The following is a 278,998-nucleotide window of genomic DNA, read 5'->3' as shown; positions in this document are numbered from 1 at the left end:
CTTTCTCCCCGCCATGCAAACAGCCACACTGGCCACTGCCCAGGTCCTCCTCCGGCTGCCGCGGTAAACTGAGGCAGCTGCTGCTTCCCCCAAAAAAACTGTCCCCAGCCAGGGCTTGGCCCGCCGTGGGATCCTGCAGGCCATCTGACCACGCTCAGCTTCTCATCCGCCCGAGATGCCAGGCTCCGGAGGCTCCCTGGGGCGGTTGGAAAAGCAGAAGCAGCTCAGTCCCCAGCCAGCGAGGGCACCGTCCCTCACGGGGACTCCGCAGGTCTTGGAAAGGCCACTGTCCTGCCTCAGGAAGGCCGGGTGGCTGCGCCCTCTGGCGGGTGAGAAGCTCAGTGCGGGCCGGGCCGCCTCCCTGCCTTCAGGAGCGTTTGCCATTCCTGCGTTACTTAGGACTGGAAGGGTCAAACTATGTCTTTTTGAAAGGTAGCCAAAATCTCAAGCTAAAAGGTAATCATTCGGGATGCTTTTACATTCAAATATCTGAAGTGATGCTCTAGTCTCCCACTGAAATCCATCCAGGTCTGCGGAGAGGCCCTGCAGACAGCCAAGGCCAGTGACACCCTCCAGGCAGCATCTCCATGCGAGGGTCGGTAGCCACCTTTGTGAGACACAGAAGACCTTGGGCGGATGCCGCTGCTTTGTGTGTGTGCGACACCGGGATCCTTTGCTATTTTCCTTCGTGCTTTCCTTTCTTGTTTAGCTACTAACATGTATTAGTTTCATAATTCAAAAAATTATAAGTGCAAGAATTCAAAGTTACTGTGTGTCAAAGGCATGAAGCAAACTCAGAGGCTGCAACCTCTTTCCCCTGCTGCAAAACCTCACTGCTGTAGTTCCCATGAATAAAGTCTGCCTCACTGCCTCGAAAACAAAAAAAGAAAAAGAAAAGAAAGAAAAACAAGATGGGGAAAAGTACAGAATCTGTGTTATTTCCATTTACAAAGCATCATTGTCCCAAGAGAAAACATTATTAAAATAGCCTATTTTCACCATAGAAGCAGTAAAACTTGCTTTTAGGCATGAGAAATGGTTCTCACTAGGAGTGAGACTTGGTAGAAGATCATCAGAAAGACTGTTATAATCCTATGACTCCATGTTACTCCCTCCTGGCAAGAAACAGCACCTTCTACCACGGCCGTCAATTTTCTTCGTACACCAAGAGGGCTTCCATCCGTGGCAGGTCTCAGCACAAGTCCACGCCGCGTCTTAGAAATTGCAAAGAACTGGCCAGGTACAGTGGTTCATGTCTGTAATCCCAGCACTTTGGGAAGCCAAGGTGGGAGGATCATGAGGTCAGGAGATTGAGACCATCCTGACCAACATGGTGAAACCCCGTCTCTACTGAAAATACAAAAATTAGCCAGGCGTGGTAGCGGGTGCCTGTAGTCCCACCTACTCGGGTGGCTGAGGCAGGAGAATAGCTTGAACCCGGGAGGCGGAGCTTGCAGTGAGCTGAGATTGCGCCACCGCACTCCAGCCTTGGTGACAGAGCGAGACTGTCTTGAAAAAAAAAAAAAAAAATACAAAGAACTTTCCACAACTTGCAGGTGAGCCCCTCTCTGGAAAGGTGGTCAAATCTAAAAAGAGTTGCTATGGAAAGGGTGGTTCTCAGGATGAGCCAGATTGTAAATATTTCTACTTAAGCCCAATACCTCTAAGATGTAAAGTTTAAATATAATGTCATATAAATTTCCAAAAGTCACTTTAGTGAAAAGTGTTTTAGCCTTTACAACTCAGTGCAAATGGTGTGAAATGCATCCACTGGGGACGTGTCTCAGCCTCCTTCCGCAGCCACGCAGCTCAGAGGCCAAGGTGGGCCGACCGCAGGGTTTCCAGAAGGAGAAGGAGTGCTGAGAACAGCTCATCTTGAAATCCATCGCCCACCTTTTAGAAAGTGGTATGAAATTAAGATCTTTCTTTTTATTTTCTTTTTTTTTTAGACCTAGTCTTGCTCTTGTCTCCTAGCCTGGAGGTACAATGGCATGATCTTGGCTCACTGCAACCTCCACCTTCCAGGTTCAAGGGATTATCCGGCCTCAGCCTCCCGAGTAGCTGGGACTACAGGAGGGTGCCACCGTTCCCAGCTAATTGTTGTATTTTTGGTAGAGATGGGGTTTCACCATGTTGGTCAGGCTGGTCTCAAACTCCTGACCTCAGGTGATCTGCCTGCCTTGGCCTCCCAAAGTGCTGGGATTACAGGCGTGAGCATAGAAACTATGCTCTTTTGTAGGGAGGAGATGTTACCATTGACACGCTCATCGAATGTTCATTACACACACACACACACACACACACACACACACACACAGAGTATTTCAGGCTGCTATCATTTGTCAGTCCTGAAGTATTGCCTCAAAATCAATGAACAATCTTGGTGATGACGGTCCAGCATCTACTGTCCAACCCTATGGCTTGACTAACTGACCACTTTCCTCAATGTCAAGGGACTCAGGTTTCGACATTTTAATATAAGCTGTAAGAGTTTAGAAAATGTCGTTAGACCCCAGCATCAATAATGGGTCCGGGAAACACACCTCACCACTGAAAAGCAGGCTAGCGGCCTTGTTCTTTTGTCAGATTTAGAATAACGGGTTTGGACCAGGTCCCCGCACTGACTTTGCAGACCTCAGCTGGTTATGGAAGCCCACGGTCAGGGGAGCTCTTTTCGGAGGAGTCAGCGGAGCTGAACTGCCTGAGACAGGAACCGCAGGCCCGGGGACTGAGAGGGGCTCAGAGGGCGATGCCCTGGGCGACTGGTGGGTGGGGACTGCCCCTCCTGAAGGGACCAAGGTTCCACATGTTCCCCTTAAAAGCGGAAGTCCCAGGAGCACAGGTGTTGAGGCTTCTGCGGATGAAAAGCCCCACTGTGTTCCACGGGCAGGTGGCTCCTGTTTTCTGGATGGCTGGGGACAGTGGACTTGACCACCGGAAACCCCCAGGCAGGAGGAAGCCCAGCAGTCCTCAGGCCCCAGGCCAGGGTGGGTGGTGGAGGTAACTCAGAGCCCGGGGACTGCTCCGCAGAGGGTCCTGCCTGCAGCCTTCCCTTCTGGCCCACCACCCCCTGTCCTGCTGTGTCACTCGGGAAGGGGATGAGTGGCGGGCCAAGGGGAGGGAGCCTCCAGCAGAAGCCGGAGATGTTGGTGGAGCCCACTCTGCGAGGCCATGCCCAGAGACTCCAGCCCCTCTGCTGCTCTGCAGAAGCGCTGGCCGGAAAGGTGGAGCGGGGAGGAGCCTCATGTTCTCTGCACCACAGCCTCCTAGTGGATTCCCTGTGGCAGCCAGGGTTGTTCCCTCCCAGGCACTGAAGCTGACACATGTGAGGAGACACAGGTGGCCAGGTGTCCCGTGGGGGTCCCTGGAGCAGCCACCTCACTCCACCCGGGTCCACCCCACACACTGCTACCCCTGAGGGCCACTCACATCATGAGGAACAGGTCGCGGAGCTTCGACTTCAGGGTGGGTGCCCTAGAACCTTGGCACCATGGACCTCACCACCCTGTCCCCGAGCTGGGTCCGGCTCCGTCACGTCTCACCCCTTCCCTCCCCCCCATCCCTCTGGATAAGGCTCGTGTGGCGAAGCAGTGCCCTGGGGTTCCCTGTGACCCTGGGGAAGGGGACCAGCCCTACAGGGTCTGTGGGTTTTTCTCCCGGTGTGCGGAGATGAGAGATCATAGAAATAAGACAAAGAGATAGAAGAAAAGGCAGCTGGACCCGGGGGACCACTACCACCAAGAGGCGGAGACCGGTAGTGGCCCCGAATGCCAGGCTGTGCTGATATTTATTGGATACAAGACAAAGGGGCAGGGTAAGGAGTGTGAGCCATCTCCAGTGATAGGTAAGGTCACGTGGGTCAGGTGTCCACTGGACAGGGGACCTTTCCCTGTTTGGCAGCCGAGGCGGGGAGAGAGAGAGAGAGGAGACACCTTACGCCATTATTTCTGCATATCAGAAACTTTCAGTACTTTCACTAAGTTTGCTACTGTTATCTAAAAGGTGGAGCCAGGTGTACAGGATGGAACATAAAAGCGGACCAGGAGCGTGACCGCCGAAGCACAGCATCGCAGGGAGACAGTCAGGCCTCCGGATAACTGCGGGTGCACCTGACTGATGTCAGGCCCTCCATAAGAGGTGGTGGAGCAGGGTCTTCTCTAAACTCCCCTGGGGAAAGGGAGACCCCCCCCCCTTCCCGGTCTGCTGAGTAATGGGCGCCTTTACTAGGCACTGAGGCTACCGCTAGACCAAGGTCCGCTAGGCAACGGGCGTCTTCCCAGGCGCTGGCATTACTGCTAGACCAAGGAGCCCTCTAGTGGCCCTGCCCGGGCGTGACGGGGGCTCACAGTCTTGTCTTCCGGTCACTTCTCAGCGTGTCCCTTCAGCTCCTCTCTGTACAGCCTGGTTTTTCCTAGGTTATGATTATAGAGCGAGGATTATTATAACATTGGAATAAAGAGTAACTGCTACAAACTAATGAGTAATAGTGTTCATATATAATCATATCTATGATCTATATCTAGTATATTCTTATTTTATATATTTTCTTTATTATACGGGAACAGCTCGTGCCCTCGGTCTCTCGCGTCGGCACCCAGGGGGCTTGCCGCCCACATGCACCCCACCCCGTCTTGCCAGAGACTGCAGCCTCTGCGGTGAGCCTCCCACCTGAGCATCGGGCCCCTGCCGGTAACAGTGTGGAGGTGGTTGGGGGTGCCGAGAGACAGGAGCTGAACGGTGGGCTAGGGTACCCCCCAACTGGGAGAGCCCGCAGCCCTGGCAGTTCTCTGACCCTCAGGAGCCCCCTCTGCTGGTCAGGAGTCCAGGGGGTTCTTCCTGCTGCTGTTTCCCTAACCTGGTGGTGGGAGGCCTGGCACAGCGGCTCCAGGTCACATGGGCAGGAAAACAGGATAGAGGAGCAGCCACCAGTGCGGTGCGCTGGGCCTGTGGCCAGACACACTGACCACCCCCATGTCCAGCGCTGGGGCAGGTCTCTCTGTGCTGTGGGTGGGAGGGTCGCAATGCAGAAGGGGCTCCTCTCCCGGGTGCCAGTTTGGGGCTACCCCGCAGCACCCACCAGACCTCCCTCTCTGAGCCTGTGGGCACTGGGGGTCCTCAGCCACTGAAGGGAGAGCCAGGGGTCGTGTCAGTTCCCCCTTGCCCATCCCCAGCACTTTTGGAGGGACCTGGAGAAAGAGGGGAGGGGCCCGGCCACAGGGAGGTGGTGCAGCCCCTGGAGTCTCAGCGCTTGCCCTGCCTGGAGCAAGGGTGCTGGGGCTACTGGTGCCTCCCCAGCCCGTCCTGGCCTCCAGTGATGTGGTGCCCCCAGAAACACACGCGGAGGACCCCAGGAGGGGCCTGGGGCAGCCAGTGGTAAGTGGGGCAGATGGGGTCACGGCGCTGCGGACTCCCAGCTCAGGGGTCCAGGGTGCTCCCTTGGCTCCCCTGGGAGGGAGGGAGGGAAGGAGGGAGCAGGACCCACTGCGGTCCCCACCCTCCAGAGAGCGAGTTGCTGCCAGTTCACGCCCAGGGTCAGGGTGGACGTGGGCACAGCCGCAGTGACAGATTCTGCCTCTGCCTCTGCCTCTGAGGCCTGTGCCCAGGATCGCGGTCCACCCCCCACCCCGCCGTGCCTCTCAGCTGCTGGATGTGAGCCTGTTGCTTCATGTCGGGGAAGAAGCAGGAGAGAATTCTCTGATCCATCAGAAACAACCAGGGAAGAGCCAGGACAGCCCCCGGGCCTCCTGCCATCGCCCTAAGGAAGACCCCTCCCCAGCTGTGGAGGGGAGGCCAGGTCCCCGGTCTTGGTGGGTAAACACCAGGGGACAGGGGCGGGCCAGGGAGCCCACACTGGAGAGAACTTTGAAGGGAGCTTTCCAGAGCCCCAAAACCTCCGTCAGGTAAGGGTGGTCTGGGGTGGAGGTGGTCTGGGGGTGGAGGTGGTCTGGGGGTGGAGGTGGTCTGGGGGTGGAGGTGGTCTGGGGGTCGAGGTGGTCTGGGGGTGGGGGTGGTCTGGGGGTGGGGTGGTCTAGGGGTAGATGGTCTAGGGGTGAAGGAGGTCTGGGGTGGAGGTGGTCTGGGGTGGAGGTGGTCTGGGGGTGGAGGTGGTCTGGGGTGGAGGTGGTCTGGGGTGGAGGTGGTCTGGGGTGGAGGTGGTCTGGGGTGGAGGTGGTCTGAGGGTGGAGGTGGTCTGAGGGTGGAGGTGGTCTGGGGTGGAGGTGGTCTGGGGTGGAGGTGGTCTGAGGGTGGAGGTGGTCTGGGGTGGAGGTGGTCTGAGGGTGGAGGTGGTCTGAGGGTGGAGGTGGTCTGGGGTGGAGGTGGTCTGGGGTGGAGATGGTCTGGGGTGGAGGTGGTCTGAGGGTGGAGGTGGTCTCGGGTGGAAGTGGTTTTGGGTAGAGTGGTCTGGGGTGGGATGGAGGTTGTCTGGGGTGGGATGGTCTGGGAGTGGAGGTGGTCTCGGGGTAGAGTTGGTCTGGGGGTGGAGGAGGTCTGTGGGTGGAGGTGGGCCAAGGTGGAGGTGTTCTGGGGGTGGAGGTGGTCTGGAGTTGGAGGTGGTATGGGGTGGGGTGGTCTCGAGTGGAGGAGGTCTGTGGGTGGAGGAGGTCTGTGGGTGGCCGAGGTCTATGGGTGGACATGAGCCAAGGTGGAGGTGGTTTGGGGTGTGATGGTCTGGGGTTGGAGATGGTCTGGGGTTGGAGGTTGTACGGGGTGGAGTGGTCTGGGGTTGGAAGTGGTCTAGGGTTGGAGGTGGTCTAGGGTTGGAGGTGGTGTCGGGTGGAAGTGGTCTGAGGGTGGTCTGTTTGCCTGCATTCCAGCTGAAAACAACTTCAGACAAGTCACTATAAGGCCGGGATGAGATGAGACAGAATGGCCCTTTCATAATTTTGTCTAAACACCGACAAATCAGGATCCCAGTGCCCGCCATGAAATGCCAAACCTCCCCTTTTCTCTGCTAACAGGAGCTGGGCCTTGCCTGGGGTCAGACTTTCGCCAGCTGGTCATGGGGGCTCCAGCTTTCCGGCAGCCTCCAACCTGGGGAGACCCCCAACCACCCAGCCACAGCCCAGTCCTACAGAGGGTCTTCCTGATGCTCCTCCTGTGACCCCAGGGTGCCCATGGTGTGTGTGGCCACATGCCCTGAGGTGTAGCCCAACCTTTCAACCACAGGCAGCTCCTGGGGCTCTGGCTGGACAGAGAGGCCAGGGTCAAGGGGCAGGTGAAGCCTGAGGGTGCTCGGGAGTGGCCAGGGATGGCCCTGAGCATGGAGGGTCTTCCCCGCTTCCCCGGGTACCCACAGGAGTTACTACAGCCACTTTCCACGTGTCTGGGGCTCTGCCACGTGTGACCAACTCCCCGGGAAAATGAAGTGGCTACAGGTCTCAATCAAATCCTTTAAAGAAAAGTTTCAGGAAAGAGAAACATTTACCACAAGCAGAGGGCTGAGGAACTAAGAAATAGCTCTGGCTGAGAAGACGCGTGGGGGCCAAGCTGCAGGTCCAGCGAGAGGGACAACAGTGGGCGAAGATCCACGAAACCCCTTCCGCGAGACTCCCACTCCTGTGGGAAGATGGAAGTGACCCGGGCCGGTGGGAGAGCCCAGCGGGATGCCAGGGTGGCACTGGGCACTGCATGGGGAGCCAGGGCCGGTGGTGGGGGGGCTCCGGGAGAGATGAAAGCCGCCTGCCCCAGGCACAGGACTAAGGGCTGCACACAGCATGGGAAGACCTTCCCTTGAAGACGTTTCTCCCCATGCCCTCTTCCCCCTGCAGCCCTCCTCTGCTCCCCAAGTTCCAAACACACCAAGCCAAAGCCTGCTTGAGCCTCCAGCCCTTTGCACTTGCTCTGCTGCGGGTTATAAAGCAAAATGTAAAACACAACGTGCATCACGTCCAGTTCACATATTTCCACCATATTGGGGCGTTTTTAAGGGTCACGCTTGATTTTTATCCTAAAGCCAGTGACAGCCACTCAATCTTTGGAGACTGGGATGCCAGGGCTGTCGCTTGCATCTGCGGTTGGAGTTTGCCAGGCAGCAGGAGCCTTGGGCCAACTTTGGGCTCCAGAAGCTGCCACCTCAGGCCTGTGGCTCTCCCGCCATCTTACCACAGAGTCCCCTGGCAGCCCTGCTGAGTCAAGCCGGCTTCCTGCCTTCCCAGACCTGGCTCGTCCCTGAAACCCAGGAGGGAACCCTTAGACTCTCAGCCCCTCTGCCCAGAGCTGCTCAGGCTCGCTTGGAGCCCGCACGCATTTGGCAAATATTTACTGTGTGTGCACTGTGTGCCCGGCACTGTCATTGAACCAGAGGGTAGAACAATGACCACAACCAGGGACACCTGTTCTCAGGGCTCCAACCTTCTGGGGAGGGATGGGTACAGTGAAGGGCGTCTGTGAGGTGACAGGTCCAGCAAAGGAACGCAAACAAGGAGACGGAAAGACGGAGCTGCTAGTTTACACGGGCACTGGTGAACATAAACGTTTGTGTTTAAGGACAAAGAAAATGGTTGCAGCTGTGCAGGCGTGTGGGGTTCACACTGGGACAGTAACCACGGTTGAAGCCTAGTGCCCCCCAGCTTAGGAGAAAGAAGGAAATGAGGAGCAGTGTGCAAGCTCTGATCGAGATGGCCCAAACCCAAGAAGCCAAAAGTGTATTGGGGTGCAAGCTACACTTTACACGCTTATGCATTCTTCCATGTGTAAAAAAGTTTGGACACCCAGAGAATCTGCGTTTAATGCCTTTCAAATCGAGGGAACGAAAGGTCCTGCCTCCACGGTCTGGGAGAGCCTCACACACACAACACACAAGGTAATGACTGATTTTTCCTTTTCTGCAAGGAATTTCCTGATCTCTCTCTTCCCAGCTCAGGAATGAGCCTTAGGAAGGGGCAGAGGTCGAACCTTTTGGTTCAAGCAAGGCTTGGGGTCCGAGGGGGAGGCCTAGCTGGAGGAGACTGGGGGGTTTGGAGGAGTGAGGGAGACGCCGCAGGTGACCGGAGCCCCCTCCTCAGCACAGCCCCTAGCTCAGGCCCCTGAAGCGCTCCGGGTGGAGGCTGCAATCATTACTGTAAAACCATTGTCTTAGAGAGCAGGCGCCTTCCGCTCCTGGCATGGTGCTGAGTAGAGATACGGTTTTGCTTTAGATATGAACGTGCACGTTTGCAGGAAAACCTAACTATGGGTGTGCCTGTGTTTATCCCGTATGAAGGACTTCTCCGTCTGTTGCTGTTCTATTGTTACTGTATCAGGCGCTGACGGTTTATTAATACCTTTTCAGCAACATGGAGAAAACAGATGATGTTTTCCCCATATCTATCATTACTACAGTGAGTCTTTTATTTGTTGGTTTGGTTTTTTCATTGTCGTTGTTTTTCTTGAGATGCCCAAGCTAGAGTGCAGTGGCGTGATCTGAGCTCATTGCAACTTCTGCCTCCCGGGTTCAAGCGATTCTCCTGCCTCAGCCTGCCGAATAGCTGGGATTACAGGTGCCCGCCACCATGTATTTTTAGTAGAGACGGGGTTTTGCCATGTTGGCCAGGCTGGTCTTGAACCCCTGACTTCAGGTGATCCACCTGCCTCAGCCTCCCAAAGTGCTGGGATTACAAGTGTGAGCCACCACATGCAGCCTCATTTATGTCTGGTATTATTTACTATATCAGGTACATTTGCATTCTTGATGTCAACCCTTCATTGCCACGATGCATCATTGTGCAAATCCGATGCTGGGTCTGATTTGCCAAGCCCAGAGTCGGGGGTGAGAGTGTGGTGAGCTCAGGTGAGGACACGGGAGGGGTCCAAGGAGCTGGACCCTGGGGGAGGGAGAGAGGTGGGATCTCGGCTTACTGCAAGCTCCGCCTCCCAGGTTCACGCCATTCTCCTGCCTCAGCCTCCCGAGTAGCTGGGACTACAGGTGCACGCCACCTCACCTGGCTAATATATATATATATTTTTTTGTATTTTAGTAGAGACAGGGTTTCGCCATGTTTCCCAGGCTTGTTTCAAACTCCTGAGCTCAATCAATTCGCCTGTCTCGGCCTCCCAAAGTGCTGGGATTACAGGCGTGAGCCACCGCGCCCGGCCGAGGATTTCAAGACAGTGACAGCAAGGCACGAAGCCTTCCAAGTGTGAGAGCCTGTGTGTCTGCGGGAGCTGTGTGCCTGTGAAGCAGACCCTGGGGCTGGGGCAGGAAAATACGGTCTGGAGGCAGGGAACATAAGGCGGATTCACACTTCAGCTATGACAGGACATGTCCTCTCCACGGGCACAAACCCAGCAAACGACTTTACAACTCATTCTCTTCATTTACATAGGGTGGACCCCCAGTAGAGGGTATCTGAACTCACAAAAACTCTATGACGGGATCCTTGAGCACCTATGCTCAGCCGCTCCCACGCCGTGGAGTGCACTTTAATTCTCAATAAATCCCTGCTTTTGCTCTCCTCACTTTGTTCGTGCGTTTTGTCCAATTCTTTGTTCGAGACGCCAAGATCCTGGACACCCTTTCTGGGTACAGTACCAGGGCTTCCGAAACAGGGCTACAGAAGCCTTGGTAGGGGGGTGACCGAAGGGGGGAAAAGGCAGGAAGTAGGCAAGCCCCACCCACAGAGTGTCCACCCCCTCCTCCGGTTCTGTCTACACTGCAGGAGCTAGAAGATAAAAATGACCATTCCAAGTCTAGGGTAAGAATGAGGTCCTGCCAATCGAATGCCTTTCCCCAGGTCTGGAAAGGAAGGCAGGCAGAGGCCCGCGCCGGGGCTCACGTGTTGCTGTGCACGAGGGTGAGCTCGGCGCCTGCAGCTTCAGCTGCAGCTGGTCACCTGCCTCCCCGGCAAAAGGCCTGGGTAGACACACACCCCAGTGCTGTCACCAGCCTGTGGATGCCCTGAGGTGGCTCCCTGTCCCTGGACCACATGGCAGGTGCGCTGGAGCTCAGGGTTCCAGTACAGCTTGGAAGCCTGGGGTCTCCCGGGGCCAGCGCTGTGGATGGCTGGAGTCCTTCCAGGAGGTCCAGCCCCCAGAGCTGCCCTCGAGAACATAAGCTTCTGATTTCCACTCTGGATCCGCCTGACTGAAAATACCCCGAATGGCTGCTTTTCCTGCTCTGACTGAACCACTGCTTGTACTTGCTTCCTGGGGCAGCCCTAACAAAGGACCACAAATGACAAGAACGTCCCTCTCCCAATCCTGGGGGACAGAAGTCCGAGATGCAGGGGTGGCCAGGGCTGGTTCCTTCTGGGGCTGTGACGGAGCCTCTGCTCTGGTCTCTTCCAGCTTCTGGGTCTTGCTGGCAACCCTTGGTCCTCTGTGACTTACAGAAGCATCACCCCAACCTCTGCCTTCATCTTCACGTAACGTCCTAATGTCCATCAATGACAGACTGGATAAAGAAAATGTGGTACATATACACCATGGAATACTATGCAGCCATCAAAAAGAATGAGGTCATGTCCTTTGTAGGGACATGGATGGAGCTGCCGGTCATTATCCTTAGCAAACTAATGCAGGAACAGAAAGCCAAATGTCGCATGTCCCCACTTATAAGTCAGACCTGAACACGGAGTACATAGGAACACAAGGGAAGGACAGCACTGTGGTGCACTTGGCGGCGGGGGTGGGGTGGGGTGGGGGCAGGAGGAGGGAGAGGATCGAAAAGCTACCTATTGGATACTATGCTTCTTACCTGGTTGATGAAATAATCTACACACCAAACCCCATGACGTGCAATTCATCTATATGGCAAGCCTGCACATGCAGCCCTGAACCCCAAGTAAAAGCTGAAAGAAAGCTTGTCTCCAGACAAGGTTGCCTTAGAAGGCACTGAGCATTTGGGCTCCCTCAAATGGAATTTTTCGGGGGGGGATCTATTCAACTCCAGGCTGCCTTCGAGCTTGTGTCCAGCAGCTAAGCATCGTGTGCAGTCATTGTCTTCCCATGTCCAGTTTTTCAAGGCCCCATGACATTGCAGATAAGCCCAAGTTCCTCCACGTCTCCAGGTCTGGCTCCTGCATGCACTAGGGGCTTCTTAGGGCCTGATGTGCCACACAGCTCAGCATACAGACCCTTCCTCATCCTTCCGCTGGAGTGGCCTGGCCCTGATCTTCCCTCCCTCCCACAGGACGGCGGTGCCTCTGCGGCTGACACCACCGCCCTCACCACCTGTCCGTCTCCCCGCCTCTCCCCACGTACCAGATTGTGAGCTTGGGTTTACTCTGCTCTGTCATCTCCAGAGCCCAACACAACAAGGGGCCCAGAGCAGAAAGCTGTAGACGTTAGTTCTGTGCATGAAGACATGGACCATGGCATGAAAGAGGCTGAGGGGAGAGAAATGGGAACAGTCCCGGGGGCGGGCAGGAAGACGGTGCTTCTGGGAATTAGAGAGAGGTGGGAAGGAGAGAGCCACAAGAGACTGAGCTTTGCGCCTCGAGACTTTGTTTATTTAGAGGGTCAGGATTCAGTCTTGACATACAGATAGCCAGAGAGATTAAGGGTGGATCACACTCCTGAAAAAAGGGGCAGCTGTCAGGGTCTAAGGGGTCTGAGCTGCCTCTGGGGCCTCAGTGGGCCGCTTTGGATCTTAAATGAGTGCGGAACAGGGAGAGGAAGTTCAGGAGAAGTAACAGGCAGTGAGCCAGACAGGGTCCCCAGTCAGTTTCGGGAGCGCTGGTGTGGAGTGGATGAAGCCAGTGAGGACACAGCGGAGACAGTGGAGCACCAGAGAACCCAGAGCGAGGAAGCTGGGCAGCTGGACGCTTCGCCAGTCGGGCCACCTACGGTCTGCAGCCAGAGCCTCAGATCTTACACTGGCAGCACACGGGGACACAGCAGCTGGACTGGGAGCAGCAGGGCTTGCAGCAGCTGGACTGGGAGCAGCCACAAGAACCACAGCCTCCCTTGGAGCCCCCACAGGAGCCACAGCTGGAGCAGGAACAGGCTGGCACACAGCAGCACACGGGTTTGCAGCAGCAGACGGGCACACAGCGGCTGGAGCCACAGCCCCCACAGCCGGAGCCACAGCCTCCAGAGCAGCCACAGCAGCCCATGGTTCTGGTGGATTGAGCAGGTAGAGGAACAGGTGAGAGGGAGGTGCAGGTGTGGAGCTTCCTGAGCCTGGGCCCCTTATATCCCTGGGTAGGGTCACTCTGAGACCTACCTCATAGCTGTGTGGCACATCAGGCCCTAAGAAGCCCCTAGTGCATGCAGGAGCCGGACCTGGAGATGTGGAGGAACTTGGACTTATCTGCAATGTCACGGGGCCTTGAAACACCAGACTACCTCGGTCACTCCATCATTGCCAGCACTTCCTGGGTATGTGATTATCTGTTTGCTGGACTTCCGGTTCTCATTGGCCTGATCCAACACCCACCTGCTTACCTTTCTAAATGTAGCCACTTCCTCCTTGGAACTGGACCTTGTACTGAACCTGATCACCTGCCTTCTGTTTTCCTCACGTGACCGGCAGAGAACAGGTGTTCTACGAAGCTCATTTTGGTTGTTTTCTTCCCACCAATGGCACCACGTTTTTCTTTGAGACTGTGACCTCTGTGTAAAGAGAATTTTTTAAAAACTAAGCTTTCATCCATATAATTTATTTATTTATTTATTTATTTATTTATTTATTTATTTTTATTATACTTTAAGTTCTAGGGTACATGTGCATAACGTGCAGGTTTGTTACATATGTATACTTGTGCCATGTTGGTGTGCTGCACCCATCAACTCGTCAGCACCCATCAACTCGTCATTTACCTCAGGAATAACTCCCAATGCAATCCCTTCCCCCTCCCCCCTCCCCATGATAGGCCCTGGTGTGTGATGTTCCCCTTCCCGAGTCCAAGTGGTCTCATTGTTCAGTTCCCACCTGTGAGTGAGAACATGCGGTGTTTGGTTTTCTGTTCTTGCGATAGTTTGCCGAGAATGATGGTTTCCAGTTGCATCCATGTCCCTACAAAGGACACGAACTCATCCTTTTTTATGGCTGCATAGTATTCCATGGTGTATATGTGCTCATCCATATAATTAAAGAGGCAAATTGAGGAACAAATGTTGTGTCCTGGTTCTGTCTTAACATGTGGGTGCACGGCATTCAGCCTCTCCTCCACCAGCCTCAGGTCGTGGGGCGCTCAGGACTCCTGGCTGCTGCATACACAGCCTCACATGGTGAGTATCGTTCATGTTAAAAATCTTCAGGAATTTCATGGGTGGATGGAGAATCTCATTTATCACCCTGTTGTTAATCTCTTCAATTAACTATTACTGAGGCTGATTCTTTTACTCCAATATAAATTATATACTTTTTTGACTTCTATTACTGCTTCAAAAGTTATTTGGATATTGAGAGAACGAAACCCTCGTGTCCAAACAGTGCACTTTGTTTTTCCACAGGTGTGTACTTGAGTTTAATTTCCGACGTTTTTAAACACTATTCTCACTTTGTCTTGTCATTTTATTTTCTGCCTCGCCAACATTATTAGATGGTAAAAACGAATATCTTTCAAGCTTTGGGTGAAAGGTCTTATCTTGTCTGGAAGAGGTGAGAGAGAGGGTTATAGGCTCCATAGTTCCCATTGCTAATGGGGGCCGGGGGGAGCAGGGGACTGAGAGAAACCCACAGAGAGGGAAGTGCTCACTGTGTTGAAAATACCATCTTCCAAGGGGACACACTGAGTAGAGGATGCAGCGCTGTGTGGCAACAGTTCACTCCTCCCGACGGGACGCGGTGAGGCTGGGGTGGGGACGTTTCATAAGACCTGGATCGTGAGCACAGAGCCCAGGCATCCTAACAAATCCGTCCCCCACCAACCCTGCCCAAGGCCGCACTGGACGTGAGCAGACCATCAGGCACCCCAGGCGCTCGCCAGAGCTTGGCAGCTCTGCCCTCAGGTGCCGGGTGAAGGGAACCAGGAGCATCCTTTCGGTTCAACATAGGCAGAAGATCTAGACAGGATTGGCCAAACCCGAGAGAGGTAACGTGAGATTCTGTAACAGCTACGAAAACAAACCTTAAAAAACGAAAGGAGGAGGAAAGGAAGGAAACAAACCTTTCCAATTGAACTCGTCATTCAGGAGACAAAAGTAGATTTCCTGCAAATTGTTGAATTATGCAGCAAATAATAACAAATATGGCAGCAAATTACAAATATGGCATAGTAACTTTAAAAGGGCTCTCAGTTGAGATGGTAAAAATAGAGAGTTAGTTTTATTTTGTTTATTTGTTTATTTTTTGAGATGGAGTTTTGCTCTTTCGCCCAGGCTGGAGTGCAACGATGTGATCTCGGCTCACTGCAAACTCCGCCTCCCAGGTTCAACGGATTCTCCTGCTTCAGCCTCCCAAGTAGTTGGGATTACAGGCGCCCGCCACCACACCCCACTAATTTTTGTATTTTTAGTAGAGACGGGATTTCACCATGTTGGCCAGACTGGCCTCAAACTCCTGACCTCAAGGGATCTGCCTGCCTCGGCCTCCCAAAGTGTTGGGATTACAGGCATGAGCCTCCGCATCTGGCCTATAGAGTAAGTTTTAAAAGGAAGAGTGGAGGCCTTGGGAAATAAATGAGCACCAGAGGGAGGTCATTACGGTTCGAGTTGCTGGTTAGGAAGAGTGAGGAGCGGAACGGAGGTGGCTGGGACTTGGATCGACGACATCCAAGAAAGATGCGAGATACTCACAGTGTGGCTAAAGCACAAAGCCGTGGAATCACCAGAGAGAGGTTTGCAGACGAGGAGGACAGGAAAGCCACAGCATCGGTGTAAGTAGCAGAGCCTTTAACAAACGGAGCAGAAAACAGATTCAAAAGTCAAAGAAATGCACCATGACCCGCAGGAAGATCTGAAAGTTTAGTCCCAAAGAGCATAGCATGTCCCAGGAAAGAATGAATGCAGAACGCTGAGGACCGAGCCCCTGGCGGTTTGGTGACGGAACTCCAAAGGCTGAATCAACGTTGCCGCTTCTGCAAATCACCAGCCAGTCTGCCGTGGCTGTCTGGGCTGAGGGTGCTCACAGAGAGCTGCTCCTAGATGCTCCTCAGAGAGGTCGTAAACCCAAAGATAGGGGATCAATTTCTCCAAAAAGTAGACAAAACCAAACATGACCCAAGAACATGGCGACAAAACGTCCTCCAAGTAGAAGAAAACAGGAAGACAGCCTTCCAAATGGCAGAAATCTAAGATGACAGCACCTGGGACTCTGGGGAAAGTCACACGGACCCTACACAATTGGGATTTATTCCAATTAAAGAAGTGAGGCAGGGACAGGCAAGGCAAGAAGCGCTGAGGGCAATAGAATGAAGACCAACACTGAGCAATTAACTACACGGGCGATGGTTATTGCAGCAGAGCCCAGCTGCATTCCCAGAGAGAAAAACGAGCCTGATGACATCTTTGCTCTCCACCTACTCGGGCCCTTTCCTCAGCCTCCAGGTGGGTGGGGGCTACAGCCAAGGAGGACCTAGTGTCCTAGGACAGGGGTCCTCAACCCCCAGGCCGCAGACCATGGCCTGTTAGGAACCAGGCCGCACAGAAGGAGGTGAGTGGAAGGCGACCGAGCACGACCTCCCATCCCTTCAGCCGCCACATTAGATTGTCCTAGGAGCGAGAATCCTACTGTGAACGGTGTGCACGAGGGATCTAGGGTGCGTGTTCCTTACAAGAATCTAATCCCTGATGATCTGAGATGGAAGAGTTTCATCCTGAATCCAGCCCCCAACCACCCGCCTGGGTCCGTGGAAAAATTGCTTTCTACAAAACCAGTCCCTGGTGCCAAAAGAGAGTGCGGGTTGCTGCCCTCAGGTGCTCTTGTAAACAGTCCTGCATTGGCGTTGCTGGGCTGCTGGCCTCCCTGGTGGGCATCGATCCTGGCCCCTCATCATGCCCGTGGGTCAGCACCATCTCTACCATCTCACGGGTGCTACTGTTTCCGTGCTTTTCTTATTTTTACTTTTTCCTTTTCATAGGCTTTTAAAATTCTCTTTTCTTGCTTCTATGGACTTGAAAAAGTTTCTTTCTTCCTTTCTCCTCTTTTTCTAGTGCTTTGCACTGATGTTTTTATTTCTACTTTTCCCCGGTGGTGACTGTGAAAATTTTAACATGCATGTTTAACACAGTCTGAGATCAGCCACCATCTTCCACTGGCCCCGCACAGAGGTGGGTGATCCCCTCAGACTAGCGTCTCCTGCACCGACCTGAGTGCTGTCCAGTGCTTCTGATCCGCCTTCTTCCTGTACCCCCAGCCAGTCATGAGCATCCTACCCGTCATTTCTTCTTTAGATACAGCACATTTACCTTCACAAGAACCTCATACTTCCATCCGAAATTTATCAAGTTGAAAAAGACACTTCTGTCCCTCAGCTCATGGTCGGGCACGCCACAGCTAATCGTTACACCTGCTGAGGTGAACGTGTGAATCCTTGTCTCCCTCAAGGCACTTTTGTAATGAGTACAAAATGGTACATTTCCTGACGGTGAGCCATCTTAACATTCGTGGGACAAACCCTACTTATGACTTGCTATTTTTAAATAATCGTATTGGAGTCTTCTATTTGATTCAGAAATTGTGTGCATTTGTTAATAATGAAATGAAGTTAAAAATTTCTTTTGTTTTACTGGCCTTACCTTTTTCTTTTCTTTTCTTTCTTTCTTTTTTTTTTTTTTTTTGTGTGTGTGTGTGTGTGTGTGTGAGACAGAGTCTCGGTCTGTCACCCAGTCTACAGTGCAGTGGTGCAGTCATAGCTCCCTGCAGCCTCGACTTCCTGGGCTCAAGAAATCCTCCCACCTCAGCCTTCCGAGTAGCTGGAACTACATGTGTGCACTCACACACCCAGCTAATTTTTGTACGTTTTTGTAGAGATGAGGTATCACTACGTTACCCAGACTGGTCTCAAATTCCTGGGCTCAAGTGATCCTCCCACCTCAGCCTCCCAAAATGCTGGGATTGCAGATGTGAGCACCTTCACAAGATCTTTTCATTCTTCTCTGTCAAGCTCCAAACGTTGCTGGGTGGTTCTGGCTGGGGGTCTGGGGCTGCATCCCCTGAAGGCTCGGCTGGTATTGACCCACTTCCAGGATGGTACATGCCTTGGCTTGTGGGTGGGAGGCCTCAGCTTCTCACCTGCAGGACTCTCCATGGGGCTGCTATTGGCACAGCATCTGACTTCACCCAGAAGGAGTAGTACTGAGAGAGAGAGAGAGAGAGAGAGACAGACAGAGAGAGGTGTTGTACTACCCTTCATGTCCTAGCCTCCAAGCCCTGCACCATCATGCTGTCTGCCATCTTTGTCACGAGAAACACACTTTGCTGCTGGCCTTCTCCTTGTCGCTTCTTCTGCAAGTCCTTCTGCTGGAGCCTCCCCTGCTGCAAGGCATCAGCCAGCACTTCACCATCTCAGGAAAAACCACACCTGAGCCTTCCTCTCATCTGAGTGTGGTTTCAGGTGGTGGAGGAGTAAAAATCTGTGGGGTCAGCCTAGCCCATTTTAGGAGAAATCCTTCCAGCTCGCTCTTACTTGGTGCCCCCTCTTCTGTTGGGTTCTTGATCTGAAACCTACAGATACAGGTGGACATCAGGTCCTGTCTAGATACTGCACAGTTTTATGTAAAATTCTGTGTTTTTGTGCATGTTTGTAGACTTGCTTAAGGAGAAGCTCTGTAAAAATCCACAGAAGGGTCTATGAACCCAAAGTAGTTAAGAAGGGGTCTGCAGATAATTCCAAATGTGGAACATGGGAGAAAAGACTACTCATATTCATGACTGTTTTAAGCTGAAAAGGTGAAAAAAATAAAATTAACTAAAATTAAAATAGCAAATGACTAGACAGGAGCGTATGCACCTTATATAATACACACATTTCAGGGGCATTTTCTCAAAAGCTACATATTCATGGGGTTCCCTACCGGACAGGGTGGACACCACTTCCATGTTGATTGTTCCATCAGAGCCTCGTAGGACGTCCTCTGAGGATCCTCTTGGCCCAACTCAGCGAACCTGAAGGTCATCCATGGACCACGAAGAACAAAGGCCCACGAAAGGGAAGATGTCCCCAAAGTAAAAAAAAGAAAAAGTCTTCTTGTACCCAAGGGAAGGAGCTGACCCAAGGGTGTCACTAGGAGTCGGCGCAGGTGTTGATACGTTACTTCGGGGACTGGAGGCGAATGTATTAGGTACTGGACGCAAATGTATCAAGCACTGGAACAAACGTATCGGGCGCTGGACGGAAATGTATCGGACGCTGGACGCAAATGTATCGGGCGCTGGACGCAAAGGTATCGGACGCTGGAAGAAAATGTATCGGGCACTGGACGGATATGTATCCGGCACTGGACGCAAATGTATCGGGCACTGGACGCAATGTATCGGGCACTGGATGCAAATGTATCTGGCGCTGGATGCAAATGTTTCGGGCGCTGGACGCAAATGTATCAGGAAGCAAATGTGTCTGTTTCCTCTGTTCCAGACCTGGAGGATGCCGCCTCCAGCAGGAACAGCCAACACAAGGCGGCTCTCTCCTAATGGGTTTTCTGTTCCTCGCTGAGATACAGTCCCCTACTCCAGAACACAGTGGGGCTCCAGCACACGCGGGAAGAGTCACCGAGTGCCAGCCGGTGTCTACACCGTGGCCTGGGGCCCGTTGACTGGGCTCGGGGCACTCACAGGTATTGTGGTCACGGGGGCAAATGGCCATCCGGTTCCCTGCTCTCCACGGGCTTTCTTTAGCATCCAGTGGGCCTGCACCCGAATGTAGTTGCTGCTTCCCAGGCTGAGCCCGGGACCGGAGCAGGCGGGCACCCGGGCAGGGCATCCTCCTCCGCGCACGGTCCCTGGAAGGGCCTCTGCGGTCCGCAGGTGCAGCTGTGCGGGAGCCCCTGGGCCGGCCAGGCTGGGGCGGAACCTGCTCCACAGCGACACCGTGCGGCGGCAGGAGGAACAGCTGCAGGAGGCGATGAGATCTGGGTCCTGACCCAACGCAGAGAAGTGTCTGCACCCTGGAATGCTTGGATTTGCTTCCTCAAAAGGCAGCCTTCGATTATTTGAAATTCAAGTTCCAGCAGGCATCCTGTACTTTATCTGTCAACCCTGCCACCCCGGTGGTCCGAAAGGCCTGGAAGAAACCCCGGTTGTCACAGGAGCACATTTTCCATGGGGAGCACGCAGCAAGCTCCAGAGTAAGTCCTTAAAATCCCCGTCCCAGTCAACACTCCAAACCTTCCAACAAAGTCTTACACCGAAAAGGACCCTGCCGAGCTGAGGGCTGAAGCCCCGTGTCCTGGGACCTTTGGAAACAGCCCGCGGGCCAGGAGCTGCTGTGGACCGTGAAGGTGTAAGGCCCAGGCATGTCCCAAGCAAGACGCGTGGCTCCAGCAGAGGAATCTTCCTGGGAGCAAGCCAGGAGTCCTGGGCTCAAAATCACCCTCAGCAAGACCAAGGCCTCTGAGCGAGTCACTGCCTGCTCATCGCTTCCTTCTTGTCACATGGAAAGGGGAACTCACCGCGGGACACTTGCTAGTGTTTACTAAGGGGTAGCTTCCATCGCAGACCTGACAGCACATTCGAGAACAGTGCGAGGAAAACAGGAGTTATTTATAAAAATGCAAAGCACAAGAGAATACCGGGACCAGTGGCACAAGCAGGAACCAGGAAGTGACCGTGTGCCCAGCCTCTCACCTGACCCTGGGCAGGAGTATAAAGAACCCGGGCTCGGGGAGCTCTACACCTGCACCTCCCTCTCACCTGCTCCTCTACCTGCTCCACCCTCAATCCACCAGAACCATGGGCTGCTGTGGCTGCTCTGGAGGCTGTGGCTCCAGCTGTGGGGGCTGTGGCTCCAGTTGTGGGGGCTGTGGCTCCAGCTGTGGGGGCTGTGGAGGCTGTGGCTCCAGCTGCTTTGTGCCCGTCTGCTGCTGCAAGCCCATGTGCTGCTGTGTGCCAGCCTGTTCCTGCTCTAGCTGTGGCTCCTGTGGAGGCTCCAAGGGGGGCTGTGGCTCCTGTGGGGGTTCCAAGGGGGGCTGTGGCTCTTGTGGAGGTTCCAAGGGGGGCTGTGGCTCCTGTGGGGGTTCCAAGGGGGGCTGTGGCTCTTGTGGAGGTTCCAAGGGGGGCTGTGGCTCCTGTGGAGGCTCCAAGGGGGGCTGTGGCTCCTGTGGGGGCTCCAAGGGGGGCTGTGGCTCTTGTGGAGGTTCCAAGGGGGGCTGTGGCTCTTGTGGAGGTTCCAAGGGGGGCTGTGGCTCCTGTGGGGGCTCCAAAGGGTTCTGTGGCCCTTGTGCCTGCTTCCAGTGCAGCTGCTGTAAACCCTGCTGCTCCTCCTCAGGCTGTGGGTCATCCTGCTGCCAGTCCAGCTGCTGCAAACCCTGCTGCTGTCAGTCCAGCTGCTGCAAACCCTGCTGCTGTCAGTCCAGCTGCTGCAAGCCCTGTTACTGCTCCTCAGGCTGTGGGTCATCCTGCTGCCAGTCCACCTGCTGCAAGCCCTGCTGTTCCCAGTCTAGCTGCTGTGTCCCCGTGTGCTGCCAGTGCAAGATCTGAGGCTCTGGACTCAGGCCTCATGTGAGTCCTGCTAATCCTGTCTTCCGAAGCTGTGACCTGTGCTTCATTGTTGAGCCTCAAACCACTGCTCAGAGTCCATTCCCCGCTATAGAATGGAGCCATATCTGGCTGCTTTTTCCTAAGGAGAGTTGACCCTAATTAATGTCCATTGTCTCTACTAACAAATTCTCTTCCCAAGTCACCTGCAACTAGGCTGAATCACCCCTCACCCGCTAGCCTTGCCTTTGCTCATCTATTCAGAGGCCTAAGCTGCTGAACCCACTTGCAGTCCTGTCTTTTCCAGCTAGAGCAGCTGGCCATGAGCGTCCCACCTGCAACAAGGTGTGCGTTTAAGAGGCTTCCTTGGAGTGGCTTTGCATGTCCAAAGCTCTGCTTTATCTTAAATGGAAACTAATAAAAAATACCGTGCTGACAAACTGAAACACATACCTTGCTGATTTCTCTGTTGTTCGGCGTCATTACTCTGGCTATGGCTACGGTTTTCTTATTCTTGTTGTATTTCGGACTGCTTGGGTCTGATGGTGATGTCGGTGGAAGGTGCTAGGATGGGGCTGGCTGTCTCCCCTGCCTCTCGTCTCCTTCCCGGCTGACCCCTCTCTTCTCAGAACCCCTCTCTCTCCAGGTCTTTCCAGCTATTGATCTGATGGAGACAGAACTGTTCCTCAGGTGAGGGCCACAGAAACAGAAGATGCTGCTGAAAGCTACAGGGGGTTGGGTGAGGGACGGGCGCGGTGGCTCACACCTGTAATCCCAGCACTTTGGGAGGCCGGGGGGGCAGATCGCCTGAGGTCAGGAGTTCGAGACCAGCCTGGCCAACATTGTGAAACCCCGTCTCTGCTAAAAATACAAAAATTAGCCGGGTGTGGTGGTGCATGCCTGTAATCCTAGCTACTCAGGAGACTGAGGCAGGAGAATCACTTGAACTCAGGAGTTGGAGGTTGCAGTGAACCTTGCACCATTGCACTCCAGCCGGGCGATAGAGCAAGACTCTATCTCAAAAAAAAAAAAGAGGCAATATTAATAGAGTTGAATTATTTATTTCAAGTTATTTGGAAACACAGTAATTTATTGGTGGGATATGCCCTAAGCATAGAAAGAACACTAAAATAAAATTCCTAAGCTGTTTTTAGAAGTCATGGTGGCAGTGGGAGTGTGGTTGATATCCTGCTGTGAATGTTGTATGGAAAAAGCAAATGCATAAATTAGGTTGGTATCAGAACTAGAATTTTTGGTGTGGAACTGATGAGGTTAAGTAAAAACCTTGTCATCCTGAATTTGAATTAGACATATCGATATGAAATCATGATGTATTTTATCCATCCCATGATGTATTATATCCATTTTTATATAGGAAACTATAAAAATAGTTTCCTCCTCCACTGAAAGACTCAGAAACAATGAGCCATCCTGTAGCAGTGAACACGCCCAGCACCAAGACTGTTGTCTTCAAATGCTGTTTATTGTATCTCCTTGGAACCTGGCTTTTCTGATGAATCAGCTGGAAGTGAACAAGATAAATCTAGAACATCTTGTCATCCCAGAAAGCAGAGATGATAACTAAGACTAAAGCAGTCATATCAAAAGAACTAAAGAGTCAGCAGGGCAAGGTGGCTGACACCTGTAATCCCAGCACATTGGGAGGCTGAGGCGAGTGGATCACTTGAGGTCAAGAGTTCGAGACCAGCCTGACCAACATGGTGAAACCTTGTCTCTACTAAATGCAAAAAATTAGCCAGGTGTGGTGGTGCATGACTGTAATCCCAGCTACTTGGGTGGCTAAGGCAGGAGAATCTTTTGAACCTGGGAGGCAAAGATTGCAGTGAGCTGAGATGGCACCATTGCACTCCAGCCTGAGCAACAAGAGCAAGACTTCATCTCAAAAAAAAAAAAAAAAAAAAGGGGTAAGAGTCAAACCTGGAGAAACTCTCTATATCTCTATAGATGGACCTGGGACAATCTGAACACCAATTTCTTAACTGGACTGATACACATCAAGTATGTTTAAACTAGGAGTGAGTAATCACACACACACACACACACACACACACACACACACACAAATAATAATAATACAGACAGTATGCAAACTGTAAAACACAGTTGCCTTTAGAGGATTCTAGGAATCAAGTCATTATTTTGAACATGACTAAATAAAGGAAAATAATCAGACACTTATTCTGTCTCTGATAGACAAACTATATCTTATGGTAACCAAAAAATTAGAGGAAGTATTCCAGTTTATGAATAAAGAAGAAATCGTAGAATTAGAAGCTTACCATTTTGTAACCCCTAATGAAATAATGGGGCTATCAAATTTACTGCATGCAGCCAAATCACTGTTTACAGAAAAATTTATAGCCTTAAATGAATATGTTAGAGTGAAAAAGAAAAGCTCATTTAGCCAAAGCCTAGCTATAGGACTGGCAGTGTTGCCACACAGAGCACAGAACGGGGTGGTAATTAGGGCTCTTTATAGGCATCCTGGTTCTCCTCTCCTTCTGGGAACAGGTCAGATGGCAGGTGGTAGAGTGGCCCTTCCATGAGCCCTCTCTAAGTCAGGTGTGACCGTGTGATTTGCTTGCCTCAGTGGGAAGAAGTCTGAAGCACGTGCTGCAGTTTTCTGAATTCTCTGTTTCTTCTCCTACCATGACCACTAATGTTCCAAGCACTGGCTGCTGCTTCCAGCTGAGTCCCAGAGTGACGAAGCACAGAGCAGAGTCACCAGCTGATGTGCAGTGGCCTGCGATGTGAACAAGAAGTAAGCCTGTGTCGTGTGAAGTCACTGAAACGTGGGGGTGGCTTGTGTGGGCAGCATAATTGGTCTATCCTGGTTGACCCAGAAACCGACCAGAACAAAAACATAGCATTGAGACCTTGGTTTATTGGTCAGGAGGTGGGTGGAAAGGAAAGTTATCAGAGGCAAGAAAGGTAGTTGTTATGTATTTGGTAAGACTGTCCCAGATCGTGTATCCCTGAGGGAAGAGTTCAGAAAACACAAGGCCCCTCCTGCGTGGGTTGTTGTGGCTGCATTTATCAAAGTATTACAAGAACAGGGTGAGCTCAAAAGAACCGGCTGGTTTACCAGCCAGGAGGAGAGTTCTAGAAAACCTGGAGAAATCTGGGGAGCTACAGAGTTCTCAGTTCTACCTGGTAAATGGTAACACTTAGAAGTCCTTTGAGCAGCAAAGGACAATTAAAGCTGACATGAGGCCGGGCGCGGTGGCTCACGCCTGTAATCCCAGCACTTTGGGAGGCCGAGGCGGGCGGATCACGAGGTCAGGAGATCGAGACCATCCTGGCTAACACGGTGATACCCTGTCTCTACTAAAAATACAAAAAAATTAGCCGGGCGTGGTGGCGGGCGCCTGTAGTCCCAGCTGCTGTGGAGGTTGAGGCAGGAGAATGGCGTGAACCCGGGAGGCGGAGCTTGCAGTGAGCCGAGATCACATCACTGCACTCCAACCTGGACGACAGAGCTCCGTCTCAAAAAAAAAAATGCTGAAATGAAAGGAACCCTCTTTAAGGGTACACTTTGATGAGACTCCATGAGGGTGGACCACACTGCAGGTAGGGAGTTGGTGGCCGCATCCAGCCTGGCCAGTGGGGCGGGAGGGGCTGCTGTGGGGTCAGTGGGTCCGGAATAAGATGCTGGAAACTTCTCCCTCCATGGCTGACTGGGCATTCTCTTTGCTTGGCCTGTGGCTCCCGTGGGTAAATTCATGTCTTGCTATGTGATGAAGAGATTTCTCCGGGGAAGAGGGGGAGGTGTTTGGCCCAGGAAGGACCCAGTGACCTGCAGATCAAAGACGGCCTCCCTACCTCAGTAATGGGCACCAGAGAAAAGCCTGCTGCCAGCCATCCATTGGAAATGGGCCCAACAGAACCAATGCTGTCTGTGCTTGGGGTGTGGGGGGTAGAAGAGAAAGCAAAAGAAAACCGAAACCTTCCTTAATAATGAACAGATGACACGTGATAGTTAGCAAGATGTAGGACACAGTTGTAACTCTCCATGAAATCAACAAAGAGAAAATCGAGCGTTGGATATTTCATGCATAATTTTTTGATAAAATCATAGGATTGCCTGCTGCAACATCCTTCATTTCACAGTTGACCATTACAGAATGATGCTGAAGGGAGTCACATTGCAAAAACAACTGAGCTCCTTCTCATCCTTCACGAACGCCTCTCTTTGAGGTCAACCCACCCCGTTGCGAGGCCCCTATCTTTTCTCCTTGGCCAGCTTCTCTTTCAGGGTGAACTGCCTGATCTTCACTGCGGTGGCCTTGCCTGGCTCCCAGCAGAGGTTCTCCAACGTCACTTTCATCGACATCACAGAATCCTACGTTTCTTTTTTTTTTTTTTTTTTTTTTGCAAGCATTGCAATTTTACTTGAAATTTGCATTGTAAATATGACTGTGGAATATTTACTTAAGAGAGCTGGTTCTGCAAAGACATGGAAGAGATCTGGGAGGGGGTGTGTGTGTGGGAATAAGTGATATCGTTAGTAAATGAGCTGCTTCATGGAGAACACTTTCAGAAGTGGTCAGCCTGGCCCCGTCTCTGCTAAAAATACCAAAAAAAAAAAAAAAAATTAGCTGGGCATGGTGATGGGCACCTGTAGTCCCAGCTACTCGGGAGACTGAGGCAGGAGAATGGGGTGAATCCAGGAGGCAGAGCTTGCAGTGAACCAAGATCACACAACTACACTCCAGGCTGGGCAACAGAGCAAGACTCTGTCTCAAAAAAAAAAAAAAAATTGGTCAGCCTGGGCTGGGCATGGTGGCTCACTCCTGTAATCCAGTTCTTTGGGAGGTTAAGGAAGAAGGAACACTTTAGCTCGGGAGTTCAAGACCAGCCTGGGTGACATAGCAAGACCCCATCTCTACAGAAAAATAAAAAAAATTAGCTGGGCATGGTGGTGCACACCTGCAGTCCCAGATAATAGGGAGGCTGAGGTGGAAGAATCTCTTGAGCCTGGGAGGTTGAGGCTGCAGTGAGCTATGATTGCACCACCACACTCCAGCCTGGGTGACAGAGTGAGACCCTGTCTCAAATAAACAAACAAACAAACAAATAAATAAATAAATAAATAAATAAATAAATAAATAACATTGTCAGCTTGTTTGCTTGTTTGTGGTTATTTTCTTTCTCCTCATTCTCCTTCTCCTCCTCCTCCTCCTCCTCCTCCTCCTCCTTCTCCTCCTCCTCCTTCTCCTTCTGTTTTTAATAGTCTCCCTGCGCTGCCCAGGCTGGTCTTGAACTCCTGGGCTCAAGGGATCCTCCTGCCTCAGTCTCTCGAGTAGCTGGTGCTACAGGCATGCACCACTGCCGCCAGTGAATGTTTTCAAGACCTGATGGTTTCCCCCCTAGGAATCTTGGATAATGAGCGTAGAGAGACCTGGTATGGAGCCTAGAGATGCTGGCTGGGTGTGGAGTGGTCACCGAGGGAGCATCTTAGCAGGAATCTCTGGTCAGAGTGATGGGGGAACCAGACTCAGTCCTGAGACAAGCAGGGGACACCTTCAGCTCACGGACAGCAGACTGTGGAGCTGCTCAGCCTCTGTAATTACATAGTCCAATTCTTCAGAATCATCTACGTATCTATCTCTCATCTATGTATCTCTGTATCCATCTATGCATGTATGTATATATGTATCTAGCTAGCTAGCTATGTATCTATATATCCATGTATGTATGTATGTATGTATGTATTGATCTATCTATCTATCTATCTATCTATCTATCTATGTAGGGACAGAGCCAGCCCAGTGCAGAGCCCTGGCTGCCTTTCTGTGCCCAAAGAGGGCCAGACCCTCCACACTTGTGGGTATTTCTTGTCAGGCAGGACAAGAGACTGAGAAAAGAAATAAGACACAGAGACGTTTAGAGAAAGAAAAGTGGGCCCAGGAGACCGGCGCTCAGCATACAGAGGATCTGCACCGGCACCGGTCTTTGAGTTCCCTCAGTATTTGTTAATTACTGTTTTCACTATCTCAGCAAGAGGAATGCAGCAGGAGAGCAGGGTGATAGTGGGGAGAAGGTCAGCAAGAAAACATGTGAGCAAAGGAATCTGTGTCACAAATAAGTTCAAGGGAAGGTACTACGCCTGGATATGCACGTAGACCAGATTTATGCTTTTCTCCACCAAACATCTCAGTGGAGTAAAGAGTAACAGAGCAGCATTGCTGCCAACATGTCTCACCTCCTGCCACAGGGCAGCTTTTCTCCTATCTCAGAATAGAACAAATGTACAATCAGGTTTTATACTGAGACATTCAGTTCCCAGGGGCAGGCAGGAGACAGAGGCCTTCCTCTATCTCAACTGCAAGAGGCTTTTCTCTTTTACTAATCCTCCTCAGCACAGACTCTTCATGGGTGTCGGGCGGGGGGGCGGTCAGGTCTTTCCCATCCCACGAGGCCATATTTCAGACTCTGACATGGAGAGAAACCTCGGACAATACCCGGCTTTCCGGGGCAGAGGTCCCTGCAGCTTTCCGCAGAGCATTGTGCCCCTGGTTTATTGAGACTGGAGAATGGTGATGACTTTTCCCAAGCATACTGCCTGTAAACATTTTGTTAACACGGCACGTCCTGCACAGCCCTAGATCCCTTAAACCTTGATTCCATACAACACATGTTTTTGTGAGTTCAAGGTTGGGGCAAAGGTACAGATTAACAGCATCTCAGGGCAAAGCAATTGTTCAGGGTACAGGTCAAAATGGAGTTTCTTATGTCTTCCCTTTCTACATAGACACAGTCACAATCTGATGTCTCTTTCTTTTCCCTACATATCCCCCCTTTCTTTTTGACAAAACTGCCATCGTCTTCATGGCCTGTTCTCACTGGTCACTCTCCAGAGCCGCTGGAGACACCTGTCGACTAACAACAGACAGAGCAGACAAACACGGATTAATATGAAATTTACAATAGTGGAACTTCTGATGGTTTTAACCCAAGTGACGGGGTTAAGGTTTGTGAGGCCGTCAGCAGCGTTCACCATTGCCTCGGTTTCTGGCACCAGATTTAAACGGGCTTTTGCTGCCTCAAAAATTTGTTATTTTAATTTTGAAATATCTAAAGTAAGATTATCTTCTCTTCCTTGTAGATGGCATCTACCCATGTCCCAGTGATGCTCAGACTCATTATAGGCTCTGGGTGTAATACAAAAATCTGACATATTCCAGTCACACTGTAACTGAGAAAGATATTCCAAGCTCACGAGCCTATCTCCCATCCAAATGACAGTTTGTCTAAGATCATTAATTTGGTTTGCCAATTTTTGATCTATTTGCGTCTGAGAATTCCACGATTTTGAGGAATTCTTTTGCCAATTATTTACATATTCTGCAGTTTAAACAGAGGAGTGCAAAGCAATTCTAGCAGCCACCGCAGTCACTGTGACTGCAATAAGACCCATAATCACTGCAATCAAAGTAAAAATGAATCTTTTGGACCTAGTTAGAACTTTTAATACTTCCGTTAAAATATGGACGGATGGGGCCGGGTGCAGTGGCTCACGTCTGTAATCCCAGCACTTGGGGAGGCCCAGGTGGGTGGATCACGAGGTCAGGAGATGGAGACCATCCTGGCTAACACGGTGAAACCCCGTCTAAACTAAAAATACAAAAAAGTTAGCCAGGCGTGGTGGCGGGTGCCTGTAATCCCAGCTGCTCGGGAGGCTGAGGCAGGAGAATGGCGAACCTGGGAGGTGGAGCTTGCAGTGAGCCAAGATCACGCTAGTGTACTCCAGCCTGGGCGACAGAGCAAGACCATCTCAAAAAAAAAATATGGACAGATGGGGAAGCCTTCCACGGTTGGTCCATGGACACAGGGATCCACACGCCCTCTCTTGCCCTCACCAGCAGAATATGGTGCTGCCAATCAAAAGGTGGATGGATGCAAGTAAACAATCTACAATCTCCACAGGTTATAGTTTGGGAATCTGGTTTAATAACTACGTTTCCTACAACTAGCACATATATAAGGAGGTTTTACACAACTTTGGAAATGAATTGTCAGATTGGAATTTAGGTTAATAGTATAATATGGCTTACGATCGCTTGTTCCTATAGCTTGATTTCCAGAACAAATTTTAATGTGGTGCGAGGCCCACACTAAGCTTTTATAATTTGGGATGTTCAGGATCAGTAACAGGTCGAGGAGATGAAATTCCCTTTTCACCCCATTTCCATGGATAGGGTGATTCTAACCTTCTATACACCTGGTCCAGCCTTTTAGTTAAATTATAATCATAGGCTGGATTAGTGGGCCAGACGGATGGTGCCTGTGAACATGAGTGAGTCTGGCCCGTACAATCATAATATAATTGGCCTCGAGGGGCCCAGTGTATAATGGTTCCAAATTCATCGTTTTGTAATACCAACGCAGTCTCAGCCACACATTCTTCCCAAACTAAGACTTCTGGGTCTTTCGATTCTTTGGGAATTTCCTTGGGGCAAGGCTTTCCCTTAGGCCTAAAGTTTAAGGATCTTTGATAAGAAGAATCTTATAAATTATTTATCTGTGACATTCCACTTACCACATGATAAGTAAATCTACTGGTGGCACTGACAGTAGGTGCTTCTACCAACCAATTTTGGGTTGTAGGCATTAAGCATCCTGGTGCCTTCCCCAGGTACATAGGAGGATAATGATACCCAGTGGAAATATTTATCGTCATTGCTATTTCTTCAGGTGGGGCAGGGCCACGGTCATCTGTGGGGCCTGGTACCCATGCACTATTATTAACATATACTTCAGTAGGATTATCCATCCATGTGACTGCCCGAATTAAGGGCAGGAAAGGCACATAGGCCCAGGAAGTATAATTAGCTGCACCTGCTCCTGCAGACATGGGGAGACTCACCCCCGTTTGACACAATCATCAAAGCTGCAAGCAGCATATTCTCTGGAGTTCGTGTTACCCTTGTTTTCTTCAGGCTTTTTTCAGCTAACTGTGTCAGCTCCGCTTTCTTGGTGGATGGCAACTTCTTCTGTAAGTTATAGGTACCCAAACTGGACGCTGATTTTCTTCTGGTGAAACACAAGCAGAGCCTCTCCCCCACGTTATCCCCTTCTCTATTTCGCACGTTCTACTGCTGTCTTTCTACCAAATCAGTTTTCCTTCACGTCGGCTGTTCTTTTTACCAGTAAAATGTTGTTCTGCAGAAGTAGTGGTCTGATTTTCATAAATGTTAAAAAAATTTAAAGTGTAGAATGCTAGATTAAGTTGCATCTGGGGAGTGTTATACTCCTTACTTTTTCCTTTTTTTGTTTCACCAATTGAGCTTTGAGTGTTCTATTAGTTCTTTCCATTGTGGCCTGTCCTTGAGAATTATAAGAGATTCCTGTTGTGTGTGTAATTTTCCACTGACTTAAGAATTTTTTTAAAGGATTTACTACAGTATCCTGGCCCATTATCTGTTTTAATTTTTTCTGGAACTCCCATGACTGCAAAACAAGATAATAAATGTCTTTTAACACGGGAAGTACTTTCTCCTGTCTGGCAGGTTGCCCATATGAAATGGGAATAAGTATCAACTGTCACATGGACAAATGACAATTTTCCAAATGAAGGTACATGTGTGACATAACTCATTAGGACGTAGACCTCTGGGATTAACTCCTGCCTCCTCAGTGGGCAGGTGTAGGACTTGACAGTGGGTGCAACGTTGTACAATATTTTTTGCCTGTTTCCATGTGATATCAAATTTATTTTTTAATCCTGTTGCATTTACATGAGTCAGGGCATGAAGTTCTTGTGCTTCCATGAATGCAGATGATACTAGCAAGTCAGCTTGTTCATTTACCTTAGTTAAAGGCCCTGGTAAATTAGTATGTGCTCAAATAACAGTAATATAAAATGAGAAATTTCTTTTTCTTACAGTTTGTTGTAACAAATTAAACCGCTGGTTTAACTGATCATCCATACTATATTTGATTAGGGCTGTCTCAACATCCTTTGTAGCCTGTACTACATATGCAGAATCTGACACAATGTTAATAGGCTGATTAAAATCTTGTAACACTGAAATGACAGCAACCAACTCTGCTCTTTGAGCTGAGTGATATGGAGTTTCAATGACTTATTTTTTGGCCCGGTGTAAACTGCTTTTCCCTTGCTGGAACCATCAGTAAACACCACCAGAGCATTTTCTAAAGGTTTATGTCTGGTAATTTTAGGTAAAATCCAAGTAGTCAGCTTTAAAAACTGGAAGATTTTTGTTTTTTGGGTAATGATTATCAATAATTCCCACAAAATCAGCAAGACCAGTCTGCCCTGCACCAGAAGTGATAAAGGCTTGTCTAATCTGTTCCTTGTTTAAAGGAACAATGATTTTATCAGGGTCACTTCCAGACAATTTTACTATTTGTAATCTTGCCTGACCAATAAATATAGCCATCTGATACAAGTACAATGTAAAAGTCTTAATCGTACTGTGAGGAAGGAAGGACCACTCCACAAGATCTGTGTTTTGAACAATAATGCCTGTTGGAGAACGTGCAGTAGCAAAAATCAAAAGTTGGAGTGGGGCTAAGTGATCTATTCTATTTACTTGTGCTGACCAAATTTTTTCTTCAGCTAATTCAATTTCTTTTGTTGCCTCAGGAGTTAATGTTCTTTTACTATTCAATTGTGGATCCCCTCTCAAGATAGAGAACAAATTTGACACGGCATAACTAGGGGTGCCTAGAGGTGGCCAAATCCAATTTATATCTCCTAGCAATTTTTGAAAGTTATTTAATGTTTTTAATGTGTCTTTTCTTTTTTTATTTTTTGTGGTTTAATTTTCCTTTCCTCTACCTGCATTCTCAAATAATGAAAAGGAGTCAAGGTCTGAATCTTATCAGATGCTACTGTCAGTCCTATGTTTGCAACCTCTGTCGGCAGAAATGTGTGACGGTCAATTAATTTGTCTCTCATTGCTGCAGCACACAAAATATCATCAACATAATGAATGATGTAACAGTCTGAAAACTTGTCTCTAACTGGCTGAAGAGCTTGAGCTACAAAAGTCTGACAAATAGTTGGACTCTTAAGCGTTCCCTGAGGCAGGACTTTCCACTGAAACCTGGTGGCTGGTTCTTTATTATTTATGGCTGATATAGTAAAAGCAAATTTTTCAAAATCCTGTTTTGCCAGAGGAATGGTAAAGAAGCAGTCCTGCAGATTAATGATAATTAGAGGCCAGTCTTTGGGGATCACGGTCGGAGAGGGCAGCCTGGGCTCCAGAGATGCCATGGATTGAATTACAGCATTAACGGCTCTTAAGTCAGTTAGCCTGCGCCATCTGCCGGATTTTTTCTGAATTACAAACACTGGAGAATTCTAAGGAGAGAAAGTGGGTGAAACATGTCCTTTTTTAAATAGTTTTTTAACTATTTTATGTAGTGCCTCCAAATTTTCCTTAGGGAGTGGCCACTGTTTGACCCAGACAGGACGCTGCGGGGCGAGTCTGAATTGCTCCTTCACCGTAGTGGACTGTAACTTGGGCCATAATGGGCACAGCCAGCCGAGTCGCAGTGGGCCTGGTTTCGGGCTCCCTCCCCCAGCACTCACTCGGCTGAGGAGGAGGTGGCCATCCTGGTTTTAACCCCAATGGCCCCAACGGTTCTGCACCTTTTCCTTCTCATTTTAATGTCTCAGGATATAGTACCTCCTGTAATTGATTGTAGTCAACATTTTGCTTTGACCGAGCCGTTACAGACTCTGCTACATATTTACAGTGTGAACTTTCCGTTCCTTTCCAGGATTCTGTCCCTGCCTCTTCCTCCCAATCTATTACACAGCTTTCAGGGGCATCAGAAATTGAAATGCTGTCTTCTTCTATTTGAAACGGTTCTAAAGTTGCTTCAATAACGGCCCAATCATTCCATACTGTCCGTGGGATGATTTTACCGTCCCTACTTTCTTGTATTAACTATTTGCCAATTTTTCCCAATCTTTTAGATCTAAAGTTTCCTGTTCTGGAAACCATGGGCAGAATTGTTCTATTGTTTGAAATAGCATAATTAGATTTTCTGTGGAAGCTTTGACTCCCCCTCTTTTTTAAAGAATTTTAATGAAGCTGAGATAAGAGGCATATTTACTTTCATTTTGCCTCTTATCTCAGCTTCATTAAAATTCTTTTAAAAAGTTTGTCCCGGCTGGGCGCGGTGGCTCACGCCTGTAATCCCAGCACTTTGGGAGGCCAAGGCGGGCGGATCACAAGGTCAGGAGATCGAGACCACGGTGAAACCCCGTCTCTACTAAAAATACAAAAAATTAGCCGGGCGCAGTGGCGGGTGCCTGTAGTCCCAGCTACTCGGGAGGCTGAGGCAGGAGAATGGCGTGAACCCGGGAGGCGGAGCTTGCAGTGAGCCGAGATCGCGCCACTGCACTCCAGCCTGGGCGACAGAGTGAGACTCCGTCTCAAAAAAAAAAAAAAAAAAAAAAGTTTGTCCCATTTTTACCCTGGGTTCCTCTGAGCACACAAGCTTACTGCAAGGCTGACTGTGATGTACTTGGGAATCTCTCATCAACTGTCCTCAATGCTCACGTTCTTAGCATAACTTCACCCTAGAGAAAGGCCCCACATTGGGTGCCAGATGAAGGGGTGCCCTGCTCCTCCACACCTGTGGGTATTTCCTGTCAGGAAAGACCAGAGACTGAGAAAAGAAATAAGACAAAGAGACAAAGTATAGAGAAAGAAAAGTGTGTCCAGGGGACCGGCGCTCAGCATACGGGGGACCTGCACCGGCACCGGTCTCTGAGTTCCCTCAGTATTTGTTAATTACTATTTTCACTATCTCAGCAAGAGGAATGAGGCAGGAGAGCAGGGTGATAGTTGGGAGAAGGCCAGCAAGAAAACATGTGAGCAAAGGAATCTGTGTCACAAATAAGTTCAAGGAAAGGTACTATGCCTGGATATGTACATAGGCCAGATTTGTGCTTTTCTCCATCCAAAAGCTCAGTGGAGTAAAGAGTAACAGAGCAGCACTGCTGCCAACATGTCTCACCTCCTGCCACAGGGCAGCTTTTCTCCTATCTCAGAATTGAACAAATGTACAATCAGGTCTTATACTGACAGATTCAGTTCCCAGGGGCAGGCAGGAGACAGTGGCCTTCCTCTATCTCAACTGCAAGAGGCCTTCCTCTTTTACTAATCCTCCTCAGCACAGACTCTTCACGGGTGTCGGGCGGGGGGGCGGTCAGGTCTTTCCCATCCCACGAGGCCATATTTCAGACTATGACATGGAGAGAAATCTCGGACAATACCCGGCTTTCCGGGGCAGAGGTCCCTGCAGCTTTCCGCAGAGCATTGTGCCCCTGGTTTATCGAGACTGGAGAATGGCGATGACTTTTCCCAAGCACACTGCCTGTAAACATTTTGTTAACACGGCACGTCCTGCACAGCCCCAGATCCCTCAAACCTTAATTCCATACAACACATGTTTCTGTGAGCTCAAGGTTGGGGCAAAGGTACAGATTAACAGCATCTCAGGGCAAAGCAATTGTTCAGGGCACAGGTCAAAATGGAGTTTCTTATGTCTTCCCTTTCTTCATAGACACAGTCACAGTCTGATCTCTCTTTCTTTTCCCTACATGTGCCACCAGCTGCTTCTCCTCAGTCTCTATTGCTGAATTCTCCTCCTCCAGGCCCTGAGCACTGGGCAGTGCCAGGTTCAGCGTGGTGGGAGTATTTCTTTCTCTCCTGCAATCTCCTCCATGTCTCTCACAACACCTTCCCCTCTAGGTTCCCCACTCACAGGCCCACGTGCCTGCTTCTCATTGCTATCTGGCCTTTCAAACTAAGCACATCCCAGACTGAACTCCTTCTCTTGTCCCTGAAACCAGCACCTTCCCAGCCTTCCCCATCTTGATTCACAGCAGCTCCATCTTTCCCAGTGCTCAGGACAGAAGCCTGGGCATCCTCTCGACTCCTCTTCCACCCTCCACATCCAATCCAACAGCAAATCTCCAAGGTTCTACCTTGGAAACATATTTGGAATCTGATTCGCCAGTTGCCTAATTGGTGATTTATCCATTGACCACCTTGACTGCCACCACCTGATATCAACAGCATCTCCAGCTTTCCAGTTACTCTCCCACACCCTTTACAAACATGACTCCCTCAGTAATCATGAGTATCTGTGAGGTATGCACTCCTTTTAAAATTTAACTTTTATATTTGGGTGATTGTAGATTCACCTGCAGTTACTCATAAGAAGACACAAAGGAGATCTCATGTACCCTTTGCCATGTCCCCTCTGATAGCATCTGGAATGCATGTAACATGACAACACAGTGAGGATATTGACCTCGGCACGGTCGCAATACAGATCGTTTCTCTCGCAAGGACCCCTCGCGTTGCCCTGATGCAGCCGCCGCATTTCCCTCCCGTCCTCCATTTCTGTAATTTTGTCATTTCGAGAATGTTCCATGAAAGGTTACACAGTGTGTAACCTTTTGAGACTGGCTTTTCCTACCCAGCACGATTCTCTGGAGATTCATCCAGGTCATCAGGCGTCTGTCATTTCTGCCATTTCATGGCTGAGATGTGTCGCCGGGCAGGGGTGGACCAGCGTGTTTCCTCTTCACCCATCAAGAGACATGTGGGTGTCTCCAGCATTTGGTGATCATGAATAAACCTCCTGTAAACATTTGTGGACAGGTTTTCCTGATCATGAATAAACCTCCTATAAACATTTGTGGACAGGTTTTTCTGATCATGAACAAACCTCCTATAAACATTTGTGGACAGGTTTTTCTGATCATGAACAAACTTCCGATAAACATTTGTGGACAGGTTTTCCTGATCGTGAACAAACCTCCGATAAACATTTGTGGACAGGTTTCCCATGTGCACACGTCTCTGGGATAAATGCCCAGGAGTGAGATCGCTATTCTGAATGGTGGTTGTGTGGTTAGTTTTTTCATAATCTACCAGCCTATCTTCCGGAGTGGCTGTACCATTTTGCATTCCCACCGTCAACATACGAGTGGCCCAGCGTCTCTGCCTCTTGCCGGGATTTGGTGTCGCTGCTATTTTTTTGCTAAGCCAGTCTCATAGGGGCATCATGATATCACATTACTGGTTAGTTTGTCTTTCCTAAAGTCCGAGGATGTCAAACTTCCTCTCACATCCTTCTTTGCCATCTGTACATCCTCTTCAGAGAATTGTCTCTTCAAGTCTTTTGCCCATTTTTGGATTGGATTGTTTTTGTTTGTTTGTTTTTATGTCTGATTTGCTGTTGTGTTTTGAGAGTCCTTTACATAGTGGAGATTTGTGTATTCCAGTCCTTTGTCAGATATGTGGCTTGTGTAAATATTTTGGTTAGGGTGCAAGGTTATTTTATTTATTATTTATTCACTATTATTTTTAGACAGGTTCTCACTCTGTTGCCCAGGCTGGAGGGCAGTGGTGCAATCATGGCTCACTGTCCCCTCGATCTCCCAGGCTCAAGGGATCCTCCCAGCTCAGCCCCCAAGTAGCTGGGACCACAGGTGCACACCAGCATGCCTGGCTTTTTTTTTCTTTTTTTCTTTTTTTTTTTGTAGAGATAGGGTCTCACTATGTTGCCTAGACTGGTCTCAAACTCCTGGACTCAAGTGATCCTCCTGCCTTGGCCTCCCACAGTGTTGGGATTACAGGCATGAGCCACCATGTGCAGCCAAAATTCTTTTTAAAATACTGCTGAATTATATTATGAATAGGATATTTTTCTTTTCCTCTGCCACAGCAACTGGCTGCCTGGGTTATGGAATGAGACGCAGAGCCCCAGGTGTCTTGTGGTGGTGGGAGGTGTGGGCTGACTTAGCTACTGAGATCTTGGTGTGGTTTGTTGCTGCAGCATAACCCAGGTCATCCTGACTGTCACTGGGTAACTGAGGGGCTGGAAAAGAAAATGTGCCGAGAAAGGCAGTTTCCACAGGATATACAAAAATCTATACTGCATTAGTCAGGGTTCTCCAGAGACACAGAACCAGTGGGAGATTAGGTACATAGGTAGATTAGATAGATAGATACATACATACATACATACATACATACATACATACATGCATACATACAGAGATACATGCATAGATAATAGATATAGACATAGATGGATAGATAGATACAAAGATAGACAGATAATAGATAGATATATCAATATATAGATACATAGATGATAGATATACAGACACATAGATACATACATAGGTAGACACATACATAGACAGATAAATAGATACATAGATATATGGATAGATGATAGGTAGCTAGCTACATAGTTAGATAGCTACATAGATAGATACATATATACACAGATACATAGATAGATACATGGCTATATAGATAGATAAAAGATAGATAAATAGATGGATAGATACGTATATAGATACATAGATGATAGATACATACATAGACACATAGATACATAGATACATACATACATACAAACATACATGCATACATACACACAGAGAGAGATACATAGATGATTATGAAGAATTGGTCCATGTGATTCTGGAGGCTGAGCAGCTCCATGATCTGCTGTCTGTAAGCTGAAGACCTAGGAAAGCCGGCCGGGTCTTTCAGTTCAAGTCCAAAGGCCCGAGAACCAGGGAGTTGATGGTGTGAGTGTGAGTCCGAGAGCAGGAGACCGATGTCCCAGCTGGAGCCGTCAGGCAGAAGGGAACTTCCTCCACCTTTTGATCTGTTCAGACCGTCAGTGGATCGGAGGAAGCCACTCACACCAGGGAGGGCATCTCTTTCCTGGGTGCACTGGTCCCAGTGCTCATCTCACCCAGAAACTGCCCTCACAGACCACCAAGAAATAACATTGAGCCAAATATCCGGGCACCCTGGGATCCAGCCACATTGACACGTAAAATTAACCATCTCGTATACCAACCTGATTAAAGATTTTAAAACAGATGACAAAAGTTTTCAACTTTTACAGAAAAATATATCATTATCTCAGAGAAGTACTTCCTAAATAAAGCCCCAAATACTCTAATTATAAAGGAAGAGATGAGTGAATCGATAAGTTAAAATTAAACACTCAAGGATTTTCATTTAACCAAGGAAACCCTCACGAGAATGCAAAGATGAACCACGGAGGATCTTGCAACATAAAAGCCGACCATGGCTCAGCATTTGAAAACACAAAGAGCTCACACAAATTAGTAAGCAAAGAAGACAACTAAATAGAGGAACCAGCTCACACACATCAGCAGGCATTTTAGAAAAGAGGAAAGACTTTGTGGGTGAGGTTACCTTTGTGCCCACGGGCTTCATAGGTTGGTGATAAGGTTGGGGGCTGGAGTGAGGAGGCATTTCCCAGTCTTAGAACTACAGCTTTGGCCTTCAGCGTTCTCCCATTGCCTGCGTGGCACAGGGGCCCTCTCCAGGGTCTTTCTCCTGCCTTGGTTATCTATTGCAATAGCAACGGGTTTTTTATTTTTGAGATGATGAACTTGGTTCTAAAATTTAGCTGGAAAGGTAAAGAAATTGGAAACAAACGAAACAATCTTTAAAGAGAAGAATGAAGTTGGAGTCTCACAATACTTGACTTCAAAACCTCCCGTAATGTCACAGTGATGCTGTGTTTGCAATAGGAAGCGGCATACAGACCTGTGGAGCGGGGCACAGGAACAAACTCACCATAGCGTCGGCCAATTCGCATTAAAAACACCAGCGATTTTAGTGGGATAAGCATGGTTTGTTTGTATTTATTTATTTATTTATTTATTTATTTATTTATTTATATTGAGACACAGTCTCACTCTGTCACCCAGGCTGGAGTGCAGTTCTGCAATCTTGGCTCACTGCAACCTCCACCTCCCGGGTTAAAGCGATTCTCCTGCTCCAGCCCCCTGGGGAGCTGGGATTACAGGCACCCACCACCATGTCTAGCTAATTTTTGTATTTTTAGTAGAGACAGGGTTTTGCTGTGTTGGCCAGGCTGGTCTCGCACTCCTGACCTCAGGTGATCTGCCCTCTTTGACCTCCCAAAGTGCCGGGATTACAGGCGTGAGCCACCACGCCCGGCAAGGATGGTCTTTTTTATCTAATGTTACTGAAAGACTTGGATGAAAATGTGAAAAAATGGAACTCAACTCCTGCCTCACATTACACACAGAAATTAGCTTGAGATCCATCATAGAACTAAATAGAAAAACCAAAACTCTAATGCCTCTAGAGGAAATGCTTGGAAAAAGGGTTTTCAAAGATGTCACAAGAAAGCGCTAGCTGTCAAAACAAATGTTAAATTGGACTTCAAAATCAAAAACATTTCCATATAAAAAGAAGTTTAGACAATAACAAGGCAAGCCAAATACTAGAAAATTATATATAATATATATATTAGGCTGGGTGCAGTGGCTCATGCCTGTAATCCCAGCACTTTGGGAGGCCAAGGATCACGAGGTCAGGAGATCGAGTCCATCCTGGCTAACACGGTGAAACCCCATTTCTACCAAAAAAAAAATACAAAAAATTAGCTGGGCATGGTGGCAGGCGCCTGTAGTCCCAGCTACTTGGGAGGCTGAGGCAGGAGAATGGCGTAAACCCGGGAGGTGGAGCTTGCAGTGAGCCGAGACTATGCACCACTCCAGCCTGGGCGACAGAGCAAGACTCTGTCTCAAAAAAAAAGAAAATTATATATAATATATATATTCTACATACATATATATTATACACACATACACACATGTATATGAAATATGTATGTAAATATGTATACATACATATGGCAAAGCACTTCATACATACATTCTTCATATGGAATTTATGAATAGTTCCAACAACTCAATAACGAAAAGACCAAAAAAATCACAATAAAATGGGCAAACAATTTTTTTTTTTTTTTGAGACGGAGTCTGGCTCTGTTGCCCAGGCTGGGGTGCAGTGGCGCGATCTCAGCTCACTGCAAGCTCCGCCTCCCGGGTTTACGCCATTCTCCTGCCTCAGCCTCCCGAGTAGCTGGGACTACAGGCGCCCGCCACCTCACCTGGCTAGTTTTTTGTATTTTTTAGTAGAAACGGGGTTTCACCGTGTTAGCCAGGATGGTCTGGATCTCCTGACCTCGTGATCCACCCATCTCGGCCTCCCAAAGTGCTGGGATTACAGGCTTGAGCCACCAGTGGCTGGCAAACAATTTTAACAAGACCTTTTAACAAGAAAGATGTGAAAATGGCCAGTAAGTGCAAGAAAGGATCCTTGCAAACATTAGTCATCAGAGAAACGTAGGTCAAAATCCACACGTGATGCGATTGTACCCCCATGTGATGCCTCACATTTGAAAAGGCGCCACGCGGTACTGTCAGGCCTGGAGCAGCTGACAGTCTCAGGCATCGCTGGGGAGGGGAAAGCAGCACGAGCGTTTGGACAGCTGTCCGTTTCTTAGAAAGTTAAACAAACACTACTTTATGGTCTAGCAAGGCCGGTCCTCAATATTTAACCAAAAGATTAAAACTAAAAACACGAGTACGGAAGGACTGGAAGGCATGATTACGTGTCACTCATCATAGCCCCAAACTGCGAACAATTCAAATATCTATGAATGTGAGACTGGGGGAACGCAGCAGAGAATACTGTTACATGGAATAAAGGGGGAGACCACCCTCATATTGTCTTATGCCCAATTTCTGCCTCCAAAGAAAAAAGAATTAAAAACTAAAATCCACAGGCAGACAGCCCGGCACCACACCCTGAGCCTGGTAGTTAAAGATCGACCCCTGACCTGATCGGTCATGTTATCTGTAGATTACAGACATTGTGTGGAAAAGCACCGTGAAAATCCCTGTCCTGTTCTGTTTTGTTCTAATTACTGGTTTGTGCAGCCGCCACTCACGTACCCTCTGCTTGCTCAATCGATCACGGCCCTCTCACGCACACCCCCTTAGAGCTGTGAGCCCTTAAAAGGGACAGGAATTGCTCACTCGGGGAGCTCGGTTGTTGGAGATGTGAGTCTGCCGATGCTCCCAGCTGAGTAAAGCCCTTCCTTCTACAATTCGATGTCTGATGGGTTCTTGTCTGCGACTCGTCCTGCTACAGAAACACTACGCGGTGATTAAAAAAGAAGAACGAGGCCAGGCGTGGTGATTCATGCCTGTAATCCCAGCACTTTGGGAGGCTGAGGCGGGTGGATCGCCTGAGCCCAGGAGGTCGAGGCTGCAGTGAGCCGTGAGGGCACCACTCTGCACTCCAGCCTGGGTGACAGAGCAAGACCCTATTTCAAAAAAAAAAAAAAAAGAAGAAGAAGAAGAGCAAATCATTGACACACAGAATAACATCGTGAGGGAAAGAAACCGGAGTACATTTCTAAATGATTTCATTTTTGCAACAGGCACAACAGGTCAGCAGAGCTGTGCCTGGAGCGATGGGTGGGAAGGGAAGGCCGTGAAAGTGAACCTCCTGCTGGGCGCGGTGGCTCACACCTGTAATCCCAGCACTTTGGGAGGCCGAGGCAGGTAGATCACAAGGTCAGGAGATCGAGACCATCCTGGGGAACACGGTGAAACCCCGTCTCTACTAAAGATACAAAAAAATTAGCCAGGCGTGGTGGCGGGCGCCTGTAGTCCCAGCTTGTAGGGAGGCTGAGGCAGGAGAATGGCGTGAACCCGGGAGGCGGTGGAGCTTGCAGTGAGTGGAGATCGCGCCACTGCACTCCAGCCTGGGCGACAGAGCAAGAGTCCGTCTCAAAAAAAAAAAAAAGTGAACCTCTGGGGGTGGAGCAGTTGGTCATGGTTGGGGTGACGGGCACACGAGTACATGTTTAGCAGAACTCATGGAACCGTACACTCCATATATGCGCAGAGCCCAGGAGGCCAAGGCTGCAGTGAGCCAGGATCTCACCACTGCCCTCCAGCCTGGGTGACAGAATGAGACACTGTCTCAAAAAAAAAAAAAAAAAAAAAATGCAGCCCAAGCCTGCTGGCTCAGGCCTGTCATCCCAACACTTTGGGAGGCCAAGGCGGGCGGATCACCTGAGGTCAGGAGTTGGAGACCAGCCTGGCCAACATAGTGAAACCCCATCTCTACTAAAAATACAAAATTAGCCGGGTGTGGTGGCGGGTGTCTGTAATCCCAGCTACTCGGGAGGCTGAGGGAGGAGAATTGCTTGAACTCGTGAGGCAGAGGTTGTAGTGAGCCAAGATCGCACCACTGCACTCCAACCTGGGCAACAGAGTGAGACTCAGGAAAAAAAAAAAAAATTTCACTGCATGTAAATTTTACCTCAATAAAAAGCCAGGCGCGCACTTTGGAAGACCGAGGCCAGTGATTCACCTGAGGTCAGGAGTTCAAGACCAGCCTGCCCAACATGGTGAAACTCCATCTCCACTAAAAATACAAAAAATTAGCTGGGCCTGGTGTGGGTGCCTATAATCCCAGCTACTAGGGAGGCTGAGGCAGGAAAATTGCTTGAACCCAGGAGGCAGAGGTCGCAGTGAGCCGAGATCGCATCACTTCAAGGCACTTCAGCCTTGGTGACAAGAGAGATACTCCTTCTCAAAACAAAACAAAAATTAAAATTAATCTTTTAGAAAATAAAGTGCATTAGAGAAGGCGCCTAATCAAAATTTTTGTAGGCTTCAAGAAGAATAAATCTGAAGAATATCCAATGATTTGTGGAATTTTTACAAAGACTTAATTGAGGACCACTTGAAAGCATTAGGAAGGGTCGTGTTCCTCTGTTCCCTCTGTGAGCCCAGCTCGTCTGAAGGGAACGTGGGTCTAATCCGTGTCGTTAGGAGTGAGCTGAACCACAGGAGGAAGAGGTAAGAAAGGCAAAGGAGAACCAGGGCCACACTAAAATCCACGCTCTTCAAAACTTTGTTTTACAAATTTGACAAAATATTTATACTGGAAGTTTTTAAGCGGTGGAACCTATAGGCAGCCTTTTCTTTCAGCTTATTTTTTTAAGTTTTGCCTTATTTATTTATTTTACAAAATGACCACCGTTGACATAAACACCAATGCCAGGGGGTGGAGGGTCTGTATCAGTGAGGAGAGCCCTGAGCACCAAGGACAATGGTCCACCTGCCAGCCAAGCCACCACCGCCTCCCGGGCTCCTGGGACACCCACTGGAGACAGAGCCCAATGTCTTCTAACAAAGGGAAACGCCTATGAGGAAGAGGCCAAATTTAGAAACCAAGGAAAGTAGAGCTTGGCTTGAGCTGATGGCGGCTCATAGGACGGTGAAGAGATTAAAAATAACACTTGTGCATGTGAAACAGCAGAAACAACAACAGAAGTATTCATGTGATCAGTACAAACACCTGGGCAGGAATATAAAGAGCCGGGGCTCAGGGAGCTCCACACCTGCACCTGCCACCTGCCTCTCACCTGCTCCTCTACCTGCTCCACCCTCAATCCACCAGAACCATGGGCTGCTGTGGCTGCTCCGGAGGCTGTGGCTCCAGCTGTGGGGGCTGTGGCTCCAGCTGTGGGGGCTGTGGCTCCGGCTGTGGGGGCTGTGGGGGCTGTGGCTCCAGCTGCTGTGTGCCCGTGTACTGCTGCAAGCCCGTGTGCTGCTGTGTGCCAGCCTGTTCCTGCTCCAGCTGTGGCTCCTGCGGGGGCTCCAAGGGGGGCTGTGGCTCCTGTGGAGGCTCCAAGGGCGGCTGTGGCTCTTGCGGGGGCTGTAAGGGGGGCTGTGGCTCCTGTGGAGGCTCCAAGGGGGGCTGTGGCTCCTGTGGAGGCTCCAAGGGCAGCTGTGGCTCTTGCGGGGGCTGTAAGGGGGGCTGTGGCTCTTGCGGGGGCTGTAAGGGGGGCTGTGGCTCCTGTGGGGGCTCCAAGGGGGGCTGTGGTTCTTGTGGCTGCTGCCAGTCCAGCTGCTGCAAGCCCTGCTGCTGCTCCTCAGGTTGTGGGTCATCCTGCTGCCAGTCCAGCTGCTGCAAACCCTGCTGTTCCCAGTCCAGCTGTTGTAAGCCCTGCTGTTCCCAGTACAGCTGCTGCAAACCCTGCTGTTGTTCCTCAGGCTGTGGGTCATCCTGCTGCCAGTCCAGCTGCTGCAAACCCTGCTGTTCCCAGTCCAGCTGTTGTAAGCCCTGCTGTTCCCAGTACAGCTGCTGCAAACCCTGCTGTTGTTCCTCAGGCTGTGGGTCATCCTGCTGCCAGTCCAGCTGCTGCAAACCCTGCTGTTCCCAGTCCAGCTGCTGTGTCCCCGTGTGCTACCAGTGCAAGATCTGAGGCTCTGCCCACAAACCTCAGCTGGTCCTACAGATCTGGGCCTCCAGGAATGACTGCAGCTGTGGCCTGAATTCCTGAAGCATGTCTCTGAGCCTTTCCTCCTCTGGACTAAGGCAGCCTAGTGTTCAGGGCTCAGTACTCAGCCGCTCAGCCTCTGAGGTCATGAGGGCTTCCGGCGTGCTGGGTCCTGCTCATCAATTCTCCCAGAATCCCCTATTCCTTTCCTGACCTCACCACTTCAACCTTCTCAGGGCGTCAAGATCCCACATCCCTGGGCCCCTCCTGTGAGCCTGCTGGAAACACGCTGAAACTGGAATCCTCTGACCTGCTGCCACCTCTCCCAGGTCCCTGCAACCTCCTGTCTCCTCTACCCTTCGTCTGCATCCTGCCTGAGCTGCCAGAGCTCTGATTGCTTTTGGAGTTGATCTAGAGGACTCAGAATTATTAGAGATCCCAGGATCCTCTCCTGAGGAGGAGGGGTGCCCAGTCTCCTATTCTACCTCTGACCTGGCCTGGTTTCTTTGCCCCAGGGCTTTGCCTTGTAAGTACCCGGGCTGGATCTTCTAAATAAATACGATCCGTACCTCCCACGAGTTTGTGTTGTGATTCTTTCGTTTCAGCCTCTGTGTGATTAGAGAAATGTACAATTTTCACTGAGTTGCACTCCCAGGCATTTGGGAACCCCCTGTTCCCTGCTATGTGAGTTTGCTAGGGCTGCCCCACAAACCATGTGGCTTCAGCAACAGGAGTGGATTGTCTCACAGTCTGGAGGCCAGAATCTGCCATCGAGGTGCCGCAGGGCCGGGTCCTCCTGAGGCCTCTCTCCATGGCTTACAGATGCTGCCATCCCTGTACCCTCACGTGCTCGTCCCTCTGTGTGTATCTGCATCCTCATCTCTTTGTATAAGGACACAGATTAGATTAGGGCCCACCCTAATCCATGAGGTCCACGTTTTAACTACTCACCCTGTAAAGACCTATCTGTAAATAAGGTCCCATTCTGAGATACTGCGATGAGGACTCCAACATATGAACCAGGGGGCATAATTCAGCCATGGCATCCACTTGGGTGGGGGCCTCACCATCTTTCCCATCTTCTGGGACACAGAATTGGGAGGCCCCTTGGGCTTCTCTCCCCAACAAGTCGCCAAATCCCACAGCATCTCCTGGAAGACATCCTACAGACATCTCCTTCCTGCCTCCTTGTGACACTTCCCTATGCAGACCTCTGCTTCAGGCACCCACCTGTCCCTTCCCTGCTGCCTCTGTCAGCTCTGGCTGCCAGAATGAAACCCACAAAGTAAGCCTGGAGGACTGAACAACAGACACCATTTCTCCCAGTTCCGGAGGCTTTAGGGCCCAGGCCACAGTCCAACAGGTTTGACTCATGGGGAGGGAAGGCAGGAGCCGGCGGAGGAGGAGGTGGGCTGCAAGGCTGGAGCCCCCAGACCCAGGCGTCTGTAACAGCAGAGCACTGGAGGCTGCTTGGGAAGCCAGCGTCTCACAGGATGTCAGGCTGTGAGCGCCTGACAAAACTGTGACAAGAAAGTGAAGACTCAACAACACAGAATTTTTAGAAATTGCTTCTGAGTTTCTGTTTTAGTAAGTAAGGTTGACTAAACACTATTCACAACCCTTCTAAAAGGAACTTCTAAAAGGACATGGTGAAACCCCATCTCCACTAAAAATACAAAAATGAGCTGGGCGTGATGGTGGGTGCCTGTATCCCAGCTACTCAGGAGGCTGAGGCAGGAGAATTGCTTGAACCCGGGAAGCAGAGGCTGCAGTGAGCCTAGATAGCACCACTGCTCTCCAGCCTGGGCAACAGAATGAGATTCTGCCTCTAAAGAAATAAATAAATAAAGCTTAAAGTGCTATATTTAAAACATATATGTTTTTTAAGTCACTGAGCTGTTGAAAAAATAAATAACCTTCAGAGCCAACAAGCAAGAGAGAGATGAACCCACAGAAGAAGGTGAAAGACAAAAATGGCCTCCACCCCTTGCCTGGACCAGAAAGAGACACTCTGTTTTCTTCCACCTGTGGTGTCGCTTCCGTTGTCAGTATGGATCTGAGAAAAACGTAGTTTCTCTACGCTCTCACACAGACCACTCTCATTCCTAATGTGCGAGTTTTCCCCACACCACTCAATTTTCTGCCTCTTTCCACACTGACTGATTCTCTGACACCAGCTGGGTGTGCTGCAATTCATTCCCATCCTGAAACAGGGTTCATTTCAGATCCCACAGGCAAAGGGCTGAGTCCCACAAGACTGTCCCCATTTGAGATGTTGACATGGTTTGGCTGTGTCCCCACCCAAATCTCATCTTGAACAGTAGCTCCCACAATTCCCCCGTGTTGTGGGAGGGACCCGGTGGGAGGTAATTGAATCATGGGGGTGGATGTTTCCTGTGCTGTTCTCATGATAGTGAATAAGTCTCACGAGATCTGATGGTTTTATGAAGGAGAGTTTCCCTGCACAAGTTCTATTCTCTTGTCTGCCGCCATGTGAGATGTGCCTTTCACCTTCCACCATGATTGTGAGGCCTCCCCAGTAGAACTGTGAGTCCATTAAACCTCTTCATTTTGTAAATTGCCCAGTCTCAGGTATGTCTTTATCGGCAGTGTGAAAATGGACTAATACAGATGCCAGTCACGAGTCCAGGCCTCCCAAGCTTCTAACCAACGGGCTATAAATCAGGGTTCACACTGATACCTGAAATGAGTGGCTGAGGCAAAGCTCTCTATCCGTCAGGGTTTACTAAGTCTGCTTTAAGGCGCATCTGGGAGAAATGCAAGACGTGGGCACACCTGTGGCTGTTTTCCCAAAGAGGTTTTTGGGAAGTTTGGTATTTATACACTTCCTTAAAGGGAAGCAGGCAGGTAGGAAGAGGCAGGTAAGCATTAGGCCAATGGTTGCATTCCTGTGAGACTTTAGTTAGTGCCCAGTAAGTCTGCATTTTACATAAGGTAAGGTGGGCGTTTGAGGAGAATGGGGACTAAAGGAACAGCCAGTTGTGCAGACCTCTCTGGGTAGGTGAAGGAGGGACTGGTGTCATCTTGTTTTTGTTCTGCTCCTGGGAAGATAAACTCATAATCTATACGATCGGTGTGGAATGGAAGACTTTCGTTCTGGGAGATGGACTTGGATTGCAGGCCTGAAGTCACAACGGGCACGTCCTTGTTGATGGCAGGACACACATCTTGAGAGGTTTTGCAAACAGCACGGCGCATATTTATCAGTGATTTGCGGGGGCAGTGTCCCGAGACGCCTGAGGCCTTTGCCGTTTCCTGGGCCTGGAGACCGAAACACACAGGCTGTGGAGGAACAGGGCTGCTTTTGTGAGAGGGCAGTGCCACTCAGCCTCCGGGCTTAACTTTCCCTTTGGCCTAAGGAGCTTGGGGGTCCTGAGATTTTTATTTTCCTTGACTCAACACCACCCTCCTTGGGTTCGATAATCTGCTAGAACAGCACCCAGAACTCAGGGAAACACCTGCTTATGTTTACTGGTTTATTATAGAGGATGAGATCAAGGACACAGATGAACCCCCAGGTGAAGAGGCGTCTAGGGTGAGGTCCAGGACGATCCTGAATGTGGGAGCTTTGTCCCGTGGAGCCGGGGGCATCGCCATCCTGGTGGGGGGATGTGTGCACCAACCGGAAGCTCATGGGATCTCACTGTTTGTTGGGGTGATCAGACCCAACACGAGGTCATGGGGGCGACAAAGTCCAGCGGAGTCAAAGGAATGAGGAAAAGACAGTTTGAGAGAGAAAGTGGGACCAGGGGGCCACCGCGAGTGTGGAGGCTGCGAAGGCTCCGAGCTCTGGGAACTCAGGCTATTTATTGGTGCCCAAACAAACAGGTGGTGAGGATGTGGGGGCTGAAAGGAAACAGTGTATCAAGTTAATGAGAAACATATGACTCCTTGAGATAAAGGGAGTGCTAGAAGCAAGGAGCCAGCAAGTCTAGCAGATGTGCAAGCCCTGCCTCAGCTTTTCTCCCAATACTGTTCAGTTTTGTAGAGCTTTCACCCGCAGCCCTCCCCATCCTGGAGCTGAGAGTTCCCAGGCTCCTCTCACTGCATCTTTCTGGCCACTGGTCCCATCCCGAGGCCATGTAGGGGCCCCACCCTAAGTCACCTCATTAGCATAAACTCAGGTGTGATCTAAGGGAGCTTATTAGAAATAACTAACAAACAAACAAACAAAAACCAATAACCCTCAGAGAAACTGCAAGGGTTTGAGGAGCGAGCCAGGGAGGAAGATCAAGACCATCTCTTCTCATACAGTGAAAGCTCCAGGTCAGTGTGCTTGGCTCATGTCCATGAGTCATTTCCATCATTTGATTCTGTGCAACTGCTGCTGGAGGAAGCTGTTACGAATCAAGGAAGAAAACAATTGAGTTTTTTAAAAGGCTTTGAGGCCGGGCACAGTGGTTCACGCCTGTAATCCCAGCACTTTGGGAGGCCAAGGTGGGTGGATCACCTGAGGTCAGGAGTTCAAGACCAGGCTGGCCAACATGGCAAAACCCCATCTCTACTAAAAATACAAAAATTAGCCAGGTGTGGTGGCTTATGCCTGTAATCTCAGCTACTCAGGAGGCTGAGGCAGGAGAATCGCTTGAACCCAGGAAGTGGAAGCTGCAGTGAGCCGAGATGGCGCTATTGCACTCCAGCCTGGGCAATAGAGTGAGACTCCATCTCAAAAAAAAAAAAAAGAATAAAACGTTGACAGGCCCAATGTGGATGGGCACTGTCAAGCTTCTGAGCCCAAGCTAAGCCATCATATTCCCTGTGACATGCACATGTACATCCAGATGACCTGAAGCAACTGCAGATCCACAAAAGAAGTGAAAATAGCCTTAACTGATGACATTCCATCATTGTGATTTGTTCCCGCCTCACCCTAACTGATACGATATATTCTCCCCCGCCCTTAAAAAGGTACTTTGTAATATTCTCCCTACCCTTGAGAATGTACTTTGTACACCTATCCCAAACCTGTAAGAACTAATGATAATCCGGCCACTCCTTGCTGACTCCTTTTTCAGACTCAGCCTGCCTGCACCCAGGTGAAATAAACAGCCTTATTGCTCACACAAAACCTGTTGGTGGTCTCTTCACATGGACGCACATGACATTTGGTGCCCAAACCTGGGACAGGAAGACTTCTTCGGAGACCGGTCCCCTGTCCTCGCCCTTACTCCATGAGGAGGATATCCACCTATGACCTCGGGTCCTCAGACCAACCAGCCCAAGGAACATCTCACCAATTTCAAGTTGGGTAAGCAGTCTTTTCACTCTTCTCCAGCCTCTCTCACTACCCTTCAATCTCCCTGTCCTTCCAATTCCAGTTCTTTTTCCTCTCTAGTAGAGACAAAGGAGACACATTTTATCCATGGACCCAAAACTCCAGTGCCAGTCACGGACTCGGAAAGACGATCTTCCCTTGGTGTTTAATCACTGCAGGGACGCCTGCCTGATTATTCACCCACACTCCACTGGTGTCTGATCACTGCGAGGACGCCTGCCTTGGTCACTCACCCACATTCCCTTGGTGGCAAGTCAATTACAGGGATGCCTGCTTTGGCTGCTCACCCACATTGCAGCCCAGGGCTGCTCACCTCCACCCCCCTTCTCCATGTCTCTACCCTCTCTTTTCTCTGGGCTTGCCTCCTTCACTATGGGCAACACTTTACCCTCCATTCCTCCTCCTTCTCCCTTAGCCTGTATTCTCAAGACCTTAAAACCTCTTCAAGGCCGGGCGCGGTGGCTCAAGCCTGTAATCCCAGCACTTTGGGAGGCCGAGACGGGCGGATCACGAGGTCAGGAGATCGAGACCATCCTGGCGAACACGGTGAAACCCCGTCTCTACTAAAAAAATACAAAAAACTAGCCGGGCGAGGTGGCGGGCGCCTGTAGTCCCAGCTACACAGGAGGCTGAGGCAGGAGAATGGCGTAAACCCGGGAGGCGGAGCTTGCAGTGAGCTGAGATCCGGCCACTGTGCTCCAGCCCCGGCGACAGAGCGAGACTCCATCTCAAAAAAAAAAAAAAAAAACCCTCTTCAACTCACATCTGACCTAAACCCTAAGCATCTCATTTTCTTCTGCAATACCGCTTGGCCCCAATACAAACTCAACAATGGTTCCAAATAGCCAGAAAATGGCACTTTCGATTTCTCCATCCTACAAGCTCTAGATAATTCTTGTCATAAAATGGGCAAATGGTCTGAGGTGCCTGACGTCCAGGCCTTCTTTTACACATCGGTCCCTTCCTAATCTCTGCCCCCAATGAGACTTGTCCCAAATCTTTCTTCTTTCTCTCCTGTCTGTCCCTTCAGTCTCCACCCCAAGCTCTGAGTCCTTGAATCCCCCTTTTCTATAGACCCATCTGACCTCTCCCCTCCTCCCTAGGCTGCTCTTCACCAGGCCGAGCCAGGTACCAGTTCTTCCTCAGCCTCCACTCCCCCACCCTATAATCGTTTTATCACCTCCCCTCCTCACACCTGGTCCAGCTTACGGTTTCGTTCCGTGACTAGCCCTCCCCCACCTGCCCAACAATTTCCTCTTACAGAGGTGGCTGCACAGTCAAGGTTAATGCTCCTTTTCCTTTATCCGACTTCTCCCAAATCAGTTAGTGTTTAGGCTCTTTTTCATCAAATATAAAAACCCAGCCCAGTCCATGGCTCGTCTGGCAACAGCCAGCTTTACCACCCTAGACCCAGAGGGGCCAGAAGGCCGTCTTATTCTCGATACGCATTTTATTACCCAATCTGCTCCCGACATTAGCAAAAGCTCCAAAAAATTAGATTCTGGCCCTCAAACCCCACAACAGGACTTAATTAACCTCGCTTTCAAGGTGTACAATAACAGAGAAGAGTTGCAATTACTTGCCTGCACTATGAGAGAAACCCCAGCCACATCTCCAGCACACAAGAACTTCAAAACGCCTAAGCCTCAGTGGCCAGCTATTCCTCCAGGACCTTGTCCCCCAGAATCTTGCTTCAAGGGCCAGAAATCTGGCCACTGGGCCAAGAATGCCTGCAGCCTGGGATTCCTTCTAAGCCATGTCCCATCTGTGTGGAACCCCACTGGAAATTGGACTGTCCACCTTGCCTGGCAGCCACTCCCAGAGCCCCTGAAACTCTGGCCCAAGGCTCTCTGACTGAGTCCTTCCCAGATCTTCAGGCTTCGTGGCTGAAGACTGATGCTGCCTCAACACCTCAGAAGCCTCCCGGACCATCACAGATGCTTTGGGTAACTCTTACAGTGGAGGTTAAGTCCGTCCCCTTCTTAATCAATACGGAGGCTACCCATTCCACATTACCTTCTTTTCAAGGGCCTGTTTCCCTTGCCTCCACAACTGTTGTGGGTATTGATGGCCAGACTTCTAAACCTCTTGAAACTCCCCAACTCTGGTGCCAACTTGGACAACATTTCTTTCATGCACTCCTTTATAGTTATCCCCACCTGCCCAGTTCCCTTATTAGGTTGAGACATTTTAACTGAATTATCTGCTTCCCTGATTATTCCTGGGCTACAGCCACACCTCATTGCCACCTTTTCCCCAGTTCAAAGCCTCCTTCACATCCTCCCCTTGTATCTCCCCACCTTAAACCACAAGTATAGGACACCTCTACTCCCTCCTTGGCGACGATCATGTACCCCTTACCATCCCATTAAAACCTAATCACCCTTACCCCGCTCAATGCCAATATCCCACCCCACAGCACGCTTTAAAAGGATTAAAGCCTGTTATCACTCGCCTGCTACAGCATGGCCTTCTAAACCCTATAAACTCTCCTTACAATTCCACAACTTTACCTGTCCAAAAACCAGACAAGCCTTACAGGTTAGTTCAGGATCTGTGCCTTATCAACCAAATTGTCTTGCCTATCCACCCCATGGTGCCAAACCCATGTACTCTCCTATCCTCAATACCTCCCTCCACAACCCATTATTCTATTCTAGATAAACCCAGCTGATCCCATAAATCCTAAATCCTTTCCCCACTTTCCTTTCCGTTCCTTAAAAAACAGCCCTGAAAGCTGCTCCCACACTAGCTCTCCCTAACCCATTCCAACTCTTTTCATTTCACACAGCCAAAGTACAGGGCTGTGTGGTCAGAATTCTTATACAAGATTAGAAACCGTGCTCTGTACTCTTTCTATCCAAATGACTTGACCTTACTGTTTTAGCCCAGCCCTCACATCTGCATGCAGCAGCTGCCACTCCTTTAATACTTTTAGAGGCCTCAAAGTCACAAGCTATGCTCCACTCACTCTCTACAGTTCCCATAACTTCCAAAATCTATTTTCCTCCTCACACCTGACACATACACTTTCTGCTCCCCGGCTCCTTCAGCTATACTTACTCTTTGTTGAGTCTCCCACAATTACCACTGTTCCTGGCCCACACTTCCATCCGGCCTCCCATATTATTCCAGATACCACACCTGACCCCCATGACTGTATCTCTCCGATCTACCTGACATTCACTCCATTTCCCCATATTTCCTTCTTTCCTGTTCCTTACCCTGATCACACTTGGTTTATTGATGGCAGTTCCACCAGGCCTAATCACCACTCACCAGCAAAGGCAGGCTATGCTGTAGTATCTTCCACATCTATCACTGAAGCTACTGCTCTGCCCCCTCCACTACCTCTCAGCAAGCTGAACTCATTGCCTTAACTCGGGCCCTCACTCTTGCAAGGGATTATGCATCAATATTTATACTGACTCTAAATGTGCCTTCCATATCCTGTACCACCATGCTGTTATATGGGCAGAAAGAGGTTTCCTCACTACACAAGAGTCCGCCATCATTCATGCCTCTTTAATAAAAACTCTTCTTAAAGCCACTTTACTTCCAAAGGAAGCTGGTGTCATTCACTGCAGGGGCCATCAAAAGGCATCAGATCCCATTGCTCAGGGTAATGCTTATGCTGATAAGGTAGCTAAAGAAGCAGCTAGAGTTCCAACTTCTGTCCTTCATGGCCACTTTTTCTCCATCTCATTGGTCACTCCTATTTATTCTCCTACAGAAGTTTCCACCTGTCAGTCCCTCTCCACTCAAGTCAGATTGTTCTTAGACAAAAAAAAAAAAAATCTCCTTCCAGCCTCACAGACCCATTCTATTTTGTCGTCATTTCATAACCTCTTCCATGTAGGTTACAAGCCATTAGCCCGCCTCTTAAAACCTCTCATTTCCTTTCCATCATGAAAATCTAATCCCAGTCCACCACTCTTGACTCCCTCTTGGAGCAGGTAGATGACCTTTGCTGACAGGACACACTCCAACACTTTTACCCTGATAAAGTCCTATTCTTTACTTTTATACTCACTCTTATTCTCGTTCCCGTTCTTATGCCACCCTCTACCTCTCCCCAGCTATCTCCTCCACACTATCAATCTCACGCACTCTCTCCTAGCCGTTTCTAATCCTTCTTTAACAAACAATTGCTGGCTTTGCATTTCTCTTTCCTCTAAAATTGCCGAGGCCTCGATTTACTCACTGCTGAAAAAGGAGGACTCTGTATATTTTTAAATGAAGAGTGTTTTTACCTAAATCAATCTGGCCTGGTATATGACAACATGAAAAAAACTCAAGGATAGAGGCCAAAAACTCATCAACCAAGCAAATAATTACATGGAACCCCCTTGGACACTGTATGATTGGATGTCCTGGGTACTCCCAATTCTTATCCTTTTATACCCATTTTTCTTCTTCTTTTATTCAGACCTTGTGTTTTCCATTTAGTTTCTCAATTCAAACAAAACCACATCCAGGCCGTCACCAATCATTCTATACAACAAATGCTCCTTCTAACAACCCACAATATCACCCCTTACCCCAAAATCTTTCTTCAGTTAAATCTTTCCCACTGTAAGTTCCCACACCGCCCCTAATCCCACTCAAAGCAGCCCTGAGAAACATCGCCTATTATCTCTCCATACCACCTCCAAAAATTTTTGCCGCCCCAACACTTCACCATTTTGTTTTGTTTTTCTTATTAATGTAAGAAGACAGGAATGTCAGGCTTCTGAGACCAAGCTAAGCCATCATATCCCCTGTGACCTGCACATATACATCCAGATGGCCTGAAGCAACTGAAGATCCACAAAAGAAGTGAAAATAGCCTTAACTGATGACATTCCACTATTGTGATTTGTTCCTGCCCCACCTAACTGATACGATATATTCCCCCCCATCCTTAAGAAGGTACTTTGTAATATTCTCCCCTCCACACCCTTAAGAAGGTACTTCGTAATATTCTCCCCACCCTTGAGAATGTACTTTGTATGCCCATCCCAAACCTATAAGAACTAATGATAATCCCACCACCCTTTGCTGACTCTCTTTTCAGACTCAGCCCACCTGCACCCAGGTCAAATAAACAGTCTTGTTGCTCATGCAAAGCCTGTTGGTGGTATCTTCACATGGACGTGCATGACAGGCACAAGCATTTAAACCCCCAGGTGTCCCAGCCTAGTTGAGTCAGTACCAGCCCGCCAGCTCTGTTTCCCCATGGCTCCTAAGAAAGATTGCACACAGGGGGTAAGAGAGGCCACTGCAGGAGTGGGTCAGAGAGGAGAACCAGGTCACCCTGACAGCCAGGTCACAGCAGCTGCAGGTGGAGGAGTGTCAGGGAGCCCAGGGCCGCCTGGAGGACAGACACAGGGACTGCTGCTGTCTGAGGAAGGCAGGAGAATGGACAGACGCCCTGTGAGCAAGATCGCAGATCTGCTCAAGGGAAGGGTCCCTTCCTGACCTCTAGCACTTGAAGCCCGTAGAATTGAATCTAACCAACGAAACCATGAGCCTGGAACCGCCCAAAGGGTTCACCTTGCCCGCTGCCTAGACAGAGCTGATTCATCAAGACAGGGGAATTGCAACAGAGAAAGAGTCATTCACGCAGAGCCGGCTGTGCGCGAGACCAGAGTTTTATTATTACTCAAATCAGTCTCCCCGAGCATTTGGGGAGCAGAGCTTTTTTGGGTTTTGGTGGGTTTTTTTGTTTGTTTGTTTTATACTTTAAGTTCTAGGGTACATGTGAGCAATGTGCAAGTTTGTTACATATATACACATATGCCATGTTGGTTTGCTGCACGCATCAACTCATCATTTACATTAGGTATTTCTCTAATGCTATCCCTCCCCTAGTCCCCCACCCCCACTCAGTTCCCAGTGTGTGATGTTCCCCACCCTGTGTCCAGGTGTTCTCATTGTTCAACTCCCATCTATGAGTGAGAACATACGGTGTTTGGTTTTCTGTCCTTGTGATAGTTTGCTGAGAATGAAGGTTTCCAGCTTTATCCATGTCCCTGCAAAGGACACAAACTCATCCTTTTTTATGGCTGCGTAGTATTCCATGGTGGAGATGTGCCAAGGGAGCAGAGTTTTTAAGGACAACTTGGTGGGTGGGGAGAAGCCAGGAGCCAGGGGTACTGACTGGTCAGCGATGAAGTCACTGGGAGTCAAAGCCATCTTCTCATGCTGAGTCAGTTCCTGGGTAGGGGCCACAAGATCAGATGAGCCAGTTGATTGATCTGTGTGGTGCCACCTGATCCGTCAAGTGCAGGGAGGGTCGGAATCTTGTAAATGACCCCCGGCCACGTGACTCCTAAACCATAATTTCTAACCTCGTGGCTAATGTTAGTCTAGTCCCCAGGCAAGAAGGAGGTCTGCTTTGGGAAAAGGTTGTTACTGTCTTTGTTTAAACTATAAACTACAAACTAAATCTCTCCCAAAGTTAGTTCAGCCAACGCCCAGGAATGAACAAGGACAGCTCGGAGGTTAGAAGCAAGATGGAGTCAGTTAAGTCAGATCTCTCACCGTCTCAGTCATAGCTTTGCAAAGGCGGTTTCAGGACCAGCTGCCAACCGGAGGAACTCATGCAGCACGTGAGCAGCGGACAGAAGCAAGAGCCTTCCCCGGAGAAATCAGAAGGAAATCCTAACCACGCCTCCGCCAACCACTGACTGAACGGACCCCTCTTGGCCAAGGGGGTGTCGACAAAAAGTGTCAAACTCTGTAACATATTTGAAAAGATTCTGAGCTGAACATGAGTGAGCAATGGCCTGTGACACAGCCCTCAGGAGGTCCTGAGAACAGGTGCCCAAGGTGGTCGGGTGCAGCTTGGTTTTATACATTTTATGGAGACATGAGACTTCAATCAAATACATTTAAGAAATACTAAGGACTAAACTCTGTTGTTGTTTTTTTTTATCTTGCTCAAATTCCTATCTAGGAGTCTGGTCATGCCCTACAAATCATAAACTCTCATCAGATGGGTTTTGTTTAGCCCTATATATTGTGACTCACTTTCCAACCTGACTCTGGCATAACATTGCTAGGCAAGGAAGAAAATCAAAATATTTTCCCCCAAACATGTTTTTTTGCCATATCTTGCCCTGCAAAGCTGTCCTTTGTGGGGGAAAATTTGCATCTGGAAAGAATCTCTATTAACATAGCTAGGTGTTTTTCTTCCAGGCGCTCCCAGTCCTAAAGAGATTACCTAAGGGTCTAGCACCCTTTAAACATAAACATCTGAATAGAAACTTTTGTCCCCTGTTGTCTCTAAGGCCAGCCACTGTTAAGACTTTTAAAGAACGTTGGTCTCCACAACCTTTATGTTCACCTGAACACTCCCTTTCTGTCTACCCCAGGTCTTTAGACAAACAACCAATTGTCAACCAGAAAATGTTTAAATTTACCTGTAGCCTGGAACCCTCCCACCCCCCAGCCCCCACTCCCCTCCCACCTGCTTCAAGTAGTTCCGCAAATACGGCCCAAACCACTGTGTTTCTAAATGTATTTGATTGAGGTCTCCTGCCTCCCTAAAATGTGTAAAACCAAGCTGTACCCCAAACACCTTGGGCCCATGTTCTCAGGACCTCCTGAGGTCTGTGTCATGGGCCATGGTCACTCATATTTGGCCCAGAATAAATCTCTCCAAATATTTTACAGAGCTTGACTCTTTTCGTCGACAATCATTGGTGTGGTCCAGAAAGGTGGGACAACTTGAAGGGCGGGGATCTTCCAGGCTACAGGTAGATGTAAAAATGTTTCAGTTGACAACTGGTTGAGTTTGTCTAAAGACCTGGGATCCTCAGAAAGGAATGTCTGGGTTAGGATAAAGGATCGTGGAGACCCAGGTTGTCATGTGCAGAGGAAACCTTTAGGTAGCAGGCTTCAGAGAGAAGAGGTGGTGAAACGTTCGTTTCTCTTTTTTGAGATGGAGTCTCGCTCTGCCGCCCAGGCTGGAGTGCAGTGGCCGGATCTCAGCTCACTGCAAGCTCCGCCTCCCGGGCTCACGCCATTCTCCTGCTTCAGCCTCCTGAGTAGCTGGGACTACAGGCGCCCGCCACCTCGCCCCGGCTAGTTTTTTGTATTTTTTTAGTAGAGACGGGGTTTCACAGTGTTCGCCAGGATGGTCTCGATCTCCTGACCTCGTGATCCACCCGTCTCGGCCTCCCAAAGTGCTAGGATTACAGGCTTGAGCCACTGCGCCCGGCCGAAACGTTTCTTATCAGACTTAAAGTCTGTGGGGATGTTAATGCCGGAGAGGCAGAATGAGGCATGGCTGACCCCCACTGCCCATCATAGTTTCTCGGGTTAAATTTTAAAACAACCCTGGCTGAGGAGGAAGTCCATTCAGATGGTTGGGGAGGGGCCTTAGCATTTTATGTTTGGTTTACAGGGAAACCTTGCAAGCTGAGGTCCTGGCTATGAGGCCAGGCCGGACTTGCCTCCTCCTGCTTCCTGGCAAGCCACGACCCAGGTCCCTCACTGTCACGCACATCCGTGTCCGTGTGAAGAGACCACCAAACAGGCTTTGTGTGAGCAATGACGCTTTTTAACCACCTGGGTGCAGGCGGGCTGAGTCCGAAAAGAGAGTCAGCGAAGGGAGATGGGTGGGGCAGTTTTAGAGGATTTTGGTGGATAGTGGAATATTACAATCAAAGGGGGTTTTTCTCTTGCGGGCAGGGGTGGGGGTCACCAGGTGCTCAGTGGGGGAGCTTCTGAGCCAGGAGAAGGAATTTCACAAGGTTAATAGATCAGTGAAGGTGGGGCAGGAAGAAATCACAATGGTAGAACATCACCAGTTAAGACAGAAACGGCCATTTTCACTTCTTTTGTGATTCTTCACTTGCTTCAGGCCATCTGGATGTGTTAGCTTGGGCTCAGGAGCCTGACACTCACCTCAGGGAAAACAGGAACGTACCCTGTGGAGACTGCGCCGCTGAGATCAGTGAACCCCAGACACTGCCCCTCTCTTCTTCCTGACAGGAGACCCCCGTGGAGAGGCCCTGGCCGTTCCAGGGAAGAGGCGCAGGTAGGGCTTCCGAGTCCGCTGCTTCACCTTTTGACATCAGAGGGCCCAAAACTCCACCCTCAGACCAGGTTAACTCCTCTGGTTTTTGCACATGGAGAGATGTGAAGCCCAATTGTGCATATGCCTGCTTTCTCCTCTCATCAATATTCATGCCCCTCCCACAGCTTATTGAATATGCATATTCAGCCGCCCCCACTCAGTGTAGATCTCTGCCTTAGTCTTCCCTCCCTCAAAGTGTCTGTTTCCAGCTTCCTACCAGAGGCTGTGCCTCCCAGACGGTCAGAACAGCCACACTCAGCCTGCAGCGCTCTGTGAGAAGTAAAGTGCTCCCTTCCAAACTGATGACCTCGTCCTTCTTCAGTTGACACCTCCCTCTCTCAATGACGATTCTGGAGTGTGTGCAGGTGTTGGTGACAGAGCTGCATGGCTGCGTGCAGGATAAAGCCGCTATCCCTGCAGAGCTCACACTCCCCTGAGGTGGGACGCACACCTCCAAGAACAAACAAGGGTGAGAGCAGAGCCAGTTTGGCATCGTGGGAATCAATAATGAAGCAGAGAATGCGAGGTGGCGGGGGTGGCTATCTCGGGATGGGGTGTCAGAGGTGGATCTGAGCTGGACAGACAGGAGGGACGCAGTCCAGGGTGGTCCTGGGTGAGTCTGTTCCGTGTAGGAACCGCCAGCATACAGGACGTGAGTAAGGAGGAGTGCGGCGTGTCCCAGGCACCAATCCAGGGCTGGATGAAGAATGATTGAGGCAGTTTGAAGATGATGCCAAGTCATTCTCCTCCCGTGGAGAGGTGGATTTTCTCTTCTCTCCACAATCTGGGCTGGCCTTAGTGACTTGAGGAGAGATAAATACTCTATGATTCCTAGGCTGGGTCATAAGGTACCTTCCAGCCTCTGCTCCGGTGACCTCGTAGGAAGTACAGCTGCCCTGAGCCCACCGTGCTGTGAGGAAGCCCCAGCCAGCCATGGGAAGAAGCTGTGAGGTGGGGGAGGGAGGGGATCTGTCCAGCCTCACCTGTTGTAGCGATCCCACAGGTGTGTGAACACAGCATCTTGGACAAGCCAGCCCCAGCTGACACAATTGAGAGAAAAACCAAGGAACCCTGCAGACGGCCAGAACTGAGGTCCCAAAATACAGCCCAGCCAAGCCATGCTGCCATTGTTAGCCATTGGTACCTTCCCAGCTGAGACTCCACGCATCATGCAGCCTGTTCCACCATCCAGGGCCAGATGTGAACTCCTGATCCACTGAGCTTTGGGCTGATTGATTCTGGAACGATGGGTGGCCAAGGCCGTGGTCAAATCCAGCTGGAGAGGTGCATGGGCCAGTGTCAGGGGGTTGGGTTTCACCCCGTGTCGGCTGAGGCATACTGGAAGGTTGTAAGCCTGCACATCCACTCTTCCCACATTTGAGCCGCATCTGAGTGTGGACCATACTGACGGGTTCCTGCACCTGCAGCCTCCACACCGTCGCTAGTGCCCTGCCTCCTGGCTGGAGTATCCTTCCTGTCCCTTGGTTGCTCTTTGTACCCATCACAGTCCTCCCCCACCCCTAAAGTTCTGCTCCAAGCTTTGTTTTCCTCCAAGAGAAGAACCTGTCCACAAATAGTTCCAAAGCAGCAGGAAGCTTTTCTCACATGTCCCCAAGGACCGTGCTGTGTGAACTTCCCTTCTGTAATCACAGAGCCCATCGCCCTGCCCACAGGGACTGGTGCAGGAATAGGGAGGAGGTAAACAGAGGATGCATTCCTTCCCCAGTGCTGAGAACCCTGCCATCCTCAGCCACAGTTGCCACAAAGAAGATACCACATCCCTGGGGGCATCAGCAGGAATCAGGTAGAGAGTGGCACTGCTCTGGGGGCGGGGAAGGTGTCTCACAGCGTCGAACATCAGAAATCCGCAACATTGACCCAGTCCTGCCAAGATGGAACCCTGCCTGAGGGTGAGAGATGGGGAGTTGGGGCATTGCAAAAGACGCAATACATGAATAATCTCAGGTGATTCTCATGCAACCCCCAGAGGCTGGTGCTGCTAGCTCCCCTCTGCAGGAGAGGAAGCTGGGGCTTGGAGGCTGATTGGATCTGCTCAAAGGCCCAGGGAGAGTCAGAGTCAGGACCTGGGACAGAGCCGAAGACCTTGAGGAGGCTGCACTTCCTCCTGAGGTGAGCCAGCATTCAAGCTGTTTTTCCTTCCAGTATGAATTCCACAAGGAAATAATCTCAGGAGGAAGAGCTCATACTTGGATCCAGAAAATGTCAACATAGCCAAAGTAAAACAATCAAGACATACCTCCAGGAGCTGTGTAAACAGCAACCGGAAAGAGACAGAGACGATGGCGTGCTCCTATGTGGGGTATAAAGGGCGCGGGCTCAGGGGGCTCCACACCTGCACCTCCTTCTCACCTGCTCCTCCACCCACTCCAGCCTCAACCCACCAGAACTATGGGCTGCTGTGGCTGCTCTGGAGGCTGTGGCTCCAGCTGTGGGGGCTGTGGCTCCAGCTGTGGGGGCTGTGGCTCCGGCTGTGGGGGCTGTGGTTCCGGCTGTGGGGGCTGTGGCTCTGGCTGCTGTGTGCCCATGTGCTGCTGTGTACCAACCTGTTCCTGCTCCAGCTGTGGCTCCTGTGGGGGCTCCAAGGGTGGCTGTGGTTCTTGTGGCTGCTCCCAATGCAGTTGCTGCAAGCCCTGCTCTTGCTCTTCAGGTTGTGGGTCATCCTGCTGCCAGTCCAGTTGCTGCAAACCCTGCTGCTGCCAGTCCACCTGCTGTGTCCCCGTGTGCTGCCAGTGCAAGATCTGAGGCTCTGGACCCAGACCTTCAGGTTTCTCCTGTTTGGTGAAAGCATTTGTTATGGTTTCCCTGAATCAGCTCATCCCACTCATCCTCCCTGAGGCACCTGCACCTTCTCCATGCTCATCATCCATGCACACACCTCCTTCCATGGCTCGGCTCTCCTCTGGGCCCTGCCTTCGGCCTCCTCACTCCAGAAACACGTGTTTCCTTGATGCAGGAGGTGTCCTTGCCTGGAAGCGGGTGCCCGGCCGACTGCCACAGTGTTCCCTGCACTTGGGTGTGGACCATCTTCTTCTTCTCCCTGGGATGACTGAGATGCAAAGTCTGACCCCACAAGGCCAGGTCGATGCTCCTGAGTGATCACTAAAAACCAGCTTCTCAACCACCACTGGGACCCTGGATCATCCTGGGCCGCTGCCTATTCTCCTGTGGCCACCTGTAACCAGGAAGGCCTCCTTCCTTCCTTCCTGTTGTCTCCATCTGTTTAAAAAAAAAAACAACAAAATAATGAATGAATTTCCTTGCAATAAAGCCTCTCATGTCTGCAAATCAACTGCATGCTGTCCAACCCCTTTCCTGTGCGGTGACGGATTCTGTGTTCTCATCTGTCAGCCAAGCCGGGAAACGCCCGCCTGCAGGCCTGGTGCATTCACAAAAAAACCTGCCATTCCCTCTTCCCTCCTCTCAGCCTCAGATATCTTCACACTCTCTGCTTACAGGAGAAGGCTCAACCCGGTGCCTGCCCTAGAGGCGCAGACGGGCAGGCAGGCCCTGAGTACCGACGACCAGCCAAGCAGGGCTTTGCACAAGACCCGTGGCTTCCAGCTTCCCACTCTCCTCTGGGGCCTCGGAAGGACCCCAGGCAGGGCAAGGTCGGGGGAGGGAGGAGTGAAGCACCCCTGAGCGACAGGGCACCTCTGATTCAAACACAAAATTAGCCTTTTAGAATTATGAAGTCAATGGGCTTTCCATAACTAAAAGTAACGGGGAAGTTATAGAATGGCCCAAGGCGTGCTCGGCGCTCAGTCTCCCGGCAGGAAAGGGGAATTCCTGGGAAGTGACACATTTGGGGAACCTAAGCCAAGTCCATCTGTTTCGTGGTGACGCGCCACCACGCTGAGCCTGTTCTCTGATCGGTGACACAGGCAAGGCTTTAGAAATCACGCACTGGGGAGGAGGGGACAAGAGTGATCTGAGGATGATCTCCAGCCAAGCGAACCCGGAGGGAAAGGGTGGAGGGAAGATAGCACACAGGGAGCGCTGGTGAGAAATGAGCACCCACGGAACGCCCGCAGATCTAAGCCACTGCTGATAATGCCAGGGAAGAACACAGTGGGAATTTCCAAGACAAATTTCTGAGATAAAAGAGATGCAATGTAAGGAGAAATGAAATAATCTAGAAATAAAAGCTTAGATTATTTCAACCACGTTTAGGAGAGGGAATAAAAGTGTGTCAAAGGTGTGTCTTGCTAGGGGACATGACTATTGATAGTTTCACGACGCTAAAAGGAAATGCCGCTTAAGACAGTTTACTCAAAAATCCAAACTGGGAAACTCCAGAAGGTGGCAGCAGACAGGAACACGGCGGTCATTGCATTTGAGCCTTGTACATTCCCACAGCCCACAGGACACCGAGCAACTTGGTAACAAAACTGAAAATGCGGCCGGGCGCGGTGGCTCAAGCCTGTAATCCCAGCACTTTGGGAGGCCGAGACGGGCGGATCACGAGGTCAGGAGATCGAGACCATCCTGGCTAATATGGTGAAACCCCGTCTCTACTAAAAAATACAAAAAACTAGCCGGGCAAGGTGGCAGGCGCCTGTAGTCCCAGCTACTCGGGAGGCTGAGGCGGGAGAATGGCATAAACCCGGGAGTCAGAGCTTGCAGTGAGCTGAGATCCGGCCACTGCACTCCAGCCTGGGCGACAGAGCAAGACTCCGTCTCAAAAAAAAAAAAAAAAAAAAAAAAAAAAAAAAAAAAAAAAAACTGAAAATGCACGCTGGAGACTCATACAAACCCTGGTAAGCTGGTCATGGTGGCTCACACATGTAGCCTCAGCTACTCAGGAGGCTGAGGCGGGAGGATGGCTTGAGCCCGGGAGTCTGAGGCTGCAGTGAGCTGTGATTGCACCACTGAACTCCAGCCTGGGCAATATAAAGTGAGATGATGTCTTAAGAAAAAAACAGGTGAACTTCAAAGTACAAGAAGGTGGGGATAAATTTCCCAGAGTCACAGTCCCCCAGGGTTTCAGTGTCCATGTAGGAGAAAGCAAAGAAACATCTAACAGAGCCGAAAACAGGGGAACCTCAAAAGAGCCAACAGGTGCGTGCTGGAGAAGCACAGCATGAATTTTGAATCTGGCTCCTGAAACGGGGACGCTTTTCCTCCCTCTAGTGGAGAGTGGGTGCGAGGCCCTCGGTAAGTCCCCACAGGCAATAGAAGAAAGTAGGAAGCCTGCTGTGAAACAGATCACAGTGGTAGCCTCCGGTTTCCAAAGGAGCTAATGAACAATGAGAGGAAATGATACCAGACATAAATAAGGCTGGGCGCGGTGGCTCACACCTGTAATCCCAGCACTTTGGGAGGCCGAGGCAGGAAGATCACTTGAGGCCAGGAGTTCAAAACCAGCCTGGGCAACAGAGTGAGATGCCCATCTCTACAAAACATTTTAAAAATTAAGTGGGCATGGTGGTGTGTGCCTCTAATTCCAGCTACTAGGGAAGTTGAGATGGCAGGATCGCTTGAGCCTGGGAGGTTGAGGCTGCAGTGAGCCGTGATCCTGCCACTGCACTCTAGCCTGGACAACAGAGTGAAACCCCATCTCAAAAAAAGAGACATAAATGAACAACGAAAGCCATAAATAGAAGAATTGCTAAATGAGGTGACATTACTCAAGAGAAAATTTGAGTTAAAAGAAATCACTCTAGAAATAAAGTCTAAAATGGGACAAACGTATGAGTAAAAAAGTAGAATAAATTTTAAAAACCAAAAAGAAATGAAGAGCTAAAAAGGATTCGAGAGACAAGGACAAAAATGGAAAAGAAGCAAAGAAGATCCAAGACTCCTAACCAAAGTTGTGTATGATAGTCAAACAATTACATAAAAAACTAGAATCAAAAAGCACTAATCGAAAAGAATAGAAGAGAAAAAAAAATATAGATCAGGTGATGCAATAGAAAATTCAGACTAAGAACATAGACTTTAAACCCAAATATTTCAGTAATTATATTACAAGTAAACGGATAAAATGCTCTAGTTTACATATAGAGATTGCTAGACTAGTTTTCTTAAAATATGTGTAACTGGCCGGGCGCGGTGGCTCATGCCTGTAATCCCAGCACTTTGGGAGGCCGAGGCGCATGGATCACGAGGTCAGGAGAACGATACAATCCTGGCCAACATGGTGAAACCCGTCTCTACTAAAATACAAAAAATTAGCCAGGCGTGGTGGCGGGCGCCTGTAGTTCCAGCTACTTGGGAGGCTGCGGCAGGAGAATGGTGTGAACCCAGGAGGCAGAGCTTGCAGTGAGCTGAGATAGCACCACTGCACTCTAGCCTGGGTGACAGAACAAGACTCCGCCTCAATTAAAAAAAAAAAAAAAAAAAAAGTATAACTATATGTAAAGTCAAAAGTTGCACCTAAAACATAAGGATTCAAAAACGTAAAAAAAGTAGGGGGTTAGAAAAAGACATAACATGCAAAGAAAGCTGTACTAATAGTAGGCAAAATAAAAACAAAGGCCTGGCTGAGTGCGGTGGCTCACGCCTGTAATCCCAGCACTTTGGGAGGCCAAGGCAGGCAGATCACCTGAGGTCAGGAGTTCGAGACCAGCCTGACCAACATGGTGAAATCCTGTCTCTACTAAAAGTAACAAAAGAAATAGCTGGGCGTGGTGAGGTGCGCCTGTAATCCCAGCTACTCAGGAGGCTGAGGCAGAAGAATCGCTTGAACCCAGGAGGCAGAGGTTGCAGTGAGCCAAGACTGCACCACTGCACTCCAGCCTGAGCAACAAGAGCGAGACTCCATCTGAAAAAAAAAAACAAATATATACATATTTATGCATCATATATGTGCTGAGAATTTTCTAGGTCACAGTCCTGAGCTAATGAATCCTATATAGATGTTGTTTTAACTTTTTTCTCCATCATTATCTCAAGTGCCATCACCCTCTCCACCCGTAGGCATCTGTCCTTGCAGGTATCTTTCCAATTCATCTTCCATACGTTATTTACATACATTTGCATATAGTCATGACAAATATGTAACATTTTTCAATGTGTATGTTTTTGGTTTTGGTTTTGGTTTTGAGACAGGTCTCGCTCTGTCGTTCAAGCTAGAGCTAGAGTGCAATGGTGCGATCTCTGCTCACTGCAACCTCCACATCCCAGGCTCAAACGATCCTCCTGCCTCAGCCTCCCAGGTAGCTGGGACTAGAGTCGCACACTCCACACCCGGCTAATTTTTGTATTTTTTGTAGCGATAGAGTTTCACCATGTTGCCCAGGCTGGTCTCGAACTCCTGGACTCAAGTAATCCACCTGCCTGGCCCTCCCAAAGTGCTGGGATTACAGACGTGAGCCACTGCGTCCAGCCTTGTGTATGTTATCTACACTCATGACGGTTATAAATTCTGCTCTGTTTCTCGCCCTTTAAGCAAATCTGGTGCTTTTGGCAGGTATTGCCACATGAAAATACAACGCATTATTTCTGGCCACTGAAGTGTGTTCCACTAGATTCCTGCCCCCCCTTTCCCACATCCATCACCCTTTTTTGAGCTCTTTGCTGCCACAGAATCCCCCGTGATGAATATCCTTGTTCCTCAGCGTAACACCCAGGAGTGGTGAACCTAGTGAATGAGCTTTCGATGACTGATGAGTGGGATGCTGAAACAGGGAGTCTGGGAGAACAATTTTTTTTTTTCTTTTTTGAGATGGAGTCTCACTCTGTCGCCCAGGCTGGAGTGCAGTGGTGCCATCTCAGCTCACTGCAAGCTCCGCCTCCCGGGTTCACACCATTCTTCTGCCTCAGCCTCCTGAGAAGCTGGGGCTACAGGCGCCGCCACCACGCCCGGCTAATTTTTTGTATTTTTAGTAGAGACGGGTTTTCACTGTGTCAGCCAGGATGGTCTCGATCTCCTGACCTCGTGATCCGCCCGCCTCGGCCTCCCAAAGTGCTGGGGTTACAGGCGGGAGCCGCCGCGCCCGGCCCCAGATTTCTTGAGAAACATCTGCTTTGGAAGGAAGGCGACTGAAGCATTGAGCCAGTGCCGTATCGCCATCTTCTTCTTCAGTAAGCAACGATGCTTTCATGATCCAAAAAGTCAATAGCCATAGAACGAATATGCTTCCCAGAATCAAAAGGCCATACCAAAAAAAAAATGCAATTTACAACCACCAAAAAGATTGCACCTCCTCAAGGCCGTGTACAGAGCTAGTATAGTTGTGTGATGGATGGACCCCATTACACTGTACGTGCTTGAAAAGCAGGAGTCACGTACTGACTCCGGCTGTATGCCGCAGGTAAGCCATTGCTGCTCACTCCTCTCGCTACACACCACGCGCTATTCTTCAGCAAGGCTGCAGGGGTTTTCATTCTCTTCAAAAATGAGTGGCGTTTTGTTTTCATTGCTTAACCCTGATTAAAAACAAGGTCGAAGGTCTTTTCGCGTCCTCACCAGCCATCTGTGGGTGGTCCTTTCCTATGCTTTACCCACTTCTCCACTGGGCCTCCTGTCCTCTTCTGTTGATTTTCAGGGTTCATGTCTAGACATTAGCCTCTAGTGGTTATAAATATGGCAAATGGCAAATATCTTCTCCCAGTTGATCATTCATCTTTTTTTTTTTTTTTTTTTTTTTTTTTTTGAGACAGAGTTTCAATCTTGTTGCCCAGGCTGGAGTGCAGTGGTGCGATCTCATTTCACTGCAAACCTCCACCTCCCGGGTTCAAGCAATTCTCCTGCCTCAGCCTCCCGAGTAACTGGGATTACAGGCGCCCGCCACCACGCCTGGCTAATATTAAGACTTTCCATCCATGAACATGATATGTTTCTCCACTTATCCAGGTCTTCTTTTATTTATTTATTTTTTTGAGATGGAGTCTCACTCTGTTGCACAGGTTGGAGTGCAGTGGCAAGATCTCAGCTCACTGCAACCTCCACCTCCCAGGTTCAAGCCATTCTCCTGCCTCAGCCTCCCAAGTAGCTGGGATTACAGGCGCGTGCCACCACGCCCGGCTAATTTTTGTATTTTTAGTAGAGACGGGGTTTCACCATATTGGCCAGGCTGGTCTCAAACTCCTGGCCTCAGGTGATCCGCCCACCTCAGCCTCCCAAAGTGCAGGGATTACAGGTGTGAGCCACTGTGCCTGGCCAGATTGTGGACTTTTAAATGGACAAACTATATGATATGTGTATTTTATCTCAATAAAACTGTTTAAAAAAAAAAAAAAAGATACATGGGGGCCGGGAGCAGAGGCTCACGCCTGTAATCCCAGCACTTTGGGCAGCCGAGGCGGGCAGATCATGAGGTCAGGAGTTTGAAACCACCCTCCAGCACGGTGAAACCCTTTCTCTACTAAAGATGCAAAAAACGTAGCCAGGCGTGGTGGTGGGCGCTGTAATCCCAGCTACTCGGGAGGCTGAGGTAGAAGAATTGCTTGACCCTGGGAAGCAGAGGTTGCAGTGAGCTGAGATCTTACCACTGCACTCCAGCCTGGGCAACAGAACGAGGCTCCATCTCAAAAAATAAAAACTAAATAAACAAAAGACACATGGGGACATGTAGTAGATTTGACATTTGTCCAACTAGAGCTGAGAGAGACTCAGGAGAGGTGAGACTGGGAGAGTCTCCCAAGGTGGAAACTGGAACCCTTGGTCCAAGAAGGACGTGGCATGAAGCAGGTGGAAGAATCAAATGTGCAAGCCAGCTTCCACAGCAGACATGGAAGACCAGATACTCCAGTTTGCACAGTAGACACGGAAGGCCAGGGACTCCAACTTCCACAGCGGACACAGAAGACCAGGGACTCCAGCTTCCACAGCAGACACGGAAGGCTGGGGACTGGGACTCCAGCGGAGGGGCAGAGAAACTGATGGCAGCAACAGACAAAACAGTCGCCGCTGACGTCTTTCAAGCACTGAGGAATTTTGTGCCCAACCAAAGCATTATTCAAAAGTGAGGGCAGGCCAGGAGTAGTGGCTCACGCCTGTAATCCCAGCACTTTGGGAGGCCAAGGCGGGAGGGTTGCTTGAGCCCAGGAACTCAAGACCAGCCTGGGCAACTTAGAGAGACCCCATCTCTACACAGAAATTAAAATTAGCTGAGCGTGGTGCTTTTGTGGTCCCAGCTACTGGGGAGGCTGAGGAGAGAGGACGGCTTGAGCCCAGCAGCAGGAAACAAGCTACCTCCATGTGAGACCTCAGGCTGTCCACTGATGAATGTTGGAGACGGAACTTCCGGAGGATGTTTTCAGGAAGAAGGAAGCTGAGCCCGGAAGGAAGAAGAATGGTGTAAGCAAGAACCACGCCTAGAGTTGATGGTGGCTGCCTGGTGAGTTTATGCAAACACTGATTGTAAATAAACAATAATGAGTAACGTGGGAGGAGCTAAGATGCTGGAGAAACGCCCACAGCTGAGGTAGCAGGAGCTGGGCAGGGGAAGGAGCTGTCCCAGCTCCCTGCACGACTCTCAGCAGAGGAGGAAGAGAGGGCCATCACGTGTAGACAACGTTTTGTTTAAAAATACACATGAAATGTATAAGGTTGCTGCTTAAAATGGGAATAGAGTATATAACTTCTAAGTCAGTCAAAGCAAAGCAAAACAAAAACAAAAACAAAAGCTTAATAACTCCATCTGGCCGGGCGTGGCGGCTCACGCCTGTAATCCCAGCACTTTGGGAGGCCGAGGCGGGCAGATCACAAGGTCAGGAGATCGAGACCACGGTGAAACCCCGTCTCTACTAAAAATACAAAAAATGAGCTGGGCACGGTGGCGGGTGCCTGTAGTCCCAGCTACTCGGGAGGCTGAGGCAGGAGAATGGCGTAAACCCAGAAGGCGGAGCTTGCAGTGAGCCGAAATCGCACCACTGCACTCTAGCCTGGGAGACAGAGTGAGACTCCGTCTCAAAAAAAAATAAAAAAAATTAAAAAATTTAAAAATTAAAAAACTCCATCTAAGGGGAAGGAATCTCTACCACAGGACGGTGAAATGCACAGGGTGGCAGGGAGCAGCCCACATATGTCAGAAATCACAGCAAACCCCAGGGGCTTAGCGCATCAGGTAAAGGACAGAGACTCCAAAATATGGGAGCTTTTAAAGCAGCCCCACAGTAGTCACAAGACACAGCCCTCACCTGAAAGCATGAAGAAAGGCTGAAAGCAGCTGGATGAAAATGACTGCAGAAAAGGGAGGGAGGGAAGGAAGGAGGGAGAGACAAGAATCCCGGATGGCAGCGACTCCCTATCCCTCGCCTCCTGGCCTGACCCCACGTCCAGCAGACAGTCACGCACCCCGACACTCACAATGTTGAGAAAGTACAAAAAAAAAATGGAGAAAATAAAGATATGAGCAGAACTAAATAAAAATGTTTAACACATACAACAAAGAGAATCAACAATACCAAAATCTGGTCTTTTAAAAGACAAAAAAAATCAACAATATTTAGCAAAACTGATGAGAAAAAAAAAGGGTTGGGCAGGAGAACAAGCATGTATAACATGAAGCAGGGATGAAAAATGGCAAATAGGCTGGGCACAGTGGCTCACGCCTGTAATCCCAGCACTTTGGGAGGCCGAGGTAGGTGGATCACCTGAGGTCAGGAGTTCGAGACCAGCCTGACCAACATGGCAAAACCCTTTCTCCACTAAAAATACAAAAATTAGCCAGGCAAGGTGGCAGGTGTCTATAATCCCAGCTACTCGGGAGGCTGAGGCAGGAGAATCGCTTGAACCCGGGAGGCAGAGGTTGCAGTGAGCCGAGATCACATCATTATACTCCAGCCTGGGTGACAGAGCTAGACTCTGTCAAAAAAAAAGAAAGACAGAAAAGAAAGCAAATAATGACAAATTTAGCAGTTATTAAAAATAACAAACAGGCTACTAAGCCGGGCGTGGTGGCACACGGTAGGGATTTGTAGTAGTCAAATGTGTTAATTTTTTTTTTTTTTTTTTTTTTTTGAGACGGAGTCTCACGCTGTTGCCCAGGCTGGAGTGCAGTGGCGTGATCTCGGCTCACTGCAAGCTCTGCCTCCCGAGTTCCCGCCATTCTCCTGCCTCAGCCTCCTGAGTAGCTGGGACTACAGGCGCCTGCCACCGCGCCCGGCTAATTTTTTGTATTTTTAGTAGAGACGGGGTTTCACTGTGGTCTCGATCTCCTGACCTTGTGATCCGCCCGCCTCGGCCTCCCAAAGTGCTGGGATTACAGGCTTGAGCCACCGCGCCCGGCCAAATGTGTTAATTTGTAGTAGTCCCAGCTACTTAAGAGGTCGAGGACCGCTTGAGGCTAGAAGTGAGTTCAAGACTGCAGTGACCTATGACGCTGCCTGTGAATGGCCACTGCACCCCAGCCTGGACAACATAGCAAGATCCCATCTCCAAAAACAGAGGCGACTATGAAAAGTACATCCCAATACATTTGAAAAACTTAAAATAAATGACATCTATGTTAAGAAGAAACAGAAGGCCAGGTGCTGTGGCTCTCACCTGTAATCCCAGTACCTTGGGAGGCCGAGGTGGGCAGATCACCTGAGGTCAGGAGTTCAAGACCAGCCTGGCCAACACGGTGAAACCCTGTCTCTACTAAAAATACAAAAATTAGCTGGGCATGGTGGCATGTGCCTGTAATCCCAGTTACTTGGGAGACTGAAGCAGGAGAATCACTCAAACCAGGGAGGTGGAGGTTGCAGTGAGCTGAGATCACGCCACTGCACTCCAGCCTGGCAACAGAGCAAGACTCCATCAAAAAAAAAAAAAAAAAAAAAAATCCAGAAAATTCAAAGAACTTCGGACACCAATAAAAATAATAATGATCTCGGCCAGGCGCGGTGGCTCTCGCCTGTAATCCCAGCACTTTGGGAGGCCGAGCCAGGTGGATCACCTGAGGTCAGGAGTTTGAGACCAGCCTGGCCAACATAGTGAAACCTCGTCTCTACTAAAAATACAAAAATTAGCTGGGCGTGGTAGCGCATGTCCGTAATACCAGCTACTTGGGAGGCTGAGGCAGAAGAATTGCTTAAGCCTGAAAGGCGGAGGTTGCAGTGAGCCAAAATCACACCACAGCACTACAGCCTGGGAGACAGAGCAAAACTCTCCATCTCAAAATTTAATAATAATGATAATAACAAGTACCTCAGTTTTGTAAAGTGGGCCAAGGACATGAAATAACGAGACTCGAACGCCGGGTGACCATATGGAAAGAGGGACGGCATCGCTAGTAACCAGGAAGAGGGAGGATTAACCACAGTGACACACCCACATTAAGGGTGTAAGTTGACAGTTGCAAGTTTGGGTGGGGGCGCCGGGAAACAGGAGCTCTCTGGCAATGCTGGTTGGATAGCACCTGGCTGGGAGGACCCCTTGGGAGGACAGCTTGGTCACAAGAACCTTCTGACTTTCGGGCACCCACACCCGCAGGAGGCGCTTTGGGCAAGAAAGTTGCAGTTTGTTTGAAATAGCAACAAAAAGGAAACAAAATGTCCATCAACAAGTAAATAGGTAAGTAAATGTATATTTGGAGATGGGAGAAAATGAACTAGAACCATATGTATCCCCTAGAGAAAATCTCTTCAGCCTAGCACCTATTTTTTTCAAAAGCAATTTACAGAAAGAGAAATACAGCATGATACCCATTACATGAAGTCTTCAGCATGTAAAACTTTTTTTGTGTGTGTGTGTGTGTGAGATACTGTCTTGGTGTGTCACCCAGGCTGGAGTGCAATGGTGCGATCTCAGCTCACTGCAACCACTGTCTCCCAGGTTCAAGCGATAATCCTGCCTCAGCCTCCCGAATAGCTGGGATTACAGGCACATGCCACCATACGTGGCTAATTTTTGTATTTTTAGTAAAGACGAGATTTCACCATGTTGGTGAGGCTGGTCTCGAACTCCTGGACTCAATTGGTCCGCCCACCTCAGCCTCCCAAAGTGCTGAAATTACAGGCGTGAGCCACTGCGCCTGGCCACAAAACATTTTTAAAGGAACACACATATTGAGTAGGAGTGTGAGAACCTTCATGAGAGTGGTAAATTCCAAATTCAAGAAATTAGGGTGGGACAGAAATAATATGGAGAGATGGATTAACAGAGACTTCATTTATTTATGCCATTTTTCCCAAGTTGAGTGGGTTTATTCTTACATGTTTTAAATATATTACTGTTTATACCATCTGTTCAACTAAAATAGATGACTTTTTTTTTTTTTTTGAGACAGAGTCCCGCTCTGTTGTCCAGGCTAAAGTGCAGTGGTGTGATCTCTGCTCACTGCAACCTTACCTCCTGGGTTCAAGCGATTCTCCTGCCACAGCCTCCCAAGTAGCTGGAGTTACAAGCATGCACCACCACGCCTGGTTAATTTTTGTATTTTTAGTAGAGGTGGGGTTTTGCCATGTTGGGCAGGCTGGTCTCTTTTTTTTTTTTTTTTTTTTTTTGAGACAGAGTCTCGCTCTGTCACCCAGGTTGGAGTGCAGTGGCTGGATCTCAGCTCACTGCAAGCTCCACCTCCCGGGTTCACGCCATTCTCCTGCCTCAGCCTCCTGAGTAGCTGGGACTACAGGCGCCCGCCACCTCGCCCGGCTAGTTTTTTTTTTGTTTTTTTGTTTTTTTGTTGTTGTATTTTTTAGTAGAGACGGGGTTTCACCGTGTTAGCCAGGATGGTCTCGATCTTCTGACCTCGTGATCCACCCGTCTCGGCCTCCCAAAGTGCTGGGATTACAGGCTTGAGCTACCGCGCCCGGCCGGGCAGGCTGGTCTCGAACTCCTGACCTCAAGTGATCTGCCTGCCTCGGCCTCCCAAAGCGCTGGGATTACAGATGTGAGCCACCACACCCTGTTAATTTGTGTGTTTTTAGTAGACATGAGATTTCACCATTTTGGCCAGGTTGGTCTCCAACCCCTGACCTCAAGTGATCCACCTGCCTAGGCCTCCCAAAGTGCTGAGATTACAGATGTGAGCCACCACGCCCGGCCTAAAATAGATGCTTTTGTAAATCTGATGTGACAGGGAGAGGCTAGACCCTTGGGGGCCTCCCTTAAGTCTGGACACAGATTCAGCAAGAGAGCTGAGGCCCGCTGAGCAGCCCATACACCAAGAGGCAGATTTCTAGGGGAAACAAGAAAAAGGGGCCCTAAAAATGGTACAAACAGGAACCAGGAAGTGACCATGTGCCCAGCCTCACACGTGACCCTGGGCAGGGATATAAAGAGCCCAGGCTCAGGGAGCTCCACACCTGCACCTCCCTCTCACCTGCTCCTCTGCCTGCTCCACCCTCAATCCACCAGAACCATGGGCTGCTGTGGCTGCTCTGGAGGCTGCGGCTCCGGCTGTGGGGGCTGTGGCTCCGGCTGTGGGGGCTGCGGCTCCGGCTGTGGAGGCTGTGGCTCCGGCTGTGGGGGCTGCGGCTCCGGCTGTGGGGGCTGTGGCTCCGGCTGTGGGGGCCGTGGCTCCGGCTGTGGGGGCTGTGGCTCCAGCTGTTGTGTGCCTGTCTGCTGCTGCAAGCCTGTGTGTTGCTGTGTCCCAGCCTGTTCCTGCTCCAGCTGTGGCTCTTGTGGGGGTTCTAAGGGAGGCTGTGGGCCATCCTGCTCCCAGTACAGTTGCTGCAAGCCCTGCTGCTCCTCAGGCTGTGGGTCATCCTGCTGCCAGTCCAGCTGCTGCAAGCCCTGCTGCTCTTCAGGCTGTGGGTCACCCTGCTGCCAGTCCAGCTGCTGCAAGCCCTGCTGCTCCTCAGGCTGTGGGTCATCCTGCTGCCAGTCCAGCTGCTGCAAGCCCTGCTGCTCCTCAGGCTGTGGGTCATCCTGCTGCCAGTCCAGTTGCTGTAAGCCCTGCTGCTCCCAGTCCAGCTGCTGTAAGCCCTGCTGCTCCTCAGGCTGTGGGTCATCCTGCTGCCAGTCCAGCTGCTGTAAGCCCTGCTGCTCCCAGTCCAGCTGCTGCAAGCCCTGCTGCTCCTCAGGCTGTGGGTCATCCTGCTGCCAGTCCAGCTGCTGCAAGCCCTGCTGCTCCTCAGGCTGTGGGTCATCCTGCTGCCAGTCCAGCTGCTGCAAGCCCTGCTGCTCCTCAGGCTGTGGGTCATCCTGCTGCCAGTCCAGCTGCTGCAAGCCCTGCTGCTCCCAGTCCAGCTGCTGTGTCCCCGTGTGCTGCCAGTGCAAGATCTGATTTCGGTTTTGCAGGACTCTTACCATGGCCATTCCTGGTCAGGAGCCAGGGGTTCCTGCCCAGCCTTTACCTCCTTTTCCTGGCACCCAGTGAGCCAGACTCTCCTTCCCCACCTGCTGCCCTATCTCCCACCCTCCTGTCTTGCCAAGCATGAACACTTCTCTTTGACCTTCTACCAAGAAATGCCATGGGCCTCTGCATCCAAGAAGAATGACTTTCAAGGCCTCTCTTCCAGGCATCTAGAGACCAGCCCCTCCCTCCCCCCACCCGACACCTGCAGCAAATGCCTGTCCTCAAGCCCTGCCTGCTGGCACCGCATCCAGCACGGACATCCCTGCAGGACAACTCAGGGTGCTTGCTCACTCTGCAGTCACTAGGAGTTCAGATCTCTGTCCTTTAAACATCCAATAAACTGCTCAACCCAGCACCCCGTAGCTGTCTTGGTATATTTATCTGTTTATTTCCCTCTCGAGAAAGGTGGGGGGCATCTGTGGCTGCACTGGGTCCCTTGGGAACCATACACACCTGCCCTGAACCAGACTGGAGCTGCAAGTGGGTGCCCTGGCCAGCAGGGATCCTGGACACATGGTGGTGGTCAGAGGCAGGAGCACCAGCAGCCACCTGGCTCAGTCCCTCGCCATGCAGCCTCTACCACACCCTCCCAGCATCTGGCTCAGGGCGGGGGTGCCTTGCCTTGATCAGGCAAAAGCAATCACTGAGGGGTCATCATGGCCTGTTACCATGTGATCTTATTCTCTTTGGGCTGATGTAACAGAACACCATGGACTGGCATGTACAACAGAAGTGTATTTATTTCTCAGGGTTCTGGAAGCTGGCAGTCTGAATTAAAGATACTGGCAGCCGGGTGCGGTGGCTCATGCCTGTAATTCCAGCACTTTGGGAGGCTGAGGCGGGTGGATCACGAGGTCAGAAGATCAAGACCATTCTGGCTCACACGGTGAAACCTCGTCTCTATTGAAAACACAAAAAATTAGCCAGGTATGGTGGTGGGCGCCTGTGGTCCCAGCTACTCAGGAGGCTGAGGCAGGAGAATGGTGTGAACCCGGGAGGCGGAGGCTGCAGTGAGCTGAGATCATGCCACTGCACTCCAGGCTGGGCTACAGAGCGAGATTCCGTCTCAAAAAAAAAAAAAGAAAGAAAGAAAGAAAAAAGAAGCCAGAAGAATGTAAATATGACATTCCAGAGGGGATGTATATGGAAGCAACCAGAGAAGGCCACATTAATTACAGAACTCAGATGGTAAAATTAAATAAATAAATAAATAACTTCAGGAAATCCTACCGTATGTATCTTACCACAGTTTTTTGTTGTGTTTTGTTTTTTTGACATGGAGTCTCACTGACTCTGTTGCCCAGGCTGGAGTGCAGTGGCACGATCTCTGCTCATTGCAACCTCTGCCTCCTGGGTTCAAGCTATTCTCCTGCCTCAGCCTACTGAGTCGCTGGGATTACAGGCATGAGCCACCACACCCAGCTAATTTTGTTTTGTTTTGTTTTGTTTTTTGCTTGTATTTTCAGGAGAGACGGGGTTTCACCACGTTGGCCAGGCTGGTCTCAAACTCCTGATCTCAAGTGATCTGCCTGCCTCACCCTCCCAAACTGCTGGGATTATAGGCATAAGCCACAGCGTCCGGCCCACAATTTTTAAATACTGGAAAAATGTATCTATAAAAAAGACATTGGAGAACTGTAGAAGCAACAAGAACCAGATGAAAACATTCAGAGAGAGCCCTTCCAAGATGAACTGAATGTCAGCTTTTCTCCCTTTAGGGAATTAACCAGTGCTGAGTATGAGCTGAGCCTCGATCCGACTGGGGAAGAGGAATTCTACTGGGAGAAATACCCAGCAGGGCTCTTGGCAATCACAGGGGCTGGGGTAGAAAACTGGGACATTTGCACATTTCTGGGGAGGCTAGGAAGTGAGGTCTGAGGCCTCCGCAGGTGCACTGAAGTCTTGTGTAGCCTTGTGGAGCTTAGAACACAAAGCTTTTCTAGAGGAAGGGGTCTTGCCTCAGGCACAGGTTAATCTGGCCCTTAAGACATTTTCCAGATTTTGAAGCTGCCTGAGCAGACCACTAAAGAGCTAAGCCTGCAATAGCTCAGGGGAAGAAGTGGTTCTCTGACAGCCGCTCAGGGATGAGAAGACACAGACTGGCCAGACTCTTAACCAAAACTCCAGGAGAGTCACACAGAGGGACGAGTGACTGCAGTGGCCCAATTCCTAACCAGGTGGGTAGACGAAATGTTCAGCTCCTCTCCCTGTCTGCACTAGAGAGGGGGGCCACCCACTCGCTGTTGGAAGAGAGCAGCTAGACCCCCATGGTCCTTAGATACAGACTCCCTCAGTCCTTAGATATAGACCCCCACAGTCCCCAGATATAGACCTCCACAGTCCTGAGATATAGACCCCCAGGGCCCTGAGATATAGACCCCCACGGTCCTGAGATACAGACCCCCACGGTCCTGAGATATAGACCCCCACAGTTTTGAGATACACACCCCCACGGTCCTGAGATATAGACCCCCATGGTCTGCTGAGGCATACCTCTGACAGTCAGGAAGCACAAGATATAGACCCCCATGGTCCTTAGATATAGACCCTGACGGTCCTTAGATAGACCCCCACAGTCCTTAGATATAGACCCCCACGGTCCTTAGATACAGACCCCCACGGTCCCAGATATAGACCCCCACGGTCCTGAGATATAGACCCCCGTGGTCCTTGGATATAGACCCCCACAGTCCTGAGACACAGACCCCCACGGTCTCTAGATATAGACCCCCATGGTCCTGAGATACAGACCCCCACGGTCCTGAGATATAGACCCCCACGGTCCTTAGATATAGACCCCCATGGTCCCTAGATATAGATCCCCCCACAGTCCTTAGATATAGACCCCAACAGTCCTTTGAGGCATACCTCTGACAGTCAGAGAGCACGAGATACAGGACACAGCAGGAAACGGTGATCAATAACCATGCAAAAAGCTAACAGTCGAGGCAGAATACATATAAGCCACATATTGGAGTTAGGAAACAAGGGCTTTAAAATAACTATGTTTGGGCCAGGCATGGTGGCTCACACTTGTAATCCCAGCACTTTGGGAGGCCAAGGAGGGCGGAAAACCTGAGGTCAGGAGTTCGAGACCACACTGGCCAACATGGTGAAACCCTGTTTGTATTAAAAATATAAAAAGTAGCCAAGGGCTGAGCGCAGTGGCTCACGCCTATAATCCCAGCACTTTGGGAGGCCGAGGCAGGCAGATCACGAGGCCAGGAGATCGAGACCAGCCTGGCCAACATGGTAAAACCCCATCTCAACTAAAAATACAAAATATTAGCCGAGTGTGGTGGCAGGCACCTGCAGTCCCAGCTACTCAGGAGGGTGAGGCAGGAGAATCGCCTGAACCCGGGAGGTGGAGGTTGCAGTGAGCCGAGATCGTGCCACTGCACTCCAGTCTGGGCAACAAGAGTAAGACTCCATCTCAAAAAAAAAAAAAAAAAAAAAGTAGCTGGGCATGGTGGCGGGCACCTGTAATCCCAGGTACTCAGGAGGCTGAGACAGGAGAATTGCTTGAACCTGGGAGGCAGAGGTTGCAGTCAGCCGAGATCGCACCACTGCACTCCAGCCTGGGCAACAGAGCAAGACTCTGTCTCCAAATAAATAAATAAATAAATAAAATATTTAATGTCCCGTAAAATTTTTTAACTTTGTGGAAGTAAAATGTATGACAACAGCACGGAAGTCAGGAGAGGGATACACAGAATTAAATAGTTGTAAGGTTCTTTCCTTGTTTACAAAGACACGAGATTGTTAACTGATAACATGTTATCGTAAGTGAAGATATAAGGCATAATCTCTGGATGGGCGCAGAAGCTCACGCCTGTAGTCCCAGCACTTTGGGAGGCCAAGACAGATGGATCGCTCGAGACCAGGAGTTCAAAACCAGCCTGGGCAACATGGCGAAACCCCGTCTCTACCAAAAATACAGAAATGAGTAGGGTGTGTTGGCAGGTGCCTATAGTCCTAGCTACTCAGGAGGCTAAGGGGGGAGGATCACCTGAGCCTGGGAGGTCGAGTCTGCAGTGAGCTGTGATTGTGCCACTGCACTCCAGCTTGGATAACAGAGTGAGACCCCATCTCAAATAAATAAATAAATAAATAAATAAAACCATCTCTAAGGTAGCCATTAAAGGATAATGAATACATAACCCGGAAGCTAACAGAAGACAGAAATAAGGCCAGGCATGGTGGCTCATGCCTGTAATCCCAGCACTTTGGGAGGCCAAGGCAGGCTGATCCCTTGAGGTCAGGAGTTCGAGATCAGCCTGGCCAACAGGCTAAAACCTCATCTCTACTAAAAATACAAAAAATTAGCTAGGTGTGGTGGCATGTGCCCATAATTCCAGCTACTCTGGAGGCTGAGGCACAAGAATTGCTTGAATCTGGGAGGCGGAGGTTGCAGTGAGTCGAGATCGTGCCATTGCACTCCAGCCTGGGTGACGGAGTGAGACTCTGTCTCAAAAAAAATAAAAAAGGAAAAAAAAAAAAAGAAGAAAACAGAGACAAGTTAAATAAAATGCATGCTGTTTAGAAAAAAACAAACCCTAAATATCAAGATCCAGGAAGACAGAAAGCAAAAGAATTTTTAAAAAAAGATATATGAGACAAACATTAATGTTTTCAGAAACCTGGTATAATGATAGTAAGATCAGACAATGTGGACTTTGAAACAAAACTATTATTAGAGATAACATTTCATGATGACAGGAGAGTTCCTGCAACCAAACAGAAAACAATCCTGAACTTCCATGTGCCAAATAACAGAGCTTTAAAACATATAAAGCAAACATCGACGAAACTACAAGAAGAAATAGATAAATTCACAAATACAACTGGGACCATAATTGGGAATGTATAGGAATAACTGGGAATTTTAATGAATCTCTCTCTCTCACTGATATAACAAGGAGATAAAACAAGTCAGTCAAGGTATGGAAGATCTGAACATCATGATTAACCAGCTTGACCTAACTCACATATATTAAAATCTTACAGAGTAAGGGCCTTGACATAGCGGAATCAAATTATTATTAGTAAGCAATAAGAGAAAGAAATGTTTTTAAAATCTCCAAATGTGAGAAAATTAAGTCATAGACTTCTAAATAACTCCTAAGTTGAACAAGAAATGATAGCAGAAATTTTTGAGTACAGGTCCAGTGGCTCATGCCTATAATTTCAGCTCTTTGGGAAGCCAAGGCAGGAGGATTGCTTGAGGCAGGACTGCATCTCTACAAAAAATAAAAGTAAAAGCCCTGGTGCGGTGGCTCACGCCTGTAATCCCAGCACTTTGGGAGGCCGAGGCAGGTGGATCAACTGAGGTCAGAAGTTCAAGGCCAGCCTGGTCAACATGGTGAAACCCTGTCTCTACTAAAAATATAAAATTACCCGGGTGTGGTGGCAGGTGCCTGTAGTCCCAGCTACTTGGGAGGCTGAGACAGGAGAATCACTTGAACCCAGGAGGCGGAGGTTGCAGTGAGTTGAGATCACGCCCCTGCACTCCAACCTGGGCAACAGAATGAGACTCCACCTCAAAAAAACAAAAAAAAAAAAAAAAGAAAGAAAGAAAGAAAATATATTTTCCAAACATTTCATGAGCAAATGTAAAAATCTAAGAAAATTCAGCAAATATATCATGACCAGGGATGAAAGATTGATGGCACATTCAAAATCCAATCCATGCAAGTTACCGACTCACAGAACAAAGGAGGGAAAATGCATGCCCATCTCAGTAAATGGAGGAAAAGCACTTCAAAAACCAACGAGTCAGTACAAAACGGAAACAGAAATACAGCTGAGCTAACATCACGTGCTGCAGAGCTCCCTGACAGCCCGTAAAGAATGCCCCCACCGGCCGGGCGCTGTGGCTCATGCCTGTAATCCCAGCACTTTGGGAGGCTGAGGCAGGAGAATCGCTTGAATCCAAGAGGCAGAGGTTGCAGTGAGCCAAGATCGCACGACTGCACTCCAGCCTGGGCAATGAGAGAGACTCTGTCTTAAATTTAAAAATAAATTAATTAAAAAAAAAAAACCGGGCGCAGTGACTCACACCTGTAATCCCAGCACTTTGGGAGGCCGAGGCAGGCGGATCACGAGGTCAGGAGATCGAGACCATCCTGGCTAACACGGTGAAACCCCATCTCTACTAAAAATACAAAAAATTAGCCGGGCGCGGTGGCGGCGCCTGTAGTCCCAGATACTCTGGAGGCTGAGGCAGGAGAATGGCGTGAACCCGGGAGGCGGAGCTTGCAGTGAGCCGAGATCGGGCCACTGCACTCCAGCCTGGGCGACAGAGCAAGACTTGTCTCAAAAAAAAAAAAAAAAAAAAAGAAGCAGAGGCCCTGGGGGACCCCATGGATGGAGACCTGGAGAGAGGGGAGAGGAGGGACCCAGCCACCCGAGTCAACACAGAGGGTGGCGATGGTCTGGGCACGGGGGCAGGGACAACTGGTCATGCTCCCAGAGTCAGGGGCCACAGCCAGGTGACTCCCACAGGCCCTCCATGCTCCACCCTGCTCTGCACCCTTGCTGTGTGGATTTCTACTCCGACAGCCACAGTATGGCCTGGCCGTGAGCCACTCCCAGGGCTGATGGAACCCAGGGACTGCTGTCTGCCGGGGAGAGCTGTCCCAAGCCTGCGGCTGTGGTTCTTCCCCTCTGGCCATGTCGGGGCACTCTGAGAGCTGGAGAGTGAGCCCCCACCCAAAGAAAGGCTGAGTGCTATCAGGACCCACCTCTTCAGAGAAGAGGACTCCACCGCCTCCCTTCTTAGTGCCCAGAGGCCCCGAGCCAGAGGCCACAATGATCCGGGGTCTAAAGACACCCTGGATGAAGCTAGAGCCCCCAAAACCAAAGTCTCTACAACGCCAGACAAAACCAACCACAGGGAAGACAGATGCTCTCCAAGCGACCCGGCCGCACTCCACTGTGGAGGTGCTACTCAACAGGGGCCCCCAAAGATGAGATGGGTGGGGCAAGCACCCGGGGAATCCAGCTCCCATGTGGCTATGGGAAGTAGCCAATGGCTACTCAGTGTCCTTTGAGACCAAAAGCTCCTCAGTGGTGCCAGACCCTTGTGGAGCAGGTGGCTGCCTTAGAACCGACTCCTCCTGGGCACCCCCCATGCACCGGCACCCCCACTGTGCTGCCCACACCCCTGTGTCCTGATCTAATGGCCCTTGGGAGAAGCACGAGGCTGGGGTATGACTCCCCGATGTGGGGTGCGGTGGCGGGGACGGGGACTGCGACTTCTATGGCTGTTTGCATGCATGCTCCAGCCAGCCACCCAGGTGACAGCTTTGGGGCCAGGCCTGGCGAGCAACTTCTTCATGCTGGGAAACTCTAGAATATTCCCTCTGAAGTCAGGAGCAGAACAGAGATCCACCGTACAGACCCCACTTGCGTGTCTCATTTGCTTGGTCCTACGTGCTCCAGCCTTAGTGCCTTGCCTTGCTGCCCAGGGAGCGCCAGCCTGCTATTTGAACATCACATTCCTGCAGCAACAGGAGCTCCAGAAGCTTCTGCACAATGCTACAGCTTACCCAAACCCTCGACGCTCTGGCCTGCCCAGCAGCTGCCAAGAGGGGCCAGTACCACCACCCGAAGGTGCAGGGAAATTAATTCTCTGGGAGAGCAACTCTGACCTATGACAGCAGCAGACAGGAAGGAGCTTGCAGAGAAGCTGTTCTCCCTTCCTCCTCCCTGTGGATTGTTCTGAGGTGCAGCGTCGCTGTAAGGTCTTGTGGGAGAGGGTGTGCAGACGTGGTCAGCCGAGCTGCAACTTCCAGAAAAGCCGCAGCAGCTGAGTAAGAAGCAGCCTCGCCTCAGCTTCACCTCCTCCCTGGCTCGCTGGGTTCCTCCCTCACTCTTGCATCCCTAGGATTCACCCTTTCAGAAAACGTGTGCACTAAGCCTTGCATCTGGCTACTTTCTGGGGCATGGAGACTGACTCCCACCATCACCCTGTCCACTTAGCATTAGCATGGTGATCCCAGACCGTGCAATACGACAAGGAAAAGAAACAAGCAATGTGAGGTCTGGAAAGAAACAAAAGTGATGATTCATAGATGATACGGCTGTCTACCCAGGAAATCCAAGTGAACCTACAGGCCTGCTTGAAGGAGTAAGAGAAGTCAGAGAGGGTGATCCACAGCCAGCCCACGACAGACAACAACACGTCAGAAATCGTGGCTTTTATAAGAGGCCTTTCACAACGCAACCAAAATCATAAGCTCAGGAGTAATCTAAGCAATGGGAAGACCACAAGGCCTCCCTGGGAAAGATTATAAAGCAATACAGAAGGGCATCTTCAAACTAAATACGGAGTCTGCATGAGAGGACACTCCAGTGCCCTCCTAGTCAGTCCATCAAGTAATGCAGCTATAATCAAAATGCATAAAATCCCAAGTGTTGGCATGGGTTTTATTGTATTTTATTTTGAGACAGAGTTTTGCTCTTGTCGCCCAAGCTGGAGTGCAATGGCACAATCACAGCTCACCACAACCTCCGCCTCCTGGGTTCAAGTGATTCTCCTGCCTCAGTCTCCTAAGTAGCTGAGATCACAGGCGACCACCACCACACCCGGCTAAATTTTGTATCTTTTAGTAGAGATGGGGTTTCACCATGTTGGCGAGGTTGGTCTTGAACTCCTGACCTCCGGTGATCCACCCACCTCCACCTCCCAAAGTGCTGGGATTACAGGTGTGACACCGTGCCCGGCCCTCTGCTGGTGAGGTGTGTATTAGAATTCCCCACTCAGGGCAACTTTGCAATATCTGGGGACATGGAAGGTGGGGGCAGAGGGCACTGTGGCTCACGCCTGTCATCCCAACACTTTGGGAGACCGAGGCAGGCAGATCACCTGAAGTCAGGAGTTCAAGACCAGCCTGGCCAACATGGTGAAACAAACTACAAAAATTAGCTAGGCGTGGTGGCAGGCGCCTGTAATCCCAGCTACTCGGGAGGCTGAGGCAGGAGAATTGCTTGAACCTGGGAGGTGGGGGTTGCAGTGAGCTGAGATCTCCAGCCTGGGCAACAGAGCGAGATGCCATCTAAATACAACAACAACAACAACAAAAACTAGGAAAGAAAATAATCCTGTAATCCCAGCATTCTGGAAGGCGGAAGGCTGAGACAGGAGGATTGCTTGAGCCCAGGAATTTGACACCAGCCTCGGTAACATAGTGAGACTTCATCTCTACAAAAAAAAAAAAACAAACAAAAAAAACTTATCCTTTTTTTCTGAGATGGAGTTTCATTCTGTCGCCCAGGCTAGAGTGCAGTTGCATGATCTTGGCTCACTGCAAGCTCCGCATCCCAGGTTCAAGCAATTCTGGTGTCTCAGCCTCCCGAGTAGCTAGGATCATGGTCAGGCACCACCACATGTGGCCAAAAAAATTTTTTTTAATTAGCTGAACATGCTGGCACATGCCTATAGTGCCAGCTACTCAGGATGCTGCGATGGGAGGATCCCTTGAGCTCAGGAGGTTGAGACTGCAGTGAGCTGTATTTCCACCAGTGCACTCGGCCTGGGTGACACAGTGAGAGCCTGTCAAGAAAGAGAAGGAAAACAGGAAGGACAGAAGGATGGAAGGAAGGAATGAAGGAAATGGAGGAGAAAGAGAAGGAGGAAAGAAAAAAAGATAATCTGAGAAGTGTGTTATAAACATGTAAGAGTTGGGTGTGGTGGCACGTGTCTATAATCCCAGCTACACGGAGCTTGAAGCAGGAGGACCATTTGGGCCCAGGAAGAGTTCAGTCCAGCCTGGATAAAATAGTGAGACCCCATATCTTTTTTTAAAGCATATATAATAGGATGCTATCTGCTGCAGTTTTTTTTGTTTGCTTTTTGTTTTGTTTTGTTTTGTTTTTTGAGATGGAGCCTCGTTCTGTCGCCCAGGCTGGGGTGCAGTGGCGCGATCTCAGCTCACTGCAACCTCTGCCTCCCAGGTTCAAGCGATTCTCCTGCTTCAGCCTCCCGAGTAACTGGGACTATAGGCGCCGCCACCACGTCTGGCTACATTTTTGGATTTTTAGTAGAGACGGGGTTTCCATCATGTTAGCCAGGATGGTCACGATCTCCAGACCTCATGATCCACCCCGCCTCAGCCTCCCAAAATGCTGGGATTACAGGCATGAGCCACCGTGCCCGGCCTGCTGCAGTTTTTTATAGCCCAGATATGAAAAAATAATCTAATATGTAAAAAATAAAGAATTGGTTCAACTCTTGACATACACCCATGAAATACAGAACCACACAGACATTATCATCAGGTTCCGGGAAAGCAGCAATGTGGAGGAATCTCAAAAGCAATTCCTTCAGGCCAGGCAAGGTGGCTCACGCCTGTAATCCCAGCACTTTGGGAGGCCGAGGTGGGCAGACCACCTAAGGTCAGGAGTTCGAGATGAGCCTGGCCAATGTGGTGAAACCCCATCTCCACTAAAAAATACAAAAATTAGATGGGTGTGGTGGTGGGTGCCTGTAGTCCCAGCTACTTGGGAGGCTGAGGCTGGAGAATCGCTTGAACCTGGGAGATGGAGGTTGCAGTGAGCTGAGATCGCGCCACTGCACTCCAGTCTGGGGGACAAAGATACTCTGTCTGAAAAAAAAAAAAAAAGTATTTCCTTGAGTGAAAGATGCCAGGGGCAAAAGTCCTCTCACTGTTTGTTTCCATTGTTTCCATTTCTATGAAGTGTACGAACAGACAGCAGTAACTCACAGTGACAGGTCAGAGGGTGAGGACCGGGCACCAGGGAACTTCCCGGGGTAATAAAGTTTCAAGGTCTCACAATGATGGTAATAAAACTATGTATACGGTTGTCAAAACCCATCTGCTGGCTGGGTGCGGTGGCTCACGCCTGTAATCCCAGCACTTTGGGAGACCGAGGCGGGAGAATCACTTGAAGTCAGGAATTCGAGACCATCCTGGCCAACGTGGCAAAACCCCATCTCTACTAAAAATACAAAAATTAGCCGGGCATGGTAGTGGCCGGCTGTAATCCCAGCTACTTGGGAGGTTGAGGCAGGAGAATCACTTGAACCCGGGAGATGGAGGTTGCAGTGAGCTGAGATTGCACCACTGCCCTCCAGCCTGGGTGACAAGAAGGAGATTCCATCAAAAAAAAAAATCTACTTGAATAATGGGTGCCAAGGGCTGGGGAGGGGGTTGGGAAGTTGGTGTCTAATGAGGACAGAGTAGAATTCCAGTTTTGCTGGAGTAAAAACTCCAGAGATGGGTAGTGGTGATGGTTACACACCAAGAGAATGTACTTAATGCGCCAAATTCACCTTAAAATAGTTCATATGGTACATCGCATGTTACTACATGCTATTGTATTTTACCACTATAAAAAATAATAAGGTTTTTAAAGAAATAACTGGAGAGAAAGCCTACTTGAACAGCTGGAATAGGCATTTTATTGAGTTAGCTATGCCTTGACTTAAAAAAGGTTGGGAAAATAGTGGCATGGAGGTTTGCCACACATAATTAGTTGCAACAATTATATGCACATTAGCGAGAAAAGTGAACCCCACGGTTTCTTCTGCACAACAAGGATGTGCAGAAACGACCTTGGACATCCTCCCTGCGGCAAGACGAGCTTCAGGCGGCAGAGCCTGAGCCGCGGTCCGCGGACGGCAGAGGGCGCGCGCGAACCGCCGGGCCGGCCCCTCTCGGCCTCCACCTGCCCTGCCCGGAGCGCGGGTCCCGCCCCAGGCTGCTGGACGCCGCCAGACCCTTGCCGCTGCCTTGGAGCCTCCCTGGCCCCTCGCAGGATCCTCCCCAGCCCCAGAGACCCCCGAGGCGGCGTCTACAGGCCCGGGCCGGGACTGACACCGCAGCCCCCTCCCTGGGTAGCGCCTCCCACCCGAGTCCACACCTGTGCCAGGAGGCGGTGCGGCCGCCGAGCTGAGCTGAGCTGAGCTGAGCTGAGCTGAGCTGAGCTGAGCTGAGCTGACCTGGTCGGACACCCAGGCCCCTGCGCCCACCGCCCGGGCCGGCACCTGCTGGGTGTAAAGGCAACGTGGAACCAAGCAGCGGGGCTGCAGAAAAGCCACCGTCCTCTCCGGGGTGCCACCTCCCTAGCCCTCCACCCTGGTTGGGGGCAGAACCTAACGCTCTCAGTGCTTATTTGCATGAAAATGACCACGAGGATTATAACAATCGCCACCCAGGGCACTCCGCTCCCCAGGGACAGCCCAGGCCCTGCCAGGGAAGCTGTATTCCCCTCCAAACCATCCCCTGACAGCCTCCAGGAAGGGCTCAAGGTCGCCGCCTGCCACCTGCTCCAGCCTGGCCAGTAGCTGCCCAGGGTATAACCAGAGCTCTTAGGGGACAATGGGCACTCCCAGGCCACAGGCAGATGCTGGCCACATCCCACCTGGGCAGAAGACACGCCCGTCCTTTTCCCATCCGGCTCACCTGTGCCTGGCAGGGGAACAAGCCAGGTGAGGCTTCTCCCCAGGCGACAGCCCCTCTATCTAATGGCCAACAGCTGCCACGCCTTCGCGTCCCAGGCCCTTCCAGGCCTGTGTGCCTCCTCAAGGACCTGCTTTGCCCCCTCTGGGTCTCAGCCTGAATCCTCCTGCCCCTCCCAGGGCCAAGCCTCCGCCACTTTTCAAACCCAGCAAGGCTGCATCCCGCAGCCCTACTCACCTGGCCCCGCATCCGGGTCTGGCACCTCCGGCCTCAGGATCCCCCTCCAGCCAGGGCCTCCCTTCTCGCAGGGCCCTCCCGCTTCGGGGCGCAGTCCCAACCCCAACAACCCCTAGGCTCCCAGGGCTTCCTTCCGGGACGGCCCCACTCTCGCCAAGGGATTCGTTTGTGCTGTGTGCGTGCTGTGTGCCAGCTCTGTGCCAGGAACGCACTCCACCGCCACCCCTATCCCATACGGGCCACTGCCGCTCCCCTCAGGCTGGCCAGGGAGGGGAGCTGCAAGCGCTTATTAATCGCCAACTGTGTACTCAGTTCTGAGGCTGGCAGGAAGACTGAGTATGGAAAGGGGGAGCCCCGAACCCCGCTCAGGACCCCCTGTTGCCCACAGTCCTCCCCACCCCCAGCCATCACCTTTCGCACCCTGAGCTCCAGGGTCCTGGTGCCGACTGAGGGTTCTGCGGTCGTTGCGCCGGCTTCATTTTCTGTGGCCCTTCATTCAACCAGCGACCGAAGCCCCCTTCAGAGCCCCAGGGTGACCCTGGGGGGTCCAGGCTGGTTGGGGGATCGGGGGCAGAAGGTGGATCCCCCCACGCTCCCTCTCCACCAGGCAGCGGCGAGGAGGCCTTTTAGAAATGTCTGGGGTGTCTGGTGACACCCCTACCAAAAAAAATCATTACCTTCAAAGACTCCCAGGCTCCTGGGCAGGGGTCTTTGTCCCCTTCCTCCGGAACAGCGAGGCCTCCCCGCCCTCCCCCTGCAGCGCGAGTCTGACCCCCTTGCTCCCGCCCAACACCTGCCCAAGGTGCAATTACCCGTGCGTTCTTCCTGCCCCTGACTCGCCGCGTCCCGCCGCACGCGCGGAGGTGTTCCCACAGCGGTCGGCGGAGGACGGCCCCTCAACAACCCGCACGGGGGTCGTCGCGGCGGCTTTCCACGGAAGCGGGAGGGCGGGGGTCGTGGGGGGCGGCGGCGTCCTGGGGAGCCCGCCCCCGGAGTTCGCGGATGTGTGACCCGAGGCAGCCGGCTCGCCTCTGAGGGTCCCCGGTCCTCCCGGGTGCAGGGGGCTCCGGCTCCGTCCTGCGGGGGTCGCGGCGGGGCGAGCGCAGCCGCTGCAGGTAAAACGCCGCGCCCGGGTCTGGGGAGGGCTCCCCCGCGGCGGCCCCGCGCCAACAAAGGCCGGGCGAAGTGGGGAGCGGCGCCGGCGCCTGCCCGGGCCGGGGGAGGACGTCGCGCCCGGGGCCGCTCGGCTGGACCGTCCGGGGTCTGTGCGACGCGGCTGGGGGCCCGGGTGACGCGGAGCGCGGGGCCGGGAGGGCTTCCTGGAGGCGGGGGCCCGGACGCCGCGTGGTCCCTTTAAGAGCCGGTCCCGGGGTGAGGACGGAAGGCGGCGGCAGCGCGACCCACCCGCACCCTGCACCCCGCCCCCCGCGGCCACCGCCTCGGCTTCACCCCGAGCCCGGGCTCCGCTGACGTCACCTGCCCCCGAGCCGCGCGAGCTGATTGGCTGCAGGTGACGTCAGGGGCTTTTTTCGCTCGGCATGACCTCATCCCCGCCGGCGGCCCCGCCCTCCGCCCCGGGCCTGTCACTCGCGGCCGAGCGCGGCGGCCGAGCCGGCTCCCCCCACACCGCCCCGCCGGACGCCGGACGCCCGAGCCCGAGCCCGAGCCCGAGCCCGAGCCGCGCCGGAACCGCCCGGCCGCGCCCGCCGAGCCGCGGGGCTGGGATGCGCGCCGCGAGCGCGCGTGCCCGCCCGCAGTGCGCGCGCCCCGGCCCGAGCGAGCGCTCCCCGCGGCGTTGGCGGCGGCGACGGCGGCGACGGCGACGCGGCCCGCGCGCTCCCCCGGCCCCTGCCCCGGCTGCGCGGGCCCCCGCCGGGCCCATGGACGGCGCAGCCGAGCGGGCGCCCTGAGCGCGGCGCGGGTCCCCGGAGCGCCCCCGAGGCGAGCGCGAGCGAGGTGAGCGGAGGCGCCGGCGGGGCGGGGCGGGGGCGGGGGCAGGCGCCGGGGACTGGGTTCACCGGCCCGGGCCGGGGGGCGGAGGGCGCAGCGTCGGGGGCGCTGGGGCAGCGGCACCCGGCGGGCGCCCGGGAGGAGGAGGCGGCCCCGGAGTGAGCGGCCCCGGCCGGCCAGGACGCCCGGGACAGGGAGGCCCCTTCCGCGCCTTCCGCAGCGCCCGGCGGACCCGGGCCCAGCCCACGCCCGCCCGCCGCGTTGCCGTCCTTCTCCACGCAGCTCCTTCTTTGGGTGCGCAACGGGGGGGACAAAAATCCGGGACCCACCAGGGCCACCTGAGATCCAGCGCGGATCTGCGCGACCCCCCAACGTCCCGAACGGCACCCCGGCGGGGGCCAGAACCGGAGCAGGCGGACCCTGGCCCGGAGCCGGTCCGGGAGGTGTGGAGCCTCGGCCGTGGGAGGGACGCGACGGCCTGTGGCGTGGGACACCCGAGAAGGGGCCGTCCCCTGTCGCAGGGGAGGGCTGCAGATCCATCCCCCCAAATGTCCAGGCCGCCCCGCACCCCCACCCCGGGGTGCCCAGCCGGCCCCTGAGGGATAAAGCCCCTGCGCCCTTCCGCCTGCTGCAGAGGCAGCCGCGGCGCTGGGGGAGGGGCTGGCACAGCCAGGCTGCTGCAGCCACCTCGCTAGGCCTAGCTGCCCAGCCTGGGTTTCGGAGCAGACCAGGTGGGGGTACCTAACAGTCTGGCTTGGAGGGGAGGGGGCAACAATAGGCCCAGCCCCCACAGGGTCACCCCTTCTGGGAGAATCTGCCTCCGTCTCCCTGCTCCGGGGTGTGTGTACGGGCCTCTGCTGAGGGGAATAGGGGCTCTGTGCTGCAGTGATGGGGGGCGGGGACGCTGTGGGATGGAGGAGGGGGTGGCAGGATGTAGTGTGGCTCCGCAGTGCTCTTGCTATGCAGCTTGGGTTGGGGGTGGGGTGCTGCAAGTCAGGGAAGCTCCTTTTGTGCCCCTGTGGGGGTTCCGAGGGGAGGTCCAAGCCCGGGCACTCTCCCTTGCCTCCCTTCTGGCACAGCCCACCCAGAGACACTGTTGCACCTAGGCGGTGCAGGGGTGAATGTAGCACCCCAGGTCCCCAGCCCTCCACCAGGAGGACAGTCCCATGCATTCACTGATAATAAGCACTGGATGCGCATGGCAGATCATGTGACCCCAGCTGGAAGTTCATCCTGAAGTCTCCCTGAAATACCTCCTGCTTCAGCCAGCCTGGGGCTGCAGGAGTGTGGCTGGGCAGGTTCTATTCCCCTGGTGCCCTCTGTCCTCGGGGAGGTTTCTGGGAATAAAGTCCCATGAACAGAGGTGCCGAAAGCTTAGAGTCAGTCTTTGCTCCAGAACCCTTCTCTTCTCAGGCTGGGGCTGAAGGCAGGGCCTAGAGGCTGCCACTGGGCAGGTGTCTCGAAGGGCCTTCGGCTGGGGCCTGGTGAGACCTAGGTGTCACTTCTTGCAGAAGGCAAGGAAAGGGGCAGGCCCACAGCGAGAGAGGTGGTTCTGGACATGAGAACTGCACCGGCTGAGGCTCCCTCTGCTGGAGTTGCTCAGGGCAGTGAACCTTGGAAGCCCCAGGCTGGTCCTGGTGTTTAGCGTGTGGCACAGTGACCAGGAGGAGGGACACAGGCCCGGTGGGAAGGGAGGGAACCTGGATATGTCCTCACGGCCCCCTGTGCCAAGCCCTCCCATCCCCTGCCCTACCCGGACCCTGTTCTGGGATCGGAGGGAGCCCCCAGCCCTACCCCACTTTCTCCCAGGTCCACAGCTTCCCCAGGCCAGCGGAACAGAGTGTAGGCCAGCTTGGGTCCTGCACCACTAGCCCAGGGAGCTGAGGGGATGCAGGGATGAGGGCATTTGGGGGAGCCCAGTGAGGGAAGAGAGCTGACCTGCATGAGTGCAGGGTCGCTGCCTCCCAGAGTCGCCACCCACCAGTCTCTCCCCAGCCTCCTTATTGTGACGATTTCTGCCTCCAGAGGCATCCGTGGGTGACAGTGAGCCAGACAGCTCGAAGAGCCTGCCTAGGTGTAAGGGGGAGACACAGTCCCATCCCCCCATGCTTGACAGTCCTGGCAGCTATCTCTGAAGGTCATGAGTCCCCATTTCTAGGTGCTGAGCAGAAGGTAATGTGGCGAGGATGCTGTCAGTTGAGAGCTGGGGGTGGCCTGGGACTCCCTGGTCCCATCTGTGCTCAGGGACAGGAATGTGCTGTGTAGAGGCGCTGGGTGTGGGAGTTTGTGTGTGTAAGGAGTCTGGAGCTGGCCCCCGGGGTACTGGAGTCCTGGGGTTCTCAGGGGATTCTGCATACAGAGGGCAAGGACGTGTGTGTACTCTAGTGTACGTCCAGCACCACATGTGTGCACACATTCACGCGTGGGTACTTGCACACAGGGCAGGTGGATTGTGGGTAAGGGACACCAGTGTGTGTGGAGTGGGTGTGCAAAGGGGTGTGTTCTGGCACACCTAGAGGGCAGTGTGCATGCAGCACCGGAGCCAGGCGTGCTGTGTCCCAGGGGAGGGTGGCTACCTGGTGCCTCCTGGAAGGTGTGGGCCTGGGAGGAGCCTTCTTGTGACTTTGGACTTGGAAACTGCTTCCTCCTGGGCTCAAAGACCTTTGAAGAGGGTGTATGGGGCTGTGCCGGGGGCATCCTGTCCCCAGCCCTGCCTGTCACCCCCCAGCCCCTAGGCACTGGAAGAGCAGGGCCACAAGTACTCAGGAGGGCTTGGCATGTGGTGCCGTGAAAGGAGAGGCGTGAGACCAACACCATTCACGTTTCCTTACCTCTGTTCCCACATGGCCAGTGCTGGCCCCACTGATCTGCACCAGGCTGTCCTTAGTGTCTCCGTTCCCCACCCCACCCAACCTGCCCCATCCCTGGCATAGCTGGGCCCCGATCCTTAGCATCTGGGGAACCAGAGGTGAGGGACATGCCCCCCTGGGAGCTGTAGGTCCAAGGAGACCCTGTGAGGATGCTCTCCCAGAGGCCAGCACAGCACGGAGGCTTCCTGCAGGAGGGGGCACCTGGTCAGCCCTTCGCAGTACAGAGAAGGCCTCCGAGGGGGTGGGGAGCCAGTGAGCTGCAGGGAGCGTGCTGGGCACAGCAGGTACTGGGAGTGGGAAGGAAGGTTAGGACCAGGTAGAGCGGAGGGGCTGAGGACTGGGCTCTGCACTGCCGGGCACCTGCCAGGGTGGGTGGAAGAGAGCAGGGAGGGGCGCATGCCCACTCTGCAGAGGAGCCTGCTCCGTGGTGGTGGCTGCCGCAGGAGCAGCGGTTGCCTGGCACCTCTGCCGTTGCCATGACGACAGTGGAGGTGCTAACTTGCTAATGAGTCCCCTTCGGCTGCAAATAACAATACTGTTGTGGGTGATAGGCCCAGCTCCAGCTCAGGGTTGCTTGGGAGGCAGAGCAGGGACAGGTAAAGGCCGGGACCCATCCTCCCGCCCCTCCAGCCCCTGCCCACTGCCCTGCAGCTGGACTTGCCCTCCTCCCTCCCCTCCCTCTGGGTCTCAGGCCTGGCTGGCTGCACCGAGTCTCTCACTGAGTATCAGGACTCAAGGCTGTATGAAGCCTAGGCCCTGGCTGCAGGGAGGGCGAGGGCCTCTTCTCACACCTGCCCTCCTCCCTGCACTGGGCCGTGTTTGCTTCTGTTGTTTTCAGTGACAGAGAATCCACCCCCACTTAACAGATGAGGACATTGAGGCCAGGGGCGGCTCCTCGAAGGACCCCCAGCCCAAGTGTCCTACTACTGCGGCCTTCTCGGGGTTCTGGGCCTCTGAGCTGGGCCCTTGGGTGTCGTATGGGGCACCTGGAGCTGCTGTCTCCCCAGGACCACACATCTGGGCCCTCGCCTCTCACCACCTGTGCAAGTCTCAGGTAGAACTCAGGAAGGACAAACAGCTCATTGAGGCTCTTCTGCAGGCAGTCAGGGACCCCCTTGGCAGGCAGAGACCCTCCACAGCAGGCAGGCCGCAGGCTCTTTTGCTGTTGAACTTGCTGGGTCTGGCCCCGGGGAGGGCTCCCAGGCCTCGTTCCCCACCCTGTGGTGGAGGCTGGAGCACCAGCCCAGGAACGGTGTCTGAGTGGGATCCTGAGGCCCCGCTGACCAGGTGCCACCGCAGTCCCTGGTGTCAGCTGTGGGGTCAGCTGAGGCTGCCCGTCCACAGCCAGGTGTTTCCCTGGCCTCTGGCAGCAGGATGGGTGGTGGGAATGCACAGAGACCTGGGCCTAGTCGAGGCGGGAGGGGCCAGGCAGGGGCCAAGCTTGAAGTGTCTGGAGAAGGAGAGTGAGTGGGAGGCTGGGGCTCCTGGGCAGGTAGGAGCTGGGACCTGCCCCTCAGTGTGGAGTCGGGGCTGGGCCAGGGACGAGGTCCACACCAGCCTTGCACCTGCTGCTCTGTGAACTCTCCCATTGGCCCCCGCCGGCCTGGTAGCTGACCTGGAGAGTCCAGAAATGGTGGTGGCCTCTGTCCCCAGCCTGCTGTTGGCAGTGCACGGGTGTCCTCAGGGTGGCTGCCCCCAGTTCCCCCTGTGGCTGTGGGTTGGGGGTCTGAATTGCTGAGGGTCCACTGCCCACCGTAGCCCACTCTGCACAGGGCCCAGGGTGCACCTATCTGCCAGCCTTCCCTCACTCCTGAGCTGGGTGGAGTAAACTTCCTGACTGGCTGGCAGTCGTGGGGGCACAAGGGAGATGACCTTGCAGGAACACCCAGTGCCCATCTGTGTGTGACCCAGGTGTGGCCCAGGTCCCACCCTTGCCCCAAGCCTCAGTTTCCCCATAGTTGAAGCAAACTCATCATCCTTACACTGTGTGCCTCCTAAGGGCTGTGAGTCTAAAGTGGACCCAGAGGAAGGCCAGTCTTGACAGGTGACAGGGAGATGGGGCCCGGCAGTGGGGCAGTGACAGAGGCTTGTCACCAAGCCTGCAGGAGGGGCTTCCAGAGGCTCCATCCTCAAACATCCCTACTCCCCCTGCCTACCTGGCAGTCTGCCTTTGCAGACCATGCCAAGGGCCTGGTCCCTGCAGGGTACCCGACACTGACCTTCCTCCTAGGACTGCCCCACCCCTCCCATCCTGGGCCCCATCAGCCCCTGAAGGGGCTCCCTAGACCCCAGGCTCCGCTGGGGGAGGGGCACTCTGTGGGTGCGACGCACCCCTGCAGGAGCTGGGCACTCACCCCCAGCAGGCGCGCGGCGTGCACTAAACCTCAGCCTGCAGGCCAGGAGGGCAGCAGTGGCAAAGGAGTCGTGCCCCCGTGCCCAAGCCCCTCCCGCACCCGCCTGCCATCCAGCTGCCCCCGGGAGCCCACTCTCCAGTGGAGGCAGCCCCAAGGCCACCATCCACCAGGGGCTGGATTATCGGCTTATGGAGCTGCGCTGGAGTCAAGTCTGCAGGGATTGGACTCCCTGGGGAGTCCAGGGAGGGAGGGGCAGGTGTGAAGACAGCAAGCCTGGAGGAGGGCAGAGAGCTGGACCGTGAGGGAGGGTGAGGCGCCGTCCAGACCCCTGACTTGCTGGGGGTCCTGTGGTGGAAAAGATGGAGAGGTCACAGCAGGGAGATGGCTGTGTCCCAGGGATGAGATGGAATGTTCTGGAATGCCTAAGGGTGGGTGAACCCCAGGGCCCGCAGGAAGAACCCCTGGCCTCGTCCAGCCCTCAGACCCTTCCCTGTGGGGCCCGTTTGCCCCCCTCTGCCTTGTTGCATCCTGCTGCTGGCCTTGTGACCTCGACGGGGTCTCACCAGAGGGAGAAGGGTCCCCACGGGCACACGTTGGGCTCAGATGTCCTGGTGGGCGCAGGTCCCAGCTCCGATCTGTCCTGGGGAGCCTCTGGGTGCCACCCAGGGACCTGCAGCACTGCTGACCGTCCCCCTGTCCCTGCAGGTCCGGCACCATGTGCTAGGTCACTCCCAGCGCAAGGCCACACCTGGGCCGTCGGAGCAGCCCCCCCTCACTTCAGGGGTCACCCTCCCCAGCACCCATTGCCCCACCATGGCCGGGGACCGGCTCCCGAGGAAGGTTATGGACGCCAAGAAGCTGGCCAGCCTGCTGCGGGGCGGGCCTGGGGGGCCGCTGGTCATCGACAGCCGCTCCTTCGTGGAGTACAACAGCTGGCATGTGCTCAGCTCCGTCAACATCTGCTGCTCCAAGCTGGTGAAGCGGCGGCTGCAGCAGGGCAAGGTGACCATTGCAGAACTCATCCAGCCGGCTGCACGCAGCCAGGTACCCAGCCCACTGCCCGCCAGGCGTGCACCACCTCCAGGGTCCTCAGCTCGGGCAGCACCCCCTCCTCTGCCCTCCGGTCCAAATTCGGCTCCTTGGGGTCACAGCCGGGGACGTGTGGAGCAGCCCCCCGGCACTTGCCTCTCACCACTGCCTGTTGCCCCTGCTCAGGGCACCCCCCCACATACTCCCGCAGCACCCCTCCCTACCCTCCCTCCAGGGCCTCCTCGCTCAGCTCTTGCACGGAGGTGCCGGGCCCTCCCCACGCAGATAGGACTGTGTGGCCGGGGCTGGCCCAGGTTCACAGAGGGGAGCCGTGAACAGAAGAGCAAGGTGTGACCACATGGCAGTGGGAGCGGCCCAGCTGGCCTGCACGGGACAGGGACAGCTGTGTGGTCCACTCCCCCTGCTGTGAGGACAGGAGGGGTGGTCAAAAGGCACACGTGAGCAGTCGGTGTCCCTGTCCCACAGCTCCCCCCAGCCCGCAGAGTATTCGGGGACCCAGAATTCTCTCTGTGGCCCCCCAGGAATATCCTTCTGGGGAAGGACAGCTCATTCCGCCCAGGACCATCAGGTGCAGCTGGGGAGGGGCCAGCGGGGCTGTTGACCTGTGAAGGTGGCGGCACCTCCTCTTTCCACTGCCTCACAGGGGGACAAGGGAGACAAGCTCTTGGCACTGGAGGCTTTGAGAGGGGTCTGGGTCACTGATATGCCCTGTTCAAAACTGGGAAATGGGAGAACTCAAGTGGGATGGCCACTGGCCAGGAGTCCGCCCGCCCCAAGGCCAGAAGCGGCTCCCTTTGGCTTCCAACAAGGGGAATCCGGTGATTAATGACCCCCAGCGAGGACTCCCGGCAGAGTGCGATCCCATTGGCTGCCGATGACGTCACCCCAGCCTGGGGTTGGCGGCTCAGCTGGCTTAAGGGCTGAGTGTGCTTTCAGGGCGGGGGCACCGGTGCTGTCTGAGCAAAAGCCGCTCAACATCTGGGCCGGCCCTTGGGGTGGGGGAGGAGGGCAGCAGGAACCCAGCTTCCAGCTACTGCCTCCAGAATTGGTACAGGGGCCTGGGGTCCTGCTTCAGCCCTCTGTTTCTCCGCTGGGGGTTGGGGAGGGGATAGGATGGGGAGCCGAATTGCTGGCTGCAGAGTTAGCCCCACTGAGAGCCCACACCCAAAGGCATCTGCCTCTGGAATTCCTGAAATGGGCTGAGCTTCCCTGTCCCTCCACCACCCCAGGAACCCAGCCAGGTCCTATCCTGGGCTCCCATTGCAGTCACCTGTGTCTCCTCCACACGGGCCTGGCCCAGAGTACCCGTGCCCTTCACCCATGTGCATGGCATGGGGGCACAGCTGCGCAGGGCAGGAGCCCATCCCTCCGGGCCCCCGTGGCCTGCTGTGTGGTGTGGGTGTGTGCACCTGGGCCTTTGGCAGATGGAGAGTGTGTGAGGTGCGTGACCGCACCTGCCCTCCCCTCCAGGCAGCAAGGTGACAGCTGCCTGCCTCCCATCATCTGATGCCCTTACTATTCCCTTGGGCCAGTGCGGCTGGGACAGGGCCAGGGCATTGAGAGGTGGAGGCAGCATGCTGACCTCTGCCCCATGGCCCCCAGGTGGAGGCCACAGAGCCACAGGACGTGGTGGTCTATGACCAGAGCACGCGGGACGCCAGCGTGCTGGCCGCAGACAGCTTCCTCTCCATCCTGCTGAGCAAGCTGGACGGCTGCTTCGACAGCGTGGCCATCCTCACGGGTGAGTCTGGGACCCATGCCTCCCTGAGGTACTCGCTCCGCCAGCAGTGGGGCTGGGGCTGGGGCGCCAGGGAAGCGTCTCCTGGGCACAGGGGCATCTCCATACATTGGTAGTTCTTTTTTTTTTTTTTTTTTTGAGACGGAGTCTCACTCTGTCGCCCAGGCTGGAGTGCAGTGGCGTGATCTCGGCTCACTGCAAGCTCTGCCTCCCGGGTTCATGCCATTCTCCTGCCTCAGCCTCCCGAGTAACTGGGACTACAGGCGCCCACCACCTCGCCCGGCTAATTTTTTGTATTTTTAGTAGAGACGGGGTTTCACCGTGTTAGCCAGGATGGTCTTGATCTCCTGACCTCGTGATCCGCCCGCCTCGGCCTCCCAAAGTGCTGGGATTATAGGCGTGAGCCACCGTGCCTGGTCACATCTGTGGTTCTTGAGGCCCCAGCATCCTCTCCCCAGGACCCCCACACTTCAGGACCCACCAATGAGTCTATCCTCAACACAGAAGGAAACCTCACAGTACAGCTGGGCTCTGGAGGTGTAGGGCGAGGCATGCAGGCTGGGAGCCCCTCTCCCTCCCGGGGCTCCTGTCAGAAGCGGGAGGCAGAGGCCCCGTCCTCTGGAAACTCAGTTGGAGCCGTGGGGTCCCGAGGAAGTCCCCCTGCCCCCAAAAGCCCAGCTAAGTGCAGGTTGCCTGGCAACAGCCTGGCATCAAGGCTGCTCACTGGGTCCCAGCAGACAACCTCCAGGGATCCCTGTGGCCCAAAAGCAGCCTGGGCAACGGGCCCTAAGCCCTGGAGGCAGGGAAGCCACCTCCCTACACATACTGATACACACACTCACACAGTCTCACACACACTCACACTCACACACTCTCACATACACTCACACTCACACATACTCTCACACACACACTCACACACACACACATACTCTCACATAACACACATGCACACACATATACTCACACTTATAACACGTGCACACACACACACATTCATACATACACTCACATACACTCATACACACATACACACACACTCATACACTCATACATACACACTCACACATTCATACATACACTCACATACACTCATACACACACGCACACTCATACACTCATACATACACTCTCACACACACACTCTAACACTCACATACACATGCACACTCATACACACACACACATACACTCACATACATACACTCACACACACACATACACTCACACTCTAACACTCATACGCACACTCATACACTCACACACACACACATACACTCACACACCACATACACATGCACACTCATATACACTCACATTCTCACACACACACACTCGTGGTCCCAGAGGGTTCTTTCTTCCCTTGGGCCGTGACTGAGGGTGTGTCTGTAGAATCCACTTCCTGGGGTCGGCCCAGGTCCCAGAGCCCGGTGGAGCTGGCCTGTCCCAGGGACGTGCACCCTCCCCCACCCAGGTCTGGGGTCTTTGTCTAGGCTCCTGCCACCTGACCTGGGTTACCAGGGGCTGTGCCAGGCAAGCAGAGGGCATGGGGGACTGTGGGGTGCAGGCGTGGTGGGGTGGGGAGTGGGCAGCCAAGCCAGGCCGTTGGCCCTGTGTCCAATGGAAGCAGGTGCCTTCAACCCAGCCTGAGGGCGGCTGTAGGCGGATGAGGGGGTAACAGCCACTTTGACCAGGCCGACCTCCCGAGATGCCATGTCCTGGGACCTGAAGGGCACCCGGAGGCTCGAGGGTGGTCCGGTGTCCTGGGCAAGAGCATTGAGGCCAGGCTCCCTCCCCACCTGTCTGTGTGTAAGTCCAGCACCCTGCATTGTTGTGTGGTCCTGGTCATGGTCAGGGGGTGTCTGTGCATCTGTGCATGACTCTGGGCGTCTGGTGACCAGCATCTGCCTCTGCGTGTGTGTATGTGAGCATGTGTGTGTGTGTGTGTGTGCATGTATGTGTGTGCGTGCGCATGTGTATATGCATGTATGTACATGCAGGTATATTTGTGTATGTACTCGCCTGTGCCTCTCTGGTGAGATTTGGTTTTTGTATACATACGTGTGAACTCTCAGAACCAGAAGCCATAGAATGACGCACTCTGATCCAACCTTCATCCCCTAGGTTAAGTTTGAGGGCGGAACTAGTGGGTAGGGGAGGGGAGAGAGAATAGTTTGGGGCTTTTTACAGCTCACCAGGTGTAATAGGACCCCTCCCAAGGGCCAGTTTGCTGCCCTAGCCAGGAATGGGAGCCAGGAGGCCCTTCTCGGAGGTTGAGAAGGGTCCCAGAGTGGCACCTCCCTACCCCCAGGCGAATCCCAGGAAAGTCCCGAGCCTGGAAGGGCCTGTCTTCCCCAAGGCCAGAGTGGGATGGTTTGCGGGGTGGGGCCCTCACCCAGCACTGGTGGGTGGGACAGCATGGGTGTGCAGGTGGATGTGGGTGTGGGTGTGGGCATGGGAGGGGCCGGGCCTGGGCTGGGATTTGCCAGGAGGGCACTCCCGGGGCCTGGTCATGCCCACCGACTCTCGGGACCCTCTGAGCTGCGTTTCTGTGCTGACATCTGCCCTGCAAGGTTGAGGCCGTGTCCCCTTTTCTCCAGAAGTGCAGCTGCCAAGGAGCCCCAGGCCCCACGGTGTCGCGTGGGTTCACGGCAGCACCCAAGCCGGCCCACGGGCTGTGCCCTCAGACTCCCTCCCTCCCTGTGGTGGGCACAGCCCCTGCTCTGGCTGGCTCTTCGAAGAACCAGGGAGAGTGGGAAAGAATATATTGGGTGGGGCAGGGGTGCTGCCCCTCACCCAGGAGAAAGGACATTCCGGGATCCCGCAGCACAGGTGACACAGTTCCGTGGCCCATTTGCGGGGACAGCAGAGGCCGGAACGTGAGGAACAAGCCTCTCTCCTCCCCACAACAGGGCAGGTTTGCGGGAAGCGGGAGAGAGTGGTGGGACGGGCCGTGCTGGGGTCCCAGGACTGCTGTGAACCCCACCTCCCCCTGCCACTCCTCTTCCCCCACTCCAGCTGTGCTGCTCACGATGCTGGGGGACAAGCGGCACGGGATGGGAGAGGGTCTTGGCCCTTTAAGCAGTAGCCCGCAGTCGGCCTTGGACCCTCAGCCGGGCAACTGCACTGCAAGTGGGTGGGGTGGCGGCCCCCGCCCTGGCAGGGAGTCCGGGGGTCACGGAGGTGGCGGGCAGAAGCGTGTCTGTAACTGTGGCCATAGGCGCTTGCAGGATCTCCCAGGTGGCATGGGGCGGGCACACATCCTGGTACACACGCCTTTTTTCAAGTCTGGGATTTCATTGTGAATAGCAGGTGAACTGCAGGCACCACCCCAGCAACCCCCGAGTCAGGGAGCAGGGATACTGGGAAGGTGCCTCTGGAGATGCCTGGGGGTAGGGGTGCCTCCCCAGGGCCCAAAGAGTGCTGGGACCTACAAAGGGTCCACTGAACCCCAACACCCCTCGCTTATTACTCACCCCCCAGAGCCTGGGTGGTTCTGACATCCCTGAAGCCTCGGTCCCTGCTAGGCCTGGCGTCCACAGTGGGGTCTGTAGGGACATCCACACTACCTGCTCCACCTGGGGAGGTCCTGGGAAGCTTCCCGGGGAATTGCTGCCACAGCTGTCAGGTCTCTGCACCTGTCCAGAGACTTCCCTGCCTTTACCTCCTTTGGGAGAGGTGGGAGGGTTCTGATGGAATCCCCACCACCACCACCACCACCACCTCCTCTGGCCAGGCTCTGGAGAAAGCAGAGAGTAAGGCACAAAATCCCTGGGAGAGGCACGGGGACGAGGAGAGGCAGCAGGTGCCAGAGGAGTCTGCAGGGAAGTGGTGCAGCCCCTCCCCCTCCCTGGGGCTGTCCTGCAGCAGGAACATCCAGGGCTCCCCCAGCTCAGAACAGTGAGCGGAAGCTACAGTGCCCAGCCCGGCCTCTGCTCAGGGGAACCTGCAAGCTGGGGTGTCCTTGGTGACAAGTCACCCACCTGCTTCCCCCTGTCCAGCCAGCAGATTCCCACAGAAGGGACTGTTCCTCCAAGGCTGCTGCCTCAACCCACCCAGCCTGGAGCTTCTCCCATCTCCACAGGCCCCCAGTGTCACGCCCTTTTTAGGGACACGGGGAGCTGGCACAGCAGGCGTTCTGGTTAGGGGTTTGCACACACTCCCCTATCCTCAGGAGTTATCCAGGGTGGCTGTACTCCACCCAGCAGGGGAGGACGGAGAGTGGAGGAGCCCTGGGGGCACGCGGGGCAGGCAGCGGGCACCCACTGCACATGTGGCACCAGCCTCTTCTGCAAACCAGGACAAAAAAGAGCCCTGGGGTTCCCAGGCCCTGAGCCCCCGCAGTCACTCCCCTGCCTCGTACGGTGGGATAGGGCAGGCCTCAGCCCAGCTGCCTCAGGCTCTCCACAAGCAGGAGCTGGCTTGCCATGGGGCTCATATCCTGGGAAGTGTCACTGGGGTGGCGCTGGGCCGTGCTGGCCCCACCCTCCCAAGAGCTGGCAGCCACCAGGTGGGTGCTGCCCAGTTTCTGGTCCACCTCGGTGGTCACCCCAACCAGGTCAGGGGCAGCCAGGTCCATTCTCACCATGTGTCTTCGTGCTCATTATCTTCTTGGAGCCGCACGATGCCGTGCAGCAGGCAGGAGGAGGAAGCAGAGACCAGAGCCAAGGTGTGCACTGCCCATGGTCACTGAGTCAGACATCCAGGGATTCACACTTCAGTCTTTTCAGCTGGTGCGGGGCAGAGGATTTCCTCCCACCAGCCTATGGCCTCGGACTTGGACGTGTGTGGAAGGCAGCAGCACACGCCGGTCACATGTGCAGTGGGTGCCCACTGCCTGCCCCGCGTGCCCCCAGTGCCCAGGGCTCCTCCACTCTCTGTCCTCCCCTGCTGGGTGGAGTAGAGCCATAACCAGATGGCAAATGCCCCCAGGGCTGTGCCAGGGTGATGTCATGCCTGGGGAGGGGGAGGGCCTCTCGGAAGCCCTGGCCTCCTGGTCCTGGCACCTAAGCCCAGGCCTGGGGCTCCCAGCCAGCCGGAGGCAGGGAGGCATTGCATCAGCGCAGGGGAGGAGGAAGGCCCAGCCTGGCTCCCGGCCGTGGGTATGGGAGACGGGGGTGCTCATGAGGGCCTCTCCTCTGGGCTGTGTGACCCACACCCTCAGCAGGAGACTCCTGTGACCTCTGAGCCTGCCCCTGCCTGGGTCCAGCACCTGCCGCACTGGCCAGCCACCTCAACCCCACCTTTACCGGCATCATAGCAGCGTCCTCGGCTGGGTCAGGCCCTAATTAGCGTGAGGAGGAATGTGGGCGTAGGTGTGGGCTGTAAATGTGTGGCAGCACCCCCTCCCCCACCGCGGCCAGAGCAGGTGCGCTGCCAGAGGCTTGCTGGCTGGGCTGAGGCTCGGGTCTGAGCTGGGTGTGACTGATCCTCAGCAGTAGATGGGGTGCCCTAGGTGGACAGGGCACCCTAGGCAGACGGGGAGGCCTAGGTGTTCTCTCAACCCACCTGACGGGCCTCCTCCTACAGGGGGCTTCGCCACCTTCTCCTCCTGCTTCCCCGGCCTCTGTGAGGGCAAGCCTGCTGCCCTGCTACCCATGAGCCTCTCCCAGCCCTGCCTGCCTGTGCCCAGCGTGGGCCTGACCCGCATCCTGCCTCACCTCTACCTGGGCTCGCAGAAAGACGTCCTGAACAAGGTGTGTGTGCAGTGGACTTGGGGGGCGGTCAATGGGAAAGGGGCAGGAGCTCCAGAGGCAGCTTGGCAGCAGCGTGGGGGATGAGGGAGGAAAGGAGCTGAAGGCAGTGGATGAGCTGGGTGTGGGAGAAGCATGGGTGGGGGCCCAGGAGGACCACAGGTTCCCCACCCCTGCCCCCGGCAGGACCACAGCAGGGCTTGGGGGAGGGCCCAGCAGGGCTTGGGGGAGGAGCGGGAAGCTGGCATGCCAAGCTTCGGATGTCACTGGGCCCCTGTCCAACTCTGAAAGAATCCCGTGTTTTAAACATGGTGACGAGGGAAAAGGGTAAAAGCCACCACCCAGGCAACCATAAAATTCCTAGGAGCCCACCACCGGCCATGGGTGGGGCCTGCAGATGGAGGCCAGCCATGCCCCCACCCCCCGCACAGGCCCAGGGTGCCAGGGTGGACCAGAGAGGCCTCCTGGGCCCACCCCTGGATACACTGGGATCCGGGACAGGTTCCAAGGCTCCCAGGACCACCCCAGGATTCTGAAGGCCCTCCTGACGGCAGGGCAGGAAAAGCCTCCGCCTTCACTCCCGCCCCCAGCTTCTCCCACCCCTTTCCAACCCGTCCTCCCGCCCCTCCAGGATCTGATGACGCAGAATGGAATAAGCTACGTCCTCAATGCCAGCAACTCCTGCCCCAAGCCTGACTTCATCTGCGAGAGCCGCTTCATGAGGGTCCCCATCAATGACAACTACTGTGAAAAACTGCTGCCCTGGCTGGACAAGTCCATCGAGTTCATCGGTGAGCCTGTGGCGGGCGGAGGGCGGGGGCCTGGCTAGAGGAAGGCTGGAGCTGGGCGTGGCCACAGGCACAGGAGGGGTCCCGGGGAAGTAGCCCGAACTGTTGGCAGTCGGGCAGGTGGGGTCCCCTCCCTGGGCCAGGGAGAAGCTGTGCAGGCTTAGCCCTCACCTGGCCCCCATGGCCCACCTGCCCAGATAAAGCCAAGCTCTCCAGCTGCCAAGTCATCGTCCACTGTCTGGCCGGCATCTCCCGTTCTGCCACCATCGCCATCGCCTACATCATGAAGACCATGGGCATGTCCTCCGACGACGCCTACAGGTACCGCCTTCCCCAGTCACGCGCTTGTGACTCACGGAGTCACCTGCCTTCCCTCGGCTGCCCAGTTGCACCAGAATGGCCCCACCGTCCAGGACCCCTGGCAAGGGAGGAGGGCCTGAGACCAGCCTGGCGCACATGAGCTCATGGGTGCCCAGCGGGTGACGTCAGGTGGGCAGCCCGGCCCTGGCGGGCGCCTGGGACTAAGCCTCTCCCCCCCCACCCCACGCAGGTTCGTGAAGGACAGGCGCCCATCCATCTCGCCCAACTTCAACTTCCTGGGCCAGCTGCTGGAGTACGAGCGCAGCCTGAAGCTGCTGGCCGCCCTGCAGAGCGACGCGGGCACCCCCTCAGGGACGCCGGAGCCCCCGCCCAGCCCTGCCGCCGGGGCCCCGCTGCCACGGCTGCCACCACCTACCTCAGAGAGCGCTGCCACCGGGAATGCGGCTGCCAGGGAGGGCGGCCTGAGCACGGGCGGGGAGCCCCCCGCGCCCCCCACGCCCCCCACGCCCCCGGCCACCAGCGCGCTGCAACAGGGCCTGCGGGGCCTGCACCTCTCCTCGGACCGCCTGCAGGACACCAACCGCCTCAAGCGCTCCTTCTCGCTGGACATCAAGTCGGCCTACGCCCCCAGCAGGCGGCCCGACGGCCCCGGGCCCCCCGACCCCGGCGAGGCCCCGAAACTCTGCAAGCTGGACAGCCCATCGGGGACCGCGCTGGGCCTGCCCTCGCCCAGCCCGGACAGCCCCGACGCCGCACCCGAGGCGCGCCCACGGCCCCGCCGGCGACCCCGGCCCCCCGCCGGCTCCCCCGCACGCTCCCCCGCGCACAGCCTCGGCCTGAACTTTGGCGACGCGGCCCGGCAGACTCCGCGGCACGGCCTCTCGGCCCTGTCGGCGCCCGGGCTGCCCGGTCCTGGCCAGCCAGCCGGCCCCGGCGCCTGGGCACCGCCGCTCGACTCCCCGGGCACGCCGTCGCCCGACGGGCCCTGGTGCTTCAGCCCCGAGGGCGCGCAGGGGGCGGGCGGGGTGCTGTTTGCGCCCTTCGGCCGGGTGGGCGCCCCGGGACCGGGCGGCGGCAGCAGCGACCTGCGGCGGCGGGAGGCAGCGAGGGCTGAGCCCCGGGACGCGCGGACCGGCTGGCCGGACGAGCCGGCCCCGGAGACGCAGTTCAAGCGCCGCAGCTGCCAGATGGAGTTCGAGGAGGGCATGGTGGAGGGGCGTGCGCGCGGCGAGGAGCTGGCCGCCCTGGGCAAGCAGGCGAGCTTCTCGGGCAGCGTGGAGGTCATCGAGGTGTCCTGACCCCTCCGCTGCCCTCGGCTCCGCCGCCCGCAGCCGGGCCCGTTATAAATATATATTATATATAATGCAAAGAAAGGTAAATGGTTTTACTGGGATTTTTATCGAGAAGTAAATATTTCGATTTTTTATTTATTTAAGCTGTTCATTCTGGCAATGATTTGGCAACAGTGCGGGTGGTCCTCGAGCTCTATTTTTACTGTCTGGTATTTAAACTGAAACACACGTTTCTAAGCAATACGAGGCCACCTTCAGTCGCAAGCTGGGTGCCAGGCCTGGGGCCCCTCCCAGTTCCCCCGCCCCGGGAAACCCTGCTGACCTTTGCAAAGGCTGCCGAGCTCTCGTGCACTTTTTACATAAGAAAAAGGTGAAAAAAAGGAAAAAAAAAAAAAAAAAAAAAAACTTCTTTGCCACAAACTGAGCCGCAGAACCTCCCTTCTTCCCCCACCCACCTCTCCTGCTCTCTCCCTTCTCTGCGCCAGCCTAGGGCTCTGCACCAAAGCCATAGGTTGGGGGAGCAGGAGCTGGTGTGCCCCGGAGCGGTGCGGCCAACCCTCCACCAGCTCCAGGCGCCAAATCTTGGTGGCAGGGAGGGCACCCCGCTGCCTGTTGCCCCAGAGCTGTTCCCTGGCAGGGGAGGACAGGCATTAGGCCCCATGGTGCCGGGGTGTTCAGAGAGGCTGAGGAATAGAACAGTGTGTAGGGGCTTGGGGCAGCGGGTTCTGGAGTGTCAGATGAGGTGGAGGCCAGGGGAGGACAGGGTGTTAGTGCCCCCAACTCCTGCCAGAGCCCCAGTCCAGCCACAGAGTGGCTCAGCAAGGCCATTAAGAGGGCTCCCTTCTCCCTTGCCCATGCCCCTAGAGCTGCCTCTCAGGCAGGGCGGCACCACTGCAGGAGAGGAGCTTGGCCTCTGGGAGTCAGGCAGGAGGGGCCTGGCTAGCCAGTGCTGGCTCCACTGGGCAGGGAGCCCTGGACCCCCAGGTATGAGGAGGGGGTGGGCTTAGAGTCCTGTTCCAGGTCCGTCCCCCACCTAGCAAGGCCCCAGGCGGAACTTGGAATTTGGCCTGCAGGCCGAGGGGCTCCACAAGCAGGTGCTGCTCGCACAGGGAGTTCAGGCGCCAGCCAAGCCCCTGTGCTTCTGTGGTAGGCCTGCTTCACTTAGGGAGCGCTGCCTCAAGGCAGATAAAGCTCCCTTGTTTGCCCCGACACCCATGGGGGCCTCTCAAGAGAGAAACTCCCGTTCACCCCTTTCCCAGGGCACTCGCTCTCTAGGTGGCATGCCAGCCCCCAAACACAGGTGGCTTTTGGGCCCAGGTGGGTCAGCCTGCTGCCCCTGCCCTATACCCTCTCAGGCCGTTGGGACCCCTGCCCTTCAGATGTCCAAGGGTCTAGGAGTGGGGCCAGTCACCACGAGAAGAGGCCAAGGGCTTGGCAGGAGAGGCGGCCCAGGTAGGACCCAGTCCTGAGTCCAGAGCAGGGCCAGGGAGGTGCCCACCCCACCCCGGCCAGCCGCCCTCTCTCTTGTTTCTTCTATTTGTTCTTCTTTTCACCCACAGCCCTGTGTTCCTGTCATGCCCCCTTTCAGCAAAAGTCCTGTTCCCCGTCCCTCTGTCCCCACCCACTCCTGTTCCCCAAGAAAATAAGCTATCATTGTTGTATTTGCAATCTATGGATTAGAGGTTTAAGTATTTATTATTATTGGTTAATTATTATTAATTATGTAAATTTGCCTCCCGTCTGTCTGTTGCATTGGGTTTCTGAGGAGGCCCTGGGTGAGGAGGATGCACTGGCTCCCCGCTTCTCGCCCCCCACCCCTGTGCTGTCCAGGAGGCAGTGGTCTGGGGCCACTGGTTGGGCCCCCCTCCTCCCCTCCCCTTGTCCCTTCTCCAGGCTGTGTGGGGGGGTGGTCCTGTCTGTCTCAGTCTGTCCCTGCTCCCACTCTTGAGGCACTGGTCACCCCAAAGTGAGCTGCCAGGGTGGGGAAGAAGGTCCTGTGTTGGCCACTGCCTCCTCCAGTGCTGCGGGAGGCGGGCTGGGGCCCCACCTGATGGCTTTCTCCCCACTGGGCCCTGAGTCCTCTCCAAGCCTCTCTCCCACCCCTCTCACCCGGCCACTGCCTGGCACTGGGATCGCCCCACAATGGACCCGGCCCCTCCTGTTATTTGCTGGGAAGTCCAGCGGAGGAGAGGGTGCAGGTCCCCCGCCGAGCCTCCAGTCTCTGTGGACTGGGCTGCCGGCCCTTCCGCACCCCCTTAGAGCCCCTCCCGCCGCGGCTGCACCTTCCGCTCCGGGCCCCTCCCTTTGTATTTGGAGACAATGTGTTGTAATAAAGCTTAAAGTGGATGTTTTCCCCACGACTCCCTGCCTCTTCCTTCAGACTGGCGGTGGGCAGGGTGGGGGCAGAGGCTGCTGGGAGGCAGGCCTGAGGCCAGGAGCCCGTGTGTTGGGCCTGGAAACTTGCCCCAGGTTCACACCGTGGGTGGGCTCAGAATAGTCCCTGAGGGCCAGGCATGGGCACAGGTCCTCAGCTGCACCCTTAGGGTGTAAAACACACTTTTTTGGTGGTTACATGCTAGTAAAAGCTTAAATAACTTGAAACGATATAAAATCTCAGTGTTACCCACAACTCCCCTCACTCCCACAGTCCCAGCGTGAACAGCTAGAGGCTTCCCTCCCGGCCCCTCCATGTGTGCTGTGTGCATGTGTGTGGGTACATGTACGTACCAGCAGAAATAGGGGTCTAGTTACCTTTAGTGTCTCCAACCAGCGTTTTTTTTTGTTTTGTTTTGTTTTGTTTTTAGATGGAGTCTCGTTCTGTGGTCCAGGCTGGAGTGCAATGGCGCGATCTCCATCTCCCGAGTTCAAGCAATTCTCATGCCTCAGAGTCCCAAGTAGCTGGGATTACAGGCATGTGCCACTACACCTGGCTAATTTTTGTATTTTACTTTAGTAGAGACGGGGTTGCACCATGTTGGCCAGGCTGGTCTCAATCTCCTGACCTCAAGTGATCTGCTTGCTTTGGCCTCCCAAAGTGCTGGGATTACAGGCGGGAGCCACTGTGCCTGGCCTCCAGCTAGCTTTTCAAATCTTAAGTAATGTGCACACCATACAAGGATCAAAAGTACACCAGGGTATGCGGTAGAAAGTACTGGTTTGTCTCCCCCAGGCTTGTCCCCAGCCTCCAGGGTCCTCTCCCTGGAGGCAGCCCCAGCCAGACCTGCAGAGCCCCCCACCCCGAGGGCAGACCTGGCTGCTGCAGGTGCCACAGGCTGCAAAGATTCACAGTGTGCATGCAGCCCAGAGTGAGGCTTGTCTACACTGCAGTGGAGGATACCAGATATGTCCTCACCACACAGACCTCTGGTTCATGCCGCTTCTTCCAGGTTTAGTATACCTATCCCAGGGACCCCTCCCAACCAGTGACGCTGTCCAGACCATGTGTGTGTGAGCGCTCATGAGATGGGAAGAAGAGGAAGCAAGACAAGGGAAGAGGAGGGGACCAGCCCCTCCTTGGGGGCTGCAGGAGGAGGTAGGGTCCTTGAATCCTGCATCTTTAAGAGTCCTCAAAAAGGAGGAAAGCTAGAAACATAGTCTGATGCTCCCACAAGGCTATTTTTGGCTCAAGAACATCTATTTATAACTCTGGCAGCCCCTAGCAGTCAATAAAACCGAGGCCTGGAAAGAGCTGATGGCTGACTCAAGCGGCACCGAGGTGCTCCCCTACCCCTTGTGCACAGGAGCACCTGCAGCTCCAGGAGGTGGGTGACAGGGCCTCTCCTAGGATGCCCATCTGGGGGCACATAGGTCTCAGGACCCTGGGGGCAGTGTAAGACTCCAGATGGAAGGAGGGATCTCATTTACCAACTCAATCAGTCTCCTAGAGGTCCAAGAGCTGCCCAAAGTAGGTGGTGAAGCAAGAGTGAACACTGGTGGACGGCCTCCAACTGCTACACAGAGTCCCCTAAAGGCTTGATGCCCTGTCTGCACTTGTGTCTCCCCCCAGGACAAGGGCTTTAGTTGCTGGATAGGTCTTGGATGGGTAGGTAGATGGGTGGATGAGGGAGGGAGACATGGATGGATGGATAGGTGAATTTATGGGTGGGCAGATGGATGAATGGTGGATGAATGGATGGATGGGTGGATGGATGGGTGGGTAGATGGGCAGATGGATGAATGGGTAGAGGGATGAGTGGGGTGGGTGGGTGGGTAGACGGATGGATGGATCTATGAATGGGTGGATGGGTGGGCAGATGGATGAATGGGTAGATGGATGAGTGGGGTGGGTGGATGAATGGATCAATAGGTGGGGGGATAAGTGGGATGAATGGATGGATGGATGGGCAGATGGATGAATGGGTGGAGGGATGAGTGGGGTGGCTGGGTGAGTGGATGGATGGATGGATGGATGGATGGATGGATGGATGGATGGATTATGGATGGATGGCAAATGGATGAATGGGTAAAGGGATGAGTGGGGTAGGTGGGTGGATGGATGAATGGGTGGAGGAATGAGTATGATGGATGGATGGATGGATGGATGAATACATAAATGGGTATTTATAAATAGACAAGTGGATGGGTGGCTAGTGAGTAGAAGGACAGGAAGGTGGACAGATGGATGGATGGGTGGATAAGTGGGTGGATAGGAGGTTGATGGATGGGTAAATGAGAGGGAGGGAGGGAGCAAAGGTGGGTGGGTGATAATATTATATTGCATTAGTTGCACTTCTGTTAGTCTTATATTAAAGCTGTGTGCTTACCTCCATTCTCCATTGGACTGCAGACGGGCACCTGGTCTTTGCATACAGAAGGCAGTGAATGTCCAATGAATAAGCCACATACTAACTGTCTTGGAGCGGGACATCAAAGGAGAGACTCTCTCCAAGGCCCAGGGAGAGGAACAGGTTTGGTCAATGTCCCTTAGAGGGTCACGGGCCACGTTGGGGCTGGGCTTGGTTCCTGGTCTCTCAGGCACCATTCCTCTGCCTGCCGAGCAGTCCCTGGAAGTGAGCTGGAGGCCGGTCTCAGTGGCACCCCTGCCAGCTGCCACTGTACTCCTGTGGATGGACTTATCAAGGCCCTTCCGGGGCTCAGAACTGAAGAGACTCTGAGCAGGAGAAAGGGCTGAGGGCCAGTTCTCAGGAAGACTTCCAGGAGGAGAGTTTTGGGCTCTGAAGGCCAGGTTGTGTTTGGAGGGGCAGGTGGGGCAGGAGGACGTTGCAAAGGTCCACAGCGTGGGAGAAAGGGCAGAGGTAGGAGCGCCCTGCGGGGAGCCAGGCAGAAGCTGAAGGCCTCTGGCCAAGGCAAGGCCTGATGAGAAGAGGGTGCAGCTCGATGGGGCTCTGAATGGCAGGTGGTCTGGGGGAGTGTCTGAGAAGAGTGGTTCTTTGGGGGCAAGATGGAGGGAGGACTTGCTATTAAGGGGAAGCCATGGAGTCTTTGAGGGGCCTATACAATGGACACCAGCAGAGGGTGCCCCTACCTCCCTGGAAGGGCACAGGGCATGGGGCAGGACCTGGACAGAGGGTGGGAGAGGAGGGGCTGATTAGGAGCCTCTCAGCAGAGCTTCACAACAAATGCCTCGTATGGGTGGTGGGAGCACATGGGGAAACTCAATTATCCCTGCAGGCAGCTGGGGCTCGGGGGCGCAGTCCCTCCAGATAAAGCACAGCCTTCTGGTCCGGGGTGAGGGCCAGAATAAACCACATACTAACTGTCTTGGAGTGGGACGTCACAGGAGAGACCCTCTCCAAGGCCCAGGGAGAGGAACAGGCTTGGTCAATGTCCCTTAGAGGGTCAGGGGCCAAGCTGGGACTGGGCTTGGTTCCTGGTCTCTCAGGCACCATTCCCCTAGACCTCTAAGGCAGCCCACAGTCCCAGGCCCCACTCCTGTCCCTGAGAATAGGGCTCCTGGCTTAGAAGCCTCTATGGAAGACACTAGGCCCTGAAGGTGTGATGATGGCTTGTTTGTGAAACGAGCGGCCCCTGACTGTGAGGACCAGAGCTTAGAGGGGATCCTGGTGGGGTGAGGGGAACATGCGTGTGCCTCCCACCCCCAAGCAGGGTGATGCCAGGGCAGGACTTCGCCAAACACTAGGCAGGTGCATGGATGGACGCCCTTGGGTCCTTCCAAACTGAGCAGGGAGACTTTTCTTGCTTCAGAACCTTTCAATGTTCCCCTCCAGAGGGGCTGAGATGGGGGTGGCCTCAGGGAGGGAAGGGGTATGGGAGCTGAACTGGAGTTGAGTGAGAAGGCTGGGGAGACAGACGCCTCAGTAGGGGGTTGAGAGGAGAGGAACTCAGTGAAGGACCTTCATTCTGGAAGGTGGGGGATGGGGAGCAGGTGCTAGGCCCAGGGGCATCTCTCCCAGTCTTTGCAGACACCACCGTGAAACCAAGGAACAGTGGCCTGTCCCCAGGGAGCTCCCAAGAGGAAGCTCTGGGAAGGAAAGGGGAAGACGCACTTACTCCTTCCCTGCCAGGAATTCTGCTCCCCCGACCAAGTCCAGCGCCCTCCCACTTTGCCTCAGCACCTGCACCCTCAAGGCTGAGCGCACCTGCAGAACGCACTCCGGCCCCCCACACACCTGGGGCCTCCGACCAGGACCTCGCAGGTCAGGTGACTGCCCGGGAAGGGTAGGGGGATGTGGGGGGACTGGTGGCACCAATGGCATCGCCGGCCGAAGCCTGCCCCTGACTGACGCAATTGCCGGCCGTCGCAGCTATAAATAGCCAAGGAGAGCTGGAAATAGAAGCCAGGGAAGGGCCAGAGGCGGGTGGAGGGAGGAGCTTGGACTTGAGCACCTGATGCCAGAGGAAGAACACAAAACTCCATTCTAGGGCTCCCCTCCCCCATCCCGCCCCAGCCTAGAGGGGCGTTTGCACCCGGAAACGTTTGGGGAAGCAGGGTGAAGTCAAGAACCTGCCCGACAGTGGGCGGGGCCTCCCTGCCGCGAGGGTCGGGGCGGGTGGAGCCCGCCCTGGCCACAACCCCCAGTCTTCTGCTCTGGGTCATCTGCAGGGCAGTGGCCCCTCCTGATGTCCGCCCGCCCCCTCCCCCAAGCAGAAAGAGATTCCGGTGCCTCTCCAACCTCCCCACCCCACTCCCTCCGTCAAGCTCCTGGCCCAGGAGGCCCCCGACAGCCCTGGAGCACAGGCCCGATTGGCGACATCAGTGGACACTAGGCCTGCCCAGCGCCTGGCCTGTGGGGGCGGCGTCCTGGGGCAGGAGGGGGGCTTGTGGGGCAGTTTTTGTATCTTTCTCGCCCAACCCGACCCTCCGGCCAGCAGCGGGAATGGGGCTCAGTGACTTTGCCGCCCTGGGACAGGGCGCACTGCAGCCAGTGTGGAAGCCAGACCCGGCCCCGGTGCCTGGTTCTGCTGGTCACCTCTTGCCCACCTACCCAGCGGGTGCTCACAGGCTGGGGGTCCAAAAGAGGAACAGAAAACCACAGGACTGGGGGCGCTTTGAGGCTGAAGGGCGCAGGCCCTTCGCGGACACCCCTGAGCCCTCCACCCTGAGCCCCCAGCCGCGCCAGGGAGTGACTTCAGTCCGGATTCCCACTGTGGGGCCTCCCCCTCTGACAGCGCATTAGGGCTGGCAAGGCGCGGCCGATAGGGCCCTTCGCCTGTGTGGACCCTAACAGGAAACTCGAGGAGGGGCAGGATTGAGGGCAGTAGGAAGGGGTTGGAGTGGGCGAAGGGAGGTTTGGGTCCCCCCACCTCTCTGTGCAACTGGTAGCGCCCCGCCCTCCCTGAGGACAAGGACCCCGCAGCCGCGAGGACGGCGGCTGCCGGCCAGTGTGGGGTGGGCGCGGTCCCATTAGCGCGCGCGGGGTCCGCCAGGTTGGGCGGTGAGGTCAGCCCCGACGTAGGGGGCCCAGAGCATCGCTGGGTGGCGCGGGTGGCGCTGGCATCTGGGCCGCCAACCCCGCAGGAAGCGCCCAGTCACAATCCCGCCCCAGGGCTCCCCCCCGCCCCGCCACCCGGAGCCCAGAACCTGCCCAACCTGCGGGCGCAGCCGGGGGCTCCGAGGACCGAGAGGCAGGCGCGGTGGGTGCGCCCGCTGCTCGCGATGACCTCATGCCCGGCGGGGCCGCGCCCACTCCCAGACCGCCCTCCGCGGCGCGCTCCATCCTCAAAGCGCCGCTGCTCCTCGGCTCCCGAGTCCTGCGCGCCCCTCGCGGGTCCGGGTCCCCAGGCACTGCTGGCGTGGAGGGCGGGCGCGGGGAGCACCTGCTCGGCTCCAAGCATTTGGGCAGCGCGGCTCCGGGTCCGGGGCCCGGGTGGGCAAATACCTGTCCCGCAGGGGCTGGGCGAGGGCCCCTCCGGAGCCTGCCTGCCCCGCCCGGGGGCCGTAGTGTGCGCTCTTCTCCCGCCTCGGGCTCCGACCTGGGCTCGCCGGCCACCCCCACCCGACGCTCCCCGAACCCGAGGCGGAGCGCAGCCCGGCAGCGCCATCTGCTGCCCGCGCCCGCCGAGGCTGGGGCCGGTTCTCTGGCTTGGGGCCCTGCACGCACGCCCACCCGTCGGGGACCCACCTGCTGGGAAGAAGGCACAGCCCTGTTTCCAGCCTGCGGCCCCCGCCCATCCTACTTCTAAGGCCCTCCCCTGGGTCCGTCGGCTGCTTCAGCTGTATCCACAACCTGCACCTGCTCTGGGCCTGCCGGTCCCGCAGGAAGGTCGCCCACACCGCGGCCCCAGGGACGCACGCAGTCGGTGACCAGATGTGTCTCCAGCCAGGTGTCCTCCCTGTCCTCCAGACCGGGCAATGCCAAGCTGCAGCGGCCACCTGCATCTGGCTGGGCCCCCATCCCAACGCCTCCAACCCCCTTCGCGGCCACCCCTCCTTCTCAGGTAAGCAGTACACCTAGCTGCTGTTCTTGGCTCTCCCGCCGCCGCGCCCTCACCTGGATGGTTCCGCCAGACCCCGCAGGCCCCTTAGTCCGCCCCAGCCCTACCCAGCTGTCTACAAAGAGCATTCCTGGAAGGGCCCCTCCCTGGTCTGCGGATGTGCTCTGCGCTTCTTCACCAGCCCAGGTGCAGGGCGGGACTCTGAATCCCCTACCGTGCAGAGGGCATGTTCACCTCGACCCTTGACTTCCCAGCAGAGCCTGGCATTGAGGGTGCCGCCCTGGGATATTGTGTGTGGCCTGAGGCTGCTGGAGCCAAGCACCGCAAACCAGGCGGTTTCAACAGAAACGTCTCTCCAGCCCAGGGCAGTGGCTCACGCCTAGAATCGCAGCACTGTGGGAGGCTGAGGCAGGCGGATCACCTGAGGTGACCAGTAAGACATCAGCCTGGTCAACATGGTGAAACCCGGTCTCTACTAAAACTACAAAAATAAGCTGGGTGTGGTGACAGGCGCCTGTAATCCCAGCTACTCAGGAGGCTAAGGCAGGAGAATCCCTTGAACTCGGGAGGTGGAGGTTGCGGTGAGCTGAGATCACACCACTGCACTCCAGCCTTTGTGACAGAGCAAAACTCTGTCTCAAAACAAAACAGAAAAAGGAAGAGAGAAAGAAAAAGAAAGAAAGAAAGAAAGAAAGAAAGAAAGAAAGAAAGAAAGAAAGGAAAAGAAAAGAAAAGAAAAGAAAAGAAAAGAAAAGAAAAGAGAAGTCTCTCCAAGGTCTCCAGGCCACAAGCCCAAGATCCAGGTGTAGGCAGGTGGGCTCCGTGGAGGGCCAGGAGGGAGCATCTGCCTCAGCCCCTCCCTGTGGCCTCTTACAAGGCCGTCCACCCACCCTACTCCAGTGTGGCCTCATCTTAACTAGGTTCATCTGCAGTGACCCTAGTTCCAAATAATGAGGTTACATTCTGAGGTACTGGCGGTCACGACATTGACATACGAATGTGTGAGGCTCAACCCCACCCATAACAGGTATCGGTGGGAGAAGGAGGTGTGCACACTCTGTGGCCACCACCGGGAGCCCTTCAGACTGCCCTCACCACACTGCAGGCAACCAGTCCTGGAAACGGGCTCCGTGGCGGTAAGCCTGCAGAGCCAACATCCCAGGAGGCGGGGACCCGCATGGGTTTGATGAGCAAAAGCTGTCAGGCTGTCAGGGTTTATCTGGTCCGGGGATTCCCACCCTCCCGCCCTTCAGCATTGCCTGGGGGGGATCTTTAAATGCAGGTCCCTGGGCCCTGCCCAGACCTACACAGCCAGCCTCTGTGGGAGCAGGTCTCAGGGATCTGTATTTCCAAAGTTTCCCTAGGGAGTCTGCTGCACCTGTTGATGAGACATGTACATTTGGGGACCTGTAATCTAGGGGTCCCTACCCAGTGGATGGAGGGGACAATAGTGAACCCCAGCTGGCTGGAGACAGAGCCAGGAGGAAGGCTGAGCCTCCTGGCCTCCATCTGTAGTTCCTGTGTGGGTGCATCCTCAAGAGGCCGAGGCCTTGCTCCTTCACTGCTCCCTGACCCTCCACGCCTCCAGGCCACACTTTGGCCATGTGCACTGCCCACCCTACCTCCCAGAGCATGGGCTCCCACAGGGACAACTTCTCCCACACCCCAATCTAGCTCCAGGCTCTGCATGGCTTGTGGGGGCAGCCACAGCTCCCACTGTGCCCTGGAGGGCAGAGCTGTCCTGCCAGTACCACGCCTGTGTCATGGGCCTCAGTGTCTCCATCCAGGAGAGGGAGCTGGAGCAGTCCTGGTGCCTCCTCCTTCCCACAGGGAGACAGGGAGCCTGTGCACAGGCTGGCTCTGCGGGGGCCAGTTCCACACTGTGCCGCACCCACTGGGCCCTCTGGGGCCTCCGGGTCTTGTCTGCAAAATGGGAATTGGGGAGGGGTGGAATGTCAGTAACTTACTTTCCTGTTCCTGCTTTTTGTGGATTTTTTTCCATTAACATGTATGGAAGCCTTCTGTCTGGTGCTGGGGATGGCCCCAGGAGCCCCAGCACATGGGAAACAAGCCTTTGCCGTCACTCTGAGATCAGCGGTTTATGTGACAGGTGTGTACAAGAGGTGGTCACCACTCAGGAAGAGGGTGGCAGGAAGGCTGCCTGGAGGAAGCGGCATGTGAGAAAGGCCCTGAGTGACAAGCAGTTCTTGCAGAGGAGCTCCTCCTTCCCAACAAGAGCAGCACGTTCGAAGGCCCCACAGTGCAGGACAGCCCACGACTGCAGCCACGGGAGCCCCTGACGGACCACACACCCACCCTGGGCCGGGCGCTCTGCCGAGTGCATGGGATGGAGACGGACCACGCACCCAGCCTGGTCCCGGCGCTCTGCCAAGTGCACAGGATGAAGTAGTTCCTAGAGGTGGGGAGGGGGCAGGGAACAGTCAGCTCCCAAGGATCTCAGACTCTGTCCCCAGGCTGAGGGGAGCAAACCTGCAGGTCCTGCCTAAAAGGGTGGTTTGTTAGGGGCTGGCACCACTGGCCAGTAAGGGTGGTTGGAAGGATCCCGGTTGGGTGGGGGTGGCAGGAAGGGTGGTCATTGTGGACAAAAAGGGCAAGTTCCCAACTCCCCAGGTCAGTCACCTCTTTGCTTCAAGGAATGGCCTGCAGGTGACCCTGGGCATCAGGGCCTCAAGGAGCAACCCACGGTAGCCTGGACCCTGTCTGCCCTGAGCGCTCTCTGCCCAGGTCTGGACGAGAACTCTGCCCACCCTGCACTCACCGGCTGGCAGGTGGCCTGCGTCCCAGCCTCAGGCCTCATCTGCATTTGCAGATCACTGGCACCTCTCAAGAATGATTCCCATGGGAGATGAGGGTGAAGAGCGATGGGGGTTGGGACCTCGAGTCCTGGTTTTGCCTGGGGAACTCTCCCTCTCTTGCCACCACCCTCCCGAGTTGCAGGATCCAGGTTGTCCCCTGGGGTCCCCTATCCCTCCCCAAGCCTGCTACCTCTGGCCACTGTGCCAGGCAGCAACTACTGGAAGGGTTCTGCTGGAATGGGCACCTCCTTCCCCAGGTCACCCCTACCCCCTCCTGGGAATGGAAAACAGGAGCCCCTTCCCGTCACTCTCCTGCCCCTTCCTCCTCTCTGCAATGGGTGGGGCCCCAGGAGAGGGGGGCAGGAAGGCCCCTTGGGGACTTGGGCTATAAGAAAGTGCCCTCCGCAGGCCTGTCAGGCCCCACGCCCCTTCCAGCTCAGCTGGGAGTTCCAGCGCGGCTCCCCCTGTCTGAGCTCTGGTCTGGAATGGGGGTCCCAAGACCAGGGCAGATGCTTGTGAGGGAGAGGAGCTTTGGGCATCACCGTGGCTCTGAAGTGGGCGTCTCTGTGAATTTTGCATCCTCCTTGAGACTCATTAACAGCTCCATTCGAAATCCAGCTTCACCCAAGTGCCAGCCTGTGCCGGGCCCAGGAAGCTGTCCTGTATACTGGAGCACAAGGCCTTGAGCCTGCTCCCTCCAGTCCATGCTGGGGACACGCAGGCAGCCAGGAGCTGAAGCACGCTGGCAATGCTGCACAAATGGCTGTGTATTCACCTTCTTCTGAGGAACAAGCAGATCTGGGGACACTGAACCTGGGCCCTGGGCAGGGACAGCCAGCAGGAGACCATCCTGCCCTGGGTTGCCTTCTGATGACGGGACACACAGGCCCCACTCTCGATGTTCATCCACTCACCTCCTGTCCTCCAGCACCCTACAGACATCTGTGTGTGAGGGCCTAGAGCAGGAGGAACTTAGCTTCCTACCGTGCCAGGCTCGAGAGCTGACGGCCAGCAGAGCCGACCATGCAGCAGAAAATGTCCCCCTTCTGTGCTCGAGAAAACCCACCCATGACCTTTGAGGCCCATCCCAGTAGGTGAAGGCAGAAAGCCAAGGAAGGAGCAGTGAAGCCCAAATGAGGGCTGAGGTTAGCAAAACTTTTGAAAATGGCCTCTGAAGATTCGCATGGGTGGAGTCCACCCAGCTGGAGTCGGGTGAGAAACAGGAAGCTCTGCCTTAGGAGTTACCTCCTCCTGAAAGAGGCCTGAGCTACCATTTGGGAAGCCAGGGTTTAGTTAACACTGAGTCATGGTGAGCCCAACAACTCAGGGAGGAGCGATAGCTGAAACTCGGGATTCAGGGAGCCCTGTCTCAGCCTCAGGGAAAGCACACCCCTAGGTGCTTTGAATCATGTGGCCGGTAAATGCACCTGTTACAAGTTGAATTGTGTGCCCCAAAAAGATATACTCAGAAATGGGGCGCAGTGGCTCATGCCCGTAATCCCAGGGCTTTGAGAGGCCCACACAGGAGGATCATTTGTGCGCCCAGGAGGTTGAGGCTGCAGTGAGCTGCGATGGTGCCGTTGCACTCCAGCCTGGGCAGCAGAGCCACACCCTGTCTCAAAGATATATATATAAAATATATATAAAGTATACATAATATATAATATATAACATATAATATATAACATATAACATATAATATATAACGTACTATATATTATATATAAAATATATAATATGTAACATAATATATCATATATTATATATAAATATATATTATATACATAATATATATTATATAATATATATATTTATATATAAAATATATATACACTGACATATACACACACGTGTGTACAAAATAATAAACATATATATACATATATACATATATATGTATATATATACACACATATATATAGTTTGGAGACAAAGTCTTGCTCTGTCACCCAGGCTAGAGTGCAGTGACACTATCATGGCTCACTGCCACCTCTGCCTCCCAAATTCAAGCTATTCTCCTGCCTCAACCTCGTGAGTAGCTGAGACTACAGGCATGCGTCACTACATCTGGCTAATTTTTTTATTTTTAGTAGAGACAGAGTTTCACCATGTTGGCCAGGCTGGTCTTGAACTCCAGACCTCAGGTGATCCACCCTCCTCAGCCTCCCAAAGTGCTGGGATTACAGGCCTGAGCCACTGCGCCCGGCCAGGACATGGCAGCTTTCTGTGAGCAGAGGCTCCAGCCCTCCCTCTGCTGGACCTCAGTGGATCCTGGCTGGCAGGAGCTTTGACGGGGGTTGTTGCAGCTGCCTGCAGGTCCTAGGGGAGGAAGTGGCCTGGAGGGTCCTGCGTGAGTGGGCAGGTGGCAGCCCTGGATGTGGGTAGCAGCACCCACCAGAGATGAGCAGGGGCACCCAGCCCGCCTCCCTGTGGTGCTGCCGTGGCCCGGTTACTTAGCCGCACCTAAAGATAGGAGGCAGAGGGCACCTTCTCAGAGAGCACTGGCAGCTGCTTTGGGTCACACACACAGAGCCCTTGGCTGCACTTGGCTCGTGGGAAGGCCCCAGCCATAATCCCAGGAGACACTGATTATCAGCCTCCCCATGCCCTGCCTGCATTCCGGTCACCCCAGGGGCACCAGGCCCCCACGGAGAGCTAAGCCAAACACAGGGGCTGTCCTGGCCTCTGGAGGGGAAGCGGAGACGACTGAAGCCTGAAAAACACTCCCCAGCCTGCTCCCAAGGGTGACCCACCTTGACTGTTTTCTCAAGACCCAGGGAGGAGCGTCCCTTTGGGAGGCAGGTCATGGTGGGAAAATGGCGGGCTTGAGAGCAGATGTTTCTGGAACCCCAGCTCCCCACCTGCTCGCTGAGTAACCTCGGAAAAGCCTCTGGCCCTCCAGGAGCCTCGGCCACCTTCCTGGATTGTCACTGCCTGGGGATTAAGTGAGGGAGCAGCAGCAGGACAGGGGGTACAGTGCGATCAGCAGGAGGGTGTCTGAGGCGTTTGTTGAAGGTTCAGAAGAGCTGGCGCCTTGGGATTGGGAGGCAGGGCCGGCTTCTGCGCCACCGTCCCCAAATCAGACTCTGTTCGGGTCTAGGAGGTAAAGGGAACGCTGAACCATGGGGGTGCTGGGGACGGAGGGGCTGCCCAGACAGGCGCTGGCATCTGTGGCTACCCTCCGCCTCACTGCGGACTGAACCAAGCACAAGAACCAGCTCATAGGTGAGAGGGAGCCATTGTCCTCCAGGCTCTGCAGTGTGGGAGGATGTGCGTGTCACGAGGCCCACCCCGTGCCAAGGCCTCTCAGCGGCACAGCCTGGGACAAAGAGGGGACGCTGAGCACCAGCTGCATCCCCTGCTGGCCCCGAAAGGCAATGAGTGGGCCCTAGAGAAGGCCAGACAGGGTCAGAGCAGAGTCCGTAAATGACGAATGACCCCGCAGGGCTCAGCCTGCGTCCTGGAGTCAGCGGTTGACTGGGGAATCAGCTCTTTCCCCGGAAACATGCCATGAGGCCATCCTTATCCTGGAAGCCTCGGCGTTCCACCCCACCGTGGAGGACAGCTGCCCGAGGATCTCCGCACAGGTCCTGTCTCCAAGGGGTCCCCAGCCTAGATAGAAGCATGATTAGGAAAATCGGGCCCCTCTCTTCTCTAGCCAGGAACTCCCAGTGGGCACAGCAGCCCCCAGGGCCACTCTAGAGCCAGGCAGAAGGAAAGCGCCTGATTAGAAAGGGCAGGAGCTGTCACGAGGTGGCTTCAATCTGTAGAAATGAACTGTCTCTCAGTCCTGGAGGCCAGAAGTCTGACGTTGTCAGCATCACCAGGGCTGGTTTCTTCTGAGGGCTGTGAGGAAGGGTCTGCTCCAGGGGTCCCTCCTCGGTTTGTGTTGTAGATGACCTTCTCCTTCCTGTGTCTTTTCACACTGTCTTCTCTATGCAAGGCTGTGTCCAAACTCCCCGCTACCCGATCCTTTTATTTATTTATTTATTTATTTATTTATTTATTTATTTATTTTGAGATGGAGTCTCTCTCCATCCCCCAGGCTGGAGTGCAGTGGTGCGATCTTGGCTCACTACAACCTCTGCCTCTCGGGTTCAAGCAATTCTCCTGCCTAAGCCTCCCAAGTAGCTGGGATTATAGCCACCGCTATGCCCAGCTAATTTTTGTGTTTTTAGTAGAGATGGGGTTTCACCATCTTGGCCAGGCTGGTCTCGAACTCCTGATCTCAGGTGATCCGCCTGCCTCTGCCTCCCGAAGTGCTGGGATTACAGGCGTGAGCCACCGTGTCTGGCTTAAATTCCTCCTTTTTATAAGGTCACCAGTCATACAGGATTGGAAGCCCCCTACTCCACCAGGACCTCATCTTAACAAACGACATCTGTGGGTCAGGCGCGGTGGCTCACGCCTGTAATCGAGACCAGCTTGGCCAATGTGGTGAAACACCGTCTTTACTAAAAACATAAAAATCAGCCAGGCGTGGTGGTGGACACCTGTAATCCCAGCTACTGGGGAGGCTGAGGCAGGAGAATCAACTGAACCTGGGAGGCAGAGGTTGCAGTGAGCCACCATTGCACTCTAGCCTGGGCAACAAGAGCAAAACTCCATCTCAAACAAACAACAACAAAAAAATGACATCTGCAGTGACTCTATTTCCAGATGAGGTCCCCTTTGGACCTTACTGGTACTGGGGGTTAGAATAGCCTCTTATCTTTCCAGGGGACACGTGTCAGCCCATGACACTGAGCGTGCCGTGACCCTGTCCCTCGCTGTCTTTACCCCAGGGTACTGATCATTCTGGAATGTGCTGTCTGCTTTATTATTTTTTTCACGGACACGCTACAGCTCCTCAAGGGCAGGTTTTAGTCTGTTGCGTCTACTACTGTTCTCCAGGTGCCTTACAAGTGCCTTGTTCTTGTAGGTAGTTGGCACTCACTACTTATTTGTCAGATGAATGGGTGAGTGGAAGGAGGAGAGGTCTGAGTGGGAAACCCTACAGTTTACTTTCCTGCCAAAACCTTCAACCAAAAGCAAACCTTCAACTCCAGAGATACCCAGAAATGGGTGCCACCCTCCCAGACCCCAAAGTTGCAGAGAAGGGGCCCTCTAGGATGCCCGTCTCACTCCCACATCTTTTCTGTGTGGAAGGCAGAGGGTGTTGGTAATTGACAGTGGACTGAAAGACGTAATTATTCCAACTGCAGCTGTTCTTCCAGATGTGGTGTCCTTATTGGAGCCAATCAACAGTTATGATTCATCTATTGATCAGGCAGTCACACCCACCTCAATCCCAATAAACAGAGAACATCAGAAGCAGGGAGTCTTTATTTGGAGAGATTGGCAGTATACCTTCCCACTTAGGCCTCAGGGTCCTACAAACTCGAATTCCCTCTGCCACAATTTCATCCACATAGACTTTTTTTTTTTTTTTTTTTTTTTTTTGAGACAGAGTTTCACTCTTGTCACCAGGCTGGAGTGCAATGGCGCCATCTCGGCTCACTGCAATCTCTGACTCCCGGGTTCAAGTGATTCTCCTGCCTCAGCCTCCGGAGTAGCTGGGATTACAGGTGCACACCACCATGCCCAGCTAAATTTTTTTGTATTTTTAGTAGAGATGGGGCTTCACCATGTTGCCCAGGCTGGTCTCCAACTCCTGACCTTAAGTGATCCACCCGCCTCAGCCTCCCAAAGTGCTGGGATCACAGGTGTGTGCAACCACACCCAGCCTAGTTTTGTTTTTTTTTTTGTTTTTTTTTTTGCATTTTTAGTAGAGATGGGGTTTTACCATGTTGGTCAGGCTGGTCTCAAACTCCTGACCTCGTGATCTGCCCACCTCGGCCTCCCAAAGTGCTGGGATCACAGGTGTGAGCCACCACACCTGGCCTAGTCCACACAGATTTTGATTGTCTCTCAGGACATCATATCATATGAATGATGCCATGTTCACAGGCCCCAGAGCCGAGGACCTGGATACTCTAGATGCTAAATAATACATGTGTGGCTGGGTATGGTGGCTCACGCCTGTAATCCCAGCACTTTGGGAGGCCGAGGTGGGTGGATCACGAGGTCAGGAGTTTGAGACCAGCCTGACCAACATGGTGAAACTCTGTCTCTACTAAAAATACAAAAATTTATTTTTGCATGGTGGCGCATGCCTGTAATCCCAGCTACTCGGGAGGCTGAAGCAGGAGAATCCCTCGAACCCAGGAGGCGGAGGCTGCAGTGAGCCGAGATTGCGCACTGCACTCCAGCCTGGGCGACAGAGCGAGACTCTGTCTCAAAAAAAAAAAAAAAAAAGAAAGAAAGAAAGAAAAAGAGAAAAAAATACATGTGCTTGCCAAGAGATATATCCCATGAACATTTAGGGGCTTGGCAACATTTTGGGTATCTAATGGTCTGAGAATATGAAAACCTTCTTTTCAAAGTAAAGGATGGGCTATTGCACCTCCAGCACCATGACACACTGACGGATGTGTCATTTAGACAATTGTCTTTTCCTTCAAGAAGCAGAAATTCGGGAGAATGATGATTTAATCCATATTTCTTTTCAAAAAACGTCAGCACCTTGGTAAGAAAATCAGGACTATCGTGGAGGGTTCTGAGTTTCACAGGAACTCAGGTTCCTTCTGCCTTTCTGCTCTGCCATCATCACTTCCTCATGCTCCAAGGTGGCTGCAAGAGCTCCAGCCATCATTTGTTTTTCTATTTTGGTCAGAAAGCAGGAGACTGGGCCAGGGTTGGGGTAGACAGGAAGGACAGAAAGGATTTCCTGGAAGCTAGGCAATAACTTCATTTTACATCTCGTTAGCCACCTTGCCTACCTGGGAAGCTGGGTAAAAGAGTTTTTCCTGTCGTCATATTGATCAGCATTTAATTAGTAAGTAACAAGAGGAGGAGGAAGAGGGGGAGAAGCAAAGAGAAGAAGAAGGAAATGGAAGTATATGTGGGGCAACTAACCTACCCTCTCTGACTAGTGCTTACGGAATGTGCTGTTCTTAATTAATTAGCAAGAGACCCAAGAGTGCACAAAAGCTTTAAATGTGCCCCAGATTGAGAACAAGGTTTAGCTGGGGCTGCAGTACAAGCGGTTCTGTCCCTTTCCACCTTTTTTTTTTTTGAGACGGAGTCTTGCTCTGTCGCCCGGGCTGGAGTGCAGTGGCCGGATCTCAGCTCACTGCAAGCTCCGCCTCCCAGGTTCACGCCATTCTCCTGCCTCAGCCTACCGTGTAGCTGGGACTACAGGCGCCCGCCACCTCACCCGGCTAGTTTTTTTTTATTTTTTTATTTTTTAGTAGAGACGGCGTTTCACCGTGTTAGCCAGGATGGTCTCGATCTCCTGACCTCGTGATCCGCCCGTCTCGGCCTCCCAAAGCGCTGGGATTACAGGCTTGAGCCACCGCGCCCGGCCTTTTTGTTTTTTTTTTTAAGTTTCATTCTTGTTGCCCAGACTAGAGTGCAATGGCATGGTCTTGGCTCACTGCAACCTCAACCTCCCAGGTTCAAGCGATTCTCCTGCCTCAGCCTCCCAAGTAGCTGGGATTACAGGTGCCTGCCACCATGCCTGACTAATTTTTGTGTTTTTAGTAGAGACAGGGTTTTACCATGTTGGTCAGGCTGGTCACAAACTCCTGAGCTCAGGTAATCCGCCCACCTTGGCCTCCCAAAGTGCTGGGATTACAGTTGTGAGCCACCGCACCCAGCCTTTTTTCTTTTCTTTTTCTTTTTCTTTTTGAGATGGAGCCTCCCTCTGTCACCCAGGATGGAGTGCAGTGGTGTGATCTCAGCTCACTGCAGCCTCCGCCTCCTGGGTTCAAACGATTTTCCTGCATCAGCCTCCTGAATAGCTGGAATTACAGGCGCGCACCACCACGCCTGGCTAATTTTTGTATTTTTAGTAGAGACGGGGTTTCACCATGTTGGCCAGGCTGGTCATGAACTCCTGACCTCAAGGGATCCACCTACCTCGGCCTCCCAATGTGCTGGGATGACAGATGTGAGCCACCACGCCTGGCCACTTGTCACTTCTGATTCAACAGATCCAGTGGCACCCCATGTGCTGCTGCGTGGAGATGGTGGCAAGCTCTACCAGGAGGATGAGCTAGGAGGGCCCCAGGGCTTTGGAGCAAAGCCCTATCCTCTTAAGAAATAAACATGGTTCTTAGAGATGCACGTTCCGGCTTGCCACTGGGCTCTAGATCAGACGATATGTAACACCATGGGATAGCACACAACATGTGATCTGGGCGGGACACATGAAAACATGCGTGGGGTGCGCTGGGCAGCACACCATCCTCAGGGGAGGAGGGGTGGGCTGAGGCAGGAGAGCTGCCTAAGCCAGGGGCCACGGACCCAGCATGCCCACCCACTCCCCCATGGCTCCTCACCTCTGCCTGCACCAGGGGCCTAATGACGGATTTCTTAGGACAAGTTTGCTAATATCATTCCCGTTCCACTAAAAAGGAAGCTGAGGCACAGGGACATTAAGCAACCTGTCCAAGTCAGGCAGGCTGTCACCAGGATTGCTGGCACTCAGTGGGGCTGGAAGGAATGTGGATGGAACCTGGGGAGGGGCTGCCAGAGGGACTCCCTAGGACAACCACGTTCAGGGGAGCCGTTACTGGAAGAGGTCAGCATCTAGGAGCAGGCAGGGCCACCAAGGGTTCCTCGTCATCAGAAACGACGGGTTGGGTCACTCTGCAAGGTAGAGATGCAGCCAGCTGAGCAAGCGGTTCGTTGAAGTAAAGTGAGCGTGGAGCAGGGAGAAGGAAGTCATCAACCTCGGCCACACAAGTAAGGTAACCTGTCTTCTCTGACCAGTGCTTACAGAATGTGCTGTTCTTAACTAATTAGCAAGAGACCCAAGAGTCCACAAAAGCTTTAAATGTGCCCCAGATTGAGAACAAGGTTTAGCTGGGGCTGCAGTACAAGCAGTTCTGTTACTTGTCCCTTTTTTCTTTTTTTTGAGTCGGAGTCTGGCTCTTGTTGCCCAGGCTAGAGTGCAATGGCACGGTCTCCGCTCACTGCAACCTCTGACTCAACCTATGACTCAACAGTCAGACCTTGGTAGCATGTGTCTGTCTTTTCTTACTTCCTGAGATGCCGTGTGTTAAATGCGTGTTCCTCCTCTTTGTCTTTCCTCACTACTTTATCTCTGGTGGTTTTTGCTGGTTAAGTCTGCAATGTTCACCCACGAGCTTTACAACCAGGAAAGCGACGCAGCAGGAGTGGACGCCTCCCAGACTCCTGGCCGTTGCTGATAAGCTGTGGGCTAGGCCCTGGACGGAGTGGGGGTTCACCTCTACAAGGTTCGGCTGTACTATGAGGGCAGTAACGGGAGGTGTGGGCAGAACGGTGTTTGTACAAAGCAGGGAAATAGAGGGACTGTTGTGGGTCGTTTCGTTCTTCACCGTCTAAGCGTATTAACTTCCTGGAGAAAGTTAAGGAGGAGGCCGTGTCTGCCTTGCATTGGAGAAGCTGCCAGCGGTGGTGCAGACAGACTCCCTCAGTTTCCCTGTCAGCAGCACCTGCCCAACTTGGAACAGGAAGCAGCATGCACGGCCCATGCTAGCAGCAGCAGCAGCAGCGCTTGGCCGGCGGAGGCTGCATCTCCAGCACCAGCACTCAGGGATCCCGGACGCTGGCGCCCTGTGGTTGCAGCAGTGACGCCTTTACTGTCCCAGCTCTGTGCTCACACATCAGGCAGGAAGAGGCTCGGCTGTGACCAGCAGAAATTCCAGGGCGGGCCTGCATTTCGCGCATAAGGAGAGCTCCGGAGAAGGCAGCCCGTGGCTGGTGCAGCTGTTTTTTGGAGTCATCTAAGTCCCAAGCTCTTCCTGTCTTCTCGGTCCTTGTTTTCTGGCAATGCCTCCCACCAAGGCAGTCCCATTACCTGGTTCCCGCCCTCCAGGCATCCTGCCCGTGCAGAAGCATCAGTCAAACCGCCTCCCTGCGGCGGCGTCGTCCTCTCATTCGGACGGGAAGCCTCCCTGGCCGACTTCTGTTCTGACTCCACTGACCATAACCACGTCACGCAGCCTCCTGCAGCAGTGGGTGTCTGGCATTGAAAGGTTTCACTTGCTGGCCTCAACTGTGGGGCGAAGCCGGAGAGAAGGGACTAAGAACGGAGGCCACTGTGACCGGAGGTGTTCCCCGATGCACGGTCTTAGAAGTTCTCGAGCTTTCTGGTCAATGCCGTGAGCTACCCAGGATCTGTTACGAATTCCTTTTCACCTTAAGCCTTTCTCTTGATGGCAACTGAGAGCCCTGCCTGATACCTAAGCATTCTCAAGCCTGAAGAGAGGCCAGGTGGCAGGAGGGGACCTGGGGAGAGCGGGGAGGGGGCGAGTCCCCGGCTCAAAACAGGGCGGCAGGCGGGGCTGACCCTGGAGGGGGCGAGGTCAGCTTTCCTGATGCAGTCACTTGTCTGACGAGCATGGTGGAGTGACACAGCCGCTGGGTTTCAGACAAGTGGCCCCATCAGGCCAGCCGACTTCACCCCCTCCGCGGTCAGCCCCGCCGGCCGCCCTGTATCCAGCCGGGGGAAGCAGTCCCTCTCCGCTCTCCCCCAAGTTCTGCGTTCTCCCTGTCCTGGTTCTGAGCTCCTCCGAGCATCTTCCCCGGGGGAGAATGGGGAATCCGGCCCTTTGACAGGCAGTCACTGAGTAACTGCTGTGGGCCGGGCCCGGGACAGAGTGGCCAGGAGGTCAGATGCCCAGGGGACATGGGGACACCCAGGGGCTCGAGGGGAGAGTCAGGGATGGGGGAGGGACAGCCAAGAGCGAGGTGACACACAGCCCACCGAGCGGGGACCGCGCAGGGAGCGAGGAGCCGGCCAAAGGAGGGAGAGGACAGCCGGAGGCGCAGGGGGACGGCCGGGGAGCAAGGGGACAGCCAGGGTGTGAGGGACAGTCCTGCAGCAAGGGGAGCGCCAAAGGCGGGAGGTAACCGTCCAGGGCGTGGAGGACAGCGCGGAGAGAGCCCAAGGGGAGAGCACAGCCGGGACGTGGGGAGACAGTCCAGGTGCGCGGGGACTGCCCATGGACCCAGGCACACACGGGGGGCAGGAAGCGCAGGGTGCGAGGCCGGGACTACGCATCCCAGCAGGCGGCGCGCGGGCGCGTCACTTCCGGCGGCGGCGGGCTGCGCGTGTGGGAGCGAGCGGGCGGGCGAGTGTTTACTTCCGGACGCCGGGGCTGAGGCCGATCGCGTCGGGCGGCGGGCGCGGCGGCCCCGCGCAGCCATGGACTGGCTCATGGGGTGAGTCTGCGGCCGGGCCGGGCTCGGGCGGGCGCCGGGCGGGGCGGCCGGGGCGCAGGTGGGTTGCGGGGCTCGGTGCGGGCACCGCCGCTCAAGGGCATCGGGCCCGGGCGGAGCGGGCGGAGCGGACGCGCCTGTCCTGGGCGGGCCGGGCCGGGGCGGGCGTCTCGGGGACAGCCCGGTTCTGGTCCCGGCAGAGGCCTGGCCCGGCCGCCCCGCGCGCCCGGCTGTCGGTGGGCCGGGGCCTCGCAGGTTGGGCTGCCCGCTCCGCTCCTTGCGCGGGGCTCGCTTCTGGACCAAGTAACTTGAACACCGGTAGAGACAAGTTCCTTAGGAAAAAGGAAAAAGAAGTGAAAGACCCCCAGTTTCCTGAGGTCCCCGCGGGGCCGTGGCCGGGGAGGGGAGCAGGACTGGCTGTTGCGGGCTGCGGACCCGCGGAGGGTCCGGGCGAGGCGCAGATGTTGCTGCGGTCCACGGGCGGCCGGGGCAGGAGGGTGGAGTAGGAAGGAAGCCGGAGAAACTGCTCGCTCCTAGCTGGGGAGCCGCAGCCGCCTTCCCCTCCCATCCGCTTCTGTGCTTAGCTTGCTGGAAACCGGAGGAGCGGTGCAGCAGCTAAAGCGTCGCTGCGTTGCCCGCAGCAGTTATTCTGGGTAAAGTGTTTTTTTTTTTTTAAAAACTTTTTTGCTTTGTAAGGACAATAAGGACAGGCATTTTCACCCGACAGCGTGGTCCTTGCGCATCTCTGCCTGCCCCTGTAGCTTCCCCTCTGGTGCCTGCCCGGAGTCCGCGTCCTCGTTCCAGGGGCCTGGGGTGGGAGTGGGGAGCCGTTGCTCGTGGTTTTGGCCGGTGGAAGGGCTTGTGTAGACCCCGAAGTTCGGAAAGTGAGGTGAAAGGCTTGATGGGCGTTTAGCTTCAGTGTCTCTCAGGCCCTTGGGAGTCGAAGGGTGGCGTGGGGGCGCGGGGTCGGTGCGGGGTGTTGTCAGGATAACCAAGGAGAGGAATTAGAACCGTTCTTGGCATCTCATTGCGTGGACTCTAGTGACAGGGAGACCAGGGAAGACAAGCAGCATGGGATGAATCAAGAGACCGCAGAAGTGCCCGGTGCAGCGGGGATCAGCCTGGAGCCAGAGTGCTGGGGTCAGGGCAGCTGTGCTGGTGGCTCGGGGGACCAGCCATGGGGTGGGAGGGCTCATGGCTTTTTTTTTTTTTTAAGGCAGAGTCTCACTCTGTCGCCCAGGCTGGAGTGCAGTGGCGCGATCTCCGCCTCCTGGGTTCCCGCAGTTCCCTGCCTCAGCCTCCCGAGTAGCTGGGTTACAGGCTCCCGCCACCATGCCTGCCTCATTTTTGTATTTTTAGTAGAGACGGGGTTTCACCATCTTGGCCATGTTGGTCTTGAACTCCTGACCTCGTGATCCGCCCGCCTCAGCCTCCCAAAGTGCTGGGATTACAGGTGTGAGCCACTGGGCCTCGCCGGCTCATGACTTCTTGAAGAGGCAGCACTGCTGTTCCAGCCCTGCTGCTTATTAGCTGTGTAAGTGGTCACTTCACCTCTTTCTTTAAATCACCTGCCTTTAAAAAATCACCCGTAAGGCGGACACCGTACGACTTGCAGTGCTTGGTTGTGGAGGGAGAGACCCAGGTAAAGGCTTAGCGCAGCGCTTGGCATGTGGTAAATGTTGGCTACTGTTAGTGTGGAGAGGTGTTTCGTGCAAGGCCTCTGAAACCCACGGACACTGAGAATCGAGGCCACACAGCTGTGTGTGCTTGATTCCGAATCATAGGCGCTTGCTTCCTTTTTGCATTTACTGGGAGGGACTGCGTTGGAAGCACCCAGGCCTCCGAGTGGGGAGTAGACTCTTGAGCGGGCGAGTTGAACCTACAGGGATTCGTGTCAGCGGAACCAGCCCAGTCAGCCGGGTGCCCGAGGAGGCAGCTGACTGCGTTGTGTGAATGCGTGATTATTGCCTGTGTACATTCATAAGTAGCAGGTACTTTGTACCTGGAAGCTGACCAGCAGTCGGTCTTTTTAAACTCACTGAGGTCTTTGCTTTGTGGATTTTGCTGTCATCATTGTGAATATTCGGAAATTAACCACTACTAGGCTTTCAGGGGACTGATTCTTTTTTTTTTTTTTTTTTTTTTTTTGAGATGGAGGCTCACTCTGTCACCCAGGCCAGAGTGCAGTGGCACGTTCTCGGCTCACCACAACCTCCGCCTCCTGGGTTCAAGTGATTCTCCTGCCTCAGCCTCCCAAGTAGCTGGTATTACAGGCGTGCACCACCAGCCCAACTGATTTTTGTGTTTTTAGGAGAGACGGGGTTTCGCTGTGTTGGCCAGGCTGGTCTCAAACTCCTGACTTCAAGGGATCCACCTGCCCTGGCCTCTTAAAGTGTGGGGATTACAGGCATGAGCCACCACGCCCAGCCTGGGGGACAGATAGATTCTTGTGACCCTTGTTAAGACTTTGGTAACCAAGTAGTCCTCCAGGGAAGGACGGTGGTGCACTCATCTCATGGGCCCAGGCTGGGTCTGGGTGCCAGGGGAAGGCCGGCGAGGACCTTGGAGCTGCTGCCTTAGAGGGCCCTGGCCAGGGAAGGGGTGTCTGCTGCTGCCTGGCTGTAAAAGTGGGCAGTTCCAAGAGTGCAGTGAGATTTAAAAGTGGGATTAGGGTGGAGTGCAGTTATCTTTGCATACGTGGTTTTAAATCTGTTGGACGTTGTGAATCATGAATTCTTTAACAATTCCTTAAATACGTGCTGCCTTTTTTTTTTTTTTTTTTCTGAGACGGACTCTCGCTCAGCTCCCCAGGCTGGAGTGCAGTGGCACAATCTCGGCTGGCTCACTGCAACCACCGTTTCCTGAGTTCAAGCGATGCTCCCGTCTCAGTCTCCCGAGTTGCTAGGATTACAGGCACCTGCCACCACGCCCGGCTAATTTTTTTGTATTTTAGCAGAGATGGGGTTTCACCATGTTGGCCAGGCTGGTCTTGAACTCCTGACCTCAGGTGATCCGCCTGCCTTGGCCTCCCAAAGTGCTAGGACGGGCGTGAGCCACCGCGCCTGGCTGTGCTTCCTGTTTTAGGTGGTACAGTTTAGTGGTCAAGTACTGCTTTTCTTCCAGAGCCTGTTTTTAAGCTGGTATCTAAGGATGCAGAGCAGAGAGGGCCCAGGGCCTACTCTGTCTCTCTGCTCATTTCACGTGTTTATTGAGCATCTACTATAAAAATAAATTGTAAAAGCTGAAGAGTGAGCGAGCTGCAGAGACCCACAGGTCTTTCTCATTCGCTCGCTGAATCGGGCTCTCCCACTGGAGAGGGCTCAGCAGTGAGTGAAGGAGCTTGCTTCTGTCTGAGCAGCTTTTGTGTGGTCATTGCCAGGGCTTTCGTTGGCCATTAATCCTTCAACTAGGTGTCAGTCTGGGATTAGGGAAATGTGTTATTTTTGACTATTTCTTGATATTTTTAATTAATTCAAAGCATTCATTGTCAGTCAAGTAGTTAGTTTGGAATACAGGTCTCTAATGTCTTAAAAGTTTTTTTTTAAAGAAAGGATTTCTTTGAATTAGTTCATCTCAGATGACAGTGTGGACTCGACGGTAGCAGCAAACAGTGCCTTTGCCTGCTGCGTTCTCTTCTGATCATCGTTAGAACCGGAAGAGTGTTCTGTAGATGTGCAAGTGAAAAGCCACGTCTTCCTTGTCGCTGGGAGAAGAGCTAAGAGCCTGGCCCGCTGAGCATTCTCGCAGCCTTATCATCAGCGCTCCTGAGGGGGGGGGCCTGCAGGGAAACCTGCTCGGGAAACCGGAACAGCCCAACACGTCAGGACTGGTGGTGATGAGCGTGGCTGGGGCTTTTCTGGAGGTTTGCAGGCATGGCTCTCCACCATCTGTTTCTCGTAGGTTTCCTTTGCTTGGCATTGCTTTGAGTTTGCTGGTGAAGTAGCTGTAAAGGTAAACTTTTTTTCGTCTCTCTTTCTTCCTTTTATGAAGAGTAATTCGTAACTTGAAAAAAGTTTCCACTTTTTGTAGACAAGCTCTGTTCCATTCTGGGCAGCCAGTGACAGGACGTCATCCCTCGCCGCTGAGTTGTAGGCAGGTGGAGAGGAGAAGCTTGAGCTGCGGTGGTTTCCGTGGAGGCTAGGGGAGGGAGGAACTCTACCACACAGTGTTTGGAGTGTAGGAGAAACTTTTGTCTTGTCTTTAACTGACAACAGGCATTTGTGAAAAGGTGTGTGCGCAGTCAGTGTTACCCAACAGAACGCACAGCCCAGGAGCAGCTGTGCATCCGGGAATACACGAGAGGAAGCACACTTCCTCCCCTCCCGACTGATGGGAACGTAACTGCCTTCCCGCGGGCCCTGCACAGGGCCCGGTGTGGTGGAGTCTGCGGGGAAAGGCCCCTCTCCTGCAGGCAGCTTCACCAGCTGGCCACAGCCAGGGCAGGGGGGCACACGTCTCCGGCACGCTTCCTTGGGGCTCTCCTTGCTCCTTCTGAGGCTGCATGATGCCTTGACACCAGTGTCCTGGTTACCCTCCAAGCAGCAGGTGAGCTGTGGGTTAGCGGGCTGGGGCTGTGGCACCACAGTGCTGGTGATTGTATACAGACTGCAGGTGAGTGGAGAGGGCCTCTCCGAGGCCGCTGGCCTGTGCTTACTAACTCAGCTGTGATTGAAGACAGGCTGCAGGTGAGTGGGGAGGGCCTCTTTGGGGCCGCTAGCTTGTGCTTACTAACTTGGCTCTCCCAGCTGCCTTCAGGTGTCCTCCTCTCTGACAGATAAAATCTCGTGAGTGTGTGTCTCTGCAGGAATGTGAATGGAGTATTGACAACTTTGTTTTTCTTCTTTCTTTTCTTTGCCGCATGGGAGGATGTTACTGGTGGGTTGACAATTGATTCTGATTATGAGGACACCCAGGCCGAACTTGCTTGAATCTCTAGAGTTCTTTTAGCAGCCTCATTGAGGTATAATTTACATACCATAAAGTTAACTTAAGTTTGCAATTAAATAATTTTTAGTAAAATTACAGGGCCGAGTAACCATCACCACAGTTTAATTTGAGAACTTTGCCGTCGTGCCCCAGAGAAGCCTCATGTCCACTGGCACTGCTCCCCATCCCCACCTTCAGCCCCGAGGCGGCCACCAGTCTCCCGCCATCTGTGTGGATGAACTGACTCATGTGAATGGAATCCCAGTACATGGGCTGTGTGCCTGGCCCACGCGGTGCAGTGTTGCGAACGTCCATCCATGGCGTTGCATGTGTCTGCAGCTCCGTGCTCTTCATCACCAAGTGCGATTCCGTCCTGTGGAGATGTGCACCTGCCACTCTCCTTCCACCACTGATCCACGGTTTGTGACCGTGACTTTTAGGACAGTGAGCTGGGCCTCTTCCTCAGCCGGGGGCCCCAGGTTCCTGAGTTTGTGGGCTGCGGTGTACCAGGCTCTGTGATGGGTTGAAGGTCCAGAGATGGAGACACAGCCATTCCCGCTTTCCTAGAGCTCTCAGGCTGGTAGAGAAGGGCCACAGGCAGCAGGAGAATTGAGTGGATGAGTGCAGCCGAAAGCAGGGGGCTCAGTTAGAGCAGGTATGAAGGGCTTTTCCAAGAGGAAAGGAGGAAGGAGGTGGCCCAGGAAGAGGCAGCAGCACATGCAGAGGCATGAGCAGAGAAGCCGTGGCCCAGGGCCTCTGTATCTCCAGCAGGCAGCCCTGGAAGGTCTGGTTTCAGGAATAGCCTCTTTCCATCAGGGCTCCACCAGGGAGCTCTTAGGCCTGGGTTTCAGAAGTGTTTACCTAGGGTGGTGGTGCATTCAGAGTCCTCTTTTTCAAAAAAAAAAAAAGTTCTCCATCACCCCCTCCTATTTCCAAATTCCCCTTAAAAAGAGCAGTGGTCAGCCAGGCACGGTGGCTCACGCCTGTAGTCCCAGCGCTTTAGGAGGCCGGGGCGGGCAGATCACGAGGTCAGGAGATTGAGACCATCCTGGCTAACACAGCGAAACCCCGTCTCTACTAAAAATACAAAAAATTGGCTGGGCGTGGTGGCACGTGCCTGTAATCCCAGCTGCTCGGAAGGCTGAGGCAGGAAAATCACTTGAACCTGGGACGTGGAGATTGCAGTGAGCGGAGATCGCGCCACTGCACTCCAGCCTGGGTGACAGAGTTAAAAAAAAAAAAAAGCAATGGTCGTGGATACATGGAGCCTTTTTTAGAAGGAGCCTCCCCATAAACCCCCTAGGAACCCTTGCACACGTGTCCTTGAAGCTGGGGGTGAGCCCCCCAGGGGAGCTGCAGGCGGCGTCCGTGGTTCGGGGGCTGGTAAACAGCAGGACTGCGTTTCTCATCGTGAGTGTATCTGAGACAGTGCAGCCCCCACCTCGGGTTTTTGCTTTAGTGTTGCCACCACCAGGTGCCACCCTTGTGTCCTGACTCGTGAAGGCCTCCCCCAGCCCTGGGAAAGCCAGCCACGCTAGGGATCTGCCTGCCAAGTGCTGCTGTCAGATCAAACAGGGGTGTGGTGCACCAGCAGACCCCCCTCCGGAGGCAGCTGTGGTCTCTGCTGTGGTCATCCGGTATGGTAAGAGGGGCGTTGAGGCCACTGTGAGGGAGGAGCCCCGTGCCGTGCCACTGTCACCCCAGTGTTTCCTTTGTCCACACAGTGGTGTGGGTTAGAAACATCAGGGCCCACTGCAACTTTTGTTAGGGCCACTGAGTGCTAGTTGGGAGCCGCACGGCCGTGGCCTTTGTTTCTCCGTGGTGATTTGCGTGTGTGCAGCCTCCTGCCAGTGCTAGACCTGTCTGGAAGGGAAGGGCGTGTGCTGTTCCCGTCTGCCTTGGCCAGAAGGGCCTCCCATTCTTTGCCTTCACCGTGTTTGTTTTTTCTCTGCACAGGATTTCTCCTGGCTGGGGCACACCCGTTGGTGTTCAGCGGAAGTAGAAACAATTGGTACAAACATAAAATGTGGAAGCTTAAAGGGAAAAGAAGGAGATGATGGGCAGGGGTTCCAGGCCACGTGTGATCTGTGGCATTGCTTGGCCCGTGGACTGTGGCCACACTCGCATTGCTGTCCCTGGCTCCCTTCTCTGAAGCTCCCTGGGCTGGAATGTCTGTTTATTCATCCCTGCAGTTGTTTGTGGATGTCCCGGGGCTAACGTGAGGGAGCTCAGTGCCACAGCTCCTGTTTTTTGCCCTGTCTGGTGGTGATTTTGGTCTGTGTCATTGAGCATTTTGCTGTGGCGGGCAGGGAGGCAAAGAGCTCCTACGAAGGTATTCAGCTTTTCCCTGCAGAAAGCAGGCGAGCTGGAGGATTGGAAAGCACAGAGGCACCGTGCTGTTTCCCTTTTGCCTATGACCTTTGCAGGGTTGGGAGACTTTTCTTCCAAGCACCCTTTCAGCAGCGCCTCTTCCCCCCCAGACATGGTGGCTGTGCAGGCTGTGGGTTGGCAGACCCTGTCCCCACAGCAGCATAGTCTCAGGAGCCCACGTGCGGCTGTTGTCTCGGGGTTTGGCCTGCACCGTCTGTGGAAGCTCCTAACTCCTGCTTTGCTGGGATTTGTCCTCAGCCCATGGAAAGGCCTGATGGTGCCAGGTGGCCCTGAGGAGCCGGATGCCTGAGCCTGGGGCCAGGCCTGGGCGTGAGCCCAGGGAGCATAAAATTAGCTTGGGCGTGGGTTGAAAGCTGCTGGTGTGAGCATGGCTTGTCTGTGTTGAGTTTGTCATGCACAGCCCTAGCCTCTCCCCATAGTCTGCGGCCGGCCCTCTGCATGGGAGGCTGCTTTGGGTTCCTCCTCCCAGCATGTCTGCCCTTCTGCTGCATGCCCTGTTCTTTGTGCCACATGTGACAGGACCATTTGTCATAGCAGCGGTGTCATGAAACACAAGAGTGTGGGCCTGAGAATCTGGGTTGAGTCAGGTTCCTGTTGGAGACCTGCATGCGTGCCGCCTGCTCTGAGTGCTCGGGACACGCATAAACAGAGGCAACGGGCCACCCCTGGGCAGCTTCCCCACTGCCGAAGGGGACGGGAGTAAGGAGGTGTGGGATGCGGTGCCTGGAGGGGGTGTGCGGGAGAGCCGAGGGGGATAGAAGTAAGGAGGTGTGGGATGCGGTGCCTGGAGGGAGTGTGCGGGAGAGCCGAGGGGGACGGAGGTAAGGAGGTGTGGGATGCGGTGCCTGGAGGGGGTGTGCGGGAGAGCCGAGGGGGACGGAGGTAAGGAGGTGTGGGATGCGGTGCCTGGAGGGGGTGCACAGGAGAGCCGAGGGGGATAGAAGTAAGGAGGTGTGGGATGGGGTGCCTGGAGGGAGTGTGCGGGAGAGCCGAGGGGGATAGAAGTAAGGAGGTGTGGGATGCAGTGCCTGGAGGGGGTGTGCGGGAGAGCCGAGGGGGACGGGAGTAAGGAGGTGTGGGATGGGGTGCCTGGAGGGGGTGTGCGGGAGAGCCGAGGGGGACGGGAGTAAGGAGGTGTGGGATGGGGTGCCTGGAGGGAGTGTGCGGGAGAGCCGAGGGGGACGGGAGTAAGGAGGTGTGGGATGCGGTGCCTGGAGGGGGTGTGCGGGAGAGCCGAGGGGGACGGGAGTAAGGAGGTGTGGGATGCGGTGCCTGGAGGGGGTGCACAGGAGAGCCGAGGGGGATAGAAGTAAGGAGGTGTGGGATGGGGTGCCTGGAGGGAGTGTGCGGGAGAGCCGAGGGGGATAGAAGTAAGGAGGTGTGGGATGCGGTGCCTGGAGGGGGTGTGCGGGAGAGCCGAGGGGGACGGGAGTAAGGAGGTGTGGGATGGGGTGTGCAGGAGAGCTGTTTGAATAGGGGCTCTAGAAGGCCTCTGAGAAGGTGCTGTTGAGCTGAGGAGGTGAGGGAGGGTACTCGCCATGCAGGCCTGTGGAGGGAGCCCTGGCTCCCTGGTGCCTTGTCTCAGAAGGGCTGCCTTTGCCTCCTCCCGCTCATGGTTCCACGGACGTGTGGGTTTTTATTTATTTAATATTTTTCAGTCGATTGTCGTCTTTAATGATATTTTGATGAATGGGCTGTGTCAAATTTAGCCAGCAGGAGTGCATGTGACTCAGCTCCTGTATCAGTTGAATAGATGAAGGGGCAGGGAGGGAAGCCTCTGTGAGCAGAACCAGTGAGCCTGGCTGTGTATCACCTGCATCGCCTCCGAGCTGAAGAGCTGTGCCAGCAAAGCCCTTGAGCTCATGTGGGCACGGGGGACCGTCTGAGGACGGGAGGAACAGTGAGGAGACCTCAGAGTGCGCTCAGGAGGCTTCGGTGGCAGGTCACATTGCTCTCAATTTGGCAGCCATCTTGTGGATGTTGTGGGTTAAAAGAAATAATCAGTGTCACTGGTAGCCAAGTTTTTAATGTTAAAGATAACAATATAGAATAAAATGAACCCTTGCAGGGTTCTGAGGGGAGTATTACCGTGAGGCATCATTCGGTGCGTAGGCTGCGCTCCCTGCCAGCGGTGGGCTTCCCAGCGGGTGGCCTCAGCTCTGCGTGTGACATGCTAGGCCTGCAGCACCGTGTGCCCTCCTGAGCGGCTCTGCTCTGGTTGATGCTCTCAGCAGAACACACGACTTCATGGTCCCCGCTTCTGCCCCTGGCACGGGCAGTGCGGCCAGGGTGTGGTGTGCATCCTACGCCCACGACTGGCAGGCAGGCCGCATGGTCAGCCACCAGGGTCAGGTGTCAGGCGCTGCACCAAATGCACAAGTCTCTGATCTTGGGCGTGGCTCAGCAGCCCCTGGCTTGGCTGTGGGTGGGTCTTGCTTACCTCTTTCTGAGTAATCAACCCTGGAACTTCTGGGCCTAGAATGAGGACTCATCACCTTTCCCACATCTGTGAGCTGGTGGGTGGGGCTTTGGCCCCACAGGTTATTCCTGCACTGCCACCAGTGGTGACTGGCTGGCAGCCCTTAGGGGCCTTGCTGCCGTGGCTGTCTGCTGGGGCGCCACAGTCCCCCCATGGATCTCTCCAGGCAGAGTTTTATGTCCTCACCCTAGAGCAGAGTTTTTTTGACTTCTTGCTGTCCGGACCCCTTAAAGTCCTTGTTGAGGCTGGGCATGGTGGCTTGTGCCTGTAATCCCAGCACTTTGGGAGGCCAAGGTGGGAGGATCACTTGAGACTAGGAGTTCAAGCCCAGCCTGAGCAACATAGGGAGACCCCATCTGTACAAAAAAGTAAAAATTAGCCAGATGTGGCGGTGTGTGCCTCTAATCCCAGTCGTTTGGGAGGCTGAGGCGGGAGGATTGCTTGAACCCAAGAGGTTGAGGCTGCAGTGAGCTCCATACCACTGCACTCCAGTCTCAGTGATAGAGTGAGACCCTGCCTCTAAAACAAAGTCCTCATTGAGTTTACATGAGTTGAGCTATTAATGTTCATCTTTTTAGAAATTAAAATTGAGAATGTAAAACAACTTTAATTCATTGAGAAAGAATTAAAAACCTAGCATATCTTAACATAAGTATCATTTAAAAATTTTTTTTAAAAACCTGTTATCTTCTAGCGTCAGACAGAGTGACTTTACTTTTTGCGGATCTCAAGAGCTGGATTCTGTCAGGTTCTGTGTTTATCCTGCTGTAATTTTACAGGCCAGGTGGCTTCCACAAGGCTTTGGCACGTGGCACCTTTGTGTTATTGTAAAGGCAGTGCTGACCTCATGGTCCCAGGCCACACTTTGGGCTCCAGGGCTCCCCACTGTGGCCTCCCTTTGCCTCTGCCAGGAAGGCCTTCATCCCAGGAGAGCCATCGTGGAAATGGCTGGAAGACAATACATCCTCTCAGCCACTTTCTGTTGGTCAGGGAGTCACAGAGCCACCTGGATCTGGGGGTGGGAGTGGGTAGGAGTGGACAAACCGCCTCTAGACGGAGGAGGGCTCCAGGAGGCCCTGGTCCTCCTGCCTCCTTCAGGAGGCCCTGGCTGGCCACCCCAGAGACCCAGGCTTTTTCTCTCTCCCCCTAACTTCTGGGCAGGGCTCGGCCCTCGTCCCGTGCTACCTTCCTCTTCCTGCCGTTTAGTTTTCCTACCAGGGCATACGGCCCGGCGCCACTGTGGGCCATGGGGTTGTGCAGGTGGGGCGGGTGCCGTCTCCAGGTGCCACCGAGGGCCGCTGAGGCAGAGCCAACACTGGATGGCCTGCGCTTCCATTGCTGAGCTTTCGTGGCGCCCACTCAGGTGAGTGTCGGCCTGTGCAGGCCATGGCCCGGCATGTTCTATGGCTTCACCCAAGCTTTCAGCTTGGTGCAGTCCAGTATCACTGTGACAGGGCTTCAGTGTGGCCCGGGAGATGCCTCTAGGGAGAGACTGCTCAGGCAGCCCCTCGTTTAGGAGGAGCTCCTGAGCCCTAGTTGCCGGTCTGTGGGGTTGTCTGTGCTCAGTGCTGGCCTGGACTGTGCTGGGAGGTATGGGGAGCACACGCCAGAACCCACCGAGCCACTGCCTGGGACTTACCTAGCAGCAGCCTGGTCCTAGCAAAAAAGAAAGGCAGAGATCGTGTAAAACAGGCTGTGAGCAGATAAGCTGCTCCTGTGCGGTTGTGTCCACAGTGTTTTAAGAAGCCGCTGTTTGTGGGCTTTTGTCCTTTCTCGTGTTTGGTGAGGCTTCTCTGCGGAGGCACTGCACGCCCTTTCACCGGACGTGTCTCTGCACTGACTGGTCTCATCAGCCCTGGGCGGGTTCCTTGGCTGCTCAGCAAGACAGACCCTGTAGGGCTTCCCAAGTGCCATTCTCTGACTCAGCGAACGGGAACTCAGCATGGGCCCAGTGGTTCCCAACAGAGAGGGAAGGCGCATGGGAGGTGAGGTTTACTGGGTCCAGTTTCCGGCCCCACAGGGTGGGGCAGAGAGGATCCTTCCCTGTCACTGCAGCTCCCTCTGGGTTGGTGCTTTTATAACAGCGGGCAGCGCCGGCTGATGGAGTCCAGGAGTGGTGCTGAGAGTGGGACTGACCCGTGCCTGCCTCTGGCTCCGCAGGGCCTGGCCTCAGGTTGTGCTCAGCAGCCACTCATCTGCCCAGGACCCATTGAACCCTGCTGGTGTCCTGTGTGCCTTGTGCTGGGGGGACCTTTGGAAGAAGGACACGTCCCTGCTCCCCTGGGACTTGGTGTTATGTGTCCATTGTAGAGACACAAAATACAGGAAAAAAAAAAATCAAAAGCAAAACCTCCTACCTCCCAGAGACAGTCTGCACTCGACATTAAAACCGGCCTCACTCCGTCGTGGGACCCTTGCTCCCCAGGGCCAGTTGTCCGCTGCTCCCCTGCCGGTGGGAATGGGGATGTTCCCAGGCTGTGTGATGCTTCCTGAGCCCCTGCAAAGAGATCGTGGGGTCAGTGCTGGTGTTTCCACAGGTCGGTGCCCACCACTCGTGTTGGTCTTTTCTGAAGAAGATCTTTGCCACGTTGACAGGCGGAGAGTGGTGCCAGGGTTTAGCCTGTGTTTCCTGTGGGAGGGCTGGTGTGGCTGATGCTTCTGTGCACAGTGGGCCATGCCATCATCTGCTTGGTCTTTGCCTACTTTGTCTTGAACTGGTCCAGTTTTCTTATGACTGACTGGCATGGGTTCTCTTTAAGGGTATTTAATCTTGAGTGTTAAGATTTTAGAGCTTGTTCTTGAAGAGACGGGTAAAAGCCCAGGCGGAAATGATGGGAAGTGCTGGAGCCTGCAGCAGTGTCTCCGCAACTGCCCTGGGCTGCAGAAGGGCAGAGGACAGGTACGCTGGGCGTCAGACCAGAGGGCCAGGGAGACCTGGGGCCCAGGGAGCAGCCTGGGAGGGCAAGTGCCAGGAAACCTTGGGCACCTGTTGGCCCTGGGCCTGCTCCTGCCCTTGGCTGGTGCCTGAGGGGTGCTCTTCTTTTCACCAGCCCTTTTTTTTTTTTTTTTTTTTTTTTGAGACGGAGTCTCACTGTGTCGCCCAGGCTGGAGTGCAGTGGCATGATTGATCTCAGCTCACTGCAACCTCTGCCTCCCGGGTTCAAGCATTTCTCCTGCCTCAGCCTCCCCAGTAGCTGGGATTACAGGCACCTGCCACCACAACCGGCTTTTTTTTTTTTTTTTTTTTTGTATTTTTAGTAGAGATGGGATTTCACCATGTTGGTCAGTCTGGTCTTTTTTTTTTTTTTTTGAGACGGAGTCTCGCTCTGTCACCCAGGCTGGAGTACAGTGGCCGGATCTCAGCTCACTGCAAGCTCTGTCTCCCAGGTTTATGCCATTCTCCTGCCTCAGCCTCCCGAGTAGCTGGGACTACAGGCGCCCGCCACCTCGCCCGGCTAGTTTTTTTTTTGTATTTTTAGTAGAGACGGGGTTTCACGGTGTTAGCCAGGATGGTCTCGATCTCCTGACCTCGTGATCCGCTCGTCTCGGCCTCCCAAAGTGCTGGGATTACAGGCTTGAGCCACCGCGCCCCACAGTCTGGTCTTGAACTCCTGACCTTGTGATCCACCTGCCTTGACCTCCCAAAGTGCTGGGATTATAGGTGTGAGCCACTCTGCCTGGCCTATCCCTTACTTTCTTTTACAACCTCCCACCTGCCCCCTTTCCAAGTGGCTGGAGCTGTGCACTGGTTAGTTCCTCCGTCAGGAAGAAATCCAGGCCACACTGGCACCCGACACCACTGACCTGTTCGGGGCCTCGGTGTGGCCTGGTGCAGGTTGGGACCATGTTTGGTCACTGAGGCGCCACAGAGCATGGAGAGGGCAGTGGGCACAGGGCCACGCAGAGGGCTTAGGGCCACGTTTCTCACCATCTCTCAAGAAATACTAGTCCTCCTAGACAACCAGATGAATTCGGGAAGCCCCAGGTGAAGACTGAGGCCCTCTTGGAAGCTCAGTGGATGGCAGTAGTTATGGGCTCTGAGCAAGGGAACCGTGGTTGACTCTGTGGCCTGTAGTTTCCACTCCCTGGCCGCTGCCATCCACTGTTGCCACCCGATTCCTACTCCCGTCGCCTGCCCTCAGCCTGTTCTTAGCTGTCGGAGGGGATGGTGGAACGTGAAGCCGCAGATGGTCCACAGGCACCACCCCTGGTGCTGACGGGGATGCAGGCCTGGTGTCTGCTCGGCTGTGCTCCAGAAGTGATTTGACTTCCCCGCGTGGGGTGTCGGGTGTTATGCCCTCAGAGATACTCTTTTCATGCCATGGGGCCTCTGGGATGTGCGGCCTGAGACTGCCTGGGGCTGGGGGTGACTGTGTGGCGGGTGCGCAGTTGAGGCTTGCTGCTTCCTCGAGAGCAGAGTGGGCACCTTCATTTCCCAAAGGTGGCCATCTCTCTCTTCGTGACAGCAGCATTTTCTGCTGAATGGTTTCCCGTGTCCTCCTTGCTTTCTTAAATTTGTAACAAATGCTTCTGCTTTGGTGCGGGCTTCATCTTCTCCACAGACCCACACGTACCCCTGCTGTACCTGGCGTGCCGAGGGCAGGGAGCAGGCGCTGGGTAGGTCTGACCACCCAGGGTGGCCTCTGCCTGGCCAGCTGGCTGCCTCCTGGACATCTGGACACAGAGCTCCCTGAGATGAGCTCTGCATTGGGATGCACAGAAGGGATTTGCTTCCTCTCGTACTTGGGGTCTTGGGAATGCTTTTTTTTCCTCCTGAGACAGGGTCTTGCTCTGTCATCCAGGCTGGAGTGCAGTGGCATAATCACATCTCACTGTAACCTCCGCCTGCCTCCCGGGTTCAAACAATTCCCGTGCCTCAGCCTCCCAAGTAGCTCGGATTATAGACACGTGCCACCAGGCCAGTGTAATTTTTTTTTTTTTGAGATGGAGTTTTGCTCTTGTCACCCAGGCTGGAGTGCAGAGGCACGATCTCGGCTCACTGCAGTATCTGCCTCCCGAATTCAAGCAATTCTCCTACCTCAGCCTTCCTAGTAGCTGGGATTACAGGCCACGCCACGCCACACCTAACTAATTTTTGTATTTTTAGTGGAGATGGGATTTCGCCATGTTGGCCAGGCTGGTTTCGAGCTCCTGACCTCAGGTGATCCGCCCGCCTTGGCCTCCCAAAGTGCTGGGATTAAAGGCGTGAGCCACCCGTGCCCGGCCAAATTTTCCTATTTTTAGTAGAGATGGGGTTTCACTGTTGGCCAGGCTGGTCTCGAACTCCTGGCCTCAAGCAGTTTGCCCACCTCAGGCTCCCACAGTGCTGGGATCACAGGTGTGAGCCGCTGTGCCCTGCCTTGGGAGTGCTTTTTGGCGCTTGCTCCTGCACTGTCAGCGTGGAGACCCAGGGGTTTTCTGGAGGTGGCTGCTGTCAGGAGGTTTAGAAACCCTTTGTCATTAAAACCTTTATCTTCAAGGACATTCTGTTGTTCCTGCTGGGAAGGCCTCCTACCTTTTTGGCTGAAGAAGTGCTGGGCCAAGCTGAATTGTGTGAGGGTTCCTGGGTATTTATAATTCATGTGAAAATAAAGCGCGTTTTCTGTGACCCCGTGCTGCTCCGGCCCTCCTCCGAGGCAGACCGCAGGCGGCTCTGTGCTGGCGACGCAGGATCCTGTGGCCACAGCTGTCCTCAGACATGGCTTCTTGGCGGGCGTGGTGGTATCGGGGGCACTCTCCTTGCCCGGCTGTCTTCCCTCCTCTGTTGCCTTCTCCTTGTTGGACACACAGGTTCCTTTTTTTTTTTTTTTTTTTTGAGACGGAGTCTGGCTCTGTCACCCAGGCTGGAGTGCAGTGGCCGGATCTCAGCTCACTGCAAGCTCCGCCTCCCGGGTTTACGCCATTCTCCTGCCTCAGCCTCCTGAGTAGCTGGGACTACAGGCGCCCACCACCTCGCCCAGCTAGTTTTTTGTATTTTTAGTAGAGACGGGGTTTCACCGTGTCAGCCAGGATGGTCTCGATCTCCTGACCTCGTGATCCGCCCGTCTCGGCCTCCCAAAGTGCTGGGATTACAGGCTTGAGCCACCGCGCCCGGCCAGGACACACAGGTTCTAAGTAGCAGCATTTGTGGTTTGTCGACTCCTGAGCTGTGCAGTGTCCCCAGGAGTGCAGCAGGTCCCAGGGTTCACTAGCAGAGTGTCCTGGCTCCTGAGCTGCCCTGGTGGTGGAATGGGGACTTGGGGCCTGGGTGCCCCCCAAAACCTTTGTGGAGCTCGTATCCCACTCCCACGAGGGTCTGGACAGGCCTGGGTCCGGGGACTTGCTGTGCTGTGCAGTGGCTGTCCGCGAGTACCCTCCGTGAAGGTGGGGCGGGAGGCCTGTTCTGTCCAGGCCCACGGTGCAGCATGGACTTGAAGGGCATCAGTCTGTACTATGCTGGGGCCTGCGGCCACCTTCCTTGCCCTTCCCCAGCAGGCTGGGGATCACCTCAAGTGATCCACCCGCCTCAGCCTCCCCAGAGTGCCGGGATTATAGGCGTGAGCCACCGTGCCTGGGCAGGTCATTTCATTTCTAATCAAAATAACGAAATGGTACCCGGTGGCTCACGCCTGTAATCCCTGCAGTTTGGGAGGCTGAAGTGGGTGGATCCACCTGAGATCAGGAGTTTAAGACCAGCCTGGCCAACATGATGAAACCCCGTCTCTACTGAAATTACAAAAAATTAGCCAGGCATGGTGGCGCGTGCTTGTAATCCTAGCTATTCGGAAGACTGAGGAAGGAGAATCACTTGAACCAAGGAGACGGAAGTTGGAGTGAGCCAAGATGTGCCACTGCACTCCAGCCTGGGTGACAAGAGCGAGACTCCATCGCAAAAAAGATAAAAATAAAAATAGATAAATAAAATGTCCCCTAAAATGACATGTGGAGGGCTCTAGGGTGAGGGTGGAGCCCTTTCAGATGAGGACCTTTTGCGTGGGTGGGTCCCATTACAGAGCCTGAGTTTACGGTGGTGGCGCGTGGAGGAGCCTGCTGCTCGGGAAGGCCACGCTCTGCCGCCCTCACACCTTGCCATCCATGCTGCGGTGCTCCATCCAGAAGCCTGTGAGGGTTTTGCTGGATTCCCTGAGCAAGCCCGCGGTTCACTGGGCTGAGGCCCAGGCTCTCATAGCCACAGGCACCTGGTGGTGGAGGGGATGTGTGTCCTTATCTTTGACTCCTGCTCCACCACAGCCACCCGAGAGGACCCACATGTCATCCTCCTATACACAAGGCACTTTGGTGGACCCCCATTGCCTGTGGGGTGAAGTCCTCTGTCTCTCTCCAGCCCCACCCTGTGTGGCCCACCTGCGCTTCAGCCCCGCTGGCCCTCCACTGTCCGCATTTCTGCCGAGACACCTGGCCTGTGCGCACGTGTGTCCTTTTTGTGGCTGTTGTCAGGTCTCTGAGCCTCCTTCCTGCCACCTGTTATGGGCACAGGGCTGTGACCTGCCGACTCCCGACTGTCTTCCTGACCCCGTGCAGGCTTCTCTGGCTGTGGTCTCTCAGGCACTTGAACTCCAGCCTCCCTTGTGTCCCAAGCCTCAGGTCAGGCACAGGTGGGGGCAGGTGGAGCTTTCTAGTCACCGTCTGGAAGATGCTTGTCTTTCCTCTTCGTCGTCCCTTCCTGCGGCTCCTCGACAGTGCTTGGTGAGAATGCAGGACTGCCCCACAGCCCGGGGCCCCGGAACGTGTTGGAGAGTGAAGTTCGACCCCTGCCCTGGGCTAACACCGGGGAAGGACTTGGGGCCTGGGACGGTGGGCCTTTGTCCCAGCAGCTCAGCTTGGCCCACGAAGATCTCAAAGCCAGACTCACGCATTTCACCTGACGGGAAGAATAGGGAACCCACCCCTGACAGGCTGTGCCTCTTTACACACTGATGGAACATTGACCAAAACCTCCGCTCATCTCAGTGAACTGAAGTCCTCCGGAGCATGCTCTTGACCCAAACAGAGTTAAACTAGAAATCAGCAAAGTGATACTCCTAGTATTTAGAAATTAGGAAGCACACTTCCAAGTAACCAGTGGGACAAAGAAGAATTTGTAATGGAAATTAGAACGTACTTTTTAGCTGAAAGATAACAAAAATATGCCATGCCGAGACCTGCAGGGTGCACGCCAGCCAGGAGCGGCTCACAGCCCGCAGGCATCCGTCACTCTGGGAGCAGTAGCTGAGCCCAGAGACGGTGGATGGAGGGAAATGAGGCTGGAGCGGAAGTTGACAAAGTGGAAAGTCAGTCTTCCACAGAGATACTCATCGAGGCCAGAGTTGGATTCTTTGAAAACAGGAGTACAGTGGAAAATCTGGCAAGAGTGATCCAGACAGGAAAAAAGAGATGGCACAGATAGCCAGTCTTTTCCATAGGTCACGGTGGCCAACCAGATATCCATATTTAAAAAAACCTTGGCCTGTACCTCACACCCTACAAAGAATAGTTGAGCCTAGTAGAATGTAGGTCTTAAGTGTAGAAGGTCCTGGAACTGCTGTCCAGCCCGGCCTCCAGCCATGTAGCCAGGCAGCGCTGGAGATGTGCTGAATGTAAAATACACTAGACTGAGAAAAATACAGCGGCACTTTGCATTTTCTGTATTGATTGTAAGTCGAAAATATTTTACATCCATTGGGTTAAATAAATAAAATTAATCTTGGCTGTTTCTTTTACTTTTCAGTGGGGCCATTAGAACATTTAAAATTATATCCATGGCCCAGATTATGGCTTATGTTATATTACTCCTGAACAACACTGTTAGAGAAGATGCTATTCTTGACCCATGGGTTAAGAAAAGTTTTTTACACAGGACTAGAAAGTACTCTTCATAAAGGAAAAGATAGATAATTTGGTTTACATTAAAATTAAGCATCAGAGATACTCCTCAAAAACTGAAAAGGCTGGCCAGGGATCGTGGCTCACACCTGTAATCCCTGCACTTTGGGAGGCCGAGCCTGGAGGACTGCTTGAGCCCAGGAGTTCAGGACCAGGCTGGGCAACATAGTGAGACCTCATAAATAAATAAAAATAAATTAGCTGGGTGTGGTGGCATCCACTGCTCAGGGGGACTGAGGTGGGAGGATCCCTTGAGCGTAGGAGGTTGGGGCTGCAGCGAGCCATGATCTCACCACTGCACTCCAGCCTGGGCCACAGAGCAGGACTCTGTCTCAGAAAAAAAAAAGCAACTTTTGCAGGGGAATTTACCGTACCTAGAACTTACCGGAACTTAGATCCAGACTTCCCCACGGGCTCCAGCAAAGAACAAGAAACAGCTCGTCCCGTAGAAGACGGGCAGAGGCTTGAACAGATGCCTCATTAAGAAGGACGTGCAAATGGCCCCAAGCCATGGGAAAGAGCCCTTGGCGTCTACCTTGGGGTAAGCCCGGGAAAACCCCGAACCTTAGATGCACCGCACGTGATGGCAGTTGTCTACTGAACACCGTGCCAGCCAGGCGGGCGTCAGGTCCCTGCTAACCCTTTCCACCTGGTGTGCTCGCTGCTGGGTCAACTCCCATCTTGCTTGCGCTTTTGATCTTCCCATGCTTTGTTTGAATTTCTTCTTTTTATTTTTTAATCATCCTTCTTTCAAATTGCCTTGGAAGTTAGGTACTTTATTTTATTTTTTGTAGAAACAGGGTCTCACTGTGTTGTTCAGGATGGTCTCAGACCCCTGGCCTCAAGCCATCCGCCCACCTTCACCTTCAGAGTGCTGGGATCACACTGTGAGCCACCGTGCCCATCCCTCCTTTCGTGGTTTTCTTACAGCACGCCCTAAACTTCCAGGGTCTGATGCTGATTAATGGCTTTATCCGCCTCCCCGAAGTACCCAAGATACTAGACCGCTTCTGTGCACTTCCCCTCTCGAGTTGTAAGCACTTGGTGTGCTTTAAATTCTGTACACTTTAGACCCCCCACATGCTGCTGTCTTGTACGTTGGTATTTGTTTAGGTTGGCTGGTTTTGTGCTCCATCTCTTGGGCTGTACCCTCTCCTTCCTCCTCCGTCCTTCTGGTTTTGTCCTTGCGTCTGTGACCAGTTTTCCTCCGCTTATGCTGCGGCCTTGAGCTTTCTTGGATTTTCTTTCAGGTGACTCTGCTGGGGGTGCCCTCTCAGTCTCTGTCTGAAAATGCCTTCAGTTGTCCTTCATTCTTGGCAGAGCTTTTCACTGTGTGTCGTTTTCTTGGTTGACTTTCTTTCAGCCCACTTTCGACATGAGGCTGCCAACCTCCAGCTTCTGGCGTTGCCGTGGAGAAGCGGCTGTCAGGTACACTGCTGCTCCCTTGGGCGTGTCTGCCACCTCCTGGCCCCAGCTGCTTCTGACGTTTACATTTTTAAATTTTTACATAATTTCAAAGTTAGAAGTTGCCAAAGTAGTGTAAATAATTCCTGCATACCTTCTCCCAGATTGGCCAGTGTCAGCGTTTTTGCCGTATCTGCCTTCTCATTTTCTCTCTCAGTACATGCACACGGGTCTTTTTCTCAGCAGTTTGAGAGTGACTTGCATCTTTATCCCAGCATAGAATAGAATGCATTTCAGCAGGGAAACACTCGGGTGCACCCACACAGAAAGAGATGGTGAAGGGGTCAGACTCTGCCCTGTTCAGGATAAACTTTGAAACCGGCTCAGAAGTCACTTTGTGTGAGACGCAGGGGAGACGCAGAGGCACAGTGTGAGCGAGAGTGATAGCAGATCAGGCTTGCTGCATATTGGGAGGGGGGCTTTGGTGGAAACTGCCAGCACAGAGCAGGGCCATGAGGATGGAGGGAGCCCGGGGGTGGCCAGCCCGATGGCCAGTGTCTCAGTGGCATCTCCCTGGGCTGCAGCCTGAGAGGGGCAGGGCAGCAAGCATGGCTGCTCTCTGGAAGCCCCACTCTCATTATTGACATGCAGGTTCACAGTCTAGTTCCTGACATCATGGAGACCAAGCCCTTCCCTGGGGACGGGAGGAGAGACTGGGAGCAGAGGGAACAGAACATGATCCTGAGAAGCTGGGGATCTGACCCCGGGCCAGCAGAGTGAGCTGCAGAAACAGTGGGCAGGCCCCACATGGCCACCTTACAGCCTGGATTTCTTTCCGAAATAGTTTTTTTTTGTTCGTTTGTTTTTTGTTTAGGGACGGGGTATCACTCTGTTGCCCAGACGGGAGTGCAGTAGTGCAGTCACCGCTCACTGCTGCCTTGACTGCCTGGGTTTAACAGATCCTCCCACCTCAGCCTCTGGAATAGCTGGGACCACAGGTGCGCACCACTGTGCCCCACGAATTTTGAAAAAAATTTTTTGTAGAGGCAGAGTCTTGCCATCTTGCCTAGGCTGGTCATAAACTGAAGACTTTTAAGACGGTCTTCGTTAATGAAAATTAGCAAGACTCTGTTTTTCATTTCTCCACTGATTCAGTAGTATTTAGTTTTTCGTTGTTTAAAAGGAACATTAAATCGCTTTTGCTTCTCCTTTGCAATCATAGTTCTTGATTTCGTATTACTGAATGGTTGCATTAAAATCCCTTTTGACTAATTATGAGGTTGGAAACTCTAAAGTCTGTTGAGCAGACAGCTTGTGTCAAGTGAGGCAGCTGGTGATTTCTGGACACTCTTGATTCCATCTGAGCCTCCTTTTCCAGCACAGCCTTATCCTGAACACCTGATTTCGGGGTAACTTCTTATAAAGCCCACTGTGTGTTATTGTGGACACGTTCCTCCTGGTGTCCCCCGTGTGGTGACAACCAGAATGCCTTCGGGTTTCCAGCACTCGCCGCCCTCGCTGGTGTAAAGCTTACCGCTCTGTTCCATGTCCTGCGTCTCTGATCAGCACCACAGTCTGTGTTTCCTGTGCTTCTGCTGGGGTGGCCAGAGGCTGCCCAGAAATGACCCAGATTCACACCCCAGCCTCCTGCTCCCCTGTAGCATGCTGGGTTTCTGTCCTCCGTAGCGTTTGCCGGAAACATACGTGGTTCCTTTCCGTCCTGTCCTTCATTCCTTCACTTGCTGGCCTTCCCTGGGAGGCAAGGGCAGTGAGTTCTTGGGTTTGGTGCCCCGGGGCAGTCCTGGGGCAGGTGTCCAGTGGACGGATGTGTGCTGGGTGGGTGTGGAGGACCCTGCAGAGCACGCATCGGAGCCCCTCTGCTATACTCGCTCACCCCCAAAGGGAGTCTGCTGCGTGCCGGCCCCGTGCTGCTGAGAACTGGGTGCACATGGCCCCACTTGGTCCCCATTGCATCTCTGCCCCAGAATGGAGGTGCAGAGAGGTCAGGTGTGTGCCTGGTGCCGTAGGGCCGTGGTTCCCCAGGTGGGGTGTGGGCACCAGCAAGGGCAGTGGTAAAAGAAAAACCTAATGTAAAGGACTTTAATTGAACAACCTGCGATTCTTGGATTGACAGCCCCTTGAGCCAGAGTAGACTCATAGACTCCAGAGCAGCCTTGTGGTGGGAGAAGATTTATGGACAGGAAGAGGAAAGCGACCTACGGAAAACGGAAGAAAGGCACAGAAACAGCCGATTGGTTACAGCTCACCATTTGCCTTATTTGAACACAGCTCGAACAGTTAGCTACACGTGATTGGCCAAAACTTGGTGATTGGCACAAGTATAGGCTATGATCTGTTTACACCTCCACTTGTCATGGTTCGTGATGCACAAAGAAACCTTTAGGTGGAACTTAAAATATATAAGGAGGCAGCTGTAGGTGAAACTAGATTTATCAGCGGGTTGCTTGGCTTGGGACCTTGTTAGAAATGCACGTCTTGGGCTCTACCCGGAACTATTGCTGCAGAGACGAAGGGGGGCCTGGCTGGCTGGCTGTGCTGACGAGCCCTAGGCAGGCAGCTCCAGGGCCATGGGGGCCCAGCTCCCCCCAGGCTTGTCTGGCCCGGAGCTCCTGCTCCCCCTGCTGTCGCACACGTGAAGCTGTTCCCGCGCGCAGGCCAGTCTCACAGGGGTCGCCACGGAGCGTGTGCACCACTTTCCCCGTCCCTTGATTCCTCATTGGGCATTGAGGTTTTCCCGTGTCTTGGCTGTTGTACCTGGCAGTTCTGCAGAGTAACTGCTGCGGACACACAGTATGACGGGATGGAGAAGCCATTGTGTTTCACCCTTTCGTGGCCCTTCCTTTCCCCTCCTGAGTGAGCTCTTGGAGGTGAGCCGTGGAGGGCAGCGTCCCTCTACATCCTGTCTGGCGTTGTCGAATACAGCCAGGTGGACTCCAACGGGGGGAATGGGTGGGGTGGGGGGGGTGTCTGTCAGAGCAGGCAGCATCTTCCTACTGTCCCCAGCCCCTTGTTTCTCATCCTCTTCCGTTCTCTGTGGAGGTTACGTGGCCAGTTAGAGTGACCTCTGGCTGTGACACCAGGCAGAGTCACAGCGGGCACAGTGCTGGCACAGATGCTGGCGTGATGGGCCCTGGAGCTCTGACTGTCCCCCTGCTCACTGCCACACCCTGCAGGGCGCTTACTGTGACCCTGTTATGTAGGTGGCAAAATGGAGGGACAAAGTGGTAGGATCTTGCCTGAGGTGCTGAGAGGTGGGAGTTGCGTCTGGCCCAGCCGTGCTCGACCCTTCCAGGGTGCTCTGGCCGGTAACGGAGGGAATTGACAAGCCTCACTCTGGGGAGGGAGGTGGTGGAGATGGTGGCCAGGTGTCCCTGGGCAGTTGTGGCAGGGCATTGTCTCTGGAGAGATGGCAGGCGTTGGGGGCGCCTCTCAGAGGCAGACACGGTACCTATGTCAGACATCTCTGGACACAGTGAACTGGAGGTGAAGTGTCTGGTATGCCTGACACTTCACCTCCGTGTACCTGGGGGAGCCAGAGGTGGGGGAAGCGTGTGCCTGAGGGAACCAGAGGCGGGGGTAGTGGTGACAAGAGGAAGAGCTGGTGCGAGAGAAGGAGCTGGAAGGAGCTGTGGTGGATGGCTGCAGGGGAGGCCATGATCAGCCTCCACAGGTGCCTGCCCCTGTGTTACAGGTTTGGGAATTGAGGACGTGGCCAGCTGAGGGTGGCCTCAGCCAGAGCTGTTTGTGGCATGGCGGAGGGTGGTGGAGAAGGAGAGGCAGGGGGTTGAACACCCATAAGGTGAGGGGGTGGAGCCAGCACATTCGGGTAGTATGTGCCCATTGTGGCTCCGGAGGGTGGGAGAGCACTGCTGGCTGAGGAGGTGGCACATGGGTGAGTGCCCACCAGGGGAAGTGGGGCTGGGCAGCCTGGCGCCCGGGCACTCTCTGCCTTTTGCATCCTATCAGTGAGGCTGGGGTCGTGCTGGAACGGGCCACAGAGGCTGGGCACCGGCCCAACTGTCCTGGCGGGGCTTGTCCTGGCTCTGTGTTTTATTTTTGGTTTATGTAATGTTTTTTTTCATTGTTGAAAAAGAGACTATAAAAGTAAAGTCACATGCTTCACCTTACAGTGGTGAAAAGTAGCACGGAGGCCTCCATCCCTCCCTACAGGGGCCTGTGTGCTGGACCTGGAATGCCTGTCTTCATTTCTTTGTCTGAAACAGAAATGGGCTTCTCCTCTGTTCTGGATCCTGCCTCACGGCACCACCTGCAGGCCCTGCATTTGAACGCAGCCCTGCTGTGAACAGGACTGGACTCCGATTTCTCTGCTTTCTGTCTGTGAGTGGCAGTCCAGTCCACCCCACCGTGCAGTGCTCGAGCAGCAGGGCCCGCACTGGCCCGTCTCTCCTGTGCTTGTGTCTGAGCAGGGACACCCATCCACCTCCGGCCTGATAGGTTTCACCACTGTCTAATTGTCCCCTTCCCCCACAGGGCGGGTGCCAGTCTTTCCCTGCCCCCGCTCCATGGGTGGTGTGTGGTTTCGCATGCATCGGGCTGCTCTGGTCGTTGATGAGGCCTATTTCGTGTCCTCGTTACCAGCTGTCTACTGTGATTGGCTCACCGTGGCCTCAGGATGCCGTGCTTCCGATTCATGTGGCCACCGCTGAGCAGTGGGTGTTTTGGGTACTGCCCTAGGAGTGATAGGAGAGGGGTGACAGTCAGACCTAGAGAGACCTAGAAAGCAGCCAGTACTTGGCATCTTCTGTTTGCACAGCTAGAAGATTCAACTTCTCCGTGGCCACTCGGAGCAGAGCTTGCCACAGAAGTGCCTTTTTTCTTGTCACCTTGGTTCTGTTAATTCTAAAAATGATTGCTCAGATGGTGTGTCCAGAAGCAGTCGGGTCACTGTTGGCATGGTCACTCCTTTTGGGCCGCTGGGAGGTGACTTTGCTGGTTTTGCCATGCTCAGGAGCATCCAGGGGTGTCCAGGGGCTGGTGTTGGATTCCCCAGGGAGGGCCATAGTCTTTCACCTGCTCAGGACACACTGGAGGTCAGCATTCCCATTTTATAGGTGGGAAAATGCAGAGAGGTGATGTCACTGGCCAGGGCCCGCAGCTGGGAATTGAGCCCAGGCCGTCTGGTTGATAAGTGGCAGCCCCCTCTGCAGCAAAGCCCCTCGTGCCTCTGTGAAGGCTGTGCCTCTGAGGAAGGTCCAGGCCGATCCCATTCTCTGCTCCCAGGAGTGCCCCTGAGGCCTGTAGTTCCTGGAGAGCCAAGGAGTGCAGGTGTGGAGAATGGGGGCCAAGACCAAGGCGCCAAGGACCCTGCCAGGGCTGATGGACAGAGAGGGGCCTTCTCTAGGACTTGGGGACTGGATGGGCCACTGCAATGGGAATGCAGTGCCGCGGAGGCCAAGCCAGTCTCCACCAGAGGGCGCTGCTGGCCACTCGGAGGGAGCCGGGCGCTGGGCCCAGCCTGCAGGGTCCTGGCTGTGAGCACAGACAGAACCAGAGTGGAACCCTGACCACGTGAGTGTGACTCCACTCTGGAACCCCGACCACGTGAGTGTGACTCCCTCTGTAAGGTCTCTCGTGCTGCTGTGGGGTCGAGCCGGTGAGCACCGGGGAGTGCACCAGATGCCTGGGACAGAACAGGAATGGGGTGCCAGTGCTGCACAGCACACATGTGTGCACATGTGCCTGAGGAGCTGGACATGCATGGCTGTCCCTTTATCAGGCATGTGGTGCAGCCGCGGCGGGAGAGCTTGCGTGCTCACCTGAGTGGGCGCCGGCTGGCATCAGCGCCTTCACCCCTGACGGTGAGAAAAGGTATTGTCTTAATTGAACCCCTCTGTCCTGTTTACTTTAACCTCCCTGCCCCAGTGCTGGAGTCTCGTGTGAGGCCTTCTGGCACCTGTTAGGTCGAGGGCCCGGGATTGGTTCCCCTACTGAGCTCCAAGCCCAGGAGGCCGGTAGTACCTGTGCCTGGTTCCATGCCCAGCTCATGATGGGGGCCGGTGTTTGAGTACCTTTTCTGAAGGGGGCACCGGGAGGAGGTCTGTGTTTGCCCCAGGGTCGACCCTGGGGTAAGTGTTCACTTGTCGAGGTCTCTCTGAAGGTAGTGCCCTGCTCAAGGACTGCCGTCCACCGCTGCCCCCACTCTTACGGTGCGTGGGGACCTGGAACCGGTCACTGCTGAGATTGGGGCTCCCGGCGGCTCTCCCTGTCGGGGTGGGACTCTCTGAACCTCACGAGCTCGTTCCACGGTTATTGCCAGCAGACGCATGGCTGAGCTTGCATGCAGGCGTGGACTTGGGCCAGCGCACTCTGTGCTGTGGCTCAGAGCTCCTGCTTGGCGGGACTCCTCGTGAGCCCACTGTGTGAAGAGAGAAGCAGTGTGGGTGTCGCTCAGCAGCTGTGGGTGGGGGCTTCTGGGAAGGACAAGGACGTGGCCTGCGGCGATGTAAGTCTCCGCGTCATGGTGCACTTGCTGTTCCCTGGGTGCTCCCGTCCCACTAGCACGCTGAAGAGCGGAGAGACAGGGTTCTGACTGACGAGCACCAGTGAGCCTCTGTGTTGGCCCTGCTTCCCGACCCCACTTGGATAAGCTCCCGGGGAGTTTCGGAGAGGCAGAAACCCACAGGAGCAGAGAGTGCAGAGGAGACAGGAGCAGACACATTTTGGAAGTTGGAAAGCTGAGGCTCAGGTGGAATGAACGCAAACTCAGGAAACCTGAAATCTGACCAGCAGGGGAAGTGTTTTCACGGAGAAGCTGTGGTGGAGTCTGGGAGCCCCTTGGAAGACAGCAGAGGTGGCCTGGAGACTAGAGGTGTATTTAGAAGCAGCTGGACACCCCTTCATGTCTGATCTGAGTCTGGAGGATTAGTCCGAGCATGTGGGATCATAGCACTGTCCACTGAGACCCAGGCGCAGTGGAGGGCGTCATCCTGCACACGAAGCCTTGACAGCTTTCCGCATCCACTGTGGATGTCCCCTTCTGCCACCCCCCACACCGGGTCCTCAGGACCCCAGCAGGTAAGGTCCACCCTCCAGGCAGAGAATGGGAGTCTCCCCAGCCAAGAGAAAAAACCCTCAGGCACTGCGAGTGGAGAGGATGGGCTGCCCCGTGTCCCTTCGTGTTCTGAAATGTCAGTGTGTTCCCTGATGTGGCCTCTGCATTCAATCATGTGGATGCTGGGTGAGTCCCTTCAATCTGGTAAGTCGTTTCCTGTGATGCTGGAAAGGTGTTGAATACAGCCAGACTCCCCCAGCGTAGCCCCCCTCCGTGCACCTGGAGCCGTCAGCGAGCTCTGCAGTGCCTCCTGCCACGTGTGATGTGAGGGCTGGGGTCACCAGATAGACCAAAGCAGATGAAAAAGCAGGAAGCCAGCCCAAACCACAGAGTCAAGCAGAGCGTTCGTGAGTCTCCTCAGAGTTGTAAAGACCAAGTAGCAAGAGCAGACGTGTACAGAAAGGAGCGTCCGGCGCACAGCAAAGAGTGCCTGAGAGGAGGATCAGACAGCCAGTGAGGCGTGGGAGATGGTGCTGGGCGCCCTTCCCAGCAGGCCGACTGCGCGGGGCAGGGTATCAGGCGCAGACATCAGGAGCGCAAAGGTACGAAACCGAGCATCAGGCAGGGGTCGCTATAGCTTGGTAGGAGTTCCAGAAAGAGCAGGAAATAGAAGGGAGGAAATCGTCAAAGGAATGCCACAGTTTTCCAGAAATGAATTCACAGGTGAAATTGGCTCACACAGTGTCCAATGCAGTGAATGAAAAGGCGACATCAGAAGATGCTAGGGATAAAGAGCGTATGTTTAAAACTTCCAGAGAGAAAAACAAAGCAAAACAAAACCCCTTCGTCTGTTTGTGCTGCTGAAACGATACCTGAGACTGAGTGGTCTACAGAGAACTGAGGTTTATTGCTTACAGTTTGGAGGTTTGGAATTCCGAGATTGAGGGTCACCTGTTTGCCCAGAGCCTTTGTGTAGTGTCACCTCGTGGGGAGAGGTGGAAGGGCCGGAGGTGGAACTCAGAGCCCCAAGCCCTTTCAGAATCACATTAATCCATTCGGAGGGCAGAGCCTCCCCCATTCCTAATCACCGCCCACCAGGCCCCACCTCCAGCCCCACCCCTAATCACCGCCCACCAGGCCCCACCTCCAGCCCCACCCCTAATCACCGCCCACCAGGCCCCACCTCCAGCCCTACCCTAAGCACCGCCCACCAGGCCCCACCTCCAGCCCCACCACAATCACCGCCCACCAGGCCCCACCTCCAGCCCTACCCCAATCACCGCCCACCAGGCCCCACCTCCAGCCCTACCCCAATCACCGCCCACCAGGCCCCACCTCCAGCCCCACCCCTAATCACCGCCCACCAGGCCCCACCTCCAGCCCTACCCTAAGCACCGCCCACCAGGCCCCACCTCCAGCCCCACCACAATCACCGCCCACCAGGCCCCACCTCCAGCCCTACCCCAATCACCGCCCACCAGGCCCCACCTCCAGCCCTACCCCAATCACCGCCCACCAGGCCCCACCTCCAGCCCCACCCCAATCACCGCCCACCAGGCCCCACCTCCAGCCCCACCCCAATCACCGCCCACCAGGCCCCACCTCCAGCCCCACCCCTAATCACCGCCCACCAGGCCCCACCTCCAGCCCTACCCTAAGCACCGCCCACCAGGCCCCACCTCTGGCCCCACCCCTAAGCACCGCCCACCAGGCCCCACCTCCAGCCCCACCCCCAAGCACCGCCCACCAGGCCCCACCTCCAGCTCCACCCCTAAGCACCGCCCACCAGGCCCCACCTCCAGCCCCACCCCTAAGCACCGCCCACCAGGCCCCACCTCCAGCTCCACTCTAAGCACCGCCCACCAGGCCCCACCTCCGGCCCCACCCCTAAGCACCGCCCACCAGGCCCCACCTCCAGCCCCACCCCCAAGCACCGCCCACCAGGCCCCACCTCCAGCTCCACCCCTAAGCACCGCCCACCAGGCTCCACCTCCAGCCCCACCCCTAAGCACCGCCCACCAGGCCCCACCTCCAGCCCCACCCCTAAGCGCCGCCCACCAGGCCCCACCTCCAGCCCCACCCCCATCACCGCCCACCAGGCCCCACCTCCAGCCCCACCCCAATCACCGCCCACCAGGCCCCACCTCCAGCCCTACCCCAAGCACCGCCCACCAGGCCCCACCTCCAGCCCTACCCCAATCACCGCCCACCAGGCCCCACCTCCAGCCCCACCCCTAAGCACCGCCCACCAGGCCCCACCTCCAGCCCCACCCCAATCACCGCCCACCAGGCCCCACCTCCAGCACCACCCCTAATCACCGCCCACCAGGCCCCACCTCCAGCCCCACCCTAAGCACCGCCCACCAGGCCCCACCTCCAGCCCTACCCCAATAACCGCCCACCAGGCCTCACCTCCAGCCCCACCCCTAAGCACCGCCCACCAGGCCCCACCTCCTAGCGCTGCAGCACTGGGTGTTCCGTTTCCGGCACATGCTTTTTGGGGACACTTTCAGAGCCTAGCACCAGGTCATCTACAGTGTACTGAGAACCAGAATATGAATTCCAACCTGGAAACTAGAAGACGGTCTTCAAAACGTGTTCAGAAAAGGATTTCCAGAGTAGACCTCGGCATCAGTACATCAATTCTGTGAGAATAGAATGAGAATATTTTCTCATGTGTGAATTCTGAAAAAATTACTTCCCAAGCACCGCCTTCAGGAAGTTCTGAGGAGGTCGAGTGTGAGGAGAGAGGAAGGGTCTAAGGATGTGGAGAGAGTGGGCAACGGGCGTCAGGACCACCGTGTGTGGCTGTGCCGGCAGTGGGGAGTCAGAGATGAGACTTTGCCCCTTGTCGTCAGGAACGGCTTGGAGCCTCCCGGGGAGGCCCAGGGCTCTTCCCCAGCAGTGTGTCACTGGGGGGCCACCTCTGCCACCCGTCTTGCCTCAGGCCCATCTTGGGTCTTCCACATTCCGAACAGGCTGCACCTGGCTTCAGTGTGAACAACCGGAGTGACAGCGCCTTACCCGAGACTGGTGGAGGGGTGCCTGCTGCCGGCAGTCCTGAGACACACGTGTTTGTGGTGCCCGCCCACGCTTCTCATTCTCCCTGTTGGACCTGCAGTGTCTACTTGTTAAAGACATTTTGAGGGAAAACCAGTTTACTTCTTAAAATGGAGGTAAATTCAACCCAAGCCCTGTGTTCCATCCTGAAGAAAGTTCTACTGATGGAGTGAGTTGTCCTGACTGTGGTACCAGCCACCTAGGAGCCCACCTGATGGGGTGGCCACAGCCCCCCAGCCTGTCTCCACAGCTCTCGCCTTGTTTGTGCCTCAGCAGCTTCTGCTTGCATTGGAGAAGCTGGGCATTTTCTTTGTAGGCTTTTTCACTCTTCCCGAAATTAAAATAGTTGTTTTTTTTTTTTTTTTTTTTTTTTTTTTTGAGACGGAGTCTCGCTCTGTCACCCAGGCTGGAGTGCAGTGGCGCGATCTCGGCTCACCGCAAGCTCCGCCTCCCGGGTTCACGCCATTCTCCTGCCTCAGCCTCCCGAGTTGCTGGGGCTACAGGCGCCCGCCACCTCGCCCGGCTAGTTTTTTGTATTTTTTAGTAGAAACGGGGTTTCACCGGATTAGCCAGGATGGTCTCGATCTCCTGACCTCGTGATCCACCCGTCTCGGCCTCCCAAAGTGCTGGGATTACAGGCTTGAGCCACCGCGCCCGGCTTAAAATAGTTTTTTTTTTCTTCTGATTGTGGTGATGATGTATTTTGACATGGAAAATTCCAACAATTCATAGAAATATAAAGAAAGTAAAATACACAGGCTTACCCCTAAAGCTCTGGAGGTATGTACCTTCCAGCTGTCACCAGGCAAGCCTGGTTCTGGCCACCCGAGTGCCCTCACAGCCCTGGCTCTGACTTCCCAGGTCCCCTGCAGCCCTGGCGCTGACCTCCCGGGTCCCCTGCAGCCCTGGCGCTGACCTCCCGGGTCCCTGCCTGCTGGGCTCTTCTCCCTCTTTGATGACTGCATAGCCGGACTTGCTAAAGAGGCCCTGTGAGTGTGTTAGGCAGTTTCCAGCATTTTCTTTCATGAACAATGCTTCTTTCAGGTTTATTATTCGTAGTCACTCAGAGTTTGAATACTTGAGATAAATTCCCATTTTACATTCTCAACGTTCTGAGGAGCTTCTCAGCCAGGGGTGCCTAGCACTGGCTGTCATTGGAGGGTCTTGTCTTCAGTTGCTTCTAAATTAGGGAAGTTGATCTTCTTGTGGTTTTGACCATTTGTAGTAATTGTCTGCCTGTGGATGGTGTTTTCTTTGCCCCTTTTTTGGGGAGGGGATGATGGTCATTTTGTTCTTACTGGTTTGCAGACATTCGTATTTGTATATGAGGAGCTTATTCACTCAAACGCTTTCAGGTTCCACCTGCTAGCACTGCCCCTGTTCTCAGCCCCTAGGACAGAGCAGAAAATCACTGCTGTGCTCCCACTCCTGCTCCCGTTGGACTGATAGGACCCAGCAAGACACAGAGCAGATGGCATTGCTGGTTGAGGTGGAGGCTGGGGTCTCCTAGGTGACATTGGACAAAGGCTGGCAGGAACGACGTTGGGGGTGGGAGGAACAGTCTGCAGGCTCCTGGGGCTGAGGACTCCGGGGCAAGGCTGGCCTGAGGGGGCATGTGCCTGACCCTGAGAGGGAGAGGCAGGTCCTGGTGACTTGGTTTGAGGAGGGTTCTCTGACTGAGGCCTGAGGCTGGATCAGGGCTGGCTGGGTGGCCAGTGCAGAGGCTGCGTGGAACTCTCTGTGCGTGAGGGACTGGGCTGCCAGGCCACCTTGCCCTGCGGGGGGGACAGCTGTTGCACCCCTCTGTTCCCAAGGGTGCCCTGTGCTGTGTCTCCTCCCTGCACAGCCTCAGCCATGGACCCCCACTTGAGGAATCTGAAGTATGGGCGGTGGCACCTCCCACTCTAGTTTTCCCTCTTGCCTTGTGCCTGTCACCTTTGGAATGTGGGGTACTCCCACATATGACGCATTTTCTCCAGTTTCAAAGACGAAAACAGCATTTCCAATTAGAGGGGAATGTGCCCCTGCAGGAGCAGCCCACCTGCCCGCCTGGTGCCTTTTTCCCCTGGGAGTGGGCTTCCAGGTCTTCAGTTGCCTTCCTCCCAGCCTTCTGGAGGCCACCCTATTACCCCCTCCGGCCAGAGCCCTGCCCCAGGCGCACCCCACACCCAGCGTCCACAGCAGGACAGGGAGGATGGTGTTTGTTTGAACTATCACCTCGGGGGTCTGTGCAGTGACGTTTGACCACACCCTTTGCAGTGTAGCCGGTATGTGCCCAGGAAGCTGCCCTGCCCACCCAGAACTGCCTGCGCGCATATCAGGAGTGCCCGTTCTCCCGCAGGCCTATGGTGGGTGGCTTTGCTGCGTTCTGTGAAGGGGAGGGCAGGGCATCAGTCACCTCCGTGCATCTCTCGGGGTTGTGTCTGTCTTTGGAGACCCCCCACTGTTCCAGAGTGCAGGGGCACATTTCCATTTCTTTCTGGCATTTTTCTAAGGAAAAGCTGTTTCTCGACTGCTCTCAGTATTTTTTGGGGGAAAAAATACTGACAAAAACATTGATTTCCAGTTTTTCTGTTTGAGCCCCTGCAGGCCAGATGGCCATGGCAGGACCTGGGGTCTGACCCGTGACCGAGAGGGTCCCCACAGCCAGGGGTCCTCAGGGGTCGGCGAGTGGGCACTTCGGGCTGACTTCTCACCAGCTCCAGGGGTGGGGGTTGTGCTCTCACAGACCACTGCTCCTCCCTTGTGGGGCTCCCAGCTTCCTTCCTGTGGGACTCAGGGACTCAGCCTGGACTAAATTTTGCAGCCAAGGTTTTTATACCAGCCAGAGAAGGGTGGGGTGGCCTGGCAGGGCTCCACCACCCTGTTCTTAGGCAGCCTGGGCACTAGCTGCCTGTGCTCAGCGCCTGCTGGGCTTGGTAAAGCTGGGGGTGGGGAGAGTGCAGAGTGACAGAGAGGCAGAGTCTCACCTGTCCCCTGGCTTTTCTGAGCCTGTGAGCTCCTGCGGGGTCATGAGCGCTCTTGTTTGTTTTAACCACCAGTCCACGCCCCTCCGCCTTGCCGTGAGCAGGTGAGTGTGGGGGCTCCTCCGCTTTTTTCAGTGGCATGATAGATGGGGGCCCTTAAGTCCTCCTACCTGTCCCCCAGCCCAGGGGTTTTCCTGGATGAGCGAAACGCGGGCTTCAGGAGGGAGAGGGGTCAGAGATCCCTGGAGGCCCCTGCCCTCCCACAGCCAGTGGTTGGCTGGGGGCCAGGAGAATGACTAGACAGGCTCAGGCTCCAGTAGCCACTTTAGTGTTCAGAGTTTGGCTTGACTTGAACTTGAAATGGACAGTTTTGGAGGTGCAGTGGTACATTACTCTGCCTTCTAAATTTATACTGAAATCTTGGCCCCCGGCCCTCCCGCTGATGGCTTCAGGCAGTTCTTTCTGCATGACCTCCACCTGGCTCCTGGCCTCCTGGCAGTCAGTGATCACCCTCACCCCAGGAGGACACTTGACCCCCAGCCCGGCCGCCCGTGTCTTCCTTCCTGGATGTCCCCGGGCCCACGGGCTGTGCTGTGCTTCGAAGGCGTACTGTCTGAGGGTACGAGGCCTGTGGCGCTGCATGGGACTTCTTTCAGGGCTAGGATGACCCTGGCTTGCTTCAACCCATCTCTGCATGCTGGCAGCGCCACAGCCTGTCCATGCCCCGTGGACGTTGGCACCTCCAGGTCGGCTGTGGAAGAGAGGCCCCTTGCGCTAGGAAGAGAGGCTGTCGCTGTCTCCTGCCAGCGTGGCGTGGAAGAAAGCTGTTGTGTTTTGGGCGTTTTCCTCCTTGGTGCAAGGCTTGTTGGCCAGCTTGCTAGGAGCAGGGATGGGTTTGGGGTAGACTTGATGGCACTTTCTCCTCCTCTGCCGACTGGGCTGTGGGCCCCCTTGGGAAAAGGAGACGAGCCAGGGTAGGATGGGTTTGTGCTTTGCTCTGGGCTGGGCATGTAGGAATAAGCTCTTTCCCCTTCCACACGCTGCTCTCCTCTCTTGGGGGACAGTTACGTGTGAAGGAATGACCTTGGCTGCTGTGTGAGGGGAACTGCGGGGCTTAGGGGGCCGTGTCCACCCCTGCACCAGTGGCTCTCTCTGCAGAAACCGGCCCCCCCCCGCACATCCCCTCCTAGTCCAGACTGCGTCTTCCTCATGGTCTGTGGTCTCCTTTTGATTGGTGTTGCCGATGGACGCGTGTGTCCTGAGCAGTCTCTCCCCGACTCCAGCCCGGGTTTTACTTGCTTGGCAACGCCAGTTTCCCTGCTTCTGATGCGCAGTATGTGGCAATGCCAGTTTTCCCCGCCTCTGATGCGCAGTATGGAGGCTCCTCGTGGGGGTTGACTACTGTGACGTCCAAGGCTCCATGCAGCGCTCCTGACTGTCCGAAGTCACAGAGCAGCTTTTCTCAGGTGGCTCCTGAGACATTTCTTTTTTTTTTTTTTTCTTTTTTGAGATGGCGTCTCCCTCTGTCACCCGCTGGAGTGCAGTGGCACGATCTCGGCTCGCTGCAACCTCTACCTCCCAGGTCTAAGCAATTCTCCTGCCTCTCAGCCTCCCGAGTAGCTGGGACTACAGGTGCCCGCCACCACGCCTGGCTAATTTTTTGTATTTTTAGTAGCAGATGGGGTTTCACTGTGTTAGCCAGGATGGTCTCGATCTCCTGACCTTGTGATCTGCCCTCCTTGACCTCCCAGAGTGCTGGGATTACAGGTGTGAGCCGCCGTACCCAGCTGGGTGGCTCCTGAGATGTTTCTATCTCCGGGAGTAGCGACTTCTCACATTGCAGGGGATGAGCCTGGCGTGTGGCCGACCTTGCCTCCTGGGGCTATCTGAAGCTGCTGGCTTCTGGGTGTGGTCCCCCGTGGGTGTGTTCACTGGGGGTTGTGGCTGGGGGCAGGGTTAAGGACCCTAGGCCCCAGGCCCTAAGGATAGTTTGCCCTCCAGGTGGCCCTGGGCTTTCCCCATTCCTGACGTGTGGCTTTCCTTCTTTCCATCTTGAAAACAGGTACAGCTTCTGTGATTGTGAAATCCTTCATATAAAAGCAACTGATGCCAGGCATGTTATCCTAGCACTTTGGGATGCCGAGGCGGGAGGATTGCTTGAGCCCAAGAGTTGGAGACCAGCCCAGGCAACATAACTAGACCTTGTCTCTACAGAAAAAAAAAAAAAAAATTAAAAATTAACCGGGTGTGATGGCTCACGCCTGTAATCCCAGCACTTTGGGAGGCTGAGATGAGAGGATCACTTGAGTGCAGAGGTGCAGGCTGCAGTGATCTATGATCGCACAACTGCACTCCAGCCTGGATGACAGAGTGAGACCGTCTCAAAAAAATAAACAGCAAAAAACAATTGGGAACTATGCAGTGAGCATACAGTAAGCACCATTTAGCAAAAATAAAGCATCATGAGCACAACAGCCCTCTGCTTTAGAAACATTGTCAAACGTTTCATTTTCGGATGTTAGGTGTGAAGCGCACACACACAGGAAAGCACGCAGTGAACCCACACCAGCCCGTGTTATGCAGTGGGAAAACCAGCAGCCCCCGGGGGTCCCTGCGTCCGGCCCATGAGCTTGATGTCAGTGGAGTCACGAAGCCATTCCGCGCCACGTTTGCCGTCTCCGTTCACCGTCATACCTGCGGCGTTCACCCATGGTGATGTGCGGGCCCGTCCTGCACATCAGTAGTCCAGGGTTTCTCCTCGGGCTGTGGATTCTGTGTGTGTGTCTGGTCAGCTTTCTAACCCATGGTGATGTGCGGGCCAGTCCTGCACATTGGGAGTCCAGGGCTTCTCCTCAGGCTGTGGATTCTCTGTGTGTGTCTGGTCAGCTTTCTAGAGGTGTGATTTATATTCAGTAAAATTCACCAATTTAAAGCGTGTGTTTTGTTGTATGTATAGGTTATATGCAATACAGCGTATGCTTTGGTGTGTTCTGACAAATGCATGTAGCCTCATACGCACCCCACGGTCATGATGCATGATGCTTGAAGGCCCCACGTGCCCCTTTGAAGCCAACCCCTTGACGCGCCCTCGGCAACCATGGGACGCTTCCAGCACTGTCATTTGGGTTTTGCTGGAATTTCACGTAAATGCAGTCAGAGTTCCTGCTTTGAAGTCTGCTTCTTTCACTTAGCTAGATGCTTTGAGATCCATCCGTGTGTGTGTGTCAGAAACTTGTTCCTTGCTGTTGGTGAGAAGCGGCCTTGTGTGGATAAGATAGTCTGCTTATTCCTTCACCGGTTTGTGGCCGTTTAGGTCGTCTCCAGTGCTGGAGGCACGTGCTCAGTCAGGGCTGTCTACAAGGCTGTCTCCTGCTCTTGGCGTGCAGAATTGCCGGGTCCCACGGGAGGCATGTGTGTGACGTGGGACAGTCTCCTGAAAGTGGCTGTGGCCTTTCTGCCCCCCAGTGGTGTGCGAAGGCTCCAGTTTGCCCACCGCCTCTCAAGCCCTCGTGGTTGCCGTAGGTTCCTGCCATCCTGGTGGGTGTGGCGGGCTCGGACAGTGGCCGTGACTTGCATGCCACGCTTGGTGGTCCTAGCCGGTCCTATGTCTCTGGGGAAACGTCTGTTAGAATCTTCTCTGTTTTTCCCTAGATTAGATGCCATCTTATTGTTGAGTTTTGAGAGTTCTTTATTGTGGACTTAGTGCCTTACCAGCTGTGTGATTTGCAAATGTTTTCTTCTGGTCTGTGGCTTGTCTTTGTTGTTTTAGTGGTGTCCACTGAAGTACAGGTGTTTTCATTTTGCAGTGCCGCTTGTGAGTACATCTGTCTGCGCTGTGTCCTGGTGGCTGACTTCCACATGTAGGGTCCTGTGTGTTTGCTTTGCTGTTCCTGGGCTGAATCTTCACTTCCTCGGTTGGTCTAGGGCTGGCCCCTGGGGGGCTGGGTGTCCACATTTGAGTTTATTTCTGTCTTCACTGGTGGGACAGCAGGCATGAACAAGGTGGGACAGGAGACAAGTTCTGGTACCAGCCCACGCCCCGGGTCTGAAAATCTTGAGTGTCCAGCACTTGGGGGCTGGATTTGGGCTTCATGGGCCCTGCCACTGGCTTGTTCATCCTCCTGGGGCCTGGAAGCGCAGTGATGGAGATGCTCCAGGCTGCCCCGGGGCCGAGCTGCTGTCTGGAGCCCAGGTGGGCAGTCCTCTCGTGTGTGGGATCAGGCCTTGCCCCGTGGCTTGGAGATGTTACTGCGTCTTGTGCCAGTTTTACAAAAATGAGAGGAAAGTGGACAAATGGTGGATAGGTCCTCGAGGCTGGTGGTGGGGCCCTCCCCACAGCTGGGAGAGTAGCAGGGGCCTAGACTGCTGTGCGGATGAGACCCTGTTGAGAACACGTGCACATGCTGGAGGCGCCCTCGGAGCCCTTTGAACGTTACGTTGGGAAGCTCCCGGGGAAGGGGACAGTGTGAAGGTACAGCCTGAGCTCACCAGAAACACCTCTGGGTCCCCACCCCGGTGCCGGGATGGGTGTGACTGCTGGGGTGTGGCCGTGAAGGAAGCAGGTGAAACCCTGGTTTCCTGACGTCACCATCTGGTGGTGGCGATGGGGGCAGGGTGGAAAGTAGACAGAGTCTGTGCCAGGTGGGAGGGCGGGGCCTGCTGTGAGCAGCAGGAGCGAGGCCGGGAGGTTGAGGGTGCAGGGGGAGGAGGCACCTGACCAGTGAGGGGTGTGCAGACCCTAGAAGATGCCTGGAGGGAGAGTGGAGGAACCAGCGTCCGGCCTGTAGTGGGCTTGAGTTTGTGCACCTGTGGCTTGCTCAGGGTCCTAGGGGACCGAGAGGAATGGGGGGTCACAAGCTGGGGGTTGGGGGCAGGGAAGGAGCAAGAAAGAAGGGAGAACAGTTGCCAGACAACCAGTTACTCACACGCACATGCACGGATACACAGATACACTCACACTGGCAGGGTACACACAGGTACACACAGACACACACAACTTCCATGGGAGCCTGAATGGAGTGGGGCTGATCCAGGGGGCAGCTCTGTTAGGATTGTTCTTTGTAAGAACAGTTATGAACTTGGGTAGATGAAGTGCTGGAAAATCTCTTTGTCCACTCAGCTGGAGGCAGGTTTGTGTCTGTATGTGTGTATAGGTGGCTGCCCCATGCCATGTGACCAGGGGGTTCGTGTTTGTATGTGTGTATAGGTGGCTGCCCTGTGCCATGCGACCAGGGGATTCGTGTCTGTATGTGTGTATAGGTGGCTGCCCCATGCCATGTGACCAGGGGGTTCGTGTTTGTATGTGTGTATGGGTGGCTGCCCTGTGCCATGCCCCCAGGGGGTTCGTGTTTGTATGTGTGTATGGGTGGCTGCCCTGTGCCATGTGACCAGGGCTGGGGAGCTTTTTTATCATCCATTTTCCCATGTGTAAAATGGGTGTGGAAATAACCTGCTCTGCTCCTCTTGCAGCATTAGGAGGCTCCATCCAGATACTCAGCACGAGGGTGCGGTGTGCATCCTAAAGAGACTGTGTTCCATTGGGCTCCCTCTGCAGTGCTTTGCCAGCCAGTACAGGTGTTTTTGTTTGTTTTTTTTTCTTTGAGACAGACTTGCTCTGTCGCCCAGGCTGGAGTGCAGTGGCGTGATCTCAGCTCACTGCAAGCTCCATCTCCTGGGTTCAAGCAATTCTTCTGCCTCAGCCTCCCGAGTAGCTGGGACTACAGGTGCACCCCACCACGCCTGGCTAATTTTTGTATTTTTAGTAGAGACGGGGTTTCGCCGTATTGGCCAGGCTGGTCTTGAACTCCTGACCTTGTGATCCACCTGCCTCGGCCTCCCAAAGTGTTGGGATTACAGGCGTGAGCCACCGCGCCCAGTTAGATATATTTTTTAAACCTTCTCTACGCCTGCCGCTACAGAGGTTGTATTCCAGGACGCTGACGAGGCTTGGAACCTCCAGTGTTACTTTTCAGTGTTTGTACAGGGTCTGTTTTCTAGATCTGAAAATGGCGGTGGTGGTGCCAGGACCCTGTGTGAACACCCTGTGGAGCTTGCATCCTTATCAGTAAAATGGGCGGGGGCAGATCTGGGGGCTGCCGGTTGAGGAACTTGAGGGATTCTGAAGCCTGATTATTCAGAGCCGGCTGGAGCGCTGCTCTTGGACTGGCTGTTCCCAGAACCCAGCTGCTCCCTTCTGTGGGCAGGCCCTGTAAGAGCCCCCCGATCCCCTTCAGATCAACCTTCAGCTTGATGTGGGTGTGGTTCCTTTCTGGGTAGTGTTGCCGATCCCTACCTTGGGGTCTACTTGCTTCAAAAGCCATTTTTGTGGGTCCTGGAACCAAGTTCAAAGGCAGTGTGTTTGTTTCCTAAAATGCACACTTGTGTTTCCTTTATCATTTATTTACTTAGGCAGTCAGGGTCTCATGCTCTCACCCAGGCTGGAGTGCAGGGGCGCAATCAGAGCTCACTGTCGCCTTGAGCTCCTGGCCCCTTGCTGTTCTCCCACCTTAGCTTCTCAAGTAGCTGGGGCTACAGGTACACCATGCCAGATAATGTTGAAGATTTCTTTGACGGGGGGGGGGTCTCCTTATGTTGCCCAGGCTGGTCTCAAACTTCTGACCTCAAGTGATCCTCTCACCAAGGCCTCCCAAAGTGTTGGGCTGGGTGGCTAAATTTGTTTTTTCTGCAGCAGGACCATGCTTTAGAGGGAGGCAGCCTTGATTTCCAATCAAAGGACTCCTTAGTAGCGGAGGGTCCGGTGAGGCTGTGGCATCTGTTCCGGCTCTGCCGTGCAGAGGCCTATTGGCTGAAGTCGGGGTGCCTGGGACACACACACCTGTTTCATGTGGCACCCGGCACTTAGAAGGTTCTCTGTGAACGAGGCTCTTTCCTTTCCCTTGCACGTTGTTCCACGGTTCGCCTAGAGTCTTCTGACAAAGCCGGCCATTCGGCGTCTGTGCCCCAGTGTGGTCCCCTTCCCCTCAGTTCCCCCTCGGGTGGCTGCTGGGCTTGCTGTGTGGTCGGGAGAGCAGGTCCCCGGCCTAGCCTAGGCGCTCCCTCCGTGCCGCAGACGTCTCGTGACACAGCTGCTGCGTAAGCCCTGGGGGTCTTCTGGGGGTCCGAGAGTGCCCTGCCCTGGCTGTCCTGACGTGCGTGAGTGCAGACACGGCGTGGGTTTCTCCCCGCTCGCTGCAGCCTCCACCTCGAGTTCTCTGGCTGGCTGAGTCTACTCTGAAGGGAGCTGTGGGGGAAGAATTCACACACGGGGCTCTCCTGTCACCTGGGGGTTTTCAGTGCCACTTGTTTGACAGTCTTAGCTTCTGGGGCAGCTGAGAGCGTAGCATGGGTGCCAGGAGCCGCCAGCCATGCGGGCTGCCCAGTGGGCAGGTGCTGTGAGACCTTCCATGGACGAGGCCCTTGGCGGCCCCAGAAAACTGCCTCCTGAGTCCAGACCTCCCTTCTCACCCTCCCAGGTCTGACATCCCCCTTGGTGCAGCCGTCATTGTGATTTTCGACCTCATGGGCCATTTCTCAGCTATAAATTGCATAAGCTACTGAGAAAGGGTGGGATGCTGTCTGGAGTGCAGCCGAAGGCTGCCCCCTCCCACCTCCTTGCCCCTGCCAGTCTCCTCCCTGTTCTAGGAGCGCCCTGCTCCCATCACGGCTGGGGCAGGAGGCAAGCCTGGAGGGACGGGAAGAGCCGCAGATCCGACACTCACTGCCTAGCCGGCCGCCCTGCCACAGGCCCTTTTCAACTGTACCAGATCCCACGTTCAACAGACAGGGCACGTGACTGGCTCTCCCCCAGTCCCTTCCCTTGGCGCAGGTGCCACAAGTCCTGAGGTCCACTCCCCCCAGATGCCGCCATGGCCAGTGTTGGGGCTGTGGTTGCCTTCTAGCTGAGTGCTCGTTTAGTGCTGGAGTCCGCCCTAGTGTGGGTGACTGAGCCCTGGCAAGCACCGGGGCAGAGTGTTTCATGCAGACGGGAGGGCGTCAGTGCCGCTGAGGATCCTCTGGCACCCTGGGTGTTGGCATCACCCTGGATGTCACTGTGCAACTGCAGGGCACAGGCATGGACTGAGAACATGAGTGAGAGGGGAGACAGGTTTCACTTGCTTGCCCTCCACTCACGCATCACCTCTCTGCTTTGAGGGTTGCTTTCTTGCTCTGATGCTGACGTGGCATTTCTTTTATTCATTTAACAAATATTGACTGCCTGTTGTCCCCCTGTTCCGGGTGCCAGGAGTACAGTGGACATAAGACTCCTGCCCTTAGAGGCCTTACATTGTAACAGGAGTGCTGGACAGATGTGCCTGTCGGTCGCGGACTGAGGAGCGCCAGGTAGGGCGGCCAGAGACGTAGGAAACGAATGGCTGACCAGAACATGGGATGTCTGAGGAGGAGCGCTCCGGCCACAGCAAAGGGCAGGTGGCTGGCCCCGCAGCGTGAACATGCTGGGTGCCCAGGCCGCAGAGGAGACTCGAGGGACCAGAGCGAGGGGAGGTGGGGAGAGCACAGAGGCGGCGTGGGGAGCACTCAGGCTCATTCGCTGCACGGCGCAGGAGCCGTGAGGGGCTTTGAGCAGCTGGGGGTGGGGTCAGAGCTGACTTGCCGAGATCACACTCACAGTCACGTGGAGAGTGGATTGGAGGGTGGGGGCACAAGGGGGCCTGCCTGAGACCATGGTAGTGACACAGGAGGCCTGCGGAGGTGTGTGGGTGGGGGACGTGGGAGGAAGAGACACCTCCAGGCGTGGTTTGTGGGCAGAGCCGTGAGGACCTGCTGATGGGTGGAGGTGGGGTCTGAGGGGGTCCAGGGAGGACTCCTGCGTTCCTCTGAGGCAGTGGGAGGATGGAGCAAGTGTCCGGAGTTGTGGAGGACACCCAAGGAGCCAGTTCTGGAGGGAATGCCCCAAGTCTGAGATGCCCATTAGTCTAAAGGGGGACAATGGGCAGCCATTGGGCCAGGAGCCCAGCGAGGAGTTGCTTTTCTTTTATACCTTTACTGCAGTCTGCTTGACATACAGTGAACCACCTGTGTTTAAAGGGTGCAGCTTGACAAGTGTGGACATGTGCATGTGTACCCCTGAAGCCATGGCCACGCCAGGGAGAGAGGAACACACCCATCGCCCCGGGGTTCCGGTTTCCTCCTGCCTTTCTGGGACACTTCTCTCCCCACTTCCTAGCTCCCAGCCACTGACAAGCTTCCGTCGTCGTGGTCACACCTTTAGTTTCCTGGATTTTCCCGTGAACGGAATCACAGTGTGAACCTGATGTTCACCTGGCCTGTGTCACTCAGCACACTTGCTGTAGGAGTCTTCCGTGTTCCACGTGTTTCCCAGGCCACTGCTCTCTGTGGCTGAGGCACACTCTGTGGATGCTGAGGCCACGGCGTGTTGCCTCCCCACGGTGGGCGTGCAGGTCCCCTCCTTTCTGACCAGCACACTTGCAGCTGCCGTGAACATTTGTGTGCGGGCTCAGTAGAAACGCGTGCTTTCCATGAAGTAGCTGAGAGTGTGGCGCCCGGGCCGTAGGTGGGCATAGGCTTGATGCTTGTAGAAGCTGCCCAATGGCATTCTAAAGCAGTTCCAGTGCCACCATTTTGCACCCCCACCAGCAGCCTCAGAGCCCTGCTTCTCGGTGCGGTGGCGGGCACGTGGCATGCCCATCCCGTGGTCATCCCGCAGGCACGTGGCATGCTCATCTGTGGTCATCCCACGGGCACGTGGCCTGGCCGTCCCGTGGTCACAGCCGTCCCTTGTGTGGCTGCAGCATCCTGTGCTTGTGTTTGGCATTTCGCGGATGGCCAGCGATGTTGAGCATCTTTTCGTGTGCTTCATTTGGCTAATCATATCTCCTCTTTGGTGAAGTTTCTGTTCAGTCTTTTGCCCATTTTTTATTGGGTGACTTGCCTTCTTGTTACTGAGTCGTAAGAGGTCATTGTCTGCTTTAGATAGAAGTCCTCTATCAGATCTGTGTGTTTGAAAGATGTTTTCCAGCCTGTGGCTTGTCCTCGTTAGGTGGCCGGAGCTCAGGCATGGGCTGTTCATCTTCAGTCCTCTTCCCTCTGTTTTCCTCTGTGGAGTTGCCGCTGCTGTGTCTTTGAGCTCAGCCCCCTTGGCTTTGCAGCGGCCCACATGGTGCTCACCTCAGACATCTTCATGCCCACATCTAGAAGTCCAGTTTGGATTTTAAGAAAAATCTTCTTTCTCTCTGTTTACCACATCTCATGTTTCCTCTGGCTTTCTGGATGGATGGGATAGAGTTAGCATGACTTAAAACGTCGTTTACTGATTCTGCCATTCGGCCATTTATGGGACTTTTCCTGTGGTTCGATTTGACTCCAAGGAAGGGATTATTTTCCTTTCTTCCTTGAACATGTGATCTTTGGTTAGAAGTAAAACATCGTGAACTCTTGTTTTGTGCTGCATGCACACACGCACATGCATACACACACGTGCACACACGCACATGAGTTTTGTGAGCTAGCAGTGCTGTGCGTGCACCCTTGCTGAGAAGAGCTTGCATCCTCGAGCCACACCTGACTGTCGAGCTCTTCCGTTGTGGCCCCGTGGTGCCCCTACCACGGCTGCAATGCTGGGATGGAACATAAATCGCTCAGCTCAGGTAGCTCTGCTGTTCGGAGGAGCTGGGAGAACCGATGGAAAGCTGTCATTAGGAAAAAGACTGGTTGGGGTTTCATGGGGCAGCATCTCTCGAGAAATTCTGTGCGTTTCTTTGATAGAGGTTGGATTCATGGACTAATTTTAAGAGAAGGGTAAGTGATTTTGGTGGGTACACGTGTTCAAAGCCATGTGTTCAGGCTCACACCCAACTCAGTTGTAATTTTCCCGCATCACCCAGATGATTTGGAAGGAAATTCGGAACATGTTTCATCCGTGACTGTTTTCTGTATGTCTATAAAGAGAGGGATTCTTTTCCTTAAACATAAGATGTCTCATTATCATACCAAAAGTAGTGCTTTCTTCGTAGCACTGAGTATCCAGCCTTTATGTTTCTCTAGTGTCTCATGACTTGTATTTAGAGAGTTGAATGTGGATTCAAATAAGGCCCATGCATTGCACTTGGATGACAGATTGTGAAACTCTCTTAACTTTATATTTTGAAATCATTATAAATTCCTAAGAAGTTGCAAAAATAGCACAAATTCCAGGGCCACCCTCAGCCCCTACAGGGACAGCACCTTAGGCGACATTGGACCAGAGGTGACGGCACGGTGCCGAGTGGTCTGCAGGCTGCAGGCTCTGCCCCATGTCTCTGGATCCACTCTGCGCTTCCTGTTTGGTTTTTTTCCGTTCACTTACTTTGTTAACGGAGCCTGCCTGCTCTTCCTGTGGTGTCTCCCAGGGTCTGAATTTTGCTAATTGCATGCTGTGGTATTGTTTAGCATGTTCTTTTGTATTTCCTGTAAATTGGCAGCTAGATTTAGACCTTGATCGCATTCACGTTCTTCTTCTTTGGAGGCCAGTTGGCTCCGCTGGTGGCTGTGTTCTTCCAGAGGAGGTGCGTAATATCTGGTTGTGTTTTCGTGTTGTTTGCGGCTACTACTGACCTCTGCCTAGAACCTTCCTCTCCATATAAGGCCAATAATCCCATCCCGAGGGCCCCACCCTATTTCATGACTTCATCTAACCCTGATTACCTCCAATGGCGCCATCCCCAAATAGCATCACAGCACTGGGGGTACGGGCTTCAACCTGTGAGTTCGCGGGAATTCTGTCAATGACAATAGCCTTCTGATTTAAAGTGTTACTGGCATCTAATGGAAATACAATTTTCTTTCCTTTGTATGCAAACTTACCTTTTATCAAAGGATTTTCTGTTTATCATGAGTCTAGTAATATTACTAGAACACCTTGGTGTGGGTTGGTCTGAGGTGACATGTGCCTTTTCCTACGTGGTTGCAAGTCTTTTTTTCCTTTAATTTTGTCTGCCGCTTTCTCTTAAATGCTTTCTCTCTTTCCTCCTTTGTAGAAACTTTTAGTTTTTCAGCATTGACATATAATTTACAAACAATGAAATGCACGGATCTCAAGTATACAGTTAGGTGAGTTTTGATGAATATGAATTCCCCTGTAGCCCACACCCCTGTCAAGATGCAAAATGTTTCCATCTTCCCGGAAAACACCAGCACGTGCCTTCCCAGTCAGCCCTCACTGTTTGCCAGCCACCTCCCTCCCAATAGGCAACCACTGTTCTGATTTGTTTTCATCAGAGACTGATTGGGACTTTTCTAGAACATCGGATACATGGAATCAAATGATCCCTGCTTTTGTCTCTGGTGTTTTTCCCCAATATCACATCTGTGGGGCTTAGCTGTGTGTTGCATCTTAGTGGTGGTTTTATGCTTTGGGGTGCTGAGTGGTGTTCTGTTGTGTGAATATACTGTCATTTGTTGAGCTGTTCTTCTGTTCGTGGACTTTGGGTTGTTTTCAGTGTCTGGCTATTGTGAACACTGCTGCTGTAAACGTTCTTGTAGGAGCCTTTATGTGGATGTTTGTTTTTGTTTCTCTTGGGTCAGTACTTAGCCACGGAATTATGGAATCCTACATGCACATTTAACTTTCTAAGAAACTGCCAGCCCTTTTCCTCAGTAGTTGTGTCTTTTTCCTCAGTAGTTCCTAGCCCCATCAGTAGCACGTCAGTCTCCTGGTTCCTGCCTCCTCCATGCCTTGGGTGTTCTCAGTCTGTGCAGGTTTGGCCATTCTGGAGGCCGTGGCACTTGCCCTTGTACTTAGTGGCCATTATTTGTCTTCCTATGTAAAATGTCTATTCCAGTCTTTTGCCCTTCTAAACATTGAGCTGTCTCTTTTATTGTTGAACTGTAGACCTGCTTTCTGTAGTTTAGCTAGAAGTCTTTTGTTGGATATATGCCATCCGTGGTTTGCCTATTCATTTTTCTTAATAGTATATTGAATAGAAGTGTGTGTATGATTTAATTTTGATGAAATATGTTTTGTCACTTTTTGGTTAGTGCTTTTTGCATTCTAGGAAATCTTTGCCTACTTTGAGCTTGGCACAGATACTGTCCCATGTTTTATTGTAGAAGCATTGTAGTTTTGCTTTTATGTCTGAATTTCTGATCCGTCTTGGTGTGAGGTAGGGATTGAAGGTTTCTTTTTCTTCAGAGATACTCAGTTTTCTCAGACCTATTTATTTAAAACATTTTCCTTCCCCCTTAGATTGATTTCCCACCTTTGTTGAAGTCTAGTTGACCATGTAAGTGTAGGGCTAGTTTTGAACACTATTCTATTTATGTTTATATCGGTGTTTAATACTGTAGCTTTAAGGTAAGTCTTGAAATTCGTGTGAGTCCTGCTACTTGGGTCTTCTTTTGCAAGAATGGTTGGATCCTTCAAAGTCCTTTTGCATTTCCATGTGCATTTAAGAATCCTCTTGTTAGGTCAGGCGCAGTGGCTCATGCCTGTAATCCCAGCACTTTGGGAGGCCAAGGTGGGCAGATCACCTGAGGTCAAGAGTTTGAGACCAGCCTGACCAACATGGTGAAACCCCATCTCTACTAAAAATACCAAAAATTAGCTGGGCATGGTGGTGGGTGCCTGTAATCCCAGCTACTCAGGAGGCTGAGACAGGAGAATCACTTGAACCCGGGAGGCAAAGGTTGCAGTGAGCCAAGATCAGTCACATCACTGTACTCTAGCCTGGGCAAGAACAGCGAAACTCTGTCTCAAAACAAACAAACAAACAAACAAGAATCTTCTTGCTAATTTCTTTTAAAAATAAGAAATTAGTCTGGGATTTTGATAGGATTGTATTGAATTAAGAAAATTGACTTCTTAACAATATTGAGTCTTCTAATCCATGGCCATGATAAATTTTTTCACGTTTAGGTCTTTAATTTTTCTCAGCATTGTTTTGTGAGAGGTGTTTTGTACGTTTGTGTTTAAGATTATTCCTGAATTTAAAAATTGTATTGTAAATAGCAGTTTTATAAATTGTATTTTCCATTTATTTGTTACTATTGTATAGGAATAAAATTAATTTTCTATATTGACCTTGTGCCCTGTGATGCCACTAAACTTACTTATCAGTTCTAGCAGACTTGCCAGTTTCCTTAGACTTTTCTGTTTACATAACCGCGTTACCTGCCAAACAAGATGACCTTTTCCGTTCCAGTATTTATGCCTTGTGCACCTTTTTGTTGCCTCATTACAGTGGCCTCATTGTGCCACTGGTGTAAGAGTGGCACCGAATAAGAGTAGTGAGAGTGAGAAATGCTCAGAGCCCCTGCCTTGTTCCTGATTTTAGGGGGAAAATCTTTACTCCATCAGCAGCATTTGATGTTAGCTTTAGATTTTTTATAGATGTTCTTTCTCAGCTGAGTGTGGTCCCTTCTGTTCCTGGTTTGCTGAGAGTTTGCACGTGTGTTTTGCCATGTGCTGTGTCTGCATCTACTTGAGATGGCCATATTTTTTTCTCCTTTCTTTAATGTGGTGAATGACATTGATTTTCAAGTGTTAGCTGAGCTTACATTACTGGGTGAATCTCTGTTGGCTATGCTGTATTACCCTTTCAATACATTGTTGAATTAGTTTGTTCCTATTTTCTTACGGAGTTTTGTATCCACGTTCATGAAGGATATGGGGCTGTAATTTCCCTTTTCTCGGAGTGCCGTGTCTCACTTTGGCAGCAGCATTATGCTGGTCCTCCTCCTCTGTTTTCTGAAAGAGTGTGTGTATGGTTGGTATCATTTCTTACTTATATCCTCGGTAGAGTTCATCCGTAAGCCACCTGCACCTGCCATTTCCTTGTAGAAAGGTTTTTAATTATAAATTCAGATTTTCTGCTTCTTCGTATGTCCGTTTTGGTAGCTTGTGTTTGTGAATTTGTCTGTTTCATCTGCATTTTCTCTTGGCATTTAGTTCCTTGCAGTGCCTTGTTACCCACTTAATATCTGTAGGGTCTGTAGGAGTGTCCCTTTCATTTCCGATCTTCCTCTCTTGGCTTTCTGTTTCTTTTCTGCTTAGTCTGCTTGGGAAATTGATCAGTTTTTTTTGTTTGTTTGTTTTCCAGGCTAACTTTGTGTTTAATTCTTCATTATTTGCCTATTTTTCATTTCATAGATTTCTATTTTTTCCTTCCACTTTGCATTTAATATGTACTTCCTTTTTCTAGCTTCTTAAGGTGGATGTATGAATCACTCATTTTAAGCCTTCTCTCCTAATATGAACATTTATAGTTATAAATTTCTTCCTTAGCCCTGCTTTAACTGCATTCTACACATTTTTTTTTTTTTTTTTGAGACAGAGTCTTGCTCTGTCGCCCAGGCTGGAGTGCAGTGGCCGGGTCTCAGCTCACTGCAAGCTCCGCCTCCCGGGTTCACGCCATTCTCCTGCCTCAGCCTCCGGAGTAGCTGGGACTACAGGCGCCCGCCACCTCGCCCGGCTAGTTTTTTGTATTTTTAGTGGAGACGGGGTTTCACCATGTTAGCCAGGATGGTCTCGATCTCCTGACCTTGTGATCCGCCCGTCTCGGCCTCCCAAAGTGCTGGGATTACAGGCTTGAGCCACCGCGCCCGGCCCATTCTACACATTTTAATAAGTGATGTTTTTATTGTAATCTTCTCATTAGCACTGTTTGATGTTAATTTTATCTCATAAAAATTTCATTTTGGATGTATTCTTCAGTTCCAGGAATTTTTGTTTATTCTTTTGTGGAGTTTGCGATTTTTTGAGAGCCCTAATTGCTTTGTTTATTATGTCCAACCTTTCCTCTAACTCTGAATATATTGGCCGGGCACAGTGGCTCACGCCTGTAATCCCAGCACTTTGAGAGGCCAAGGCGGACAGATTACTTTAGGTGAGGAGTTTGAGATCAGCGTAGCCAACATAGTGAAACCATCTCTACAAAAATACAAAAATTAGCTGGGCTTGGTGGCGTTCGCCTGTAATCCCAGCTGCTCTGGAGGCTGAGGCAGGAGAATCACTTGGGAGACGGAGGCTGCAGTGAGCTGACATTGCACCACTGCACTCCAGCCTGGGCAATAGAGGAGACTGTCTAAGTAAATAAATACATCGTTGAATATATTTATTTCATTCTTTTAAAGTCTTTGTTACTTTCATGATCTTTGTTATCTCTTGGCCTGTTTCTGTTCACTTATTTTTCCTGGTTATGAGTTACATTTTTCCGCTTCATTCTATCTAGTAATTTTTTTGTAGGCTAGGTGTTGTGGTGGCAATGTTGTTGAAAGTCTCAGTTCTGTTTTCCTCCCTTAAAGAGCAGTGTGGTTTGTTCTGGCAGGCAGTTAATTTGCTGTTGGTTAACTAGGACCCATCCGAGGCTTGTTTTTAAGCTTTGTTATGCCAGGTCCAGAGAACCCCTCACTCTGGGCTATTGTAGCCCAGTCCCCATGGCACAGCCATTGTGGAATCTCTGTTGAATCTGTTCACCCAAGGTGTCTCCAGTCTGGGTGTGGGAACATGTCTGTCTCCTGCCCCGTGTGACCTCCAGAACCTGTCTTCCTCGTGCTTCCCGGAGCTGTTCTCTGCCGGGCCTTGCAGATGTTCTCTCTGACACCCTCAGCTCTTTGTCCAGAGGCTTCCTTGGATCGCTGTTGATGTGTTTAGACTCCCTTCTCTGTGCAGCTCCATCCTGACTCCTCCTCATCCTGCAGGTTTCAACAGCTCAGCAGCTCGAGACTTCCATCCCTGCCACCTCAGCTTCTCCGGACTGCAGGCCCCGTGCGGCTTCACTGTCCCCACCTACAGCCTGGGAGGCTCCCACGCACTGCTTGTGCGCAGGGGCCACCGTCCTGCACGGCGGTATCTGGGGTCTGAAGCCAGGAGCTTCATATATTCTACCCAGTTTGTAGTTGTTGACAGTGGAGGTGAGGTCCAGTTTCAGTTACTCTGTCACGAGTGGAAGCAGAAATCTCTTCTTTCCTTTATTGTTTGAAGAAATTCTTCCTTCCCGTCTTCTACTTGGACATTGTGGAGGTTTTGTATTCTTTCTAATTTAGACGTCATTTCAAAAATGGTTTATCCTCTCATTCCTGATTCTTATTTTGCCTCTTTTTTCAGATATTTTCTCTTTCTTTTCTTTTTTTTTTTTTTTTTTTTTGAGACGAAGTCTCGCTCTTGTCCCTCAGGCTGCAGTGCTATGGTGTAGTCTCGGCTCACTGCAACTTCTGCCTCCCGGGTTCAAGCGATTCTCCTGCCTCAGCCTCCCGAGTAGCTGAGATTACAAGTGCCTGCCACCATGCCTGGCTAATTTTTGTATTTTTAGTAGAGATGGAGTTTCACCATGTTGGCCAGACTGGTCTTGAACTCCTGACCTCTGCCTGCCTTGGCCTCCCAAAGTGCTGGGATTACAGGTGTGAGCCACAGCGCCCGGCCTCAAATATTTTCTTAAATCTCATTGTTTCCCTGTCTTATTGGGTTGTAGTCTTCATCTGTGTTGTGTGTCTTCGTCTGTGTTGTGTGTCTTCGTCTGTGTTGTGTGTCTTCGTCTGTGTTGTGTGTCTTCGTCTGTGTTGTGTGTCTTTGTGTGTGTCTTTGTGTTGTGTGTCTTCGTCTGTGTTCTCTGTCTTTGTGTTACGTGTGTGTCTTCGTCTGTGTTGTGTGTCTTCGTCTGTTGTGTCTTCGTCTGTGTTGTGTGTCTTCGTCTGTGTTGTGTCTTCGTCTGTGTTATGTGTGTGTCTTCATCTGTGTTGTGTCTTCATCTGTGTTGTGTGTCTTCACCTGTGTTGTGTCTTTGTCTGTGTTGTGTGTGTGTCTTTGTGTTTCGTGTCTTCATCTGTGTTGTGTGTCTTCGTCTGTGTTGTGTGTCTTCGTCTGTGTTGTGTGTGTGTCTTTGTGTTGTGTGTCTTGGTCTGTGTTACGTGTGTGTCTTTCTGGGATGTTTTAATTGGCAGTGGGGGTGTTACTCTCTTCTTTATTCTTTTTGATTTTCACTAGACACAACCGTGAAACTTTTTTGTGCCTGCTTTTAAGTGACCCCCTTTCCCTGTGTCTTTGTGAGGGTGCCAGGGGCATTGCTTTGCTGCTTCCGTAGCATTTGAGCTCGTCTTCTGCTGTTTTCACAAAATGATTGAAAACACGAAGCTCTCCAGGAGGCTCCTCGTTGGAGGGGAGGCTACAGATGCGCAGGTGTGGTCGTCTGGCCAGTGTGGTCGAGGCAGTGATGGCTGCAGGGGTGGGCTGGAGACCTCAGGGGGAACCCCTGCTTAGCTTAGTGTGGATACAAATGTCACCATGTAGGTGGAGATTGAGGCGTCTGAGTGCATGTGTGTACACACGTGTGCCTCCGTGTTCTTCCAGCTGAGAGGGCCTGGAAGCAGTGACACCCACTAGCAGTGAGCCCACCCAGTGCTTTGATCTTAGTGTGTTGTTTTTCGTTTGTGTAGACCCAGGCTGGAGTGCAGTGGTGTAGTCACGGTTCACTGCAGCCTCCAGCCTCCTGGGCTCAAGCGAGCCTCCCACCGCAGCTCCTCAGTAGCTGAAACAACAGGCACGTGCCACCACGCCCAGATAACTTAAATTGTTTTAGGGATGGGAGGTCTTGTCTTGCTGTGTTGCCCAGGCTGATCTCAAACTCCTGGCCTCAAGTGACTCACTTACCTGGGGGCCTGTCAAAGTGCTCTTGAGATTCCAGATGTGAATCAGCGTGCCTGGCCGGGTCTCAGTGTTTAATTCATTCACTCCTTTTCTGAGGCAGGGTCTCGCTCTGTCCCCCAGGCCGGAGTGCAGTGGTGTGATTCACGGCAGCCTCCACCTCCTGGGCTCAAGTGATCCTCCTGCCTCAGCCTCCCATGTAGCTGGGAACACAGACACTCACCACCAAGCCTGGCTCATTTGTACATTTTTTGTAAAGATGGGGTCTCACTTTATTGCCCAGGCTGGTCTCAAACTCTTGGGCTCAAGTGATGGTCCCTTCTTGGTCTCCTAAAATACTGGAATTACAGGCATGAGCCACCATGCCTGGCCAGTTTTTAATATTCTCCAATGAAAAAGAACCAGGGCTCCTTGGAGAAAGGGCTGATTCCCGGGCCAGGGCAGGGAATGCAGGAGGAACCTGGAGCGCCCTACAGTGCCGGGAAGTCAGGACATGCCCCAGAATGAAAAGTCTGTTGATGGGGGCGCATCAGGGGACCCAGCAGCCAACGGCAGGAGCTCCCCAGGGCCAAGGACGGACAGTGTGATTCGCAAAACAAAGCAGTATTGTGTTCTAGCTCAGAGTGCAGCCTCAATAGCTGTGACTTCATCCCAATATAAACAAATGGCTGAATATATAAACGAGTGACTGAGAAGAGGCCGCTGTCTGGTGCAGAACTTCCAGTAATTCCCATAGCTACCCCTCCCGTCAGCGTGGTAAAGGGTGGTCCCTGCCCCTTCAGTGTGGCTGCGTGCAGCAGCTTCCTTCGAGAGCGCAGTGCGGGACGGGAAGTACGAGAGCATCTTTGCATGGGGAGACCTGACAGTCACAACCTCAGCCAGGAGATCGGGCAGCACCTCCCGCGATGAGCCGCGCTGACAGGACGGGCCTTGGGTACGGGGCGACGAGAGGGACGTTTCCCTCTGTGCTCTTCCTCCCCACACCCACAGCCCAGCCTCATCATGAGGAGAGCAGCACGTGGATCCAGTCAGGTGTGGACCTTGCTGCGTCAATATGGATTCGTTCATTGTTAACGAACAGGCCATCCTAGTGTAAGGGTTAGCAATAGGAAGAGTGAGTGTGGGGCTCTGGGGATTCTGTGTTTGCAGCTTCTTTGTAAATCTAACACTTTTCTAAAAACGAAAAGCTTATTAAAGGTAAAATAACTTCCGACACAGACATATGACTCGTGCCCCCGCCCCATCCCGCCTTGGTTCCGACTGCTCCCCACTGCGCGGTGCCTCTGCCCCGCTCCTGTGCTCTCTGTTCCTGGCCCTGGCTGTGCCCGGAAGGTGCTTTTGCTCTTCCTTTTCTGGGGTGGCGGGGTCAGGCCACACCGGCACCTGTCACTGGCCTGCGGGCCTCTGTGGCAGCTCCCCGTGGAGTCTGCAGGGCCTGCTCTGCGTCTGCTCCTCTTCCCAGTGTGGTGTCTGTAGCTCAGTGTCTGTGGGTTCCGGCTGGCCCTCCCCACCACCGCCGCACCCCCTAAGTTTTGATCAATAGGAATACCTGCTCCCTGCACGTGTGCCCCAGTGAACAAACACAGAAGAAGGTGGACGTTCCTCCGCATGCCAGCCCAGCCCTCTCAGGACAGTGGCATAAGCCACAGAGCTGCCATGTGCTGACCAGACCCACTGGGCACATTTGATGTGCTCTGCCCACCCTACCTGGCACCTTGTCCTGTTTCCCTTCCCCCATGCCACCCTCACCGCTGCCGTGCCTTGTTTTCTGGCTTCTTGTGCCCAAAGCTTCCACCATCCCCAGCGTGCCTTGTGTTGTGCCCTCCAGCCCCCAGCAGCTCATGCCTCCCAAGAGTGGGCAGGTCTGCATCGTGCACCTTCTGGTCCCAGCCCTGCTACTCACGGGGGCCTCCCCACGCCCGGAGCCCGCTCTTCCTGTGGCTCCCTTTGCTGCTTGGGTGATCTGCCAGCACCTGTGTCCCTACTGTTGGTGGAGCCCCTGAGGGCAGAGCGGCAGCCGGGAGCACGGTGCCTGGGTGTGTGTGGCACCACAGGGCTGTGGGATGGCCTTGTCAGGGCAGAGGAAGGCCCATGGGCACGTGGACATCCTGAGCCTCACCGGGCTGTTCGTTCTGTAGAGACGAGTTCCGCACTGCTCAGAGCATGGCTTAGGGACTGGCCTAGTGGGGAAAATGAAACTGCAGCCTGTTGGGCCTGCTGCTGCTGCTGCTGCTGCTGCTGCTTAAGGAGGCGGGGCTGGCCTGGGGCCATCCTCCTCCGCCGTGGCTCCTGGAGAGTGTGTCTGTGCTGGCCATCTCCCCGTGCGCCCAGGCTGTGTGTGTGCATGCAGTCGAGACACCACAGCTCCCATGGTGGCTGGTGTTGATAGGGGTGAGCCCTGGCTGCTTTCCTGATGGCCATGTGCTCCCCGCAGCAGCCGGTGCCGCGGGCTGTGTCCTGACTCCTGCAGGGCTTCACACCGACAGAGGTGCTGGGACAGCTTCTGAGGGGCAGTGGCTGGAGATGCTGGGGTCTCTTGATTGGCAGGAAGCACAGGAAGTACGGCTCCCATGTGGGTGGGTGGGGCTTTTGATGAGCCCGTGTTGTCGGGGGCTGTCGCTGCCAGTGGGGTCCACACTGACTCAGGACGAGGAGACAACATTGTCCTCTCAGGTGTTTGCATTTTCGGGGCGTGGCGGTCTCACTGTGTGCAGGCCAGCCAGAAGGAAGGCCAGGGCCGTGCCCCTCCGTGAGCCCCCATGGGGAGCTGCTCTGGGCATTTCTGTTGGGCTGGGTGCCCTGTGGCCCTGGCTGGCCGCAGCCTCAGCCCAGCACCGTCCAGGCACCCCAGAAGCTGGTTGGCCCCTTCTCTCCCCAGGGCCATCCAGTGGGAGAGCCACTTTGAGTGCCTCCAGTTGTGTACACACTGCAGGGCAGGGCGGCCCATCTTGTCTGTCCCCAGCCCGAGTAGTGACTGGGCTGGGCTGGGCCGGACAAGGGTGAGGGGGTGCCATCAACCTGGAGCTCATCAGCAGAGCTGCTACCTGTGTTCAGAAGGGCTTTCCTGGGGGCTTGGCACCAGAGGACCTTGAGGTGGACCCCGGGACCTCTCTGATGGGTCCTCCTTGCAGGCCGAGGATGGCCCTGTCCCTTCCCTTCTGGTCCCACCCCCACCGCCTTTTCTGACAGCCGTGCCACTTTGGAAAGGCCGATTCAGATGCTCCCTTATTTAACCAGCCTTGGCCGGCCCTTGCCTCTGGAAAGGGAGCAGCTGTTTGTCTCTGCCAGGCGTCCCATTGGTCAGGGAGTGAGGGTGGAGGGCCGAGAGAGGCTGCAGGGCCCGGCAGCAGGCACTTGTGAGTGCTGGCCAGCCAGCACCCTGCCCCACCTCCCCTCCTCACCTCCCCTCCTCAACTGCCCTCCCCACCTCCCCATCGCCCACATCATGCTGGGAGACCACTGCAGTCTCCCTGAAGACCAAGCCCTGCCCAGCCAGTCCCCGCAAACCGGACTCTGCTGCAAAATGGTGCTTCAGGCTGTCAGCAAAATGCTCAGGTAACACCTGCTGGCCTGGCCGGGGGAGCGGTGTGTAGGACATCTGTCTGTCTGTCCTGTTCTTGCCCCCAGGACGTCAGGCTGGGGAGGCAGCGGACTGTGTCCATGGCTGCTCTCCCTGTGTGGCCGGCGGCTGTGCAGCAAGCTGTGCCGGGCAACCGGCATGCTGTCCAGGGCAGAGGCAGCTGTGCAGTCCCGGGCCAGCCTGGCGGGTTTGCTCTGGAGCCCTGCCGAGTCGCGCTTTCCTTAGCCGCCTGCACTTCCTGCTGCTCTGTGGGAGAGGAGCAGGGCTCGGTGTCCTCGGCCTTCAGGGCTGACCCACCTTGCCGGCGCAGGAGCCTGCCGCGTCCGCCCGCAGCCCGCAGGGTGTGGTGCCTCCGCCACCAGCAGGTGTGCCTGTCTCTGTCCCAGCCCTCGGCTGCTTGTGCCCTGGGCAGGGGCTTCAACCACTCAGGCAGAGGTGACCTGGAGCCTGTCGTTGTGTGGCCTTGTCCAGAGAAGTGGCATGGGGCTCCTGGGCACCTGGTTTTGTGCTGGCTGCCATAGGGATGTTGCCGGAAAATCCATTTTGACTTTTCTTACCTGTACTTTCTCTGACCTGCTGCAGGGGTGCCTCCCTGTCCACACCACTCAGCTGGGTGTGTGCACAGGCGTGTGTGGGAATGTGCGCCCGTGTGTGGGCGCGTGCACCTGTGTGTGTGGGGGGGTCTGCACCTACCTGTGTGTGGGCACGAGGGGCCAGGGGAGTGGGGCAGGCACAGCCAGCTGCAGCAGTGGGCGCGTCCTCCCTGGTGGGGTTGCCTGGTAGGGGTGTGAGGCGAGCGTGGCCTGCTGGACGTGCCCTCCAGGGGCGGGGGCTGTGGCATGCATCTGCATCTCCGTGCCTCTGCCTGTCCCTGGGCACCCGGCTCCATCTTTCTCTTCATGGGTTCCTTCCCTGTCTCCTGATCACCTGTGCGTTCAACACGGAGGACTCCACAAGTAGACGCAAGGGTGCCTCCCGGGGACCCTGCCGAAGATGTCCTATCTTAAGGTGAAACTGGGAGGTTTTGGAAATGTGTGGGCAGGTTGGCAGAACTCGTTGAGTTCAAATCAGGAACGGTGCCTGACATCAGTGGTGTGAGGGGACTGGCATGTGTGCGTGTGTGTGTGCCAGCGTGTTTGTGTCTGAGGCCAAATGCTGAAACCAGCTCCACAGGAAACACAGAGGCAGGCCTGGAGCCCAGCCAGGCCCTAAGGAAGACGGGCAGAGTCCCTTCCCTGGGGCTCGGAGGTTTCAAGGGAAGCGATGGGAGCCGGACGCTTGGAGCTCCACCCTGGCTGGGAGCCGGACGCGTGGAGGGGCCGAGGCGCAGCAGAGCATGGCAGCCACGTGGGGCTGAGGTTCTAGCACAGCAGCGGCACCTGTCTGTGTGGACGTTTGGTCTGAGGTGTCTGCAGGCATTCCTTGTGCCATCTTGGCTTTTTCATTCTCAGTGGGCCTCTCTGCGGAGGGCACAGTAGGCTGGTGAAAGCTCGCTATGTCTGGGGCTGCTGACCTGTCTGCGGGGGCAGACAGTTAAACTCAGAAGAGAAGAAGTCACACTCCACAGCTTCTGGCTGGCTGAAGCCTGTGGGAAGTGCAGGCTGTGCTGAGAGATGGACAGGGGCTCCGGGGGCCTTCCCACCCCTCGGCCTGAGGCCCTGTGACGGAAGTGGGGTTAGCACCCAGGGAGGACTCGGGTTAGAACACTGTATTAGAAATGTAGTTCTCAGGCCCCACCCAACATCCAGAAGGCCACATCAGAAATGTAGGGGTGGGGGTGGTGCCAAGCACCCCAGCATGTGATGCCCTCCCCTGCATGTTGGGGTGACGGGAGGCGCCCGTGGCGTGCACCCTGGGCAGCAAGGTGTGCTAAGCCCTGGGTGGCTGCTGGGGGCTCTGCCTGGCCGGGTCTTGGGGAAAGGGGTCACTGGGAGCCTTGACTTTCAGGCTCTGGGCGGACCAGCCAGCACTGACACTCACCCCGACCAAGCAGCGTGAGGGGCCTGGTGCAGAAGGCTGAGTGGGGTCCAAGGACCACGCCCTCCTCGGAGGCGGTGCCTGCGGGCCTTTCTCTCCTGCACCCCACACCCTGCCTGGTCACCGTATTTTTCCAGGCCTGGGCTTGGGGACTTGCATTTCTGGGCCCCTGGTGCCTGCCCCACCGCTTGGCATTGACCTGTGGTGGGAAGTGCCAGACGAGGGCCACCTGCTGCTGCTGCCCACCCACCTCAGGGTCTGCAGGCTTCTCTTGACTTCCACAGCAAGTGCGCTCTGGGTGAGTGGGGGTCCCTGAGCCTGGGGGCACCCCATTCCTGTGGGCCGTGGGGCCTGGCCAGGGTCCCGTCCCTGTGATAATGAAGTTGATGCTCGTGGCACAGGCGCGGGGCACTTGGTTGTGCTGTCCTCGTCCCTCAGGGTGGACGAGGAGTGGGCAGCTCCCAGCCCACTCCCCAGCTCCCTCTGCCTGTGAAGCAGTGTGCACCTGCTGTTGGCAGGGCGAGGCCCCCTGTGTGGTGACTGTGTGGCTGTCTGCATTCTCCACAGGAGCTCAGCAGCACTGATGTCTCCCTGTGCCCCTTCCCCTGCCCACCAAATTCGTGTCCAGCAGGGATTGCCTCTCTTCCCAGTAGGGATCGGTTACGTGCTTGCTGGGTGACAAGGAGGCTGACTGGCACAGTATCATGGGTACCACTGGCGAGAATGGGGAGGGTGGCATTTGACAGGCTCTTAAAGGACCAGGAGAAATTTGCTAGGCCTGGTGTAAGATGGGCAAGTTGGCAGAGCAGCAGCTGGTGCCCACAAGCAGGGTGCAGACCCCTGTGGCGGGCAGGGCAGGGCATCTGGAGCAGGGAGGAGGGTGAGTCTGGTGAGTGTGTGGGAGGCAGGAGGGAGGTGGTTCTTTCCGGCCCAGCCCCTCCCAAGTGCGTGGTGCCTGCCAGGCGGGACCCAGACTCAGAGCCCACCTGTTGGACTGGGAACAGTGTGAGGGACTTTGTTTTGGGGGTTGTGCATGCACCATCTGCCTTTCTGCTTCTTCCAAGTGGTCACAGCAGCCCTGTGGGTGGGCTGAGGTCCAGTGTCCACTCCCTGGTCTCTTCAGTGCCATCTCTGTCCTGCCTGTGGCCGGGGCCTGCTCCCTTAGTCCTCCCTCCACATCCAAGGACTTGGTCTTTCTGTGCCCCCAGGCTCCTGGGAGCAGGGTGCAGGGCCTCGGCACTTCCCTGGGTGAGGGGCAGCTGGGCCACTGAGGCCGTGACTGGGCAGACCCCTGGGCCTGGACGGCACAGAGCCTGTTTCAGAGCCTGTGAGCCTGCGGGGGGCGCAGCAGAGATCTGTTTTCTCCGCTGGGCAAAGCCAAGAGTGACTAAGGACGAGGAGGGCGCTGCAGAGGTGTCCTGTGCTCTAAGGCCTCCTCAGCAACTGCTGCTGGCTTGGACCGAGCAATGGGCTGCCGCAGGGTGACTACTTCCTGCCTGGGCCTGGGCCTTCGCTGAGAGCCTGCTCTTCTGGGAAGGAGGGCACTTGAGGTGAGGGAGACGTGGGTGCTGCCAGGCGTTTGGGGCTCTCCCGTGGAAGTCCCTCTGTTGGTGCCCGCATAGCCCTTCCTGGAGCAGAGGCCGTGTCCTGCGCATCCCCTTGGTCCTACTACCTTTGGGTCAGTGCCTGTCCTCCTGCCCCATTGGAATGAGCGACCAGGTCCAAAGAAGGTGGGCTCGCAGGAGGCTTGTCTCACAGTGCACCATGCTCCAGGGCCCGGCCAGCCCTGGGTGCTGGGGACAGGGTGAAACTGGGGGAGCAGCTTGGGGAGGCCCAGCCTGGAGGGCCTGGTGCACACTTTTCTTCTGTGTGCTAGGAGAGCAGGTGCGGATGGGAGGGGGCAGGGAGGCTGAGGCGCCAGTGCTGGTCACTCCTGACCACAGCCAGAGCCTGGGAGAGGGAAGCCAGGTCTCCAGGCTCCGCCCTGCCCAACCCTCTCTGAGGACCAGAGATGGAAGGTAGCCCCGGCCTGGAAGGCTGGCGAGAGGGCAGGAACTGTCAGTAGGGCAGCTTCCCTTAGTGGGCCCTGGGGCACACCCTGAGAGTGAGCGAGCTGACAGCTGCTCCTGCTGGCAGCCCTGCATGACCGCCAGGTAACCACCACCAGGAGCTTGCCGGTTGACACAGCTCCTAAGACACAGAGCAGGGAGATGGCTTGTAGCCCACTTGGCAGCCTGGGCCCCCACTGCAACCCACCCCTCCAAATGGGAAGGCCAAGCCCAGGCTGTCGCTGCCTCGGGGGGTGTGGTCTGCCGTGAGTGCTCAAGGCAGGGAGGTGCAGGCCTGCCTCCTGGTCAGAGCCAGGCCCAGCGTCATGGGGAGAGCCTTCCCTGTGGTGGACACACTGGGCATGGCCTGGCAGAGGCTGGTGTGGAGTCTGGGTGCCTCGCTGTACTGGGGCGAGGGGCTGTAGGCTACACGGAAGCTCGAGTCCCTGTCTGTCCCACCCCTGTACCATGGGGACCCCGAGTGCCTACGCTGCATGTGGCCCATCCACACCTACACCTCCTTTTCCTCAGACCCCATGCCCTGTGCTCTGGAGGGATGGCGGAGTGGGAGCGCCGGGGCCCGTGGGCCCTGCCCCTGCCCCTGCCCCTGCCCCTGCCACTGCCTGGCTCTGGCCGCTCCAGCACTGCCCCCAGAGGCCTGCGCTGGTCGCCTTTTAAGGCGAAGATCTGCTGTGAGAAGCTGAAGGGAAACATTTCCCTGGCAGTCAGGGAGCATTTTTCTCTCTTAAATAAACCATTAGCAGCTTTTCAAAACAAGAAAGGAAAAAAATAAGGACAAGGTCAGGTTGCTGCAAAGACCTTTGTCCCCCATCCCCATCACCCTGTGGCCTCCCCAGGCCTGGTGGACAACAGGGACACTGGAGCTGCAGGCCAGGCTGCCGCCTGATGCCAGGGGCCCTGTGCTCTCAGGCCAGCCAGGAAGGCAGGTGCCCTTCACAAGGCCTGCGGTATGTTTTCACCAAGGCCACCAGGGGCAGGGGCAGGCCGGCCAACTCAAAAGAAGCCAGGAGTGAGAGGGTTTGCTTCGCCTGTCCTTCCAAGAGCACTGGAAAACTGGAAGGTGGGCGATGGGGACCCTAATCCTCGGCCCCTCCCTGGTTGGAGGAGGTGGTGAGGGGTGAAGATGCTCTCTGTGCAGGGGCCTGTGGTGGCAAGTGGGAGCGCCAGCCCTTCTTCCCTGGAGGCGCCACGCAGGGCAGCTCCACTGGCTCCTCTGCGGAGCAGCCTCACCGTTGATGTCCCGTTGGTGTCCTTGGAGCCTGGCAGGGAGTCAGGGTTGCCCCGATGGGCTCGGGCAGCTGCCGCTACACCTGCGCTGGCCAAAAGTGACCCTGTGGGCAGGCCCTGGGTCTGATGGGCATGCAGTGACCACACCATGTCTCCTCTCTTGGCAGGAAGTCCAAAGCCAAGCCCAATGGCAAGAAGCCTGCTGCGGAGGAGAGGAAGGCCTACCTGGAGCCTGAGCACACCAAGGCCAGGATCACCGACTTCCAGTTCAAGGAGCTGGTGGTGCTGCCCCGCGAGATTGACCTTAACGAGTGGCTGGCCAGCAACAGTGCGCAGGGGCCTGGGGCGGGGTCCCCTTCCCTCCTCCCCGCTCCTCCTCGAAGCCCCTCCTCAAGGAGGACCCCCGCAGCTGTGCTCAGCAGCCCCCTGCCTTGTGGGGAGAGAGTGGCCATGGACAGGCAGAGCTCACCCAGCCGAGCTCCTGCACCTGTTGCTGGAAGCAGGGTGGACCGGGTGGCTCGGCTCTGGGGTTTTTCACATCTGGCTCCTTCTCTTCTCTTCCAGCCACGACATTTTTCCACCACATCAACCTGCAGTATAGCACCATCTCGGAGTTCTGCACAGGAGAGGCATGCCAGACGATGGCCGTGTGCAACACGTGAGTGCTGCCTGGCTGCAGCCCGCTCCCTCTTGGGAGACTCGGTGGGCTCTGAGTCCCCGCTGCCCCGGGCTTCTGTCCTCTCAGACTCCGTGCTTACCTGGAGACCCTGAGAAACCTTGGCACAAGCCTTCCACAGCATTCACCTTCCTGTGGGAGGGCATAGACGGGGCCAGTGGCCCAGCCACCCGGGTCCCCAGTGGGGCCCAGAAGGTGCAGGAGCTGGTGGGAATTGATGGGCTGTGTTTCTAGGGACAGAGACGTTCCCTAAGGGAATGCCCTAAGATTGCAGAGAGCCCTTCTCCACCGGCTACCGTGACAGCTCTGGGTGGGACAGTGAGGGCTGGGCTGGGCAGGCCACAGCTCCTTGCTCGGCCACTCATTTCGTGGGAGCTCAGGTGCCTTCTCTGTGACCGTCCAACACGCCCGGTGCCGGTAGCTCTCTCCTGGAAGCACCGCGCCCTGATTTCCTCAGTAAGTGGGTGTCCCTTAGTGGCCCTGAGCGCGTCACTCGCGTAGCACGGGGGGGAGCGCTGCTAGGCCTGGGTTGCTGGAGGCAGCCTTGGAGGTTGCAGGCAGGAGGAGGCTGAGTCTGCTGGGCTTGGCCTGGGATGTGTGCAGCTGAGGAGGGCGGAAGCTTTTCCCTGATGTCCCATTGTCGTCAGTGCACACAGGTCAGGGACAGAACGTGTGTTGTGAGCGCGTCCTGAAAGTCATCTTGCCCACAGACATGGCTTTCCTGGCCCTGGCACAGGGAGACGTGGTCCCCAGACAAAGCTGAGTTCTGCCTTCAAGAAGCCACGGGGAGCTTCTGCACAGGCAGGTGGCAGGCGACCCCTTGGCTTTAGCCCTGCTGGGCCCCGCCCTCATGGCCCTGATGGGTCACAGCTTGGTTTGGTTATGGGTGACATGGGGGCAGATGCAGACAACAGCTGGCTCCACTCTCTTAATTCCCCAGGAAGATGAGGTGTCACAGCCAGGCATGGCCCAGGAAGATGGGGACAGTGCTTATGGCCTTGAGAGGAGCAAGTTCAATGTGAGAGGGCAGTGGCCTCTGTGGATCAGGCATGGAGACGGGTCCTGAGGTGGCAGGGCAGCGCCCGAGAGCTACACGAGAGCCTTGTGTCCGCTGTGGCTCTGGAGCCACCTGTGGCCAAGCGCTGGCTCAGCAGCTCTGCTCCTGGGCAGGTGGGGCCTGGCACCCTTCCCAGTGGCTCTGCTCCTGGGCAGGTGGGGCCTGGCACCCTTCCCAGTGGCTCTGCTCCTGTGTATTCTGTGGTACTGGGTTTGTTTGGAAAGGGGGTCCTTGGAGGAGCACAGGATGTGGTGTTGGGCAGACCTGCATCCCGTTGGAGGGCCTAGGCCACCTAGATGTGCCTCTCGGTCCTTCTCATCTGGAGCCGGCATCACGGTGGTGGTAGATGTGTAGGTGTGTGTGAATTAATTTCACGTAATGCCTTCCCAGGAATCCTTTCAAACCAAGGGACAGAAATCCACTCAAACGAAGAGAAACACGGAGGCTTCTCAGAGGGCCTTAGGGCCACTTGCCACCCAAAAGACCAGCAAGTCTGCCTGGGTTGTGTGAGGGCCCTGGGGTTGAGGCGTGTGTCCTCCCTGCTGGGGCCTGTAGGGCAGTCCCAGAAAGTCTGATGTCTGACTCCTAGGGAGGGGAGAAAGGGGGCGGGGCCGTAATGGCTGAGAACACAAAGACACAAACCTGCAGACTTAAGAAGCTGAGCAAACCCCAAATAAGGCTCACAGACACTTGCAGATGCACGCAATCAAACGCCGAGAACTGGGGGCGAAGGAAAACCCTTGGCAGCCGTCGTCTGTCGGCGGCCAGACAATGGCGGTCCGGTACTCACAAGAGATGCCGCGGTGAATGACCGCGGCGCTTGTTAGAAACCTGGGAGACCAGAAGGAAGAAGGAAGCCCCACACATCTTAACAGTGCTGGGAGAAAAGAAAGGTCACCCCAGAATTCCACATCCAGCCAGTGTCCAGAGTCACTCAAAACCAAGAGCCCTCACAGCCAGCAGACCTGCTCCAGGGGCTCCCTGCAGCCGTCTCCTGACAGGAGAGCCTCCCCCCGCTGAGTGTTTGTGGAGACGCCAGTGATGGTGCAAGAAGACAAGAGCAGCGTCTGACAGTGCCCTTGCAGCGCCGTTCCCAGGGCAGCTGTGGCAGCGGCGGGGCGTGTGGTGGCGGTGGGACTGTGGGCAGGAGAGCTGCTATGCTCCAGTGGAAGCGCACGTGTGGGTGCCGTGGAGAGCACGTGGGTTAAGGTGCGTGTTACAGCCCTTTGAGCAGGCCTTGCAGAGCTTGTGTGAAGAGACACAGTCGGAATCAGAATAGGTAAATTTAAATGAAATGTAAAAACATTTCAATGGCCCAGAAGAAAGCGGGGAAGAAGAAATACCCTAAGGAATGAGAAACAGAGGCAACAAACAGCAAATAATGGAAAACCTAAATGCTAACAGAACAACAGACGGGACTGGTGTAAACACACCAGTCACAGCGCAGCTTATAAGAATGGATTTTTAAAATAAACCAACTCTCTGGTGTCTACAGGAAGCTCATTTGTCGTATTTCATTTGGGATGCTGTCACGAAACACAGTAGGCTAGGTGGCTTGTGGGCAACAGAATTTTATTTCTTGCAGTTCTGGAGGCTGAAAGTCCAAGGTGAAGATCCACTGTGGACCAGGAAGGGGGCACTGACCATGTCACTGGGTCTGATAGCCAGATTCAGTGTCTGCTGAGGGCCCCTTTCCTGGTCCACAGACAGCGCCTTCTTGCTGGAAGGAAGGCGGGGTGAGGGAGCCACCAATTCCGTTCATGAACGTTTGCGACCTCATCAGCTCCCAAAGGCCCCATCTCCAGATACCCTCGCATCTGGGGTTAAGCTTTCAACATAGGAATGTGGGGCACAAGCATCCTGTGTGTTGCATCACTCTGGACGCTGTGGTGCAGGCAGGTTAGAAGTAAGAGGACAGAAAATGTGCTGAGAAAACACGCTCAGAGGGAAGCGGAAGTGGCCGTGTCAGTGCAAAGGAGACTCCGAGCAAGGAAATGACCAGGAACAAAAAGGCTGTCTATTTAGAAAAGGAGCAGCTCCTGAAGAAGAAGTCCTGCCCGAAACGTGTGCACCGGACAGCGGGGCTCTCCACCAAAGCAGGCGGACGGACTGAACTGAAATCCTGCCTGAAACGTGTGTGCACCAGACAGCGGGGCTCTCCACCAAAGCAGACGGACTGACTGAACTGAAATCCTGCCTGAAACGTGTGTGCACCAGACAGCGGGGCTCTCCACCAAAGCAGGCGGACGGACTGAACTGCGCGGAGACCTGATAGCCGGGCATTGCAGCCCTCCTCTCAGTGATAGAGCCCCACAGACAGTTAGCGAGAGCATGGAGCCCGATGACCCACCAGTCGGCTGTGTTGAAATGACACACACAGACACTGCAGCCTCAACAGCAGAACACCCCGCTTTTCAACTTCACAAAGATTAGCCACCACAATGGAGCATATCACAAAAGAGCCCTTAACAATTTTAAAAAATCGAAACGGTACGAAGTAAGCTTTCTGACCGTGGCGGAGTTAACTGGAGATGAACAGAACAGGAAGGTCTCCAGACACTTGCAGACCGACACATTCTGAGTAATCCACGGGTCCGAGAGGATGCTTCAAGAAAAAAACTTGAACAGACTGCACAGGAAGATACAGCACGTCAGAATTGGTGAGACATAAGCAGTGCTTAGAGGGGATTTACAGGATTAAATGCTTTCTTAGAAAAAGAAGATGACTTTCAATAATCTGAAGTTTCCAACTTAAACTAGAAAAAGAGCAAAAATCAAAATCAAGCAGAAGAAAGTAAATAAGAACAGAAAGCAGTGAAATTGATTTTTAAAACAATAGGGGAAATGAGTGAAATCAAAATGTGATGACTTGGAAAGATAATAAAATTGGTAAACCTGTAGTAAGTACAAAGATAAGAGAGAAGATACAATGATCAGTAAAAAGGAGTGAATGTCACTAAACCCTGTGGATGTAAAGAGGAGTATCACTGTAGACCCAGTGCATGTTAAAAGGATAGGAAGTAAGTATTGCAAAAATAATCTCTGTGCACATTAATTCTATGGTTTGGGTTAAACGGACCAACTCTTTGGAAAGCACAGTACACCAAAACTCGCCTCAGATAGGCAGTGCCATAAGGTAAGAAGAAAGAATAAAAGGCATCCAAATTGGAAAAGAAATAAAACAGTAGGCCCCCCTTCTCTGCAGTTTCAGTTACCCATGGTCAACTGTGGTCTGAAAATAGTAAATGGAAAATTCCCAAAATAAGCAATAAGGTTTAAACTGCACGCGGTTCTGAGCATCGTGATGCTGTCTCCACCGTCCTGCTCCAGGTGTGCGTCCTCCTCCCTCGGCCCAGCTGTGCCTGGGCCCCCGTGAGCGATCCGCTGCTGCAGTGCCAGGGTGCTCGTGCTCAGGTCGCCTCTCTGTGACCTGAGGTGGCCCAAAGCACAGGAGCTGGTGCTGGCAATTCAGATATGCCAAAGAGAAGACAGAAAGTGCTTCCTTGACCTAAAGATGAAAAGGTGAAAGTTCTTGAGTAGAAAGAAAAAGATTGTGTGTGAAGTTGCTAAGGTCTAAGGGAAGAACAAATCTCTTCTTCATGAAATTGTGAAGGAGGGAAAAAAAAGTCAGGTCAATTTTGCTGTGACACCTGAAACTGCGAAAGTGGCAGCCACAGTGCGTGTCGAGTACTTGGATCTGTGGGTGGAGGAGGTGAGAGGATGGGAGCAGCAGCGTGTGGCCATTGAGCCTGCAGAAGGCCAGCAAGGGACCCCCTGAGATGCTACACCAGCCACTCACTGCAGCTGATTGTCCTGTTTATCAGTTACCCTGGGTGTGGTGGCTCACACCTGTAATCCTGGCTACTCAGGAGGCTGAGGCAGCAGATCACTTCAGGAGTTCAAGACCAACTTAGCAACATAGCGAGACCCTATCTCAGTCAGCCAATCAAATTCTCCTGTCTTTATCTTAGTAATGTATGTACAGGAAGAAAGCGCAGCATATACTGGTTTGCGGCTCTCCTTGGCTTCAGGCATGCCCTGGCGTCTTGCGGTGCATCCCCTGTGGACGGGGGGATTGCTGTTTCCCTGTGCACACATAGTGTGATTGGGAAAACCTCAAGGATTGTAGCAAATAATAATAATAATAATAAATCTGGCAAGGTCAGCACATACAAATCAGCCATAGGTCTGGATATCAGCAGTGTGAAATTGAAAACTGAAATTAATATTTAAAATACCATTTGTAATAGCTCCAAAAACAATGAGATCCTTAGTTATAAACTTAACAAGACATTCCCAGGATCTGCACCCTGGAAACTACAAAATGCTGATGCAGAAAAATCAAAGGTCTGTGTAAATGGAGAGATGCACTGCACTTATCACCTGGAAGATGACTGCAGACACAAATTTTCACCCAAACTGATCTGTTGATTTAGTGCAGTTCCAATCCAAATCCCAGCAGAGTTCAAGTGTACACCAGTTCTAAAATTTACATGGAGGGACAAATTAGCTGAAATAGCTACAGTGATTTTGAAAAAATAAGTTAGAGGAATCTCACACTTTTGAGACTTACTGTGAAACTCTAGTAATTAAGACAGTGTGCGGTGTTGAAGGAAGGGGTACACAGCTACGTGGAACACAGTGGAGTCCAGAGATAGAGGACCGTCGACAGAGATGGAGAGTCCAGAGATAGAGGACCGTCGACAGAGATGGAGAGTGCGGAGATAGGGGACCGTCGACAGAGATGGAGAGTCCGGAGATAGAGGACCGTCGATAGAGATGGAGAGTCCGGAGATAGAGGACCGTCGATAGAGATGGAGAGTCCGGAGATAGGGGACCGTCGACAGAGATGGAGAGTGCGGAGATAGGGGACCGTCGACAGAGATGGAGAGTGCGGAGTTAGGGGACCGTCGACAGAGATGGAGAGTGCGGAGATAGGGGACCGTCGACAGAGATGGAGAGTGCGGAGATAGGGGACCGTCGACAGAGATGGAGAGTGCGGAGATAGGGGACCGTCGACAGAGATGGAGAGTGCGGAGATAGGGGACCGTCGACAGAGATGGAGAGTGCGGAGATAGGGGACCGTCGACAGAGATGGAGAGTGCGGAGATAGGGGACCGTCGACAGAGATGGAGAGTGCGGAGATAGGGGACCGTCGACAGAGATGGAGAGTGCGGAGATAGGGGACCGTCGACAGAGATGGAGAGTCCGGAGATAGGGGACCGTCGACAGAGATGGAGAGTCCGGAGATAGAGGACTGTCGATAGAGATGGAGAGTCCGGAGATAGACCCACGCAAACGGGGCCCTCAGAGTTTTGACAAAGAGCAAAATAAATTCAAGGGAGAAAGGACAGCCTGTTCAACAAATGTTGTTGGGAAAAGCAGTCATTTGTGTCAAAAACCAAACGCTGACCTAACCCTCATGCCTCATGCAAACGTCTAAAACTACAAAGCTTTTGGAAGGAACCATAGGAAATCCTCATGACCTGACATTAGGCAAAGAGTTCGTGGATTGACACCAAAGATGCGATCCATTGATGGAAAAGAACCAATGAATTGGACTTCATCAAAATTTAGAACTTTTGCTTCAAGACACTTTTAAGAGAAAGAAGCAGACTCCAGGCTGGGAGAGAAAACATTTGCAAATCACACATCCCACGAAGGACTGATATCCAGAATACATAAAGAACGTATACAACTCAGCAATAAGAAAACAAAACAGTCCAGTTAACTGTCAGCAAAATAAATGAGCAGACAGTTCAGCAAAGAGGGTGTGAGGATGGCAGCCGGGGCAATCGTGTGTCATTGGCAATCAGAGAAAGGCAAACTGAAGCCAGGAGCAGACCCACGTCCGGCTGCTCACATGCCGGTCGGGACACTGGTGCTGGCGAGGGTGTGGCCACCTGGCACTGTGTCTGCTGGCAGGGACACAGGTGGATAGATGAGCACGCCATGTCCGTCTGCAGGGGCAGCATCTGGGCAGTGAGGAGCCATGGACGCCCAACACTCCCGCCACGTGACTGCGTCCCAGGGACCTCCTGCGTGCAAGAGGGGCCCAGATCGGGAGGACCCTCACGGTGCGATTCCTTCCTGCGGCCCATTCCTGAGGAGCCACCCCCGGGGTGCTGGGGACAGAGCAGCACGGCTGTGAGTGGCCACGTAAGCCGCTGCGTGTCCTGATTGTGGTCTTGAATGCGTGAGTCCATGTGTGGATAAAATTCATAGAACTGTATACCAGAAACGGTTTACTGATAATTCAAAAAGTACAGGAAACAGTGGTGTTCCATCTTTCAGAACAGATGGGACAATCTGCAGTGTCCCTCAGTTGCTACTTTCTGTTGGTTTGCGTCGTGGAAAAGGGTTTCCATCTCTGACCTCCACTGTTTTGAGACCTGTTGTATTCCTGTGGCCAGGTGCGTCAGATGTCAGCGGGCAGTGTCAGGGTCCCTGGAGCCAGTGTCTGACTCCTGCAGACTGCTGGGCCGTGCTGGCTGGGTCCTCGTCCTGGAAACATGGGCCTCAGCCTGGCCCTTAGGGGCCTGGGCCTCCGCTACACCATCTGGGAACCCCGGGACAGTGGGGATATGTGCGTTCTCCACATGGTTCTCGAGGAGCAGATACTGAAAGGACTGTCGTCTCTGCATTCTCAGAGGGTCTGACAGCCCGGTGGCGATGCCCACGGTGAGGCCTACAGCCTGGGCAGGTGGGCGCGAAGGTCATGCAGAGCTGCCCCAGGGCGAGGATGGCACCTGAGAAGCAGGGGTGGGCACTGCGTCCCCCTCCTCATGGCCTGTCCATTTTGGGGCCACACTTCCCCTTCGGGTGGCCCGACTCCGCCCCACACGGGGCACACGTGAGAGCTGGTTTGCGTTCTGGAGGTGGGTGCTGGGAGGGGGTTGTCCTAGGGCCCTGGTGGTGCTGGGAGGTGGCCTGGTGGCTGTTTCTCTTGCAGAGGGCGGAGTGCCAGCATGCGGGGCTTGCAGTGTCATCCTCTAGCCTCTTGGTAACTCTGGTGACCGCCCCGGTACCTGCAGTGTGCAGGCTGAAGGGCTTCTTGGACACAGCAGAGGGGCGCCCAGAGACACCGGAGGTCCTGTGTCCAGCTGGAAGGATGGCTTCTCTGGCTGTGCGGGAAGCGGGCGAGCCCCCAGTGGCCCCGTCTCAGCCCTTGGGGCATCTCCCCAGGGGCCTGGTGGGCTCTGGAACCCAGGGCACGATGCTCGGAGCCGGCTAAGAGACGAACGGCCTCCGGAGTGGAGCCTGGATCCATCCTTCTCGGCACTGCCCCACCCGGGGCCATTCCAAGAGGAACCGTGGCTGGATGAGGAGGGTGGGAGCGGTTCGTGTGGAGCCCAGTACTGGGAGGCTGCCCATCGGTCTAGCTGGGGCGGTGGAGGCGATGGTGGTTGTGGTCTCGGTGTGGAGGGGCGTTTGCCCAGTGGCCAGTGCTGCCCTGTGCTGTGTGGCCCATTCCCACTTGGGGTGAGCTGGAAGCTGGCTCTCGGGGAGGAAACCCCGACCCATAGTGTTGGCCGTGTCTCAGGTGTAAGCACTCCCACCACACTCTCCACTGCCTGTGGGTGGGCATCGGCCCAGTATGCCCTGGTTCAGGCCTGCGGGGGCAGCCGCTGTGTCTCAGGTGTAAGCACTCCCAACACAGCACTCTCCACTGCCTGTGGGTGGGTATTGGCCCCAGATGCTCTGGTTCAGGCCTGCGGGGGCAGCTGCTGTAGGCATGGCCTTGGAGGACTGAGGCCCAGCACCATGGCAGGGGGAGAGGGGTGGTGGCCACCAGGTGGGTGCCCTGGGTCTTGGTTGTGTGCTGGGGCTGGAAGGGTGTTAGGGGCTGGGTATCACCTTATGAACTAGAGCACACCCTTGTACCCAACAGTAAGAGGCAAACCCAGGGTGTCCATGTCCCTAGGATGCTCCAGCCTGCTCAGGGGCCACGAGTCTGACATGACAGGCGGCCCTGTGTACCGGGGCAAGAGGAGGCCTCGGGGTGGGCCTTCCGGGGCCGGTCCCTGTCCTGGCCAGTCTGTGGACTGCAGGTGCCACAGAGGCCACTGCACTGCCTGGTTTCCCGGGAGAGGGACTTGGCTTCTAGCAGTCAGAGCGGGGCGCTCCCAAAGGGTGGGGCCTGGCTCACGAGCCACAGCACAGCTTCCTGGGCAGAGAAGGAGCCTCTGTGCTTAATGCAGCAGAAAAACAGCAGCACACATTTGTGTGAATGAATACAACTGAAGCCATTTAGAAGTGGAGAAAATGAAGATGATCCCTTTCATTTAATCACACGCGTGTACAGCCGTGTGACTGGCAGGGTCCCCAGCATGATCCTGGCGTCGTTCTAAGTCAGCTCAGGCAGACCCCTCCATGGAGTGCAGTGTGGTCCCCGCAGACGGCGGGGACAGTGTGTCTGCCCGAGGAGGGAGACGCCTGAGTCCGCCACACCTCTGCTGCCGGCGCTGCCTCTGCCTGCAGATGACCTGAGCAGGAGGGACTCGCTGGCTGGGTGGGTGTGCAGCAGGCACATGCCCTGACCGTGTCTCTGTCCCCACAGACAGTACTACTGGTATGATGAGCGGGGGAAGAAGGTCAAGTGCACGGCCCCGCAGTACGTTGACTTCGTCATGAGCTCCGTGCAGAAGCTGGTGACGGATGAGGACGTGTTCCCCACAAAATACGGTTCGTCTCCCCCAGCACTGGGTGGGCGGTCATCCTCGCGGGGGTGCAGGGAGCATTCAGGACCAAACCTCTGTGCTGCGAGGGGCAGAGGCATGGAGGGCGGCAGCTGCACCACCCCAGCCCCTGCTTAGCATGGAGTACCCTGGGCTGTGAGGTGAGGCCGGAGCCCTTGGGCAGGAGTCAGCCCGGCCAGGGCCGAGGGCCGGCCCTCTGGGCCATGCCGCTGCTCTGGGCCCTTCTTGGTCTGTGCCGCTCACGCAGAGACCACCGTCCACCTTGTGGGGGCTTGGGCTGGGGATCAGCTGCGGAGCCTGTGTCCGGATTTTGGTGGGATGTGGTGGGGCTCCACGCCACTCCCGTGCTGCCAGAGGGACAGCGGGGGACAACAGGAGAGGCCTGTGCCACCATTGCCACCTCCATCCTGGCCCGAGAGAGGGCCCCAGGTGTCCATCAGGGAGACACGGGGGCCCAAGTGCCCAGTCACAGGCCCCTCCCTGAGGAGGTGGCCAGGATGGCCCAGCGAGCGCCCAGCCCTCAGGGCAGGTGCAGCCTCCGGAGCCTGAGCTCACAGGGAGGTCTCAGCAGCCCGGACCTGGGGTTGGCAAGTCCCTGTGGTGCCTGCTGGTGGGCAGAAGCTATTGCTGTTGGGACTTCGTAGCCCCGAGGGTGGCAGGGTCAGGATGTGGGTGGCAGGCACCAGACCCACCAGGATGGGTGCCAGGGGCCTGGCCTCTGTTGGGGCCAAGGGACATCTGCAGCTTGTGACACAGTGGCCTCCCCCAGGCAGAGAATTCCCCAGCTCCTTTGAGTCCCTGGTGCGGAAGATCTGCAGACACCTGTTCCACGTGCTGGCGCACATCTACTGGGCCCACTTCAAGGAGACGCTGGCCCTGGAGCTGCACGGACACTTGAACACGCTCTACGTCCACTTCATCCTCTTTGCTCGGGAGTTCAACCTGCTGGACCCCAAAGAGACCGCCATCATGGACGACCTCACCGAGGTGCTATGCAGCGGGGCCGGCGGGGTCCACAGTGGGGGCAGCGGGGATGGGGCCGGCAGCGGGGGCCCGGGAGCACAGAACCACGTGAAGGAGAGATGAGCCACCCGGGCTGGACAGGGGCGCACGTGTGCAAAAAGACGGTGGTGTGTGTCCTCTCCTGCATCTGCGTGTGCACACATGTGCTTGGCACGCGTGTGGTGAGGTCTGAGAGGGCCCCGGGCTGCGCTGGCGTGGGCTGCACAGACGCAGACAGCCCCGGCCACGTCCTGCGGCCCCCTGTCGGATGGATGCGTGCCGTTTGTAGAGAAGAGCCTTTGGGCCCGTTCGCTCGTTCAGCAGACACGCGTGGACTGAAGCTTTGAGTTTTCTTCTGTGGGGTTTTCCTTTCTCTGGTCTCCGTGCAGCCCCTGCCCTCCCTCGGGTGCTGCTGGCCTCAAAGGAGGAACTTGGTGGGGGCGTCTCCCCCAGGAGGGTGTGATTTGCAGACTTGGGTCTCTGCTCTGCTTTGGGGGTGGGGCTTGCTTTCACAGAGACCCCTCCTTCCCTCTCACCCCCTCCTCTCCTGGCCTTGCCAGGAGTCTTGGCTGTTGGCAGCTCAGAGGTGGGGGAGGCCTGTGGTGTGGGGTGCCCTGCACCTGCTCCTGTCGCCCCTTCCTGCTGCCTCCTCCATGCCCAGGGAACGCCTGTGGTGCAGTCCTCAGGCAAGGCCAGGACGGGGCTGAGGCCCTGCGTGGAGATGCTGCACCAGCAGAAGGCTGAGACCCGCTTACCTTAGTTCATCTGTTCACTCGTAATAAAAAGAATTCTCTCAGGTCAGAGCCTGTGTGTGTCTCAGCGTCTCGGTTCCCCCCCCCCGGCCCCCCCCCCACACACACTGTGGGCAGCCCGGCCACTTCCTTGGTGGGCAGCCTCAGGAACAGGCACCTCGGAGGCTGCCCCGAGAGTGGGGGTCAGAGCAGACTCGCCCCTCACTGCCTGTGAGGGTCCACAGCCAGCCTGCAGGTGCCGTGGGGGAAGCACAAACCCCGTGTCACTCGCCCTCCCCAGCCACCTCAGCCACCTGCCCCTCCCCATGCTGGTGGCGGGACCCTCAAATGTGGCTGCAGTCAGCTGGGAACATCTTCTCCGAAGGGCTCTGGGCCAGCCAGCCCGAAACAGTGGCTCTGCCGCAGGGGCCCTTCCTGGCCGGGACAGTGTGGCCCAGGGGCAAGCAGGTTTGTGTCCTCAGCCTGGGAGTGGGTAGGCACGTGCTGCAGGGAGAGGGGCCCTAAACTGAAGCCTGGGGCTTATCGGGACCTGAGTGGGCTGAGAAGTGGGAAGAGGGGGCTTCCCGGGTCAGGGCCTAGTTGGTACAGACCTCAGGACTGTGGGTCACTGCCAGTGGCACCTGCTGCACAGTGACCTCGTGCAGCCCCCCGCCCCCTGCTTAGCTAGTGGGGCCTGTCCAGGTCATGGTGCTCCCCTGGCCTCGGGCTCAGCCTGCGTGGTGCACCTGTGGCCAACAGGCCCGTTCTTGGCTTTCCCAGGGACCAAGCTGCAGGTCAGAGTCCCTTCCCCTGCCCTGTCTCTGCCTCCCACTTCAAGAACTGACAGCCTCTGGGTTTCTCAACATGGCTGGAGTCAGCTGGCGGCATCTGCTCCGACATCCACGCCCACCACCTCCCCGCGAGGGCCCACACTTGACTGTGACTCTGGGCCACACAGTGAGTCAGTGCCTGGAGCCAAACCCAGTTCCCAGAGGGAGGCCTGCTGGGTGCCACCTGCCCTTGTCCCCTGATGCTCTGCGTGGACCCCCAGAGTGGAGGCCCCAGGACACCCACAGAACTTGACTGAAGGGGCTGAGTGTAGGAGCCTGAGGCAGGGACCAGCGCTGGCCTAGGCAGCAAGGAGGTCTCCCGGCAAGGGAGGGCAAGAACGGAGGCGGGTGGCCTGGTGGGGCTGCCCTCTCTGGCTAAGGCTCCCGGCTGGGGTGTGCACGGAGCTCCTGGCTGAGGCCACAGGGAGCCAACCAGGCACACAGCCTGGGTCGCTGTATGCTGGCAAACCTGGGGCCTGGCTGCCGAGCGGAGGCCAGGAGGAAGATTGGACTGAGAGCGCTGCGGGGCACAGGGGGCTGGGGACCGGCTCCACAGGGCCTGGAGGGGCTAGGAGGACACTGGGATTCCAGCTGGAGCCTCAGATGAAATGTGTGTGGAGCCTGCGGGACGGCCTTAGGTGGTGTCCAGGGCGCGCGTTCATGCCGGTCTCACACTCAGGATGCAGCTGCAGGGTCCCCAGGGCACATGGGAGTTGCGGGCACAAGTCCCTTTGGGAAGGGTTCCTGGGATGAGGGCTGGCGCTGGGTGTTGGGGGCGCCTGCTGCTAGGCCACAGGCTGGTGGACCGTCCCGCTCCTGGGCTGAGGGGACTGCTGTGCGCCGTCCTCTGCTGGGAAGGGTTCTTGCTGCAAGACCTGGAGTCCTGGCCCAGCCTCCCTGCCTCTGCCTCCATTTCCTTCTGTGAACAGGAGGCCTGTACACTGAGCGGGGTCTCAGTGATGAGGGCTCAGCCCTCACCCCCCAGCTCACCCAGCCTCTGAGGTCTCTGTTCTGAAAGGTAGAATGATGGTCCCCAAAAGAGATCCGTGTCCTAATCCTGAGAGACTCTCCTTAGATAGCACAGGAGGATGGAAGCCGCAGATGGAATCGGGTTCCCGATCACTGACCTGGGGATGGGGAGGTTATCTGGATGGGCCCAGTGTTGTCAGGAGGGCCCAGGGCACTGAGCGGGAAGGCGGCGTGGGAAGGGCCTGAGTCAGCAGCGCAGGCAGCTCCTAGAAGCTGGGAAGGCAGCGTGGGAAGGGCCTGAGTCAGCAGCTCCTAGAAGCTGGGAAAGGAAGGAGCCCAGAAAGAAGCGCCCCTGCTGACTTGCCCGGTGAGGCCCGTTTGACGTAAGTTCGTTTTGCCTCCAGCCACGAAGTTCATGGCAACTGCAGCAACAGGAGATGAAGGCAGATTTTGGTTTGAGGCATGAGGTGCTGCTGTAGCAAACACCTAGGAAGGTGGAAGTGGCTTTGGAATCGGGCAGAGGCTGAAAGAATTTTGAGGGTGATAGAAAAAGCCTGTGATGTTGTTAAACAGGTGGTAGAAGGATGGAGGCAAGTGGGGCTCCAGGGGCTCGGAGGAACCGGCCTGGGCGTTGAGAAGAGTCACAGCTGCTGTGACCCACCCGTCCTCAGACATGTGGGGTTAAAGGTGCAGGTGGGAGCTAGAGGGAAAGGAAGGAACGGGAGCCAGGGAGAGCCCTGTCGATGGGGGTAGAGGCACAGCTGTACTCTGTCCCGTTGCCATGTGTGGGCCGCACTCGCGGGCGGTCAGCCTGGCCCCCTTTCGCTGCTGAGGTCAGCCAAGTGAGGGAAGGACATTAGCAGAGGGGTGAGCACCCTGCCGTTGGGAATTCTCAGCTAAAGATGCTGATGTCACGGGATTCACTGTCAGGAATGAGTGCTTGGAGTCACGGCCACACCAGGAGCTCCTGGAGGAGGGCGAGCCTGTGGCTGGTGGATGCTCCGGGTCACCCAAGCAGATGCTGAAAGCCGGGACAGCTGTGGGAGGTCTGTGGACCAGCCTCGGGGCTTACGGAGGAAAGCCCCGTGGAAACGACGAGCGGCTCTTACACCATCAGAGGCTTGGCTGGCTTGGACTGAGGCAGAGGGGATGTGGTGGAAGGCTCTTGGGCCCCCAAAAATCAGCAGGCAGGAAGCAGACTAAACTGTTCAGCTGCAAACACTCGCCACATTTCATACAAAGAGCGTGGCCCTGAGGGTGGAGGTGTCAGCACAGAGGCAGAGTCTGGACCCACAGAAGGAGTTCCCAGGCCTTGCCGGGACCCGAGGGAGTACGCCCAGCTGGATTTTGGATTTCTTGGGAGCAGCGACACAGGCACCTTGCAGCTTTCTCTGTGTGTCACGTGTGTGTGTGTGTGTGTGTGTATGCACGTATAAACGACTGGGTTTCACCGTCACCCAAACTGGAGCGGTCACTACAGCCTCAGACTTCCCGCCCTTCAGCCTCCTGAGCAGCCAGGACCACAGGTGTGAGCCACCATGCCTGGCTGGTTTTGAAATATGTTGTGGAGGTGAAGTTTCACTACCAAGGCTGGTCTCGAACCCCTGGGCCCCGGTGATCCCTTCTGCCTCAGCCTCCCAAAGTGCTGGACCAGCACACCCAGCCAGGCTTTCCTTGAGAACAGGAATGCCTGCGACTGGCATTCCGCGTCTGTTCTCCGGTTGTATTGTGGGAGCAGGTAACTGGTTTTCTAGCTTTTGGGGTCCACAGATGGAGCGGAAACTGCCCCTGGGTGGAAGGCCCAGAGTGTCACCCATACCTGATCGGGGTGGCTTAGAGGGTGCGACTTGGGACTTGTAAACTGATGAGCTGAACGTGAGGTTTGGGACGGGACTGGGTGCCGTGTTCGGTGGAGACTGTTGGGGCCGCGAGGGGAGGGATGCATTCGCACGTGGCATGGGTGTGAAGCGGGGGAGCGGGAGGGTACTGTGGGAGACATCCCTCGCCACCGGCTGTGTCCACATCTAGTCCTGTGGAAGTGAACGTGCCCCCCGGCAGCAAAGGGGAATGAAAGCAGCAATGAGATTAAGGCAGTCAGCTGACCTTGAGAGGCAGAGGTGGTCTAGGCCCAGTGAGAGCACGCGGCCTTCATCGTGGAAGCTGGACTCAGGCTGGGGCGCGCAGGACACAGCTGTGAGGAGGCTCCACCCACGCTCCTGGCTGCGAAGGTGGAGACCCCGGGCCCCGGGATGCAGGTGGCCACAGGTCCTCCCCTGGAGCCTCCAGGAGGAGCACACCTTGATTCTAGACCAGGCAGACCCCCTTGAGTGCGACCTGCCCAGTCCTTGACTCTGGGACTGTGAGGTACTGGTGTTTTAAGCTTCTTAGTTTGCAATAACTTAACTATGGCGGTGATAGGAAACCACAGGAGACGATGCATCTACCTAACAGGCCACGGTGTTCTTACAGGGTCCTAGGGGCAGGTGCACAAGAGGGCCCAACCCCCTGGCATGAGACCCACAGCGTCGTCTCCCGGGCCCGTCTGGCCACGAACATGGCTCCCCGGTCGTGTTCCCTGCACGTCTGTCAGCCCTGCCCACTCTCCAGCAGGCCCCGCTGCCTGGAACGTCGCGCTGGTTCCCCTTCTGTTGCCGGCTGCCTCCTCTCTGGCTCTCTGTGGACCCCGACCCCTTGCCGTATCACACCGAGACCTGGGTTGGTGGCGGGGAGTTGGGGTGGGAGGGGGAGAAGTCACTGGAGCGAGTGGGGAGGCACTGGACTTAGGGCAGAGGGCCTGGGCACCACACCACTGGAGGGAGGGAGGAAGGCAGGACGGGTTGGCAGGGCCAGGCCACTTGTGGTGAGCTCCCTGGCAGGGGATGGGAGCAGGGCAGCTGGAACGTCCCACCCTGGAGCCGGCACACGGGCGTCGGCCTCCTCCTGCAAGCTCTGAGGCTTTGTAACACCAGGAGTCGTTTCATCTTACAGCTTAGGCGGCCGGGGCTCTGTGCCTCTGCCCTCAGCTGACTGGGAAAAGCCCAGCACAGGCTCTCCACAGAGCAGAGCCAGGCCAGGACTGCTGTGTGCAGGGCCCCTCCCTGGAGCAGCCACCTCCTGCCTGCTGGGGCCGCGTCCTGTGCGGGGGGCGAGTCAGACCTTGGCACCTGCCATGCCATGGGTGGGCTCACCAGTAGGCTTGTTCAGCAGGGCCCCAGCTCTCAGGCCAGGCCGTGGCAGGCTCTGACCCCAGATGTGCCACCTGAGAACTGAGGACCAGGACTGCGAAGCCGTCCTCTAGGTGGGCAGACTGACCACCACATCCTTTTTCAATCTCCATCTTAATTTCTTCATAGAAAGGATGTGAGGACCGACTGGTGTAAAGCGAGACTAGTGTCTGCCACATCAGAAGTCCTGCCATATTTGTTTTCATTTTTCATAGAAATACCAGCAGATTCTGGCTTAGCTCGCTTTGGGTTCTGTTACTTAACCACCAAGAGAGCTTGGTGTCAGAAGTGGGACTGCAGGACACAGCCCCTTCCTGAGCAGACTGGGGAGCTGGCAGGGTTCTTGACAGACTGTTTCCTTTTGGGCCTCCGGTCATGTGCCTGAGAAGGCTGGTTCCTCACCGTGAATGTTGAGAGGACCAGGAGTGTGTGTCAGCCACTCAGAGAAGCAGGTGCAGGACCACAGGTCAGGAAGCCTTCCGGTCTGGGGCCTGTGACCCCACAGACCGTCCTTGCTTCGCTGAACTGTAGCAGCCAAATTCCTTTCCTCAGCCTGTTTCTTAAGGTAAAATGAGCCGGGAAACTGGATAATCCAGGGATTGGAATGGAGTCTGATTCCCTGAACCCCTCCCAAGTGCCTTCTCTTTGGGGTACCCACCTCCTGTGAGCTCAGCCACTTGGCAGTCCAGGATCAAACGGGATGGCTCAGCTTCCCTCCGTGTCCCAGGCTCTGAGTGGAGCTAACTAAGCCTGACAGGCATGGTGACCCCCTGGCTCCCTCCAGAGAGATGGGTACAGGCACAGCTTGAAGTTCGGGGCAGTGGCTCTCACTTGGGGGTGATTCTGTCCCCTACCAGGAGACTCATGGCAATGTCTGGGAATGTTTTGTCACAGTGGAGGTGGGACAGCTACTAGCTTCTGTTGGACTGAGACCAGGGATGTGGCCCCCACCCCATTGTCCCACCGCAGCCGCCCTGTGCTTAGCACCTGCTCCAATGATAAACAGCTGGGTGCAGTCCGGCCATGCCCGAGTCCTTCACACGGGAGGGGAGTGTGCGTGGGCGTGCGCCTCCCAGGGCAGCTCTGTGGATGCCGCAGTCTGCCTGGACCCTGCTGAGGCCTGCTCCTGGCCTCCTCCAGGCTGCGTGGACTCCTGGCCACTGGCCTCATACAGCATGGGCCTGGACTTGCCCTTCGGCTTCGGCGGCGGCAGAGGGGCAGCTGGGCCAGGGCGTCGTGCCAGTGGAGCCCTCGGCCCTGGCTGCCCTCTGTGGCAGGCATGCCTGGGACCATCCCCGCTCTAGCTCCCGGGGCTGTGCTCAGCCTGGGCCCCTCACTCCCAAGGCTGGGTCATGGCATCCTATCCGGCCTCTTCCCAAGTGAGGAGCGGGAAGGTGGCTCATTCTCCAGGAAAAGGCCCAGGCCTGGGGTGGCCCATGCAGGCCTTGTAGTGGCAGAGGTGCCATGTAAAGAGCACTCCGCCCCGGCCCTGGCCCTCAACGGGAGCCCGCCTCAGGCTGGGGCAGCCTCCGGGGATCGGAAGTGACCTCTGACCCTGGCTGCCCGGACCCTCGCCCTCTTCAGCTGGGCAGAGGGTAGCTGCGTTCACACTGGCGCAGCCCAGGGGCTGCAAGTGGGGAACAAGAAGCTGTCCCGGGCTGTCCCAGAGCCCTGCGCGCGCGCCCTGCCCGGAGGAAGACCTGCGTCGCTGTCTTTGCGGAAGGGATTTATTGTTCCGAGCTGCAGTCGCTCACAGTTACGACAGGGGTACACTGCGGGGGCTCGCCCATTTCCGTGGCGCCTGCTGGAGTCCGCGCGTGTCTGAAGCACAAGAGGGGAAGGCGAGCAAGAGGCGTTGTGCTTCGTGTCCTCGATCTCCGTGGAGAGCCCCTTCCCGCCTGGGCCGCCTGGCGTTTGCTGTCCTAGGCGTTTGCTTTTGTTCTTACGTCTAGAAATCCCAGCCTGTGGCAGAGGTCTCATGTCAACAGAAGCGTTAAAATGTACACACGAGGTGGGTGGGAGGCAGGGCAGGCACTGAAGCAGACAGACTCCACGGCAGAGGCATGCATCAGACCCGCCGCCCCCCATGGCCGCTGCATCCGGGCTGTGCCCGCCTGGGAGGGCCGGGCACGTGGGCAGAAGGGAACGCAGAAGCTGGAGCTGGTGTGAAGCACGGCGGTGGGCACTGGGCAGGGGGGCCTGCAGCCCCCTCCAGGCCACACCCTGGGCCTCGCTCTGCACAGAACGCCCAGCGGAGGAGCGCCACCGACTCTTTCTGTCCTTTGTTTTTTTTCAACTTTTTAAAATTTTAATAAGAAAAGCCCCACGTGCCCCTGCCGTCCTGTGTGTGGGGAGGGCCAGCTGGGGGCCTTCCTCCTACCCCTTCACCCTTGGACACAAAACCAAGATCGCCCCAGCCTGGGTCTCGACAGAGGGGCGCTGGCGCTGCCGTCCGCTACGAGACGCTGCCCCTCTGCCCCGAGCCCCCACAGGTGGAGCTGCTTCTCCGCAGAGAAACGGAACCCATGACAGAGCGAACCGCACCATCTTAGATGTGTGTGTAGGAAGAACCGGGAGCAAGGGACTGAAACACAAAACCTGGCCCTGTCCCAGCGGCGCCCCCACCCCCACACCCTTTTCCAAAAACCACCAAGAAAAAAAAGTTTATAAAAATATCTTGCAGGAATTCTTTAAAGTTTACAGTAGCTCACCAGCTGCCCCGAGCCCCACCAGCTCTGTCCTCAGAGGGCGTCCTGGCCCCAGACCCCACCCCGCCCGAGACGGGCAGACGGCAGGGGATGCGGCCGCCGCCCTTCCCTGAACAGAGGTGTAGAGAATCCATAAATTAAAACAGCAAATAAATAACACTGATCCCAGCCCAGCGACCTGGCCTGCTGGGAAGGCTCTGGCACCCTAGGGTCTCTCTGTTTCCACCTCAGCCAGGGAGGAGTGCCAGAGCCCACAGCCGCCCCAGATGAGGCAAGGGAGGCGCAGGTGAGACGAGAGGACGGGAGGCAGCCTGAGGAGGCCAAGACTACACGGAGGCGGAGGCGGCACGGCCAGGGAGGCGGGGCATGGGCCGCGAGGCGCGAGGAGGCCTCCGGGTGCGGCGTGGAGGCGGTGGACGGGGTGGACGGGGTCTGTTCCTGTGGCTACTTTGCCCACCGGGGGTCCCGGCCCCAGAAGGCCGCCAGGCAGGCTGTTCTTGCTGAGGGGTCAGGTGACCGGGAGTCCGGGTCGGCCGGGCTGGAGGAGGCTCCCCCGAGCCTGGCCCTCCTCCCACGGGCCGTGCGGAGCTGAGGCGAGGAGCTGCCGCGGGGTGGACGGGGCGCTGGGCTGGGCCTCGCTGCCTGGCAGCAACAGCAGGAGCGGAGGGAGGGCGGGTCCGCAGCAGCTGCCTTCGGTCACAGAGGATGGCCTCGTGGAGGTGACATGTTAACTTTTCGGGATAATTCCTGGTATCAGAGTGGAAACAAGCGACGCTGTCAGAGACAGGCAGAGACAGAGACAGGAGAAAGAAAAGACAGAGACAGGAGAGAGGAGAGAGCGGGCACGGGTGGCACAGCCCGCAGGCCGGCCCCGGCGCCCCTTTCCTTTCCTCCCAGGCTCTGAGAACAGTCTGGATGGACGGGCGGCGCGGCCGCGGGTCCACTTGGGGCAGGACGGGCGGCGGGCGGCGAGGCAGCCGCTGTCAGTGCTGTGCTGGGGGGGGGAGGCTAGTGTGTCTAAGGCTGCTCGCGGCGGGCGGCGGGCGGGCCCATGTTGGCCGTGTCCTTGCCCGTTGGGTACTCGGCGTCCCCTCCGGGGCCAGGGCCAGCGGCCGCGGAGTCACCGAGTGGGCCGTGGGCACTCCGCTTGGCGGGCGTGCTGGGGGCCTGGGCCGCCTGCCCGTTCTTCTCGTCTGAAAAAAGTTGTTTAATTACGTCAAAGAAGTTACTCAATGGGCTGCCTGGGTACACAGAACAGAGACAAAAAAAAAAAAAACAAAAGAAAAAAGAACAAAAAAGGGGGAGAGAAAGAGGAAGGGAGGGAAGGAGAGAGAGAACAAACAAACAAATGAACAAAGGGGCCTCGACGAGGGAGAGAACCCAGAGATGAGGCTGAGATGGGGCGGAGCGGAGCCGGCGGGCGGCAAGCGGGGTGGGCAGGTGGCAGCCGGCAGGGGCCCTGCACGCTGGGGGGCTGTGCGGTGGGGGAGCTGTGCGCCGTGGGGCCTCCGAGCTGTTGCGCAGGACCCAGGGCTCCTTTGGCGAAGTGAGGCTCGGGGCAGGTGGTGAGACCCCTCCCTCCCTCCCCACCAAGGCCTGGCCCGGAAGGCCTTGCACCGCCCCCTTGCCTCCCCACCTCACAGCCGTGAGGGACAGCCCACCCCACTCCGGAGATGACAGCGTCAAGACAAGGGCCTGCTGGGAGCTCTGCAGCCTCGCAGGACCCTGGGGGCAGCTGCTGGCCCCACTGTGTGAGGCCCAGTGGAAGACAGGGAGAGGGCGTGCCCACCACACCTCCCCAGAGAGGCCTGAAGCCCGACTCCTGACCAGCTTGGACACAGTTCAGCAGCAGACAGACAGATGGACAGATGAGTGGACAGGCATGGAGGGGGTGGGTGTGGGAGGCAGGCTGGGGGTCTGGGGACAGGCAGCTAGAGTCGTGTCCCGGGTCCCTGGGATGGGGGCAGTCCTGAGGACAGGGGCGGAAATGGGGAGCCCACCCTTCTTGGGGCCCTGCGCTCACTGCCCAGGTGTGCCGATGGAGGCACATCAACCCCACTTCCTAAGCCTAACCACCACCTGAATCCTGAGCTCCCTGCCAGGCACAGCCTCCAGTGGACAGAGGGATGGGCACCTAGGCCACAGCCTGCACCATTGGGACCAGTGGGACCCTCACTGGCTTCAGGCCTTGGGAGCCCCTTCCTGGGCCTGCCCCGATTCTAGGGCCTGGCAGAGGTGGGTCTGGCCAGGAGCCCCGCCTGGGCCCACTGTGGTAGGGGAGCGACCTGGGCTGCTCCCGGTAGCGGATGGGCCGGGACATCTGGGCTGCTGGTTGCCTACGTCTATCTTACACAGGGAAGCCGAGACAGCCGGGGCGGCGGGTTGGCCAGAGCGGGCTGAGGGTGAGCGGTGGAGTGGCAGGCGGAGGTGCCAGGTGAGCGTGGGGGATTCTTACCACATTTGGAAAGCCGCCCCGTCATCATTTCCATACAGTTAGTGGTGTCTGGAGCACAGAATGGAGAGAGGAGGGAGGGAGTGAGTGAAAGGCCGCCCGGCGCCTTCCGACTGGCTGGACGCCCACAGCCTCGATGGGGAGGGGGCAGAGCCAGGAGTGGGTGGGGCCCCGGAGGAAAGGGGGAGGGATTGGGTGAGGCCAGAGCCAGAGGGGGCGGGGCCTAGAAGGGGCAGTGCAGGGGGCAGGGCCTGGAGTGAGGCGCGGCTGTGGGGGCGGGAAACAAGGCGGAGCCACCTGGGCAGCAGTGGGTCCTCCAGCACCCTGAGCCTGGATATGGCTGGTGCCCTGGGTGGGCCTGGCAACCTCCCATGGGCTGACAACCCTGCCCTGGCCGTGGCCTGCGTCGGTCGCTATGCATCCTCACTGTGCCACTCGGCAGCTCCAGGACCCTGTGGCTTCCAGCTGCCCCTCAACTCAAGGCAGGCACCCTCTTTCTCAACCCTCTCCCCTGCTGCTGGGCCTGGGGATGTTGGTGCTGCCAGGCCAGGACTGGGGTGGGAGCAAGGCCCTGGGAGGAGCTGCTCCCTCGAGGCCCTCTCTGGCACCTGCAGAGGGTGGACACATGCCCTGGTCTGCGTGTGCCTGCTCACTGGGGGCTCTGAGCCCCCCTCCTCGGCCGGGCTGGGGTCTCCAGGAGGGTGGGCAGTGCCTGAGGAGGCCCCCTGCTGGCCAGACACCTTCCACACGTCCTTGGAGCTGGGCTCACTAGACAAAAGCGTCCAATGTGGGGGGGGCAGGGCTGGGTGTAGCGAGATCATGGGGACAGGCTGGGCCCCTCAAGTCCAAAGGCAGACAGATGGGGCCCAGAATAGGCCCCCGAGAGCCTCTGCAATGGGCTCCACTGAGGTCAGGGTCCAGGGCAGGAATGGAGAGGGGCTGGGAGTTGGCTCGGTGGGGAGTGGTACGTGCTGACAGACGGGACCACACTTTGCAGGGCCAGGCTGGGGGAGCTCTGCCCACAGCCCACGCAGGAGCAGCCTGAGGCATCCATGTGGCTGCTCAGGTGCAGGGACACCCTGGGCAGCACCCGGGGCCTGTTTCTGCTTGCCCTCCTGGACAAGCCGGTCCGTCCCTGGCCTTGGTGGCTGCCCTGTCATTCCCTGGCCTTGGTTTCCCTTCCTAAGATGAAGGCTTTCAAGGCTCAGAGAGCCAGAAGCTGCTGCCAGCCGATGGCACAGCCTCCACCGTAGGGCAGAGCCACATGTATCTGCGGGGCTGAGCACCTGGAACCCTGCTCCTCCTTGCCCGCTGTGCCAGCCTGGCTCCCAAAATCAGGAGAAGGGGGCAACTCCCCCACCCACTGGGGCTTCGGTTAGGGCCAGGGCTGTTAGGGACCTCAGCCCCCAGCCCGCAGTGGGGTGAAGCACACTCTGGGGGGGGCTCCCACAGGTGATGGAATGAGGATGGAATGAGGATGACGGGGGGTGGAGTGGGGGCCCTCTATGGCCTCCAGGACCCCACACGGAAACACAGGAGGTGACCTAGCACGCCACAGAGCTGCAGAGATGCAGGCCAGGAGAGGGGCCCCCCAGGGTCCAGCCGGGTGCTCCCCCCACATGACGCCCAGCACTCCCACGCCACACCGGTGTTCAGAGGCGCGCCCACACACCCTTGCTGGCAGACCAGGCCCATGCATGTGCCCAGTGCTCCGCCCTGCCCCCACCACACGTGGGCCCAGGGGAGCGGGGGGAGCCCTCCCTGCAGGATGCCAAGTGGCATGGACCCTTGGGCTCCTGGCCCCTGGTGGTTCCAGGCTGGGGCGACCCTCCCCTGCACAAGCCCCTGAGGCTGTGGTGAAGCCCCAGCTCTGGCTGGGCTCAAGCCCCTCTGCCCTGCTGGAGGCACGGCCCTGGGCTGTCAGGAAGTATGGAGAGATAAGAAGTCACAGCCCATGAGGCAGCCCGCGGCCCGCCTAGGGTGCCATGGCGGGGAGCCTCGAGGGCAGGGCCTTGTCACTGCTCTCCCAGGGCCCGTGCGGGCTGCCCTGTGTCTGGCTCCCTAGCAGATGGGCCGCCCGGGGCATGCTTGGCCTGTCCAGGGCCGAGACCTGTGGGTGGGCATGGAGGGCCCTGCTCAGGACCAGCCTGGCTCCGCCGAGGACCTGCCCGCAGCCCCTCCCCGCCCCAGCACAGGCCGGGCGCCTTACCTGCCAGCGTCAGAGGCTACTCTCGTAGCTGGTGGCCACCTTCTGGCCCTTAAGCCCAGCACCCCAGCTTAGTCCTGGCGCTGGCGGGGGGGGTTCTACGGTGGACAAGAGGCGCCTTTCAGGGTGGTGCGGCCGCGCCCTATGTCCCTGGCGTGCAGAGGCGAGGCGGAGGGTCCCGCCGGGCCGGGGGGGGGCCCTGCTCCCTGAGGGGTGCAGCCACAGCTTGGGGCAGGAAGGCGGGGGCATCCGTCAAGAGGGGCCAGGAGGCTGCGCCGGGGCTCTCGGGCCTCCCGTCCGCGCAGCACCGGCTGGCCACGCCCCACTCGCAGGCTGCAGGTTGGCCGGAGCTGAGCCTGCCTCACCTGACAAGTGCTGGGCCGCGGGGGGGTCGTGTGTGCTCAGCAGCTGGGCCTGGATGGTCTCCACCACCCTCTTGAAGCGGCGGCTGGGGCCTAGGGGAGACAGGGGGTTACGCCCTGGACAGGCCTGGGCCCGGAGCCGCCCCGGGGGCGCCGGCTCACCTGAGAGCAGGGTGAAGGTGACGGAGTAGATGCCGTTCTCCTTCTGTGCCTCCCCCCCCTCCGTGTAGGTGATGTCCACCTGGAACTTGACAGGCTTCTGGAACACGGCTGGCCCCCCCGTGGCCTTGTACTCGGCCCGGAAGCTCGTCTGGGAGATGACACTGTGGCTGAGGCTGGGGATCTGTGCAGAGGGAGCAGTGTGAGCGCGGCTGGCCCGGCAGGTCCCACCCTGGCCCTCTGGGGAGGCAGTCCTGGGGCGAGCCAGCCCCACCGCGCACACGTTGTGAGCGCCCAGGCACCTCTGCTTCCACATGTGAGGGGCACAGCGCGGGTGGAGACGGAGCAGGGAGAGGGCCGTTTCCAGCCCCCACCCTCCAAAGCTTTGGTCCCCTTAGCGGGGGCGGCTGAACCCCTGCCGTGGACTTTTCTCACACAGCCACAGCACAGGACGGCCAGGACCTCACAGAGGAGCCTTACGGGCAAAGATGGAGGTGAGAGGTGACCCTGCAGCCTGAGGTGGGGTCCGAGGTGGAGCTGAGTGGGAGGTGGGGAGTCTGGGAGCTGTCACTGAGAGGGAGGTGCCAGGGCAGGGCTGTGCCCTCCTGCTGGAGCTTCCTGGGACTCCCACTGCTTGCAGGACTTAACGGTGCTGGGCACTGGCTGTGTGGGCTCCACATTACCGAGGGGCAGCTGCAGGAAGCAGAACTCAGGGCCACCCAGCGCACGGGGCCCAGGCTGGCGCACGGCCGCCTTACTGGGGCTGGCATGGGGAGGGGCTGAGGCCACCGCTGAGTCTGAGGTTGGCTGTGGCAACCGGGGGCAGCATGAAGAGATGTGAGGGAGGAGGACCAAAGAAGTGAGCAGCCTGTGGGGACGGGGACGCTGAGGGTCCCCGAGGCCGGGGTCCAAGTGCAGCCTAAGGCCTGCCCAGCGCTGGGCTCTCCTGGCCCTGGAGCCTTTTGCAGGGGCTCCGAGCTGTCCCCACGGTGCTAAGGGAACCTCAGCTGCAGCCAGGGCAGCAGCGGCCTGAGTGCCTGGGGGCAGAGCGTCAGGTGGGGTGGAGGCCAGCCCCCAGCTAGAGCTGCCGCAGGGAGCCACAGCCTGATCTTGCCAAGATCCTGGGGCCTGGGTGTAGTGAGCACAGAGCAGGACAGCAGCCCTGGGGAGGCAGGCGGGGGGCGGCGGGGGAGGTGGGGGCAGCCCCTGTGATGCCTCGGCACTGGCTGCAGTGCAGGGAGGGGCAGGGCCGACAAGGAAGGGGCCTCCTGATGGGACTGGGTGCTGGAGTCCTGGCAGTGAAACTTCTCTATTTGAGGCTTGAGGGGCTTTTCTGCTCCTCCTAACCCAAAGACGCCCAGCAGAGACAAATGAAGCCCACCCAAGACCCTGAGCGCGGTCACTCCGTGGAGAGCCACCCGGCCTCCGAGGGCAGGGTGAGACCAGGGAAACCGAGATACCTGAGGCCTGGGGGTGAGAGCCCCACGGGTCCCTGGGGTCACGGCCTCACAAGGGCTTCTCCGTAAGTCTCATGGAAACGTCCCCCTCTGAGACCCACCCAGCTGGAGCCTGCCTTCTGCCCCACGTGCCAGCTGCCCAGGCCCGCCCAGCACACACCTAGGGCTGCTGGGGACCAGTGAGCAAGGCCCTGACTCCCTCTACAGGCCAAGTGTCCCAGACGGGCAGGGACCCTCCCTCGGAAGGCTGGGCGGGAGACAGTGCCTGTCCAGTGAAGGCAGCCAGGCCGGCCCACAGCTGAGTGGACGTCCGTGCTGTGTGTGTGGACGTGTCCCGTCTAAGTGAGGAGCCTGATTCTCAGGGCTGGGCAGCGTGGGGTTGGGAGGGCTGCCCGCCTCCCCTGGCGCCCTGTGGCCTCACCGACAGGAAGGCGTGCACGATGTCAGCCTTGATGGAGCTCAGAGGTTTGTCTTTGATGACCACGAAGATCTGCTCCTCCTTCTCCAGGCTGATGAAGTTCCCAAACCAGGACTTCTTGGCCAGCCTGGGCAGCGGGAGACAGAGGCTGTGAGGACGGAGGCGTGGTACTGTCCACACCCCTGCCTCCCTCGAACCTGGGGCTGGAACAGTGGAATCCTCAATTCCTGCGTGATGGACACGGCCGTCTCCGCAGAACCCACGGCCCTGACCCCAGCGCCCTAACCCTGGCCCGTATGCCCTGACCATCACCGTTAGTAACGCCAGCCCTGACCATAACCTTTATCCAAGCCCTAGTGCCCTAACCCTGGCCCATGGCCCAGCCAGGTTCCATGGCCCTAACTGGCCCCTCTTGGTTCCCTAAGGGTTGTGTCCGGGCAGCACTCGCTGGAGCCCCCACTGGGAAGGAAAGGAGAGGGAGTGGGTGGCCCCTGCCCTTGCTTCTCCGTTTCTGGCTGAGCCCTAGTCAGGTGCCCAGTGGCCTCCTGGCTGAGGTGCCCAGCCTGGAGCTGGGAAAACCAGGGAGCTGTACGCAGGCAGCGGCAGGACAGGTACGGCACAGACACCGGGAGCTGCGTGCCCTCCCACCAGACAGGGCGGCCTCAGCACCCTAGGGCTGTCCTCCTGTGTTTAGCACGTGTGGCCATGTGGCTTCCCTGTGGCTCCAGCCTGGCAGGGCCGGTCCCTACCCTGTAGAGGACAGATCGCTTCCAGACCTCCGAGGCTGGCTGGGGAAGGTTCAGGGCTTGCCAGAGCCACGAAGACCCTGGCTCCCAGATGCCACCACGGTGGGTGGTCCCCACCCCGGGCTAGGGCAGTGCTGCTAACCTCATGACTGGCAGGCCTGACTGACATCACTTCCTCTGCTGGACGCAGGGCCCAGTACCAACGGCTGGCACCACCCACCTGCCCAGCCCGCCTAGCCGCCCCACACCCCTCCCTACCCCTGGCCCGGCTGCTGACCTGCCACTTGCTCCCAAGTCTGGGAATGTCCCCCACAGGTGAGCCCTCCTCACCAAGGCCCCTGTGAGAGGTGGCTCAAGTTGGGCTCCTGAAGTCACCTGTGCCACCCACCCCCAGGAGCAGGCGGGGCCTGTAACTCGCTTCCAACAGGAGAGCGGAGAGGCGCTTCTGAGGCCACAGAAGGCTGCTGCTGTCTTGCTGGCAGGCTCACCCCAACGTGCAGAGGCCCTCTGCTCTCCAGCTCGAGGGCACCCGAACCCCACCCACCAGCGAGGGAGCCAGGAAGCCCAGTCGTGAGGACCACGGCCAGGGGCGCCTCTAGCACAGCCCCTGAGACTCTCAGGCACAGCGCACCGGGGTGGCTGTTCGCGGTGGTGGCTCGCGCTGCCGGCGTCCCATGCGGCTGCTGCCTGGAGGTGGAACCAGGTGCACCGAGAGGCAGAGGCAGGGACCGGGAGGAGGCGCCCGCAGGGCTGGGGCTCAGTGGTGCCCTCTCCTGACTGATTCTGAGGCCCCTCCCAGCGGCCTCTCAACTCCCCTTTCCCTTGCCCATTCCTGGAGGTGCCTCGTTGGCCACTGTGGCCGTCCCTGCCCAGGAGTCTTCCTAGACAAGCACGGGGACCGGGCCCAGCCATCGCTCAGCCCCTCGACGCCGCCTCAGTGTCCTGCTGGTCTTGCTGGCTGGCTGTTGTGGGTTCAAAGCTCCAAGGGCCAGCTCTGGCCCTGACCTTACCCCCTCCCCCTATGCCAGGACCTGGAGCCAGGAAGCGCCCGGGGCAGCCAGGCAGTTCGGAAGTACAGACGGGTTTCGGTCAACGTTCTGCCCCACGACAGGAAAGATGGCACAAATGTGACTCTCTGCTTTGAGGCCCGGGGGTGCAGCATTTGGCAAAACTAGTCCCATGTGTGAAAGACGCCGGAGGGCCCAGGGAGGCCAGGCCGATGAGGTGAGGGGCCTGTGCTGTGACTCCAGCACCCACGTGGTGGACAGTGCACAGCCTGGCCGGATGCTAGTCTGGGTGTAACTGCCAAGCGATTTTTAGATGAGACGAACTTAAATCAGTCGCCTGTTGAGTCTGGCGGGGGTCCCTTCCTCACAGGGTGGTGCATCCACCAGGTTCGGTCTTCCTAGAGAAAGAACGCCCCTCGAGGCTGCAACCTGGAAACTGCCTGGGCTTCCAGCCAGGGCTTCAGACTCAAGGACATCAGCCCTGAGTGTCCAGCCTACAGGCCTGCATGTCCCAAACAACCGCACGTGCCCCTTCCTGAAGCCACTGCCTCCCTTGCACACACAGCCCCTTGGTTCTGTTCCTCTGAGGTGCCCGGTTGACATGGGGCCGGCGGTTGTCTCAGGTCCCCAGCAAGCGAGTCGTCACCAAAGACAGTCTGTGGGAGGCGTCCGTGCCGGGCCCTCCGGAGGGGTCAGGGCCTCCAGGCCGTCTCAGGATGGGGGAGGGGAGAAGCGCAGGCAGCTGCAGTGGCGTCAAAGCCACCTTCTCTGAGGGAGATAATTATGAGTCTGTTCATGAAAGCTTTTGGTGGCAGCAGAAATGGCAACGTCAGGGCCTAGGCAGAGGGTTCCCAAGTCTGCTGAGCTCTGTGCCTCTGGGCTTGCGATGATGCCTACACACCTCCGACCCAGGCACCCAGCTGGAGGGGCCGCCCGACCGGCGCAGAAAGGCCACTGGGGCGGGATCCTGGCACAGACTGCAGATGCCGCTCCTGGGGCTTAGCACTGAGCAGTTTCCACAGGGGCCCCTGGTTTAAAGCCAGCAGCAGGATGAAGGTTCTTCTCTTACTCAGTCCACAGTTGCCCACACCTCGTTTCCCGGCTTCTCCTGTGAAGTGACTCAGGCCTGGCCACCGCTCTCTGCAGCTGCCTGGCCTGGGGTCACGCTGCAGGCTCGTATGTGCACGCCAGCAGTTGCCTGGTCACGGAGACACTGCCCAGTGACTGAGGCCGTCGTGGAGGAGAGGGAGAGGGCCTGGGCACTGGGAAGGGGTCTCTCTGGGGACATCTTTGCCTGGACGTCGGTCACAGCGGCCCCCAGGGCATCGCAGCACCTGGGTGCTGTAGCGTCTGCAGTGGCACCTCTCACAGCTCAGAAAGGCGGCGGGGCCGGGCCTCAGCTTGGCGGCTCTGCTCTGCCCCTGCACACGTGTTCCCACCAGGCCTGCTGCCCCAGGGCTGCCTCTTTCTTCCTAACACAGGCTGCTTTCTCCTTGAGACCGGACCGACCCTGAGTCTCTGCCCTTGGCAAGCTCAGGCCCTCGGGAGACTCTGCCCAGCGTACCCCCCCACTCGCCTCCAGCCAACCCCAGCCTCTCCTGAGGCCTGAAGCTTCTCAACAGAGCTGGGGCCTCCTCCCCTGGCTGGCCTTCCCCTCACTGCTGGGTATTCGAAGTTCAGAGACTCAGTGGCCGAGACGGGCCTGCCTGCAGTGGGAGGTGGAGCCAGGTGGAGGAGCCCCCGTCGGCCACAGGGGAAGGGTTCTGTGCCCCTCACCCGGTCAGCCCAGTGTCAGGTACCAGGAGGCCTCCAGCAGGGGCCACTTACTCTGGAGACGACTCTGGGGTCAGGTTGGACATCTCCTCTGGCGTCGGAACTGTGCACACGGGATGAACAGGAGGGAAGGCCTGGTGACCACTCCATCCTTCCCCTGCCCCGGCCACCTTGCGCCGAGGTCAGGGTCATCAGGAGTCCACCCCCGCACACTGGGACAGTCCCCCAGGGGCACGGTCCCGGCCCAGCTCCCGGCCACCTTAGAGGCTCCACTGGCCGTGGTGCCCCGGGGCTAAGGGGGAGCTGTCCCGCCTCTGGTGCTGAAGTCGGCTGTGCCTGCTCCAGCAGCACTGGCTGGCCCTTGGTGCCCACACATGGGGCCTCCTGACTGGCAGTGCCCCCTTGGTGGCCAGCTCTCCTTGCTGTGTGCCTGGCCCCAGGACACGGAGTGGGTAGACTCGGGAACACAATGTCTGGAGGGGTGCCAGCCTGTGCGGCAGGTACGACACAGGCTGCGGCTGGATGCTTTCCGGACAGTGAGCCATGGGCAGGCCCAAGCCGCCCGTGCAGCTGCAGGCCCTGCGGACTGGTCTGGCACTGCTGGGGGCCTCCCCGGGGCGGCCTCTGCTCTCTCCCAGCCCTGCTCTGGCACCTCCGGGCAGACACTCACCTTGCAGTTTCCGGCGGTGGAAGCGCGGTGAGCCCAGAAAGCTGTTCTTGATGGAGTTGAGCCGCGCCCTCCAGGGCACCCCTCCGACGCTGGGGCTGGACGGTGGCGTGGGGTTGGGCGTGCCGGCCGGGCTCTCCTTTGGCGTGTGGACAGGCGTCCCCTTGGGGGTGGGGAGGGGACTGCCCCTTGGTGAGGGGTGAGGGGTCACCTGTATGATGGGGACAGATTTGGTGTTTGGTTCAATCCCAGTGGGTGGGGGCCGGGGGGGCACCCGCAGGGCAGGCGGGCCCAGGGGTGGTGCCAGCTGGGGACAAAGGCCGGTGGCCGGAGACCGGGCCGGGGTGCTGGCCGGGAAGGGGTTGGACTTGGTGCCCTGCAGAGGCTTGTCGGTCAGCTTGGCCTTGCACGGCAAGGTCTGGGTCTTGGGGTCGGGCCGCGGGGCGGCCTGCGGAGGGAGGACGTATCCGGGCCTCGAGGCGCTCCCACAAGCTTCGGGCTCTGTGGAGGTGGTCAGGGGGCGGGCCACGAAGGGCAGCTCATGGGGCGGTGGGGGCAGGACAAGCTTCCTAATAGGCTACAGGGAGGCGCAGGGAGCGAGCGGGGCGGGGGCAGCCGCGCGGCACGTGCACCCCAGTCCCCCACAGGCACATAGCACAGGAGGACCAGAAAGAAGCGGGCGGGAGCGGGAGGGTGGGGAGGCAGGCAGGGAGGCAGGCGGGCAGGGGCAGGGGGGTTCGCCACAAAAGAAAACAAGTGACACACAAGAAAACAAACAAAACAAAAAACAAAAGAGCGTGCAGTTAGCAGAGCAGCCCGCGCCGCAGAGCAGCAGCCGCCACAGGAGCTCGGGCGTGGGGGGTGCCTGGGGCTGCTTCCCAGGGTCCGCGGAGGCCTGCCCCCCCGGCACACGCTGACTGGCAGGGTTGGGGCCTGTGAGGATCCGGGCTGGGTGGGGGCGGGGGATCACTCACCCGGGGGCTGCTGAGTGGGCTGGTGGAAAGGCCTGAGGAGGCACCGCTGATGGACCGAGACCTGGAGGTCACAAGGTACAGGGCCACGGCTCAGCCAGGGGGCAGCGGAGCAGCAGGCACTGGGCTCTGCTCCCCCCAGGTAAACCCTCCAGGAGGCCTGGAGCCCGGACCAAGAGCCTCGAGGCCCTGGGTCCTGCTGCACACCCTGCCAATTCCAGGAGGGCCCAGGGCGCCTGTGCCCAGCCCCACTGGGGCCCCCATCAGAGCCCACGTGTGGGGGCCACCCCATGCCAGCAGCCCAGGCACAGCACAGAATGTGGCATCAGACGGCCGCAGCAAGCGACCATCCGGCGTGGGGGTGGACAGAGGGACGAGGGGACAGACGGGGCTTCCTGTGAGCTTCCTGTATCCGGCCCCTTCTGCTCCAGGCCTCATGCTGGCTCCCGCCTCCCATGCCCCTGCTGCCAAGTTCCTCCCCTCCCCCGACGGCTGAGCTCTCCCAGGGCCTGCAGCCTGGTCCTCCACGTCCCTAGATGCCCGTGAGGGATGCCTGGGTCAGCGGCCAGCCCTCCCTGTTCACAACCAGGAGGGCCTGGGCAGGGCCAGGCTGGGGCGGCTGCTGGCAGGGACAGTGGGCCTTGTCCCACCATTGCACTACTCGGCCTGACACCTGACAGCAGGAGGGAGGCCCTGGCCCGGTGTGCCCGGCTGAGACTCCGGTGTGCGGCCGCCACCCCCATGCAGGGACCAGGACTGCCGTGTGTCGCTCCACCACACTGCACGGACGAGCCGGCACCCACACGCCCGGACAGTGGCAGTTGCCATCCTTGGAGGAAGGAAGTGCAGGGAGGGGCCGAGGCAGCCGCCGAAGAGAAGAGGACAGAGAAGAGTAAAAGCCCGCCCTGCGCTGCCCACCAGGCCTGCCCACTGCCAGCCGGCCACGAGGGGCCTCGCTGGTCCACACTACGGCCCAGGCCCTGGACCATGGAGAGCGCCACGCTGGCCACACACCTGGCTCCTGGACACCCGGGGGCTGGGCCCCCCAGCGACGACCCTCCAACTCCCTCACCACACACAGCCAAGGGGCAGGGAGGCGGCGGGGACCCCATGCCCAACCCAGCCTGTGTGGGTCAGGATGGCACCCAGGGCTGCGACTGGACCCAGAGCTTTCAGGGCTGAGCGGCGAGCTGCGGACAGGCCTCATAGTGGCAGCAGCCACCAGTGAGGGCCTGGACCTGTGGTTCCTGTCCAGCCCGCCCGGAGCTCGTGACTGGGCACGAGGAAGACAGAAGAGGCGCCGGAAGCCCTGAGGTGGAGGGGCTGAGCCCCGGTCCTGTCTGGCCAGGCAGCCGCTGGGACACTGAGCTATAATCGCTGGGGCAGGGGCAGGAGAGATGGCGCCAGCCCTGAGGGCAGCCACGGTGGGGGTCACAGGTAGGCGCGGGGCCAGGGCTCAAAGAGGCCCGACAGGCAGCCAGCGTGGTGCAGCCTTGGGAGACGACGCCACCTGCCCAGGCTCGCAAGACTGGCCCCGGGCAGAGGCCCCTCTGACGGCGGCACCTCCTGCCCTCCTCAGCTCCTGCAGGTGGGCACAGGACGGCTGCTGGGCTTCAACTCTGGCTGGCCCCAGGGGCAGCAGGGCACTGAGGCCCACTGGACACAACACAGGGGCTGGCAGGAGGGGCGGCTCAGCCTGCAGCCACGTGGGGCTCTAGCCCCAGGCCCTGTGAGCCACAGTGCCTGGTCCCTCGAGGGTAGGCATGCCACGCCTCGGCAGCCCCACCCCTTGGCCTCTGCCTAGCCCGCGGGCCCTTCCCTGGCTTGCTGGCCGGCTCCACTGCCTCAGGGGCCCTGCAGCCCAGCCTGCCACCAGACCCGCCCATGTGCCTGCCCGGCCTGAGGCAGGACAGCGTGTCTGGGGCTGGGAGGTGCGGGGACGGGTGGTCGGGGTGTATACCTGTCTTCTTTGCTGAATTGGGGATGGGCCTCAGCGATATCCAGGCTTTTACTGAACATTGCTTTACTACAGCAGAACAGAGCGAGAAAACACAGTTACTGACGGCCACATGCGGGCACAGGTCGGCCCCCAGGGCCCGGGCGACGCCAGGTAAGAACACGCGGCTCTGAGGCCGGCGCACAAAGATGGCGAGAGAGGAGGCTGGGCCAGACGGCGCACCCCACACCGTGTGACTGCTGGGCAGGGTGGCCTGGCCGGCCCCACCCCAGCCCCCGGCCCCCAGGACCCCTGCATCCCCAGTCAGCAGCCCCGTGTGGCCCAGCACCAAGCAGCTGGGTCTCTGCTGGCTGCACAGGTGACCCTGCCAAGAGCAGAGTCTGACTGGGACATGCCAGGACTAGTGGCCTTCCAGAGGCCCTGAAATGCTCCACGCCCTGCCCCAGGCAGCCAGGCCTGGGAGCTGCAGCAGAGGCCAAGAGGGTGGCCTCCCACGCCACTGACCGGAGGCCAGGCAGTGGGGTGGTGGGGCCTGCCCTGCAGGGTCAGGGGAGCCCGGGGAGGTGGCCACAAAGGCAGGAAACAGGCACCTGGGCTGCAGGTTTGGGTGCACCCATGACATGCAGGCCACTGAAGGCCAGGGCACTAGAACGTAGATAGGAGGGCCCCTTGCTACCCCCTAGTCCTGGGGTCAAGGCTGTGGCTGAGTGGGCCCTGGGAAGGAGGTTCTGGGGCTGGGCCCCAGTTGGGAGGCTGGGCCAGCTTGAAACCCTGGGGAGGGCCTGGGACTCCCAGGGGACCATGGCCTGGGAGCTGGCAGAACTGGGACCACCAGTACTCCGGCCAGGGCTGGGGCTGGAACAGGTTTAGCCTGATGGCTGCCAAGCTACCTTGCAGTTCCCCACAGTTTCCCCCAAGTTCCCAAAGAACAGGCCTCGCCTGTCCCACCCCTAAATCCCCAGTACAAGGAGGGGGCCCTGGGGTGCTGAGGCCCAGACCACAGGGCAGACCAGAGACTGCCCAGGCTCCTGGACCTCCTGGTGTGCTCCTGGGCCCAAGGGCTGTCCCCAAATGTTGGAAGCCCCCACCTGGTGAGGGACGTTTGAACTCATCCCCAAGAGGCCACACCGGCTCCAAGGATTTGCTGAGGACCTCGTGCAGGCAGCTCAGCCCTGCCCCCACCCAGCAGAGGCTCCACGGGGGCTGGCGCCCTTCCTCCAGCCACGGGTCTGCTCATCACTGCTGAGTTCTCTGATGTCCCTGGCCACACACACGATACTTGCCACCCAGAGCCGGGCCCAGCACTGCCCAGGCCAGGGGGACAGGCTTGCTGGGCTGATGGCTCTGAGCGTGGTGTGACCATATCACAGCTCAGCCCAGCCAAGCTTGGGTCAAGCCAGCCCTGCCCAGCTCAGCCCTGCCCAGCCTGGCTCAGCTCAGCCAAATCCAGTTCAGCCCAGCTCAGCCCAGCCCTGCCCAGTCCAGCTCAGCCCATTCTAGCCCAGCCTAGTCCGGCCTAGCCCAGCTTAGCCCAACCAAGTCCAGCTCAGCCCAGACCTGCCCAGCCGTCTAGTTCAATACAGCCCAGCTCAGCTCAACTGAGTCCAGTCTAGCCCAGCCCAAACCAGCCCAGCCCAGCTCAGCTCAAGCCAGCGCAGCTCAGCCTAGTCTAGACCAGTCCAGCCCAGCTCAGTCCTGTCTAGTCCAGTTTAGTCCAGCCCAGCCCAGCTTATCCTAGCCCAGGCCAGTCTAGCCCAGTCCAGCCCAGCACAGCACAGCCCAGCTCAGCCCAGCCCAGCCCAGCCCAGCTCAGCTTAGCCCATCCCAGCCCAGCCCAGCCCAGCTCAGCCCAGTCCAGCTCAGCCCATGCAGCCCCACCCAATGGCCTCAGCCAAGACCCCAGGCCAATGGGCAGTGATGAGCCAGGCGGCAGTGCCGCGCAGCCCAGGGAGGGAGGCCCAGCAGCCTCGGGGCACACACACCTCTGGCCGTGCTGGGCCATCTCAATGGCCCGCCGCGCAGGCACCGGGGAGCCGCCGTCCGTCACGCTGAGCACCTCCATGGACTTGCGTTCTGGCCGCCGCTTGCCGTGCCGGTTCAGCATCGGGGAGTCCACACGCTTCCGGGGAGGGTCTGAGTACAGATGAGGGTCAGGCCAGACAGCCCCTGGACCCCGGTGGGGCAGTGCGGGCCGGGCTGGAGGCCACCCCCGGACCGTACCTATCTCGTTCCGGGGGGGCAGGTCCTCGTCCTCCTGGCTCGGGTACCTTTCTTTCCGGTCCAGGAGGAGGAAGTAAATCATCTTCTCCTGATTCTCCCTGCAGTGGGCAAGGGGGCGAGATGCGCTGGCACACGGGGCCACCGGCTCCTCCACCGCAGCGCTCCCACCCTAGGCCCCGTGCCCCTCCCAGCCGCCTACTGCAAGGGCCCCACCCAGGAGCCGCCCTGGACGCACTCCTCCGATAGCAGGTCCTGCAGCAGCTTGTTGCGGTCTCGGAAGCAGCCCAGGGAGTGCATGCTGTCCAGCACGTCAGGGTCGATGTCCTCCAGGCTGGGCAGCGAGCGGATCTGCACCTTTCGAGGAATGGGCTGCTCTGGTTCCGGCTCGTTCTTGCCTCCTCTGTGGACACAGGGCAGGGACGCCCGGTCATCAGCTGCGGCCGGGCCTGGGCGGCTGGGAGGGTGGGAGGCCCGCCCTCACCTGGGGCCCTGCGTCCTGCCACTCTCCCTGTGCCCAGCCCGGGGAGGCCTCCTGCGTCCTGCCCGCACCCCGCACCCAGCGCAGGTCACAGAGGGCCAAGGGCCAAGGCGGGGCAGGGCCTGCGCTGGGCCGGCGCCCTCCCCCCGCCTTTCCTAGCAGGGCCTCCAGGCCACAGCAACAGGCAAAGCAGGCGATTAGTGGGTGGAAAAGCTACTTACATATACCATATGTGTTTCTGAATGTGCTCTAGCTACAAGGAAAGAGAAACAGGGAGTTAGTACGGACGAGGGACGGAAAGAGCCCACATTAGGAGGTGAGGGGGAAGGCGGGGGTGCTGGGGGCGCGGAGAGAGCAGGAGAGGGCAAGGGCGAGTGAGTGGGGGGAATGTGGGGAGGAGGATGGGGAGGGGGCTGCGTTCCCAGAGGCTCAAGGCCAGCACCCCTGCCCCTGCCTCTCCCAAGTGGAGAAGAAAACGCAAACCTGAAGGAGAAGTCGGGGGGGGGAGCCGGGGTTGGGGGGGATGCTCCAGGTAGGGGCAGGGGCCCAGGAAGTGGAGGAAGAGCGGGAGGGAGGGAAGCTGGAGCCAGGGCCGCCCCAGGTGCCTGTGCTGCCTGGGCCGGGCCCCTCCATGGATCTAGGAAGGAACCAAGGCAGGAGAGCAGGGAGCAGCCAAGAGGGAGCTGAAGCCAGGAGAACCTGGCCCACCTGTGTGGCGGGGCGGGGCTGGGTGCAGGTGCGGGCAGGAGGCTGGGAGGGCCGGCCAGCCACACGTCCCCTTCTCTCCACCCTGACTCAGGGACAGCTCGTGGGGTATGAGGCGGTGGCCTCTTGGGAACAGGGCAACGCTACCCTGGAAGGGCCAGCCCAGAGGGTGACCTGCTTCTGTCAAGTGGGCATGTGCGGTCCCCACACCAGGCAGCCCTGGAGGAGGTCGGGACCAGCAGCTGGGGGCTACCTTTGGCTCTTGCCAGCCCCCACAGCTGCCGGGGGGCACTCAGCGGAACTATTCACCCTGCCTGGAGCTTGCCCCAGCAGCGTCTGCAAGCAGGATGGCTGTGATGGGGCAGCACCAGTGCTTCTGTGTAACCTACAGCCAGGTCTCACCTACCTGTGCACACCCCACACTGGTACAAGTGCTCGTATGCACCTGGACACACCTCCCCGCAGGTGCACATGCCCACACCTATGCCCTCACCCAACCACATGAACCCTGGCATGTGTCCACACCTGGGCACCCCCACACCCTTGAACACACACCTGGGCATGTGCCTACATCTGTGCACCCACACACCTGAACACAAGCCAACACCTGGGCACCCCCGCACACCTGAACACTCACCTGGGCACCCACACACACGGGCATATACCCACATTTGTGCACCCACACCTGAACACAAGCCGACACCTGGGCACCCACACACACCTGTGCACATATCCACAAACCTGGGCACCTCACACACCTGGGTGCCCACACATCTGGGCACACGCCCACCCCCACGCCCCCCCGCCACGCTCTGGGGCCGCCCCGCTCCGAGGGCACGCACCGTGAGGCGGCGTGCGGCGTCCACTTCGATCATGCCCCGCAGCAGGCTCTGGCAGTCGGGCGGAATAAAGTGCGGCATGTGGAACACGCCCCGCTTCACCTTCTCCAGCAGCTGCCGCAGGTTGTCATCGTCGAAGGGCAGAGCCCCCTGCGGGCAGCCGGGCGGGGGTCAGCATGGGCAGGCGGGTTGGGGAGAGGCCGGGGTGGGGTGGAGGGGGCCGGGGTCTCACCACTAGCAAGGCGAACAGGATGACGCCGCAGCTCCACACGTCTGCCTTCCGGCCGTCGTACTTCTCCCCCTGCAGACAACAGTGCCCGGGCTATTGGGGGGCGCAGGGCAGGGTGGGGGCCTTGGCAGGGCCGGGTTCAGAGGGAGTCGGCCCCAGGACAGGCGGCCTAGCAGCACCTTGGGGTGCGGCAGGCTGGGGTCCCACCGGGGTCAGGTCCCCACCACCCTGGGACCCGCAGAGCTGCACGGGCGGCGCCGACTCACCCGGATCACCTCGGGGCAGGCGTAGTGGGGGGACCTGCGGGCAAGGGCGGAGGTCAGCGGCAGGGCTCCGGGCGCTGCCAGGCCCTCCCCCCGGGGTGATGGTGCACCGCAGGGCCCTCGAGGAGGCTCCCAGGGCTGTGGCGCGAGACGCCCCCACGTCCCTGAATCCGCAGGCGGGCTTTTAGGAGGAGACCAAGGTGGGGTGCTGGGTCTCTGCTGTGCCCAAGGCTGTCTGCCTGCTCAGCCAGGCAGGGGCCAGGGGGTACCAGCCTCACACCCAGGCGGGCCAGAGCCAGGACCGTACCCCTACCCTTACTGTGCCGAGAGGCCTATCTCCCCAAAACCACCAGGTTGTGGGGTGCCGGGAGGCTCAGGCACTTGTGGGGGGCCTGCCTGTGGGGTGCCCACCGGTTCCCCTTCCCCCAGCCCAGCCCGTGCAGAGCCAGCAGGGGCAGAGGGCCACGTACCCGCAGCTGGTCTCCAACAGGCTGTCGCCAACCTGCAGGGACGCCATGCCAAAGTCTGCGATCCGGATGTTGTTCTTCTCGTCCAGCAGGAGGTTTTCAGGTTTCAGATCCCTGTGGCTGGGGAGGAGGGCGGTGAGGCTGAACAGGGCCAGTCTCTGCCTTGAGCACCTCCCCACCCTGGAGACCCCCTGCCCAGAGCCCACTGCCTCTCCAAACGCCAATCACACAGAGGGGCCAATGGCAGCCCAGCCTGGTGATGTCATAGGCAGCCAATCAGAAGTCGCCTGCCTGGTCCGTTTGGCTCTGGCCTTTGGTCAGGCATCCCTGTTTCTCCTGCCATGCCCTCCTGCCCCCTGGCAGGCTCCTTGCTGCCCCCTCCTGCTCCCTAGCACACCTGCTCTAGCCTAGGCCAACCTAGGGCCCCCAGGCATGCATGGATGCAAGCAGTGGACCCTGGAAAGGCCGAGGGGCTCCCAGAGCCCTTGGGTGGGTGCCAGGCAGAAACCTTCCCAACACACTGCCCACTCAGGGGAAAGCGGGGGTGCTGGGGGGGTGCCAGGGGTTGATGTTCCTCGGGAGGGGGGAAGGGCAGCACCTGGTGTGGCACTGTGCGTTTGAGGGGCAGCTAAGGGGGGAGACGGTGCCCTTGAGGGGTAGACAATGGGGGGGACAGTGCGTTTGAGTACGGGCAGCTAATGGGGGGATGGTGCACCTCGGAATAGCACACTAGGGGGTGTAGTCCTTGGGGCACAGGGGCATCTGCGGTAGCACCCTGGGGGTTGGGGTCCCTGGGGAGTGGGGGCACCAGGGGTGGGGCTCACCATATGGAGTGGCTGTGGCAGAAGTCCAGCGCGGAGATGATCTGCCGGAAGAACTTCCGAGCCTCCTTAGGCGTCAGCCTCCCCTTCTTCACCAGGTAGTCGAAAAGCTCACCACCTGACACGTGTTCTAGCACCAGGTACCTGCAGGAGACGGGGCCACCAGTGCGCCCAGCTGTGGCTGCCAGCCGCCCCTCCTCATCCCAGGACCTCCCACAGCCACCTCCTGGCCAGCCTCTCTGCAGGCCGCCCCCATTCTCCCACTGGCTGGGGAGGCAGCTGAGAGGAGCCCTGACTACGGCAGATCTCAAACCATCTGGGTTCCTGGGGTGGGCCTCAAATGAGTCTGCAAGGAGCCTGGAGTCGGGTGGGGGAAGAGGGGCGGGTGAAGGGATGGGTCTGGGGGCAGAGCAGCGAGGGAGGGTTTGGAACCCGCAGGCTGAGTGGAGCAGGTGCTGGGGCCAAGGAGCAGTGCATGGAGTGGCCTCGGGGCTCTGCCCTGCCTGCTCTGGCCCTCACACCCTGGGGTTCCCTTGCACCTCAGTGCAAGGAGCAGGGAGCCGCATCCAGGGGCCCAGGGACCGTCTGGGCCACTGTGAGGGGGAGACAGGAGGTGTGAAGGCCATGGGGAGGGGGTGAGGAAAAGGTTGGTGTGGCCCTCCCCTTCCTACCCTGGCAGGCTCCCAGCACCCCCCAACATGGGGTCTCAGCCACATGGAGGGTCCTGAGGGGCTGGTTCCTGGTGAGAGGCCCGTGGGATGCTGGATGCAGCTGCCTGGGGGCCGCTCCGCCCAGGCTGAACCAGCTCCAGGGGGAGGCCTGTGAGGGTGGTGGCCCCAGGTGTGGCCGTGGTGATGTCGGGGGGCTGCACAGGACAAAGGGGTGGGGCCTTGGCACACGCTCAGAGCGGAGTGGGGACCGGGGGGACCGGCTGTCCCAGGAGCTGGTCTTGGCAGGAGTCGGGGGCCCAGTGTGGGGATGGGAGCAGAGGTCGTGGTGGTGAAGCTCCCACAGCAGAGGAAGGTGGTGGGGGCCACAGGGGGGGACTCTGGGCAGGGGGTGGCCAGGCCCAAGGCTCAGCATAGGCCACACGGTGTCCGGGGGCCGTGGGACAACACCCAGGGCCAGACCTCAGGAGAAGCCCCAAGCACAGCCGTACCCACCTCCTGGGCTCTTTCCTGTCCTTGGGCCTTGGCCTGCGGTGCCCGTCCCCCCCGCACTCGCCCACCCTCCCCTCCAAGAAGGCCTCCCCAGGACCCCACTACACCGGCACCATGTCACAGCGAGGAAGCCGTGGCCCTCGTCACAGTCCACCTCGCCAGCATCAGGGCCAGGACCGCCCCCGCCCCCCAGGCCTCTGGTGACAGTTTCTGTGTCCCTGCTCACAGTGGGGCAGGTGGGCTCCCCACACCCCACCCCGGGTTTCCTCTCCCCAGCTACACACGAGCTGGCCACCGGCACATGCTCCCCACGAGAATGCAGAAACCCAGGCCGGAGCAGAAGTCGCTGCCGGGGGAAGGGGAGTGGCTGGGTTCTGCCAGACCCTCAGCCAGCTCACCCTGAGGGCAGCCCCCAGCCCAGCCCTTTATGTTCCCTGCCCCCTCCATGCCTGATTCCTCAGAGACGCCCGGCTGGCATCACCTGGCAGGTCAGGATGCCGCCCGGGGACCAGCGAGGGTCAGGTGGGGCTCAAGGCCAGACAGCCCTCGGGCAGCAGCCCTCATCCACGGGAAAGCCCATCAGAGCGCACGAGGAGACCGCCCCGTGTGTGACCGCTGTGCCCGCTCCTAGGAGCTCCCTGAGGCTGGGTGTGGGGCGATGGGGTTCACAGCCAGGCATGCCTGGGACAGGGTGGGGATTTCTGCTGGCCTCGGCGGCTGTGGGGGTGACAGGGTCCAGGCAGGGCGGGAGCCTGCTGGCTGTGCCTCGTGTTGGGGAGCCTCAGGGATGGAGACATGGCTCAGTGGGGCTGGGGAAGTCCCGGGCAGAGGCCAGGAGGCTCAGCGTGGCCATGTGGGGAGGCCCAGGTGCTCCGGCCCCTTGCCCTGAAATGCCTAAGCCCCCTCCAGAAGGCCCTGTTCCCCCTTGCCGGCCTCAGGCTGGTGGCTCTGCAAGCCCCACAGAGCAGGTCTCTGGTCTGGTCAAGAAGCAGAGACCACAGCGGCCTGGGCTGAGACCCTACCCAGACAGTGTTCATGCTGGCAGGGCCAGGGCTGCTGGGGTGCAGTAGGCACCCCTGGTCTCCAGCCCCAGCACTCCCCAAGCCCCAGCCGCCTGCCCCTGCAGCGACAGCCCCCACCTCGGCCACCCCAGCTCTTCAGACCCAGCAATACCTACAAATATTTTTTGTTTTCATAAACGTCGTGCAGCTTTAGGACGTGGGGGTGCTCGATGAGCTTCAGGATCGCGATCTCCCGCTCCACCTAGATGGGAGAGACCAGAGCATGTCACGCTCGCAGGGCTGGGGCACTCTTCTCTCCCCACAGACGCCACCTTTGGTGCCAGCTGTGAGGGACGCAGGGATGTGGGTTGCTCAGCTGGGGCCCTGGCTAGTGGAGAGGGCAGAGGGCAGGGAGAGCCGCAGTGGAGGGAGCCCAGGCCCCAGGGCTGACAGCAGCCTGTAGGGCTGAGGACTGGGGTCCCCTGGAGCAGGAGGGTCCCTCCCCACCCTGCCCAGGAAGGCAGGCAGCCTGGGCCTCGGTGCTGCTCCTCTCCGTGAACCCAGCCTCAGGAATGGGGCCTCCCAGGCTCCCAGCCAGTCGGATGGAGGGCCCTTCCAGGCAGGCTGTGCCTGGGCTCCGTCCTTCCTCACGGTGGAGGTCTCACAGGAGGCGGCCTCACAGGAGGAGGGGCCGGGACAGGCTTCTGTGGGCTCAGGACTAGCACGAGGTGGGGGCAGGCGACCTGTGCGTGTGGGGCATAGAGTAGTTGTGCAGGCCGTGCTCAGGGCACGTGTCCCCGATCTACAGGCTCCCAGCTGGTACTGTCCCCAAGTGGGGAGGGCCCCAGGGAGGGACAGAAGTGACCCCGGAGGGCACCTGACTCAGGATACCCAGTCCTGTTCCGAGGTGAGGGCAGGGCCTCCTCCCTCAGACATGCAAGCCTGGCCACGGGCACCTGGTGCCCCGCCCAGCACAGAGGAGTTGCTGTGTCAGTGGTGGGGCCAGCCGAGGCCACGGCCTGGGGGACCCAGCACTCAGGAGCCAGGGTGGACGAAGCTTTGGGACTGGGGTCAGTCTTGTGATGGGGTCCCAGCCCTGGGGAGTTGGCCAGCCTGTCCCCAAGCCCTTCCCTCCCAGGCGAGCAACTGTGCCCGGCACTTGCAGGTGAGAGGGACACCTTCCCCTGCCCCGCATCTCCAGGCCCTCCTTCACTCGGGGCTCACAGGCACCTCCCAAATTCAGCATGGGACTCTCCCCAGCTACACCCTGTACTGGATCTCTCTGCCAGGCGCTGTCCTGGCCCCGTCACTCCTAGGGCCTCGGTTTCTCCTCCAAGGCAGGGTTGGACCCTGCCAGCCCCATCCAAGCAGCCCTCAGCAGCCCTTAACACCGCTCCTACCTCCCCATGGGGTCCCTGGGCCTTCCCAGTTTAGTCTGGTTAATTCCTCCACACCCCCCGCAGCTGAGGGTGCTCAACGTGTCAGGGTCCCCAACTGCCAGCAGCTTCCACAAGCCTCTCCTCTCTAGGCTACTCCCACTGGCCCCCGTCCCCGTGTCCTGCCCCACCCACAGCCCTGCACGAAAAGAAGTGAATGCAGGGGAAAGGAGGGCAGGGGGCTCAGCTGGCCCCGGTGCTGGGAGGGTCCCGCACTGCCAGCCCAGGTACCACTGTGGGCAGGACTGGGAGCAACTGGGAGCCACAGCCTCTGCCTCTACACCCAGGGTCAGGCTTCCCAGCAGCTAGGACAGCCCCATCCCCACTGAGAGGTGGGTCAGAGCCCAGGAGTCCTCCACCCAGGGGGCCTGCCCGGACCCCACGGTGACCAGACACTACCGCATGGAGCCGAGGAGGAGGGAGGCGGGGCTCCCCTCTGCTAAGCTAGGCCCTGGCAGGCGAGGGGTTGCTCTGAGGCAGGGGCCTCCTCTGGATTCTAGCTGGGGACACTGAGGCTCTGCCCGCTAGTACAGCAGGTCAGTGCAGCAACTCAACTGCCCAGCTTCGGCCAGTCCCCTCAGGGGTGCCCACTCTGCTTGGGGGCAGGAGAAAGGCAGGGCCAGAGGGGAGAAAGAAGAGCAGAGGTGCCCTGTCAGGGGGCCAGCAGGGGTGCGGCTGCCCAGGAGCCTGCAGGACCCCCACACTCAGCTCTGCAGGTCCCCACAACGCTGGCTCCCACCCGCTGTGCTATTCCCCGCCCTACCCCACCGCCAGCCCCGCCTCCCTCCCCGGCCCCGCCTCCTTCCCCCGGCCCCACCCCACTGCCAGCCCCGCCTCCCCCGGCCCCGCCTCCCTTCCCGGCCCCACCCCACCGCCAGCCCCGCCTCCCTCCCCAGCCCCACCTCCCTCCCCGGCCCCGCCCACCTTCATCAGCACAGACTCGCTCAGCTTCTCACGGTTGACGATCTTGATGGCCACCTTCTGGCAGGTGACACAGTGAACCCCAAGCTTCACCAGGCCTGCGGGAGAGAAGAAGCCTTGCTCAGACCCGCCCGGGAAGCCTGCAGCGAGCACCTGGCTGGACTCTGCAAGTGGGGAGCCTCCTCCCACATCCTGGACAGCAGCGGCCCCACCCACTCCAGGGCGGACTCGGCCCCGCCCCCTGGGTCGCTGTCCGGAACAGCTCAGTGCTGGCCTCGTGCTGCCCCCACAAAGCTGCGTCTTCCCTCCACGCCAGCCCTTTGGGCTTCTCGGGTCTCCGTGGCCCCCCTCGCCCTCTCCCCTGTCCCAGAGCACCCAAATCCCCTCCCTCTGGCCTTCAACCACCCTCAGCTGGGAGCCAGGGTACCCCCGAGGCCCCTGCATGGCCCAAGAAGGCCATCCCCCACACACCCTGCCCTGAGACCCCCACCCGCAGCCCTCTGCTGAGACCCCCACCCGCATCCCTCCTCTGCTGAGGTACTGCTCTGCATCTGAGCCCCGGCCCTGTCTTCACCCCAGGACACCAGGATGGTCCCCAGGTGGCTCCCTAGGCAGCACTGCCCTGGACCTCCGCGACCCTGCAGCCCCTTCCTTCCCAGACCTACCTAAAAGGCAGGCAGGGTGCTCTGGGAATGTGCCTCGGCTGGGCACATGGTCCTGGTCCCCCTCCCCGCCTCGGCCCACCTTCCCTTTCTCCTCTCCCCACTCTTTTCACAGCCAGGTACTTGCCCCTGCCCAGGACAGCCCGGCCACACCCCTGAGCCCCACCTGGCCCGACCTGTGGTCTTGACACTGGAGACGCGCCGGGCGCCCACAACCTGGGCCCTCTCCCACCATCAAAAGTCCCCAGGTACACTCACGGGCCCATTCCGTGTTGGGGCATGTTGGAATCGTGGGGCCCAGGTTATCACAAGGGACCCCACCTCCCAGGTGCGCCCAGACACCCAGAGCCTGCTCAGGTTATCACAGGGGACGCCACCTCCTAGGAGCGCCCAGACACCCAGAGCCTGCCCAGATTATCACAGGGGACGCCACCTCCTAGGAGCGCCCAGACACCCAGAGCCTGCCCAGGTTATCACAGGGGACGCCACCTCCTAGGTGCGCCCAGACACCCAGAGCCTGCCCAGGTTATCACAGGGGACGCCACCTCCTAGGTGCGCCCAGACACCCAGAGCCTGCCCAGGTTATCACAGGGGACGCCACCTCCTAGGTGCGCCCAGACACCCAGAGCCGGCTCAGGTTATCACAGGGGACGCCACCTCCTAGGAGCGCCCAGACACCCAGAGCCTGCTCAGGTTATCACAGGGGACGCCACCTCCTAGGAGCGCCCAGACACCCAGAGCCTGCTCAGGTTATCACAGGGGACGCCACCTCCTAGGAGCGCCCAGACACCCAGAGCCTGCTCAGGTTATCACAGGGGACGCCACCTCCTAGGAGCACCCAGACACCCAGAGCCTGGCTGGCATTCCCACTGGGCTTTAGTGGACGCCATCCTTCCGTGCACGTGCTGTGCTCAAATTTCACCCAGACTCGGCCTCACTCTGGAGACCCGCGGGACGTCACCGGTGTTTACTGACCATGTGGGTTTGCTCTGGGCTCCTTCCCTGTGCCCGTTTTCATACTGGTGCATGCACATGTGTGCATTTTCTTTTTTTTTTTTTTTTTTTTTTTTTTTTTTGAGACGGAGTCTCGCTCTGTCGCCCAGGCTGGAGTGCAGTGGCGCGATCTCTGCTCACTGCAAGCTCCGCCTCCCGGGTTCACGCCATTCTCCTGCCTCAGCCTCCCGAGTAGCTGGGACTACAGGCGCCCACCACCGCGCCCGGCTAATTTTTTGTATTTTTTAGTAGAGACGGGGTTTCACCGTGGTCTCGATCTCCTGACCTTGTGATCCGCCCGCCTCGGCCTCCCAAAGTGCTGGGATTACAGGCGTGAGCCACCGCGCCCGGCACATGTGTGCATTTTCTTACCAATTTGCAAGAGCCCTTTGATTTTTATGGGAAATTAATCCTTCATTCGTCTCACGTGTTAAGCATCCACTCCACCTGCCCCATCGGCTTTTAGCTTTGCTCTTTCTGTCGGTTTCATTTGTGTGGCATCACGCTCGGATATGGGTGAGCCCAGGCCGGGTGGGGGACCCAGGACCTTGCCGGAGACACGGGCTTCCCCAGAGGCAGGGGGAGCTGCAGGCCGGGCGGGGACTCAGGCTGGGCACAGAGGGGGGCGGCCTCCGCAGGGTGTGCTCAGGGAGGGGGAGCTGCCTCTCCCTGGCGGCCTTTGATCCAGCACAAGGCCTGTGATTCGCTTGGCCAGGGGAGCACTCAGGAGGGCCTGGCACCCTTCACCCATAATCCAGGGCAGCTGGAGGTGCCCACAGCGCAGCCCTCCCCAGGCATGAGGCTGGCCCAGGGCAGGGAGCACCTGCAGGAAGGACTCAGCCCCACATATGGAAAGAAGCAAGAGCTCAATGTCCTCCAAACATGGCTGCAAGGCTAAGGCGTGGTCCCTGACAACAGCCTCTGGTCTGAAGGCCATCGAGCTCCTAAAACCCCCCAGGACAAACTCCTGTGAGGATGCAGAGGCCAGGACAGAGGCTCCCAAAGAAGGGAAGAAATGACCCAGAGGTGCCTGCACAAGGCGCCCTCAAGAGACCCCTCAGGAGTGATCAGGAGACCCCAAAGGATGTAGGGCCCACACCCTGCCCCAGGGCATCATGAGGGCCGGGGTGAAGTAGGAGGGAGGCTGTGGTCAAAGTCCCCAAGGCCGCCGGGACAGCATTCCCAGGGAGGGTGGCCCTCGTGGTTCTGCATTTTCACAAAAGATGGCCCCACACAGGAGGTAAGTCATGAGGTCACAGCCACCAAGGGCACGGGGCAGCCATTAAACAGTGGCGAAACCTGATCAGACCACAGAAGATGCTCACCGCTGAGCACGGCAGGATGCTGTTTACAGAGCAGCAGGGCCCCGGGCAGGGACAGCACGTGTGGCCACATGCACAGACACGCACCTGTATGCATGCACACACACACACACGTGCACACACCCACATCCAGTGCACATGCCCACACACCGAGTGCACATACCCTGTGCACACACACCCGTGCACACACGCACACACCCAGGACACATACACCCATGCGCACACACGCCCAGCGCACACAAGCACCCAGTGCACACACCCCCAGTAACCCGTGTGCACATACAGTACACACGCCCGTACATACCCATGCATGTACACACGATTACACACCCCAGTGCACATGCACACACACCCACAGTGCACACACTCCCTGTCGTTCGCGCACACACACACCATTGTGCACACACATGTACAAACAGGCACACTCCCAGTGTGCGCACACACATCCTTGAATGACAGGAGCCAAAAGGTGTGGGGAGCACAGTCCGACCTCCAGAAAAGGAAAGAAAATGGGGACTGACAACGGGAGGGAGTGACAGCCACCTGGCCCAACTTCCCAGAAGCCGATATTGAAAGGACACTGCTGGGCCCATCACAAATCAGGACAGCCATGTCTCAGAGCACTGGCCTTGCTCCAGGCGCTGCTTTGAGGGGGGCCCCTTCACCCCCATTTCACAGATGAGGAAACTGGTTCCATTCCCTGCCAGCGCATGTGGCTCAGAAGGGCTGTGAGGACAGTGGACCATGTGGAACAAGACATTCCTGGCAAGCCCCCACCTTCCCAGAGGAAGTTCTGGAGGGGATGGAGCCACGGGGTGGGCCTGCCGCACCCACAGAGCCTGCCCACGTCCGTGAGGCTGGGGTCTGGGGGCTGCAGGTGGCAGGCGGCCTCTCGAACAGCAACGGAGTCACAGAGGAGCCACAGCCACCGAGAGCCTCCTGCCTGTGCTCAGGAGTCCCACCGTGGCTCAGGTAAAGGCAGCCAGGACGCAGCAGGCTGGGTGCAGGAGAGCCGTCCCCAGCTGCGTCCTGGAGCTCTGACTACTCCTCCTGCCTGCATCCTCTTTCACTTGCTGCCCCTATGCCTAGAAAGTCCTTTGCCCCTTACTGTACTCTGAAGACTCCTACACACTCCTCAGAACCCAGCACGGAGGTGGCCCCCGAGGTAAAGCTTCCCTGAGTCCCCAGGCAGCCCTCTGTGTCCTGGTCCCCCTCAGCTCCGGGGTTCTCTGAGCGGAATGTTTGGGTTGTGAGCAGTTTTGCCACTTTCTGGAGGCAGGGAGTGGGGAGTGTGCCATGAGAGGCCCTCCTGACTGGGCCGCAGCCTGGAGGATGGGGGACGGGAAGCCCAGGGCCACCCTTCATTATCCACCCCTGGAACTCCTGGCTTATTTTCCGATTGAGATTCCAGCTCTAATTACTGTCTTTACACAAACAGGCTTGGCCATTGAGAGGGAGGCCGTGCAGTGCCACAGATCACTGCCCAGGGCCCTGAGGAGGCGGGCGGCACGCAGCAGCCGGGGACAGCAGCTCACGCCAGAACCATTTCTGTGGGAGCGTGCGCTGGCGGGTGCCCAGTCTCCCTGTGCCCCCCACAGGGAAGGGCCCTGGCACGTGGAGCCCCAGGGCATCCCAGGGAAGCCACAGGTACGCCATGAGGTTGCTGGGCCTCAGGGAGCAGACTGGTGCGTTATCACGGGTGCCCTTGGGTGCTCCTGAGTCAGCCAGGAGAGTCAAAGGGAGCCCCGGCACCACCCTGTACATGGTCTCTGACCAGGCTGTCCAAGAAGTGAGGGGCCTTTTCCCGCCTGGGCCAGGCAAGGCAGCAAACAGCCCCTGCCCCTGCACTCCGCTACCCAGGAGGGCTGGCACTTTCTGGAGGGGCAGTGAGGGCTCAGTCCTGCAGCTCTGCCGGCAGCGCCCTGCCCCCAGGAAGCCTGTGGGGCTGTGGGGAGAGGGGATGGGGGGCTGCAGGCCCAGGAGCCAGGCGAGCCTCGGGCTGGACCGGCTGCTCTTTAGTTTGGGTAGGGCCCCTGGGGCAGGTGGCAGTGTTGGCACTGGGGGAGGACCCTCTGCAGCCCCCTCACCGCCCCGGCATGCGCCAGACCGAAGTTGTACAGCAGGTACGGGGACAGCCTGGGGTGCTGCCCCCCATCCCCCGCATGCAGACCCAGGGGGCTTCCCACCAGGCAGAGGGGTCCCATTTCATGAGGCCCTCCCCACCTGCACTTGGCTGAGGGATCCTGAGCTCCCTCCCAGCAGCCCTGCCACATCCTGACCGTGTCTGCACCCCCAGGCCCTCTCTGCTCCCCACCACGTGGCTGCTGGTCCGTCCGTTGCCCCCATTCCCGTTGCCAGCAACCACCTCCTGGAGGGGGGACACCTCACGGGTGGGAGTCACGCAGAGAAGACACGCGGCGCCTTCACCCAGGGCCTCTGCGAGTCCCTGGCACCCCAGGGCCTTCCCTGCACAACCCAGATTTGCTGGGACAGACCCAGGCTTGAGACCAAGCTTGCCAGGACTGGGCACCCCCCGAGGGCTACGTGCGTCCTCCCCAGTGTGTCCTGTTCTCCTGCAGAGTCTGAAAGGAATAAAGTGACAGTTCAAGCCTCTGCCTTCCCCTGGGATGGCCGTCTCGGGTATTCACACCTCACAGACCCAAGCCCAGCTGCCAGCAGAGCGCACCCCACCACGACACATCCCCAGTGCCCGCTGCCTGCCAGGCCTCCATCTAGGCCCTGATGGCCACGTGGCCCTGCCCATCCCACGCAGCTGGGCACCCAGAGCACCCGAGGCCTCACAGGGACTGGTGTGTGGTGTTTGCTTTCCTGAATGGATGCACACAGGCTAGGAGCCAGGAGCTGGCCCACCGTCTGGAGCGCTGGGTTTAGGGGGAAGGCTGGACAGGTGAGGTGTGCTCACCACGGCACCGCATAGAGCGGCAGAGTCTCAGCATCCAAGCCCTGCACCCGGGCAGTCGGGGGCCTGCCTCTCAGTGTCACGTGAGGGGATGCACTGGGGACCCGGCCGTGCCGTGCACAAGCCTCACGCACAGAGGAAACGGCTGTTTCCCTAACGACCTAGAGCAGCTGCACTCACTTCCCCAAGGCATGGAGGGAAGAGGCTTGGGGCTGCCAGGAGCCCGCTGGGCGGTGGAGACCTGGTGCTCAAGCCCCTACCCCCTTGGGTTCACCAGACAGCTTCCTGACTCAGTTTCTCTCCAGTGTGCGTTCCCACCTGTGCCCTGGCCCTGCTTCAGCCCTCCCCAGCCATGGGGCCCCAAGTCCACTCTCCAGAGGCCTGAGGCACCAGCCCCGGGGTGTCCTCCCAACGCCCTCCCCCACCCCACACCTCCTCCCATCTCCACAGTGCACACCCAGTGCCACGGCCTGGAGGACCACCTGGGGACACCGTTGGGTGTCTGTTACCCACCCTCAGAAGGGGGTGGGTTCCAAGAGAAAGGACGGGGACAGCTCATCTACCCAAAGACCAGTGGAGAGGACGCAGGGCAGGAGACGAGCTTTGGGGTGGGGGAGGGCGTGCGCGCGGGATGGGCTGCTGTCCTTGGTGCTGAACGCGGCCCCTGGCCCAGGCTGCCGGGAGGAAAAGTCCTGAGGAGTGGGGTCATTGGACAGGCCTGCCCTGGCCCCACCCCACCCAGGTGGCTCCCAGAGACCAGCACAGGCGACAACCTGCCCCATCGCTGTCACCAACCCGCGCCTCTGGGACCGAGTGGGCCTCATCCACAGACCACACGGACACCACAGCTTCCTCCTGGACTCTGGGGAGCTCAGGGGAGCCCAGTGGCCATGTCCTGCAGCAGTGCCCTGCAGGGCGTCCAGGTGCTGAGGACCCAAGGCCCCCACACAGCCTGTGGGACCCCCCAGGAAGTAGCCCTTCCAGCCCAGACTGCAGACCGGGCAGCCCTGGGTGACGCCTTCACCAGAGCCACCTGCCGAGCGGCTGGGACTGATGACCCGGGGAGCTGAGACTCCAAGTGCTGAGAGCGCCGGGACCAAACGGCCACGCAGCGCAGGACCATGAAGACGTCGGGCTTCCCATCCCAGGCCTCGGGGCGGCGCTCAGGACCAGGATCCAAGTCCCCACGCCTGGCAGGAACAGCCTCGCTGAGTGGGAAACACGTGGCCTCAGCAGCAGGGCCTTGGCGCCAATCCCACCGACCCCACAGTCTCTGACAAGGCCCCAGATTCTTCGCCCATGGAGGCAGGGAGAACACCTCTCTGGGCCCACGAGGTGCTGTGTGGAGCCCCAGGAAGGGGAAGCATGAAGCCCAGGGGGTCCTGCTCTCCCCCAGCATCCTGCCACCCTGCCAGCTGGTCCCAGGGAGCCCACCCTGCCAGCCGGTCCCAGGGAGCCCACCCTGCCAGCCGGTCCCAGGGAGCCCACCTGGCAGAGGCCCAGGTCCAGAGCCCCCATCTGTCTGAACAGAACCCCAGCAGGCTCCACAGGGCCCTGCCTGGCCCCCAGGACTCCCTCTGTCCAAGCGGTTCCAACGAGTCCTGAGCCTGGGCCTCCCAGGCCAGGATGGAGGGTGAAGCGTGGGAGGGACGGCCTGTTGGCTGGACGCAGATGGAGGGCGGGGCAGCAGGTGCGTAGCTGCCCCGTCCTGCCGGGACGCAAAGCAGTCCAGGTCCTGGTGAAGGGGTCCTGGACCTTTCTCCTTTAAATGTTGGGGGAGTTCCTGCCACTTGGGCCCACCGCAGTGAAGGGGTCCCTCACCTACCCCCAACTCCCACACTGGCTACAGAGCCCCCACTGTCTGCCTGGAGGGTCCCTCACCTACCCCCAACTCCCACACTGGCTACAGAGCCCCCACTGTCTGCCTGGAGGGATCATGAGGGCAGGTGGGGGCCACCTCACCAGGACACCTTGTCCCTACCTGGCTCTCCCTGCCCTTCTTCCTCTTGCCCCCACACTCAGACCCACCCAGTGCTGGGGCACCCCCCGCATGAAGCAGTGGCGGGTGAGGGCCTGGCAGGTGGACACCCAGCAGACTTCCCTCCACCTGGCCGGCAGGACCTGCTGTCACTCCAGGGGGATGTTGGGGCTCCCTGGGGCTCACGGAGCAGCTCTGGAGGCCACGGGGACACCGAGGGGTCCACCAGGTCCCACATCACAGCTGGAGAATGTGGAGGTAGAATGGCGGCCCCATGTGTGTCCCAATGCCTGGGGTGCATGAATGTGACCTGACTTGGAAAAACAGCTTCTGCAGAGGTTTCTAAGTTATGGATCTCAACATAGCATCGCTGGGGATCTGGGGTGGACGCTGACCCAACAACCAGCCTTCCTATCAAAGACCGAGGAAAAAGCGGCTGGGGACACAGCGGGGGGCCACGTGAGGGTGAAAGCAAGACGGTGGGGGGCACTTCTGCAGGCCCAGGGGGCACCGGGAACGCCCAGCGGGGGAAGCTTGGGGCACGGGGATCGCCCAGCAGGGAAGGCTTGGGGCAGGGCTTCCTTGAGGTCTCGGAAGAGCCGGCCCACCCCGGACCTTGGACTTCCCGCCTCCAGAACGTGAAAGAACATGTCTGCTGTTCGTGGAGCCCTGGGGAGCTCGCGAGTGCCGCCCGCCCTCACACGACTGTCCGTGGGCACAGTCCTTCATCAGGAACCTCCTAAGGCATCTCGAATTCCAGGACCGCTGTGGCCGCAGCACGCCCCTGCCCCTCTCACGGTCTCGGAACTTCCCACGCACACTCTCCATGGGCCTGAACCTGGCCAGAGGCCTCAGCTCCTAACTGAAGGCTCTGCACAGAAGCATTTACGAGGTCTCGGACCAACCCCCAATCTCAAGATCTCAAGACACTAAGGACAGGACTCAGGGGAGGGTCCCCAGTTCTGATGTCTCTGAAGCCTGGACGGCCATGACCCCAACGTCTCCACCGCGCCCTCCACGAGGCACCGCGCCCCCCACGAGGCACCGGGTCCCCCCGCGAGGCACCGCGCCCCCACGAGGTACAGCCCTTGGGGAGGTCCTGGGTTCAGGGCCCTGGAGGTACCTGGACATCGACCCTCCGGGCTGCTCTCTGGCCAAGCTAAGGCTCCCAAGCTGCACTGCCCTCCCCTCGAGCCTTGCAAAGCTCTGTTCCCTTTCCCAGGAGGGGACGCAGACACCTCAGGAGCTCAGAAACCCAGGTCTGCGAGACCTTCCATCCTCCTGACACCGCATCACCAGGTTGGGACTGGCTGTGGAGCTTCCTGGGCAGGCAGTGGCCCCCACCTGGGGCCAGCACAAGCTTCATCTCCGTCACCCCCCGGTCCTGGCTTGGGGAGTGGACATGGCACTGGGAGACTCTGAAGGGAGCGTGTCCAGTTCCCCACAGGCAGCCGAGCCTTGGGCGGTCAGACCTGCATGCCTGTGGGGGTCTCCAGAGCTCGTCCAGCACCATGGACAGGACTGCCAGAGTGGAGTGTCCTCGCAAGCAGGTCTTCAGCACCTCGGAGGCCCTATCCGGGCCACACGCTTGTCGAGGTCACCCAGGGGCACTGCGGTCAGCCATGCATCCTGGGGGTGTGGGCACCACAGCAACTGCAAACTCAGGAGGTGCACAGGCCCCTCTGCACCGTCCCCACAGCTCCTCACTCGCCAGGGCCCACCACAGAGCCTCCTGCACCCTGAGCCAGCCTCGGCCCCATAAGCTGCTCCCCTTGTGGCCAGCACACCTCCCCCAGCGATACAGGGACCCCCACCCTTCCCCAGAGCACCCCATGGGTGGCACACGGCAGACAGGGTGGAGGAGAGGCTGGAGGAGGGCAGGCCCCACCTGGGACTCTGTGCACACACAGGGCACCAAATGGCTCAGGTGGGGGCTGGGGACTGTGAGCTGCAATGAGGCCTGGCCAACCCCTGCCCCCCAATCTGCTTGGCTCACCCCTGATCACCCATCTGCATGCTCCCGTCGGGGGCCCACAGCTGGGGCTGGGCTGGGCTCTCACCCGACACACAGTTGGCTCTGACCCCGCCTCGAATACACCCGATGATGCGGCAGAGGCGCACCCTCCCCCCACCTGGCACCCCAACCTCAGGCTAGACCCCCAGCAGGCCCAGTGACACCCCCAGCCTGCCCGCCCCCGCCCCCACCTGCCCCATCCTCTCTCGGGCCCTGATCAGGCCACCGTGCTCACATCTCAGGCAGAGACCCCGGTGCTGGGCCGGCAGGTTTGCTCCCCAGGCTGGGGGTCCCCCCACCTGCCCCGAGAGGGGCCTCTGAAGTTGCCGCAGACATTGAAGCCTCGTTCCTTCATTAGCGCCCAGGTCTCTGCTCCCCGACCCTTCGCCTCCTCAGTCTGGAGGCATCCAGGCTCTATGCACCCCCACCCCGCACGCCCACAGTAACAGCCCTGACACAGGGGCCGGGGCAGGGGCCGGGGCAGGGACAGGAAGGAGCCAGGCCCTCAGCACATCCTCAGAACATCAATAGATCCCACAGAATCCGCCGCCCACCAGCGCCAGGCGCAGAGGGAGGGGCGGCGCATCTCTTGGGAGACAACTGCTCACGTTGGAAGGAACCTCTCCAGTTAAACTCATGCCGCCCTGAAGCATTTCACACGCACTGCAGCCGCTCCGCTGCCTCCGCCTGGCTCCCACCTCTTAACCCAGCACCCAAACAAAAGGTGGGATGCGGCTCCCACTGGAAACCAGAGAGTGGAGAAGGAAGCAGCTTCCCAGCCCTAGGCTGTTCCAGGACCCAGGTCCCTGCCAAGCAGAGGCGGGCATCTGTGCAGCCCGAGATGGGCAAGGGTGGGCTGGAGCCAGGGCCAGACTGCAGACGCCTGCCTCCCTCCCTGGTGTGACCCTGGGCGTGCCCAGCCTCAGGGGTCTCCTGACACCCCCTCCTGGGAAGTGAAGATTAAATGAGAGCCCCTACACTGTCCCTCCCCTCCAAAGCACAGCCTCGGGCTGCACCAGGAAGAGGCCCAGGGTCGGCCAAGCCAGGAGCCCACAGGCAGCCCAAAGATCTGAACGCTGAAGATCTGAGGACATTGCCGTGAGCGTCCCAAACCCCTCTCTGCTCTGCACCCAAATGAAAGATGCTGGTGGGAGGCCCCAGGCAGGCTCCAGGGTTGAGACCTACTTGTCAGCACCCAGCCAGAGGGCCGAGGGGGCCCTGGGGGGTCCCTGGGGGGCACAGACGCCCTCCCCATGAAAGGCTCAAGCCGGGCTCTTAAAGTCAGGTGGAAAAGCAGGGAGTTGCACCTGCTGGACGCCACACGGAGGCTGAGCCCCCGGGACTGCCAGCCTCACCGAGAGCTGAGGACAGGAGTGACCAGAGGACTCCCCCAGGCAGGCCCCGAAGAGGGAGACAGCCGGCGAGGAGGCTGCAGGGAGGAGGTGTGTCCCCAGGGGACAGCCCAGGCAGTGGAGGAAGAGGCTGGAGCTGGGGACCAAGGGGGTGCAGACAGGACTTGGGGGAGCCACAGGTCCAGGCAGGGCCTGCATGGAGGAGCCCAGGCCCAGGCTGGCGGACCTCATGCTCACCTGTTAAACCTTCCTGAATTAAACAAGAGGGAGCCTGGCCATGACGGGGGAACCTCAAAACATTCAAGAACCTTCTAGAAGCAGGCAGGCAGAGGAGGCGGAGGGTGGGCCTGGGCCTGCCTGTCTCCAGGGGACTTGGGAAACTGAAAGTGTCTGTGTCAGCCTGAGTGCAGGGCAGGCCGTGGGCTGCAGACACCCCGGAGCACCTGCCAAGGGTGTGCACAGGTCGGGGGCAGCCCCGGCCGGCCTCTCCCCTCTCTGGGCCAACAGGAGGGATAGTCGGGGTCACGCCCAGCAGAGTGGGGGCTGGCCCTGCAGCAAAATCTGTCTCATCCTGACAAGGCTGCCCCACTCCCTGCCCATTAGGCCATCACACACACACACGCACACACGCGCACACACGCACACACACAGGTACACACATGCACACTCACATGCGTGTACAGACACCAAGCCCCCGGGCAGAGGCCCTGCCTTCCAGAGACTCAGACAAGACAATGTTCCCTCTTAACCAAGAGAGAGGCGGCTCCGCACTCAACCAGGCTTCCTTTGAGACTAATGACCACGTGCCTGGGTGTGGGAGAAGGTGCGGAGCCTGGAGCTGAAGCAGCAGCACTGGCCCTCATTAAATGAATATTTCAAACATTCTTGTTTCTGTTTTTATCAAGATAGAATCTGATTCTGTTGCCCAGGTTGGAGTGCCGTGGCACAATCTCAGCTCACTGCAACCTCCGCCTTCCAGGTTCAAGTGATTCTCCTGCCTCAGCCTCCTGAGCAGCTGGGATTACAGGTGTGTGCCACCACCACACCCAGCTTATTTTTGTATTTTTAGTAGAGACAGGGTTTCACCATGTTGGCCAGGACGATCTCGAACTCCTGACCCCAAGTGATCCACCCGCTTTGGCCTCCCAAAGTGCTCGGAAAACAGGCGTGAGCCACCATGTCTGGCCAAAACAAATATTTCAAAAATTCTGTTGATTGCACCAATGTGCTAGGATTTAATGAGTGATTGCATCTATAAACAAGGTCTACAAAAACAACTAAGAAACATAAAAATGCTCTAAGACATAAAAAATAATAACTGCTAGAATAAGAAACTATTTAAGGACTGAAAAAATGAGAAAATACCCAGCAGAGCAGAACAAGATAACAGAAAGACACAGAGAGGCCACCAACCCAACAGCTCAGTGCTCGGAGCTGCCTGAGCAGCCAGCAGCTGGAAACACCACCCAAGAGGGAATCATGTCCCAGGGCCCACAAACACAGCTGAGCGAAGGCCTCCTGGTGCCCAGACTCACACCTGACACGCACCTGCAGAGCCCAAACACAGCTGAGCGAAGGCCTCCTGGTGCCCAGACTCACACCTGACATGCACCTGCAGAGCCCAAACACAGTTGAGCGAAGGCCTCCCGGTGCCCAGACTCACACCTGACACACACCTGTAATGAGGAGCTCCCAGACACTTGCTGCTTTCAATCAATCAATCGATCAATCAGTCAATCAATCAGGTATTCACTGAGCTTCTATTAGTGACAGGCACTTACGGCACTACAGAAAAAAAAAAAGAAACAACTTCCCTACCCAGGGATTCAGGCCCTTGGATATGTGTTACAGCTGAACAGAAATTTGCTGGCAGGCCCCCAGTCCCAGCCCAGCTGAAGTCCTGTTTGGATCTGGCTGAGCAGCCCCCCACAAGCCCAACACAAGCAGGGAGCCCCTCCGGGATGATGGCTCCTACTTCAGTCTGAACTGCTGCTCCAAATAAACAACATACAGCATCCTACAAAATGTTATGGCGTATGCAAAGAAGTGGGGAAATGGGACCCCTCTCAAGAGAAGAAACAGCCAACAGAAGTAGGACACAGGTGACCCACCCTCAAGAGAAGAAACAGCCAACAGAAGCAGGACACAGGTGACCCACCCTCAAGAGAAGCAGCAGCCAACAGAAGCAGGACACAGTGTGACCCAGTCTCAAGAGAAGAAACAGCCAACAGAAGCAGGACACAGTGTGACCCAGTCTCAAAAGAAACAGCCAACAGAAGCAGGACACAGGTGACCCACCCTCAAGAGAAGCAGCAGCCAACAGAAGCAGGACACAGGTGACCCAGTCTCAAGAGAAGAAACAGCCAACAGAAGCAGGACACAGGTGACCCACCCTCAAGAGAAGCAGCAGCCAACAGAAGCAGGACACAGTGTGACCCAGTCTCAAGAGAAGAAACAGCCAACAGAAGCAGGACACAGGTGACCCACCCTCAAGAGAAGCAGCAGCCAACAGAAGCAGGACACAGGTGACCCACCCTCAAGAGAAGCAGCAGCCAACAGAAGCAGGACACAGGTGACCCACCCTCAAGAGAAGCAGCAGCCAACAGAAGCAGGACACAGGTGACCCAGTCTCAAGAGAAGAAACAGCCAACAGAAGCAGGACACAGGTGACCCACCCTCAAGAGAAGCAGCAGCCAACAGAAGCAGGACACAGTGTGACCCAGTCTCAAGAGAAGAAACAGCCAACAGAAGCAGGACACAGGTGACCCACCCTCAAGAGAAGCAGCAGCCAACAGAAGCAGGACACAGGTGACCCACCCTCAAGAGAAGCAGCAGCCAACAGAAGCAGGACACAGGTGACCCACCCTCAAGAGAAGCAGCAGCCAACAGAAGCAGGACACAGGTGACCCAGTCTCAAGAGAAGAAACAGCCAACAGAAGCAGGACACAGGTGACCCACCCTCAAGAGAAGCAGCAGCCAACAGAAGCAGGACACAGGTGACCCAGTCTCAAGAGAAGAAACAGCCAACAGAAGCAGGACACAGGTGACCCACCCTCAAGAGAAGCAGCAGCCAACAGAAGCAGGACACAGTGTGACCCAGTCTCAAGAGAAGAAACAGCCAACAGAAGCAGGACACAGGTGACCCACCCTCAAGAGAAGCAGCAGCCAACAGAAGCAGGACACAGGTGACCCACCCTCAAGAGAAGAAACAGCCAACAGAAGCAGGACACAGTGTGACCCAGTCTCAAGAGAAGAAACAGCCAACAGAAGCAGGACACAGGTGACCCACCCTCAAGAGAAGCAGCAGCCAACAGAAGCAGGACACAGTGTGACCCAGTCTCAAGAGAAGAAACAGCCAACAGAAGCAGGACACAGGTGACCCACCCTCAAGAGAAGAAACAGCCAACAGAAGCAGGACACAGGTGACCCAAATGTTAGAATTTTCACAAAAGGGTAAGGTAATACCATACATATGAACAGTGACCTCAATGACCAGCCAGCAGAAACTATCCTGACAAGCACCAGAGCAAAAGAGGGAGGTGGAGACCTCACAGCATGTCAGGCGCCTGCAGGTCCGTCCTATAGTCTAAGACACTTGTTCCTGGAGTCCCTCAAAACAGGAAAGAGCAAATAGGGAAGAGGACACATTTTATTTTTATTTTTTTCTGAAATGGAGTCTTGCTTTATCCCCCAGGCTGGAGTGCAGTGGCGCAATCTCGGCTCCCGCAACTTCCGCCTTCCTGGTTTAAGCAATTCTCCCACCTCAGCCTCCCGAGTGGCTGGGATTACTGGTGCCTACCACCACGCCTGGCTAATTTTTGTATTTTTAGTAGAGATGGGGTTTCACCACGTTGGCCAGGCTGGTCTCAAACTCCTGACTCATGATCCGCCCTCCCTGACCTCCCGAAGTGTTGAGATTACAGGCATGAGCCACCACACCCGGCTGAAGAGGGCAAACTTAAACAAAAATGAAGAATTTCCCCCAATGTGCTAAATACATCAGTCTGTGTATCCACAGGGCTCACTGAACCTCAAGCAGGACAGACACCTGGAGGAACACACCAAGGTGGGTCACTGCGAAACTCACAAAACCAAAGGATAAAGAGAAAACCTCAAAATCAGCCAGAGACGAGCATCACACGCAGGGCCTTGGTGGCGGCTGCCTCTCACCAGCAGAGGACCATGGTGTAGCACCTGCTAAGCACTTGAAGGAACCCAGAATTCTACACCCAGCAAAAGTATCCTCCAAAACCGAGGCTAAATACCACCATCGGCAGTTGAAGGAAAGCTGGGGGAACGTGTTGGACACGACGTGTGGGAAGCTCTTCAGCCCGAGGGAGCTGAGCCTGGGCCACAGCCTCAGGCAGGGGTGACGGGCACCGGGAAGGGAGCACATGAGCCTAAAAACCTGTTTTCACAAGAGCATCTCTAGAAGACTGACTCTGCCAAACAGTGGATGGCATCGCAGAGGTGCCACCCAGGAAACAGAACGCTCAATGCTGTGGTCACGTCCTCACGGGCATCACACTCTGTGCTCGTGAGACCCTCCGGCCTCAGGACCCTCCAGACTCTTAATAGTTACTGACAAAATCAAAGTGCTTTGGTTTGTGTGTTTTTATCTGCCAACATTATTGTACTTGAAATTAAAACAGAAATTTTATAATCACATCCCTCCCCTTCCCCCTCCCTTTGCCCTAGATCGGGTGGTCCCAGGCCCTGGCCATTGCAGAGGTCCCCATGAACCAGGTGAGCCCTGGGGTTGCCGGGAGCAATAATGGTTTAGCTTGCCTGGTTCCAGTTCCCACTGGCAATGGATCTTGAAACTCTCAACTTTTCCCAGTCTGAAAAACCTACATCACAGAACAGAACTGCCAGGGGCACTCACCTGCCCAAAGCTAGGAGCTCCGGCCTTTACCACAGCTGCCCTCCCAGGGGACAGTGGCCGAGGAGGCCATGGTGGAGCCTGTGCAACAGAAGGGGCAGCCACTCCAAGTCCTCCACCGGGACCACCCTGTGGGCAGCGAGCAGGTAACAGGCTCCTCCAAGCCAACGCATTCTACAAAGTGAGGGACCCGAGGGGGCGAGGCATACCCCAGGCAGGCAGGGGTGCCAGTCATCCAGTGGGCACCAGGCTGCCTTTGCTGTGGGGCCTTAGAAAACCCAAATGAGGGCCAGGCACAGTGGCTCACGCCTGTAATCCCAGCACTTTGGGAGGCCAAGGCGGGAGGATCATGAGGTCAGGAGATCAAGACCATCCTGGCTAACACGGTGAAACCCCGTCTCTACTAAAAATACAAAAAATTAGCCAGGTTTGGTGTCGGGCGCCTGTAGTCCCAGCTACTCGGGAGGCTGAGGCAGGAGAATGGCGTGAACCGGGGAGGCAGAGGTTGCAGTGAGCCGAGATCATGCCACTGCACTCCAGCCTGGGCGACAGAGCGAGACTCCGTTTCAAAAAAAAAAAAAAGGAGGCCGACTAAAACTAGGTCCAATGAGAAAGTCTGGCAGCTCCTCAAAGTTAAACACAAGCCAGGTGCAGTGGCTCAAGCCTGTAATCTTAGCACGTTGGGAAGCTGGTGGGAGGATCGCTTGAGCCCAGGAGGCCAAGGCTGCAATGAGCCAGAATTGAATCGCTGCACTCCAGCCCAGGCAACAGAGTGAGACCCTGTCTCTAAAAAATAAATGAACTAATTTTTTTAAAAAGGTAAAGACAGAATTACCACTCCCAGGTCTAGGCTCCCAGGAACTGAGCTCAGGGACCCGAGCGGGTACACACACACAGGTCCACAGCGCACCACTCCTGAGAGCCACGAGGTGGAGGCAGCCACGCATCCACGGCAGATGACGGGCGAACAATGTGGTCTGGTCAACACAGGGAAGCGCATTCAGCCTCAAAAGGAAGAAAACCCCAACAGGGATGGCAGCAGATATGGCCCTGAGGACATTCTGCTGCGTGAACGAAGCCAGACGCAGACGGACGCACAGCCTGGGACCCACGTCTGTGACGTGTCCAGAAACGGAAGGCAGGCCACGCTCCCACGGATGGAGGAGGGGCAAGAGGACACAATGGTGCAGGGTCCCGCAGGGTGGAATGTTCTGGAACTAGACAATGGTGGCCACGCAGCACGGTGAATGCGCGGTCCCTGAATTGTACACTTCCATATGGTTAATTTTATATTACGCGAATTTCATTTTAAAAATTCAGTCTACTTTTTATCACCCTACACTAAACAATGTCAGTGATAAAATATCTGCCATTTCCAAAACACAAATCTTCCTTGGCCTAAGTTCCAAAGAATTGCTGCTTTTGAAGCTGCACCTTAGCACGCTCTGAGGTTCCTTAGCGTCTAATGAACGCTGCTTTCCACACACAAGCTCATCCTGGGATCCCAGTGATGCGAACTCTGCAGAGGGAAGTTCCCAGCATCCTGAGATCCCTGGAGCACACTGTGGGGCAGTGGCATCCCCAGCCTCCGACTGCCACGGGGCACGGAGACAGCTGTCCAGGTGGAGAAGCAGCCTGGTCACTCCCAGGCCGTCCTCCTCCTGCCCGGCCTCTGGAGATTCCATTTGCATGTAGAATTTTAAACAATGGAACAATGGCAACTTTGGGGTGTGGTATTTTTGACCAACACAAATCTTAGTCCATACAGGACAATTTGAATCTCTTTATATTTGAAGGTAAACGCTTCCTTTTAAATCAACAAACAATTGTTTTTAAACTAAGGACAGATGGAGAAAATGCAGTTATTTATCCCTGGGAATCACATGACTGTTTCCAAGTCTGGCTACAGTAAGGCGTGTGAGGAAGCGGCCTGCGCCGCGTGTCCAGTGTGGGAGGCAGCCCATTCTCCTCGGGGCGGAAGGCAGGGCCGGGCGCTGTGGCTGCCCACCACTGTGGAGCAGCAGCCGCCCACCTGTCCTCGCCTGAGCTTCAGCCCCTCAGGCTGCTCCTTGGCTCTGGGGCCACTGATGGCCCCAGAGATGGCAGGAGGGGCTGATGGAGTGGGGGTGCCAGGCCCCACCACCCCAGGCTCAGTTCAGGCCCCTCTTCTTGGTTTCCCCATTCTGCCCAGGGCCTGCTGCGGACCTGTGGTCAGGGTCAGTGGGTGGTGGGCAGTGCAGGGCGCCCAGGCCACGTGGCTCAGCTCCAGGCACACAGACCCCAGACGCCCATGCCCACTTCCTTCCTGGCGTGGGGAAGTCCTGCTGGGGAGCTGGGTGCCAAGGCCCATGTGGGCTGTGGGGCTCCCAGGGCAGAAGGCCAGGGCACAGCCTGGGCAGAGGGCCCCCTCCTCCCACAGAGATACCACTGCCAGGGCCCTCGGGGCTGGACAGAGACAGCTCAGGCCCTGTAGAAGCCCCCGAGAGGGATGGGTCTCCCTCCGTGGTCCTGGGGCCCTGCCTCTGCGAGTCTCCTAGTGGCCCCTGCAAGGGGCTGCAGGGTGGGAGAAGTGGGCCAGAGGCAGGGTCCCCCGGGCTGACCCCAGTGGACAGTGAGGTCAGGGCACACCACCCCGAGGGGCTGTTCTGAGGGGCCATCCCCAGGGGCCACGTGGGAGGCAGAAGCCCCCAGGGGAGCTCACGGCCGCTAGACTTCCGGTTGGCTCCAACCAGAGATCCTGGCTCAGGTCTGAGCTGGCGCCATGAGATGGGGAGAGACCCACCCCAGCCCCCGCCCAGCCCCATCCGCCCCAGGAATGGCGGTGCTGAACGTGGGCTCCTAACACGTGAAGAAGGTGGCCTGGGGTGCTGGGGGCAGCACCTGCAGTGAGCCCCACCCGTCCACCCCTCAGGCCTGCAGCAGTCAGGGAGGCTGTGCACGGTGGGGGGCCATGGGCGGTCCCGCCCCCCGGCAGTGACTGCCAAGACTGTGCCCTGGGCCAGAGACCCGATGGGCCTGGGACGCGGGGTTGCCATGTGCGGCCAGGGCAGAGACCCGATGGGCCTGGGTCATGCGGTTGCCGTGCGTGGCCGGGGCAGAGACCCGATGGGCCTGGGTCGCGCGGTTGCCGTGCACGGTCGGGGCAGAGACCAGATGGGCCTAGGACGCAGGGTTGCTGTGAGTGGCCCGGGCAGAGACCCGACGGGCCTGGGACGCGGGTTTGCCGTGCGCGGCCGGGGGAGAGACCAGATAGGCCCGAGACGCGGAGTTGCTCTGGGTGGCCGGGGCAGAGACCCGATGGGCCTGGGACGCGGGATTGCCGTGCGCGGCCGGGGCAGAGACCCGACAGGCCTGGGACGCGGAGCTGCTCTGGGTGGCCGGGGCAGAGACCCGATGGGCCTGGGACACGGAGTCGCTCTGGGTGGCCGGGGCACCGCTGCCCACTCCCAGCAAGCAAGAGGATCCCATCTGGGCTGCAGCTGCCATATCTGACCCCCCAGCCACCGTCCCTGGCTCAGGAAAGGTTTTCCCATGAACACCCCAGCTCCGCTGGGCCCCTCCCACCACTGAACCCCTCCCCCCAGCCCCACCCTGTCCCGCATTTTCCCATTTTCCGAGGGCACCTGCTCCCTTGGCCCTGCCGACCAAAGAGCTCAGACTCCTCCCACCACACTGCTGCTAAGGCCGTGAGCGAGGACACGTTCCCCACAGGACAGCACAGCACAGGGGCTGAGCTCTTTTGGGGAGGGCGAGACGAGGGCCGGGATGCCAAGCCAGGCTGGTGGACAGAAGCCTCCACACACGGGGGCAGGCAGCACCAGCGCGGGAATCCGCACAGCTGGCCCTCCCGGCAGGTGCAGCCCACCAGGTGCTGGCGAGGTGCCCCGTCCCTGCTATGGGGGCTGCATCCCTCACGTGTGAGCACACTCCTCCCCTGAGCACGCGTGTGAGTGCACAGGGGCCCTGGCCAGCCAGGAAGCACGGCACACACCTGCTGAGCTGGGCTGCGGGCAGAGCCAGGTCTGGCCTTGTGGTGGCGCGGCTGGAGCAGCTGTGGGCCGGGAGTGTGGCCAGCTGGCACTCTGTGATCGGCAGCCCCTCCCCTGCCCACCGCTGGGCCAGACCTGGGCTCTCTTGGGGAGCAGAGGAAGGGTGGGGTGCAGGGCCGGCAGGGAGGTGCCCATCGGCTGGGGTGGCCCTCAGGGCTCACAGGGTGAGGCTAGTGCCCAAACTAGGGCCAGATAGGGCAGAACTGGGCCCCCCGCTCCGGCCCCTTTCCTGCTGCTCTGGCCCAGGAGCAAGGCTGTGAGGAAGGAAGCTCAGAGCACATCCAGAGCCCACTCGCCCCTCAGCAAGGCTGGCTCAGTGGCCGGGGAGGAGGAACCCAGCCAGCCTGAGGCTGCAGCCCCCCGCTCAGGCCGCTGAGGATCCCCAGCTGGTCTCCAAACCTGGGCTGCCTCCTCCAAAGCCCGCCCCCTCCTCCTTCCTGCCAAATCTCCATCTGTTGCCATGGTGACGGAGCAGAAAAGGCAGACGCACGGCTGCTCTCTCCGCCCCTGCTCCTGCCCCCCTCAGCGGGGCCCTGGGCGGGAGCCCCCACCCCAGCCAGCAAGGGCCCTGGCCTCTGAGACCGGGGAAACACCCACCTTCTGCACAAAAGGGCCGTCACAGGCCCTCCTACCAAGTGGCTGCCAAACCTCCTCCTCAGGCCACGGTGGTCTGGGTGGTGCCCTGCTGTGCCGGGGGGGGGGGCACCTGTGGCCTTCTCAACCAGAAGCGGGGTCCCCCAGCCCCAGAGAAGGGAGGACCAGCCTCCCCCATGGCCCCACCCTAGGCAGGTGGGGGCTTCTGAGGGCAGGCGTCAGGCTGTGCTGGCTCAGGGCCACGGGTGTGCCTGGGTGAGTGACCAGCCCTCGGGGACACAGTGTGTGCCTGGCACTCGCAGCCCCAAATCCACTCCCGGGGACCAGAGAGTCTGACGAGGGCAAAAGGGGCGTCTTGTGCTTGGCAGTGGGGCCTTCGAAGCACCGAGGTCTGCAGGCCCAGCACCCATCGCACACAGCAGCATGACTGCGCTGGGCGCGGACTCTGGGCCGTCACCGCTCTGCAAGGACAAGGTCACGAACCCCAGAACCCCGACTCTGTGCCTGTCGCCACTCTGGGAGGCCGACGTCACGATCCCCGGAACCCCGACTCTGCGTCCATCACCGCTCTGTGAGGACGACGTCACGATCCCTGGAACCCCGACTCTGCGTCCATCACCGCTCTGCGAGGACGACGTCACGATCCCCGGAACCCCGACTCTGCGTCCATCACCGCTCTGTGAGGACGACGTCACGATCCCTGGAACCCCGACTCTGTGTCCATCACCGCTCTGCGAGGACGACGTCACGATCCCTGGAACCCCGACTCTGCGTCCATCACCGCTCTGTGAGGACGACGTCACGATCCCTGGAACCCCGACTCTGCGTCCATCACCGCTCTGCGAGGCCGACGTCACGATCCCCGGAACCCCGACTCTGCGTCCATCACCGCTCTGTGAGGATGACGTCACGATCCCTGGAACCCCGACTCTGCGTCCATCACCGCTCTGCGAGGACGACGTCATGAGCGCCCCATCTGCACGCAGGGCTATTCCCTCTGCTTTTGGAGCCGCTGGTGGGCTCAGAAAACCTGCGTCTCCGGCAGGCTCCCCATCTCGGTGGTTCCCAAAGCTCTGTGGAGGCGTGACGGACACACGACAGCCAGCACACATTTAAAGCACACGTGTGTGAAACCACGACCTGGGGGCCGACACACCTGACACCCCCAAAGCGTCCTTGCGCCCTTCAGGCATCCCCCACCCACCACAGCAGCGGCTCTGTCTCTGGACGGCGCATTCTCTACAACACCCACAAATAGAACCACACGGCACAGACACCAACTTCCGCAGACGCCACGCAGCCTCCAAGGAGACACGGAAGTGACTCAAAACCCCTAGCACGCCCTGAGCAGGGCAGGCCCAGCGAACTGGGGGGACGGCCCTCCTCGTGGAAAGTGGTCTGACCAGTTCATTACAAAAACCACCAACACCCCAACTGTTTTAAATGAGCCAAGGACAGGTAATTCTCCAAGGAAACACGATTCTCAAAAGAAAAGAAACACAGATGACGAACACCTGTGCAAAGGAGCGCCGATCCCACGGCCCAAGCAGCACAACTGAGCACAGGGAGACGAGGCGGCCTTGGGAGCATGAGGAGGCCAGCTGCCCATCTGCAGCCCCAGCCTCTCCCCGACTCCCCCAGCTCCAGGCAGCAAGGGGTGAAGGGGACGGCTGGGGCAGGGCAGAGAACCAGAGTGGGAACTGCAGGCCCCTAGGAAAGCCAGGCCATGCCTCTGGGGTCAGACGGCACACACAGACGTGTGTACACACACTCTTGCACAGGCACGCACACACCTGCACAGCCAAATGTGCACACATATCCCCGCACAGGCAGACACACATACATCCCTGCATAGGCAGACATAGGCAGACACAGGCAGACACATACACACACCCCCGCACAGCCAAATGTGCACACATATCCCTGCACAGGCAGACACACATACATCCCTGCATAGGCAGACACAGGCAGACACATACACACACCCCTGCACAGCCAAATGTGCACACATATCCCTGCACAGGCAGACACACATACATCCCTGCATAGGCAGACATAGGCAGACACATACACACACCCCTGCACAGGCAGACATACACACCCCTGTACAGGCAAATGTGCATACACAGCCCTGCATAAGCATAAAACACCTGTACAGACACACACACACACACGCCCCTGCACAGGCAGACACACATACATCTCCATACAGGTGGACACACACCACCTCGTATAGGCAGATGTGCACACACACACCCCTGCACAGGCAGATATGCACACACACACCCCTGCACAGGCAGACATGCACACACACCCCTGCACAGGCAGACGTGCACACACACACCCCTCCATAGGCAGATATGCACACACACATACCTGCACAGGCAGACACACATACATCTCCATACAGGTGGACACACACCACCTCGTATAGGCAGACGTGCACACACACACCCCTCCATAGGCAGATATGCACACACACATACCTGCACAGGCAGACACACACACACCTGCACAGGCAGATGTGCACACATACCACTGCACACACACAGATGTGCACACACACACCCCACCCGACTCACTCTCAGATCTAGTAGGGACCAGCGGGAAGGGTTCCGACGTGAACCCTGACCTGTGCCATCAGGCTGAGGGTCTGTGGTGAATTCCACTTGTCAGGATGGCAGCCGCAGGGGTGTCCTTGAGGGTCCAGGCCCTGGACCTGACAAGGAGTGGCCACAGCACTCAGGTGTCTCCTGGGAAGACAGGGGGGACTTGGCACAGGCTTTGGCCTCAGGATACCCCCAGCCTGGTGGCCACTGTGTGAAGACCCCCACCCCACACAGCCTCCTCCCCAGTTCTCCCATGACTGTTGCCCTGGGGCTGGACGCTGGACTCCTAAGGTGGATGGTGACCTGGGACCCTGGACTCCACCCTCCCCAAAGCCAGGGGTTACGAAAGGGACCAGCAGGAGCTGGATGGATCCTGGGGCATGAGTGTGGGGCTGCAGGGGGCTGCTGGGCACAGGGAGGGCAAATGGCCAGGTGGCCAAAAGAAAGCCCCAGCAGTGGAACTGAGGGCTCTGGGAAGCGGTGGAGGGAGGCTGGGGCCCAAGGCCAGGCCCGCCCTGTGCTCCCCACGCCATGAGCCTCACCGTTCGCCCCAGGGAGGCCAGAGGATGGGCTGCGGACGGCATGGGGCTCAAAGGTGGATTCTGGAGTGGAAGGACCTGGGACCAGGAACCGTCCACCAGGAGGTGATGGAGGAGGCGCCTGGGCAGCCCCCGCCCCCTCTCGCTGCAGGGCAGGTGGGCTCAACTCCAGGGTGGGCAGGAGACCCAGGCGGCCTTCCCTGGAGGGCACAGGTGCCCTGAGGCTGTGGATTTGAGGGCACACTGGGCAAATGGAGCAGCAAACAGCCCCTCCCCACCGGGCCTGCCCGCACTCTGGGAAAACCCTCCTGGACGCGGCACCTGCCTGGAGGCGGCGGGACCCAGTCCCAGCGGAGCCAGATGATCACGTTAGACTTCCATTAACCGGTTTTCACAAGCCAATACTGTGAGATTAGCCCGATGAAACATTTTGACTGAATCCTGTAACTATTCAGTGATTCGGTCTCTGAAGCTAGCGTCCTAGTTTAGGAGCTGTGTGGAGGCCCCCAGAGCTGGGGCCTGAGGCATCCCATGAAGGAGGGGGTGTCCTGGGGGTCAGCAATTTCCTTGAAGGTCACGCAGGGCAGACAGCAGGAACGAGGGCCTCGGAGAGGAGGTCCGTGAAGGGAAGATGAGTGTGACGCTGTGGCCAAGGGTCTGACATGAGAAGCCCCCCAAGTGGACTCTGTGGGGCCGGAACACACTTCCTGTGTGGACACCATGGCATAGCCAGAGGGGCACAGGGGCCAGCAGGGCCCTCTGCAGGCAGTGGGGCTGTAGTAGACACTGCAGAGGTGGCCAGCGGGAGCCAGTCAGAGCCGGTGACCCACGCCGGCCTCAGAGAGGGCTGGGATGGGAAAGAGACAGCAGATGTGGGGGGCCCACGGAGATGCCGCAGCCACCACAGCGGCCTCCTCTAGGACCTGCAGCTCCCTCCGCTCCGCACCTGCCAGGCCCCATCCTCGGTAGCCCAGGGGATGGCTACCAAGGTGCCATGGTGACGTTGGGGCCCCCTTCCCTGCAAAACCCCAGGAGCCTCTGCCTGTCATCCCAGGTGCAGGCAGACAAGGATGCACAGACCTGCACACACAGATGCACACGCACACACGTTTGCACACACAGGCAGGCACACACGTACACACGCGCACATGTCAACGCGCCACACACAGACGCGTGCACACACACACACAGACGCACACAGACACACACTAATAGGTATACAGGCGCACACACACAAACCTGCACATGTCAATACACCACACACAGATGTGCGCACACACACAAACCTGCACACGGATGTGCACACACATGCATGCACCTCAGCACCCTCGTGGAGGGAGCAGACACCTGGGCTCCTCTCTTCCAAGCTGCAGGCTGACACCCTCCAGCCCCTCCCCAGACCCTGCGACGGCCCAGTGACAGGCCCACCCCCGCACCCTCCAGCCCCTCCCCAGGCCCTGCGACGGCCCAGTGACAGGCCCACCCCCGCACCCTCCAGCCCCTCCCCAGGCCCTGCGACGGCCCAGTGACAGGCCCACCCCCGCACCCTCCAACCCCTCCCCAGGCCCTGCAATGGCCCAGTGACAGGCCCACCCCCGCACCCTCCAGCAGCACAGCCGGCAGGGGGCCGAGTGCTGGGCACAGCTGTCCTGGCCTCTGCAGACCTCCTCATGCCAGCTCTGTGTGGCCCATGCTGAGCCTGGGGCTCGCTGGCATCCTCTGCAGGGGTTCGGGGCCCTGGCCCTCCCGTGTTGCCAAACACCAGCTCTGCTCGCCCCCCATGCAATTGGCTGAGCCCTCTGGGGTCCTAAGTAGCAGGGACAGCCCAGGTATGGCTCAGTGTATCTTTTTTTTTTTTTTTTTGAGACAGAGCCTCGCTCTATCACCCAGGCTGGAGTGCAGTGGTGCAATCTCAGTTCACTGCAAGCTCTGCCTCCTGGGTTCACGCCATTCTCCCGCCTCAGCCTCCCCAGTAGCTGGGACTACAGGCACCCACCACCATGCCCGGCTAATTTTGTTTGTTTGTTTGTATTTTTAGTAGAGACGGGGTTTCACTGTGTTAGCCAGGATGGTCTCGATCTCCTGACCTCGTGATCCGCCCGCCTCAGCCTCTCAAAGTGCTGGGATTACAGGCATGAGTCACCGCACCTGGCTGCCAAGCTGGTCTTGAACTCCTGACCTTGTGATCCACCTGCTCCGGCCTCCCAAAGTGCTGGGATTCCAGGTGTGAGCCACCATGCTGGGCCCAGTTTATCTTCTAAGTGGCCTCTGGCAGCCAGGCAGGGAGGGGAAGGCCGGGCAGGGAGGGGAAGGCCGGGCAGGAGGAGGGCAGGCACGAGGAGCCGCTGGCCAAGGGACACCCTGACCTCGACAGGGTTGCAGGCAACAAAGAGGGTGAGGAGCTGGGGCATATCCTGGGTGGGTTTAGGAGCTTGTGGGGCCTTGTGGGGATCTGGGAAGGCTGGGGATGGAATGGCACAGGTGCGGACCAGGGTCTGATGTGGACAGGAGGGGCACCTGGGGCTGGGCCAGTCACTCTGCAAGGGGTGCGGGGCCTGCGGGGCCAAGGAGCAGCGGCTGGATGGGGTCACTGCCAGGCAGGCAGGCAGGAAGGACTGGGCGCAGGAGATGCGGGTCGCTGGCTGGGGCCACACCAGGAAAGGACGGACCTCCCCACCTCGGCACAGAGCACAATCTTCAGGCTGCCCTGAGCCCAAAAACTCCACACGCCATCTTCCTGGCTCAACCCTGGGTCCTCAAAGCTGGGGAGCAAAGGTCAACGGCCAAGCCTGCGCCCTTGCGGGGAGCTGGCGCCGCTGGTCAGTCCCCCATCCCAGACCCCTGAGCAGGACAGGGCGTGTTTTCCTAGAGGAAGAGGCTGGGGCTGGCAGGTGGCTGCCTGTAACTGTGGGGTGCTGGCTGCAGGCAAGCCCTAGGATTGCAACTACTCAGCTCTCACACGGTGGGGCCGCCACCGGCTCCGCCAGCCATCCTGAGCTTCACGAGCCACGGGGGAAAGCTGGGCAAGGCTGGCACCTGCACACACAGGTGGGCACGCACGCACACACCTGCACATGCAGACACGCCACACACACACACACACACACACCCCTCCCACGCCAGCTGGCACGCAGGGCTTCAGGAGCAACATCAGCTCCTGTACCAAGTGGGGAGGGGCGGAGGGTCCTGAGCAGAGGACTGGGAGGGCAGTGTCCATATTCCCTGCCCCACCAGCTGGCCCAGGGCTGTTGACGAGGCAGCCTGGCCCGGGCCGCTCCCAAGCCTCCTCCCAGGGCGACTGACCTCCCTGGGGAGGGGCTGGAGGCTGCTCAGGCCCCCCAGAGAGCCCCCCCACGACTCCCTAGACCATCAGAGACGAAGGCCCATACCCCTCAGAGAAACACCCCCACCCCCTAGACCACCAGAGGCGGGGGCCTGCACGCCCGCCTGCCTGCCACACCTTCAGGGGCCCTGTGCCAGGACACAGGTGCAGCGAGAGCTGGGGAGGGACTCCATGCAGGGCCCCTTGGTCACCCTCCCACAGGGCGGAAGTGCTGAGCCCTGCCCCCAACGCAGCAAGCCTGCCTGTCCCAGAGGAGCCGCTGCAGAGGTAATCTCCAGGGCGCAGTAAGAATAGAGCTGCTTAGCGGACAGCGGGTAGCAGGTGGCTTGCAGGAAGGGCAGAGAGGAGAGGCAGGGGCCGCAGGCCCACGCCCGTTGCTGCTGCCCTCCAAACGTCAGCGTCTGTCCCTGAGTGCCTTGTGGTCTTAGAGGCAGGGGCCGTATCAGGAACCAGGGAGCCCCCTCTGCCCTACGGAGGCCGATGCTCCGGCTGACCTCCAGGGAGGCGCCGTGCAGACGGTCTCCCCTGGGGACCCTTCCCCACCCCAACCTCCTCCAGGTGCCGGGACAGGGATGGAGGGGAAGGCAGAGCAAGGCAAGGAGCAGAGGCAGGTGCAACACTCGGCCAACGGGACATCCGTCCTGGGAGGCTGAGGCAGAGGGAGGACTGGCTGGGACGACGGCCTCCTCCTGTGGCCACTACCCGAAGAGGGGATGTGACAGGACAGCAGGGTCAGGAAGAGGGGCAGCATCAAGGACACAGGGCCCGGAGACAGGAGGGGAACAGAGGAGTGAGGCCCTGGGCAGGGAGCCAGTTCCCCGCGCCTGGATCCCACTGCACCTGCAGGCGGCTGCGGCAGGGGCAATCCACACAATGGCCACAGGGCTGAGTCTCCAAACTCTCAGGCCAGGCTGGAGGCACTGTGTACCCACACCGGCTTCTGTGGGGCAGGGGAGAGGGTGCTGGCTCTGGAAGATTTCACCCAGACAGATGCGAAGTCAGCTCACACTGACTGGTCAAAGCGAGTCAGTCCTTGACCTGCAGCTGCCACCTGACTTGGAGGGGTAGGAAGAGGCGTGGGAAGGAGCTGGGACACCCAGCACAGCCCCAGAATCTGAGCGGAGCTAGGCAGGCTCCTCTAAGGAAAGCCCAGACAGACCCAAAGAGGCCAAGGGCCCTGGAAGGTCTCCCAGCAGGTGACTGAAGCCCAGGAGAGGAGCAGGGGCTTGGGTACAACTCCAGGCCAGGCTCACCCCGTTCGCCCCATCTGACCAGGTCTGCTGCCCCTGCCTCCCATCCCAACTCCCACGATGCCACCACCCCAAGCTGGGCAGTGGGGCCTGGAGCCTGGCCGCCTCCCCACGTGGGTAAGCACTCAATGTGTTTCCCTGAGATATGCCTGGACATTCCCAGGTCACTCTCAGCACAGGCCCTGTGGGGGCTTGGTCTATCCAACGTCACCACGAGCCACACAGCCCAGCACAGAGCCCACTTCTGTCCCACCAGCACGGGGTCCGCAGGCGACCATCAGTGCACCAGGTGCCACAACAGGACTGTCGCCCAGCACCAGCAGGTAAGGGACCTAACAGTGTTGCCGGATACCACCCAACTGGGGTGACGGGAGCTCAGGCCACACTGTCAGAGGTGGGGTGTCAGTTATTCCCTTTTCACACCAGCCAGCCAGCTCCAACCACCAGGGCCCCTCCTCCGCTGCCCCTGCCCATGCCCCACAAGTCTGAGGGTTTTGTGGCCCCCTGAGTGGAAGGAGCAGAGAGGGGGCTGAGGCCAGGAGCCCAGGGCCCCCGGGCCCGAGAGCAGCCTTCAGCTCCAACCCCCAGCACCAGCAGGGGCACCAGCAGGATAGCCCTGGTGGGGAGGACTCCACAGTGACCGGTGAGCCAGTGACGCTGTGGCCTGGGGTGAGGGGTGGCCACCTCACACGCTCTGCTACACACAGCAGCCTCCAACCTGGGCTCGGGGACGACTGCCAAGTTCCCTCCGGCAGGCAAGCCTGGTCGGTCCGGTCATAGCAGGCAGTGACGAGGGCAATGCCCCAGGGGAAGGGCAGCGTGGACACATGTCCCCTGAGGATGAGGCCCCATGCCAACTGACCCCACAGGCGAGCTGTGGGATGGGGGACTCAGCACCCCATGGGTCAGGGGCCAGGCACACGCCTGTAGCCAGGCACACACCTCCCCCAGTGGAAGCCCAGTGGGGCCCACCCGTCCTCCCGCCCACGCCATCTGCAAACGCCCTCGGCCGCCCCGGCTTTTGCTGGAGAAGGTGCTCATCTGTGCACTTCGATTAGTCACAAATCCCCGGGGATTTGGGGTTTAGGGTCAACAAACCTCCAAGCTGATCTGAGCCCTCTGTCTCTTCAGAGGCAACCACAGCCCCTCGCTGTCCAGCTCAGCGCCCCTCCTGCCTGCTGTGCTGGGGGCTGGGCTCCCAACGCCCATTCCCTCCCCGTGCATCAGCTGCCCCCACTCCACTCCCTCTCCCTTTGGCAGGAGACCCTCTGTCCCCGAGTGAGGGGCTGTGGGCCTGAGTGGCCTTTTCTGTCCTGGCCTCCTGAGTCCTGGCCCTCCACCAGTGCCCAGGCAGGATCAGATGAGGCCCTAGAGGACCCTCTCCTGTGTGTGGGGAGCTCCAGGGGGACGCTGCCCCTCACCCACCAGGAGGAGTCAGAAGGGCTGGCCCGGCTGGCCTTAGGGGCAAGTCCCGGGAGGGGGGTGGGGCAGCCAGAGGGTTACACTCAGTACCACCCACCCTCTGCAATGCTCCTCCCAGGAGGCAGGGCTCAGGCATGGACTAGGCTCAGGTCGCGGCAGCCTGGAGCTGGGTTTGCAGCAGTAGCTCCTCTGCCCACGCCCATCTGCCCCCAAGGCCACCTTCTCAACCTCCTGCAAGTCACCTACCCTCAGGCCACATGAGCTCTGAAACAAGGTGATTTGAACGAGTTTGTCACAAAGGGCTCCCAGGAGCGAGCTCCAGGGCACCTGGACCAGACCCCACCACGGCCTGCGGTGCCTGCCCTGCCTCGGGGAGCCCCTACACCCACCGCCTCAGGAGAGTGCAAGGCCAGGCCCCTCAGCCTTCCCCAGGCTGCTCCATGCCTGCTCTACGGCACCCACACGCAGGGGCACCCTCAGCTCTGCGGGGCCCTGGCCCTCCCTCTCCCCTGCAAGTTAAAGACAGAGAGGCCCTGGCAGGGCACGAGGGGTGGGGCCTGGGGGTCTGCTCAGGGCCCAGGGCTGGGGGACTGGCCAGCAGGAGGTACCGAGCACATTTGGTTTCCTCCTGCCCCTCCTCAGCACAGAACCAGAGACCCACAGCTGAGGACAGGTTTGGGATCTTGCCAAAAAACCCCTGACCCTCACACATCTCTCTCCAGCTGCAGCTGGGCTGTGAGGACCCAGCGCCAAGGCAGGCGCCCTCACAGGAGGCCGAAGCTGCAGACTTCAGCACGGCTGGTGCTGGACAGCTCCCTGGGGCCTCCCCGCCTGCGCAACAGGGCGCAAGGTCTCTTCCTCTTCCTCAAAGCCGGCGAGCTCCCTGCTGTGTCCCCACAGTCCACTCCTGGACGGGACGACGCAGCAGAGCAGGGGCTTCCATACCACCCACGGCCGCCGCTGCCTTCCCTGGAGACCAGAGAGGACGGGCAGGGGCTGCGCCAGCGGCTGCTGTGGGCCCGAAGGGGCTCTGAGCAGCCTGGAGGAGGCAGGGCTGCTGGCCCAGGAGTGAGGTCCCCCTGCTCCAGGAACATACTCCCGGGTACGCTGGCCCTGGCCCCAGGGGCTCCTGAGCCCCCGACACCGTGCAGGAAGGTGGGGGGCTGGCAAAGCGACCTATTCTTCCAGGCTGTGACAATCCCAGGCAGACAGACTCACCATGAGACGCAGGCACATCCGGGAGAGCACCCGTACCCTAGGCGAGAACACCGACTCACAAGACACCAGGCAGGAAATCCCAAAATACAGACACGTGAGGGCAGCTGCGCATCAACTGCTCACAGGTGAGGTGTGACACCAGGGGCACGTGCTGAGGACACAGGCCAGGCGCCTCGGCAGGGCAGCTCTGCAAAGACGGGAGCCTAGAGGCCCGCGGAGTGGGCAGGGCGTCCCCCGCCCCCTGCAGCTCTGTGACCGGCTCCACCACTGTTCTGTCTGCTGGTCCTCCCCAACGCCCCACGGTGGCTGTCCCGACACTCATGTGGCCTGAATGAAATGAGCTCCATGCCCCGCGTTGAGGCCAGGCTGGGAGCCGGGCACCAGCAGGGACAGAAGGAGGGAGGGTCACACAGCCGCGTTGCTGGCAGTCCCTGGGCCAGAGGAGCAGATGCCGCAGGGTCCCAGCACCACGAGGAGCCTGGGGAGGGCCACGGCTAGATGGAAAGCCCCAGCCCTGGGCCAGCTCCTCATCTGCACGCCTCCCAGGGCCACAGTGTCGTGGGTGGGCAGCCGCAGGGCCCAGGCAGAGCCGGCGGGTCCTCCACTCCCTGCCCCCACCACAACGGAGAACAGAGCTGACGGGGCCCCACTTCTCCCACGTAGCGTCTGCCCCCCAAGACCACCTGCATGTGTGGGACACACAGTGAACATTCCAGAATGTGTGTCCCGAGGCGGGCCAGGGCGTTCTGCTGGCCCCGTGCCTGGCTTGGTGCTGGCAGCATTTGCTGCCCAGGAAGGACGTGGACGGGTGGAAGACGGTACCCGCGGCCGCCATACAGGGTCAGGGGTTACGGAGGAGGAGCCCACCACCCAGGGTCAGGGGTTACAGAGGAGGCGGCCACCGCCCAGGGTCAGGGGTTACGGAGGAGGCGGCCACCGCCCAGGGTCAGGGGTTACGGAGGAGGCGGCCACCGCCCAGGGTCAGGGGTTACGGAGGAGGAGGCCACCGCCCAGGGTCAGGGGTTACGGAGGAGGCGGCCACCGCCCAGGGTCAGGGGTTACGGAGGAGGTGGCCACCGCCCAGGGTCAGGAGTTACGGAGGAGGAGCCCACCGCCCAGGGTCAGGGGTTACGGAGGAGGAGCCCACCGCCCAGGGTCAGGGGTTACGGAGGAGGCGGCCACCGCCCAGGGTCAGGGGTTACGGAGGAGGAGCCCACCGCCCAGGGTCAGGGGTTACGGAGGAGGCGGCCACCGCCCAGGGTCAGGGGTTACGGAGGAGGAGCCCACCGCCCAGGGTCAGGGGTTACGGAGGAGGCGGCCACCGCCCAGGGTCAGGGGTTACGGAGGAGGAGCCCACCGCCCAGGGTCAGGGGTTACAGAGGAGGAGCCCACCGCCCAGGGTCAGGGGTTACGGAGGAGGAGCCCACCGCCCAGGGTCAGGGGTTACGGAGAAGGAGGCCACTGCCCAGGGTCAGGGGTTACGGAGAAGGAGGCCACCGCCCAGGGTCAGAAGAGGTGGCAACCGCCCAGGGTCAGGGGTTACGGAGGAGGCGGCCACCGCCCAGGGTCAGGGGTTACGGAGGAGGAGGAGGCCACCGCCCAGGGTCAGGGGTTACGGAGGAGGCGGCCACCGCCCAGGGTCAGGGGTTACGGAGGAGGAGCCCACCGCCCAGGGTCAGGGGTTACGGAGGAGGAGCCCACCGCCCAGGGTCAGGGGTTACGGAGGAGGCGGCCACCGCCCAGGGTCAGGGGTTACGGAGGAGGAGCCCACCGCCCAGGGTCAGGGGTTACGGAGGAGGCGGCCACCGCCCAGGGTCAGGGGTTACGGAGGAGGAGCCCACCGCCCAGGGTCAGGGGTTACGGAGGAGGAGCCCACCGCCCAGGGTCAGGGGTTACGGAGGAGGCGGCCACCGCCCAGGGTCAGGGGTTACGGAGGAGGAGCCCACCGCCCAGGGTCAGGGGTTACGGAGGAGGAGCCCACCGCCCAGGGTCAGGGGTTACGGAGGAGGCGGCCACCGCCCAGGGTCAGGGGTTACGGAGGAGGAGCCCACCGCCCAGGGTCAGGGGTTACGGAGGAGGAGCCCACCGCCCAGGGTCAGGGGTTACGGAGGAGGAGCCCACTGCCCAGGGTCAGGGGTTACGGAGAAGGAGGCCACTGCCCAGGGTCAGAAGAGGTGGCCACCGCCCAGGGTCAGGGGTTACGGAGGAGGCAGCCACCGCCCAGGGTCAGGGGTTACGGAGGAGGAGGCTACCGCCCAGGGTCAGGGGTTACGGAGGAGGCGGCCACCGCCCAGGGTCAGGGATTACGGAGGAGGAGGCCACCGCCCAGGGTCAGGGGTTATGGAAAAGGAGGCCACTGCTACCCCAGCTCTCTAAGTGGGGTCCCCCAACCAGTGTCAGCTTCATCTGGAAAATCCTGAGTGATGTGGAGCCCAGGCCCACCCCATGCACCGGGCCTCCGGGGAACGCTAAGGCTCAGGGCCCCTGGGAGCAGCCCCCAGCCATGGAGAGGGCGGGAGACTGAGTCCACAGCTCCAAGCGAGCCCAGCACCTGCCCAGTCCCTCCTGCAGGGAGACTGGGCTGGTGGTGGAGGCCCAGGCCTGGGAAACGGTCTTTTAAAGTTAAAATCCCAGCATCTGACTGGCTTCCTGCCGGTTTCTAGAAATCAGTGCTAATTTCTCAGGGTGATAACGGCCCTTTGGTTTTCAAGAGTTCCTCTGTTATATGTGCACACCAAATGTTTACCATAAACGGTACCTGGGACTATTTCTGCATAACAGGTGGGGGGTTTGCTGGCGGCTACGGGGCAGTGCTCACCAGGCTTGGGGCACTCTCCTCTGCTCCCATGTGAAAACGCCAGGACCTGGAGTGAGGCCTCTACCCCAGAAAAGCCTCGGGAACCACAGAGCTGGTGCTCAGCCACCACACCCCAGGGTACCAAGGACAAGGGAGGCTGGGCCCGATGGCACCAGGGAATTCGGTCAGGCCCAGAACTCACTGCTTCCCTTGTACCTCAAATCCCCCACATCCACCCAGCAGAAGGCAGGGCCACAGCAGGCGACATGGGAGGCGTCCGGGGTCACTGTGGCAGCAGAGGGACGAGTAGGACGAGCTCCTCACCAGCCCAGAGCCCTGGGGGTGCAGCCGCCAGTTTGAGCCCCGAGGGACCATGCAGCCCTGGCGTCCCCAGCTGGGCCCAGCTGACCAGCCCGGCCTTGCCACAATCCCTATCACGGCTCACAGCTCATGGCTCCCCGCTCGCTGTCCTCAGCAGAGAGAGCTCCACAAAAATCCGGTCGGCTGGGTGAGAGCCACACATTGATGCCATCTGAACTGCTTCTCCCCACCCTCAGGCACCCTGGCCCACAAGCCATCTCCCCTCCTTGGCTCTGCCCTGAGGGTGATGCTGGCCCCAGCGGCAGGGCCGGGCCCTGGGCTCAGTCCCGGCAGGCACAACCCCCTGGCACCACCCCTCCGTCCCGTCCAAGCCACTTCACAGATAGGGAAACTGCGGTGTGGACACAAGTGACCACTCAGCCAGTGTCTGGAACCACATACCCTGGAGGTGGCCCTGCCCTGGGGGCCTTGCCCACAACAGACAGCACAGGAACGTCCTGACCAGAGACCCCCAGTCACAACAGCTCTGTGGCTCTGGCGTGGGGGGGGGCTGCCTGGCCAGCTCCTTCTGGCTGGAGGTGCCCGTGTGCCGTGGAAGGGACGGAGTCATTCCGTAGCCCCCTGAAAACTCTGTCTGCAAGAAGTCACCATGGGGCTGGCAGAGGGACCCCAAGACCCCGGACGGCACAGGATGAAAGCCAGGGACGGCCGCAGGTGCCAACGGCCAGTCTCCACCCCAAACACCAAAAGCAAGTGGAGGGGCTGGGGGGCTCCAGGCTCCGGGGGACCCCAAGCATCTCCTGGTGCCTACCAAGGACCTGGGTACACCCAGGCCCCATCACAGATGAGCAGGAGGGAGCCTGAGCATGGGGACCAGGGCTCCCGAAGCCACACCAGCAGGGCCTGCAGCCTAACCCTGGGGAAGAGGCTGCCCTGGCCTCTACGGACTGGGGCCGCTGCCTCCTGCCTGGACCCCTCGGGGCCTGTGTGGGAGGGGAACCTCTGGCCCCCCGGCCTGGCTGGCCCTCGGTGCTGCCCTGTGCTCTGCAGGAAGTTAATGACACCAACGGGCTGGACAGGGGGCGGCTGAATGAGCCCCCATCTGGCCACCCCAGGTCTCTGAGAACCCAGCTTTGGGGCTGCCTCTCCACCCCCTGCACCCCCAGGGGGTAGGGTCAAGGTGCCTGACGTGGCCACCCTGGCCACCACCCTTCCTGGGGCAGGCATCACACCTGTCATCTATGTCTGCACAAGATAACTCTCGGACCCAACGCAGTGACGTCACCCCTGCCCAGGGAAGCAGCCAATCAGGGGCCCAGGCCAGCCCCAACCAGGCAGCTCAGGCAGCGGCTGGCCCTGCGGCTGACTCAGGGTGCCGAGGACACGGGCCTGATGCCAGCTGTGCAGAAGGGCTTTCCCTCAGCATGGAGGGCCACCAAGCACTGCCCCTCACTCCCTATCCTGACCCCTTCTCCCATACAACGGGTTCCCCGGGGGCTCCCAGGCCAAGCCACCCACAGAGGCCACATTCCTGGCCAAGCAGGCTCCCTGTGCCCCCGCAAACAACCCACGGCTCTGAGACTCAGGACCGTGTGCAGCCATCCCCGCTGTATCATGGGACCATGCAGGCGTCCATCCAGGCGCCCTCTCGCCTCTGCCCGGGGCGGGGAAGGCCAGCCTGCCCTCCAGGGCCCTGGGCTCCAGCTTAAGCCAAGTGGGCAGTGATGGCGTGAATGCCCTGGGCACCTCCATCCCCCTCAGGCCAAGGTGCCTGGGACTCCCACCGGCCCTACCCAGCCCCACACAGCCCAGCCCCAGCACAGAAGTGTCCGCTCCCCTCAGCCAGCACCACGAGGCTGCCATGGCCACCCAGGAAAGGCAGCTCTGTCCTCACAGGATGGCACCCCCAGGGCAGACAGGACCCAAGCTCACCCCAAGGACATGGCATCCAACAAGGAGCACGGTGCCCAGAGAGACGCATGCCAACCGATGGGACCTTGCCATCTGCCGGGGGTGGTGCTGTCACTCTCCAGGGTTCGGGGAGGAAGCCAGGCCCAGCCTGTAGCCCAGGCCCCTGGGGCAGAGCAGTGCAGGTCTGCCACGGCCTCCGTGGGCCCCGGGACTGAAAGTAGAAAAAGCCTGGGAAGCTGGAGCCTTCCAGGAAAACGAGGAGTTTCTCTTTAACAGCGGGACTTTCGGGAGCACTGCTCTGTGGGTGGGGCCTGGCTCTCAGCTGCTGGGCCCAGAACACTGGCCCCTCAGAGGCGGTGGAACAAGGCCTGGACCTGGCGGGCCGGGCCCTGAAAGGCAGCCGGCCTGGTACAATCCCTGCTTTGTCCCTGCAGCCTCTGCCCCAGCCCAGCCTCCATCTTGTCCAGAGCCCCAGGCAGCTGGCTCAGGGCAGCCTGGCCCGGCAGACATCCCTGGGACGAGGCCTTGGGCAGGCCTGCAGGCAGCTCCATCAGCCTGGGCTAGGACCTGGGGCTTGGGCCTGACACAGGCACCAGCCCGACAGGTGGAAACGGGGCTGCCCTGCACAGAGGAGGTGGTGCGGTGCCATTAACTTCCCGCAGAGCTCAGGGCAGCACAGAGGACCAGACACGCAAGCCCCAAGGGGCCTGACAGATGCTGGTCTGCCGTCCTCCTGCTCGGCCTGGTGTTTCCAGCCACTGGAACCTTGCACAAGCTTCAGGGAAACCCCATTCCACACACAGGGGCCCTGAGGCCCCAGTCCCTCTGCTTCCGAGGGGCCAGGGTCCAGGTGGGCTGTCCAGAGCCGAGGGCAGGGTCCAGAACTGCACGGTGACACCCCCCAGTGCCACCATCCAGGCACAGCCCCGCACAGGTGGATGCCGGCGGCCGGCAGTCACAGGAGTCAGCCCACCTCCTCTCGTGGTGCCAGCCGCCCAGCAGGGCTGCTGACTTCAGGGACACCCTGACCCTCCCCAGGTGCCCAAAGAAGTTGGTCTGTGCCTCGTGAGGACTGGAAGGCACAGAAGCCCTCACACAAGCGCCACCAGGTGATGGCGAAGGGGCCTTCCGCACGGCTACTCCTGAGTGCCAGTGGCAGACTGGTACAGCCAGCGGCCGACGGGGAGGCGCAGCCCACTCAGGCTGTTCCCAGGGACTGGGGTCGGACCTGCCTTCAGGCCAGCCTGGAGGGGTCTCCTGTCTGCTGCAAGGCTCCCAGAGCACCAGAGCAGGGTGAGGCCATGATGAGAGGGCCCCGGGGTCACTCAGCAGACGACTCCGGGAGTGAGAACCAGGAGAGGTCACTCAGGCCCAGGTCCAGAAGCCAGTCTGAGCAACCCTGGTGTCCTGGGGTACAGGCCTTGCTGGCCCCACGCAGTCCTCGAGGCGGCTGGAAGGGAAGAGGCACCAGGAGTGGGGGACGTGGGGGTCCACACACACCTGGTGCAGCGACAACCTTAAGACATTCCCAGCCACCCTCAGAGCAAAGAAGGGGCCCTGACCACCGTGGCAGCCGACGATCATGGGGACCCAGTCTCTGGAGCTTTGGTGGCGGGCAGGAGCCGCAGCCCTTGGTAGTAGCCCCAGCTGGGCCTGCGTGAGATCTGCCACAAACAGATCGCCTTGAAGCCTAGGGGCCAACCTCGCATCACAGCCCAGGCCCTGCATGCCCCGGTGGTTCTGGACACGACTCCCTGCTTGGGCAGATGGTGGAGCAGGCGGGGCAGCAGCCAGCCGCGGTGACTCTGGAAAGCCCTCCCTGGCACAGCTGGGGGTGGGGGCACAGCCTGGCCTTGAGGCTTCCACATCCAGGAAATCCACGGCGTACACACGTCTCGGCAGAGCCAGGCCAGCACGGCCAGCACGGTCAGGGCCAGGCGGTGCCCTCTGCCCAGTGTCTTTTCAGCCATTGCCAGCCAGTGACAAGGCAGGGAAACCTATGCCAACAGGGACACACACACACACACCTGAGGTGCCCAAGGCCACAGCGGGTGGGGACAGGACAGGGGCCTAGGGCTCCCGCCTCCAATGACCCTCCCACCTCCAACAACCCTCCCACCCCTGCCTGGGGAACTGCCTGTCCTCACCACCCGGAACCTCTGTGCCAAGGGCCCTGACAGGGACACCCAAGGCCAGCTCTCAGCTGGAAAGGGGGCTCCCTGTGGAGGGCATGCAGGGTGGGAAGACTCTAGGGGCAGCAACTTGAGGCCTCCACCCTGGTGCAGTCACTGGCACGGTGCCCAACGACACCAAATGGGCCTTTCCAGGGACTTCGGGGGTCCACGGAGACTTCAGATGGGAGGGCTGCCCGCCATGCCGGCTCCCCGGGCTCTGTGCACGGCGCCCTTGAGAACAGCGTCCTGAGACCCGAGCTTGTGGAAACCCCGTGCAGGGCAGATGAGGGGTTCAGCCTAGCCCCAGGCGGCTGTCGCTCTAACAAAACAGCTGGGGTCAGACGGCCAGGGCCTGACGCGGAGAGGGCCGCAGAATTCCCAGGGTCTCGCACGCGGAGTCCACTTTCACAGCTAGGGAGGCTGCCAGGTCCTGTCTGCCCAAGAGCTCTCCAGGCTCGGCCCTGCACAGCCCACCTCCAGTGCCCATCTCCAGGGCCCATCTCCAGGGGCGGCCCATCTCCAGGGGCCTGCACACCACAGCCAATCACTGCCCATCCTGTTCAACTTTCTAAACCAACCTCATCTCAGGCCAGCTTCCTGCCCCTCCACCTCTGCCTCCAGCTTCTGGACTTGCGGTCACCCCCAGGGTCTCCCAGGCACAGACTCTCCCTCCCCTCACCTGTTCCATCTTCACTGGCTCCTCCCACCCCAGGACCCCTCTCCACCCTGGCAGCCACCAGGGCTCAATTCTCCTAAAGGCCATTGAGAACGTGGAGGGGATGTCCCAGGTCCCTGGCAGCCTAGGGCCCTCCCCCACGCCACAGCAGGTGAACACCGCCAGGTGAGCTGCAGTGCAGCCCCTCATCCTATCGCCTTTGCTCCCTCCCAGGGGGCCCTATCCCAGCCACATTCCTTCTCCCGCCCCCCAGGCAGAGGATTCCCAAGGGCAGGCCTCTCATCGTCCCATGCAGCCCACCCACCTGCCCCCAAGAACAGCTCCAAGGGCCTGAGGTTCTCCAGCTCCTCCCACAGGGCCCTCCCAGGTCCCCCAGGTTTCAGGAGCTGAGCCCAGGTTTGGGCAAGAAGGTGCCCTCCTCTGCATACTGATGGGGCACAGGGACAAAGGCACACAGGGACGAAGGCCACCCAGCCTGTACTACACACCCTCCTGGACCTGCATGCCCCAACTCGGAGCGTCTGCACCCTCCAACCTCCACGGTTGCCCTCGCTGGCAGGGACTGTGTCTCGGCATCCCTGCAGGGGTCAAGCTCAGATGAGGCTACACAAGCCTTTCTCGGCCCCGAGAAAAGCTGGGGCAGCACCTTTGCCGGTGGGTGCCCACCCCGACCCCAGCCTACATCCCCCCAGGTCTCGGCCAGAAACCACCAAGCAGCCGGCAAGGCTTACACAGCTGCTCCGCGCTCTGACGGCTTCACCTGGTGCCTGACTCCAGTAGTGGGACCACCGGAGGTGACCCCCACGGCCACCGAGGGGAGCTGTGCAGAGGATGCCCCATGCAGAAGGATGACCCTGCAGCCACACCGGCCCTGCAGGAGGCACAGACCCAACAAGCCAGGCAGGTGCTGTACAGGTGAGACCATGGAGCACTCGCGTTGAAAGGCACAAGAAGACAGCCAACTGGACCCTGAGGCGCCTAGAAGGGGGGTCCTCCAGGCCCCAGAGGGAGGCTGCGTGGTCTCCCCTCCCCACACGGCCAGACTCCCCAAGGGCAGGTTTTGGAGCGTATTTTTGGCCCACCTTCCAACAGGCCCCAGCTTGGGTCAGCTAGGTGGAAGGGCTCTCGTGGTACCATGAGGCTCACTGCCACTGCCACTGACCACCTCCCTCTCAGTGGCCACCTCGAGTCGAGCAGCTCCCACTTCCAAGGACTCAGACAGAGGGGAGGAGATGAACAGAGAGGGCCAAACAAAACTGCCAGCCACAGACACAGGGAAGGGGCTGGAGTCGTGTCCACACCAACAGCCCCCCAAGCAAGGCCTCCACAACTCCCCTGTGTCCAGGTCCCCGGAGAAGCGTTCTCAACGGCAGGACCAGACCGTCCTCGGGCGGTGGTGGCCAGAAGCCCAGCCTCCCGTTCTCCCACGGAGGTCTCCTGGCAGGAAGCCTATCTCCCTCTTGAGCTTGGGACCTGGCAGCTCTCCTGGCATCTGGTGCCAAGTGGCCCAGCACACACACTCGGGGCCCCACATCCAACCCAACTCCCGGTGAGCCGTCAGCAGCAGCAACGGGAAGACGTACAGAAATGGTGGCCTTCGCCAGGGCCCTGCCAGCGACGCTCTGCCCGTCAGAACTCATGAGAGAGGGGCCAGAAATGGTGGCCTTCGCCAGGGCCCTGCCAGCGACGCTCTGCCCGTCAAAACTCATGAGAGAGGGGCCGCTCTGTGCCCCCCCTCGAGCTGTTTTCTAAATATCTCTCTCAGCACGTTGTAGACACACACAGCCCATCCTTTTGTATTCATTACTGTTAATTACAGTGGAAACCTCCCGTAATTAACTGCCGCCAGCAGAACTCCATGAAGACTGGAGACCAGCCCCTACCCACCGAGGCCGTGCACAGCACATAACTCATCGCACAGCACATAACTCATCGTATCTTCACTTACACGCGGATGTTTCCTTATAATAACATTTTATTGGGACCCTAATTGGATTATCTCACTGACTCCTGCATCCTGCTGCCCTGGGCCCTTCCTTCACCACGGATTTCACAAACTAGTTTTTCTTTCCGGGAAAGACCAGAATTTTGAACCCAGGTGACATGGGCTGAATGCCACCTCCTCTCCAACCCAGGCCGCACCAATCCAACTGCCCAGACCCTGCTCTGTGGCCAGGGGCCCCTCCGTGCCGTGGTTGGTGCGGGAAAGCTGTGCACCCAATGCAAGGGGGCTCCCCTGAACCCCCCGGCCCAAACCCCTTCCTGCAGCTCTGCCTTAGTTACATCACAGCCACGGTCCTCCCCCAAGAGCCTGGGCCTGGCCCACTTTCCTTCCCCAACGCCACCTCCCAGCTCCTCCTCTGTGCAGCCGTGAGGGGCTGAGCCTCCACCCTGCACCAGCGCCCTCCTCCTCCTTCCCTCCACCCCTGCCTGCCCGGGTCTAAGGAACTTCTCCGATTGGAAGGGAGAAGCAGTGCCCTGGGACCTCGGGGACACCAAGAGACAGGCCGGTCCTGGGAGAAGAAAGAAAATGGCTGAGCCCCAGCCTCCACAAAGGCGACACTGTGAACGCGCCTGACGGACCAGATGAAGGGCTAGCCAAGCCCAGCGGGCCGGGGAGAGTTGGCCACATGCGAGGGTAGCCTGGCTTGTCTCTGGCCTGGGTTGGGCCTCCGCCGGTTCCCTAGAACAGGCAGGGACCCCGCCTGTTCCCTAGCATGACAGCCAGGCCCCACCGGGAAGCCCCCTCCACCGGCAAGCCGCGGGGCCGCTCCACGGGTCAGGTCCCACGCACTTCTGGTCCCGGCACCAATGGCCTCTCCCTCCCCCGGGGGAATGCAGGTCATAGACGCTCCGCCCGCCCGAGCCCGAGCCGGACCAGCGCAAGGCGCTGTCCAGCCCTCTGCAGGTCCCCGCACTCTCCCGCCCCCACCGCGGAGGGAGATCGGGCCTGCCCGGTGGCCCCGGTGGCCGGCGCGCGGAGGTGGGAGTCCCGCCGGGGGCGCAGCTGCTCGGGCAGCACGCCTATTAGCGCGGCCGCGGCAGACGGCAGATGGGCGCCCGCGCGGACCCCTCCTCCCGCGGCACAATGGGCCCGGTCGCCGGGGCGCACAATGCGGCCCGGGCCGCGCACCTGCAACGGGGCCCGAGGGGAGCCTGCCCGGCCCGGCCCGTGCGCCCCCGTCAGCGCGGGCGCCCCGCGCCGCGCCGCGTGTCCTTGGGCCGCGCCCGGCCGACCGCAGCCAAGCGGCCTGCGGGGTCCGCAGCGGAACCGGGACGCACGAGCGGACGGGGGCGCACGGGCCGCCCATTGTTCGCGGCCGGGGCTCGGGCCGGGCCTGTGGCTTCGCGGCCGGGGCCTCCCTCGGGCGCCCCCCACCCAGCGCGTTGCCAGCGCGGCCTCCCCGGCCCCGGCCCCCGCCCCGGCCGCACGCACCTGTCTGCCCCTTGCCCAGCGTCTTCTCCAGCCGGTAGGGCCCCACATACTGCGCGTGCTGCGCGCCGCCGTCCTTCCCCGTCGATGTCATCGCTCCGGGGCCCGGCGCCGGCCAGGGGCGCCCGGGCGCGCGGGCAGGGAGGGGCCGCCCAGCGTCCGCCCGCGTCCGCCGAGCGCCGTCCGCGCCGACCGGGCCGGGGCGCCCCCGCGGGCCCCGCTGCTCTGCGCCGCCCGCGTCCGCCCGCGCCGCCGCCCCCCGCGTCCACTCCGACGCGGCAGTCCGAGGCCCGGCCCGCTGCGACGCCTCCGCCTCGTCGAGAGGACAGGGCGGGCGGGGGCACCTGGCTTCCGCCGCCGCCGCCGCCGCCGCCGCCGCCGCCGAGGCCCGCGCCCCGCGCCCCGCGCCCCCAGCGCACGCCCGTCCGCGGCCGCGCAGCCGAGCCGAGCCGAGCCGAGCCGTGCAGCTGAGCCGAACAGCCGAGTCCCGCAGCCGAGCCGAGCCGAACAGAGCCGAGCCGAGCCGAGCCGCGCAGCTGAGCCGAACAGCCGAGCCCAGCGGCCGAGTCGAGCCGAACAGAGCCGAGCCGCGCAGACGAGCCGCGTAGCCGAGCCGAACAGCCGAGCCCAGCGGCCGAGTCGAGCCGAACAGAGCCGAGCCGCGCAGCCGAGCCGCGTAGCCGAGCCGAACAGCCGAGCCGCGCAGCCGAGCCGTGTAGCCGAGCCGAACAGCCGAGCCGAACAGCCGAGTCGAGCGGAGCTGAGGGGAGCCGAGCCGAGCCGGGCCGCGCAGCGGAGCCGAGCCGACACGAGCCTGTACGAACACAGTGGGATGCGGCGGCGGCTGCAAGCGGTGCCCGCGCCGGCCAATCAGCGCCTCTCCGCCCCGCCCTGCCGCTGCGAGCGCTCGGGGAGACTCGAGGGGGCAAGGCGAGGCCAGGGCGAGGCCGGGACCTGGGAGCTTCCCGCCAGCCGCCTGCCACGTCCGGTCCCATCAGGCAGCAGCAGAGCTCCCGCTGCCGCCCGACCCGCCCTTAAGGCGCATCCCGGGACGGAGCAGGCGGTGGGCCTATGGCGAGGGGTTGCAGATGGCTGCTCAGGACTGGGGTTTTACCCTGCAGGGCGTGACCCCGGGTGTCCCAAAGAGTTTCCTGCCCCTCAAGGGGGTGCTGCACGCGCGGGGGATGGGGATGCTGCGCTGGAGGGGGGCGAGTGTTGCATGCGGGGCGGGGGTGCCGTACTGGGGAGAGGTGCTGTACTCGGGGCAGGGGTGCTGCACTCGGAGCAGGGGTGCTGCACACGTTGGGGGTGCTGCACAAGTGGGGGACATGCTGCGCTGGAGGGGGCGGGAGTTGCATGCGGGGCGGGGGTGCTGCACCCGTGGCGGGGGGACTGCATGGGAGTCTGTGGGGCTGCTGCACGCAGGCGTTGTCCAAGCAGTAATTTTGCACCCCCAAGAAGGACGTGGTCCTCTGCCTCCGCTCCCGAGGGAGAAGCGGCAGTTTTCCCAGCTATGCCACAGTGACCCGCGCGGCGCTGAGTCAAGGAACTCACCTGGGGTCTGGCCGCAGCGCCCTGGCGCCTCCCAGCCCTTGCTGCCGACCCCTCTTTCAGGTTGAGCAGCTGGGCAGGGGCTGCCGGGAGCAGCCTTTGGAGATCTAAACACAGGCAGCCGAAGACGCAGCCAGACCTGGACGGACCCTCTGTTTCTTTGCAGAAAGGCACTGATATTTCCTTAAGCCCGTGCTGCAGAAGGTGGTGGGAGGGGAGATGTGAGGGGGACCCGGAACCCTGCAGAGTGGGGGTCTCAGATCTTGCCCGTGTATGGTCTGCCGACATTTCTCCTGCGGGCTCTGCCACACACTGTTGCTGACCGTGGCCCGCTCCCCACCCTGGGAAGCCTGTATGGGCTCAGGAAACTGCAGGGCCTTCCCGGTGCGCCCTCCTGCTCTTTGGGCTGTCCGCATTTCCAACTGGGGAAGGGCAGTGGGCCCCAAAGTGCCTGTCCACTCTCGGCCGGCACGCCCCCGCCCTGCTCCCCTTCAACTGCTGTGGGCTAAGGGTCCTCCCTGCCTAATCCTGGGGCCTCTGAGCGTGAACAGTCAGGGCCCTGCCAGTGGGGGCAGGGAAGGGGGGCTGAGAGCATGGGACAGAGGCAGAGGGCCCCCCTCCCCCGCCCCGGCTGCTGCTGCTGTGTGGGGGGGCAGCAGGCATTTTTAGCCAAATTTAGAGTGTTTGGGACCTCCAGCTGGAGAAACTGTCAAGCAGTGACATCTGGCTGGAGGCTGACTGGGAGTGGTCTGGTCCAGGTGCCAACAGAGGCCGAGGGTGTGCAGGAGACCAGGAGAGGGCGTCAGGCCACAGCCAGAGGGCAGGGGCACTTGGCCCGAGGTGCCTTCTCTCTGCTGCCACGGTCACCTGGCCTCCCAGCCTGCAGCAGAGTCAGACGCAGCTTTGTGGTGTCCTCA

General features: G+C 57.1%; 6 protein-coding genes, 4 long non-coding RNA genes and 1 pseudogene across 56 annotated transcripts; 6 read left to right on the top strand and 5 right to left on the bottom strand.

Annotated features, from left to right (window-relative positions):
* The first annotated feature begins 9,325 nt into the window (after positions 1–9,325).
* Positions 9,326–10,437, top strand: LOC102123952 (uncharacterized). Its single transcript, XR_012422899.1, has 3 exons — positions 9,326–9,479; positions 9,654–9,769; positions 9,957–10,437. It is a non-coding gene; the product is annotated as an uncharacterized lncRNA (long non-coding RNA).
* A 3,946-nt stretch (positions 10,438–14,383) lies between these two features.
* LOC141406946 (uncharacterized) lies at positions 14,384–22,082 on the bottom strand. Its single transcript, XR_012422901.1, has 3 exons — positions 21,950–22,082; positions 15,661–15,754; positions 14,384–14,515 (listed from the first exon to the last, which is right to left on the bottom strand). It is a non-coding gene; the product is annotated as an uncharacterized lncRNA (long non-coding RNA).
* LOC135967189 (uncharacterized) lies at positions 20,422–21,622 on the bottom strand (annotated as a pseudogene).
* Positions 22,083–58,526: 36,444 nt separating the features above from the next.
* Positions 58,527–60,100, bottom strand: LOC141408417 (uncharacterized). The gene has a single exon (XM_074012816.1). It carries the CDS (start codon positions 59,801–59,803, stop codon positions 59,252–59,254), a length of 552 nt encoding a protein of 183 aa, XP_073868917.1. The 5' UTR covers positions 59,804–60,100; the 3' UTR covers positions 58,527–59,251.
* Positions 58,527–75,205, bottom strand: LOC135967188 (uncharacterized). The gene is made up of 3 exons (XM_065529307.2): positions 74,274–75,205; positions 61,958–62,298; positions 58,527–61,853 (listed from the first exon to the last, which is right to left on the bottom strand). The coding sequence occupies exon 1, from the start codon at positions 75,203–75,205 to the stop codon at positions 74,297–74,299; it is 909 nt and encodes a 302-aa protein (XP_065385379.1). The 3' UTR covers positions 58,527–61,853; positions 61,958–62,298; positions 74,274–74,296.
* A 14,293-nt stretch (positions 75,206–89,498) lies between these two features.
* On the top strand, positions 89,499–108,322 carry DUSP8 (dual specificity phosphatase 8). Of its 2 annotated transcripts, XM_045372390.3 has the most exons (7): positions 89,499–89,869; positions 95,793–96,131; positions 97,740–97,878; positions 103,405–103,571; positions 104,200–104,359; positions 104,554–104,677; positions 104,907–108,322. In XM_045372390.3, exons 2-7 carry the CDS (start codon positions 95,901–95,903, stop codon positions 105,973–105,975), a joined length of 1,890 nt encoding a protein of 629 aa, XP_045228325.1. In that variant the 5' UTR covers positions 89,499–89,869; positions 95,793–95,900; the 3' UTR covers positions 105,976–108,322. The 2 variants fall into 2 exon arrangements, with proteins under 2 accessions (XP_045228325.1, XP_045228327.1); XM_045372392.3 differs by lacking the exon at positions 89,499–89,869 and having other exon boundaries at positions 95,871–96,089.
* Positions 106,629–107,639, top strand: LOC102121533 (uncharacterized). The gene is given in 6 exon segments (XM_065529306.2): positions 106,629–106,667; positions 106,913–107,030; positions 107,033–107,187; positions 107,189–107,420; positions 107,423–107,440; positions 107,443–107,639. Coding segments are annotated over 6 exon segments (735 nt in total). The 3' UTR covers positions 107,616–107,639.
* Positions 108,323–128,808: 20,486 nt separating the features above from the next.
* Positions 128,809–201,695, top strand: MOB2 (MOB kinase activator 2). 18 transcript variants are annotated; one of them, XR_012422896.1, is made up of 6 exons: positions 128,809–128,897; positions 189,628–189,788; positions 190,025–190,118; positions 190,847–190,941; positions 199,758–199,878; positions 200,666–201,695. XR_012422896.1 is itself a non-coding variant. In XM_074012814.1 (6 exons), the coding sequence occupies exons 5-6, from the start codon at positions 199,824–199,826 to the stop codon at positions 200,976–200,978; spliced, it is 372 nt and encodes a 123-aa protein (XP_073868915.1). In that variant the 5' UTR covers positions 128,809–128,897; positions 189,628–189,788; positions 190,025–190,118; positions 190,784–190,941; positions 199,758–199,823; the 3' UTR covers positions 200,979–201,695. The 18 variants fall into 18 exon arrangements, 14 of the variants coding, with proteins under 14 accessions (XP_073868915.1, XP_073868916.1, XP_073868910.1 ...); XR_012422895.1 differs by having other exon boundaries at positions 200,662–201,695; XM_074012814.1 differs by having other exon boundaries at positions 190,784–190,941; positions 200,662–201,695.
* Positions 201,696–208,357: 6,662 nt separating this feature from the next.
* Positions 208,358–276,981, bottom strand: BRSK2 (BR serine/threonine kinase 2). 29 transcript variants are annotated; one of them, XR_006692404.3, is made up of 22 exons: positions 276,534–276,981; positions 234,075–234,169; positions 231,891–231,976; positions 229,557–229,697; positions 228,736–228,852; positions 228,269–228,302; positions 228,006–228,074; positions 227,777–227,923; positions 226,451–226,482; positions 225,987–226,151; positions 225,752–225,849; positions 225,514–225,664; positions 223,535–223,600; positions 221,578–221,638; positions 220,607–220,814; positions 219,991–220,039; positions 216,414–216,537; positions 214,539–214,719; positions 214,380–214,469; positions 214,018–214,112; positions 211,812–211,859; positions 208,358–210,597 (listed from the first exon to the last, which is right to left on the bottom strand). XR_006692404.3 is itself a non-coding variant. In XM_074012796.1 (21 exons), the coding sequence occupies exons 1-21, from the start codon at positions 276,622–276,624 to the stop codon at positions 210,084–210,086; spliced, it is 2,439 nt and encodes an 812-aa protein (XP_073868897.1). In that variant the 5' UTR covers positions 276,625–276,981; the 3' UTR covers positions 208,358–210,083. The 29 variants fall into 29 exon arrangements, 20 of the variants coding, with proteins under 20 accessions (XP_073868897.1, XP_045228333.1, XP_045228328.1 ...); XR_006692406.3 differs by having other exon boundaries at positions 208,358–210,549; XR_006692405.3 differs by having other exon boundaries at positions 208,358–210,103.
* Positions 217,551–218,492, top strand: LOC141408416 (uncharacterized). The gene is made up of 2 exons (XR_012422897.1): positions 217,551–217,859; positions 218,185–218,492. It is a non-coding gene; the product is annotated as an uncharacterized lncRNA (long non-coding RNA).
* On the top strand, positions 237,883–238,615 carry LOC123568825 (uncharacterized). Its single transcript, XR_010580710.2, has 3 exons — positions 237,883–238,020; positions 238,138–238,213; positions 238,487–238,615. It is a non-coding gene; the product is annotated as an uncharacterized lncRNA (long non-coding RNA).
* Positions 276,982–278,998: the final 2,017 nt, after the last annotated feature.

Source organism: Macaca fascicularis, chromosome 14, assembly GCF_037993035.2.
Source record: "Macaca fascicularis isolate 582-1 chromosome 14, T2T-MFA8v1.1".
Taxonomy (NCBI): Eukaryota; Metazoa; Chordata; class Mammalia; order Primates; family Cercopithecidae; genus Macaca; species Macaca fascicularis.
This window is presented reverse-complemented; position numbering and strand designations above follow the sequence as displayed.

Coding starts and splice junctions, on each gene's coding strand:
- LOC141408417 (XM_074012816.1), bottom strand. CDS start 59,803: ATGACTTGGCATCATCTTCAAACTGCCTCAATCATTCTTCATCCAGCC.
- LOC135967188 (XM_065529307.2), bottom strand. CDS start 75,205: ATGGTAAGAGTCCTGCAAAACCGAAATCAGATCTTGCACTGGCAGCAC.
- DUSP8 (XM_045372390.3), top strand. CDS start 95,901: ATGGCCGGGGACCGGCTCCCGAGGAAGGTTATGGACGCCAAGAAGCTG. Junction 96,132..97,739: donor AGCCGGCTGCACGCAGCCAG/GTACCCAGCCCA, acceptor CATGGCCCCCAG/GTGGAGGCCACAGAGCCACA. Junction 104,678..104,906: donor TCCTCCGACGACGCCTACAG/GTACCGCCTTCC, acceptor CACCCCACGCAG/GTTCGTGAAGGACAGGCGCC.
- MOB2 (XM_065527737.2), top strand. CDS start 184,825: ATGTGCGCCCGTGTGTGGGCGCGTGCACCTGTGTGTGTGGGGGGGTCT. Junction 185,196..189,627: donor CGAAGATGTCCTATCTTAAG/GTGAAACTGGGA, acceptor CTCTCTTGGCAG/GAAGTCCAAAGCCAAGCCCA. Junction 190,119..199,753: donor ACGATGGCCGTGTGCAACAC/GTGAGTGCTGCC, acceptor CTGTCCCCACAG/ACAGTACTACTGGTATGATG.
- BRSK2 (XM_074012796.1), bottom strand. CDS start 276,624: ATGACATCGACGGGGAAGGACGGCGGCGCGCAGCACGCGCAGTATGTG. Junction 228,853..229,556: donor TGCCACAGCCACTCCATATG/GTGAGCCCCACC, acceptor CCTCCTCCCCAG/CCACAGGGATCTGAAACCTG. Junction 220,040..220,606: donor CCACCGCCGGAAACTGCAAG/GTGAGTGTCTGC, acceptor CCGTGTGCACAG/TTCCGACGCCAGAGGAGATG.